General features: G+C 47.2%; 4 protein-coding genes across 12 annotated transcripts; 1 reads left to right on the top strand and 3 right to left on the bottom strand.

The window, feature by feature from the left end:
- Positions 1 to 57,309: 57,309 nt before the first annotated feature.
- Positions 57,310 to 73,182, bottom strand: PEG10 (paternally expressed 10). Its single transcript, XM_043968064.1, has 2 exons — positions 73,015 to 73,182; positions 57,310 to 58,844 (listed from the first exon to the last, which is right to left on the bottom strand). The coding sequence occupies exon 2, from the start codon at positions 58,402 to 58,404 to the stop codon at positions 57,454 to 57,456; it is 951 nt and encodes a 316-aa protein (XP_043823999.1). The 5' UTR covers positions 58,405 to 58,844; positions 73,015 to 73,182; the 3' UTR covers positions 57,310 to 57,453.
- A 165-nt stretch (positions 73,183 to 73,347) lies between these two features.
- SGCE (sarcoglycan epsilon) lies at positions 73,348 to 126,713 on the top strand. 7 transcript variants are annotated; one of them, XM_043968903.1, is made up of 13 exons: positions 73,348 to 73,523; positions 89,244 to 89,351; positions 93,897 to 94,019; positions 95,328 to 95,485; positions 99,286 to 99,358; positions 108,053 to 108,251; positions 110,685 to 110,847; positions 114,041 to 114,252; positions 115,007 to 115,033; positions 115,725 to 115,913; positions 121,039 to 121,082; positions 122,133 to 122,212; positions 126,455 to 126,713. In XM_043968903.1, the coding sequence occupies exons 1-13, from the start codon at positions 73,439 to 73,441 to the stop codon at positions 126,503 to 126,505; spliced, it is 1,512 nt and encodes a 503-aa protein (XP_043824838.1). In that variant the 5' UTR covers positions 73,348 to 73,438; the 3' UTR covers positions 126,506 to 126,713. The 7 variants fall into 7 exon arrangements, with proteins under 7 accessions (XP_043824838.1, XP_043824844.1, XP_043824843.1 ...); XM_043968908.1 differs by lacking the exon at positions 122,133 to 122,212 and adding an exon at positions 122,056 to 122,106 and having other exon boundaries at positions 73,349 to 73,523; XM_043968905.1 differs by lacking the exon at positions 122,133 to 122,212 and adding an exon at positions 122,072 to 122,106 and having other exon boundaries at positions 73,351 to 73,523.
- Positions 126,714 to 136,427: 9,714 nt separating this feature from the next.
- CASD1 (CAS1 domain containing 1) lies at positions 136,428 to 167,098 on the bottom strand. Of its 3 annotated transcripts, none has more exons than XM_043966196.1 (18): positions 166,753 to 167,098; positions 163,542 to 163,638; positions 162,762 to 162,882; positions 157,436 to 157,480; positions 156,802 to 156,864; positions 156,330 to 156,374; positions 155,916 to 156,039; positions 152,782 to 152,996; positions 151,628 to 152,050; positions 151,045 to 151,165; positions 147,852 to 147,913; positions 146,563 to 146,719; positions 143,205 to 143,284; positions 141,283 to 141,384; positions 139,806 to 139,946; positions 139,520 to 139,597; positions 139,301 to 139,393; positions 136,428 to 137,479 (listed from the first exon to the last, which is right to left on the bottom strand). In XM_043966196.1, exons 1-18 carry the CDS (start codon positions 166,883 to 166,885, stop codon positions 137,213 to 137,215), a joined length of 2,367 nt encoding a protein of 788 aa, XP_043822131.1. In that variant the 5' UTR covers positions 166,886 to 167,098; the 3' UTR covers positions 136,428 to 137,212. The 3 variants fall into 3 exon arrangements, with proteins under 3 accessions (XP_043822131.1, XP_043822130.1, XP_043822132.1); XM_043966195.1 differs by having other exon boundaries at positions 147,852 to 147,971; positions 151,076 to 151,165; positions 166,753 to 167,096; XM_043966197.1 differs by lacking the exons at positions 156,802 to 156,864; positions 157,436 to 157,480; positions 162,762 to 162,882; positions 163,542 to 163,638; positions 166,753 to 167,098 and adding an exon at positions 156,582 to 156,789 and having other exon boundaries at positions 147,852 to 147,971; positions 151,076 to 151,165.
- A 9,387-nt stretch (positions 167,099 to 176,485) lies between these two features.
- COL1A2 (collagen type I alpha 2 chain) lies at positions 176,486 to 207,296 on the bottom strand. The gene is made up of 52 exons (XM_043967267.1): positions 207,068 to 207,296; positions 205,086 to 205,096; positions 204,511 to 204,528; positions 203,930 to 203,965; positions 202,894 to 202,977; positions 201,360 to 201,416; positions 200,018 to 200,062; positions 199,877 to 199,930; positions 199,732 to 199,785; positions 199,358 to 199,411; positions 199,050 to 199,103; positions 198,635 to 198,688; positions 197,651 to 197,695; positions 197,364 to 197,417; positions 197,222 to 197,266; positions 196,407 to 196,460; positions 195,856 to 195,954; positions 195,731 to 195,775; positions 195,533 to 195,631; positions 195,168 to 195,221; positions 194,951 to 195,058; positions 194,617 to 194,670; positions 194,404 to 194,502; positions 192,120 to 192,173; positions 191,748 to 191,846; positions 190,945 to 190,998; positions 190,313 to 190,366; positions 190,155 to 190,208; positions 189,983 to 190,036; positions 189,536 to 189,580; positions 188,816 to 188,914; positions 187,809 to 187,916; positions 187,502 to 187,555; positions 186,914 to 186,967; positions 186,258 to 186,311; positions 186,105 to 186,158; positions 185,907 to 186,014; positions 185,198 to 185,251; positions 184,646 to 184,699; positions 183,741 to 183,902; positions 183,452 to 183,559; positions 183,018 to 183,125; positions 181,490 to 181,543; positions 181,276 to 181,383; positions 181,100 to 181,153; positions 180,558 to 180,665; positions 180,090 to 180,143; positions 179,725 to 179,832; positions 178,938 to 179,196; positions 178,427 to 178,617; positions 177,647 to 177,889; positions 176,486 to 176,961 (listed from the first exon to the last, which is right to left on the bottom strand). Exons 1-52 carry the CDS (start codon positions 207,135 to 207,137, stop codon positions 176,815 to 176,817), a joined length of 4,104 nt encoding a protein of 1,367 aa, XP_043823202.1. The 5' UTR covers positions 207,138 to 207,296; the 3' UTR covers positions 176,486 to 176,814.
- Positions 207,297 to 285,601: the final 78,305 nt, after the last annotated feature.

Here is a 285,601-nt window from a genome sequence, read left to right as displayed (position 1 = left end):
AGCACTACCTGGTCAGCAGCAGTCTGTGGGGCCAGAAAGACCCTCTGTGTTGTGTCCTCTGAGCTCCTCCTCCTCACCCCACTGTAGGCCAAAGGGCTTGGCAGCCTGGCGCTCGGTGGGTTGGGCTGTCTGTTTGCCTAAGGCAGGGGCCACACTCTCTGTGGAGATCATCTTCCTGGTCCAGCCAAGCCTAACCCAACTCCCAGCACAACTGCCCTGGATATGTCACTGTCAAAGGTTGTGCCGCCCACGAGCCCCCGACTCAGTCAGCTGCTCAGAGAGCTTAGGTCTCACTTATACAAAAAACATGAAGTGCCTACTCTGTGCTGGGCTCTAGGCTACAAAGCTCAAAGTGGAAACAGTTGGAAAAGGCACATATCATGCAGAGAAGTAGATGTATGACAGTTTGAGGAGGGGGCAAAGCCTCCATCTCTGACGTCCTCCTCTTCGGTCTAACATGCTCTGGATCTGCCCTGGAGTCCCTGGCCCTGCCATCAATTGCCATCATTGCTGAAATGGAGCCTTCCAGAGAGGCCACTGAGGCGAGGCAGCTCAGTCTCTCAAGACTCAGTTTCCTCATCTGTAAAACCATGGACTTAAACTTAATTAAGTTCCATGCCAACACTAACATGATTCTAACTCTCTCCTAGGGAGCTAGGTGGCACCGCAGTGGTCAGGGCTCTGGACCTAGAATCAGGAAGAATACTGAGTTCAAACCCTGCCTCACACACTTACTGACTGTGTGACCCTGGCAAGTCACCCTAACCTCTATTTGCCTCAGTTTCCTGAACTGTAAACAGAAGCTAATAACCAAAATCTTAGGACATCTGTGTTGTTTTTCAGTCATTTCTCAGCTGAGTCTGCCTCTCCATGACCCCATTTGGAGTCTATTTGGCAGAGATGCTAAAGTGCTTTGACTTTTCCTTCTCCAGCTCATTTGACAGAGGAGGAACTGAGGCAAGCAGGGTGAAATGACTTGACCTTGGGGGCACAACTAGTAAGTGTCTGAGGCCAGATCTGAACTCAGATCCTTCTGACTCCAGGGCCAGCACTCTATCCACACTGCACCACCGAGCTGCCTAGGACATCATACCTGGTGGGCACCATATAAATAACTATTCCCTCCCTCTCCCTTTACTTCCAACACGCATCAGAGACGGAGGCTGCCTGAATTGGAATTCTAGGAGGCAAAGATATGGGTGAGGCTAGATGGATGTTCCCCACCCCACCCCATTTAAGACAAGTGACAAGATGCTCAATCAGTCACTCCCAGGCCTCCAATTAAGTGTGAAAAGTCTTTGAAAACCATTGGGTGAAGTGAAAGGAGACAGACCCGAAGTCTATTCTAAGTGGCTGCAGGATTCATCCACCCCTGCAGCTCCTATATAAAAGCCTCAGGTTAGTTGGCAGGGGGATTTCCTGGAATTGGGTACCTGTGGGTGTTCTGAACCCTCTGAGAAGCAGCTGCTGGGCTAGGAAGGAGAAGCCTCAACTAGGGTTCATTCCCACGTTTTCCCATTGGCTGAAGCCAGCGCTGCTACCCCTAACCCTAACCCTAACTCTAGCCTTGTGATATTCAAAGGGACTGGGTGCTGATGGCCTGGATCACATGACAGCAGTATCACCTTGGGAGCCAAGGACAGATGGACACAAGCTCACCATGCTGAAGGGCAGCTTCTCAAGCAGTCCAGAAATGGGAGAAAAGGACTTCCAGGAATTGGGAGTGACCTTTCGCCACAAATGCACGCATGCTAAACTGCTTCACCCTGGATCCTGGACGTATTCGTGGGATGAGTATGCTATAGATGTCTTTGTGGAAGGCAGCGACAGGGCTTAGATCAGGAAGACCTGAATTCAGATGCAGCCGTTTGACTTCAGCAAGTCACTCCTCTCAGTCATTTTCCTCATCTGCAAATTGAGGACACTAATAGATAAAATGAGATAATATTTGCAAAGTACTTTGCAAAGCTTAAAGAGCTATATAAATGTTTTTTTTTTTTTCAGTCGTTTCACTTAGTCTGATGCTGCATGATGCCATTTTTGGTTTTTTGACAATGATATTGAAGTGGTTTACATTTTCCTTCTCCAGCTCATTTTACAGCTAAAGAAACTGAGGCAAATAGGGTGACTTGCCCAGGGTCATACAGCTACTGTCTGAGGCTGGATTTGAACTCAGGAAGATGAGCCTGCCTGACTCCAGGCCTGGCACTCAATGCAATGTGGCGCCCCCTAGTGTCCCCCAGCCAATAAATGCTAGCTATTGATTAATGGGGAGTGGAGGGGTACAGGAGGGATGGATGCTTGGTACCTATGGTTCTTCCTGTGTCACTTTAGTAAATTTCTTCCTACAGCTAGCTGGCTTCTGATTCTCCACTGATAATCTTGGGGGAGTTTGCACACCAATGGGGGCTCGAATGAATGAAAAAGAAAGAATAAATGAAGCATATCAATTAACAAGTACTTGTTAGGTGCAGAACACTGTCCAGAGTGCTGGGACTACAAGGAGAAGCAGGAAGATTGAGCCTGTGCCCCAGGCAGCTACATTTGGATGGAGAAAGGACACATACGAGAGAGCTGAAGAGGGAGGAGATGACCTGAACAGGAGGGTGCTCACGGAAAAGAGAGTCCCATGGAGAGGAGTGGGCAGCTCAGCCCTCGGGCTCCCAAGGAATGCACGCTTTCATCTGTGCTCAGCCATCGAGCACAGCACGACAAGCCCCTTTTTTTTTTTTTTTTTTTTTTTAGTGAGGCAATTGGGGTTAAGTGACTTGCCCAGGGTCACACAGCTAGTAAGTGTTAAGTGTCTGAGGCCGGATTTGAACTCAGGTACTCCTGACTCCAGGGCCGGTGCTTTATCCACTGCGCCACCTAGCTGCCCAATGCCAAGCCCTTCTGCGCCGCCCCCCCCCCAGGTCTCGGGAAGCCTGGCCAAGTGCACGTTGATCGCTTCCACGACACATCCTCTACCTTCCCCTCTTTTTTCTTCTGCCTTTGATTTTCCCAACATCAGGGTCTTTTCCATGAGTCTTGTCTTCTCATTATGTGGCAAAAGTATTTAAGCTTCAGCGTCTGACCTTGCAGAGAATAGTCTGAATGAATTTCTGTAAGTAGTGACTGTCTCAATCTCCTTGCTATCCAAGGGACTCCCAACCAACCACCTTCTCCAGCATAATCCAAAAGCATGGATTCTGTGGCGCTCAGCTTGCTTTATAGTCCAGCTGTCCCTGCATGGCTACTGCAAAAACCATAGCTTGGATTGTGTGGACCTTTGTTGGCAAGGTGACATTTCTGCTTTTTCCTATGCCGTCCAGCTGCACCATAGCTTTCCTTCTTCGGAGCAAATGTCTTTGAATTTCCTGGCTGCAGTCACTGTCTGCAGTGATCTTTGAGCCCGAGAACATAAAATCTGACACTGCTTCCATCATTTCTTCTCTCTCTGTTTGCCAGGAAGTGATGGGGCCAGTTCCCTATCTTGGGAGGGGGGCGGTTATATCCATTTTCTAGCCAGTTTTTACACTCTCCTCATTCACATCGAGGCTTCTTAATTCCTCCTCACTTTCTGCCTCCAGTCTGGCACCATCTTCTGTTCTGAGCTTGTTGCTATTTCTCCCAGCATCCTTCATTCCAGCTTTGGATTCGTCCAGCCTGGCATTTCACACAATGTCCTCTGCATATGAGTTAGAGAAATAAGGTGACAACGTACAGTCTCGTCATACTCCTTTTCTGATCTTAAGGTGTTCCATGTTTGGCTCTAACTGTTGCTTCTTGGCCCACATAAAGGTAGGTTCCTCAGGAGACAAGTCAGATGATCTGGTGCTGCCATCTCTGAGGATGCTATGTCCCATCTCTCCAGGTCCTGCTTGACCACATGCGGTTGGGTTCATAGATCTCACCTTCCTGGTTCTTTGGCAATACTGATCTTTACAGCACCAGATGTTCCTTTTGTCACCAGATGCATCCGCAGCTGAGCTTCCTTTCAGCTTTGGTGCAGCCTCTTCATTAGTACTGAAGCTGCTTCCCCAGTGGCATGGTGGGCACCTTCTGAATTCTGCGAGGGGCTCAGCTTCCCACATCATCTGTTTTATCATCATTCTACTGTCCAAGGGGTTTTCTTGGCAAAGACCTGGGAGTGGTTTGCCATTTCCTTGTCCAGTGGGTCACCTTTTCTCATAACTTCCCACTGTGGCCTGTCTTGTTGTTTGTGGGGCACTGCTCTTCCCAACACAGCAGGCTTCTGGGAGGTCTCCATCAGGGTCTGAGTGGAGATGGTACTCGAGGTAGCAGTGGTTTGATCTGCCTTCAGGTGCTTCCTCCTGTCTCCCTCAGGGTCCCTTACTGTTTCACCTAGACTGGCTTACTTGCCTTTTGGGTGGCAGTTGCCTGGAATTTGGTGGGGATGGCTGGCCCCTTCTTCATAGTAGTTGCTTCCCCCAATGGAGTCCATGCTAGAAGTAGGACTAGTGGTCTGGGGCAGGGGGCTGGTGCAGTGCTACCACTGACAGGGCTCCTATACTTATCTAGGGCTTGAGCCAATGGCATTAGAGACTCACCACAACTCCTCAGGCATATCTCTAGAATCCTGAGGGATTGATGGAGCCAGATTCTGAGGACCTGAATCATGACTTCCAGTGTGAATTGGGATCAGGATTCTCGGAGCATACATGGGCCATGCATGTTTAGAAAGGATAGGGATACACTGGATCAAAGGAGCAGGACCAGGAAGGTAAAGAACCAAGAATCCAGGTCATGACTTGCAGTGAATTGGATTGAAGGGAGGGAGGGTTGTGCAGGGTCACCAGCCTCACTCCCTCCTCCAGAGCCCTCTGGGGCCAGGGGCAAGGTATTCATCAGGATGACTGGAGATGGCCCCAGATGTTTAAAGCAATGGGGGTTAAGTGACTTGCCCAAGACCACACGGCTAGTAAGTGCTTGAGGTGAGATTTGAACTCAGGTCCTCCCAACTTCAGGGCCAGTACTGTATCTACTGCACCCCCCTAGGTGCCCCCCAGGTCATATGAAGATTGGTTCAAAGAACTAGAAATGCTTATCGGGGACTGGAGAAGACTAGGGGTAGGGCATGATACAGATGTCTTCTAGCATTGGGAAGAGGATGGAGATTTGTTCCCCTTGTTCTCAGAGGACAGAATCAGTAGCAAATGTAAATATAGATTTCGTGCAATGCAGTGCCCAACCCACTGCCCACAGATTTCTCTGTGTGTCTTCCTGAGCCGCCCTGGGCTAGACCAATGCCTCACCAAGGCTTTTTCTTGGCTTTCCCAACTATGCTTAGACTTGGCATGTTTCTTAGGACGCTGCCAAAGAGGTGGCAGAAATTAACGCTCCTTCTCACTCTGCCATCTTGGCTCTGAGACGCCTCAGTCTTGGCACCTACACACAGAATGGCAGTTAGGAAGGGGATCTTTACCTCCCCAGCTTCCTCAGCTAATCAGAGACTCAAGAACTGAAGGGCCTCATGGGCCAGCTGCATTTTGCATACTGAGGCCCGGGGGTGGGGGTGGGGGTGGGGGGGTCAAAAATCCAAGATTAAACAGAGGGAGCCATCAGGGCCAGAATTGGAATTAAGATCCTCCCACTCCAAGACCAGGGCTCTTCCCATTGTACCACACTGCCTCCTTAAAGTGCTTCCCCAGTTTGCCTTTCCCTCATTGGACAGGAATCCACGACATGTATAAGTTGTGGTTCTCAGAAGTACATACAATGCTTCTGACATCTGCTGCTCCTGGAGCTCTCCTGATACACATCAGGACCCCATGGACTTCTCTGACTCATCCGGACGCAGACTCAGACTTTCTGGTCCTCTCCAGACAAACATGTTTAACTTGCATGTGTGATGGGGAAGGCATTGAACCCAAAGGCACACCTTTAAACGTATCCCTGTCGTTTAGATGTCTACTCCTGTCTCGTCCCCTTGGCAGTGAACTCTGACTTGGTGGGTTCCAACTCTTGTGCCCTCTAGGAAATGTCTCCTCATGCCCTCTCCCCACTTCCCAGCCCGGGCAGGACCTGGGCAGGCCAGGAGTGAGTTGGGTCTGCGTTGGAGGAGCCTGAACCCTGTGTTTTCTTCTGTAACTCTGGTCTAAGCCTGGGGCATCTTGGGAGAGCTTCCTGATTGGGGAAGGGAAGCTTCACTGGAGCAATATGGGGGGGGGTTGGCACGAGAACTTTTTGGGGGCAGAGAAGACGGTCTTTCCTTGAGAGGACACACAGCTCCAGGCTTTCTTTGGCACCAGCTCCAGAGATGGGGAGGGAGACAGACGGGCAGATTTTGGAAGCAGCGAGAATAGGGGACACTGGCTGCTCAATGTGTCTCTCATTTCTAGCTTGCCTCCCTAGAGACGTCAGAGAATTTCCCCTTGAGAAGAGTGGCTTGAATAAGCAAGCGCTCTCCCAGTCGGGGAGCTCACTCAGTCTGGGCATTTACAGGTACATTCTGCTCTACAGAACCCCATTGGCTTGGGGAAGTGACCTTCCTTACTCACTACTATTTGTGGTGGTCTTTTGAGTGACCAGCATCGGGTGGAAAGGAGTCCCACTGGAGAGTGTAAGCTAAGGGCTGCCCTCCAACCTGTCACCAGACCAGCGACATCCAGTGGGGCAGCTAGATGGGATTCTAGTCTGGTCTTCCCTCACAGAAGACTGGAGGACAGAGCCTTAAGCCTGGGCTGGGCTGGGAGCCTGCCTGACACCCCCACCCCCAGCTACCCTGCTGGCCCCTTCCCTCCCTGGGGCAGTAAATCTATCCCTGCAGCTCTCCACACCCTTTGCAGGCACGGTAGCTTCAAAGGCACGCTCTGCCCATCTGCAATGGCCCAGGACCTACTCCCCAAACTGGGAGGCCCCAAGGGTTCTTGATTAGGTGATACGCCTTCCTGGCCAGTCCTGGAGCAGAAAAAGCTGGACAGGATGGGCCTGGTGTCTGGAACCGTATTTCTTAAAGATTTTGTTTGACTATGTTTACATAAAAGCAATGATAAAAACAAAGATAAACAGATGTGTAGGTGTTAATTATTGGATTTATTTTACTCGTTGCTACCAAAATATACGGACTGACACAATGTTACAAGTGAACACATTTTCCTCGCCATGGAAACCCTTGCCCAGAAGATAGCTCATTTAAGGTTCGCCTGGTTCTTGGGGAGCCCCCCGCCCCCACCAGGGAACAGAGACAAATGTGACTTTCTTCCCTGGAAAGAGCCTTGAAGGTCAGTAGGTAAAGGAGACAGAAAGAGCCTCCTCTCACGAATGCTAAGCCCCGAAGTCATCAGCTCAGTGGATCCTAGAACAAAACTGGACCTGGAAGTGCTGGGGATGGACCACTCATCTTTCCATGATGAAAAGGAGGGCCAAGGAAGTCAGCTCTGGATGTGCTGAACTCTCCCCCAGGATCTGGTCTCTGTTCCTCCTGACTGGTTCCTGTTCTCCTGGCCCACACTTGATTGTAACGGGGGGGGGGGGGGGGGGGGGGGGGGGGGGGCCTTAGGTATTCCTCCTCACAGAATCACAAGTCTCACACACAATCAATCCAGTCAGAATAAAATAGTCTTTTATGGGGCACTTAGAGAAAGTGACCAAGAGGGAAGTCAAAGGCTCCGCCTAAAGGGGAGAGGAAGTGGCTTGAGACATGATTCTCTTAGTCACCTTTCTCCTCCAACAGAAGAAAGGCAAAGGCTTTTATAGACAGGAGATGGGGTGACCACCTGACAATAGAGAGTTCCCTTTGGAGGTGGGGAAAACTCAAATGGGGTGGTGGTCTTGACTTCTGGAGTTCTCTGCCCCTTGGTGCCTATCAAGCAGCAGCCAAGCCTAGGGCTTATCTCCCTCACTTCTTAGGTATGTCCATCCTGATAGGTAGTTGGCCAGTTTAAACTTTAATAGTCCCAGCCCCCATGTCACCAGAAACAGGCAGCGAGGGGTGAGCAGAGAACAAGGGCTGTGGTACCAGCAGTGACCGTGGGAGATGAAGCATTTTCCTCCAAAGATGACCCCAGATAGGGCAGTTTGTGCTCCCTTGACATAGAACCCATCTCTGGAATGCAGCATCCCTCCATAGATGGTTTTAATCTATGCAGAGTACCCAGAGACCCCTTCCAGAACCCAGCCAGCTTTCACTTTGGTGCCTTGGGCCTGATCACTTCAGGGCACCCTCCTGACTGGGCCCTGCCTCACTGACAGTGGAGGAGCAGGGGGCTTTCCAACCTGGATGGATGATGCTCTTCAGTTTGGTGCCACTTTCCAGGTCTTCCCCTCCTGGGTCTCTGATCAGAAGCAGACGCTCAGAGACCCTGGACTCAGAATCAGGGGGCTTCCTGTGCCCCCGGATCTCTGTGCTGGTGATTAGGGTGATGGCTGAGAAGCCAAGTCCTTTCACAGTGCATGTCTCTCCTGCAGGGACTCCAAATGACTCCCACTTGGGGCATGGGTTTCTGCTTGGATTTCCTGGATCCTTCATGTACATGGTGTATGTGTGTGCACATGCATGCACGCATGCGTGTGCGTGCACACACACACACACACACACACATACACACACCCCTTGGCAGGGCAGGCGAGACACACGGTGGGCACCATGACAGCAGGCTAATTTGGGAAGAAAGAGTTGTATGTGTGGGGTCTGCTGCCAGGCTTGGCAACAGCCAAGTTAAGGGCAGAATGGCCTTTTTGCAAACAGTAACCGCAGATGAACTATGCCCCAAATGCCTTTGTTCCTCATGACTGGCAGGTGCCCTTCCAGGCTAAGCTCAGGGTTTTCCTGCCGCTGCTCTGCCAGCCCTTTCTTTCTCCTCAATGGACACAAAGCTGGAGAGGCCAGCTTTGTGGCACTGTCTTGCCTGGGTTCCTGAGGGCCACCCTAGAGACATGGAAGGGTCCCTTTTTTTTTTTTTTTTTGGTGAGGCAATTGAGGTAAAGTGACTTGCCCAGGGTCATACAGCTTGTAAGTGTCAAGTGTCTGAGGCTGGATTTGAACTCAGGTCCTCCTGACTCCAGGGCCGGTGCTCTATCCACTGCACCACCTAACTGCCCCCATGGAGGGGTCTTATAGGAGGCCCCCAAGTCAGGAGTCTGGAGCAAGGAGCCTGCAGTTCAAGCAGATGGGATTTGAGGTCAAGGTTGAGAGCCAGTCTTGGTGACATGAGCTGCTTGGGGCTTCTCTTCTCTCCTGACTGTGCTCAAAGGAGTCTTTTCAAGTCATACTCAGAAATCGTGTCTTACAAATTCTTGTCTTTGGAGAGGGGCTTTCTATACAAAAACCTGGAGGATGAGGCTGTACTCCTTGGTCCCCACTACTTGGGCCTTGGAGGGCCCTGTCACCTCTCCCTGCTCCAACCAGCCTGAAGATCCCCGATGTTTTCTGTGGGCTTTCAGAGCAATGCGCACAGTCTCCCAGGGTTCCGGGTCAGCTCAGGCCCTTTGGAGGGCGAGGGGACCATCTATGGTGAGAACATTCATTTTGACATTGAGCTTCAGGTCACAGTGCTCTTTGTCTTTTACAGAATTCTCTCAGAAACCCCCAGACTGATCAGACAGCGCCTGGCTTCTCTCTTGCCACGACTGACTGCCCTGCAGGGATCTCAAAGTGCCTCCCGTTAGGCAGGGGCAGGACATCTCTGCCCAGCACCAAGAAGCAGGCATCGTGACTTATCTGTTTCAAGACTCCTCACAGCCTGTTCTTCAATTGCCATGGCAACCGTCTCCCTGAAGTGGGAGGGGGTCTGGAGCATAACTGAAAAAAATGGAGGGACATGGTAGCCTGGGATGCCAAGCTTACCCATACACACGTACAGGGCAACTTGGGTGAGGAGGTGAGATCTTCTTTAGTGTCCACAGCCAGGCTCTCAAGGCCCTGGGGTGTCATGCAGAATCAGAACCCTCACCTCATCTGGGAGGGATGTGCTAGTGTGGCCCAGAGTCAGGAGAAATGGGCTCAGCTCCTGCTTCAGACTGTTTTCCCCTGGGTAACCCCTCTTAGCATCCCTCCCCATTGCTCTCAGTGTCCTGAGCTAGTTCCCTTGGGAAGCTTAGGTGGAGATGTTCCCCTGGCCTGCTCTGAGCTTTGCAAGCATTCCCCCTACAAGCGTGTTCTTAGGGTATCCTGCAACGGACCCCCGAGGGCTTGGCAAAGCAGTTGGTCAGCAGCAGTAGCTGAATGGGGTGGGGGGTAAGAGGGTGGCCTGATGTGGAGCTTCAGCTGATTTATCAGATTGTTTGAAAAAACAGAAAGGAGAAAGGGAGAATTTCTGCCCAAGCCACATCCAGTACACAGCCTATTAATAGGCAAACTCTCCTCCCCTCCAGGAGGACAGGGCTTGTCACAGCTTTGTCCCAAACGAAGTCACAGACTTCCTGTGTCTTAGGAAAGACGAGCTGTGTGTTTGTTGTGGCTTTATTTGCTCCAAGACACTGGAATCCTTCACGATGGAGCTCTGCAAGGCTCCTGGAGACACACACCCTACTCGGCAAAGCTGAGGCCCAGAGAGGTTAAGAGATTTGTCGGGGGAGGGGGGTTGGCAGCTAGGTGGCGCAGTGGATGAAGCACCGGCCCTGGATTCAGGAGTACCTGAGTTCAAATCCGACCTCAGACACTTAACACTTACTAGCTGTGTGACCCTGGGCAAGTCACTTAACCCCCATTACCCCACAAAAAACAAACAAACAAAAAAATAATAAAATAAAAGGGGGGAGGGAGGCAGCTAGGTGGCGCAGTGGATAAAGCACTGGCCCTGGAGTCAAGAGGACCTGAGTTCAAATTTGACCTTAGACACTTAACACTTACTAGCTGTATGACCCTAGGCAAGTCATTTAACCCCAATTGCCTCACAAAAAAAACAAACAAAACCCAACAACAAAACCAAAACAAAACAAAAAGAAAAAAAAAGGGGGAATTTGTCTGGGGCACGCAGTTGCCCAAAGTGGGTCTAGAATCCAAGTCTCCTACTCCCAGGTCTGCTGTTTAATCCCCTCCAGCATGCCTTTCCACCGGCTCATTACTCTTTTTGACCTGCATGGCAGTGAGACCTAGTGAATAAGGCAGTGGCCACTCTGGGCTCAAACCAAGTACTGCTTTCATACTAGCTGTGTGATCAGAGTGCCAACGCCTTCCTGGCCATTGGAACACGTTGTTCTTTCTGCCCATTCTACTTGGGTAGGCATCCCCCTAACAGGCTGATGGGGCTGAGGCTTGCCAAATACTCTCAAATCACGTTAGCCCACCTCCTGAGAGGATTTTAATGGTCCGCTCCATATGCTCAAGCTTCTTGGAGCCACAGGTGAGAGCTGAGTGGCAGATGGATACCAAAGGTGGATGAGCAGCCCTGAAAAGGGTTCTGCAAGCCTTCCCACCAAAGGTGCTAGTCCTCCCTTAACACCCCAAACACTCCAGTAGAGTGTGGGGGCTTTTGGAGAGGGCAGGTGGAGAAAGGCTGCAAAGCTGGGGCAGGGGAGGCTGGCTGCCTGGGATGTGGATCCCTAATGCAGGAGATGGGTGGCTGGGGTAGGGTGGGGGACCTTCAGGGGGGCAGCTGTCTCCTCTCTCACAGGAGAGGACCGTGACTGCTGATTTGCCACTTAGGAAAATACAGTGGCAGGGTCTCCTTCCCTCTTCTCGAAGTCATTTGCATGTTGTTCCCCCCTGTCATAACCCCATAGGGTTAGGATTAAAGTTTAAACTGGCCGGCTAAACTGAAGGACAGACACACCTTGAGAAGCAAGAGAGATAAGGTGTGGCTGCTGCCGGAGTGGTGCCACGGGGACAGACGACTCCAGAAGTGAGGCCCACCTCCCCTCATTCCAGCTTCTCCAAGCGCCAAAGGCAACTTTCCCCAGTCAGATGATTGCCTCATCTGTCCCTCCACCATCTGTCCTCTATAAAAAGCTTTTGCCTTTCTTCTGTTCAAGCAGACTGGGATCTCAGAGAAAACCCGTCTCTGGAGCTATCTCCCCTTGAGAATGCTCTCAAGATTTCCTTTCTCTAGCACTTAAATAAAAGATTATTGGAGAGTGTGGTAAAAAGTTTTTTAACAGTCGGTTAGTAAATACAGAAAGACGCCAGTTTTTAAAGGACTACCCTTTCGGGGAGGAGACCGATGGCCATGCACAGGCTACGCACGTCAGCCTGGCTACTAAGCACTCCACTTCCGGGGTGCAAGCTTAAAAGGCAAGGAGAGAACGGAAGTGAGATCTCTCGCCTGCTCTCCTGGTCCGATGACTGGCGCGACACACAGACAGACGCTGACTGGAGTTGGACGTGGCCCGGCTCGCGGTTAGCAGCACGTGCTTGACTCTCTCTCTCCCCCCCCAAAGGTGGCCTTGGGCTTTTGGTGAGTTTTATACGGAATATAGACTAAGCTTAGACTTGAGACTATTTGTTTTGTATTTCGACTTTCCTATCCCTCTAATCAACATCACCTGGTAACTACCACACAATAAAAGCTCTAACTAGAGCCCAGAGGTTTCTTCCATTTACTAGTCTGGGAGATAAATTAAGGGAAAGGTTAAAGAGGGGAGATTTATGCTCTAATATCCAATTTTAAATCTCACAAGAGGGTATAATTCTTTAAAGAGGAATACCTAGGGACCCCCACTCACCCATTTCCTCGTGACATAATTTTGGCACCCAACAATGTGGGGCACAAGAAATTCCTCTTTCTTCTCTACACAAAACCCACAGGTAGGAACCTCCCTTTTGTTTTCTCTCTCTCCCACCTGACTACCTCATCTGTGTCACAGAGAGGTAGGGGCGGTAAGCTTTTGAACTTGATGGTGACCAGGTCTCCCTCCCTGCCAAAAGTTCAGCCAGATGTCCAAACCAGGCTCGGACCCTCGGACTCCATGTTTCTGGGTTAGAACTTCTGTGTTTGTGTGCCTATCTCTTGCGGGCGCTCAGCTTTTCCATGAGACAGGAAGCCGACATCTCCTTCCCTTGAGAAAAACTCAGCCTAACATCTGAACCACGTTTGGACCATCAGATTTAATATCTCCTTAGACAGGATGATATATGGGTACACCATGGGGCAGAGACGGAGTATCCTGAAGGGTTCCCCTTTGGGGTGCATCCTGAGAAATTGGACTAAATTAGACCATACAACTTTGAAAAAGAAATGCATGATCTTTTACTGTAATACTGTCTGGCCAAAATTAACCAGTGCACAAACTTTTAACTATAATGCCATTTTGTAGGACCTGGGGTTTTTTGTTGTTGTTTTTTGGTGAGGCAATTGGGGTTAAGTGACTTGCCCAGGGTCACACAGCAAGTAAGTGTCAAGTGTCTGAGGCCAAATTTGAACTCAGGTCCTCCTGTCTCCAGGGCCGGTGCTTTATCCACTGCGGCGCCTAGCTGCCTCTGATTCGACCTGTTTTGCAGGTGTGAAGGGAAATGGACAGAAATCCCATATGTACTAGCCTTTATGACCATAAGCAAGAACTCAAGGGGGAAGGAACAAAGCAGGATACTCCCGGCAAAACTAACCAAACCTAAAGAGGATATGGATAACCCTAAAAAGCCTCCTTCCTCACAGGACCTCAGTGATTTATTAAATGACTTCCTCCTGTTGTTAGAAAGCCCCAAGTCCAAGCAACTAGTAAATCTCTCTGACAACCCCTCCTCCTCTGAGACTTCGTCTCCTCCCTTCACCTCTCTTCCCAACCCTTTCCACGACATCCTCCCTTCTGTACAGGCCACCCCCGGAAACTCCTACCACTTCTCTTTGCCCACTGGCTGATCCCAGGACCAACCTCCCTTCACAGCCGAGGCCCTGCCACACTTGGAGCGAACGTCAGTCCTCTTCTATTTTTCCCACCCAACAGCTGTCTCCACAATTTTTCCCTTCCATCCAGCTGTGCCCCTCATAACTGAGCCCCTGTCACAATCAGGCTCCAATACATCCCCTATTCTATTTTTTGCATCCAGCGGCTATTCCCTTCTGCTTCACCTGATCTCCTGAAGTTGATTATGCCCACTGCCCCAGTCCTCTTTACCCCTTCCCCACCCACTTCACCCATGCCCCTATAGGCATCTTCAACCCCTCCTTTGCTTCCACTACAGGAAGTTCCCAGTGGGGTCAGGGTGACACAAATACATGCTCCTTTTTCTGTGAGTGATTTGGCTCAGATTAAAGAACAATTGGGATGTTGCTCAGAGAACCTTACAAAGTTCATAGATAGCTTTAAGTCTGTGACAATGCAGTTTGACTTTTCCTGGGCTTACTTGAAAATTATTCTTGTCAGCTGTTGTACCCCACCTCCCAGGAGAAAACCAGATTTTGGACCTAGCTGTACTAGTGGATAATGAACACTCACTGGCTGGAAATTGGGCCAGGATCCCTGGAACAACAGCACTTCCAACTGTGGATCCCAAATGGGACCATCATGATAGGTGGATGGACCGAGCTAGCAGAGACCACATGATTATTTGCCTCATTAAGGGAATGAGTTGGGGGATTAAGAAACAGGTCAATTATGAGAAAGTAAGAGAGATCACTCAGGGATCTGACAAAAACCCAGCCCTATTCATGAGCCACCTCCTGGACTCTGAAAAAATAGACTAATCTAGACCTATAAAGGGATGTAGAAATCACCACCCTCAATATACATTTTATTAGCCAATCTGCTCCTGACATCAGGAGAAAATTCCAGAAATTATATCTGGGTCCCCAAACCCCATCCTCACAACTCCTTGATGCTGCTTTTAAGGTTTTGGCCAAAGAGAGAGAAAAGAAGGATCATGCTTGCTCCATTGAGCAAGCCTCCTTAATAGCAGCAGCCATCATGTCTGCTACCAGCAGATCTCCAGGTAGCCGAGATCCTGGCAGCTGCAGTAAACTGGGAAACTGGAGTGGGGGACACTCCTCAAAGGTGAGGCCACCTCCCCTAACTCCTTGTCCCCAGTGCAGCCCCCAAGAGGTTGGCTGAGTGACAAGCCAGCTACCTGAAGTCCAGTTCCCTGTGGACTTGCAATTCCAGGGGCCAGGGACTGGCCAGCCCCCTATTACTGACATCTCTACGGTCAAATACAGGGTCACACTGGATGAGGGAGGTAAGTTTATTGATTCCTTAATAGACACAGGAGTGACCTCCATCTTAGCTCTCATTCAGGTCTCACTGTTCCATCAAAGCAGCAGGTTGTGGGAAGAGGGGGAAGACCCCTTAAATGTAGGCCAACATTGCCTTTAGTATATATGTATGGGGATCACAAATTTCATCATACCTTCCTGGTTTTACTATCCTCACCCTGTCCCTTATTGGAGCAGGATGTCAAGAAAAATAGAGGAGGGAGTTACAGCTTCTCATTGAGAAATTCCTAGCCTATGGGCTCTTAGTTTACTGCATAGACCAGAAGAAATAACCTGTAGCTATCTCACAGTTGTTGATCTGTTATGTACTGCTATTCTTAAAATTTTTTTGTGGTAGAATAGTTTAAAATCAGGAATTATTTGTAATGTGTAAAAGTCCAAAGAAAAAATATTTTTAAGTTTCTAACCATTGAACATCACTGAATTAAGACTAGCTCTTGGCTTTGATTTAATTACTTAACTCTGTTAAAGCTGGCCACACCCTGTCTAGATTAACGCTTGCTGGCTGCAAAAGAAAAGGAAAAAAGCAGCTACAACACTTTAACACCAACTCCTGATCTGATAAGTTTCTAAGATATGGGCAGATGCCTCAGCTCTTTAGAAAAACAGGGTAAAGAACTTTTAAATATAGTTGGGAAACTCACCACATTATCAAATGTACTATATGAATTTATGGATAATAGACTTTTTCTTCTAAAGTGCTAATAAAGGGCTTTATTGGGCCTTAGAAAACTCTGCATAGAGAGTAAAGCATGTGCAACTGAATTAAGAACACCTGATTGGTAGGTAGTTAATTCGGGCAGCTAGGTGGTACAGTGGATAGAGCATCTGCCCTGTATTCAGGAGGACCTGAGTTCAAATCTGACCTCAGACACTTTGACACTCACTAGCTATGTGACCCTGGGCACGTCACTTAACCCTCAAGTGGCTGCTGCCTCAGTGGTGCCAAGGGACAGACAACTCCAGAAGTCGGGCCCACCTCCCCTCATTCCAGTTTCTCCAACCCCAAAGGGAACTTTCCACAGGCAGATGATCATCCCCATCTGTCCCTTCACCATCCTTCCACTATAAAAGCTTTTGCCTTTCTCCTGTTCAAGGAAATTGGGATCTCAGAGAACCCCATCTCTGGAACAGGGCCCTCGCTGGGAGAGCCTAGCCTGACCTTTCTTCAGGTCAGCCCAGAGTCAGAAAGTGACCTCACTCAAAACCACACCCACCTGAAAGCCTTGTTCCTGCCAGAGGATCTTTTCTCTGGGCTCTGACAGCAGCACGACTGCATCGAACCCCCCACAAATCCAGTGAACCAATAGATTTGAATGATGCCAGCAATGAGCTTTAAGCTGTGTGTTAGGGCAGGCTCTGCGCCTTCCCTCAGAGAGCTTAAGCTCACTGATCTCTCTTTGGCTGGGGAACTTGGTGAGAGCAGACAAAGCCCACTAGGGTTCCCCATTTTCTCTTTTCTCTCTCTTCTCTTTCCTCCATAGGCTTTCCTATTTTTCAGAGCCATGTGCGCTCCCTTTACTAATATTTAATATACTTTAATAAATGCTTAATGCCCCAAAGTGGTGCAGTAACCTCTAATTTCTAAGTAACAAATATATCATATACCCCAGCTAATTTTCCCTAAACTGGGGACAGTAATCGGGCGACCATATAGAGTTGTTTTTGTTGTTGTTGTTTTGCTGAGGCAATTGGGATTAAGTGACTTGCCCAGGGTCACACAGCTAGTAAGTGTTATGTGTCTGAGGCCAGATTTGAACTCAGGTACCCCTGACTCCAGGGCCGGTGCTCTATCCACTGCGGCACCTAGCTGCCCCCAGACCACATATAGTTTTACTGGCCACGCTTGAAATAGCCATTGCCCTGGCAAGACTCTGACTTGAGCCCTAACAAGATGGGTCCGTGAGACCAGAGATGCCATCCCTCTGTGAGGACTTTTTCTATTGCTGGTCCAAGGTAACTTAGCAGGGGAACTTCCCCCAAGGCACAGCTACCCAAAGAATGTCACAGAAAATCTGGTGAGAAGTGGAGCCAGGATCAAAGGGAACAAGAAGACAAGGGAGTGGAGACGATGACAGATCAACACACAGATGCCGTCAGCCAGAAATAAAAGAGGCTGCCCTTCCTTTGGTTACAGCTATGGCAACAGTACCCCGATGTCAGCACCTCCATGGCAACAATGTAGCCCTCATGGTGGCACTAGCTAAAAAAGATGTGCCCCATTAAAGCTGATTCTTCTAGTTAGCTATTCACAGTCAGTGTCAGGGAAAGAAGAGGGGCCAGGAAAGAGGTGGCCCTAGCCCCCCAAGCATGGGGCAGCCTCCTCAGCAAACCCTTTGGGATCTTTGCCACCTGCAGCCTCACAAAAGTGAGATCATGAGGACTGGACTGATGGCAGATGGGCAGCCACAGGTCTCGGTCACTTCCTGAAGGATGTTGGAAGAAAAGATCTCTTCAGTCTCTTGAAGGACTGAGTGATAAAAACTTTACATTCTTGGGATACACTGAAGGGGCGCAGAGATTTCTCAAAGAAACCGTGGATGTCAATAAGGCTCTAGACAAATCTCCTCAGCCCATGGTTCTGCCACATCCGGCCCCACCATGTCTCAGCAGAGTGTCTGCTTTCATGGGAAACCCTTCCAGTCTGTTGGGGGTGTTAGCAGAATCCTGCCACCACCAACCTGGATCCCCATACTCCTATGCCGTGGCCATCCAAGTGGTCTATGCAGGGGCATAAGGGAGAGCATCCAATGCTCAGTGAACTTCACAAGGAAATCAGCTCTTTCCCTTCATTTTCTGAGGAGCTGAGAGAGAAAGGTGCCTTTAGGAATCCCCTAGCTGCTCCCACCTCAGCAAACAGGTGGCACACTGCATAGAGCTCTGGGCCTGGAGTCAGGAAGACTCATCTTCCTGAATTCAAACCTGGCCTCAGACACTTCCTAGCTGTGTGACCCTGGGTAAGTCACTTCTCTGTGTTTGCCTCAGCTTCCTCAAATGTAAATGAGCTGGAGCAGGAGATGGCAAGAAAACCCCAAAGGAGATCATAGAGTGTGGGGCAAGTGCCAGAAAAGAGGAAGGCAAGCTTGAGGCAGAAGCTGAACCATAGGACAGGTGTATTCTTGGGGGATGCATGAGCTTGCTGGCCGCCCATGAGCCTGGGGACAACGTAGGAAGGTTCTTTTTTCTGGATGGTGGAGAAACATCATTTCTGGGTAATTTAATCATTTTATTAATAAAGTCAGTAGGTTATTAATAATAGGATGGTCATTGTCCATCTCTCTCAGACCAAAGACCATCATGGAAGGTGGACTCACAGCTCATATACCTTGAAACAGTAGATGGTCAATGGGGCTAAGAGTTGGCCTCAGTCGAAGCATGTCTTCCTTTTTCTTTTTCTTTTCTTTTTTTTTTTAAATTAATAAAATATTTTCTTTTTTTCCCATTAGATGTAAAGATAGTTCTCAACTTTTGTTTATACAGGCTTTCCAATTTCAAATTTTTCTCCCTCCCTCCCCTCCCTCCCCTCCCTCCCCCTCCCCTAGACAGCAGGTAATCTGATATAGGTTATATATATATACACATAATAACATTAATCCCTTTTCTGCATTAGTCATGTTATAAGAGAAAAATCAGATCAATGATGAAAAACCTCAAAATAGAAAAAACAACAGCATCAAAAACAAAAGAAATAGTATGGTTCATTCAGCATCTATATGCCACAGTTCTTTTTTTTCCTTGGATTTGGAGATCCTCTTCTATCATGAGTTCCCTGGAACTCTTCTGTACCATTGCATTGGTGAGAAGAATATAGTCCATCACAGTAGGTCAACACTCAATGTTGATGATACTGTGTACAATGTTCTTCTGGTTCTGCTCATCTCACTCATCATCAGCCCACGCAATGTCTTCCTTTTTCAATGGGTGGCGGGAAGGGGCACCCTGAGTGACCATCCCAACACACCATGGAGAAGCCTTAAAGCAAAATTAATCTCAAAGAGTGGACTTTGTTAAGACTAAGTCGCTTCAAGATGTATACAACCTCCACCAGTGGTAGACAAATAATAGTGGATGAAACTCATTCTACTTTATAAGTAGGCTTGAAAATTTCACTCCCATTTTGTGCAAGGATTCCCAGTTACTCATAGGAATTCTACAACACAGCAAGCTCTTGCACAGGGTTGATGAAAATTTATGACTTAGAGCCAGCTGGCTCTAAAAGTACTTGGAACTTTACAAAGGAGATTTTACAAGCTACTTCCTTTGTACAATGACCAATTTTTCCTTAAAAAAAAATCTGTCTAAATACTTGATTAAAACATTACTCCAAATAGATTAGTTAACAATCTCATGACTTTCATAAATAACAGCTAAATAATTTAGGTGAATTTTCTTTTAGATATAAGCAAAATTTGAAAGTTTATAAGTTTTTAATTAAAGTACTTCAGAATATTACCAAAATGTGTTCAGCAGGGCTGATAGAATGACTTCACAGTCTCTTTATCCATGTATCATTTTTAATAGTACAAATCTTAATCTAACAACATTGAGTTTATAAGAGAAATTGCTTTTCTAACATAGTTGTTAAAATTGTTTACCAAGTTACACAATATAAGAAAATTTAGAAATATAATAATACCCTAAATAATATTATATTTAAAACTTGAAACAATCCCAATTAATTATAAATCAAGTGACCTTAATCTAGTTGAATTCACTTCCAAATTTCGTTACATGGAAAACCATCCATCTAATCAGCATTGTCATTGTATACTTATCCCATCTAAAAGCTCATATAAAGTTATCAAGTGTGAAGCAATTACATCTAATTAAAGAGATCACTTAAAAACAGTAAATGTTCCTCTAGCATTTGCCTTATGCCAAATACTTTATAATCAACAAGCTTAGGAGGTAGGCTCTATTGTTAAGCCCTTATAAAACAGTAAACTGAGGTAAGTAGAACTTTCGGGGGGCAGGGCATACGACTAATAGATTTCTTATTTTATTTTTCTTGGGTTTTTGTTTTTTTTGTTTTTTGTTTTTTTGCAGGGCAATGAGGGTTAAGTGACTTGCCCAAGGTCACACAGCTAGTTAAGTGTCAAGTGTCTGAGGTCATATTTGAACTCAGGTCCTCCTGAATCCAAGGCCAGTACTCTATCCACTGTGCCACCTAGCTGCCCCCTAATAGATCTCTTAATGCCAAATAACAAATATATTTTTGTGTTAGGTCCTAATTTACCATAATAATAGTGATAGGAGAACACACCCTCAGACACAGATCTTTTTTCCTTCAGGACAGATTTTGGTTTACATCAAATCCAGATTTACAATAGCTAATGGTAACACTTTAATTTCTAAGGCCTGATACTCAGCACTTTAAAAGAAAAAGAAGATTGTTACCTATAAAGCCATAGATTTCTTTCTTCTTCTTTTTTTTGATATGTGGTGACAATTCCTAGCTCCATATCAGCTTTTCCTGTACTTCCTTAAAAGAGCTAAGATCTCCTGCCTTGGAGACTTATCAGGTAACAAGCTGCCCAGATAAAGAGCATTCCAGCTCCCCCTCCCCATTCTCCTGGGAATCTCAAGCTGTAAATACTAGGAAATACATATAAAGTTTCACAAACAGTTTGAAATCCCTCCTGTGATCGTGAAGTTAAAGTACACTAGGTTATATGTTATAAAGAATTATATATTATATATATATATATATATAATATTTTATATTTTTGGAATTTCTTACCTTAAGATTCTGGATGACTGACTTCCCAGGCAGATGGCTCTACGGGGTTTCTAGCAAGATGTGGCCAGTTTTCCCAGGCAGAAACCTTTGAGAGCTTTCACAGGAGTTAATGAAATAATTCTCAATTTGAAAAGCAGAAAGGAACATTTAAGATTTTATATAATAATCATGAATCACAATAACCAACATCTTTACCATATCTGATATTTATGTAGGGTTAAATTTAATAAGGCCTTCCTACAGATTTGTCCTGAAAGGTGAGTAGACGTGATTAACCACATGGTCTAACCTTACTCCTGGACTAAAACTGGTTACAGGCTGATTTCTGAAAATCTTTTCCTTTGCCCTTTCTTGTTCTTAATTGAAGTCAAATCACTGCACTTTAACTACTACTTAAACTTGGGGCTAGGTCCTGAAATCTTAAAATACTGGCACTCTAACTCACTTGCTAATCAGTCTTAACAATTTAAATCCCTAATCCAAAAGAATTAAAGAATTCACATCCTAACAATATATTTTTTGGCAGGGCAATGAGGGTTAAGTGACTTGCCCAGGGTCACACAGCTAGTAAGTGTCAAGTGTCTGAGGTCGAATTTTAACTCAGGTTCTCCTGAATCCAGGGCCAGTGCTTTATCCACTGCCCCACCTAGCGGCCCCCACAATATTTTTAATACTGTACATTATTAATTTAATGCTAGGTATTATCTTTATATATATTACAAATCATATAACGGGGGTAACAGCTTAAAACCACCCGCTGAGTTTCCTGATATAATATAATAATAATAATACTGTGGAAATTTATTTTGATTTGGGGACCCTACCTTTGGGCTGAGATTGGAAAGCCTTAGGCCCTCAGGGTCTCTTTTGTGTGGGAGGAGCTGGTGAGTTGAGCTAAAAAAGTCCTGTGGGCTGTACAAGATGCTGGGTCAGACAGCCTTAGGGAAGAAGCCCCCAGCTCCCTCCGCCCTGAGCGGAGGTATCTGAGAGATCCTGAGCTTGTCCAGGCTGGGCTCTGATGTAGGTGAGGGATGCTCGAGCACACCCCACCACCCCCACCAGCGGTAGCTCTGGCTAGCGGATTAGCTTGCTGTGTGGGTGCAAGAAACCCCGAGATTTGAGTGGAAAGAAGAAAAGGTATATATAGACCTGGGGGTTTTATTGGGGGGGGGGAAGGGGGCTGACGAGATTAGAGACGTTTGGATGGATGAGAGAGGCTGAGAAGGGGTTCCGACAGACAAGGCAGAGAAGAGGTCAAGTGGCAGCTGACAGATTAGAAAGGTTGGAGCAGGGCACACTAGAGATGGGGCTACAAGGATGCAGGAGAAGACGAGAAGGACTAGGAGCAGAGAAAAAGAGAGGCCGAAGGGCAGACTGACAGAGCAGACAGACAGAAGGTCGGTGAGAGAGGAACACAGGGGTTCAGCTGGGGCAGTAAGGAGAGGAAAGTTAGAGGCAGGGGATTTACAAAGTGAAAGGGTACAGGCAGAGTTAGTGAAAGTAGCTGAGCAAGTGAGTGCCTTGAGGCAAGAGAAGGTTCAGGCCCTTATTGTATTAAAAAAGTTCAAAGCCCAGCAAGTGGGAAAGAGACACAGGCAATGCAGTCAGGTTGTACGTTTTATTTCCCTGTATTCTTAATTTGAAATAGTATCTCATAAGTAAACTCTGCTTTGATTATTTAGTTAAGAGGCTTCTTAATATTTTGCTTATCGATTTGGGAGTGGAGCAGTGTGGTGGAACTTTAGAAATGGCCCACATTAAATTAACAGCAGTCAGATAGCCAGCAAGTCAACAGTCCCAGAATTAGTACCCCAGTCAGATTAGCCCCCCAAATTAGGCTTATCATTCAAAACTATTCTCACATTTGAATGGCAACCGTGGCAGGATTTATGGCCCAGTTATAATTTTTCTAAACCTATAATTTTTAATAAGTCAAATCATATAATTTTTCCAGGTTAGGTTAGTTAGTTATTAATAATTAAATTTTTTACGATAATAAAAAAATTTCACTTAAAATGAGACCAGAATTAATTCAATTACACCTGAATCTATATTCCAGATATCATCCTTTGGAACATTAATTTATAATTTCAATTAGTTAGTACTATATTTTACACAAGGGTTATTTATTCCAAACATTTCATATAATGAGATTCAGTGTTTCCAGCTAATTCACTACAAAAGATTTTTAAATGACAGTAGATAGCAGATTTTCATTATAATCAATCCTATCACATTTAGGAAACAGCCCTTATCCAATTCCTCTTTTCCCCTATTAACAGAGACTGCCACGTGGAACTAGAGGGGCTTTGAAGACATGGTGTCCTCCATTTTCTTCCTAGCCCTCTGTAACTTTGTCTACTGACGGTCAAATTAAGCTACACAATTTTCATTCTCAATCTTTCTACTTAAAGCTTAAATCTTTCTACTTAAAACAAAGTCAAACTTCTCCACACCCTCTCAGCATGCTTAAATCATCAGAAGCTAGCACAAGGGCCACAGCAACTGTCCAGGGACAGGAAGAGCTTGGAGCACATGAGCTTGTTGCCCCGGCTAGGTGCAGGATAGCCCTCCACACACACATTTGTCCCCAAACCTCGTCTATTTTCCAAATTTTTGCTCAAGCCTTTTTTTCTCTTTCCTCATCTTTCAGACCTGTTCCTTGGACAACCCCATTTTCCCTTACATTTCACCACTATCCCAGACTGTGCATACTATTATTAAACCAATGTCTTACTCAAGCCCTACTTTCCCAAGCTACCCAGGGAATTCTCTGCAGTAATCTGCATATTGCAAAATGTGGGTGTTCTCCAGGAAATCAGAGAGTTCTAAATCTCTCATTCCCTCAAAGGAGATAGAAACCATCCCAATATAGGAAGAAGTTTGTGGAACAAACCCTTAAAAGAGAATTCACTAAGATGTTTTCAGTGATTACAAAATCTTTTAGGAGACATGCAGTAGCTGTTTCTTTTGAAACATAAGAGTGGGGTTCCATCTACTCCCAAACCCCATTAACAGATTACAAAGGACTTGACTGCCCAATTAATGCAGTTTTCCAAATGAAAAATCATACTCACCCTTCTTTCTGCCCTGGTGCTCTTCACCTTTAAGAATCAGGAGAGAGTTAACACTTAATCATTTACAAATAAAGAGAGCTGTATTTCTCTCACACCCTTCACCAACAATTCTTATAAAAATAGATTTTACAATGTTGACATATATTCTAAACAAATCACTGAAATCCTAAAGTGATTACATTTAAGACTATGATACAAAGGCCCTGATCATAGTGTCTTATAAGGCAAAAGACTTATTTTTGCTATTTTAAACACATTGCTCTGATTTGGGTGGGTGGGGAGGAGGTCAGTTCTTTAGATTGAATTTAAACATAATCTACAAACTTTAGCTTTGGTATCTAATTAAAGCTATAACTTTGAATAGCAAAAACTTCTCTTAGATTTCCCTCATCAGCCCTTGCTATCTTCAGGCTACTCAGTCTAGATCTTATCAGTATAAAGCTGCTGCTCCAGAAACGCTGGCATTTTTACTCAGAGGGAAAGATCCCTGCTGACTCTGCCTCTCAAATGAACTTTTTTTTTTTTTTTTTTTTGGTGAGGCAATGGGGGTTAAGTGATTTGCCCAGGGTCACACAGCCAGTAAGTGTCAAGTGTCTGAGGCTGGATTTGAACTCAGGTCCTCCTGAATCCGGGGCCAGTGCTCTATCGACTGCGCCCCCTAGCTGCCCCTCAAATGAACTTCTGCTACCTCACTTCCCTTGCCTAAGAAGGTAGTTTCAGAAGCCTCGCACAGAAAGACACAAAGACAAACCAACAAAGCCTTAGTGGACCCAAAAGCAAAACATTGAGATTAAAACTACTTTCTTTCCTTGTTTTAATATCTCACTTAATTTATTCACTTTTCCTGATACCTCTGCCTAAAAATTCTAAGAATAGGGCTTAAAAAAAATAAACATTTTTATTTCAAGTTTTGAGTTCCAAATTCTATCCTTCCTTCCTTCCCTCCCCTCCTCTCTCTCTGAGGCAGTAAGCAATCAGATAGAGGTTGTACTTATACAATTATGTAAAACATCACCATGTTAGTTATTTTATACAAGAAAACTTGAATAAAAGAAAAAATGAAAGAAGGAAAGTAAAAAATAGCATGCTTCAGTCTGTGTTCTGTCAATATCAGTTCTTCCTCTAGAGGTGGATAGTATGCTTCATCATTAGTCCTCTGGATTATTTCAGATTATTGTATTGCTGAGAACAGTTAAGTCAGAATAAGGCTTTTCTAGGATCTCTTAGGTAGACTTGCACACATTGACACCTTTACTTATACACACAGCTTAATTTATATAACCCCAAAATCTTGAAAGCAAGGATTGTAGATTTAGACATCCTCTCACACAGTATTGGTCCAGATTTCCTTCCTTGAAATCCTATTCCTGCAGGAATATTTGGAATAGGTTATTAATGTATTGGGGGAATCACTAAATACTAATAACTGTTTTTGTAAAATGAACACCCATAATGCCCTGAATCCCTCAGGTGGCCCCTCACTGTGTATGTAGGTTTTCTCCTCTTATTCCTATGTACCTTACTTCAGAGGAACTTGTTCAAGTAGATGCATCTACCTCATGATTGCCTCCCTGTGAGTGACAATGGAGAAAGATGCTGATGCAGCACAAACATTAGGCCATACATATACACATATAAATGCTTACCCAGAAATGGTTGAAGGTTAGAACCAGAAGTTTTAACTTGAGGAGAGTCAAATCTCAACAGAGGTTCTCAGAAAAGTGCCTCTCTAGGTGAAGAAATCTCACCATGAGCGTTAGAAGGATAGTCCATTTTCTGGGAGACCCTAAGTCAGACCTCTATCTTTTCCTCCAAAATCCCTTCATCTGATTGCCACAACTGTGACAATTAAAAATTTGAGAGAAATGGTTTCTGGGTAATTTACTCATTTTATTAATGAATCCAGCAGGTTATTAATAAAAAAGATGGTTAATTGCACATGTATAACCTATATCTGATTACTTGCTGCCTCAGGGAGGGAAGAAGAGATAGAATTTAGAACTCAGAACTTTAAATAAAAATGTTTATTATTATTTTAAAAAATAAAAAATAAAAGGATGGTCTTTGGCTCTCTCAGATCAAAGAGAATCATGGTGATTGGACTCATAGTTTTTATATACTTGAAACAGTAGGTGGTCAATGCAGCTGAGAGGTGACCCCTGCACAGAGAGATTATCTCCAGCCTTGAGCTATCAATTCAAAGCATGTCTTCTCTCTTCAATGCCACCCCCCTAGTAACACCCACCCACCCACCCACGTGCAGAAAAATCTTCCCATAAGAGACAAAAGCATCTTTCTCCACCCCAGCTTGAGTACAACACAACTAGCTTCCCCACCCTAGTTTAAATTCCTTGCATGTTTGGGTGGGGGTCTGACCAAGATGAAGAGAGTTAATGCAATCTTATTACCAAGGAGAAACTGGACCTTAGAAAATTAGGGTTTTGAAAGAAGTGGGGAGTTCTGAATCTTCCCAAGATATTGGTTATAAATAATCATTTCTCACAAGTGGCTGCCTAGTGACACCCCCACAGCATGCAACAGCTGGTATATATGACCCAGAGGGGTGGTGCTGAAGGAGAGCAGAGAGATGGGAGCAGAGCCCTGGACACAAGGACCAGTGGGCCAGTGCCCTTGCCAAGAGTCAAGGTGTCCTGGATGGCTCTTTAGGGTGCCAGAGCTTCTCAGAAGGGAGCTGCATGAAGGCTTCTGCCAGATCCCCAACCAAGAGGAAAATAAGATGTTTTTAATCGCCCAGTTCAAGCATGCGTGCCAAGGCATTTCAGGCACAGAGACTGATGGAGAAAGCAGCTAGGGGCATGAATGACCTAGAAGGGTGGCTGTACCTAAGTGGCAGCACTGAAGTCTTTGGAAAACTCTAGAAGTATATGAAGAAAGTGGCCTCAAGCTTTCTGCTGACAGTCTTGTAGCTAAGTGTGTAGGCCACAGTTGACATCAACATGAAGACCAACCCAGAGAAGGTAGGTAGCTAGGTGAACAGTGGATAGACTGCTGGACTTGGAACCCAGAAGTCTTCAGTGCAAATCCTGCTTCAAACATTTGCTGGCTGTGAGACCCTAAGCAAATCACTTCACCTGTGTCTGCCTCAGTCTTTTCATCTGTAAAATGAAGATGAAAATAGCACCCAAATCCCACAGTTGTTGTGAGAATAAGATAATATTTTTAAAGCTCTTTCCAAACCATACAGTACAAACCTATGAATGCTGGGTATTAGGGACTCCTGACTTGGCTTTGTCCCAAGGATCTTTGACTCTAGGAGTTGCCTAGAGTAGACATTATGCTTTCCAACGTAATGGACGACCTCTTTGAGTATATATGATCAGAAAGGCACAGAAGCAGAGAGGCGGGGTGCACAGAACTGTCAGTCCTTGAGCAATTATCAAGAGCCTGCTGTGTACTAGGCCCTGTGCTAAATGCTGGGGACAGAAAGCCAGCAGGAGGAGCAGGACAATGAGCCTCCAGGGAGGGTGTGTGGAACCCCAGAAAACAGCTCAGTCTGTAATTAGAAAAATGGCATCTGGCCTTTGGGCTGGTTGGCAGCACAGTGGAGAGGGCACCAGGCCTAGAGGCAGAAAGACTCATGTTCCTGAGTTCTAATCTAGCCTCAGATACCAGCTGTGCGACCCTGTGGGAAGGCACTTCAACTTGTTTGCCTCAGTTTCCTTATCTAGAAAACAAGCTAGAAAAGGAAACAGCCACCCCCTCCGGTATCTTTGCCAAGAAAACCCCAAATGGGGTCATGGAGAGTCAGACATGACTGAAAGACTCAACACCAAAGTTGGCATTTGCTTCAATTAGGCGAGAACTTACCCTCCTAAACAGATGTTATAGAAAACGCCCAACCACTAGGGCTAATCTGAGCTTGAAGAGCACAGTGTGTCCTGAACTCCCTTCTTTACAATTAGTGTGTGCCAAGTGAGGTGGTGACTTGCATCATGAGCTGCCTATTTGCATCGCTTTTAGTCCAGCAAAGGGGTCCTCTGTAAGAAGAAATGCCAATGCTCCTGTACAGAGGTGGATCACCTTGAGGTAGCTCATGAAAAATGGGAAGCAGGTCTCAAATTTTCACCTTGTGCAGCAACAAATAAAATGTAAATATGAAAAGTTAAAAAAAAAGGGACAGGGTGAACAAAGTCTCACTATTTGGGGGGGGGCAGGGCAATGAGGGTTAAGTGACTTGCCCAAGGTCACACAGCTAGTAAGTGTCAAATGTCTAAGGTCAGATTTGAACTCAGGTCCTCCTCAATCCAGGGCCAGCGCTTATCCACTGTGCCACCTAGTTGCCCTAGGGTAAACAGACTCTAAACAGCATATTTCAAGTAATCACGGAAGAGAACCAGTAGCCAAGATCTCTTAAAACTACAGGCCAAAGTGAACATAGAAGAAGCCACTCATCACTTCCTGAAAGGAAAACTCACAGTATCATTCAGTTTGAATCCAGAAGAAAACCTTCCAGAAGCAAATTCCAAAAACAGAGGTCAAAGGCCACAATCATTATAGCCCTACATTAGCAGCCAGAAAGGAACAGAGACCTGGGAATACAGAAGTCTAAAGGGCAAGAAAAACTAACTCAGCAAAAGTGAGTAGAATCCTATGGGGGGAAATGGATTTTTAATAAATAGAGGACTTCCAAGAATTCCTGAGGAAAAGACAAGACTAGAATAAAATCATTAAAAGAGAGGGGGTGGGGCAGCTAGGTGGCGCAATGGATAAAGCACCGGCCCTGGATTCAGGAGGACCTGAGTTCAAATTTGACCTCAGACACTTGACACGTACTAGCTGTGTGACCCTGGGCCAGTTACTTAGCCCTCATTGCCCCACAAAAGAGAGAGAGAGATGAAGAGGAGAGAGGAAGAAGAAGAAGAGGAGAGAGAGAGAAGAGAGAGGATATAGCAAGAGGAATTTTTGAGAGACACAAGAAGAAAAATTGTGAGACAAATGTGGAAATTCCTCACTTGACAGCACTCCTAACAACAACAACAAAATCAGTGCTGAGGCCACAGAGAAAGATAAAAGGCCACCCCCGCCTCAAGGTGCCCCAGTCTTACTTTGGACAGAAGAGAGTAGAGATCATCTCAGCAGGAGGACCCCAGGATTGGGAGGACTGAGAGAAGCTTCTTGTGGAAGGCGGGCTTGGAGGCACAATGAGGAGGAAGCTCTGTCCAGGCCCAGGGGACAGAAAGGGCAATCTTTCCCAAAACAGAAAGAAGGCGGGAGAGCATGTGGGTGGGGTTGGTGATGGGGAAGTAGACTGGGAGGGATGGATTGGATATTTGACCTGCCGGCACATGGGAACCACTGGCATGGGTTGAATTGGGAGAGGGAAGGTGTTGTGCTCTTCCCTTTAGGAAGATCCGCTTGACCACTGGACAGAGGGTGGACTTTAAGGCAATAAAGCCTCTTTTCCCCTACTTAACAGTATTTTATTTTTCCCAATTACACATACAAGTTTGTAACATTAATTTTTTTCAAAAATTTAATAAACATTTTAATTTAAAATGTTGAGTTCCAGATGCTATCTCTCTTCCCTCCCTCCTCTCTCCCTTCTCTGAGTTGGTAAGCAATCAGATATAGTTTATACATGTGCAATTATGTAAAAGGGGCAGCTAGGTGGCACAGGGGATAGAATTCTGGCCCTGAAGTTAGGAGGACCTGAGTTCAAATCTCACCTCAGACATTTACTAGCTGTGTGACCCTAAACTAGTCACAACCCCAATTGTCTTAAAAATTGCCTTAAAACTCATGATGGAAAATGCTCTCCACATCTAGAAAAAAGAACTGTGGAATCTAGATGCAGATTGAACCATACTGTTTCTACTTTTTTTTTTCTTTTTTGAGGTTTTTCCCTTGTGCTCTGATTTTTCTTTCACAACATGAAAAATGTAGAAATGTTTAATGTGATTGTACTTATATAACCTATATCAGATTGCTTGCTGTCTTGGGGAAGGTGGAGGGGAGGGAGGGAGGGAAAAAATTTTGGAACTAGAAATCTTATAAAAACAAATGTTGGGGGCAGCTAGGTGGTGCAGTGGATAAAGCATCAGCCCTGGATTCAGGAAGACCTGAGTTCAAATCTGGCTTCAGACACTTGACACTAGCTGTGTGACCCTGGGCAAGTCACTTAACCCTCATTGCCCCACCCCCAAAAAATGTTGAAAACTATCTTTACATGTAACTGGAAAATAATAAAATATTTTTATGATAAAAAATGCCTTAAAACATCCAGGGGCTCTCCAGATGTAGATCTTGCCTCTGACCCCAGAGGGCTCTAGAGGAGAGAGCGAGGTTGGTGACCTTGCACAGCCCTCTCCAAAATCCAATTCAGTGCAAGTGTAACAATTGGAATGACGCCACTTGCTGGAGACTTACTGTAGAAGAGTTCCGCCCATGAAGCGAAGGTCTTTGAGGGCAAGACCAGGAGTCTTTTCTTTGGCGTCAGGAAGTGACGTTGGCTTGTGGGAGGAGGAGGGAAGAGACTGGCGCTCGGTCTCACTCGCTTTCCTTTGGACTCTGGTAGAGAGCGGAGCTAGAAATGTGCTCTCCCTTTAATAGATAGGAATCTAGGCCTTTTCTTCTCTCTTTACCAAACTCTTATTCTCCTTAATAAATGCTTAAAAGTCTAACTCTTGCTAAAGCTTATAATTTATTGGCAACCACTCATTAGATATTTTAGACAGTTTAGCTAGAATTTTAGCCCTTAACACAAGTCATGACATCACCCTGATGCCATGGTTCTCTTCAAGAATGAAGGACCAATAACAACGGCAGTTATATAGAACATGACCATATTAGTCATTTTGTATAAGAAAACTCAAATGAAAGGAAAAAAAAGAAAGTGGCAAATAGCATGCTTCAGTCTGTGTTCAATCACTGTCAGCTCTTTCTCTGGAGGTGGGTAGTCTGCTTCATCAGTAGTTCTTTGGGATTGTCTTGGATCATTGTGTTGTCGAAAATAGTTCAGTCATTCAGTTCTTCATTCAACAATACTGCTGTCTCTGTGCACCATGTTCTCTTGGTTCTGCTCACTTCACTGTACATCAGTTCATACAAGTTTTTCCAGGCCTTTCTGAAGCCATCCAGCTTGTCATTTCTTATAGCACAATAATATTCCATCACCATCATATACCACAGCTTGTTCAGCCATTCCCCGATGGATGGGCATTCCTTTGATTTCCAATTCTTAAGCACCACAAAAAGAGCTGCTAGAAATATTTTACAACAAAAGCTTCTTGGCTTGTTGGGATGACTCCAGAAGGGCTTGATCTGAAAAAGAAAAGGAGCACTTAAATTCAATGTTGATGGGGGCAGCTAGGTGGCACAGTGGATAGAGCACCAGCCCTGGAGTCAGGAGGACCTGAGTTCAAATCCAGACTCAGACACTTAACACTTAGTAGCTGTGTGACCCTGGGCAAGTTACTTAACCCCAATTGCCTCACTAAAAAAAAAAAAAAGAATGAAATTTGATGTTGATGAAGTTGTATTTGGGTCTGGAATGGTTTAGTGTATAAGCCAAAGGCTCTATCCATGCCTACCTTCACAGTGGATGGCAGGCTATACTCCCCCTTTAGTGGCTTGAACAGGCCTCCCTGGGTCATTCCTCCAGCTCCCCAACACCACAGCTTCTTTCCCAAGACAAGCTCCCAGAATAAAGGCTAATCCTGATGTTCCAGTGTTTCCACAAAAGAAGCTTTGTACATGCCTTTTTTCATCCAAATTATGGGGAAATCTGAGCTATGTGGTTGTAAGTGACATAGCAATAAAGCCCATAGTCCTCTGTGCATGACCAGAATCCAGCCCTAGAAGCCAGCTTCTGCACAGGATAATGCCCATTATTGTTCAATGAGAGGCATACACAGGTCCACTGTTGCCAATTATTTCCCATCTCCCTTATCACAGTCCATGTTGTGTTTACAAAGGAGGGATTGGAGCTTGATTCAGTGGAGAACAGAAGGTAGAGACCAGCTAGTTGGTCACCTCTTGGACTTGGTATCTCTTCCCACATGTCTGAGCATAGGGCGGGGGAGTCAGAGTTGGGTCTCATGTCACCACCTCATTTTTCCCCTGACCCCTTGGTGGTCGAAGGCAGCAAGAATCCCTGGACTCTGCTTAGTCATCAAAGGCCATTAGAAGCTGGGTGCCTCCCTGATGAGGTCCCAGCTCCCACTCTCATGACCCTGTGCCTCAGTCGCCACTCTCATCTCCCTCCTCACTGTCCCATCTCTACACCTCCCACTCTCCATACCCCTGAAAACCCCAATCCTTTGTCAACAAAGAGGCCACTAGAAGGCGCCACAGTGCTCAGAAGGCTGACTGGCGTCAGCTAGAACAGAGATCAAATGTGGGCTCAGACACTTAACCACTGTGTGACCCTGGGTGAGCCGCTGAACCACCGTCTGCCTCAGTTTCCTCGCTTGTAAAATGGGAATCATTACAGCAGTCATCTTACGGGGTTCAGTAAGGACCAAATGAGATAACTGTAAAGTGCTTAGCATGTTGCTGGGCACACAGTAGGCACTTAGTCACTGTTACCTCCCTTCCCCCTTTATTCCAGATTACCCCTTTCTGTGCTCTTGCAGACACTGTATCCCGGGCTGCCCTGGCCCTTCCCCGACGCCCCCCCCCACTTGTCTTGGGCAGGGACGGGGGGGGGGGGAAGTGGTCGTTCTCCTCCCTTCTGCTTCTTCTCTCTGCCCTGACCTCTCGGCAGCCTCTCCTCCATCCACATCTACCACCTGGTCCAGCCCCTTCTGGCTGCCATCTGTGGCCCCCCAGGTAATTGTTCTCCTCATAGTGTTCCTCTTCATCCCAACCTCTGCTCTTCTCCATTCTGATGCCCCTTGGATGTTTCAGCTTCCCAGCTCACGGGCCCTAAAGTAAATTTGCACCCAAGGCCTTCCAGACCTACGGCTGGAAGGCACCTTGGAGGTGGTCTAGTCACAGATGAGAAAACTGAGCATCCCAGCCGTGAGGGTCAGAGGCGAGATTTGAACCCAGGTCTTCCTAGTTGTGAGGCTGGCTGACTGTACTCTCCTTATCTCTTACTTATTGCTACTGCAATAGCCTATAAATAGGCCCCCTTATCTGTAAGCTGATTCTCCTAGAACAGCTTTGGAAGGAAGGGGCCCAGGTCAGCCATGCTGACTCCCTCAGCTCCAGACTCTCTGCCTTCTTTCTCCCCCAGCCCCTCTCCTTCTGTGCCCATCTTCCTCCATTGGGATAGGACCCCCCCCTGCCCCAAGGAAAACAGAACCCCTGTCTTCTTTTTTGTGTTTCTATCACCAGTATTTAACACAGCGTCTACCCAACGCACAGTAGGGGCTTCATAAATTCTAGTGCCTCCGACTTGACGCTTCCATTTCATCTCCTGCATCACTGGCAGGCAGACATTCCTAAAATGGCTAAGAAGCCACATCAAGAAGAAGAACAGCTAACATTTTGTAAAAGGATTTTTTGCATCTATTAGACCAGCTCTACACTTCTGGTATAAATCTCACCTGGCCATAGTGTATGATCCAAGTGATAGATCGAATGGCCAACGTTTGTCTAGTGCCTGCTGAGTGCTACGTACTGTGTGAAGCACTTTACTGCTGGGAGGCAGGCGCTGTGATTAGCCCCTTTTTGCAGAGAAGGAAACTGAGGCAGGCCATGTGAAGTGACTTGTTCAGGGTCACAAAGACAGTAAGTGCCTGGGACTGCATTTGGACTCAATTCTTCCTGACTCCAGGTTCCAGGCTCTATTCACTGTGCCAACTCGCTAGCCAACAAGCATCCATGAAGGGCTTACTGTGTCCCAGGCAGTCCCCTGCTCGCAAGGAGCTCCCAGTCTAGAGAAGACAACATGCAAACAGCTATGGACAATTGAGATATCAACAGACTAAATTTCAGAAAAGACACAAGAATTAAGAAGTGATTGGAAGGGCTTGTATTGTTGGTTAATGAGTTACGAACCTCACTTCTTCTCCAGAAGCAGGTTATTCACTTTGCTCTCAAAATCTTCCCTCTGCTCACCTTCCAAGCCTGAGGGGCGTTCTGGGCTAAGCAGGTAAAACTTCCCTTCTCTCTCTTTTATGTTATTTATTTTTTTTTTGCTATTTCAAATAATCACTTAGAAACAATGGCTAATGATAACTTCTTTCTTTAAGAAAATCAGTGGAAGGCAGCCTTGTCAATGGCTTTGATGCCTTTATTAGACTGTGTGCTCCCATGATCCTCAGTCTGAGTAATTCCAATGTTTCCTGAAGCCATTGCTTTATTAGGTCAGGTTATAAACTCCTTGAAGGCAGGGATTGCCTTTTGTCTCTGTGCCCGGCACACAATAGGCACTTCATCAATTCTGAGTGATTAGCTTCTATTTGGTTGGTTCTAATTTTCAGGAAGTTATGTGGGGGCAGCTAGGTGGTGCAGTGAATAGAGCACTGGCCCTGGAGTCAGGAGGACCTGAGTTCAAATCTGGCCTCAGACACTTGACACTTACTAGCTGTGTGACCCTGGGCAAGTCACTTAACCCAACTGCCTCACCCAAAAAACAAAAAAAAAACAAAATAAAAGAAGTTATGTGTGTGCGTATTTTGTACTTCTTGTTTTAAACTATTGATTCTCTTTCCATCTCTTTTTTCCAGAGCCCTCCTTTCTTTTCCCATTTTTTCTGCTAAAACTTTCCCTTTTTTTGTTTGTTTGGTTTTTTGTTTGTTTTTGGTGAGGCAATGGGGGTTAAGTGACTTGCCCAGGGTCACACAGCTAGTAAGTGTCAAGAGTCTGGGGTCAAATTTGAACTCACGTCCTCCTGAATCCAGTGCCAGTGCTATTCCACTGCGCCACCTAGCTCCTTTGTTTTTTAAAATGATCTTTAGCTCTTTTTCCCCAAAACTCTTGCTTTCTTTTTTTCAACAACTTCAGCTGAATTTGTGCCCTCCCCACTTTTGTCTCTGAGGCTTGGCTTGTAGATGCTGAGGTATCCTCTTCTTGAGGCTTGGTTTGGGTCTTGAGCTCATTTAGGTTAGATTCTTTTCTGAAGGCTGCTCATTCTTCCAACCTGAGCTTTTGACTTTGGATGTTATGTCCCGGCTGGTCCTCTGCACATTCTCAGGGAATATCTGAGCTGAGTTTCTGTCTCTTGGGTCCTTGTGCCATTTGCTTGGGCTATTGGGGCTTGTGCTATTCCAAGATTTCAGGGAGAGCTCAGTCCGGACACCTACAGACCTTCCATGCTCCCAAAGTGACCCAGGGTGAAGTATGGGCCTTAGTTCTGCAAGTTCCTGACTCAGGTCTGGATCTGAGTAACACACCTGTCAGCCAGCCTGCCTGCCCTAGTTAGAAGTCAGCCATCTGGGGAGCCCTTCAGGCTCAGAGCCACCGAGATGCAGACTCCCCTTTGGTCTGGGCTTCAGTCTGGGCTGGGGGGGTGAGAACCTACTTCTACCATGCTTTGCTTCTGAGTGGGGACCTTGCATACAGTGAGGGCCCCACAGGTGTAGCCCCACCCCTTCCCACCACAACTTGATATGAGACTGCACAAAATCTATGATCCTGAATCAGGTACTGAGCAACAAACCCTCCAGGGATTCCCTCTGCCCTGGAACTGCCTGCTGGGGGCAGAGATGTGGTACTCTTTCAGTCTCTGGGCACTGGAATCCTCCCCAAGGCTCATTCCTGGCAGCCCCCCCCCCATGTTCCCAGACTTCCCTATGCTGACATGGGCTAGAAAAACGACTTGTGATTTTTTTTTTCCCCTTGGATTTTCCAATAAGGATTTGGTCTGGTATTTTTACCAGATCTTTGAGAAGGAAAAGGAGGTGTGTGTGCGGGGTGGAGGGACATGTGTGTGTATGCATGGGGGTGGGGGTTGTGCAAGAGCTGGATTGCTTCCTGCTACTCCACCATCTTGACTCTGCTTCCAATAAATCCCGTGATCCTAATGTTTATAATTTAATGCATATCCACTCACACACATACATGCCTGTGGGTGTGTGTGCTTGAAATATTGGCACAGAGGTGACTTTCTATTTGCTGAGCAGTGCCAGCAAAGACCTTCCCTTGTGTGCGACCTCCCGACTTTGTGACCTGTGATGTTAGAATCCAGATGTGGTGGGGCTACTGACCTCGATGCTGAAGACAGTCTGCTATTCAAACTCTTTGTCCATCTTTCCCATTTTTCTTCTCTTCATGATCTTCCTTCCAGTTTTGTCCTTAAATTCCCTTGAGTGAACTCAGCTTAGTAGGTTGGGTCTCCCACCATGCTTCCTTTAAACTTCCTCTCTCGTCTTCCCTACTTTATGAAATGACATTTGTCATTGTCTCCCATCATTCTTCTTTATCAAATTTTACAAATGAGTTTAGGTTCTAAATTGGTGTTGCTTTTGGCTGCCATCTCTCTTTCCTTGGCAGGTGTCAACCCCCTCTCCACCCACCCTGGGAAAGAGAACATATTCAACATTAAAGGGAATCCTGATGCAGAGTTGACATGACCTAATTGAAGGTGATCCCTGCTAACAAACCTCCTCTTTTTATTGTTTTTGTTTTGTTTTGTTTTGTTTTGTTTTGTTTTGCGGGGCAATGAGGGTTAAATGACTTGCCCAGGGTCACACAGCTAGTGTCAAGTGTCTGAGACTGGATTTGAACTCAGGTCCTCCTGAATCCAAGGCCAGTGCTTTATCCAGTGCGCCACCTAGCTTCCCCTAAACCTGCTCTTTTTAGATCTCCGTCCCCAGGATTCCACCAGCTCTGGCCTTGACCATCAGGTCAGGCCCGGACCAGACATCTCCTGGTGGGGCCCTGGCTAGAGCACTGGGCCTGGAGTCAGGAGAATAAATAAGAGAAGTTGAGGGAAAATTAGGGAAAAAATAAGAGTAAATCAAGAAAATGATGAAAAGAAAGTCCACCAACTAGAAAAAGATGAAAAAACTTATGGAAGATAATAACTCCTTAAAAATTAGAATTGGGCAATGGGAAGCTGATGGCTTCAAAAGACACCCAGAAATAGTCAAACAAAATCAAAAGAATGAAAAAATATAAGAGAAAATGAAACATCTCATTAGAAAAACAACTGATCTGGAAAATAGATCAAGGAGAAAAGACAATAAGAATTGTAAGACTACCTGGAAAATATCATTTTTAAAAAAAAGAGTCTGGACATTATACTTCAAGAAAATTGCCCTGAGGTTTTAGAATTACAGGGTAAAATAGAAATTGAAAAAAATCCACTGATCACCACCTGAAAAAGATCCCAAGATGAAAACTCACAGAAACCTTATAGCTAAATTTCAAAGCTCCCAGGTCAAGGAGAAAATACTGCAAGCAACTAGAAAAAAACAATTTAAATTCGGTAGAGCCATAGTCAGGATAACACAAGATTTAGCAGCATTAAAAGATTGAAGGGTGGGGCGGCTAGATGGTGAAGTGGATAGAGCAACGGCCCTGGAGTCAGGAGTACCTGAGTTCAAATCCGGCCTCAGACACTTAACACTTACTAGCTGTGTGACCATGGGCAAGTCACTTAACCCCAATTGGCTTACTAAAAAAAAAAAAAAAAAAGATTGAAGGGCACAGAACATGATATTCCAAAGAACAAAGAAGCTGGGTTTGCAACCAAGAATAACTTAACAGCAAAGCTAAGTGTAATTCTACATGAGGGGGAAAAGGATATTTAATGAATTAAAGGAGTCTCAGGTATTTGTGAGGAAAAGACCAGAACTGAATGGAAAATCTAGCCTACAAGAATCAGGAGAAACATAAGAAGGTAAACATAACAGACCAATTATAAGGGATTTAATGAGGTCACACATTATCTATAAATCTCAAGAATGTTGTCGTTACTAGGGTAGTTTGAAACAGAATACACAGACAGAAGGCTTAGAGTTGAGTTGAGTATGATGTGATGATCCTAAAAAGAAAAACTGGGGGTGGGGGTGGGGCAGCTAGGTGGTGCAGTGGATAAAGCACTGGCCCTGGATTCAGGAGGACCTATCTCAGACATTTGACACTTACTAGCTGTGTGACCCTGGGCAAGTCACTTAACCCTTATTGCCCCTGCAAAAAAACAAAAAATGTAATTGGGAAATATAAAAAGAAAAACTGGATAGAGAGTGGTCAAATGGAGACATGACCTCATACAAACAAGGCAGGAATGGAAGAACTTCTCCAGTGGAGGCAGGAATGGGTGGAGGGCTGGTAATGCTAGAACCTTATTCTCATCAGAACTGGGTTAAAGAGAGAATGACATGCATCTATAAGGCCATAAAAGTCTTCTTAACAAATAGAGAAATAGGAGGGTAAAGGGAGAGAATAAGGGAGGGATTCTTAGAGGGGTATGGATCAGGGAGGCAGGCAATAAGATAAAAAGAGAGGGGAAGGTGGGGCAGCTAGGTGGCACAGTGGATAAAGCACTGGCCTTGAATTCAGGAGGACCTGAGTTCAAATCTGACCTCAGACACTTGACACTTACTAGCTGTGTGACCCTGGGCAAGTCACTTAACCCTCATTCCACTGGAGAAAAAAAAGAGAGAAGGGAAGGACGAACAGGATGGAGGGAAATATACAACTAATAATTCATTGTAACTTTGAATGTGAAGGGGATGAACTCATCCATAAAATGGAAATAGCAGAATGGATCAAAAATCAGAACCTGACAATATGTTGTTTAAAAAGAAACACATTTTAAAATGTGTTTATATAGAGGGGCAGCTAGATGGCGCAGTAAATAGAGCATCAACCCTGGATCCAGGAGTACCTGAGTTCAGATCCGACCTCAGACACTTGACACTTACTAGCTGTGTGACCCTGGGAAAGTCACTTGACACCCCCATTACCCCGCCAAAAAAAAAAATGTGTTTACATAGAGTAAAAATAAAGGGCCCGAGTACAATTTAGTATGTTTTAGCTGATGCAAAAGGAAAAAAAAAGAAGAAAGGGTAGCCATCATGATCTCAGACAAAGATAAAGGTAAAATAGATTCAATTAAGAGAAAAAAAGAACTGTAAATTAACTATTTTTAGCAATACAATGATGCAAGATAATCCCAAAGGACTAATGATGAAACATATTATCCACCTCCAAAGAAAGAGCTGATATTTGATTGAACACAGACTGATGTGTTTTTTTCTTTCATTTTTTCTTTTATTTGAGCTTTCTTATACAAAATGACTAATATGGTAATGTTTTACATAATTGCACATGTATAGCCTATATTTGATTGTTTGCCACCTCAGGGAGGGAGAGGGGAGAGAAGGAGGAAGAGGGGAGAGAGGGAAAGAGGGAGGGATAGAATTTGGAAACTCAGAACTTTAAATTAAAATTTTTATTATATAAAAAAGAACAAGTCATAGGAAAAGAGAATGATAATAATGAGACAACATACCAGAACCTATAATTGCAGCAAAAGCAGTAATCAGAGGAAAATTAGATCTCTAAATGCTAACATTAGTAAAATAGAAAAAGAGCAGATCGATTAATTGGGTATGCAATTTAAAAAGTTAGAAAAAGGACAAATTTAAAATACCTAATTAAACATCAAATTGGCGATCTTAAATATTAAAGATTAATAAAACTGAATGCAAGAAAACCATTGAATTAATAAATAATACTAAGAGTTGGTTTTATGAAAAAACCCAATACAATAAATACGCCATTGGTGAATATGATTTAAAAAAAGAGAAAGAAAACCAAACCACTAGTATCAAAAATTAAAAGGGTGAATAATAACACTTATGAAGATGAAATCAAAGCAATTATTATGATTTATTTTGCTCAATTACATGCCAACAAATTTAACAATTTAAGTGAAATGGAAAATAAATAAACCTACTTTAGAAAAAGAAATTGAACAGTCCATAAATGAACTCTTTAAGAAAAAAGCATCAGAACCAAATGGATTTACAAGTGAATTCTACCAAACATTTAAAGAGCAACTAATTCCAATATTAAATAAATTATTTGAAATAGTAGGCAAAGAAGAAATCCTCCAACTTTTTTTTTTGGCTGGGTAATGAGGGTCAAGTGACTTGCCCAGGGTCACAGAGCTAGTACGCATCAAATTTCTGAGGCTGGATTTGAACTTGGGTCCTTCTGAATCCAGGGCCAGTGCTTTATCCACTGTGCCACCTAGCTGTCCCCAAGGATGCCCCTTATTACCACTATTATTTAGTATTGTACTAGAAATGCTAGTAATAGCAATAAAAGAAAAGAAATGGAAGAAATCAGATTGTAATAAACTATCTCTTTTTGCAGATGATATCATGATATACTTGGAAAATCCTAGAAATTCAACTAAAAATCTAGTCAAAACAATCATCTTAGCAAAGCAACAGGTAAGAAAATAAACCCACATAAATTGTCAGCATTTTTATATATCACTAACAAAACCCTGCAAGAAGATATAGTGAGGGGCAGCTAGGTAGCACAGTGGATAGAGCACCAGCCCTGGAGTCAGGAGGACCTGAATTCAAATCTGGCCTCAGACACTTAACACTTACTAGCTGTGTGACCCTGGGCAAGTCACTTAACCCCAATTGCCTCACCAAAAAAACCCCCCAAAAATGAAGATATAGTGAGAGAGACCCTATTTAAAATAACATAGATAGCATAAAATACCTGGGAGTATACCTTCCAAGACAAACCCAGGAACTACATGAACATAATTAGAAAACACCTTTTATACAAATAAAGTAAGATTTCAATAATTGGAGAAATACTAATTATTCATAGGTGGACAGAGCCAATATAATAAAAATGACAATTCTGGGGACAGCTAGGTGGTGCAGTGGATAAAGCACCGGCCCTGGATTCAGGAAGACCTGAGTTCAAATTTGGCCTCAGACACTTGACACTTACTAGCTGTGTGACCCTGGACAAGTCACTTAACCCTCATTGCCCCACCAAAAAAATAATGATAATAAAATAAAATAAATAAAAATGACAATTCTACCTAAACTTACCTACTTATTCAATATTCTCCCAATTAAATCAACAAAAAACATTTTTTTCTAGAAAAAATAATAAAATTCATGTGGAAGAACAGAAGGTCAATAATTTCAAAGGAATTGATGAAAAAAAAATCTAAAGGAAGGAGGTTTAGCAGTACCAGATCTTAAACTATATTATAAGGAGATAATTACCAAATCTATCTGATATGGCCTAAAAAGTAGAAAGGTAGATCAGTGGAACAGAGTAGACATATAGTACATGGTAGTGAATAGTTATAGTAACCTTGTGTCTGACAAATGTAAAGATTTAAGTTTTAGGGATAAGAATTCACTGTTTGGTTAAAATTGTCAGGGAAACTGGAAAACATCTGGCAGAAATTGGGCATAAACCAATATCTTTCACCATTTACCAAGATAACATCAAAATGGATACATGAGGGGCAGCTAGGTGGTACAGTGGATAAAGCACCAGCCCTAGAGTTAGGAGGACTTGAGTTCAAATTCAGCCTCAGACACTTGACACTCATTAGAAGAGCTTGGAACATATTACCTATCAGACTTATTGATAGGAGAAGAATTCATGAATAAATAAAAAATAGAGAGCATTGTGAGATATAATTTTGGGGGGGGGGCAGGGCAATAGGGGTTAAGTGACTTGGCCAGGGTCACACAGCTAGCAAGTGTCAAGTGTCTAAGGCCAGATTTGAACTCAGGTCCTCCTGAATCCAGGGCCAGGGCTTTATCCAATGCACTACCTAGCCGCCCCGAGATATAATTTTGATACATTTTGATTACATCAAATTAAAAAGATTTTGTATAAATAAAACCAATATAGCCAAGATTAGAAGGAAAGCAGAAAATCGGGGGGAAATCTCTATGAACAGGTTCTCAGATAATGGTCTCATCTCAAATATATAGAGAATTTTATCAAATTTGTAAAAATATGAATCATTCCCCAGATAAATTGTCAAAGGATATGAATACGCAGTTTTTTAATGAAGAAATAAAAGCTATATATAGTCATATTGATGTAGGGGATGGGTTTAATTGATCCAATCGATTGTGAGGCATCCCAAAGAATTACAAGACTCAATGACTGTTTCCAAAGTTTTATTAGAAGCCTGATAACCACAGGGAGAGTGCCCAAAGGAAGAAAGAAAGGCATCTCCAATAGGGAGAGGGAAATGGTTAGCTCCTCATTATCTTAATCTCTTCCTTAGGGAGGCTTACATCCTAATCTGGAATTCCTGGAGTCCTAAAACGTTCTCCAAGGTGGGTACCTTTCTCCCTGGGGCTGTATTTTGGGGGTTTAAACATCCTAAAGTGAACCTAAGGACATATTGGGTCTTTCTGCGCATGTTCCTAAAGACATGTTCAAACTTGTCAGACCCAAGGGTCTCTCTGTTTAGGATATCTCTTTACTTTAAAATTAGGTTTCTAGGTACAGTTTCTGTTTCCTGTCATCTAGGAATATTAATGGCTATTAATGGTTTATGGTCCCTGGCTACCATTTCTGTTGATGGTGTTGGTTGTTAGGGACTTGAACCCTCTGGGTTACTGTACTGTTGCTAAAAACTCAAACCTTAGTTTCTCTGTTAACCCTTTTAACTACTGTTGATTAGAGCTCAGGTCTTAAGTAAGAGCTCAGGTTTTAAGTTATCTGTTAACCCTTTTTAGCCTCCTCCATCAATATTTTGTTTTTTGTTTTTGTTTGTGAGGCAATGAGGGTTAAGTGACTTGCCCAGGGTCACACAGCTAGTAAGTGTCAAGTGTCTGAGCTGGATTTGAACTCAGGTCCTCCTGAATCCAGGGCCAGTGCTTTATCCACTGTGCCACCTAGCTGCCCCTCTCCTCCATCAATATGAAAAAAATGTTCTAAATAATTTTTTATTAAAGAAATTCAAATTTAAACAACTCTGAGATACCTTACACCCATGAATTTGTCTAACATGATAGAAGGGGGAAATGAAAAATGTTGGAGGGGATGTGGAAAAATTGGGACACTAATACATTGTTGCTGGAAATGTGAACTGATCCAACCATTTTAGGGAGAAATCTAGAATTATGACCAAAGAATTGCAAAGTTTTGCATACCCTTTGATGAAGCATTACTACTGTTAGGTCTATTTCCCAAGGTGAGGAGGGAAAAAGAAGAACCTATACATTCTCAAATATTTATAGCAGCTTTCTTTGTGAAGGCAAAGAAGTGGAAATTCAGGGGATGTTCATCGATGGGGGAATGGCCAAACAAATAGTGGTACATGATTGTAATGGTTGATTTTAGAAAAAAAAACATGGAAAGACTTGCATGAAACAATGAAGAGTGAAATGAGCAGAACCAAGAGAACATTGTATACAGCAACAGCAATAGTTTTAAAAAAAAAGTAACTGTGAACAACTACACCATTCTGAGTATTATACTCAAATCAACTACAAAGGTCCTATGAAGAAAGATGCTCTCTACCTTCAGAGAAAGAACTGGTAAATAGAAGTGTGCATAGGAAGATTTTACACACACACACACACACACACACACACACACACACACACACACTCATGCACACATACATGCATATATTTTTATATAAACAAAAGATAGTTTCTGGGTAATTAATACTTTTATTAATAATGCTGGCATATTATTAACAAAAGGGTCAGTGATACTCTCAAATGCCAAAGACATTTGAGAAAGAATGAATATTCCATTGAGAGGTGGACCTAATCTAATGAGGGGCAAGGGGCTGTGACTTTGATCATGTCATTTACTTTTAAATCACCTCTTCCTGTATTGGGCAATTTCATCCAAGACTTTACTTCTACCCAGACCTGAGCTGAGCACCATGGGTTTCTCCATCTGAATGGGGTCTGACCTAGATTGTTAAGAAAGTTCATTTAATTGCACATGTTTAACCTATAGCTGATTCCTCAGGGAGGGCAGGAGGAATCAGTTTGGAATGGAAAACTTTAAATAAATAAAAATGTTTAAGAAAGTTAATCCAATCTTATCATCAGCTATGCCCTTCATAGACTGAATAACCTACAGGCTGCTAAAAACAAATCCTGTTCCTAATTGAATAAATTATTATTAATATGAGAGAAAAATAATTATTTCCATTTGGAACTTGAAATGTAACCAAAACATTTAAAAAAAAAAGAAATAAACCAGATAAAAAGTCCAACATACCTAGAATTGACACAAATATGTTAAAATTAAAAACCATTCTCTAATAGAATGTTGGCAAACGATGTAAACAAATAGCTTAAAAAAAAACACGTGTGTGTGTGTGTGTGTGTATGTATAAATCAATAACCAACTGAAAAAATATCAAAAATCATTGATAATCAGAAAAGTCCAAATGTAAACAACCCTGAATTTCCAAGTTTCCATCTTTTGGCTCCACACATTTTCTCTGACTGTCCCCCATGTTTGGAACACTCTCTCCTCAACTTTCCTGACTCCCTTTAAATCCCAACTAAAATCTTTTACAGGAAGCTTTCCCCAACCCCTCTTAGTTCTGGTGCCTTTTCTCTCTTGATTATTTCCTATTTGTCCTGTCTATAGCTTGCTGTGTGTGTGATATATGCATGTGTACATGTATGAATTTACATGTACACACACCTATGTATGTTGCATGTTGTCTTCTTCATTAAATTATAAGCTCTTTGGGGAAGCTAGGTGGCGCAGTGGTTAGAGCACCGGCCCTGGAGTCAGGAGTACCTGAGTTCAAATCCAGCCTTAGACACATAACACTTACTAGCTGTGTGACCCTGGGCAAGTCACTTAACCCCAATTGCCTCACTTAAAAAAAAATTATAAGCTCCTCGAGGGCAGGGACTGTCTTTTGCCTCTTTTTGTATCCACATTGCTGAGCACGGTACTTAATACATTTTATTGATTGATTGGTAAGGGTATTTGTGGCAACTCTCGCTGAGTTTGTGGCAGCTAGGTGGCGCCATAGTGCACAGAGTGCTGGGCTTGGAATCAGGAAGACTCCTCTACCCAAGTTCAAATCCAGTCTCAGTCACTTACCTTTGTTTGACTCAGTTTCCTCATCTGTAAAATGAACTGAATAAGGGAATGGCAAACCCCTCCAGTATCTTTGCTAGAAAACTCCAAACGGGGTCACGAAGAGTCACACAAACTGAACTGAATCTGCTGAGTTAAGACAGAATGTGCCAGTCAAGGAGAAGAGGAAAACAGAAATCTGAGTCCAGTCTCCTCTGTCCCTGTTTTCACCAGATTCTTGCCTGGAGACAGACAAGGTCCTACCTGGATGCAGACTCTGCTGCCCTCTGCTGGATTTTTCCAGCACTGCACCATCTATGCTTTGGGCTTTTTAAGAAGCAGGGATAATTTGTCACTCGGGACACTCTGACTCTCAGATCTTCCCTGGCCTTCAGATTCTTGCCTTTGTCATGACCACATTGCTGTCTGACCTCTGCCTCAGTGACAGCTAGGGGAGACCCTGGGCCAGTCACTTCCCAGCAGTTACCTTGCAGAGTCCTTGTGAGAATCAGCACTCAACACAGTCCCTGGCCCATGGAAGGGGCCACATAAACACTCCCTCCCTCACTGCCTCTCTTTGTTATTCCTTCCCCCATCCCCACGACCTATCTGACTCCCCTGCTAAGACAAAGCATGTCAATGGCTGCTCCCCACCACTGCTTGCAATGCCTTAGACCCCAGACTAAGGAAGTGGAGCTACTGCTTGGTCGGTGCTTGCCCCCACACAAGTCAGCTGATTCTGCCTGGGCGATCTGGGTCTACCCCTGTCCCCTGCCTGCCCTTGGTCCCAGAATCCCTTGGGGAAAATATGCCCACTGCCAGGGGATGTTTCCTCACTGCTCTACCCAAAGGGAATCCATCCCCCCAAGTCTCATCCTTGCTCACAGAGGAGCTTCTCTTCTACCTAGGAATACACAGTAATACACAGCCTGTTATAATACAATGCCTGTTAGAGCTCGAAGGAGCCTCTTCCTTCACTTAGTCCATTCTCCCCCTCCCCCATTTTACAGGGAAGGAAACTGAGTTCAGGGATGCAGCTTTTATGGAGGGTGCTGCCTTCCCTCCTTAACGAAGCTACAAAGTCCTCCCCACCAATGTCCTTGACTCTGGTTTTACATGAAAGAATATACACTATCTTCCCCACCCGTGCACCCTAAGGATCAAGGGGTCTTTCCATCTTCTCTGTGTTGTGTCCCACTCTCCCCGACCTTGGGAATGGGAACTCCTAAAGACTGGGGACTGGCTTGCTTTTCTTTTTGGTATCCCTAGCTCACAGCACAGTGCCTGGCACAGAGAACAGGTTTGATTCTTTTCTTCATTCATTCATTCATTCATTCATTCATTCATTCATTCATTCATTCATTCACTCATTGTCTGCTCTGGTGAGTTGAACCAGCGGCCAAGACTCCAGAGTAATAATGGTCAGCCCCACAGAGGACCAGCAGAAAAGGGGATACCCAACAGCCACAGGTCCAAGTGACTCTCAGGACTGTTGAAGCTGCTGTTATCAAGACAGAACAACCTGTTACCAGCACTCCGGCTTTCTCTCCTGTCCTCTGATTGGGCAGGAACCCGAGACCTCCAAGGGCATCTCTCCTTGTTCCACCGCCTCCATTGCTGAAGTGGGACAGGATGTCCAGGGACCATGTCATTTCCTTCCTTCCTGTTGGGCTTTGGCTCTGAAGTTTCTGTGCCCTGGATGCTCTCTCCCTGCCATTGACTGGTGAGACCCCGCCAGGGCCACTGCATCACGGAGTACTCAGTTCATCCAGGCTCCCTCCCATCCCTCCTCTGCTCCTGACCCTCTGCATGCCTCTCATTCCCACCAACTTCCCAGTTCCCCTTTCTGGGCTGTCTTCTCTTGTTAGAATGTCAGCTTCCTGAGGCTGTTCTGTTGGACTGGGAGCCCCAGAATTTAGCATCTACTAACTGCTTGATAGGGTGCCCTCTCCTTCTCTCTCCCTCCTTCTCTCTGTCTCTGTCTCTCTCAAATTATCCTTTCCTTTTTCATTCTCTTTCTGTTGCCTATTACCCTCTTTGTTTCTCTCTTCTATCCTCCATCCTGTCTTCTCTGTCTGTTTCTCATTGTCTCTTTCCTTTGTCCATGATGGGGAAACTCCAATGGTTCATAATGTGAGGTCTTCAGTGAAGGAGTGAAACCCCCCCCCCCCATCTCTGCCTGGCCCTGAGCCATTGAGCATTTTCATCAATACAGATTAATCCAAGTTGGGTGTGGGATGGGCTGGAGACCTGGACAGTCTATCGAATTGGGCAGATCAAATAAGATGGAAGTCAGCAGGCATCGCTACAAAGCCTTGCGCTTGGGTAGAAAAAATCCACTTCATGAATAAAAATTGGGGGAGGTATGTTTCAATAGCAGTTTAAGTAAAACAAGTGACAGACACTTTAGATTGCCAGAGTCTCCCCTCCCGCCATACTAATGTGACTTAAAGGCTGGGCTTCCCCAGTCCTCCTTCCTCAGACTTCTCCTGAAATGTCAAGCTGAGCTTGAATCCTGGTTTAAGTGGGGTACAGATGAGGTGGAGAGCATCAGAGGAAGACCACCAGCGTGGGGAAGTGCATTGGGGCCTGTTGACATGGGACTCCCTTGAAGGAACTGGGTATGTTTAGATTGGAAAAACAACACAAGTGGGGAGGGGGCCATGATTGCTCGCCCCCAGAATTGGGGGGAAACTGCCAAACTTTTCACCATGTTCTGGCAGCCCTTGGGTTTCCCCTCCCCAAATGGAATGCATTGCCTCAAAAAGTGTGTGGGGGGTCTCCTCTCCTTGGAGGCCTTTAAACAGAAGCTGGATAACCACATGTTGGGTCTGTTACAGTGGGAATTCCACTTCTGTATGAATTGGAAAAGGTAGCTCATGAGGTCCTTGACAATCCCCCACTGTGAGGGATGGGGGGAGGGAGGGACAGAGAGAGAGAGAGGAGAGAGGGACAGAGAAAGAGAGAGGAAAGAGGGAAAGATGATAGGGAGGGAGAGAGAGGAGAGAGGGAAAGAGAGGAGAGAAAGGGAGGGAGGGAGAGAGAGAGGGAGAGAGAGGGATGGAGAGAGAGAGGAGAGAGGGAAAGAGGAGAGGGAGGGAAAAAGAGGAGAGAGGGAGAGAGAGGAGAGAGAGATGGAGGGAGAGAGAGAGAGGGAGAGAGAGAGAGAGGAGAGAAGGACAGGGAGAGAGAGAGAGAAGGACAGGGAGAGGAGAGAGGGACAGGGAGAGGAGAGAGGGAAGGTATAGTTAGGTAAAGAGATTATAAATGGATATAGATATAAAGAGATGATATAGATCTGTACGTTTATAGATATAGTCACATACCTATATATGAATCAAATGAGATTACTATGTGAAGTGCTCTGCAAACCCTGAAGCATTGTGTGGAAGCAGGGCATCCCGACAATCTTAGTGTAGTTTTAAGCTTAATAAATTAAACTACCCAAATGCTTTTGGAACTCTGTGTGTGTGTGTGTGTGTGTGTGTGTGTGTGTGTGTGTGTGTGTGTGTGTGTGTGTGTGTGTGTGTGTAGAGACTCCATCTGTTTATACAATCCATAACCTCATGGGTATCTGCCAGCCGTCCATCATCTATCCATCTGGCCACCTCTCTCTCCTGGTTCTCATCTCTCCTTCCCTTCTCTCATCCTCCCCCCTTTCTGTCTCTCCTCCTTCCCTCTCACTTTCTGTCCATTCTTCCTTCTCTCTCATTTGTCTCTACCTGACACCTTCCTGACACCTCTCCATTTCCCCACTCAGAGCATCTCCTTATGTGTCTGGTCAACGCTCTTCCTCCTCATCTCTGCCTCCTGCCTCCCCTGTCCCCTCATCTTTATGTTTTCCCTTGGAGACGAAGCCCGATGTATCTTAGGTTTGGTCGGACACAGATGTGTTCACATGTTGCTTCTTCCTTAGATGGGGAGTTCCTTGAGAGCCGGAACTGATCCCCAGCACTTACTAGTGTCTGGCATACAAGGACTTAATAAATGCTTGTGGACTGACCATACAAATCATACATATTTACATATAAATATGTGTCCATTGTGATATTACCAATCAGCATGGGTTGGGAGGTGGTAGTGATTCCCATACCTAAAGTTCTCCATATAAATTAAATCACAAGTCTAGAGACCAGACCTTTGAAATCCCGTCCCCTACAGTCCTCATCTCTCACCCAGCCAACTAACAACTTGAAGATGCCGCCTTAGAGAGTGCCCAGGGTACTGAGGGGTTTGATGATGGACCCACAGTCACAGAACCAGGGAGTCCACGCAGAACTGGAACCCAAGCCTTCCTGACTCTTTCCTGATCATTCTAATTAGCAGACCCCCCCCCCGTCTATTCTGAACCCTTAATCTGAGGGAATCTGGAGCCGTGGCATATACAGAAACAATTCGTTTTGATTATTTCTTAGTAAAACTCTAACATGTCTTCAATAAACCCGGCAGAAAAACCCTGTTCTCTCCAGAGAAGAGTCCCCGATCCACAAGTGGAGGAAACTCAGGTGGCGACCCAAAGGTGTGGCAGAGTCAGGGGAGGCAGCATGCTGGTGACCCTGAGGCTTTCTGGCTCCCATTCCTTAGCTGCCTAGCCCTGGACAAGTCACTAAGCCTCTTTCAGCCTGTTTCCTCATCTTTACATTGGGGAGGATACTTACTATGCTGTTGGAGGAAAGCGCTTTGATTACCTCTGAGCAGGGCAATGATAACAATGCTGAAGATGAAGCATTCTTGGAGGCTGATAAAGGACCTTTGTCATCCTCTGCTGTGATCCTCACACTAACCCTGCAAGCATCACTGTCCTGGGGACAGAAGCAGGGGGAGTGTCCGAGGGGGGATTCCAAGGCTAGCCTGCTGAGCTGCCACAGTGCAAAGCATGCCTGTTCTGTCTGCCCCAGGAAACAGGAATTTGGTGGGAAGGCCACCAAAGGCTGTGGTGTGAACTGAAATAAGGAGTTACATGGGGCCACCTCAATACTGAGATATACCCATGAACACCCACACATGGGAGGACTTCTTCAAGTGGCTCGGGAGAGACAAAGGTTCAGGTTCGAGGATGAGGGATAGTTACCCCCCAAAGGAGGGAAGGTTTACTGAAAACTCTGATACTGTAACTCAAGGGGAGGAATGGCTTGGGGTCACCAAAAGGACCAGGGATCCCGGAGGGTAAACACAGGATTTCCTGCCAGGGCCAGAGAGAAGCTAAAGGGGGTGAGTTGGGAGATAGGGGAGATGGGAGTCACAAAGCACCAGTCTAAGAGAATCACTCATTTGACGAAGGGGACTCTAAGTTCAGTAACAACTGAGCCTTTGACTCCAGGGGCTCAAATTAGGAATCCAGAAGGGTTAGGGTTAGACAGGACTCTGTCTCTGGCTTCGCCATCTCCTGCTACTTATCATGGTCAGATGGATGAAAGGTATGGAGTGTCTGGGTTAGAGTGAAGTGCAAGGGTGCCTTGTGTAACTAAAGAAAACAAACAACACAACCCTGAGACTCAAGCATCTTTGCATGGAGGGGGCTTTCCAACAGCCAAGCCCTAGTGGCCAGACTCCCTTTGATTCCACTCATGTCTTCAACAATTCAAACTTGAAACACCTTTCCCTCCCTTCCACTCTCCTACTGCTGATTCATGTTAGAGCCGCTTCTTCATAGGGAAGGAACATCACAGTTCCACGTGGGGAAAGCCTCTTCCAGTCTCTGGGACTTTAAGCAAGTCACCAGTTCGTGTGTGTGTGTGTGTGTGTGTGTGTGTGTGTGTGTGTGTGTGTGTGTGTGTGTGTGTAGGAAGTGAATGGGGTATGTTAGAGGGTCCCAAGGTTCCCATCCACATCTAAAACCCTTGTCTTTTTAAAAAGTAGTCGATTCATTCAGGAACCTACCTTTCACTGTCTGTTGTGCACTCCAGAATTCTCTTCTGGTTCCTATTTCTTAGACACCTACTCCATACAGAGCACTGGGCTATAGAGGAGAGGCCAAGACCCACAGGACTTCCAACCACCATGGCAAAGTCCCATTTCTGGGCTGCCTCCAAACACCACTGGGGCATTGTGGATAACAACGAATTGATAACCACGGTAAGTATAGCTTTTTGAAGTTTATTTCAGAACACAAACATATATTACCTTTTTTTTTTTAAACATAAATCACTTAACATTTATTTCAATGACTAACAAGCTTTTTAATTCCACCAAAGAAATAGGATTCTGAAAAGAGAGTAGCCCATGACCCAACAAACTGTGAACGCCCATCTCATTCACACATTTCATCCCTTTCTGCACTGTTTGGATCAAGCACCTGAGCCACCACTCTTCTCTCCTTCTCTTACTCTCCTCCACATCTCACCACCTCTCTGTGGCTCAGGTGCAGAAAAACTGGGACAATCACGTTCCAACTTTGGTGACACTGGAGGTCACGGGCGCCACTCACCTCTGGAGCCGCGCTGCAGAGACACTGCCCGTAGGAAGCGTCTGGCGCTGCGCCCCGCTCGACAGAGGCGGGCTCATCTCTCTGCTTGTCCACACTTTCTTCCTGCAGATGACGACTGGGATACCCTGTCCCCTGCTTTGGATGGACCTACATTATTCCCACAGTGATGGTAACCAACCCTTTCAGAAATACTCCTCGGTTAGCTCTTGGACAAAGCATAGACTGTTGGCTAGCTGCTCCAGGATGGCAACTAACCCTCATCCCGCAGTTTGCTAACTCACCCACTGCTCAAATACAATGCACAACATTTGGCAACTCAAGTGATGTCGGTTCCGAATCTTGAACTGCATCAGCACGAATCTTAACCGCCTCTGGCTTGGGCCATCAGTGCGGTTGCTTCTTAATAGCTCCTACCACTTAGACACACTTGGACAAGGGACAACCGTCACCATATTGAGACACACCCTGGGACACTTTTGACTCGGCTAAACTCTCTGACATTAAAAATTGATTTAGTGGCAGTGTGATGAGGGAGGGGCAGCTGTTTCACAAATAGTAACAACAACACAACCAACAAGAATTACACATCGGGACATGCAGCACCGAGGAGGGTACGCGCGGAGATAAGCATAGGACAATATTTCTTTAGAATGAGAATGACTTGATCAACCGACGTCTCTTCCTCATAGGCAGTTTGCAACACACAGAATGTTCTGTGGTGTGGGATTTGGCAATCATAGACTTTGTTTGTGCGCGTGCTAATTCACGTCCCTCGGGCCTGTCTGCTCGGGTTTTTGCTGGACAGATAAGGAGGACTCACAGCAGCCACAGCGGGGTGGACACAACAGCTAGAGGAGGTGGCGAAAGCTGGACAGCACACAATCAGCGGGGTCACAAGGAGCAAGGGAGAGTCCAGCAAAGTTGAGCAGTTTCCAGGCGATTGATTTCAGAGACCAGGCAAAAGGTGACATGTGGCTGTCCAGGGTGAGCAGCACAGACGTCCCCCGGGGCGCCCAGGGCAGCCCCGAGTTGTCTGCGGCTTCTGGGAGAGCCTCGGCCTTGCCGAGCCCTTTCTTTCCTGGTCAGCCTAAGACAAGCTGGTGGGCTTTGCCCCCTTGAGAGTATGTGGGCTGCCTGGGTGCAGTCTCTGATCTCTCTAAAGGGGGGAATGATCATTGATAACATTGATAACATTGATAGTGTTGTAGCTGGTACCCAAAGCTGACCCTTGAGCCGAAGCTCAGAGGATGCAGGTGGATCCAGCTCCAGAGAGAGGGCAGGCAAGTCTTGGTGAAGGTCCTCTTCCTGGGTCCCCAAATGCCCCCCTCCCATGAATCCTTTGGTGGTTCACATGGACCAGGTAGAGCGGGAATATTGATAGCAGAACATTCTGGCAAGATGTGGGGTACAGGCATAGAGAGTGGGCCCCCAACAAACATCCTGGCACCGTCGAGTTTCCAGTAAGTCAAGTATGTTAGAGCACCCACAAATAGGAAAAACAGAGGTGAGCCACTGGGTCACTGGCTGCTTGTGATACAATCCTTCAAAGCCAGAGCCCAGTGCTTTTGGATCCAGGTGAAGAGTGGGGGCCCCCCGTGCTTGCCTGTCCAGTCTGTCAGAGTCCTGGCACATCTTGCAGGTGGTCACACAAAGTAACGCACGTGGCCTCATGGTTGAGGCTACCCCAGCCCCTGGCGGTGAGACCACGGGTGGAATGACTACAGAGCCAGGGGATTTGGGTCTGTGCGCTCCCCGATGGGGTGTAAAGGCACGACCGAATGCGCAAGAGCACCTCGGAATGAGCATGTGTTCCCAGGCCACAGGTGCTTCGTGGTCTGGGGCTCCTCCTCCTCCTCCTCCCTCCTCCTGCTGCTGCTGCTGCTCGCGGGTAGGCGGACAAGATGGAAGTAGTGTGGGTGCAAGGCTGGGGGGGACCTCCTCCTACCATGAACTCTAGCTCCCCTGGGGGCAGGGGTTAGACTCCTCTCCGTCCTGGGGCTCAATGGCAAATGGATGGAGAGACTAGGGATGCGCATGAGCTGGCATGAGATGAGGCAGAGTGACTCGAGCCAGCTGGGAGTGGTTTTACTTGGGTGAACTCCAGGGACACTCGGGTTGGGGCCCTAACAGCCAGATTTGGGGACGGAAGGAGGAAGGAGGGGAGGGAGGGAGAGAGGAAAGGGAGGAAGGGGGGAGGGAGGGAGGGAGGAAAGGGAGGAAGGGGGGAGGGAGGGAGGAAGGAGAGAGGGGAGGGACGAAGGGGGGAGGGAGGAAGGAGAGAGGGAAGGGAGGGAGGGGGTTGGAAGGGAGAAAGGAAAGGGGGGAGGAGGGAGAGGGAGGGACAAAGCAGGGAGGGAGGAGGGAGAGAGGGAGGAAGGAAAGAGGCAGGGAGGGGGTTGGGAGGAAGGGAGAAAGGAAAGGGGGGAGGAGGGAAGGAAGGGAAGAAGGGAGGAGGGGGAGGGAGGGAGGAAGGAGAGAGGGGAGGGATGAAGGGGGAGGGAGGAGGGAGAGGGAGGGAGGAAGGAGAGAGGGGAGGGATGAAGGGGAGGGAGGAGGGAGGGAGGGAAGGGAGGCAGGGAGGAAAGGGCAGAGGGAGGGAGGGAGGGAGGGGAGAACGGGGAGGGAGGGAGGGGGAGAAGGGAGGGAGGGAGGAAAGGGAGAAAGGAGCAGAGGGAGGGAGGGGAGAAGGGGGAGGGAGGAGGGAGCTGGGAGGGAGGTGGAGAAGGAAGGGAGGAAGGGAGGAGTGGGAGGGAGGGAGGAAGGGAGGAGTGGGAGGGAGGGAGGAAGGAGAGAGGGGAGGGATGAAGGGGGAGGGAGGAGGAATAGGGAGGGAGGAAGGAGAGGGGAGGGATGAAGGGGGAGGGAGGAGGGAGGGAGGGAAGGGAGGCAGGGAGGAAAGGGCAGAGGGAGGGAGGGGAGAATGGGGAGGGAGGGAGGGGGAGAAGGGAGGGAGGGAGGAAAGGGAGAAAGGAGCAGAGGGAGGGAGGAAGGAGAGGGGAGGGATGAAGGGGGAGGGAGGAAGGAGAGGGAAGGGAGGGAGGAGGGAGAGAGACAGGGAGGGAGGGAGGAGGGAGGGAGGGAAGGGAGGCAGGGAGGAAAGGGAGGGAAGGGCAGAGGGAGGAGGGAGCCGGGAGGGAGGTGGAGAGGGAAGGGAGGAAGGGAAGGAGGTGGGGAAGGAGGGAGGGGAGGGAGGGAGGGGCAACATGGGCTCTAGAGTGTTGGATGGAGCCGGGCTCTGGAGTGAAAGTTGGAAATTGGGGCGCAGGAATGACATCTCCAACAACAGTGGGATTCTCAGGATGGGTCCCGATTCTCCCGTCAGCCTTCTGAGCACTCGCTTCCTTCCTACGCTGGTTTGGCCGATTGGGGAGTTGGGCTAAATGAGGGTTCTTTGAAGGACAAGGAGAGTTAAGGGCACTCTAGAGGGAGTAGTGGGGCGCATTTCCGGCTCCAATGTCTACTCCAACGGGTTTGGGTACACTGAGGCAGTGTCTCCTGGCTCTGGAATTCTTACTAAAGGCTTGGAAGTGGACAACAACTTTGATCTGGGGAGCCAGGGGGGGCCCTGGCAGAAGTCGCAAAGGCCGCTTGGGAAGGTGTAGGGAGTGGATTTTGGGGCCAAGCAGGAATGGCCTGGCCATCCCCTCAGAAATGGGTTCTCACTCCTCTAGCAGGCTGGACGCTCTGCCCTATGGGATGATAATGGCCAGTGGGCTGGGATAGGGGCTCCGGATGTTGGGGGCCCACTCACCATGATGGGAGCGAGCCCTGGGCAGGCCAGTGGGTCGGGGCCAGCCTGGGTGAGGCAGGCGAGCCCTCAGCTGAGGAGCGCAGCAGCAGGTAGGAGTGTCAGGCGGTCAAGCAGCTAGCAGCGTCAGGCGGTCAAGCAGCTAGCAACAGAGGGTCATGAAGGTGAAAAACTCTTGGGGGCCGACACATCCGGCCCTCAATCTAAAACCAATCCCCCAAGAGCTGCCCCAACAAGGGTCTGAGCAGCCTCCGTGCTTGGCTTCCTCCGGTGAAAGGCAGCTCACTCCCTCACAAGGGAGTGCCCTCCATGGCAGAGAGCCTGTCTGAGGGAGAGTTTCCCTCCCACCTTGCTGACGATCTGCTGTCCCCAAATTTTCACGAGGGAGGTCCAAAAGTGGGCAACGGGAGGGTGCCCCAAAAAGCATGTGGAGGCTGGCTTTCGGCAGTGAGGCCGCAGTCCTGGAGTGGGGCATGGATGGGGTTCCAGTCCCCAGGAGGACCAGAGAGAATAAGGCAGGATCCCAGGGCCTGGGATCCTCAGAGATAGGAGAAAATGCAAAGAGCTTAGACGTGGGGAGGGGGGGGGCAGTGCTGGCAGTAGTATACAAGGTTAGGGAGGGACCAGCAGGAAAAGGGTCTTGGTGCTGGGCCACGTGACCCACAATCTTCTGTACAGAATGGTGGGTTTCCATGGGCCTCCTGCCTTGAGGCCAGATTGATCTCGGAGCTGTGAAAGGTGGCAGTTCAGTGGCCCCAGCTGGAGGGTGCTGCGGCGGCGGGGGGCCGTCCTCTCACGGTAGGGACTGGGGGAGACACTCATTTGGACAATCACAACACAAAGGGACCAGCACAGTTGTTGCTGGTGCTGATTTCGGAAAGCTGGTAGATGGTGCCGATTTGGCAAATATATCACATGGTGGCTGGCACATGGTCTCTTCTAGGCTGTGTCTCGAGGAGGCAGACAGAGGGACAGGGGCGAGGCGGCCCCACGTCTCCCCTTGCCTGGTAGGGCTGTCCCAAAGGCCGGCGTGTGAAACATCGCGAATGACCGTCCTGAAAGCGTGAGACTGAGGTCGAGATGTAGATCGATGTCTCTGGGGCTTTCGGTGTCTGCTCGGGAAGTCCCGCTCTCCCTCAGAGATCTCTTGCACGAGGCAAGGACACCAAGGAATCGCTGCAGTTCCTGGACAGTCCTTAAGGCCCCTGGGTGTCAAGGGGAGGGTGCCAGCCCAGGATGAGACTGGCCTGATGAGAGTCCATTTGGATGCCTTCGAAGGGGGAGCACATGCTCCCCAGAGGTTCACACAAATGAGGCTGACGACACACTTCGCAAATAATGTACAGCTGACTGGGGAAGCCAGTTCTGAGTCTAGCCAGACTGCAGTCACAGGAATCAATCGCTCTACGCTCAGCTCCGCGGCCATGCGGCGGAGGGAGGTGGTCACAAAGAAATGTCTTGCAGAGATTGCTGCGATGGGAGTGGGCGTGGTGAAAGCCAGCGGCGGCGGCGTCAGCGGATGTTGGAGGTGACCAAGAAGGGAATCAAGCACAGCTTCCCACTCATTTCCCTTCCCAACATGGACCAGGTCGTGTACCCAGCCGGGGACCTGGTCCTGTAGATGGGCGCGGCCTGGAGCTGGTACAACACGTAGGGAGCCGAAGGCGGTGGGTACTGGTTCCAGACGGCGATGGCGTTCGGGTTTTGGGCATCATTGCAGAGATACAACTCTCCCACCTTCTTCATGATGACCACCGGGGCCCCCACGGGGGAGGCCGGCTGCACACAAACCCACTTCACGTTCTTGGCTAGGAAGTCTCGGACCGCCATCAGCTCCGGATCGCACAGCGCGTAGGGGCAGCCGGCGGGGGCCACGGCGTAGTTGTAGGGCGGCGCGTGGTAGGGGAGGGCTTCCTGGGCCATCGGCATGAGCACTTCCTGGACATCCATTCCTCCGGGGCCCATGTTGGGCGCCATCAGCAGCGCCGCCCGACAGTTGTGCTGACAGTACTCGGAGTCGAAGACGATGGTGCGGGAGCTCCACATGATGGAGGGGTTGTGCTGGGTCAGCCAGCGCACCCCTAGAACCACGGGGAAGAAGGGGGACTGGGTCACATCGAAGGAGAGTCTCTCGCGGTGTTCCCCAATGTCCACCACCAGCTCCTGGGTCTCTTGGGTGACTGGGCCGGAGGCCAAGGGGCGGCCGTCGATGGCTTCCACCAACACCGGCCAGTACTTGATCTTCACGGGAATTCCGGTCTGCGCGACGTAGTCTTGATCTATGAAGTTGCCGGAGGCACCGGAGTCGATCATGGCGCGGACGGTGCAGTAGGAACCGTCCGGGAGATGTAGCGTGATTAGTAGTTGCAAATGAGAAGATGACGCGTCATCTGGGGGGGACCTTTCTGTTTCAGGCCCGGGCGCTGGGGGTCCCTCTACAGCGGGGCCAGGGAGTTTCCCACCCCAGAAGACTTTGGCTTCTTGGACGGACAGTTGTCCACGTAGTGGCCGGCCAGTCCGCAGTACATGCACAGGTTCAGTCTGCGGCGGCGCTCCCTCTCTTCCGGGGTCAGCTGGGGCCGAGTGACCAGCTGGTTGGAGTCGGACTCGGCGGCCGGAGATGAGCTCTGGGGCCGGGGCGAGTTGGCCGGGGAGGCCCCCCTCCGGGAATTCAGCCTGCCCTCAATGCGCAGGCACTGGTTGATGAGTGCGGGCAGGGAGCGGGCCACCTCCACGCGGGCGAGCTCATCCTGGATGGGATCGCTGAGGCCCTCCAAGAACTGGTCAATGAAGGCCGGCTCGTTCCAGTCCAGGTCCTGGGCGCAGAGGCGGAAGGCGCTGGCATAGTCTAGCACGGAGCCGAGGCCTTGGCGCAGACGCCGGATCTTGCGGTTGGCCGCTTCTTTGCGCTGGGGGTCTTCGAAGGCCTGCTTGAACTCGTCAATGAAGGCCTCGTAGTTGTTGAGCAGAGGGCTGGACTCCAGCAGGTAGGGGGTGGCCCAGCGCGCGGCGCGCCCCTTGAGAAGACTGGTGAGGAAGCACACGCGGACGTGCTCCGTGGGGAAGTCTTCAGGCCGCAGCTCCATGTACAGGCGGCTCTGGGCCAAGAAGCTGGGGAGCATCTCGGGGGTGCCGTCGAACTTCTCGGGGAGGCCGACGGGGCACTTCCCCCTGGGGGCGGAGAGACCCATGGCCCCTACCGGGGTGGCCTGGAGCTGCCCCCGCAGGTTGGCATTTTCCTCCGACAGCTGCAGGAGCTGGCTCTGCAGGGAGCTGTTCTCCTCGGTCTGCTGTAGGAGCTGGGCCCGCAGGGCCTGGACCTCAGCGGTGAGGTCCTCCATCCGGCAGCGGCGGGCCGAAGCCCCTGAACCGGTGCTGGTCGGCATAGCTGAAGATCCTGGGGGCCTGCCTGAGCAGGATCAAAGAAGCCCTGGGGAGGGCCCGGAGCCAGAGGGGGCCCCGAGGAGACGGAAGGGGCCACCGATGGGTGCTACAGTCCGAGAGTCCACCAGCAGGGAAAAGGGGAGGGGGCACGAGGCCAAGAGTCAGTTGGTCATCTGTGGTTTCAGTGCAAGTCCTCTGGGAACCCGCAAGGGCCCACGGGGGGCCAGTTCAGATGGGAAACAATATGGAGTGGAATGTCGTAATCACATCATCTAGCGGCAGGAGTCCAGATGGGTGGGGGTTGGGGCCTCTTCGGGGAGCCCTCCCCCCCACCCCAGGGTGGGGGGTCTGGTCTTACACTACTCCCAGGTGCAGCGGCTTTCTCGGGCTCAGTGCTTGTAGGTACTGTGGTCTGCTTTCTGAATTCCAACGTTACTCGGGCCTGTGAATAAGGAAGACAGAGAGAATGTCACCCATGGGAGAATACGAAGAGAATCTGTCCTGTGGCATGGGGCAGCATCTGCTAACAGGCCCCAAAGAGGCAGACTCTAAGAAGCTGGGGAGGGAGTGTGAGTCTACAGGAGGCTAGGACCCAGGGGACTTTGGGAGGGAGCTACGGACTTGGAGGCCAGCAGTGAGTGACAAAGAGGTGGCTGGTGGTGACATCTAAAAGATGGGGAGGCCTGCAGTAATTGGGGGGGGGGATGATAAAGAGATGGGAAGGAGGGCCAGAGGTTAGAAATGCACAGCAGAGAGAGTTGAGTGCAGGGGCTTTGAGTCTGCAGGACCAGCAATGGGGGGGGGGGGGGGCTAGATAATAAAGAGAGGTAGAGAGCTGAGGACAAGAGAACTATAGCTGAGGGGGGAGGGGGCTAGAGATCTTACATGGGGAGGGATCTGTGAACTGAAGCTTAGGGTGGGCCTAGATAATAAATAGAGAGGGAGGGGGGTTTGTGGACCCAAAACTAGATAAATGAGGGAGGGTTTTGGGGGAAATGGTAGATTAAAATAAATCAGGAGAGAGTTCAAGATTAGAAGACTAGTAATGAAAGCTGGCTATGGGGGGGTGGATAATAAAGAGAAGGGGGGGGAATTGAGGCTAGAAGATAGAAGCAGTGAGGGTATGTGGGGGGGGGGGGGAGATGATCAAAAATGGGAAGGGAGATTGCAATTTCAGGTCTGTGGGAATGAAAGCCAGATATGGGTAAGGGGGCACCCTGGATGATAAAGAGAAGGGGAGGAGGCTTAAGGCCAATAAATGCATTGAGGGTAGGTGGAGGTCGGGGACAGATAAAAAGAAACGGGGGAGGGGGGCAGCTAGGTCTCACAGTGGATAAGGCACCTGCCCTGGATTCAGGAGTACCTGAGCTCAAATCCGTCCTCAGACACTCGACACTTACTAACTGTGTGACCCTGGGCAAGTCACTTAACCCTCATTGCTCTGCCCTCATCCTAACCCTGGAGCTTTAATAAAGGCAGGTTGTGGGGGGCTAAATACTGAAGAGACAGGGAGCAGGTTTGAGGGTATAAGTCTGTAGCAGTGGGGCTGAGCTGGTGGGTAGGCTAGATTTTAATGAGATGGGGAGGGGGTTTGATTCTAGAGGATGAGAGTCATTAGGGTAGGTTGTAGTGGGGGCTAGATAATAGGGAGGGAGGCGGGGTTGAGGACAGAAAGCTTCAAACCAAGAGTGGGTTGGGATGGGCTGGATTTTTAAAAATAGAGTTTGAACTTACTAGCTGTGTGACCTTGGGCAAGTCACTTAACCCCAATTGCCCTGAAAAAAGAAAAAAAAAAAGAAAAACCAAAAAAATAGAGTTTGAGATTAGAAGTCTAATAATTAGAGCAGGATGTGGTGGGGGGCGCTAGATGACTATGAAGAGATGGGGAGGGGGCTGGAGGTCAGAAAACCCATTGAGGGCAGGTAGAAGGGGTTAGAGATGAAAAAATGGGGAGGGGGTTGGAGGGAAGATGACAACAGGAATAGGGATAGGTTGTGGGAGGGATGGGAGTGGGGCTTTAATAACCCTACCCCTACCCCTAGGGAACTGTTGTAATGGAGGTAAATTGTGGGGAGCCAGATAATAAGGAGATGGGGAAGAGGGTTGGAGGCTAGAGATTTACGGCAAAGAGTTGGGGGGGGGCTAAACTTTAAATAGATGGGAGGGGGTTTGAGTCTACAGGATTGTAGCAAGTAGGAAAGGATTGGGGGGGGGGCTTGGTTATAAAGAGATGGGGAAGGGGTTGAGGCCAGAAAACCCTTTGAGGGTAGGTGGAGGGAGGGACAGATAAAAAAGAAATTGGGGGGGGCAGCTAGGTGGCGAAATATATAAAGTACTGGCCCTGGATTCAGGAGGACCTGAGTTCAAATGTGACTCAGACACTTGATAATAGCTATGTGACCCTGGGCAAGTCACTTAACCCGTACTGCCCCATAAAAAAAAAAAAAGAAAGAAAGAAATGGAGAGGAGGTCTGAGGGAAGACAACAGTCATGAGGGTAATTTGTGGGAGGGGGTGACATGGTAAAAGAATGGGGTGAGGCTTTGACACCCTAACCATAATACTAGAAGCATGTAGTGATGACATTACATTGTCAAGAGGGTCTAAAATACTAAAAAAGGGGAAGGGGTTGGGATTAGAGGAGTGTGGTCATGAGGATGGCTGGTGGGGGTAGAGAAAAAATAGACGGGGGTTGAGGATAGAGGACAGTAGTAATGACAGGAAGACTGGAGGGGAGGCTGGACTATAAAGAGATGGGGAAGGGGTTCCAGGTCAGACCACAAGAGCAATGAGGGTAGTTTGTGGGAGGGGGGAATATGTTAAGAGGTGGGGGTGGGCTCTTGATAACCCTAAACCTAACCCCAACCCTGAAGCCTGTAGTAATGAAGGTAGGTTGTGGGGGGCTAGATAATGAAGAGGGGGTTTGATTCTACAGGATGATAGTAATTATGGTAGGTGGTATTGGGAGCTAAGTACAGAGAGAGGGGAGCTGAGGATAGAAAACTTCAAAGAGTGGGTTTGGGATGGGCTAGATTATTTTTTAAAAAGAGAGTTTGAGATTAGAAACCTGAAGTAATCAAAGCAGGATTTGGTGGGGGGTTGGATTATAAAGAGCAAGGGAAGAGGGTTGGAGGCTATAGCAAAAGAGCTGGGGGAGGGCGGGGGCAGAGGGGCTAGACCTTAAATGGATGGGCAGGGAGAGTGAGTCTAAAGGATTGTAGCAAGGAGGGAAGGATGGGGGGTGGAGGGTGGGGCTGTTTACAGAGATAGGGACAGGGCAGCTAGGTGACAAAGTGGATAAAGTACTGGTCATTCAGTAGGACCTGAGTTCAAATCAGGCCTCAGACACTTGACATTTATTAGCTGTGTGGCCCTGGGCAAGTAACCTAACCCTCAGTGCCCCACAAAAAAATTAAAAAATAAAGAGATAGGGAGGGGGTTGGAGGCAAGAGGAAAACAGTAATGGGGATAGGTTATGGGAGGGGCTGAAATCTTACAAAATGGAGAGAGGATGTCTGGTTGCATGACTGGAGTGCTGAGAGGAGGGGGCAGGGTGGGGCTGGATTCTGAAGAGATGAGGAGTGAGCTGAGGCTAGGAGACTAGCAAAGGGTTAGGGTCTGGGGGGTGGGGTCTAATGACATGTGGAGGAGGTTGTGGGGGCTAGATAATAAAATGGGGAGTGGAGTTGATTCCAGTCAATGATAGTAATTAGAGTAGGTTGTAAGGGGGCCTAGATAATAAACAGGAAGGGAGGGGGCTTTGGGGATAGAAAACTATTTAAATGCAGCTGGGTTGGGGGTGGGCTAAATTTTAAAAAATGCGGAGTGAGTTTGAGATTAGAGGCTTGTTATGAAAGCAGGATTTGGGGAGGGGGTGGGATTATAACACGGGGAGGGGGCTTGAGGCCAGAAGACCCACTGAGGGCAGGTGGGCAGGGGGAAGATAAAAAAGAAATGGGGAAGGGGTTTGAGGCAAGATGACAACAGAAATGAGGGTAGTTTGTGGGAGGGGGTGACATGGTAAGGAACAGGGGTGGGGTCTTGGAAACCAGAGGCCTGTACTAATGAAGATGCATTGTCACCAGGAGCTAAACCTTAAAAAATGGAGAGGGGCTTGAGATTAGAGGAATGTGGTTATGAGGGTGGGTTGAGGATGTGGGAAGTGGGTCTTGCATTTTAGAGACAGGGAGGGCAGCTGAGGCAGAGGACAGTAGAAATGAGGGGAGAATGCAGGGGGGACTGACTCTAAAGTCATGGGGAGGAGGGGGACCAGAGAATGATAGCAATGTCAGTACAGTATGGGGTTTCATTAAAGAGATGAGGTGAGGGTTTGAGGCCAGAGCTGTAGTGTTGAGGGGAGGATGCAGAGGGTAGCTGGACTATAAAGAGCTGAGGAGGGGGCTTGAGTCTACTGGACTGCAGTAAGGAGAGGAGGTGGCAGGGTGGGGCTGGATTTCAAAGAGAGGGAGGGGTTTCTTGCTAGACTTGTAGCAATGGGGGTAGGTTATGGGGGCCAAGTTAACAAAGAGATGGGGAGAGAATTGTAGGCTAAGGTTATAGCCATGATGGCTGGGGGGGGGGGCTAGACTTTAAATTGTGGGGGGATTTAGGCAAGAGGAGTGGAGTAATTAGGGGAGCTTGTGGGGGGCTGATCTATTCTAAAGGGATGGGTCTGAGTGTGAGGAAATAAGCCAGTAGGAATGGTGGGAGGGGGCTAGATAACAAAGAGATGGGGAGGGGGCTGAGGCTATAAGATTCTAGTAATGGGGCTGGCATTAGGGTTAAGGTTAAGCTTTGACCCTAAGCTTTATTAAGGTGGGGGGGGGCAGCTAGGTGGCAGAGTAGATAAAGCTTGGCCATGGATTCAGGAGGACCTGAGTTCAAATCCGGCCTAAGACACTGAACATTTACTCCCTGTGTGACCCTCTGCAAGTCACTTAACCCTCATTGCCCTGCAAAAAAAGAGAGAGAGAAAGAGGGGACTTGATTCTAGAAGAGTATAGCAATGAGGGAAGGTTGGGAGGGGCATGGAGTGGGGCTAGATAATAAATAGCAAGGGGTGTGGTTTAAGGATAGATACCTATATTAACCAGGGTAGGTTTGGGGCAGGGCTAGATCTCTGCCCCCCCCCAAATAATATACAGGGGGCAGCAAGGTGGCTCAGTGCATAACAGCACTGGCCCTGGATTCAGGAGGACCTGGGTTCAAATCCAGACTTAGACACTTGACACTTATTAGCTGTGTGACCCTCTGCAAGTCACTTAACTCTCACTGCCCCCCACAAAACCCAAAGTAAATATACAGATTTTTTTCATTTCCACATTTTTCTCCCCTCTCCCATCCCCCTCCCAAAGCCAGCAAGCAATCTGATATAGGTTATACATTACACTATGTCTGTAGCAGTGGGGCTAGGTTGTGGGGTGGGCTAGAATTTAATGAGATGGGTAGGGGGGTTGATTCTAGAGGATGAGAGTCATTAGGGTAGGTTGTAGTGGGGGCTAGATAATAGAGAGGGAGGGGGGTTGAGGACAGAAAACTTCAAATGAGGGTGGGTTGGGGGCGAGCTAGCTTTAAAAAAATAAGAGGGTTGGACATTAGAGGGCTGCAGTAAAAAAAAGCAGGATATGGGGAGGGGGCAGGATTATAAAAAGAAGGGGAGGGGGCTTCAGGGCAGAAAGCCACTGAGGGTATGTGGAAGGGGGGATAGGTAAAAAAGAAATGGGGAGGGGGTTTGAGGGAAGACAACAGTCATGAGGGTAGTTTGTGGGAGGGGGTGACATGGTAAGAGATGGGGGTGGGGCTTTGTTAACCCTAACCCTAACCTTAGAGGCCTGTAATAATGAGGGTAGATTATCAAGAGGGTCTACAATTTTAAAAATGGGGAGGAGTTTGGGATTAGAAGAGTGTGGTAATGAGGATGGGTGGTGGGAGTGGATAATAAACAGGGAGGGGGGTTGGAGGCTAGAGATTTATAGCAAAGAGCTGTAGGGTTGGGGGAGTGGGACTAGACTTTAAATAGATGGGGAGAGTGGATAAAGCACCAGCCCTGGATTTAGGAGGACCTGAGTTCAAATCTGGCCTCAGACATTTGACACTTACTAGCTGTCACTTAACAATCACTGTCCAGACCCCCCCCCCCAAAAAGATGGGGAGGGTGTTTGAGTTTAAAGGATTGTAGCAAGGATGGAAGGATGGGGGTAAGGGGGTTGTGTTTAAAGAGATAGGGAGGGGGTTGGAGGCAAGAGGAAAACAGTAATGGGGATAGGTTATGGGAGGGGCTGAAATCTTACAAAATGGAGAGAGGATGTCTGGTTGCATGACTGGAGTGCTGAGAGGAGGGGGCAGGGTGGGGCTGGATTCTGAAGAGATGAGGAGTGAGCTGAGGCTAGGAGACTAGCAAAGGGTTAGGGTCTGGGGGGTGGGGTCTAATGACATGGGGAGGAGGTTGTGGGGGCTAGATAATAAAATGGGGAGTGGAGTTGATTCCAGTCAATGATAGTAATTAGAGTAGGTTGTAAGGGGGCCTAGATAATAAACAGGAAGGGAGGGGGCTTTGGGGATAGAAAACTATTTAAATGCAGCTGGGTTGGGGGTGGGCTAAATTTTAAAAAATGCGGAGTGAGTTTGAGATTAGAGGCTTGTTATGAAAGCAGGATTTGGGGAGGGGGTGGGATTATAACAAGGGGAGGGGGCTTGAGGCCAGAAGACCCACTGAGGGCAGGTGGGCAGGGGGAAGATAAAAAAGAAATGGGGAAGGGGTTTGAGGCAAGATGACAACAGAAATGAGGGTAGTTTGTGGGAGGGGGTGACATGGTAAGGAACAGGGGTGGGGTCTTGGAAACCAGAGGCCTGTACTAATGAAGATGCATTGTCACCAGGAGCTAAACCTTAAAAAATGGAGAGGGGCTTGAGATTAGAGGAATGTGGTTATGAGGGTGGGTTGAGGATGTGGGAAGTGGGTCTTGCATTTTAGAGACAGGGAGGGCAGCTGAGGCAGAGGACAGTAGAAATGAGGGGAGAATGCAGGGGGGACTGACTCTAAAGTCATGGGGAGGAGGGGGACCAGAGAATGATAGCAATGTCAGTACAGTATGGGGTTTCATTAAAGAGATGAGGTGAGGGTTTGAGGCCAGAGCTGTAGTGTTGAGGGGAGGATGCAGAGGGTAGCTGGACTATAAAGAGCTGAGGAGGGGGCTTGAGTCTACTGGACTGCAGTAAGGAGAGGAGGTGGCAGGGTGGGGCTGGATTTCAAAGAGAGGGAGGGGTTTCTTGCTAGACTTGTAGCAATGGGGGTAGGTTATGGGGGCCAAGTTAACAAAGAGATGGGGAGAGAATTGTAGGCTAAGGTTATAGCCATGATGGCTGGGGGGGGGGGCTAGACTTTAAATTGTGGGGGGATTTAGGCAAGAGGAGTGGAGTAATTAGGGGAGCTTGTGGGGGGCTGATCTATTCTAAAGGGATGGGTCTGAGTGTGAGGAAATAAGCCAGTAGGAATGGTGGGAGGGGGCTAGATAACAAAGAGATGGGGAGGGGGCTGAGGCTATAAGATTCTAGTAATGGGGCTGGCATTAGGGTTAAGGTTAAGCCTTGACCCTAAACTTTACTAAGAGGGGGAGGGGGGCTTGATTCTAGAGGAGTGTAGCAATGAGGTAAGGTTGTAGGGGAGGGTTGTGGGGGGGCTAGATAATAAATAGCAAGGGGTGTGGTTTGAGGATAGAGACCTATATTAACCAGGGTAGGTTTGGGGCAGGGCTAGATCTCTGCCCCCCCCCCCAATTAAATATACAGGGGACAGCAAGGTGGCTCAGTGCATAACAGCACTGGCCCTGGATTCAGGAGGACCTGGGTTCAAATCCAGACTTAGACACTTGACACTTATTAGCTATGTGACCCTCTGCAAGTCACTTAACTCTCACTGCCCCCCACAAAACCCAAAGTAAATATACAGATTTTTTTCATTTCCACATTTTTCTCCCCTCTCCCATCCCCCTCCCAAAGCCAGCAAGCAATCTGATATAGGTTATACATTACAATCAATATGTTTTCCCATCAGTCATGTAGTAAGAGAAGAATCAGAACAGCAGGGGAACAAAACTCAACAATAAACAACTACAAGAAGAGCAACAACAAGTCAAACCAGTGTGCTCCAATCCACACTGAGACTCAGTAGTCAGGGCTGTACCTTTCAATATGAGCCAGCCCAGAGGCTGAGATCAGAGGCTGAGATCTAATGAAAGCCTGATCTGGGGGTGGGGGTAGATTATAAAAAGAAGGGGAGGAAACTTGAGGCCAGAAAACCCATTGAGGGTTGGTGGAAGGGGAGGGAGCCTTGGTAGATAGAAAAGAGATGGGCAGAGGGTTTGACCCTATAAGTCTGTAGTAGTGGGGCCAGGTCGTGGGGTGGGCTAGAATTTAATGAGATGGGTAGTGGGGTTGATTCTAGAGGATGAGAGTCATTAGGGTAGGTTGTAGTGGGGGCTAGATAATAGAGAGGGAGGGGGGTTGAGGACAGAAAACTTCAAATGAGGGTGGGTTGGGGGCGAGCTAGCTTTAAAAAAATAAGAGGGTTGGACATTAGAGGGCTGCAGTAAAAAAAAGCAGGATATGGGGAGGGGGCAGGATTATAAAAAGAAGGGGAGGGGGCTTCAGGGCAGAAAGCCACTGAGGGTATGTGGAAGGGGGGATAGGTAAAAAAGAAATGGGGAGGGGGTTTGAGGGAAGACAACAGTCATGAGGGTAGTTTGTGGGAGGGGGTGACATGGTAAGAGATGGGGGTAGGGCTTTGATAACCCTAACCCTAACCCTAGAGGCCTGTAATAATGAGGGTAGATTATCAAGAGGGTCTACAATTTTAAAAATGGGGAGGAGTTTGGAATTAGAAGAGTGTGGTAATGAGGATGGGTGGTGGGAGTAGATATCAGACAGAGAGGGGAATAGAGGACAGTAGTAAGGAGGGGAGGACTTGGGGGGGCTGGAGTATAAAGAGATGGAGAAGGGGCTTGAGGTCAGAAAACCCATTGAGGGAAGGTAGTAGGGGGTAGAGATGAAAAATTAACCGGGGACGGGGTTTCAGGGAAGATTTGAATAGGAAGGAGGACAGGTTGTGGGAGGGGGGAATGTTAAGACAGGGGGGTGGGGCTTTGATAACACTACCCCTGGAGGCTGTAGTAATGAGAGGTTGTTGGGGTCTACCTTATAAAGAGATGGAGAGGGGTTTGTAGCTAGCGATTTACAGAAATTATAGATGAGACTTTAAGTAGATAGGGAGGGGTGGTTTTGAGTCTACTGGGCTGTAGTAAGGAAGGCAGGCTCATAAAGAGATGGGGAGGGGCTTGGAGCCAAGGAGGGCAGATTGTGGGAGGGGCTAACATGTTAAGAGATGGGAATGGAGCTTTGATAACCCTCATCTTACCCCTACCCCTAGGAACCTGCTGTAATGGGGCTTGGTTGTGGGAAGCTCCACCATAAAGAGATAGGGAGGGGGTCTCATGCAAGGGGCAAGAGTAATGAGGGTAGGGTGGGAGAGCAAATAGCCAGGGAGAGGGCTGGAAGAGAGGGCAGTAGTAATGGGGGGGGGGGGGAGAATGATTCCAAAGTGATGGGAGGAGGTGGGGCAGGGAAATTCTAACAATGATAGGGCAGTGCAGGGATTTTCTAAAGGGGAGGGGGGGGTTTGAGGCCAGAGCTGTAGTGTGTGTGGGGGTGCAGAGGGGGCTGTATTATAAAAAAGGTGGGGAGAGGCCTTGAGGTTCGAGGATTTGGGGAAGGTTTTGGGGGAGCTATATAATAAATAGCTTGGGAGGAGGGTTTGGGTATAGAAAACTATATTAATGAGGATAGGTATGGGAGGGTTGGTTAAAAACATGAGTCTAAGATTAGACTTATAGTGAGGAAAATAGGGTATTGGGCAGAGTTAGATTGTAAAAAGAAGGGCAGAAAACCCACTTAGGGTAGGTGGGAGACAGAACAAAAGTGGATGGGGGTTTGAGGCAAGATGACACCAGTATTGGGGAGAGGTTGTGGGAGGGGGCAAAATATTAAGAAATGGGGGGCTTTGACAACCCTCCCCTGTACCCCTAGGGTCCTGTTCTAGTGGGGGTAGGTCCTGGGGAATAAAATTATAAAGAGATGGGGAGGTTTTAGGCTATAGGAGTGAATTGGTGTAAATTGGGTGGGGCTAGGTAAGAAAGAGATGGGGAAAAGGGTTGTTGGCTAGAAATTTATAGCAAAGAGTTGGGAGGGGGGCTAGACTTTAAATAAATGGGGAAGGGGCTTGAGTCCACAGGACTGTAGTAAGGAGGGGGGGTACTGGCCTGCATTGAGTAATGAGGGTAGCTTGTGGGAGAAAGGTAGAATATTCAGAGATGTAGGGAAGGGAATATGATGCTGGAATGAGGGGGAGCTCAAATCTTAAAAAATAGGCAGGAAAAATTTTTTTTTTTAAATTGGCAGGGGGTGTCTGAGATTAGATAGCTATAGTAATGGGGGCAGTTTGCAGGGTGCTAGATTATAAGGCGATGGGGAGAGGGTTGGAGGCAAGATGAGTTATGAGAGTAGGTTCTGAGTTCAGGGTGGAGCTTTGACAACCCTAACCCTAACCCTAACCCTAACCCTAACCCTAACCTGAGAGGCCTATAGGAATGAGTGAAGATCACAGAAGGGGTTGAAATATTTTAAAATGGGGAAAAGGTGGGGATTAGAGGAATGTGCTAATGAGGGTGGGTGGTGGGGAGTAGATAATAGAGAGGGGGTTTGAGGCAGAAGACAGTAGAAATGAGGGGAGAATGCTGGGGGTTCCAACTCTAAAGTCATGGGGAGGAGGGGGGGATCAGAGAATGATAGCAATGATAGTCCAGTGTGGGGGTTCACTAAATTGATGAGGTGGGGGTTTGAGGCCAAAGCTATAGTGTTGAGAGGAAGCAGATGGGCCTGGATTATAAAGAGACGAAGGGGTTTGAGTCTGGCTGACAACAGAAACGGAATAGGTTGTGGGAGGGAGTAACTGTTAGGAGATGGGGAAAAGGCTTTGCTCACTCTAACCCTAGGGACCTGTTGTAATGGGGGTAGGTTGTTGGGGCCTGGACTATAAAGATATGGGGAGGATGTGCTAGACCACAGGGCTGAAGTAATGGGAATAAATTGGGGAGGACAGGTAAAGAGATGGGGAGAGGGTTGGAGGCTGGAGTTAAAGCAGTGATAGTTTACTGGGTGTAGACTTTAGATCAGGAGGTCTCTACTAATGGGGGTACCAGTGAGAAGAAGATGCAGGAGGACAGGGATTGGGAGGGGTCTTTAGATTCAAGACTATAGTATTGAAAGGAGAATGGCTAGGGGTGGGGCTACACCCTGCTGAGATGGGGAGGGGTTCTCCTTCCTGAGAATTGTTCTATTGAGGGTAGGGTGGGGGGCAGGGGAGAGTGTTAAGAGATTGAGATGGGGCAGGGCTTTGATAACCCTAACCCTTAAAGACTGTAGCAATGAGATTAGGTTATTTGGAGGGGCTACAATATTAACAAATGGGGAGGGGGTTTGAGTCTATAGGACTATAGTAAGGAAGGAAATGTGTGTGTGTGTGTGGGGGTGGTGGTGGCTCTAAGTAACCAGGAGGGGCTCTGTGACTGGAAAACCGCAATATGGAGGGCTGGAGAGGGGGCTGGCTTATAAAGGGGAGAGGCTCGAGGCTAAAAGACCTCAGTATTGAGGAGGGGGGAGTTGTGTGAGGAGGGGCTGGTCTATAACTGGAAGGGGTTTAAAGGCTGGATTCTTTTAACCAGGTTAGAATCTAGGTTCTCTTGGTTTGTGGGGTTTTTTTTTTTGACAGATATTGATGGTGTGTGTGTGTGTGTGTGTGTGTGTGTGTGTAGGGGGAGCTGGGGTGGGGGGGCTGACATATCTATAGTAGATATGAAGGAAGCTTGAGGCTAGATCAGACACCAGAGTAGTGACTAAGGTATATGGAGGAAGGGGCTTAAGGATGGGTGAAGAGTAGAGGCTAGGTTCTAGTAGGGCGGAGTTGGGGGCTGGGTGATAGAGATGGGGGCGTAGATAAGCAGTAGCACCCACCTTAGGAAAGGTGTTTAGGGTTATATAGATGGGGAAGGGGCTTAGGGCTAGACTGGGATAATCAGGGTAGAGGCTAGTTTGTAAGGGGGGGCTTCAGTGATGGGGAGGGGGCTTGAGGATGGATCGTGACCACCGTAAAGGCGAGGTTGTGAGGGGGGGCTCTAGTGATGGGGAGGGGGCTTGAGGATGGATCGTGACCACCGTAAAGGCGAGGTTGTGAGGGGGGGCTCTAGTGATGGGGAGGGGGCTTGAGGTTGTTTTGCATTAGCCAGCAGTAATTTATAAGGGTGGGGGCCTTGTGGCTGGACCAGCTTGGGCTGGGGGGGTTAATCGAAGTGGGAGGGATAGGTTGCAGTCCCAACAGGTAGGACTGTAGACTGGGGAAGAGCATAGGGCTGAGCATCCCCATTAGCTGGACGGAGGGAGGGGCTGCTGGACTGAAGAGAATGGGGGGGGGGGCGCCCTGCGGCGGGACTGCAGTCCCTTCGCTCAGCGGGCTCAGGGCTGGTGTGGCTGCATGGGGGTCTTGGCGGTTGGCCGGCTTGGGGGGGGCGGGACCAGACAGGCAATGGCGCAGCAGGCGGTCTGCTGCAGAAATCGGGTGGGGTCCGCAGTGGCTGCGGCAGCGGGGGCAGTGCCAGGCGCCAGCCCACTTCCGGGGTATCGGTCTCCCCATCTCCATCCCGCAGCCTTTGCTCCTCCCCGGCGGTGGTCCAGGAACTGCAGACTGCAGAGGAGGGGGCGGGGCATGGACCCCTCCCTCTTGGGCTATGGTGGAGGGGATGGGCACTGCGGCTGGGGGTCCGTGGCGGAAGTGGGCAGGCTGAGGGGGGGGGCACTGCAGTATGGGGGGGAGTGGGCTGCGGTGGCTGTCAGCTCCCTAGAGATGGGCAGAGGTGAGGCGGGGCTGGCAGAGTGTGAGAACAAGGGTCCGCATTGGTCGCTTCCGCATCTGCAGAGCGGTCCGCAGGGAGGGGGGAGGGAGAAAGAAAGGGAGGGGGCTGCTCTGGGGGCGGGGCTGGGCCTCGGCCATCAGAGGTGTCGTCCCTCCCTAGTGCGGCACTGGGCACCCAAGGGAGGGGGCAGAGGCGGTTTGCCGCCGCCGCGGCGGCCACTGAGCCAGTTCTTCTTACCTAATTACCTGTGCCTCAGTGGCTTCTTCCAAACCTTTCCCCACACATTTAGGGCTAGTCTGAGCCTTGGACATCAGCTAGACCCCTCTCGTTTTACAGAATAGGAAACTGAGGCTACAGCGGTGAGGCATGAGCTACCGCAAAGCCGCATTAGCGAACCCTCCTGTGACGCCACTGCACCACTTGGAGCCCGCCCACCCTCCCATCTCCCCCCTCCCTCTCCCCCTCCTCTCTCCCCCCTCCCCTCTCTCCCTCCCCTCCGCCAATCTCCACCAGCCAAGTCCAAGAGCCTTTTCTACATCCTCACTTCCTGCTCTATGCGGTATTTGCTCCGCAGACCGCCCCCCCTCCTGGCGGGGTCCCGCCCACCTGTCTGCAGCAGCTTTTCCACCCAGATTTTCGACGCAGTTCCAATTTTTCTCGCCCCCCCACCCCCAGCCCTGTCTTGGACCATTTTTATCTCTATTTACCGATTTATCTCTTTTTCCTGGGGTCTTCCCAGCTCCTGAGGGTCCAGCTATTAAGCCAATGACCCTGAGATGAATAAGACCAGCCCGAGCCTGCATCACAGAGCTTAGAGTGTCTAGCCCCCACCCCTTGTCCAAACTTAACTGGGGGGGCTTCGCTGCCTTCTTTCCAGGTGTCTAACCTGGCTCATGGGTCTTCTTCCCTCCCACCCCGCCAAGCACGTTCAAACCCTTATCGACTGCGGCATTTCCCCCCTCCCCCGCTTTCCTAGCGCTCCCCGCATTTTCACACCCCCCTCCACCACGATCACTCACCTGGACTACTGCAATGGGTTCAGGTTCCCCCCAGGCGCCAATCAGTCTTCCACACAGCTGCCCGAGTGAGGCTTAGCACTTACCGTGTTGCCCCCCCCCCCAACGAGCTCCAAGAGCTCTCGATCACCCCCGCCCTTGAGACAAACGTCTCGAGTGGGCTGTGAAAGCCCTTGGCATGTGGCTCCGTGGCGGCTGTGCATCCACCTCTTGCCCCAAGAGCCTTCTGCCAGTCTCCCTTCTGGGCACTGCCATCTGAATCGCTAGCCCCCACGCCTTTGTACTGGCTCACCCGGAGTCCAACGAGCTCCCTTTCTCCTCTCTCCCCCCCCATCGTCCCCCTCTCTTCCCCTATCTCCCCCTTCCCTGCTCAGCTGGAGGAGCCCTTTTTCCCTGGCAAAGTTACTTTGTATCTTTCGGGCATCCTCTGAATGTTTGCCCCCTACCCCCGCAGGCGCTGAGCCCATTTTGACCTCCCGCCAGCCCTGACGCAGCAGGCGTCAAATCGATGCCCTTTGAAGGAATGAAGTAAGGGAGGTGTGGGGGGGGCGGCAGCCGGCCGGGGGGCTTGCGGGGATCCTCTGGCTGGGGGCCGGCGCCGGGGGAACTGCCCTGCTCGAAGGCGGGCACCACCTTACCGGACTCCCGGCTCTCGGACAGCCTGCGGTGGCGGCTCGAGGCTGGCACCGGTCCGGCCCTCGGGGAGGCGCCGGTGGGAGCGGGCGGGCGAGCGGCTGGGGAGTCCGGGGGGCGAAGGCGGCAGGAGCGTCGGGAGAAGCGACTGCACGAGGCGAGTCTCAACTCCGTCTGGGCAGAGCTGAGCGCTGAGCGGGCTAGAAGAAAGCTAGCGCGCATGCGCGTCGGCTGCGCTCCTCCCCCGCCCGCTAGGGGCCGGGCTGCTGCAGAGGCGGCTGGTGGGGGAGGGGCGGGCCGGCCGGAGCGCTGCAAGGCCGAGAATTGCCGCCAGGAGGAGGCCGAGAGCAAGGCCGGCCGGGCCGGGCGGGGCTGAGCACGGCCGAGTGGAGTGAGGAGCCTGGGCTGAGCCCGAGACTGAGGAGGAAGATGCTGCGGGCTCCCGGAGGAGCAGGGGGGGGCCCCTGCGTGGGCAGGAGCCCCGCCACCGCCGCCGCCCTGCTGTTGCTCACAGGTGCGTCTGCTGCCCCCAGGATCCCCGGTGAAGGACGGGGTGGGGTGTGTGGGGAAGATGGGCGGCCAAACAGGATCCCACCCCACCCGTGTCCCGCGTGGGCCAGATGGGCGGCTTAGCGCCCTCCCCCCGCCTCCATCTTGACGGCCCGCTCGGTGGGCTATGCCGACCCCCATTTCTCTTCCCAGGCCTGTGCCCCTGGGCACCTTTCCCGCCCCCCCCCGCACCCACTCGTGTTGGAAAATATTAGCGATCTCCCCCTCCCGCCCCTTGCGTTCCAGTGCTACAGCTGCTGCAGCCGCCCTTCTTTCCTCCCCTTCCTTCTCCTTTCCCCCTCTCTTCCTGAGGCCACAGTGCAAACTCAGGAGCCAGGGAGTTTGGAGGGGAGGTATACCCAGTGACATCCCAATGTTCCCCAGGAGTCTCCCTCCGGACGCTCCTCGCCCTACCCCACCCAACCCGCCCATGCAGCCTGCTGGCACCCACTTCAACAGTCCTCCCCTGCCCCTAGAAGTTGCTGCCTGTAGCCCAGGCCAGCCGTTCTGGGCTCTCTGGGGCTTCTGAACACGAACCTCCCATGCTTTATCTGACCAAGTTGTGTACTGGGCTTGCCCAAGTCTCGGTCTTCTCTTCTTTGCTTTGGTTTGCAGAGAAATGCCCACTGTGTGTGGCCCCTCTTTACCTGTTATTCCTCTCTCTATTGGCCATGTTTCCCAATATAACTCAGAATTATACTGCAGGTTGACGTTCTTTATCCACTTAGTCTTTCCCGTGTGGATGGTTAGGCCAAACCTAGTTAGTGGCCCACCTCATCCCAGAGGCTTTCCCATGATGGGGGGTTTGAGGGGGCAGGCATGATGTCACAGCCAATTTGACTCTTGGGTGTCTCTTCCATTTCAAGCCAGTAACTTTGGTGAGTTTAACCCTAATATTGCCCAACCCTGCTCCATTAATCATCGCAAAGTCTTAAAACCCTAGATAATAGGTTATTTCTGTTATTGCATCTTTCAAGTAATTTTTTACATGGGTAATCTTGTCGTTTGTACACACACACACACACACACACACACACACACACACCCCTCATCTCCCTCTTGGTCAGGAAATAAGGAAAATAAATTAGGGAAAAACAATCTGGTTCCTCTTAGAATTCCTGAGGACACAGTTAAGCTGCTTGGGCTGAGCTCTCTCATACCCCTTCCCTCAATCCTATGGGATTGGGCCCTTGGTCTCTGTTTGACAAACTGGGCTTCCTTTTCCTTCGTTCTCCTTGCAGACACAAAAACCAAGTTCTCCCCTGAGACGCTGCTCCCCTGGCCCACCTTCTTCAGTACAAAGATTGTTTTTTCTCCTTCCTGCCCCCCTTCCATACACTTAGCTGGTGCTGGGGGCAATGGTAGGCACCCCCTACTTCAACTTTCCTTTACTCCATGATCCCAGCTGGCCACCCAGACCCATGTGGCTATTGTCACCCAGCCCCTCAGTCATTCTCCCTGGTTCCCAGTCTCCCTGTCCACCTTAGCCACTGCCCTTCTTAGTCCACAGGAATGGTCCTACCTTTGAACTTGAAAGTGTCCTACAGCCATGTCCCAGAGCACTAACCTTCTCTTGTGATTACAGCCTCCTGTACATCATTCTCCCTGGGCCTCACCCTTTCTAGCCTCCAATCAATCCCTCCATCTTTCTATCTCCCCAGGCCAAGCCCTACTGCTCTGGCCTCATTTTAGACTCTGGGTACGCTTTAGCTAACCAGTTCATTAGGACACTGTCCATGGTCCTTGTACCCACTGTCTTCTCCAAACCTCAGCTCTGGGTTCCTCCCCCATTGTGCTTCTCTGATGCCTCCTTGGTCCTCCCTAGCCTAGGCCAGTCCTCTTACTCTTTGCTGGCCAGCTCTCCATCATAGTTCTCACAGCGTCTGGTGCAAACCTTCTCATCTATCACCACATCCCTGCCTGTGGCCATTGAGGACCTCACCTCCTTTGAAGAAATGGAGATGAGAACATCAGTCTCCCATAGTTCTCCTTTGCTCTGGGTTCAGAGGAAGAGGCAGCCATTCTTTTGTCTTGTTATCCCTGCCCATCTTCTTTGGAAGTTTCCCCTCCTGTCACTCCCTCCGATGCCATCACTTTTTTTTATTCTTGTGTTTTTTAATTTTTATCGATTTTTTGTCCTAAGATTAACTTTATTTTCAAATGATAAAAGTCAAAGATTACCTTCTGCCTCCCTTCCCTAGAAAGCCATTCCTTATAACAAAGACAAAAAAAAAAAAGAATGAGAGAGAAAGAAACAAATAAAAAGAGGGCTGGGGAACAATTCAGCTAAACTAACCCATACCTGGATTATGCCTTTACAATACATGAGACATTCCACAAGTGTAGTCCCTGCCTGAGCATCAGGTGGTGGGTGGGGTGAAAAATGGCATTTTCTCAGCAGCAGTTTTGTTTTACTGTTCATTTAATTTGTATGTAGGATTTTTCTGGTTTTGCTTCCTTCACTTTGTATCAGTTCATTTAAGTTTTCCCTGGCTTCTCTGAATTCTTCATATTCATTTTTTTCTTATGGCCAAGTAATATGACATTATTTTCATGCACCACAATTCTGCCATTCTCCAATCAATGGAGGCCAAGTTTGTTTCCAGTTCTATGTTACCACAAAAAGGCCTGCTAAGAATATTTTTCTGTAAATGAGACTTCCCTTCCTCCTTTTCTCCCTCCCTCCCTCCTTCCTTATATGCCTAGTAGTGAGTGGGATCTCTGAGTCCAAGGTTATGGATATTTAAGTCACTTTATTGACTGACTAAAAAATTGTTTCCAAAATTATTAGACCAATTCAACAGCTCCACCAACAGTGCATTAGTGTGCTCACCTTTCCACAGCACCCCCAATATCGACTAATGCTGTCCTTTGTCATCTTCCCAACTTTCTGAGTGGGTATGAGGTGAAATCACAGGGTTGATTTTTCTTCTAATTTCTCTTATTAATTATTTGTACTATTATTCATATGATTGTTAATAATTTGCATTCTTTTGAGAACTGTGTTCATCTCCTTTGACCAATGGATATGATATATCCATTGGGAAATGGCTGGTCCTCAGTAGTGTATATATGTATATGTGTCCGGTTCCTACCGCTGTTCCAATATCAGGCACTCGTCAGAGACATTTTATGCAAAACATTTTTTTCCCATAAGTTTCCCTTCGTGTCTTAGTTATAGTGACTCTGTTGCTTACAAAAGCCTTTATAGTTTCATGCAATCAAAATCATTTATTTCAGCTTTCATGCTCATTTCTTTCTGTTTTTTGGTTAATACCTCTCTGCTGCAGCTATAGAAGGTAGTTGAGCTTACTCTTTTCATTTTTTAGGGTGTAAGCTTTAATATTGAGATCACATGGCCATTTTGAGCTTATTTCTCTCTAATATTCCATCTCCTCTTTATCCACGATCTCCTTCCTTTGCTGCTCTACAAACATGCCCAGTTCTCTCCATTTCTGATAAAAACCCATCCCTTTGTGCCACTCTGCCCTTAATCTACCAACCCTTATATCTCTTTCAGTTCACAAACTCCTAGAAAAAAGTTTTCCACACTTGTTAACTTCTACTTTATTGCCTTCCATTGGCTTACATTTTTTTAAAATTTTAACATTTAAAAAATGTTTGAGTTCAAAATTCTGTTTAGACCCTCCCCCTCCCATTGAGAAGTCATGCAATATGATGCACATTATACATGTGGAAAAATGCAAAACATATTTACATATTAGCCATATTGAAAAAAAAACAAACAAGAAAAATAAAGTGAAAAAGAATCCGCTTCAGTCTGCACTCAGATTTTATCAGCCCTCTCTGGCGGGGGAGAATGTTTTTCATCATGGGGTCTTTTGGAATTTCCTGGGCTCATGGTATTGATCTGAGTAGCTAAGTTATTCCTAGCTGATTATCATTACAATAATGCTGTTAGTGTGTACAATGTTTTCCTGATTTTAGTCATTTCACTTTGCATCAGTTCATATAGGTCTTCATATAGGTTCATATAGCACTCTTGTGCTGTAAAAATAAGGAGGGGGGGCAGCTAGGTGGCGCAGTGGATAGAGCACCGGCCCTGCATTCAGGAGTACCTGAGTTCAAATCCGGCCTCAGACACTTGACACTTACTAGCTGTGTGACCCTTGGCAAGTCACTTAACCCCCATTGCCCCGCAAATAATAATAATAATAATAATAATAATAATAAGGGGTAGTCCCAGATTTTTTCTGAAACCATCCCTCTCATCACGTTTTACAGCACAATAGTATTTCATCACAATCATATATTACAACTTGTTCTGTCACTGTCCCTTTGATGAGCTTCCCCTCAGTTTCCAATTCTTGGCCACCACAAAAAGAACTGCTGTACATATTTTTATACCTTTGGGTCCTTTTCCTTTTTCTTTGCTCCCTTTGAGATACAGACCTACTAGAGTGTTGTTGTGTCAGAGAGTATGCCTGTTGTTATATCCTTTTGAGCATCGTTCCAACCTGCTCTCCAGAATGGTTGGATCAGTTCACAACTCCACATTATTTCATATGACTATAAATAGTTTTGATTTCTTCTTTTGAAAACTGCCTGTTCAGATCCTTTGGCCATTAGTCAATTGGGGAATGAATTTTATTTTTATAAATTTGGCTCAGTTCCCTATAGATTTGAGAAATGAGGTCTTTATTAGAGAAACTTGTTATAAAATTTCTCCCCATTTCCCTGCTTTCCTTCTAATTTTGGCTGTTTTGGTTTTGTTTGGGAGAACACTTTTTAATTTTATGTGACCAGAATTATCTATTTTATCTTCTGTGATCCTATATCTTATTTGGTCATAAACTCCTCTCTTCTTCATTGATCTGACAAGTAAACTATTTCATGCTCACCTAATTTGCTTATGGTATCACCCTAACAACAACAGTCTAAATCATGTGGCCATTTTGACCTTATCTTGACATATGGTATGACGTATGTTGGTCTATGCCAAGTTTATGCCATATTGCTTTCCAATTTTCCCAGCAATTTCTGTTGAATGGTGAGTTCTTGACCCCAAAGCTAGAGTCTTTGGGTTTATCAAACACTAGATTACTGTGGTCATTTGCTACTGTATATTGTATACCTAATCTATTCCACTGATCCACTATTTCTTAGCCATTATGAGATTATTTTGATGATTACCACTTTTGTAATACAGTTTGAGATCTGGTATGGCTAGGCCACCTTCCTTCAAGTTTGTTTTCATTGATTCTTCCCTTGATATTCTTGACCTTTTGTTCTTCCAGATGAATTTTATTATTTTTTCTATCTCTATAATTGTTATTTTATAAATAATTTTAATTTATTTATAATTTACTTATAAATTAAAATTTTATAATACATTATATATTATAAATATATTTTCTGATATTTTACAATATAATTATATTTATATTTGTACTAGTTTGTAGCTATTAGTTATAAATAATGACAATAAAATTAGTTTGGTTGGTATGACACTGAATAAGTAAATTAATTTAGGTAGAACTATAATTCTTATGATATTGGCTTGCCCTACCCATGAACAATTAATCCTTTTTCTATTTGTTTAGATCTGTCTTTATGTGTAAAATGTTTTGTTGGTAATATATAGAAATGCTAGTGATTTCTATGCTAACGATTTATCCTGCAACTTTGCTAAAGTTGTTGTTTCAACTAATTTTTAGTTGATTCTCCAAGGATCCTCTAAGTAAACAATCATCATTTACAAAGAGTGATAGCTTTGTTTTCTTGCTACTTATTCATTTTCTTCCATTTATTTTTCTTTTGCTTTATTGCTATAGCTAACATTTCAAGTACCATATTGAATCATAGTGGTGATAATAGACTTCCTTGCATCACCCCTGATCTTATTAGGAAGGCTTCTAGTTTATCCCCATTATGGATGATGCTTGTTCTTGGTTTTATAGGTAGACACTACTTATCATTTTAAGATTCCTATGGTTTCCTGTGTTTTAAATAGGAATGGGTATTGTATTTTGTCAAGTGTTTTCTGCATCTATTGAGATAATCATATGATTTTTGTTGTTTATTAATATATGCAATTATACTTCTAGTTTTCCTAATATTGAATCAGCCCACATTCCTGGTAGAAATCCCCCCATTGCTCTACTCTCCTTGCTGGTGTTTTGTTTAGACCTTTTGCATCAATATTCATTAGGGAAATTGGTCTAAGGTTTTCTTTTTCTGTTTTTGCTTTCTCTTGTTTAGGCATCAAAACCATATTCATGTCATAAAATAATTTCTTTACCTATTTTGTCAAATAGTTTATATAGCATTGGAATTAATTGTTGTTGTTTGTCCTTCGTTCTGGAAGAGGACCATGACATTGGGGTGATGTCATGATTTGCAGTGAATTGGATTTAAGTGAGGGAGGGCTGTGCAAGGTCACCAGCCTCACTCTCTCCTCCAGAGCCATTTGGGTCCAGTGGCAAGATAGATAGATAGATAGATAGATAGATAGATAGATAGATAGATAGATAGATAGATAGATAGATAGATAGATAGATAGATAGATAGATAGATAGATATTCAATTGGATAGGTTTTTCACTTTTAAATTTTATTTTATTTTTTAAATAAACATTTTTATTTATAGTTTTGAGTTCCAATTTTTATCCCTCCCTTTCCCCCTCCCTGAGGCAGCAAGCAATCAGACATGGGTTATACATGTATGATTATGTAAAACATGACCATAGTAGTCATTTTGTATAAGAAAACTTGAATAAAAGAAAAAATGAAAGAAAGTGAATAATTGCATGCTTCGGTCTGTGTTCCATCAATATAAGTCCTTTTTCTGGAGGTGGATAGTATGCTTCATCAATAGTCCTTTGGGATTGTCTTAGATCATTCCATTGTTGAGAATAGTTGTCATTCACAATTCTTCATCCAACAATATTGCTGTCTCTGTGTATGACATTCTCTTGGTCTGCTCACTTCACTATACATCAGTTTATAAAAGTCCTTCCAGGCTTTTCTGATATCATTCTGCTTGTCATTTCTTAGAGCACAAGAATATTCCATAACCATAACATACCACAGCTTGTGTAGCCATTGCCCAATAGATGGGCATTCCTTTGATTTCCAATTCTTAGGCACCACAAAAAGAGCTGCTATGAATATTTTTGTACAAATAGGTATTTTTCTCTTTTTGGAGATATCTACCCAGCAGTGGTAATACTGGATCAAAGGGTATGTACAGTTCTATAGCTCTTTGGGCATAGTCAGATGGATGTTTTTTAAGGCAATTGGGGTTAAGTGATTTGCCCAGGATCACACTGCCTGTAAGTATCCAAGGCGAGATTTGAACTCATTCTCTTGACTCCAGGGCCAGTGCTCAATCCACTGTACCACCCAGCTGCTCCCAATTTGAATGAATTATTCTTTAAATGGTTGGTAGAATTGGCTTGTAAATCCATCTGGCCTTGCAGGGTTTTTCTTAGGGAGCCCTTTTATGACTTGTTCAATTTCTCTTTCTTTCTTTCTTTCTTTCTTTCTTTCTTTCTTTCTTTCTTTCTTTCTTTCTTTCTTTCTTTCTTTCTTTCTTTCTTTCTTTCTTTCTTTCTTTCTTTCTAAGGATTGGGTTATTTAAATACTTTATTTCCTCTTCTGTTAATCTGGACAATTTCTATTTATAATTTTGCAAGTATTCATCCATTTTCTCATAGATTGTCAGCGTTATTGGCATATAATTTGGCAAAATAGCTCCCAATCATTGTTTTAATTTTATCTTTATTGGTGTTGCATTTACCTATTTCATTTTTGATACTGGAAATTTGGTTTTCTTTTTCTTTCCTTCTTTTTATCTAATTAACAAATGTTTTAGCTAATTTATTGGGTATTTTACCATTAAAACCAGTATGATCATGTTGCTCCTCTGCTCACTATACTTCCAAAGCTCCCTATCCCTTCTAGGGTCATATACCGGATCTCTCTTTGTGTCATTTAAAGCCTCATTCCACCTGAAAGACCTTATAACCTTATTATACATTCCTTACCTTGCGAGTTCTATGGGCCTTCTTACTGCACCCAGTGCTACTTCTCACACACAGCACTCCGTTTTTTATCTTTCTCCCTTCACACAGCTGGGCCTCCATACCTGGAATGCATTCTTTCTTCACCTTTATCTCTCAAACTCTTGTTTTGCTTCCAAATTCACCTGTATCCAGCATGGTCTTCTAAGGAAGCTTTCCCTGACTCGCTAGCTCCTGAATCCCTCCTGCCTCGCCTTCTCCAGAAATGACTTTGTGTTTGTGTGGGGGGTTATGTGTGATGTGTGTATATGCATGGCAGATGCATATGTGCATGTGTGTGATGTGTGTATGACATATGTAGATGCTCATGTGTGTGTATGACATGTATATGTGCATGATGTGTGATGTATGGGGTGTGTGTGTATGTATTCTGAGCCCCACAGCTGAGCCCACCCTTCAGTGCCCCAGGCATCTCTCTGTTTGTTGTAGAGAAGGTGCTCACCTGCATTGCTGGGAATTTACTCTACCAATGAAATCCCTAGGACAGTCCCTGTCCCTATTAACATGCTTCTGTGTGTACATGTTGTCTCCTCTGGCAGAATGTAAGCACTTTGAGCTCTGGAACTGTTTCACTTGGGGTTTTGAGTCCTCCTACAATGCCTGGCATCTGGTAACAAATACCTGTTGAGCCTCAAGTCTTCCCCCTCAGACAATCAGTGGCCAAGCCTGGTCAATAGTGCTACGACTTCTCTCGCCTCTGGTCTCTTCTCTCCACTCCCATGTGCAGGCCTTTGGGGATCTGCCCAAGTGCCATCTCTTCCAAGAGGCTTGTCTCGATTTCTCTACTAATTTAGTGGCTTGCCGCGCCCCCCCCCCCCATGATTCTGTGTGTTTTCATATAGACAGAATTTACTTTTCTGTTTTACTTTACTTTATTTCTCTTGTTCCCTTCCCCCATCCCCACCTCACAGTGGAATGTAAGGGTAGGCCCTGGCCTCCTCCTGTAGCCCCCCTTGTCTCGAACAGGGTGCCTGACACACAGTAGCTCCTCAGTGTCTATCGATGACTACGTTTGGCATGCTTAGGAGACACCTTGTAGGAAAGGGCTTCACTTTCCCAAGTCAGATGCACTTTCTGGGTGACATCTGTCCTGGCCCACATTTTCTCAATCGAATTATGGAAGCCGAGCTCCTATAACTGAAAACACATTTCCAGTGAAGCTTCTCAAGCAGTGATCGGCAGCATGTGGGTGGATGAAATTGCTGGCAGCAACGTTAATAACATGCCCCAAACGCCATCTTACTGGCCCCCCCCTCTGAGAACTGGGTTCGTTTTTGTGGTCTTAAGAAAGTGCAGAGACTAAGAGTTCGTTGTAATCTTGGAAGGAGTTTGGATGTAGCACTCAGAGGGGTTGGAGAGTCCCCCCTAGATAACTCTCTGGGAGAGTCTGAGAGAGACTGGGAGAGTTAACTGTTCGCCTGGAGAAGCCTAAGGGGACACACGGAGAGAACAGAGAACTGACCTAGGTTAACTCTTCCATTCCTGACGGGAAGCCAGCTGAGTTAGCATTTATTCTGAGGAGAATCCCCGAGGGGCCGAAACCATCCAATTTCTGTTTGGGGAGGGACAGTTAACTGACATTTCTGAGAAGTCAGAGGCGCTGAGCCAGCTTCATGCTGAAATGAACGAAGTGACTGGTCTGTGGCTCCCATGTGTTGGAGGAGTTGGCAGCTGGCAGTGGGTGAGAGGAATTCTATCTCATCTAGAGCTTCTTTGCCCTGCTTTCTTAAGGCACAGGGGCATTCCGTCTGTGACTTTCCACCCAGCTGATACTTGGATTATTTTTGACTGTTCCTAAATTACATGGGCTATGGCACTCAAGTTGGTCAAAATCAGTGAGTTTTGAGTCTGAGACTGAAAGAAGAAAAAGCCACAGGAAAACAGCGTTTCCGATTTTAGGGGGGCCCTCCATCCATGAATGGGTGACTTTGCATTTTAAGTGATTTCGGAGGGATTCCCAGAACACCCCCCTACAGTGATTGCCCTTGGACCAAGTGGGCAAAAGAAGGAAGAAAGTGACCGATCGATACTTGTTCAAAAAGAGGGTCTTGGGCTACTGGGGGGGGGTGTTTGTCCCTGGGAGCAGCTTTGAGGGGTCATTCATCTGCATTATGTATGGTAGACACACATTGCCCAGTAGGGTCATTACATGGGGTCAGTGTCCATGGCTATTGAATTAAGCTAAAATGGAGGAATGGGCTGACTAAAATTAAGTGAAGGCCAATTCAATATGCCCTTATTTGGTACCTCCTGGGTGCAAGGTACCCTGTTGGGCTTGATGGGGGTGGGGGCTGTCCAAAGACAAGCATGGTAAACACTCTTTACATTCTATGAGAGAGGAAACTCTTTCCCATTGGAAAGCTGAAGAAAACCACATTACCTCATTCCACTACCATTGGAAGCATTTGTTTCCAATACAGAAGAGTGGCTTTCATAACCATCCCATAGCATAGATCACCCAGCAACACCTGAGAGGCCTTTCTTGAATGGGGGAGGGTTGTCAACATGAAAAAATGCTTTTCCTTCTGGGGAAAATGTTCCCATTTGTAGCTCTTGGTGGTGTTCGGGTTAGGGGGTGGGCAGCCACATTCATCCTTGGAAGGGTTGCTGAACTTCATTTTAAGAGGTCCCTACAGTATCCCAGGCCAGTGCTCCTGGTCATTAGTGGAGTGGCCTGCTCTCAGCAGCAGCAGAGCTCAGCTCTGTCCTAGGCAGCTGGCACAAAGGGAGGAGGACCTGAGGGGAGCTTAGCAGCCACTTCCTGGGCAAACCAGGGCAGTCCAGGTCCCCTACGATACAGGAGAAAGGACATTCTCAGGAAGGGAGCGTCTTCTCCTGGGTCTCCCAGCTGACATCTAGTCTCATCCAGCTTGATTTTGTTGTAATTGGGCCACATCTAAAGTGAATGTCCTTGTTCTTTTGAACAACTGAAGGCTACTGAGTGGCCACGGTGGGCAAAGAGCTGGCCTGGAATTGGGAGACCAGAGTTTGCATCCTGCCTCCTTCTCTTCCTAGTTGTGTGATCCTGGGCAAATCATACTCAGCCTCAATTTCACTCTCTGCAAAATGGGGATAATCATTGCCCCTTCTTTCCAAAGTTGTTCTGAGGCTCATATTGAGCTGATATAGGTAAAGTGCTTTGTAAACTTTAAAAAACAGTATTAGTGTTTGTTATGAAGATTACTAAAGTGTTATTTGAATGAAGGAAGCATAATTTGTACTTATAAACCCTGGAGATTCTAGTTTGTTTGCATTAATGCGAGGCTTTACAAGGTGAATTTTCATCAACTCAGTGTCTTTCCCAGCCTTTTCTCATTTACTATCATAGACATGTTATTCTGCTGATCCTCTTCGTTTGGAAGTTCTAGAAGCAGCATTCCATGAACCATCCAGTCAGGTCTTGGGGAATCTGGAGGAGTTTTGCAATCCTTTCAAAATCTCATTTGGCCAAGAGTTGGAACTGATTTCTTAGTCATGGAATTTTATTCAGTTGTTACCTTCACCTCCTCTAATAACGACAATACCAACCAATATACCAATAGAACAGAAGAAAATGGGACTTGTTAGAAAGAGATAAGTTAGCAGCACTGGGGGTGGTTACTAAAGCACTTGGCACCACTGCCTAAACTCCAAGTCCATTTTGTGTTTGCACACCAGTAAGCCCCACACCGACTGGTCCTTTCATGAGCTATCGCTTCCTGAAGGATACTCTTTGATCATACCCCAGTCTCCTAATGTTGATTCTCATTTTAAAGGCTTTACCCTCTATCCCAATAAACCAGGTAGATGCAACTTAGCTGATATATCATCATGCTTAAGGCAGCTGGGGACATCACAATGCACAGAGCGCTGGGGCTGGAGTCAGGAAGACTCATCTTCCTGAGTTCAAATCTGGCCTCAGACACTACGTGAGTGACTCTGGGCAAGGCAGTTCACCCCCTTTGCCTCCATTTCCTCATCTATAAAATGATCTAAAGAAGGAAATGGCAAACCACTCCAGGAGCTTTGCCAAGAAAACCCCAAATGAGGTCATGAAAAGTCAGACACGCCTGCACAACAAAAACCAGCATGCTTTGCAGCTTTGAAGTCCTCCATACGGTCCTTTGGTATCCTTGGAACTGCTTCTCTACATCCCTATTTCTCTAATGAATAAGGGATCTTTTTCTGCCTCTTTCCCCACACAATCAAGACATCATTCTTTATTGGTCACTAAGAGATTTGAGGGGAGATCTTTTACACCACATATTTTTCTCTCTCGCCATAACTGTTCAAATACCATATGAAAGCTGTGTTTCTTCATACACATGTTGTGTGTGTGTCTGTGTGTGTTAAGACAAAGATCTCTTTCTCCACTTCTTAGGAATCAAAATGTTCATCCACAATAGTGGCAATGTCCCATATCATTTAACAATAACTAAAACTTTCCTTTATACAAGACATTTTTTGTCCGTTTCTTTACTAAACACCTCGATTTCTCTTAAAGGGACATTTCTCTTACATTTCTTTTTAATATGAACTTCCTCATACATATGTGAAATTACTTGTTATCATGCCTGTTTTCAGAAAACCAATTCTCTGTTGCTTAGAAAATCACTACCCAATTTGTATACTATTCCACAGGGCGGGATGACTGTTCTCTATGGGCCCTTGCCTTCACCTCATCACAGTTGGAAGGTTTTATTTAAAATGGAGGTTTGGCCAAGGAGGTGCCCATTGATTAGAATAGCTTTATCAGTGGTGGTGTATGGACTGAAGCTAAATGCTGCAAAATGAAAATCCCCGAGCTCTGCCCAGAGACAAGATGTGAGAAGGCTCCTCCCTCTGCTTTGCAGAGGTCGGGGACCATGGCAACGATGCACATCACGTCAGACTGTTGCCAGTGTGTTGTTAGTTTAGCTAAATGGGGGCATGCATGCCTTTTGGAATGGGTTAGGGAGAGGGATGCTTTGGAAAGTATAGACAATAGAAAAATAAAATGTATTAATATAATTAAATATGTGTGCGTATCAAATCAAATGAAAGTGTGGACTTCAAGCAATCAACAAACATTTATTAAATGATTACTGTGTGCCAAGTACCATAGGAATACAAAGGCAAAAAAAATTAAACTGTCCCTTTTTGAAGCTTAAATGTCATCAGCTTCTTGGCAGATTTAAGTTATCTTAATCTTTTATAGGCTGAGAATCAATCTTGTAAACATGGGTTGGGAGAACAATGATATATTGACACTTTAGGGAAAAAATGTCTCCAGTCATTGTCACGCCATTTTAGTCACTGTTCTTTCTACCAGGATTAGATTGGAGATTTTGAAGGTTATGGTGAAGCTTTTTGTTGGTTTTAAACAGCATAGTACAGTGCCTGCTATTGAGTACGTGCTGAACAAATCCGATTCTCTTCCTTCCCTTTCCTTTTCCTGTCTCCCTCAATAAAGCCCGCAACATGACGCAGGTTTTATTTTCCTGTGGGCAGGTGGGCGGGCAGGCAGGTCTGTCCATCCTTTGCTTGCAGACTTCAAGGGAGGGGGAGCTCATTACCAACTAGGTCATTCCTAACAAATTTCTGAACAACAAAGGATGAGCTCTGTCTTATCAGTCATATACAAAATTTTTGTTTGACCGGAAAAAAATGGTTGTTTTCTCTTTAATGTCTTTGTTCTAGATGCATCAGCCTGTGTGGAAATGTTTCTAGTTGGTCCTTAGGACAAGAATCCCCCCTTACCTTGAAGATCTTTGGCATCTGTTTGAATTGCTAAAAGAAAGAGAATTAGCTTGGTGATGTGAACATTTGCTTTGTGTGAGAGGCCAGGTATATTTTTTTTTTAAAAGGAAGAGTCAAATTGTTTTCAGATCATATAAAAAAAGTATTATGGAAATCTGCTTCCTCAGATCTCCTCACCATTTTCTCACTTGTTCCATTTTGCCTGGGTCACTGACCATTGACCATGATCATGGGTGTATCAGCCAGCGATTAGGAGGAGGGACTGGGTGATCAGAATAGAACCTGGAGTTTAGCCCGGCCCCCAGGGATGAATCCTGTCTCACCTTGATCTCTGGATGAATTCCATGGAACAAATCCACTGGTTTTCTAGCAGAGGGTCGAGAGGTAGTGCTTCAACCGAGGCCCCAGAGATGGCCTCTACCCTATGCCATCACTGTTCTAACGTTTCAGGACCCTTTGGGGTTTCTCTTTGAAACTAGGGCCTGGCATGGTGCCTGGCACACAGTAGTCACTCAATCAATGCACATCATGTTACATTGGCTACAATAATATAACTGTATCGAGTCCTTGCTCTGGACTAGATGAAATCCAGCCTCCCTGGCCCTCAGTCCCAGCACCTGAGTGTTTTGTAAGTTTCTAAGGAATTCAGGGTTGTCTTGATTAATTTCAGAATTGATAGGTTTCATTTGGGTTTCTCAGTGGAAAAAATAGGCATGCCTCCTTACTGTGAATGCACATTAAGAATCCAGCCTTCATTCTCATGCATCCGCAAAACGTTTAGCAGAATTCTCAGCTAGATAAGCCCCGGAGAACTGGGCCAGATGGTCATCATCCATCCTCTGGGCTCTAGGAAAGTGATTAGACACCCAGTGGCTCACCCCCCAGTCTTTGCTAAGAAAGACCAGCAAGTCCAACCCAGCAGCACTTGTGGGAAGAGTTGGAGACAAGCCCCCCTTCCACTTGTTTCAATGGCTGGGGAGACACCCATCAGATTGAGGCTCCTGATTCTGGGTACAAGAGGTATCTTCTAGGCAGTCACAGTGCACGGTCTGAGTTTTCTAGGCGGGCTCTTCACTCTGAAGTGTCAGCCCCTTTTGGAATTTCTTTGTCAAGGGAATGGATGGCACCACCCCCACCCCCACCCCGAGGGAGAGTGTTTTCCTGTGATGTTATTTCTCTAGGAGATTTTTTCATTCCTTTCTTGGTCCTGTTACAGCTTAAAAAGGTTAGAAGAGAAGCATATTGGTTGAGTCCTAGATTCAGACTCAGGTGACACAATTTCAAATCCCACCTCGGGATATTGACTAGTTAGTTGAGTGACTCAAAGCCTCTGTTCCCTCATCTGCCTCATAGGGCTGGGGTGAAAAAATCATGTGGCAAGTGTCAGAGCATTGGTTAAATGCTGAGAAGATGAGGACCTGGGCACTCACCACTTAACTTCCAACGTGTCACTGGCTTGCCAGGGAACTCTGCTCAGCATTGACTGTGCTTTGAGTGGACCATTGGCATTAGGCCAAGTTCAGCCAAAAGGTAAATGGGGATATTTGGTTTTTTCAAAAACCACCTTTTACTAATGTGTACATGCTGAATGTTTTCTTTGTCTGCCTAGACTGGAGTTCAGAGAGCTTTACATTTACAGAAAAAAAAAGTAAGTTGTTTGAATTATGAAACTTTGGACTATCTGTTGAGCAAAGAGGGCTAAGAAATTTAGAAAGAGATTTGAGGTAAATATCATGAAACTTAATATCTTCATATTAAATTCTGTGAAGTTGAAAACTGTTCAGCAAAATCCAGTGCAAAAGTAAAGATTCACCGACTGGCCTAGGAAGGATCTGCTCCAGCTAATTGTGGTTGGTCTGTGGGGATCTCTTTTGATTTGACATTAATTCATTCTTTTTTGTGCATTTGTTTTATTTGGAAAAGCTTTTTTATTAAGCAGTGCTGATGACATAGACTGGACAGTTAACTGGAAGACAAAACAAGCCAACAGTTTTCTTATCCGCAGAGAAAAGGCTGCTGGGAAGAGTGATGGTGAGTGTAGGTGTCAACTCTAGGGTGGGGCTCAGTGATTTGTCTGCTTCCACTCTTCCTCCTGCTTTTCCCTCATGTCTTTGGTTTCTTGGTAAATAGGAGATAATTCAGGAAAGAAAAACTTCAGTTTCCTAATCTTCTAACCCTTCTGATCCTTGATGTTCTTAACCTTGTTGTTCCCTGTATGCAGCTCTTGCCCTTTTCTGCACAGAATAATTGCCCTGTACACAAACTGCTTGTGCCTCCTCAGTGCTGGTCACTTACGGGTAACATCACTGTGTGCTTGCCATAATCCTGCATTCGTGGTACTTCAGTCTATTGGGAAGAAGTTACTGTGTATGATCTTAAAAGCATTGGAGCTGCATTTTATAGCAAACCCCTTGGAGAGGATGGCTGTCCTGTCCCATTCAGCCCTTTTATTTCCCTTAGAAAGACAGGCTTGCCAGGCTAGGGGAGGGGAGGATGCCTACCCTCTGCTTGGGCTCCACAAGGGCTGGTCCCCTAGAAGCCCTTGGGCCTTTGGTACTCTTTCACTCAAGGCTTATGGGATGGGATGTTTGGCCTTCATTTCCCTTTGCTGTCAGAAAGACACACAGGGTCGTTTTCAGAAAGCCAGTGGTGTTCTGTGGCTTCTGCTTTAGTTCATCCACCTCCATCTGAAATGATTCTCTAAGTTGTCTCTGGCTTCTCATCCTCCTGTGTCATGGGGACCTCATCTGTCATGGGGACAGACAGCTTAGTTTCTACCACTTCTAAACCAATCCAAATGGCGGCCTGGAGTCAAATGGGGATTAAAAAGCCTGACAACATTTGTGCTAAAACTCCTGCCTTCTCCTGGCCTATCCCAGACAGGGAGAGAAGGCTAGATTGCTCCTTGTTAGGAGGGCTTCCCCGGGCATTGGAGCTCCCTGTCTGCCAAAGGGCCACATGGAGTTATGAGGCTGAAAGGGCAAGGGCAAGGAGAACAGACCTGTTTAGGGCAGACAAGTGTTTTCTCTCTCTCCCTTCTTCAGTGTCATCTAATTTGCTCTGAATGATGAAGCAGTGACTCCCCAGGGAATGGGATTATCACATAATGACTGTGTGCCACACACTGTGCTGAACACTGGGGATGGAAAGGCGAACTCAATCTCTTCCCTCAAGGAGCACTCGTTCTGATGGGAAAGACCCCACTGATATGTGCACTGGGGGAGAGCAAGGGTTCCCGGGAGCAGGCAAGCTGTGTTGGGAGTCTAGAAGGAGGACGTGTGTGGTGGGAGAGCATTGCCGGTCAAAAGGCACAGCCCTGTGTGAGCCACAGCGAGAGGGCCAGGCCCCCAGATCCCAGAAAATATGAAGTGAGTGAAACATAAGGAAGGGGTTAGGTCAGACAGAGGATTTCCTGACTCCTAGCTCAGTTTGAGACATCTCTGAGAGCTCTGTTTGGAGCTGTCCAAATGAGGCCATGAGTCAGGAGACGGGTTATGGCTGGTTCATGAGGTTAGAGGACCTTCATTAGGAGGAGAGTTGCTTCCCTGGGAGCTGATAAGACTAGGAGGAAGAAGAGACGAGCACCCAGGACAGATGGTTGGGGGCTACCCACAACTGATTCGTAGGTGTGACTTAGGTGAAGATCCAGCAGAGGAGACTGAGGAACTGTCCGACGGCTGAGAGGAGAGCAAAGGGAGGGCCTTGTCATGGAAAACTAGACAGGAGAAGGTGATCCTGTCCGAGCAGGTGATGGACAGTATCAGAGGCTGCAGAGAGATCAAGAATTAGAAGGATTGAGAAAAGACTTAGCAGCAAAGGAATCATTAGGAGCCTTGCAGAGAGGAGTTTCAGCTCAATGGTGAGATCAGAAACTGCACTGGTTACAGGGAGTCAGTCAATAAACATTGATTAGGCCCCGGCTGTGTTCTGCCTGCACTGTGCGAGTACTGGAAAGGAAGTGGAGGCAGAGGGCTCTCTCCACGAAGTTAGCCTGCAAGGGCAGGGGAGACTGGGGCCAAGAACTGGCAGGCCTGGTCCGATCACACAGACGTTTAGACGGATCTCCTCCATCCTGCAGTTAGATTTTTGAATTCAAGTGTAGGGTTCAATATTTCTCTGTATTAACCTTCCAATTATGCAGTCATTTGGTATAACTTCTTCATGTCTATGTCGATAGCACACAATTTTGTGAGACAATGCTGGGTTTCAGGGTATGCTATATTTATAGCATTGCCTGATCTGCCGGTAACCCAACAGATTAGTAGTGCAGTGACCACACATGAGAAAGAAGGATGGATTGGCAGAAGGAAAGTGCGGCTCAAATGGCCTGTTCTGTTGGGGATGACACCCTGGGCCAGATGGAGACAGGGAAGAGGGGCTGGATTCGGGAAGCATTGGATGAGCTCCAGCAGATCCACGGGATTCTGTGGAAATGAGCACTCGGGCCACAGGAGGTGCGGTGTGGGTGGACTGTGTCTGGACCACACTTGGAATGACTTGAATTGAAATAAGAAGTAGGTTGGCCATGCGCCATCCATTGTAAAGAAGTCAGCGTTCTGTCATGAGTCTACAGACACAGATGGGGATTCTGCTTGGAGTCTTTCCATTTCTATTTTGGGAAGCCGTTGTTGTGGGTTGTTGGGGCTGTTTTTATTCCAGTGAATCGGGCTTCCCTCCTCCTTCTCCTACTGGATGTTCCTGGGCAAGTCACAAACTCATTTGGCCTCAGTTTTGTCATCTATAAAATGGGGGGAGGGTCAGTCAATCAAAAAACATTCATGAAGTGCTGGCACTGGGGTCAGTTCTGGGGATACAAAGAAAAGCCAAAGATGACCTCTGCCTTCTGGAAACTTCCAGTCTAGTGGGAGAAATAGCCACAAAAAAGGCTGAACAAGCAGAGTGAATTGGAGGCAATCAACAGAAGAGGCACTGGAATGAAGGGGGAGTGGGAGATGCTCCTGTGGGAGGTGGGATTTTAGCTGGTTTTGTTGGACCTGAGGCAGAGCCTCTCTCCTTCCAACTTCCAACTAAAACCCAACGTGCTGCCAGTTTACAAAGCTATGGGCCAGTGAGGGCTGGGGAAGGGAATATTTTAGCAAGAGTGGTTTACACGAGATATTAGGAATGTGCCTTAAAAGCCAACCCAGTCAAAAGTTTGGAGTGTCCTTGCAGAATACCTGCTAACAGAAGCCTTCAAGACCCTTGGCCACCCAAAGAGCCACTTGGTCTTCCACTCCTTTGGCCCAAGCTGCTCCCAAGGGGGCATGAGGCACTGATGCTGTATGGTCTTGTTCTATCAGTGCTACTTATTCCTGGAGAATGAGGGCCTGGAGCCTTCAGGGTATATGAATGTGTCCCTCAAGAAGCAGTGTGGTGTGCTGGGTAGAGAGCTGCATTCAGGTTTCCTAGCCCTGACCCATACTGGCTGTGTGACCTGGGGCACACCAGCTCAACTGGAATTGTCTTAAGTGTCTTTCTAAGACTAAACTGCAAAAAATGGGGCTGCTTTGCATTGGTAGAGGGAGTTTGTTTGCTCCTTGGAGTCCTCGAGTGGTGAAATAGCCATTCCTCTCCTCAGGAATGCCTCAGTCCGTGCAAATAAAAAAGCCACACTTGACTAGTTTCCTGGATGTCTGAAAGAGCTGATTTCCTCAAAATGTCTGTACAAGTTGCTGCCAGAGCGGGCCAAGCAGTGGCCCCGGGGACAGTGGCCTTGCCAACATGCCAGGCCCGAGGCACATGGTCAAGAGAGCCAGAGTAAGACCATGGCCACACAGAGTCAGACTCAGACATTCCAGCCAGTACCCTTTGGCCCACAATGCTCTACGACGGAGCTCGATTGGTTTCAAAGCCAAGGAATTTTTTTTTTTTTTTTGGTGGGAGTAGCCACCATGGACTCCCCTCCCCGGTGGGGGCAGCTGACTGGGCTGGGGCCAGGCAGCTCCCAGAAGGTCAGGCTCTAGACAACAGCAACAATTGAGCCAGTGCGAGGTCCTGTTTCAAGGGGACATTGTGGGCTGGGCCTGCAGAGATGGTTCCATGTGTCCACTTGGATTCTTTTGGTTTTGTGACTGTGTCTGGTTTGTCCTGTGGCTTTGAAAAGCCTAACTGTAGCCCAGGTGGGATTCTCTACCTGCTCAGGCATGGTGGGGCACAGGCTACTGGGTTTGGCAGCCCAGAACCTGGGTTCCCACCCTATATCTGCTGCTACTTCTCACCTGTGTCAGTGACTTCGAGTAAGCCCAGGTTTCCCCCTAGGCAAGGACTTTGTTAATCCTTGAAAGGCTGAAGCAGTCTCACCCTCCTGTAGGTGCCCGTCTGCCTTCCTTCTCTGCAGGGATGGGTGCTGCTTGTGCAGCCTGGCCCAGGTTGCCCCAGCTGCCCTCAGCACACGCAGGGCTTTGGCCTAGACCATCATGTTGTTACTAACCAGAACGCTGGGCCTGCTGCTTTCCTTTCCCTAGATCTGTTGGCAGCACAGAAATGGCAGATGCAGAGGCTTTGGGCTGCGGCCTGCAGCTCCCCCAGCTGCCTGTCTCAGACACCTCTTTTCTGTCTCCTTTGCTCCCTTTTCAGTGTACACCATTCTCTCCAAGGGACAGTCTGACCGCAACGTGTACCCATCTGCTGGAGTCCTCTTTGTTCACGTCTTGGAGCGGGACTACTTCAAAGGGGAGTTTCCCCCATTTCCAAAACCTGGTACAGGACCTTTGAACTTTCTGGAGGGCAGGGTGGTGCTGGGCAGCCCAGGGGTGCGCTCAGTTGGGCTGAGGTGGCATGATGGCAAACCCAGAAGCCGATGCTAAAGTGGCAAGATTGTTTTTAGCTTCAGCACCGTTAATTTAGGCCTTTGCCACGAGGGGCTGTCATTGGACAATTGTCGTTTGTCCAATGAGGCATTCTAATGAACATTGAGTTTTGTGAGATGTTGTTCAAGGCCCCTTCTTTGTGCTTCCAGAGAAAGTTATGGTCAAGGTCGGGTCTAGAAAAGAGACTGTTAATATTATCTTTCAATAATCCCATAAAGATTGATTTAAATGAACAGTTTTTGATGGCCACTCCCACTGATTCTGCATTGGGAGCATTTTTGAGGGTAGAGAATTATGACCGACTAGAGTCAGTAGCAGGTTTCCCTGCATCTAGTGTGAAAAGACAGAGGAAGACGGAGAGTAAGAAGGTAATGTTAACATGTACTTAGCTAATGCATGAACATACAAAACTGTCTCTGCCTTGTGTCTATACACCTCTGACTAGGCTTACAAAAACAAAGGGGAAAAACTCTGGTAGAAGTTTTGATAATGGTAGCATCTCCCTGGAAACATTCATGACATAGGATGCTTTTCTTAGTGTGTGGCAGGGTTAGAACCTTGTCAAATGGAAAGAGAAGCTTTAAAAAAAAAAATCAGGGAATCACCCTCCCCCCACCCTGCCCCAGCCATGGCCTTGTTTTTCACTGGGGAGGATTGGAGCCTGGCTCTGCCTTGTTGAGATGGGGCCCCTCAGCTCCCGGCCTGGTGACAGGCTGCTCAGGCCTCCGGCACCTCCCACCCTGTCCAGAAAAGATGGTTCAAAGCTAGCTGCTCTTCAAGCTAACCATCGCTTGTTCTTGAAATGTAGGGTTGCCTCTTGAGATCAGTGGCCTGACCCAGTAAGTCAACTAGCACTTAGCAAGTGCTTACTGTGTGCCAGGCGCCCCCCTATCCCGAGGCCCACTCGTGAGGCTTGTACCTGTTGCCTTTCTCTCCCTTTCACAAGCAGAGGACAAGGGGCTTCTGAGGGGAGGCTTCTGGGGAAGGGGTCTTCTGCCTCTCAGCAGGTCACAGCCTTCCAGTGGGTCTTTACCTTCCAGATATTTCTGGCATCTGGGAGGGCTCTTAGCCTTCTTATCTCAGCATGTTTGACATTTTCCTAAAAGTAAGAAAGGTGGAAATGTTTTTGTAAATGCAGTCGTGTGATTGGGGCAATGGTTATCTTGCATGTTTTCATAATAACCTGTTTCTTACCCAGGTGAGATAAGTAATGACCCCATTACATTTAATACAAACTTGATGGGCTACCCAGACCGCCCTGGATGGCTCCGCTACATTCAGAGGACACCGTATAGCGACGGAGTGCTGTACGGTTCACCGACGGCAGAAAATGTGGGAAAGCCAACTATCATTGAGGTACGTTCAGCCTGCCGCACCACAGCGGGGCCAGATTAGGAGTCTTTGTGCTTCTCCCCATTTTTAGTGAGACGTCGTCCAGGAAGGCTTTGTGGAAATATACCATCTGTATTTCTGTCTGCAGTGTCTTTTGATGGCAGTTTTAGATAGTTGCAGGAAAATCTCACTGATTTCCACAACCAGGGGAAAGGCCAGGCCAAGTGAGCCCAAAGCTTGAATTATTATGAAATATTTGAAGAAAGAAGAGTCATCATGATGTCTGTGCCTTATACCTCCTTGCATTTAAAGGCTTTGCTGCCATCCCCACCTTCCCTCAGAGTCCTCAGAGCTTTCAGCCCCAGGAAGCCTTTTGTAATCTCCCTTGGGGAAAGGCATCTTGGCTCCCCAGCTCATGACTAGGGCTTCTCCTTGTCTCAGTGCAGCCTATTTGGTCTTTGTTGGGCCAGGCTTCTCTCTCTCCCACCTTAACGTGGAAGTTCCTTGGAAACAGAGTCCATGGGGAACCCCGTGACGTTGTGGGTACCAATATTTCTGTGTTGCCTTCACCCTTGCAAAGTCCTTTACCTGCCTGGCAGCTGGGGAGGCTCTGCCCACACCTATCTGGCTCCTGCCCCGACTTTCTAATATTACAGAGAGCAGTAGGCTGTCGTGTAATTAATTAGTCAATCAATTAAGGCCCTGAGGAGATGTTTACTTTGTATCACCACCTGATGTCACCGTGATTGCCCATTCGTGGAGTGAGCAGGTTCCCAAAGAACTCTCATGACAGAGCCTGAAATATGTCCAACTGAACCAAAAATATGAGCTCCCTCTCATCTCCATGCCTTGAGCCGCCATCACGCATATAGCTGGGATTCTTCCCTCCATCACAGGGTGCAAGACTGACTCACGGGATTGGCCAGTTCACTCTGAATGTTGCTATGGTAGTTATCTAAGTAGCCAAGCATCTTGGAGACAGCAGAGCCAGTCAGCAGCTTGCTGCAGTGCACACTGCTCTGCCCCTCCCATCCAGACCAGCCAATGAAGGAGGCCCAGGACGAGAAAGAGATGCTTTAGCAAGCACTGGGTAGCCAGGGAGGGGAGAGGGCTGGGTCCCTCTGCTATGCTATTCAGCCCCCCCCTGTCACCCAATCACCCCCTTCCCCATCTTCAGCTGCTCTACAGAATTTTGCATGGCCCCTGTGGGGTCAGGGGCCATGCTGGGGTGGGGTCTCCAGCAAACAGACACACAGACACAGACACAGGCACATGCACACACATATACAAATAGACACACACATGCACACACACACAAACAGACACCTAGGCACAGGCACACACACTTACAAATAGATACATAGGCACATACACATGCACAGACATACACATTTGCACACACATATACAAATAGACACACACATACACACACATACAAACAGACACATAGGCATACACATATACAAATAGACACACATGCACACACACAAACAGACACATAGGCACATATACACGCACACACATTTGCACACACATACACAGATGTTACACATGTATGTGCACACATGCACCTTGGAGTGATCCTCAGTTCTTCCTGTTAATTCATTGGTTTAGGAAGCTTCCAAGCAAACAAACGTAACCCTAGAAACCCTTATTAACTTGCTCGAGGTCACAGAGCTAGCAATCATATGGGTTCAGCTTTGTCCCAGGTCCCCTGACCCCAGAGGCTCTGACCAGCACACCACACTGCCCCCTGACCACGGAGATGGAGAGAACTATGTGCAAAGGCAGGCTTTGGGAAGAGGAAGGAGAGAGGACGAAGAGTCAGAGTGCCAGCAGAAGCTTTCTAATTCTGTGTTGGGAATGTTTTCTTTGAGAAGTGACTTGGGAGGCACCAAGCCCCCCAAACACCAAATAACCCCAAAGTGAAACAGATCCTGGTTATTGGCATGGAAGCGATCCCCCAGTCAGACTGGCGTTTGTCAGGGCAAAGGACAGAATTAAAAAGTCAGATAAAAGGACAATAATGAGATTGGAAATGGGGGACAGTTGAAATAACTCAGTCCTACACTGTCTGAATGAGTGCTCAGCAAGTGGGCATCAGCAGCAACGATCACAACTGCATACAGGTGTCACTGCCAACAGCAGCCCAGAAGATGCCCAGAGCCCCTCGGTCCTCTGCTATCTGCAAGGAGAAAGGAGGCCAGAGGCAGGCAGGGCAGCTTTGAGCAGGGGAACTGGCCAGAGAGGTTGCACAAACCCTTTGGGGCAGCATTGAGGCACTTACTTGTTTGTTACACATTTTCCAATTGCATTTCCCCTATGCTTTTTTATTTTTGTTAGGCAATGAGGGTTAAGTGACTTGCCCAGCTAGTAAGTGTCAAGTGTCTGAGGTTGGATTTGAACTCAGGACCTCCTGAATCCAGGGCTGGTGCTCTATCCACTGCGCCACCTAGCTGTCCCCCCTTCAGTTACATTTTTATCTGGTTCAGCTGTACCAGGAGTTTTGCCTTGAGCTTGACATACAAAGTCATTGGTCCTGTCTGATAAAAATTCATGGTGGCATTGTTTCACAGAGTAGAAAGAACAAAGTCAGGCAAGAGAGCCAACAGTCATTTACTTTGATGTTATTAAAAGTTGGGCATTCAAGGATGAAGCTAGAAGGAAGAGGACAATCCAAAGAAAAATGGGAAAGATCTGGGCCTTGCCCACTCGGACCCTCGCCCATCCCCATCCAGAATGTGCTGGGGTGGGGGAGGCGTCCTAAACATCATGCCCCAGAGTTGCCAGATGGGGCCATGTCTACATGGAGAAGGTGTGTGTCGGAGACGGCCCAGCAGAGAGAGTGCCGAGAGATTGGTAGGAAAGCTAGGATAGAATGGAGGGGGAAATGCCAACGGTGTGGACATATGTCTTGAATCCTATTTAGACCCCAAAGGACAACTGAGAAAGCCCTTCTGCCTGCCCTCCCACCTAGATGCCACCATTTACACGTGACTCAAGGGCATCCTGGATGAGTGTCTCGGAAGAGACAAGCGGGCACTCAGTGAAGCGTTAGCAACGGGCTGCATCTTTACCATTTTGGAATCAACTGCAAGTTCCCTTGGGCTTCTTCTTGGTTACACTCAAGCACTGGATTCAATGGGACAGAGCGGCACCTCTGAGGCTCTTTCCCAGGGAAGCATCTCCCACCCTTGCAGAAAAACCGTTTGTGATTCATTGAAAGGCCTTTTTGGATGACTCTCTGATCATCAGCATCCCTTGTTCACCAAAGGTGGTCACCCCTGGGGGATGGAGGAGATGCAGAGCAGAGATTCCCCAAGGCATGGAGAGGAACAACCTCTGCTTGAGGCTGTTTGCCTCAGTTCCCAGGACAGTGCAGAGCCGCCTGAGAGTGAGCTGTAATCGCTTCTCAAGTTTGGCCTGACAGTCCTCATAGGAAAGGCCAAGTGGACAAAGCATGTCTAATGCCGAGATTTCAACCTGTGGTTGGATAGTGATGCTACCAAGATTGTGTGTCGCTCTGTAGTGTCAGGGCAGACAGTAGTGATGGGCAGCAAGTTGGGTCGGGCATTGGACAGGAGGAAAAACTCAGGCCTGGGGAAGGCAGAGATCCTAACGTGTAGGGCGGGGGGGATGAGTGGTCTCTGCTTTATTAAACCAGGTTAGTTCATTCTTGTCTTACTGGCTCATTCTGATAGGCTACGGAAGGCCTGTCTGTGGGCGAATGACAAACGTCAGCAGAATGGTGTCTTCTCTGTGTTACTGTCCTATTTTCAGATAACTGGACTGGTTCACAGCTCCCCCTCTTTTCCTCGTTCCAGATAACGGCTTACAACAGGCGCACCTTTGAGACAGCGAGGCACAACTTGTTCATCAACATCATGTCAGCAGAAGGTACGTGTGAAAGAAAGGGGGCTTTGGGGCCTGGTAAGGGCTCAGGAGCCCCGCTGAGTGTGGGCTTGGCCAGAGTAGAGTCAGCACTCAACAAGACGAAGAACTGCTGTTGAAAATGTCCTGAAACATTCTATTCCTGCTCTGCAAACTGAGGGGGCTCCACGGGCTTCCTGTGGCTTTAACCCAGAATCCAGATGGAAGCCCTTCCTCCCCCGATTTTTAAATACTACTTCCTCTCAAGTACCCAGGTAACTGGACAAGTCAGTTCCACTCTCTGGGCCTGTTTGCTTCCCTGGACAAGGAGGGGGCTTCAGGTCCTATGGGTCCTTTTGAAAATGTATTTGCCGGCATCCTAGATTAATCCTGATAGGGGATTGTTGACTTAAAAAACAGTAACTTCTCAGACAAAGTTAGAGCCAAAATAGATTTAATTAAAAGAGATAAACAGGGAAACCACATTATGTTAAAAGGTACCATAGATAATGAAGTAAGATCAGTACTAACACCAAATGCTATAGCATCTAAACTTTTTTTTTTTTTTTTGGTGAGGCAATTCGGGTTAAGTGACTTGCCCAGGATCACACAGCTAGTAAGTGTTAAGTGTCTGAGGCTGGACTTGAACTCAGGTCCTCCTGACTCCAAGGTCGGTGCTCTATCTACCACACCACCTAGCTGCCCCAGCATCTAAACTTTTAAAGGAAAAGGTAAATGAATTAATTACAGGTGGAAATAGATAGCAACACTGCAATAATGGGGGACTTCAGCTTTCTCTTCTCAAAACTAAATAAGAAAGAAGTCAGGGAAATGAATCGAATCTTAGATAAGCTGGATATCTTAGACACTTGGAGAGAACTGTATGGGAACTGAAAGGAATATACCCTTTCCTCAATGGTACACGGCACCTTTACAACAATTGACCATATGCTAGGCAATTAAAAGCTTATGATCAAGTGCAGAAAAGCTGAAATATTAAATGTACCCTTTCCAGATCATAATGCAATAAAATTACATTTAATAAATGACCATGGAAGCACAGCTTAAAAATTAATTGGAAACTAAATAACCCAATCTTAAACAGTGAGTCAAAGAACAAACCACAAAACAATTTTATTAAAGAGAATGATCATAATGGGACATTATACCAAAACTTATGGAATGTGGCAAAAGTGGTCATCAGAAACAAATTTATATCTTTAAACGCGTTCATCAATAAAGTTGTTGTTGTTTGTCTTTCATTCTCAAAGAGGACCATGACAGATGTCATGACTAGCAATGAATTGGATTTAAGTGAGGAAAGGCTGTGCAAAGTCACCAGCCACACTCTCTCCTCCAGAGCCATCGGGGTCTAGTGGCAAGATACATCATCAGTACAACTGGAGATGGCCCTGGATGTTTCAGGCAGTTGGGGTTAAGTGAGTTGCTCAGGGTCACACAGCTAGTGTCTGAGGTCAGATTAAAACTCAGGTTTCTCCAACTCCAGGGCCAGTGCTCTATCTATTGTGCCACCTAGCTGCCCCACCTATAAAATAGAGAAAGAACAGATCAATGAATTGGGCAATTAAAAGAACTAGAAAAAGAACAAATTAAAAATCCCCAATTAACTGGAAATTCTGAACATTAAAAGTAAGATTGATAAAATTGAATGTAAGAAAACCATTGAATTAATAAATAAAACTAGGAACTGGTTTTATGAAGAAAACCCAATAAAACAGATAAACCATTGATTAATATGATTTTTTAAAAAGGAAGAAGAAAGCCAAATAACTAGTATCCAAAATAAAAAGAGTGAATACACTACTAATAAAGATGAAATGAAAGTGATTATTAGGAGTTATTTTGCCAAATTGGCAATAAATTTAACAAACTAAGTAAAAAAGAATACTTATAAAAATATCAACTACCCAGATTAACAGAAGAGGAAATAGAATATTGAAATAAACCTATTCTAGAAAAAGAAATTGAACAGGCCATAAATGAGCTCCCTATGAAAAAAAGCATCAAGACCAGATGAATTTACAAGTGATTTCTACCAAACTTTTAAAAATCATCTAATTCCAATATTAAATAAAAATTATTTAAAATAAAAATTGGCAGAGAAGGAATTCTGCCAAACTCCTTTTATGAAACAAATATGGTGGTGATGCTTTAACCTGGAAGAACAAAAACAAAAAAAGAAAATGACAGACTAATTTCACTAATCAATATTCATGCAAAAAGCTTAAAGAAAGCTTTTCCTGGCAAGGAGACCTATCACAAAGATTATACATTGTGACCAAGTGTGACTTCTACCAGGAATTCAGGGATGGTATAACATAATGAAAACTATTAACGTGATTGATTATATCAATAACAAAAGTTACGAAGACCATATCATTATCTCAATAGATGCAGAAAACAGTTTTGACAAAACATAACCCTCATTTCTATTAAAAAGGCTTGAAAGCAGAGGTATAAATGGATATCTCCTTAAAATGATAAGAAGCATCTACCTCAAACTATGAGCAGGCAATATCTGTAATGGGATAAAATAGAAGCCTCTCCCATAAGAGCAGGAGTGAAACAAGGATCCCGATTATCACCAGTATTATTGGCTATTACCCTAGAAGTGTGAGCAATAGCAGCGAGAGAAGAATAAGCAATTGAAGGAATCAGAATGGGCGATGACATAATTAAATGATCTCTTTTTGCAGACAAGATGATGATATACTTGGAAAATCCTGGAGATTCAACTAAAGAGCGAGTCAAAACAATAATCTTAACAAAGTGTATATAAAAGATATATGAAAGCTATAGAAACCCAAATAAATTACTAACACTTCTCTATATAACCAACAAAGCCTGGCAAGTAGAGACAGTGAGAGACATTTCATTTAAAATAACAATAAACAATATAAAATATCTGGAAGTGGACAGCTAGGTGGCACAGTTGATAGAATGCTGGTCCTGGAGTCAAGAGAACCTGAGTTCAAATCTCACCTCAGACACTAGCTGTATGAACCTGGGCAAGTCACTTAACCCCAACTGCCTTAAACATCCGGGGCCATCTCCAGTCATCCCGATATATATCATGCCACTGGACCCAGATAACTCTAGAGGAGAGAGTGAGGTTAGTAACCTTGCATAGCCCTTCCTCACTCAAATCCAATTCAGTGCAAGTCAGACACCACCCTGATGTTACGGTCCTTTCTGGGAACGAAGGAAAAAAAAACAACAAAAACCTGGGAGTCTGCTTACCAAGACAAACCCAGGAACCTTACAAACATAATTATAAAACACTTTCTATACAAATAAAGTCAGATTTAAATAGTCGGAGATAGATAAATTATTCATAGGTGGACAGAGCCAATATAATAAAAATGACAATTCTACATAAACTAATCTACTTAATTCAACACCATCCTAGTTAAATGGCCAAAAAATATTTTGTCGAGCTAGAAAAAATAAATTCATTTGGAAGAATGAAGAGTCAAGAATACAAAGGAATTAGTGGGAAAAAAACACACCATCAAGATAGGAAGTTTAGTGGTAGCAGTTCTTAAACTGTATGATAATAAAGCACCGGCCTTGGTTCAGGAGTACCCGGGTTCAAATCCGGCCTTAGACACTTGACACTTACTAGCTATGTGACCCTGGGCAAGTCACTTAACCCCCATTGCCCTGCAAAAAAAAAAAAAAAAAAAAAAACAAAGAAAAAAAAGAAAAAAAAAACTGTATGATAAGGCAATAATGATCAGAACTTTCTGATACTGACTGAGAAATAGAACAGTGAATCAGTGGAACAAAGCAGACATACAACACACAGTAGTAAATGATTATAATAACCTGGTGTTTGGTAAGATAAAAATCTAAACCCTAGGAATAAGAGATCACTATCTGATAAAAAAAAGTGCTGGGAAAAACTGGAAAGCAGTTTGGCAGAAACTAGGTATAGATGAATATCTTATACCATTTACCCAAATAAGGTCAAAATGGATATAGGACCTAGACCTAAAGGGAGATATGACAAGGAGATGAGAATAACATGGAACATATCAGATTTGTGGACAGGAGAAGAATTTGTGATTACACAAGAAGTAGAGGGCATCATGGGACACAAAATGGATAATCTTGCTTAAATTAAAAAGGTTTTGCTCAAATAAAACCAATTAACAGAAATAAAAATATGATTAAAAGGAAAGCACGAAATTGGGGGGGGGGTTATGGCTAGTTTCTTGCATAAAGGCCTCATATCTCTAATATAAGGAGAACGGAGTCAAATTTATAGGAATATGAGTCATTTTCCAATTGATAAATGGTTAAAGGGAAGAAATCAAAGTTATCTATAGTGATATGAAAAATGCTCTAAGTCATTATTAGTTGATTAAAGAAATGCAAATTACAACATCTTTAAGGTACCATTTTACACCTATCAGACTGGCTAAAATGATCGAAGGGGAAATGAAAATGCTAGAGGGGATATGGAAAAATTGGGATACTCCTTCATTGTTGGTGGAATTGTGAACTGATCCAACCATTTTGGAGAGCAATCTGGAAGCATGCCCAAAGTTATACCGCTGCCTATACCCTTTGATCCAGTAATTCCACTATTAGGTCTGTTTCCCAAGGTGAGCAGGGGAAAAGGAGAAGACCCTATATGTTCTAAAATGGCTAAACAAGTTGCGGTATGTGATTGTGATAGAGACTATTGTACTAGATGAGCTTGTTGATTTTAAGAAAACAGGAAAAGGTGCATGAAGCAGTCAATGCTGTATGCAGTAACTGCAATATTGTTTAAAGAGTTATCTGTGAATGACTCAGCTATTCTCAGCAATATGATCATTCAGCTCAGCTACAAAGGACCCATGAGGGAAGGTGCTCCAGGGAGGTAACTGACCTATGGAAGTCTGAGGTGCAGTCCCACACATCCATCTGTGTCAAGTATTAGGCTTCTGCAGTGGAGGGGTGAGGAGGGAGGGTGGGAGACAACTCAGAATTCAGAATGTAACAAAATAAATACACGAAACAGTCCCAGTGTCTCAGGGCACCGTAAATCTCTGAGAAAGCCGTCTCTTTGAATGGGTGTGTGTACTCAGAAGCTGACTGACTTTCCGAGGGGTCAGACGTCTTTTTTAAAGGTGGGGGTTTGTAAAAATCAAGGACAATAACGCAGCATTGGAATGAGAGGGCCAGTTTTTCTTGTCCCTCTTTTGGCATCAGACTAATTGTTTGTTTTCCTGAGGCCTCAGGTAGCTAAAGATATAATATTATTCTTGAAAATTTTGTAGTTGGAAATAATTTCCATCTCTGGAACAATGATAAGGGTCTTTATGAAGGTGCTAAGGAGGGACAATATGGGATGAGCAGAACCACTTCCCTTCTATGATGTGGCCGCCTCCCTCTGTGGGCTTCACAGACTCTTCCTAAATTCTACTTCTGCCATTTTGAATCAAGCACCTTTGATCTGAGATGGACCAAAGCCCACCTTTGCACTGTCAATGTAGACATGATTTGTTTTGCAAAGTCAGAAGCGATGGGAAATCCCATTGGTCTGGGACCTAATCGGCAGGGTCCAAGCTTACCTTATGTGAACCTTGTTCATAATGGGGTTGCCCTGTTTGTCTTGTGGGCCAAGGTGGAGGGGTGTTCTCAAGCTGCCTTTGCCTGTCTCAGAGGAGCAGAGCCCACAGCAGGGCTGAGTGCTTTCCTGGACATGCACTTCTGATGGGAGCTAACCTCCAGAAGTGGGGCTGCTTCTCAGGGCAGCCTGGGTGAGACCATAGAGCCTCCCTTGAATTCTCATGAGGTCTTGGTGATTACAATGATCCTAGATCCAAATCAGCTTCACCAGTCAGTCAGAGTTAGTGAAGCAGTAAACAAGCATTTATTAAGCACTGACTATGTGCTGGGCACTGTGCTAAGCCCCGGGGATTCCTTGATAGTGGGCTCCTGGTGGCAGCCCCTCTGCTCTGGGCTTGCCAGCATGCCATGGGGTCAGTTGGTATTAGGAAAGCTGCAGATAAAGGGGCTGATGGACGGCCCCTGGGGATGCTCAGTCCCTGCATCCTGGAAGAAGGCCTGACTACACGGAGCAGGATTTTGTCTGAAGGGCTGAATTTTTATCTGGATGGACATGAAAGTGAATTTTAAGATTTATGAGAAGGGCCATTTTCTTAGAAGGTAAATGAAAGGGTTTGCTGTAGTGCCCCCTCGGAGGGTCCATTACTTCTGCCCGCCCCCCTCCCACCTGCTGGGATGGCGGACATCTCCTCCTCCTCTGCAGCTCCTTGCCGCGTGACCAGCCTGTCTTCTTGTCTTTCCCTACTTGTAATTTTCCTCTGCTTTTCTCTGAGGCCCCTTCTCGGCTCTGAATGAATACTGATCAGAACGACTGGATGAGAGGCGGTGGCCATGGCAACAGTGAGCCAGGAGCTCCGTGTATCGGCCCCCAAGCCCTCCTTTCCAGCAGAGTCTGCTTTTCCCATCGCTCAGTAATTTTCCATGAACAAAGCAGGGGCTTGGGAGTGTTAGCAAGGGTTTTCAAAGTGGAAGAAAAGAAAATGGAGACTAGTATGAGTGCAGCAACCCAAGGTAGAGTGTCAGTCTGAGAATGACACAAAGATGTGATTTTTACCAATGAGTCCTAGACTCCCAGGACCATAGACTCAGAGCCAGAAGGATCTGGGTGGTTAGTCCGTCTTTCTCATTTTACAGAGGAGGAAACAGAGGCCTAGAGAGGTTTCATGACTTTCCAGAGGCCACACAGGAAGGGAGTGACAGAGCCTGGATTTGAACCCCAATCTAGCACTTTCCATGTGCATCTAATGATGTTATATAATACACTGAGTTAAATAAAAAACAATGCAGACCTTTGTCAATGGATTGCAAGCAGGTGGCATAAACAACACAGGGATGTTTGTGAAATGTCCTAGTGGCAGGATAGTACTTTGAGTAACTGAACCTTGTGGGGAAGATGTTCCTGTTCAGGTCAGAAAAAGCTTCTACAAATCTAAAGGACCCCACCCCCCCACCCCGCCCCATTTGAGCTCCCAGGAGCTGACCTTGGTTAAAGCCAGAGGGAGTGGACAGGGAGCAAGGCCACCTGGGAAACGGCCCTATGGAAGTCGTGAGGCATCCTGTGGTGCTCCTGTGAAGCATCAGGTGTGTTCTGGAGCCACTGTCCCCGAAGTTCCTGAGTGTTTGACAATTGACAAACAGGAACCAGTCAAATGCTCTTTACAGGCATGATGATGTGTCTGTATAATCGGAGTGGAGGCAAATGGGCTAATGCTCCAACTGAGCTGAGGCCAGGGAGCGATGGTGAGGTGAACCAAGAGGAGGTTGGGGGAAGGAGAAGCAATCTGGGAAGACATGGGCTCCCACCCAACTTTGTTTCTGCTTTTTCTGATGAGATGAATGATCTTGGAAATGAATCTTGGGAAGGACCTTGATCCCTAGATGAGTCAGGTGACAGTAGGAGTACTTGGCTTCCCTGGGCCAGGTCCACCCTCATGATCCAAGTCAGTTTTGTCCTTGGGTCTGAAAGAGCTGACAGGTGTGGGGACTGAGCCACAGTGATCTCACAGGAGAGGCCCTAAAGACGGAGGATGAAGAAGGAGCCATCCCCTCCTAGGCCAGGGAGGCTGACTTCCATCTCTGACAAAATCCTAAAGTGGATCATCAAAGGGACAGCTACTAAACATCCAGCCATCATAGCTTCACCAAGAACAGGACACACTAGACCAACCTCAGTTCCCTTTTTCTTTGAGTATCATTCAGTCATTTCAGTTGTGTCTGATTCTTTGTGACCCCATGCAGGGTTTTCTTGGCAGAGATCCTGAAATGCTTTGGCATTTTACCCTCCAGCTCATTTTCCAGATTAGGAAACTGAGGCAAACAGGGTCAAATGACTTGCCCAGGGTCACAGACACAGTAAGTGTCTGAAAGATGAGTCTTCCTGACTTCATGCCCCACACTCTAGTTAGGTCTTATTCACCAGGATTACTGAAGGGAATGTTGCCATTTGACAGAGTATCTCATGCTAATCTTATGATTATGAGAACTGAATTAGGAGGCAGTGCAATTAAGTGTGTTCAGAAGTAGTTGAATGACTGGATCCAAAGGGTAGCTGTTAATATTTATTTTTTTAAAAAATCATGAAAATATTTTGTTGTTTTCCATTTACATGCAAAGATAGTTTTCAACATTTGTTTTCCTAAGATTTTTACTTCCAAATTGTTCTTCCACCCACCCTCCCTTCCTTCCCCCCTCCCCAAGAAAGCAATCTGATATAGGTTATATATGTACAGTCACATTAAACCTATTTCTGAGTTGCTAATATTTCCATGTCAGCTTGGAAGGAGCTGTCCAGCGTACCCCAGAAATCTGGGCGTGGCCCTGTGCTTTCTAGCACTTTTGTCTTAGATACTTTGGATGAAGGTAGAGATGTCCTGCTCATCCCCTTTGCAGATGGGTGGGGGGAGGAGGGGAGAGATAATTGACATGCCGGTGGTGGTACAAGGGGTAGAGCATGACTCCCTCCCTCCATGGGCAGAGGGACCATCATGCAGTAACTGCGTCTTTTCCCATGTAAGCCACCAAGTCGGTTTGAGCTGGGATCCTGTTTCCATGACAACAGTGCTCCTGCTCTTGGTGTTGTTCATTGGGTTTCTGGAAATTCTTAAATCAAATATATATATTTTTCTCATCAACAACTAGATTTCCCGTTACCCTATCAAGCAGAATTCTTCATAAAAAATATGAATGTGGAAGAGATGCTGGCAAGTGAGGTTCTGGGTGATTTTCTCGGGGCAGTAAAGAATGTCTGGCAGCCAGAACGTCTGAACGCCATTAACATCACATCAGCCCTGGACCGTGGAGGGCGTGTCCCCCTCCCGATTGATGATATGAAGGAAGGGTAAGCAAAGGCCTCACCTTGTCATGCTGCTGTGCTTACTTCTTAGCAGATCTATTCTAAATAAAAGATCTTTTCCAGAATCCTCTTCAGTAAGGTCAAAGAATCTTCTTTGAGACCTCAGAATGTGAGCAGTTTTCCATGCTGAGAAGGGAGTGATAGAGAACAAGGTGTCTTTTCTCTCCAATCCTGGTATCTGTGGAACCCACAGCTGTTTCTCTTGACTTGGCTTCTCCTCAGAACCGCTAAGCCCCGATGCTGGCAGGGAGAGTGCTACACTTGCTAGGGTCATATGTCATTTACAAACAGATGAGATCTGGCCTGTCATGAGCTCTCCGGAGCCTTTATCTGCCTGTCAGTGGGTTAGCTGTCTCACCCTCTGGACATGTGATGAACTCACCACCTATGTTTCTATCTGGGTCATTGAAAAAAGTGCTAAAGGGTACAAGACCGAGCTCAGACCCCTGGAGCATGTCATTGCAAACTCTAGAACAGAAACTCTGTCCTTTCCATGTGTGATTTGACCAGTTCTGTGTCCATTGCCAAACGGAAACTTGGTTCCCCTCCCTCAACCAATAGCATATGTTATGTGTGCTTCAAGCATGTCAAACATCCCCCACTGGAGATGGCAGCTCCTGGATGTGTCTGCTGTCTGTATTGTCAGATTATCCAAACTCCCCTTCTCCAGTCTTTAATCGACTGATGTCAGTGTGTGTGAGGGTTGGGGACAGAAGGAAGGGACGAAGGAGCATGCAGGATCAGTTGTCCATCCTCTGCTGAGGGGAGCCAGCTGAGTCAGCCTGTTCCACTTTGGGGCAGCTCCCGTTGACAGGAAGTTTATCCAGCCCTTCACTAAGCAGGCTGCTCTGTCCTGGCTTCTTGCACACAGGACTGCTGATGATGTCCCGTGAGAGCAGAGGAGAGTGAAACTGTGCCCTCCTCTGATTCCTGCTCTCGCCTTGCTGGTGCACATTGAATTTGTACTCCGCTGAGATCCCAAGATCTATTTTTTAGAACACCAGCTGCCTCTTAAGCCTTCCGCATCATCTGCTTGTGAAGGGGCCTGGTTTTTTGAATCCAAGTTCACAGCTTTGCATTTCTCCCTTTTGAAGTTCATCTTATTAGGTTAACTTCCTGCTCTCTAACCGTGGTCTCTTGGACATTGCCTCTCTCATCCAGCATGTTTGCTGTCCCTCCTCACTGCGCACTCAATGAGCGTTTATGTTTTTATCCAACTTGTTGGTAACCTTGTAAAACAGCCCCCATGCCTGGGGTCCTCCACTGGAGACCTTGGACCAGTAACAAGCCCACTTTGGGTCTAGCCATCCAACATCCCTTGGCCTTACCATTTCATCCACCTCTCTCCATCTTCTCTACAAGAATAGCATGAGATTCTTTATCAAAAACTGTGCCCAAACTGAAGAGAACTATCCCTAACATCCCCCTCATTCCTAGTTCAGGAATCTCTTCAGAAAATGGAATTCCATTAGTCCAGCCCCATCTGTTCTGAAGGAAGCCAGGCTGGTTCCTCGTGCTCCCTGTCACCTTCTCTAGACGCTCACCAAGCTTTCCCTTGATGAGCAGCTTGAGCATCTTCCCAGGTACCAAAGTCTCTGCTCATAGAACTTGGGGTTCCATTCAACAAGCACTCACTGTGTGCCAGGCTCAGCACTAGAAGCTGGTGATACAGAGGGAGAAATAGCACAGTATCCGTCTAGTAGGGCAAGATAGTGGGGGCTCAGGGAAGGAAATGGGGGGGGGGAGAGAGGGAAGCCTATGGCTCAATGCTCCCTAGAGCGCCCTCTGCTGAGCTGCAGGCAGGAGCCACAGGCACCGCTGGAGCCACATGGCCACACCTTCTCCCAAAGTGCTTTCAGGGACGACGTCTACTCTTCCTCAGTGCCTACTGGCCAAGGACGATTGTTGCTTATTTCTGCAGGCTGCATCAGGTGCCTTCTTTTGCACCAAATGAACATTGTTGAGTCCAGGATCTTTTCCTCTTGGCTTTAATTGCTAAGAAACTTGAGCCAAAACCAGTGTATAGTTGTGGTCATCAGAGTCTCTTGGGTGCCTGGCAGTCTCTATACCCACGTTCACCATTATACCCATGTTCACCATGATCAGCTATATTCTCTCTCTGTGTCTCTGTCTCTGTGTGTGTGTCTCTCTCTCTCACACACACACAGATACACAGTCTCTCTCTCCCTTTCCTTCTTTCTCTCTCCTTCCCTCCCCCAAGAAGCAGTAATGATATCTCAGGGAAAATGCCCTCCTGAGTCCCCACCACTAGCCAGGATGTGCCACTGAGGGACTGAGTGGGTTGTCCCTCATTCATTTCAGGAGAAAGCCTGCTTTGGAGACTGATTTGCTCTGCCCTAATTCCAGTTGCTGTTGAGGGCAGGCCAACATTCTAAATCTGTTTCTCTCTCTCTTCAGGGTCTATGTGATGGTTGGTGCAGATGTCCCCTTTTCATCATGTTTACGGGAGGTGGAGAATCCGCAGAACCAGCTGCGGTGCAGCCAAGAAATGGAACCTCTTATAACATGTGATAAAAAATTTCGCTCTCAGTTTTATATTGATTGGTGCAAAATCTCTCTGGTAAGTGTCTTCCCCACTACAAAGAGCTGGGGGCTCACTGCAGGCCAGTGTGTAGCTAGATGCAGCAGCTGTAATGTGGCCACCATTCCCCCTCCTGTAAGGGCTCCATCTGGTACTGCTGCCCACATCTTTGGCTGTTTTCTAGATCTCCTATGTAGTTACCTGTCTGCAGGCTGACCCTGCCCCCCTCCCATAGACTCTACAGCCCTTGAGAGCAGAGACTGAGCCATTTCTGCTGGGCATAGTAGTTCCCTGATAAATGCATGTTGTTTGATTGGAAATTTGTCTCTTCTCAAGCTAATTCTGTCAGTCAGTTAACATGTATTAGACATCCACTATATGCCAGGCACCGTGCTAAGTGCTGGGGACCCAAAGAAGGGCAAAAGACGTGCCCTGCCCTGAAGGAGTTCAGTCCTTGGGGAGACAAGAAGCCATTACACAGAAGCAAGAAAAAAATCAGGCCAAATTGGAGATAAGCAGCTAAGGGAAGGCACTCGGACTAAGGGGGAACCGGAACAACTTCCTGGAGAAGGTGGGGTTCTCATCCTCTCATCTTAGAGACTGGGCGCAGAGCCCTCCCCTCTGCTGAAAGAGAGCGCCAGCTGCTGCCCACTGCCGCCGTCCTCTGTCCTGACCACTGAGGCTGTTCGGGCAGCTAAGCCCCCTGGACAGCCAGGCCCAGGCTTTCCTACAGAGAATGCCTTGGGAGGGGAGGTTCCAAGTGGGATGCTTCCCATGGGCTGGGCCTTGACTCACAGTCCGGAGACTCCCCATTTCCTGCAAGTTCTTTGAGCTTGGACAACCTTCCCCTTGGAGAGCTTCTCTGCCTTCAACTGTGAATGATCCCAGTGACTTGGCGGTCTTTTCAGCTCCAGATCCATAGCCCTATGCTGTTAATTTAGGGTAAGGTTCAACAAACATTTATGAGGCTCCTACTGTGTGCAAGGCACCATGCCAGGTGCTGGGAGTACAAAGGTGTGAGCTGAGCCATCCCTGTTCCTAAGGAACTTCCCTTCTGCTTTGGGGAAGGAGGCTAGAGAGCAGGGAACAGACATCTAAGGACAGGCGCATGTTCTGGGCAGAGCTTTTGGTCATCCTTCCCACAAACATTTATTGAGCACCTGCCAAGTACCCAACATTGTGCCAGGTACTAGAGATACTGAGACAAGGAGGAGCCAGCCCTGGAAATCTTGTATTGAAATGGCTTCTGGTACCTGAATGTGTCTTGGCAGCTTGGGACAAAAGGTGACTGACCCTCCTGGTTCTCAGTGGAGGTGCTGATGCCTTGGGGACAGTCGTTGCTCGTGTCTCTCAGAGTGGGCTGGCTTTACATTGAGGTGCGCAGTGAGCTTCTGACCCCATGATTCCTTTTGGCACGATCTGTCCTGGGCTCTCTCCCCATTGCTGTGAGCCCACCGGCAACCTCCTTTCCCCCACTCCTTCTGATTCCAGCACCCACCCCCCTGTTCAGATGGGTGATGAATGTGGGGGCTCATCATTGTTTTCATCCTGTCAGGTCTGATGCAAAACCTCTCAAACTCAATACCCCCAATTCTTTCTGAGTTGAAATTCTCCAACTAGGATGCCCAGAGAGGCAGTCATGGGGGGTGGGGGGTGTCAAGGAAATCTGGGTTCAAATTCTCCCTTAGATTTTCTTGGGCAAGGAAGGTCACCACTCTGAACCTCAGTTTCCTCATTTGTCACCAGACACTGTATTCCCAGCCTCTCAGGGCTATGCCAGTATCAGCTACAATAGAAAACATTTCTTGGGACAACAGAATCATAGTTTCTTTTTTTTCCATGAAAGTGTTTTATTATTTTCCAGTTACATGTAGAGATAGTTTGCAACATTTGTTTTTATAAGATTTCTAGTTTCAATTTTTCCCCTCCCTCCCTCCTCCCCAAGACAGCAAGCAATCCAGTATGGGTTATATATGTACAATCACATTAAACATATTTCTGCATTAGTCATGCTGTGCAAGAAGAATCAGAGCAAAAAGGAAAAACCTCAAAAAAGAAAAGCAAACAAAAATTAGAGATAGTATGGTTCAATCTGCATCTAGATTCCATAGATATTTTTTTTCTGGATGTGGAGAGCATTTTCCATCATGAGTCCTTTGGAACTATCTTGGACCATTGTATAGCTAAGAATCAAGTCTATTACAGTTGATCAACACACAATGTTGTTGATACTGTGTACAATGTTCTCTTGGTTCTGCTCATCCAGGTTTCTCTGCAGTCCACCTGCTCATCATTTCTTACAGCACATTAGTATTCCATTACATTCATATACCACAACTTAGAACCGTAGTTTCTTATGGAAAAACTAAAAATGGGCTATTAGCTGTTAGATGCTCAGGAGGTGTGTGTTGTGTGTGCAGCAGCCTGGTCCCCTCAGGATTCAGGAACAAATTCTCTCATTTGGAAATTTCTTTTCCTTCTCTCTGTCTTTTGGATGGCCCATGGTCAGTGGCAGTATTTGGCTCCAGGTGCATCATGGGGGAATGAGGAGTGGCTGGAGAGCCCTTTTAGTTCAAGGTGAGAACCTCAGCTGGGCTTTCTACCCATGCTCAGAGCTGTAGTGGAGAGGTGCTTTGTTAGGACTCAGGATGTCTCAGATGCAGGCTCTGCCTAGCTTTGGAACCCCAGGTGAGTTCACATTGGGCCCTTCTCTAGTCCTTCCAGCTGTGGGTCGAGGATCCCACGGTCCTCAGTGCATGTGCATGGGCATATGTGTGTGTGTGTGTGTGTGTGTGTGTGTGTGTGTGTGTGTGTGTGTGTAGTGGGGGGCTACTGGTCCACCGATGGCCATGGCATCAGTGGACACTTCTCTTTTTGTCATTCTAGGGTCACTAAGAATTCAGGGTCTTGCTACAAGTAGGACAGGGCTCTTTTCATGGGATTCCTGGTTGCTTTCTTTGATGTTTCTGGATGATTGGAAGCTGGTGGTGACCAGGTGGCCCAGTGCATGGAGCCCTGAACTTAGAGTCAGACACTTAACTAGCTGTGTGACCCTGGCCAAGTCACTTTCCCTCTGGGCCTTCATTTTTCCATCTGTTAAATGGGGTTGCTGTAAGAGTCCAATGAGATAACATGCAAATCACTCTATAGAATCGAGCCACCATTGGCTCTGGCAGCTTATGTGGCGGCTATTGGTGGTTAATTTTTGTTGCCAATTTCTCTCTTGTGTCAGGTTGACAAAACAAAACAAGTGTCCCCCTACCAGGAGGTGGTTTGTGGAGAGGGGATTCTGCCCGACGGTGGGGAGTACAGGCCCCCTCCAGACTCACTGAAGAGCAGAGACTACTACTCGGACTTCCTCATCACGCTGGCAGTGCCCTCGGCGGTAGCGCTGGTGCTCTTTCTCGTTCTCGCCTACATCATGTGCTGCCGCCGCGAAGGCGTGTGAGTACTTTAGCACTCTACTACCGAATGAATGGGTGCGTCTCCTCAGCTCACAACACACCAGCTCACACCAAAAAGGAGCTTCTGTAGGCCAGAAAATTCTCAATAAACCAGTGGAAACCAGCTTTGCCTCTTAAACATGTCTTAAATTCACTTGCACCTCAATGGATATAGGAGGTCCAATTGCATTATGCTGAGTCTGTAGGGACCAGGCAGCCCCTCCAGTGCTAGCTAGGTCCCAAGAAGGTTCCAACTCTGACTTTGGTTAGAATGACTCCCTCGGGAGAGGGGCCAAAGCCCCTACCCTCTGCTTGGGCCTCTGCTGATGTGGTGAACCCTGAGCAGGGGCCTCAGTCTGACCAGAAGTTAGAGTTGGAATAGCCTTGGAATTCTTGGCCATTGGAACAATGGAGTGTGCAGAGCCTCCGAAAGCCCAGCTCATAGCCCAGTGCCAGTCAGGGGCAGTCCGGTTGGAGTAAGTAAGGAAGGGAGCCATCGAGCAGCAGCGTCCCGTCCCTCCATGCTCCATGTCACCCAGTTTCATCCCATCGCCCACTTCCTTGTTTTGGTTTTGTTGTTGTTGTTTCTCTGTGTGCGTCTCTCATCCATCTGGGCTCTCTCTGTGCGCGCTCATCCAGGGCCTGGCCGAGCCCTGCAGCATCTCCACCTCCCACTCAACCACCATCAGCACGTAGTTCTGATGTTGCAAATATCAATGCTATGATTTAATTCATACATTTTGTTTTGTTTCTAGGGAAAAGAGAAACATGTACACCCCAGAGTAAGTGTCTTCTTTCCTGCTGTTTTCATTCCCATTGACTTTCCATCTCTCCGTAGCCCTTCACGCTTCATCCGTGTGTCAGGCTCTTGTTCCATTGATCTGGTCCCATGAGACAGCTGCTTTTTAAGTAGACAAACTTTGGAGGGACAGGAAATCCATAGAAACAGGGCACATAAATGTATGTGTAGCTAATTAAACTTAGAACAGACACGTCAGATACTAATGCACAAAAATTTTATAAAGAGCAAAGAGCACAAGTCTCCTGATGCAAAACGCTCCCCCAATCTACGGCCAGAGCCTCCCCACAAAAGGACATTCTGCACATCCTGGTGATGCCCCCAGGAAGGAAGGGTCTCTGTAAAAATGGGAGAGAGGGTGAGAATTCCAACTGAGCTGTAGGATGCGCATCCCTGGCAAGGAGTTAATTTCCGACACAACACTCCACACAGTTTAGTTTAATGAAATGGCCCTTGATTTCAAGATTAGTCAAGTAGTTATTTTAAATTCCTTCCAACCACATACAATCATATGCTAAATGAGTTTCCTATTTCAGAGGTAGAGTCTAGCAAGCCTGAAATGCAAGAATCTGGGTTTTTATTTTGGGAGAACTTTTTCCCCATAGCTTTTCAGACATTGCTGTCTGGAGGTGCTGATGACTCTTACCGACTCTTGTTTACTCCTTCTGACCTAGCATCCAACTGGTCCATCACAGCGCTATTCAGAAGTCCACAAAGGAGCTGCGCGACATGTCCAAGAACAGAGAAATTGCTTGGCCGTTGTCCACACTGCCTGTGTTCCACCCGGTCACTGGGGAGATCGTCCCCCCACTGCACACGGACAGCTATGACAACACCAGCATGCCGCTGATGCAGGCCCAACCGTAAGTACCTCTGTAAGGGCTCTGAGTAGTGTCTGCAGCTGGAACATCGGGCCTTCCTCAGACCCACCTGGCAGCCAGGGAAAGACTTAAGGTTTGGCAAGGTCTAGGGGTAGGGCAGGTGCCCAAAGGACCCCAGTGCAGGACGAAGCTCTTCAGAAGAGAGAATGCCTCATCCTAGGCTTTGGTGATGTTCAAGACCCTGGCTGCTCTGCCTTGATGGGAAGCTGGTGTGAGGTTGGCCATATGTGCCCAGAATTCGGTCTGCAGACCTAAGCTGGGGGCCCTGAAGGGCCTGGGTGGCCATGCGTTTGGGAACTTGAAGGCTGTGGACTCTGTGGAGGACATTCTTTGAGCCCCTGTTTGTGGCTCAATTAATTTTCCCTCCTGACTTAAATTTCAGGGAGTATTTTCCGCCAGGCCTGCGTGTTGGCCTCGGCGGTGTCTGCTTAGGGATGCTGTTCTTCTTCTCTATGCCCACCTTCTGCCCAAGCCTACTTATGCCTCCACCAGCCCTGGCCAGAAAGCATTTCCTTGTTCATCCTCTTTTCCTGTCTAGGTCCTGCTGCCTCTCCTCTCTTGGCAAGAGCCAAAGTTCTTCTGCTTGGCCATGATTTTCTTCCTTCTTGCATCTGCCCCATTTCCTGGAGAAGCAGGCCTCAGACTTCACCCAAACCTGGGTTGGGGAGAGGGCAGCATTCCAACCACCCTGGCTCCTCACAGCTGTCAAGGTGTAGCAGCGTTCTTGGGCTTGCACCCTTGGGCAGGAGCAGGGTTTTTGGCCAGGCTGACCTTGGTCACTGGACCACTGCATCTAAGACTATTTATGACAGCAGCCAGGCAGCTCAATGTTTCCATATTCATCAGTTTGTAAGATTTGTAAAAATCTCTGCTAGCTGATTTGAGCCTCCAAACTCCCTGGGACTGAAAATGTCTTGTTTAATGTGAATTTCTTCCTCAGTCACAGATGGTGTAGCTGGGCTGGGGGAGGTTTCCTCCCTTAGGCACAAGATGGCACACAGACATTCCTGTAGGCAGGGGCTGCCCTCACTTTGCTATACAGGAGTCCTGGAAACAGTGTCTTGAAATGAATTGTATTTTCCCATAGAAACAATGTTGCAAATGCAAATGTTTTTGACCAAGGATTTGGCATCAAATGAAGGAAGAACTTCCGGGATGCCGCACTTAAGGCAAAGATACATTAGGGAGCCCCTGAATCACTGGAAATGGCAGCATTGTGTTTGAGGGTTGAGATTTTTGAGACTAGTTCAATTTCCTAATTTTTATGTTGGCAAACCAAGAGTCTGGTACTTGTCCCAGGTCATAAAACTGGCTGGTGGCAGAGTGGGGACTGGCACTCACATCTCCTCTAGCTTCTCTCCACTCAATCCTGCACCATCCATCCCTCCCCTAGGGCCAACTTGTTCCCTACAGGCCAACCCCAGGACTTTGAGCCGTAGTGATCTTGGAGCCAAGATTTCAGCAGATTTCAGCAGATTTCAGCAGGGTGGCTCAGCCAGCCCAGTGGAGAGGCCTTGAGAAGCAAGGGTCCATGGTACTTGGAACAAGGACTGTGTTCTAAAGAAACAGAGCTAAGCTATGAACCTTCTCCCCTTTACCTCCTCAGAACTTGAGATGGGGCAAAGTGTGTGTTGGGGGGGGGTGGATTGGGCCTCCCGCCTGCGGGGGGGCAGTATGTTTGTATGTTGTAAGTATTCCTTTGTTTAAAAGAAAGGAGTACATTGGCTGGGTGCCAAGGTATGACAGACTGCCCATCTGTGGGGTAAAAAGTTCAGGATTTGATACCTGCGAGGTGGAAGACTTGCCCATGGTCATACCACAAACCCCTGCTATGATGGTTTTTATTTAGTATGAATCTTGCTCACCATCTCAAACTTTGAACCTCCCATCAGGGCAGATTGGATTCTTGCTCTCCTAATGAATGAGGCATAGTCCCCACCCCCTCCCTGAGTCATACAGTGGTCCCTTTTTGGCTAAATGGCCACTGCAGAGCCTTCCAATTCAGGGATGAGGGACCAGGAGTCATAAGCATTCTTATTTAGCATCTTTTTCTTGGCTCAGCCCCTTTCCCCTCCCAAACACTCAGCCCCAGGAATCTTTACCAGGACATTCAATCACAAAAGGGTCACCTGGGATAGAAGGGAGAATGAACGGGTCCCTCCTTGGCCTAGATGAAAATTTCCTAAACTGTGGGTTGTAACCCCATATGAGGCCATGTAACTGGATGTGGGGGTCATGAAAACTTTGGCAACAGTAAAAGGTTCTGTATACCTAGTTTACATACCTATATACCTGGGGTCCCATAAAAGTCTCTGGGGTGAAAAGGCATTATAAGTGGAAAAAGTGTAAGAAGCCTTGGTCTTGATAATGGTGGGTTCTGGCCAATGTGGCTCCTGCTAAAGAAACCAGGCAATGAGCAGGCACAAGTACTGAGAACTGAGGACCAGCTGTAAGGGAGTGAAGACAGTAGTGAGGAAGAGCACTGAGGGAAGTTATCCTCAAATGACTGTCTCACTCAGGGATACTCTTATGATGTGGTAGCAACAGATTCCCCTGCCTGGCCATGCTGCACTAATTCTGGCGAGCACATGCTGGCTGGTGCCAAGAGCAGGAGGCAGTGCTGGACATGCTTACCTCTTTGGGCAGGAATCATTCATTGATTCTTTTCAGTGTCCAAATACAGGAGTCTAACTTTGAAGACCCTATATAGATGGCTGCTGACTCACAGCACAACCTGCCTCACACTGGGGTAGTATTTGGATAACATATGGGTGTTTGTTTTGTGGGCACCAGTGAAGGAGCCAGTACAAAGGAAGAGCTTAGATGGATTTGGGTTCTTTGGGTTCAGGCTTGCCATTGGTAGCTGATTTGTTTGGCACTTTCATAAGTCAGAGAAAAGAAACACAACTTTTTAAACTTGTCTTTGTGTTTCCTTAGGTCTTAAATCTCAACCAAATTCCAAGTTTTCTAGATTTTAAAATGTTGTATTTCCAGTTTGTTTTTTTTTTTAATCAATTCAATTTGTGACTTTGTAATGAGGGAGTGGTGCACACTCTAACCTTATTATCTTTCTAAAATGGTGTCTCCACACAAAGGAGACTAAGGAGCTGCCTCTTGGAGAATTGTGATTATTGGATCATGAATGCTCATCCTGGGTGGGGGTGGGGGAGTTTGTAGTTCAGTCATTTCATTTGTGTCCCACTCTTCATGACCCCATTTGGGGTTTTCTTGGCAGAGATACTGGAGTAGTTTGCCATTTCCTTCTTCAGCTCATTTTACAGATGAAGAAACTGAGATGAACAGGGTTAGGTGACTTCCCCAGGGTCACTCAGCTAGTAAGTGTCTGAGGCCAGATTTGAATTCAGGAAGAGGAGTTTTCCTGACTCCAGGCTCTATGCACTATGGCAACTCCTAGCTGCCCAACCAGGGGTTAAGAGGAGCCTTTTTCCATTGGCTGCATTGTCAGCATCTTTAAAAGGTCCCAACTCAGGCTAATTCCCTTCTGGGGGACTGGGGTGACTACCAACAGCACCACAGGAGGAGAGCTGAGAGTTAGAATCCAGGCCGGATTTTGCAGCCAGCCCAGACTGATGCCCCAGGAAGTGAGGAATGGCTTTTGGCACCCCAGGCTCCTCTGGTAGTTCAGTGACATTTGGACCTAAACACCATGTAAGAAGTGAGCTGAGTCGGGCCTCTTCTACTCCCTTCGCCCTCCCTGCTTAACACGTGAACCCCTCAGGATGCCCCAGGGCTTTAGGGGAGAGGACTGGCAGCCACTCCAGAAGAACAATGGGGGTAGGATTCGTGATGGGACTCATGGAGAAAGCATTGTCCAATTCAAGTTGTCAGACTGGAATCCTCACTGTCATGCTTTTGGGGGGGGGCAGTGAGGGTTAAGTGACTTGCCCAAGGTCACACAGCTAGTAAGTGTCAAGTCAACCTATTTTTATAAACGAATTTCATAGTTCCAGCTCTTAGATACTCTGTATTCCAGCCAAACTAAGCTCCTTCCTGTGTATGATTTGTCATCTCTCATCTCCATGCATTTTCATAGGCTGTGACCCAGGCTGGAAATGCTCTCCTCCCTTACCTTTACCTCTTAGGTTCCCTAGCTTCATTCTGAAAGTCCTCTTTTTCATTAAAGTCCCATTTTTTTCCTCTGAACGATTATAATCAGTTTTTCTGGGTAGGTGATTCTTGCTTGTAATCCCACTTCCTTTGCCCTCTGCAATACCCTATTCCATGCCCTCTGATCCTTTAATGTAGAAACTGCTAGATCTTGTGTTATCCTGACTGGGGCTCCACAGTACTGGAATTCTTTCCTTTTGGCAGCTTGCCATATTTTCTCCTTGACCTGAGAGCTCTGGACTTTGGCTATAATATTCCTAGGAGTTTTCCTTTTGGGATCTCTTTCTGGAGGTGATCGGTGGATTCTTTCAATTTCAATGCTTCTAGAATTTCAGGGCAATTTTCCCTAAGAACATCATGGAAGATGATGTCTAGGCTCTTTCCTTGATCATGGTTTTCAGGTAGATCAATAATTTCCAGATTATCTCTCCTGGACCTATTTTCCAGGTCAGCAGTTTTTCCCAGAAGATATTTCACATTGCCTTCTATTTTTTTATTCATTTGGATTTGCTTTATCGTGTCTTGGTTTCCCTAGCTCCATTCTAATCTAGTTGCTGTCCTCTGGAAGACTTGGCTTCAGAACCTGATGGTTTTGCTTGCCTGCTAGGAAAACATAGTTCAAATCCCCCCCTCTCCCCCCTTCCTTTTCTTCATTGGAGTGTAAGCTCCTTGAAGGCATTTGTATGATGCCTTGCTGGTATTTGTATCCCAGTGCTTAGCAAAGTGCCTGGTATACAGCAAGGGCTCAATAAATGCTTGTTTCCTTCCTCCCACAGTTCCAGGACTCAATATTGTAAATGGTTGGGGGCAGAGGGGAGAGGGGTTTGGACAGGCCTTGGGCTCACTGCATGAAAGACCGTACCTCAGTCTCTGGATCAGTTCTGCCATGAAAAAGATTTGCGATGACCCTTTTAGCCCCATCTGTGATCTAGCTCCAGAACCCTGCACAGTTGCACTCAGAAATTTTCATTGTTTCTAGGAACCTCCCACCTCAGACCCAGATTCCACAGCAGCAAGAGGCCGGTGAGTACCACCACTGCCTGAGGACGATGCCCATTATCCTGGGCCATCTTGTCGGGCTGTTCACTTTGCACCCAAAGGGAGTAGATGATGGGGACTGGTCCATCTTCAGTTGGGCAAGGGCCTAGGGATGACTCCAGCGTACCAGGTCAGTGCCCTGGGTGGGCCAGTTCCTGGGGGTGAATTCAGGTGTGAGCATGTGACCTAGATGGTTCCATTGTTGCCCTCCAGGATGACTCTAATTGAGAAGACCAAGTGATGATCCCAGGGGTGTGTCTCTTCTCCCCTGGTCCCTGCTCTACTTGACTGAGGGGATGGGTTCTAGATGGGCTGTTGGGGAGCCCTCATTGGCAGGGCACCTTTGAGCATCCTCTGTGAGGGCATTCAAAGGCCTTCGGGACAAAGAGTTCTTCTGCATTGAGAGGGGCTTGCAAGGCCAGCTTTAATGTCACCTGAGCAGTGACAACAGGACCAGGGAGAGTGACTGTGCCCATCCTCTTGCCTGATGGCTCTCTTGGTCATTTATTTCTTGGCAGTGCCCCCCTTCTCATAGGTGGGGATTTCCTTCACTTTCATGAGGAGGTGGTAGCTTCTTTTTGATTCTTTCCTAGTCAGTGGGGGTAGTGGTCACTGCCTCCCCTGAAGACCCACCCACCTGCCTGCCTGCTGAGGACAGGTCACTCTCCCGTCCTCCTAGGACTGGCCCGGAGAAGTTTGTTCAGACTGTCTGTGGGGTTAGGGGTCTCCAGGACCACTCTGCCTTAGGTGGAGCTAATAGTGGTCTCTACCCATCCTGGATCAGTTGTCAGGAGAAGTAGCCTGCCTGGGGCTGCCCAGAAGGTTCAGAGCCCTGGCTCTGGGCTGACAGAAGGGCGGGCCTGGCGGCTCAGGCAGCTGGCGCAGAAGGGCAATTAGAAAAGTAACTGATCATTCCGTGTTTGGTGTTTTTATTTAAAATCCATCTTCTCTGTTACTGCTTTCGGGGCTTTAAGGAGAATTTCGTATGACAACTTTTCAAAGATTTGAGGCAAGTATCATGAAACCATTGTTCAGATTTTAATCAGAGAGGGATGAGAACGTTGCGAAGTCCAAGGCAGGCTTGGCCCCGGGTTGTGTGGACTGCTCCCTGTCAGGTAAATGTCAGTCCCTTGAAGCGCCTCATGTGCCCAGCAGGAGGAGCCAGATGCCCCAGGCAGGCACCCCCCAGTGGCCACTTCCATCAGAGCAGGGATGGGTTGGTGTCAGCAACAGTCGCATCCGCCTCTCCCAAACTTTTGAGATGCTTCTGTCAAGTTTCAAAGCAAAGCTCCCTGGATCCAGCACAACTCACATCTCATTCCTGTGGGGCAGGGAGTGCGAGGGTCATTTCTCCCTTTTACAGACGAGGAAATGGAGGCTTAGAGCATTTGACGTGACTTCCCCAAGGTTGAACCTAAGTCTTCCTTATTCCACTCTCCACCTTCCACTGTGCTTCATTCTGTGGTCTGATGGTCTGGGAGATATGCCATGGGGAGTGGGCCCTTTGATGCCCCAGGAACATCAGCCGCACACTGGGGGGGATGGGACAAGAGCCTCTGGGGCTGGGGGTCCCAAGCTTCATTGCCTTATCCCCTTTTTGAGCTTTAAGCCCTTGGGGAGGACGATGAAATCTAGTCCTGCCCTGCTTCTGTTGTGACTTGAAGCCAGATTGGGAGGGGTGCTGACCTGGGCTTGGCCCTTGTTGATCTCTCCCGTTTTACTAAAAACAGAACTAATTAGCCTGTCAGTCAGTCAGTCAGTCAATAAATGCGGCATTAGGGTGAGAAATGGGCTTGGGTTTCTCTGGGCATCTCAATGTCTCCAGATGTCTGGATCTCTGCTTTTGTTTTAATTCAGCCTGGCCAGCCCAGATGAGGCCCGGGGTGTGCATCAATAAGTTCCACTCTCTGAAAACGGGGGAAGCCGGCAGGAGGGAGGAGAAAGGAGGAAGAGGGGAGGGGAAGGGAACAAGCATTTGTGTGGTACTTTCTATGTACCAGGCCCTGGGACAAGGACCTTTTTTACAAATGATATTTCTTTGAACCTCACACAGCAACTCTGAGGTAGGTGCTGTTATTATTCCTATTTCACAGTTGAGGAAACTGGGGCACACAGGTTTTGTGACTTGCCCAGGGTAAACCTGAATAGCTGCCTCTCAGGAGGAGGAAAGCTTGTGTAGAAATCTGAAAGGAGACTAAGATTCTGGAGCCAGAGAAGAGGAGAGAGTCTTGGGCAAAGGCGTGATGGCTGGAGATGGGCATCACCAGTAGGTGGGATTCTGGGTCTCCTGTCTGTGCACTGGCACAAAGACCCACTTTCTCCAACCACTCCCATTTGCTCTGGATTTTTCTCTGGGAAGCCCAATGCCAACTGCAAGCCTGTTCAGCCTTCTCAGTGCATGCCCAGCTTGGCAGCTCTCCCTTCTGGGCACATCAGACACAGAGCTTTTGGTCTTGTTTTCCCCAAGTGCCTGCAGCCCTGCAGGGAGAATGGGTGGGCAGCAGGAGTGTTAGCCCTTGTTGGCCCCTGCCAGAAACCCACCCACCCAAGGCCTTCAGGGAGGCAGATGCGGTAGCTTGCAGGGGTGTGCGAAGGTGGTCAGCCCTTCCTGTCCCTCCTGAGGTCCACCTTCCAGTAGCGCAGCCTGTGGCCCGTCTGGGCTCCCTTGGCATCAGCTCCACCCAGTGGCTTTGGCTTTCCTCCAGCTCTCATCAGGCATCCCTCAGTCTAACCTTATGACCAGCCGTACAGCTCTCAGACCATATCTTTTATTCCCCTTCTTTCCAAATTTCTTGGCTGGTGACGTCTGGTTTCCTGCTCCTGCCCACTATGCACTGCCCCATTACGTGTTCTTCTTCAGAGACTGTTTTCCATTAATTACAGCCTCATAATCACATCAAATCATAAGAAGAGCATGGTGACTTTTGTCAGAGGAAGATTTGAGATCCCCAAAGCAGCATCCGTGTTCCAGCCTGACCCACCCAGCTCTGGGGTGGGTTCTTTCCAATTCATTATGAATGGTCACAGATATCATTTAGGAAACTGTCAAATGTCCTGGGGTGTCCTTCAGTCAGCAGTAATAATGATGATGATAGGGGGCAGCTAGGGGGCCCAGTGGATAAAGCACCGACCTTGGAGTCAGGAGGACATGAGTTCAAATGTGGCCTCAGACACGGGACACTTATTGGCTGTGTGACCCTGGGCCAGTCCTTAACCCTCACTGCCCCACTAAAAAACAAAACCAAATAATGATGATGATAGGGGGCAGTTAGGGGGCCCAGTGGATAAAGCACCGGCCTTGGAGTCAGGAGGACCTGAGTTCAAATCTGGCCTCACAACACTTATTGACTGTGTGACCCCATAAAAAAACAAAAACAATGATGATGATAGGGGGCAGCTACGGGGCCTTGGAGTCAGGAGGACCTGAGTTCAAATCTGACCTCAGACACGGGACACTTATTGGCTGTGTGACCCTGGGCCAGTCCTTAACCCTCATTGCCCCACAAAAAAACAAAACCAAATAATGATGATGACAGATAAAATTTCATGTTTCTAAAGCATTTTACTCTGTGCCTGGGAGGCAGGTGCTGTTATGATGAACCCCATGGTGCAGGTGAGGAAACTGAGGCAAACAGAGGTTTAGTGACTTGCCCAGGGTCACACAGCTAACAAGTGTTTGAACTCAAGTCTCCCTGACTCTAGATAATCACAATATCCTCTTCAAACAGAAGCAGCTGGGGTCATCCATTTGTGGGGAATCCCTCTCCCATTTGGATTCTCTGCTGGGTCCGCCATGACAGTGGCATCGATGGCCTTTGGCGAGCAAATGTCTCCCTGGTTTGTCCTTCACTTTGTGTATCATAAAAGCTTCATTAAAGGAGGGTAAAGGATTTTGACAAATGCCTGGGAGGCCCCTTCTTGGAAGGGAGCCTTGCAGGTCACATTTTGTCAACCAAATCAGATATTTGTTTGTTTTTTGTGGCCAACTCGATGAGCAGAATGCTCATCTTGTAGTCTCTGTGCCTTTTGGTGGCTTGTGTCACTGTGCAAAGGTGGCAGCCAGAGACCACTTATTGCTCCCTTCTCATACCTTCCTCAAGGACGCCTTTTAGGGCTGTAGATCATTCTCATAAAAATGCAGAGAGAGGCGCGAATAGACATGTTGGTCAGGAGTTAGGGCTGTTTTCTTCAGCCAGGTTTAATTGGGCATAGGAAGGCCTAGGATTTTTCCAGGCCTTTAGTATTTTAGATACTTTTTAGATATCTGGAGATTTAAGCCCTTAATGCCCTCCCCACAATTGTTACCTCAGTCACTCAATCAGCAAGTATTTACAAAGGACCAACACTGTGCCAGGCACTAAGGGCACAAAGACAAAAAGGAAGCAATCCCTACTTGGGAGCCTAGTATGTTCATGAGGGAGATGAGTCATGAACGGATGCATATGTGAATGGATGGTTCTGTGGCAATAAGGAAAATAAGTCATTGTGCTCACTCTCATTCAGGGTTCTCTCCATCCCTCCCTCCCTCCCTCTCTCCCTCCATCCCTCCATCCCTTCCATCCATCCCTTCCTCTCTCCGTCCCTCCCTCCATCTCTTCCCTCCTTCCATCTCTCCCTCTATTTCTCTCTCCCTCCCTCCATCCATCCTTTGGTTCTGCAGAGTGGTTTCCACTGTGCCCTGTAGCATTCTAGGGACTATGGTGGCTTCCCTCCAGTGGGTAGAGAATACAGTGTGCCCTAGACACTGGTGAAGATCTGGTTCATTTTCCATGTTTGTCCTCCTTGCAACACTCTAGATGGGGCGGGGTGTCTCCAGCCAGGTTTTCTGTAGATTTGTTTTCCCATCGCTGCCTCTCATTTGCTGAAGTGGTGCTGAGTCCACCATTCTCCTCTTCAAGATCTTACCAATGAGGAGAGACTCCAGGTGTATCACAAGTGTGCATTTTTGAAGACTCCTGGGGTCTGACTGGGATTCAGAGCCAGCGGGAGCTGGAGAACCTGGCCTTGAGTCCTGGCACTTCCACTTAGGACCTATGTGCCTCCTTACAGACTTCAGTTTCCTCCTCTGTAAAATGTTGTGGTGGGTGGGAGTTGGACACTATAATCAAAGACAAACTTGGGAAACTGCTGAGATGGGAGCTTTTGGGGTTGGGGTGGTGTTGCCCATCTCTTATAATTTGTCTTTTCTCTTGGAACCAAAGTTAGAAAAATGACAGGAATTAAACATGTTGGTGTCTCCTTGCTTCTCCTTCTTCCTTCTCATTGTCCCTCAACTCTCATGGGATGACGCTGTGCTCAGTTTCTGAAACCTGCAATGTCATGACGGGATCTCCAGTGGCGCTATCTTTGTGTTCCAGGTAAATGGTATCCCTGAAGAGAGGAAACTGACCGAAGCGATGGATTTGTGATTGGAGAACTTGCGCTGTCTTCCCATTTGACCTTCTTGTTCATCCAAAGGATGCATGAGCTTTGCTGGTGGATAGTGTGCATGCCCACCATGTCCTGAGAATAATGAGCATTTAACTAATGGACTGTATTTTTTTGGTACTTTGGACATTTTTGACAATTTGTACGACATCGATGACTTTATATTTGTTACATTAAAAGTGATCTTGAAAATAAACTTATTAATAAAGTTAAACTGGCCTCTGACTTTTGTTCATCTCAGCATATGTGGGGGTTGCCACAGGCAGAAAAGACAGCAAGACATTTGAGTGTTTTATTATTTTCTAGTTACATGTAGAGATAGTTTCCAATATTTGCTTTTATACGATTTCTAGTTTCAAATTTTTCTCCTCCCCTCCCTGAGACAGCAAGTAATTTGATATGTTATATATGTACAATCACATTAGACATATTTCTGCATTAGTCATGCTGTGCAAGAAGAATCAGAGCAAAAGGGAAAAACTTCAAAAAAGAAAAACACAAAAAAATAGAAATAGTATGCTTCAATCTGCATCTATATTCCACAGTTCTTTTTTTTTCTGGATTTGGGGAGCATTTTTCATCATGAGTACTTTGGAACTATCCTGGACCATTGTATTGCTGAGAAGAGTCAAGTCTATCACACTTGATCAACACACAATATTGTTGATACTGAGTACAATGTTCTCCTGGTTCTGCTCATCTCATTCAGCATCGGTTCATGTGAGTCCTTCCAGGTTTCTCTGAAATCTGCTTTCTAATCATTTCTTCACATTGATATTTTTTTTTTAGTGAGGCAGTTGGGGTTAAGGACTTGCCCAGGGTCACACAGCTAGTAAGTGGGAGTGTCTGAGGCTAGATTTGAACTCAGGTCCTCCTGAATCCAGGGCTGGTGCTCTATCCACTGCACCATCTAGCTGCCCCTCACATTGATTTTTTTTTTTTTTTTTTAGGTAATGGGGGTTAAGTGACTTGCCCATGGTCACACAGCTAGTAAGTGTCAAGTGTCTGAGGCCGGATTTGAACTCAGGTACTCCTGAATCCAGGGCCGGTGCTTTAACCACTGCGCCACCTAGCTGCCCCATTCACATTGATTTTAAAAGAGACTTTGTGATCTAAATTTTCTTCCTCCCTCCCTCCCTAACTCTCCCTATGGAATCAAGCAATTCAATATAAGTCATACATGTGCAGGCATGCCAAGCATCTTCACATTAGTCAAATTGTGACAGAAAACAGACAGAACTCCAGAAAGAGGGAGAAGACCCCGGGCCCCTCCCAGGAAGAGGCATGGACCAAGCCACGTAAACCCCTAAGGAAAGGCCCATTCTGAAGGTCACCAGGGCTACAAGTCATGCCCAGAGAGAGAAGACATTAACTGGAGAAACGAACAAGGGAAATGGACCCTAGACAAGAAAGAGTGGTGGGCATTCACATGGGTAGTGAGATTGGACACCCTGAGGGTCAGTGATGCAGAGCTGGGGTTTCCTGGGGCTCCGGGAGAGGTAAGTGTTCCTCGATATCATTGGTTGTCACCAAGTTCAGACTCAATAGTTTCCTCAGCCCCTGTGCGCGTCCCAGAAATGAAGCCCTTTGCAAAATGAGCAGTCACAAAGTTCCTAGGGTGTCAGGGAGTGTGGGTGTATGTGCATGTCTGAGAGATTTTGACAGAGATCTCCCCAAAGTTGGATGAAAGTTTATTGTGACAGGGGTTGGGGCCTGACCCTTGGGTTGTGTTTAAAATACAGGAAAGTGAGGTCTTTGGCCAAAGGGAGTGCACCTAAATAATGAAGGCAGCCAGAGACCTTCCTGGAATCTTCCCAATCTGATGCTTTGAATAAGAGAGAAGATGGAGACTTTCCTATGTGTGTGTGTGTGTGCGCGCACACGCGTGCACATGCATGCACACACGTGCACATGCACTGGTCAAACAATGAAACAGAAAGTGGTGAAGGACAGCAAAACCCAGTAACAGAGAGGACAAATAATGTGCAGGGGCCAAACTTCAAGAAAGCAGCTGGGGAGCAAACCTGTGTCCCTCCAGGTCAGCAGACAAAGGCACCACGTTCAGAGAGGACCCACAGAGCCTTCTCTGCCTCCAACTGTCATGGAGGCAAATGCCTCCCCCCTGCCCCCAAGTATTCTGGAGATTGGATGGGATGAGGCTCATGCTTTGGATAGAGAGACCACAGTCACCCCTTACTCAGATGGAACAACAGAGACAAATACAGTCAGGGAACATCAGTGACGTTTGCTCACAGGACATTGGGGTGGGGGGGGGACGGGAAGCAGCTGGAGAGCATTGGTGCTTTCAGTGAAGGAAGGGCCGGGCAGGCTCTGGGACTGCAGAACCAGGCAAAAGGTGGTGCCCGAGTCAAGAAGCTCCCAGTATAACAGGGCACATACAAGATACAGCATGGAAGGAAGCACTCGGAGCTTGGGGACAGTGTGCCGAAGAAGGTCAGCGTGTGCCCTACCCTGGTGAGCAGACAAAGGCCTCAGCCTTCTCTCCCCAGGAGTGGCAAGCTTTCAATGGCAGAGGGTGTCTAGGGTCTACTTGGAGCCCTCCCGTGTTTCCAGCTTTATTTGAGGCTTCCTTGAGAACTTTGCTGCTTCTACAGGATTATCAGTGTCGTTGGGGGTGGGGTGAGATCAAGGTTTACCTAACCCTAATACAGGCAGAGGCCTTTGAGTGGCTAGGAGCTGGGCACCCTGCTACCCACATCTGGGAAAACCCAGAGTCAACTCTAGGGGCAACGTGGCAGAGTGGGTGGGGCCAGAAAGAGCTGGCTCGTGGGCTGCTGCCAGGTGACCCTTGGCCAGGCCAGAAATTGGGGAGGACGTGCTGCTCTGATGGGCAGAGGGGCTTTCTCCTCAAAGAGTGCTCTCTGCCAGTGAGATTTCAGGTTTGGGATGCTCCTCCTCTGGGTGGGGTGAGAGGAGCCAAAGGAAGAGGAGTGTGTGCCAGGCCTGAGCCCTGGGCTTTAAAGATGCCATTCTCTGGGGTGGACTCTCCTTGGGAGGGAAACCGCTGACATGCTCATCACCCATACCCTAACCCTCCAGAAGATAATGTGAGGGACCCTCTCGCCCCACCTCCACCCCACTCCTCCGCAGAGGTGAGTGGTCAGTCAGTCAGTCGATTAACATTTTTAAGCACCAGTCAGCATTGTGCTTTGTGCACCCCATGGAAGGGTCTATCTGTTTTCAGACATTTTTGATATATTGCCTTTGCTAATTTTTTTTCTCCTTTCCCTTTTTCTTTTCTTTTCAAAAACATTATGGGATGACTCTCTGGGAGGGGGAGGGAGAGAGATCCTGGGAGAACCCCTAGTGTTGTACAAAACAAAAGATGTCAATAACATTTCATCCTAAAAATAAGATAATGCAAAAAAGAAGGCAGATTCCAAAGAATAGAGTGAGCTCTTACTACAACAAAGTGGAAACAAGGGCAGAAAGAAGGAGGGAGGGAGGGAGGGAAGGAGGGAGGAAGGAAGGAAGGAGGGAGGAGGGAGGGAGGGAAGGAAGGAGGGAGGGAGGGAAGGAGGGAGGGAAGGAAGGAGGGAGGGAGGGAGGAGGGAGGGAAGGAAGGAGGGACGGAGGGAAGGAAGGAGGGAGGAGGGAGGAGGGAGGGAAGGAAGGAGGGAGGGAGGGAGGGAAGGAAGGAGGGAGGAGGGAGGGAGGGAAGGAAGGAAGGAGGGAAGAGGGAGGGAGGAGGGAGGGAAGGAGGGAGGGAAGGAAGGAGGGAGGGAGGAGGGAGGAGGGAGGGAGGGAAGGAAGGAAGGAGGGAAGAGGGAGGGAGGAGGGAGGGAAGGAAGGAGGGAGGGAGGAGGGAGGAGGGAGGGAGGAAGGGATGGGCCGAGAGAGAAGGATGGAGAAGCAGCTGGAAGCAGCAGCAAGCTCCGGCGATATTCCATGCGCTGACGTTCATTAACTGAAGTGGCAGTGGCTGCGGACGCCGCCGAGTCCCTGGGCGGGTGCCCATGTTGCCGCTCAGCTGCTTTCAGTTGCGGCCACCTCTCCGTGACAGCGCAGATACTGGAGTGCTTTGCCATTTGCTTCTCTGGCTCAATTTACGGATGAGGAAGCTGAGGCAGACAGGGTTAAATGACTTGCCTAGGGTCACCCAGCTAGTGAGGCCTGAATCCCCAAGGGGCGGTTTCGGACTCCAGGCCCCGCGCTCTGTGCACTATGGCGCCGCCTAGCGGCCCGCGTTCGATATCAGATTAGTCATGAAACTTCTTTAAAAAGGCAACTCAAGCAGCGCTTGCGTGAAGGAGTCGGTCCCCCGGCGTCTCTGGGGGGCCCCGGACCCGGAGGAATGTCCTGGGCAAAGGGCGGAGGCGCGGAGGTGCGGAGGTGACCTCGGCCCATAAAGAAATGGAGTTTCATGCCCGAGGCTTTCCCCAGTGAGTTGGGGGTCACTCCTGGGGTCCGTGGAAAATAACTGAAGATTCTCTCCACCCTTCACATTCCTGCCCACACAGTGAGTGCAAACGCCCCCCCCCCCCCCACGAGTGACTTGTGACACTCAGGGGAGAAGGAAAGTGCACACGCACGACTGACAAACAAGTGGGTTAGGGCTGTGGCAGGAGGGGAGGGGGGAAGAAGGGGCCGATCCAAACTCTTCTAAGACCCCTGCGATCCCAGCAGTAATTCCAAGGGCCCTCCCAGGTAGGGTGGGCTAGCTTTTTCTAGGACCCTGCCCCCCCCAGTTGTTTTCTCTAAGAAGTATTGAAAAATTTAAAACAATAGAAAACATAGGAACAAATAAACTCTTCCTTTAATTTATTTAAAAACAAAACCAAAAACCAACTAACAGAAACCAAACATACATAACAGAAAAGTTCGGTGGCCTTTCCAACAGACTAAGGGATAATGCAAGATTAGCCATCATCACAAAAATTTAACCTAGTGTTAGAAATGCAAATTATAGCAAGGAGACATGGAGGAAATAACCACTGGCAAAGAAGAATCAAAAGTATTCCTTTTTTTTTTTGTAGATAAGATGGCTTACTTAGAAAAAAAAAACCAAAAATGTAATTAAAGCACTTCATAAATTCACCCCCCTTGCGGGATATAAACTAAATCCACATAAATCATCAGCATTTCCATATTTCCTCAACAAAACGTTGCAGAATGAGAAAGGGATATCCCATTTAAAATAACTGCTCAGTGTATAAAATCTTTGGGAGTCTGTCTACAAGACATGGCCAGGCACTCCAGGAATCCAACCACAAAAGACTTTGTCAGAATAAAGTGAGACCAAAATAATTGGAGAAATATTCTTGGCTCATGGATGCTCAAGTCAACCTCATAAAAATAACAAGACAACCATGACAACTGAATTCAGTGCTATACCAATTAAATCACCAAATGGTTACTTTAAGGCTAGAAAAAACAATAATGAAATTCATGTGGAGGGAAAAAAAAGCTCAAGAATCTTTAAGGTAAAAACACCACAAAGGAAGAGGTGTGGTGATGCAGGCCCTCAAACAATCATTGCTAGCACACCTTGGTCCAGAGGGGCAGCTCAGCAGAACAGACTAGGTACCCAACACACAGCAGCAGCGTGCTCAAGAAATCTAAAGAACCTAGGCTGGGGGCAAGGACTGAGTTATTCACCAAAAATTGCTGGAGAAATGGAAAGCTATCTGGCAGCAATTAGGTATAGACCAAGATCTTGTATTGTATCCCAAGTTAAGCTTCACCAAGACTTAGACATACACAGATTAGGGGAGCAAGGAAGAAATTCTTTTATTTTTTTTTCTTTCATTTCTAATGATGGAGAAAAAGTTCATGCTTAAACAAAAGATCGAGAGGATCCAGAATAATGGAAAATTACAATTATATTAAATGTAAATGTTTTTGTATAAATGGATGTAGTTAAAATTAGAAGGAAAACAGTAACCAGGGGAAATCTTTGTAGTAAGTTTCTCTAATAAAGGATTCATATCCACAATAAAAGAGGAGTTGACTAAACTGACAAGACTGAGAGCAGCCAATGCCCAACAGATAACTGGACAAAGAACATGAACCAGCAGTTCTCAAAGGAAGAATCACTAACAGTTAAATACAAAATCAGAGCAGCTTTGAAGTTTGCCTCAAGTCCATCCGATTGGCAAAGATGACCAAAGGACAATGCCTAATGCTGGCATGCACGTCTTTGTGGCTGGGGACAGCTATTCTGGGAGTGATACCTGCAGAGGTGTGGAGTTGTGCCTGCCCTTGGACTCAGTGATACCATTATTAGGCCCCAGAGAGGGTTCAAAGGAAGAAGATGTGTACCTTTAAGTAAGTACTGAAACATTGGCAGCAGTTGTTTTGGCGATCGCAACCCCAAACTGGAGCCAAAGCAGACTGGAGGGGAACTCGGGGCTCATTGATATCTAAATCTGTTGGGCTTAGCTGAGCATTGGGACCAACAGCTCAGGTATGTAAGGTAAGGGTGTCTCCTTGAGAAGTCTCCCCACTTAACCCCGGGGAATGGCCTTGGGACAAAAGGGAGAAAAACAAAAGCCTCTGTTTTTTTTTTTTTTTTTCAGTGAGGCAAATGGGGTTAAGCGACTTGCCCAGGGTCACACAGCTAGTAAGTGTTAAGTGTCTGAGGTCGGATTTGAACCCAGGTACTCCTGACTCCAGGGCCGGTGCTCTATCCACTTCACCATCTAGCTGCCCCTGGGTTTTTTTTTTTAAATAAATATTTTTATTTATTATTTGGGGTTCTAATTTTTATCCCTTCTCTCCCCCTGAGGAATTAAGTAATCAGATATGGGTTATATATGTACAATTATATAAAACCTTACTGTATTAGTCATTTTGTGTAAGAAAACTGAATAAAAGAAAAAAATGAATGAAAGTGAAAAATAGCATGCTGGGTAGCACAGTGGATAAAGCATCAGCCCCGGATTGAGGAGGACCTGAGTTCAAATCCGACCTCAAAACACTTGGCACTTACTGGCTGTGTGACCTTGGGCAAGTCACTTAACCCCAATTGCCTCACCAAATAATAATAATAATAATAATAATAATAATAATAATAATAATAATAATAATAATAAAGAAAAAGAGCCTGCTTCAGTCTGTGTTCAGTGAATATCTGTTCTTGTTTTGGAGGTGGATAGGATGTTTCATCACTAGTTCTTTGGGATTGTCTTGGATCATTGGATTGTTGAGAATAGCTGTCATTCACAGGTCTTTATCCAACAATACTGTTCTCCTGGTTCTGCTCACTTCACTAGATATCAGTTCATACAAGTAAAAGCCTGCTTTGGGAATTATCCTTTTTATGGAAGCTGACCTCGATGTCTGTGTGTGAGGGGGAACTTGGCTATGGTTCCATGGATCACAGATCCTAGAATTTGAGACAGGAGGGACCTCAGTGGTCCCTAGTGTGACCCATGGTACATAGAAGGGTTGGGGAAGAATTAGCATATCAACCAAGGTAAGTGTTGAGATGCTATCTATGCTGACACCTTAACCAGCAAATCCATCTTGGAAAGCCACTGGAGGAAGTGCAGTGACATCAGCAGGGTATTGCTGTTTGGGTGAGGGGCTGGGTCTGAATCCAGGAGACACTGGTGTGGAGCCAGGGGAAGGGGAGCGCCTGGGCTCAGCTATGATCTGAGGAGAACCTTGTGGACTCTGGGGGATTTGAGGCTTCCCAAGGAGCCCTGTGTGCCCAAGAGCGCTTTGAGAGCTGCCCAGAAAGGGGAGGAAGAACTACCCGCAATAAGGAGCCACAAGTATCCCTCCAGCAGCCCCTCCAAGCTTGAGGTCATTTCTCCTCCCTCTCTTTTTTTCTGGCTTTTGTTTTCTCTAGCATTTTTGTTTTTGAATAGATATTTTATTTTTTCCCTAATTACGTGTTAAAAGCATTCTTTTAACATTAAAAAGTTTTGAGTTCCAAATTCTACCCCTCCCCGAGATGGTAAGCAATCAGAGAACAGCCCTTTCTTGGTGTTGAGTGGGGTACAAAGCAAGGGTGGTAATGACATTGAGGAGGTATTAATTAGTACTGTTGGATGGTATGGAGAGGTAAAGTGGCAGGTGCTATTGAAAACACACTGGAATGGGAGCTCAAGCTGAGAACACTGGAGAAAACATCATAGGGAGCCCGAGAAAGCCGAGGGGAAACATGGAAGGAGGCTTGTTCTGGGATCCCAGTTTGTCAGTAGCTCAGAGGCTGGCTCACGAGCTGCTGCTATCTCCCTGGTGCTCTGGCTGCGAGTCTGTGGCTCTGCTGACCGTGGACCCTCTGTGGAACATCTTGCAAGGAAGCTTCTTGTTGCCTTTGAGGCACAAGGAGCCCCCTAGGAGCAGGCTGTCCTTTCAGGGAACAGACATTCTCTGCCCTTGGTGGCCAGGATCAATAAGCCCATTCATATGAATACGGAGTCCAAAAAAGGACTAAGCACCCATGGTGCCAGGCCTCATACAAACACCAAGGTCATTACAAGCAAGAAAACCCCTGCCCTTGAACAGAATTCAGCCTTGATGGGGAGAGGGTGGACATGCCCCCCCGCCCCCACCCCCCCCAGCTGAAGCCTGGAGGGAGGGGAAGCTCCCTCACAAGTCCCTGGGAAAGACGCTCCATCCCCAAAGCATTCCTCAGGACCGAGCCCCATTGGCACAGGCCACCCTTTCAGGTTTGGAGAGCTACTGGAGAAGAGCGAATATCGTGTGTGGCTTTTCAGAAAGGCAAAGGATGGATCCTGCCAATAATCGGCTGAAGAGCTGGGCCTACATTCCTGGCATCATCCAAGAGAATGGCTTCCCAAGCCAGGTAAGGGATCCAAGGGCTGCCATCGGCACCGGTTACCTGGAGGCTACTGGACTTTAGCCAAGATGGCAGAGCGCATGTTAGGGAGTGTGGGGCCACCAGTGGATTCCAGGTGGGTCAGTTGCCTGGCAGGGTCTGACCAATCAACAAAATCTATGAAGCATTCACTACATGCCAAAGTTGGAGAGTTTATGCAAAGGCCAGGAAATGGCCAGTTTGGCCAGACCAGTGTCAGCTTGGGAGGCTCTGGGTGGGCAGTTTGGCCAAACCCTGCTTGTTGTCAGTGCATACAAAGGCCCAGAGGGGCTGGGAACTCCCTAGGAGTCCACAGGACACCGGGTTTGTAGCCACCCCTTGGGCCTGCCAGGGCCACAGCACTTGTTGGGGTTCACAGCCCTCCTTTGTCGTGAGCTCCTACTAGACCAGGGTGGATGGGGTCACGTCCCCTGTCCTGTTGTGTAACCCAGTGGCTCCACTCTGACCACACAGTGAGATGGTGAATAGTGTGCCTGGTCTTCTGAGAAGCACCTTCCCTTGGCCGGCATGCACACCATCGGACTGGAGGCAGGCCCAGCCCAACACCCATCACGGAGATCATCAGACTATCCGGCCAAGGCAAGGAGTCTGAATGAGGCCTCCTACATTCGAATCTTTTCACAAAGCCAAATTCTCTCAATAGAGAATGGAGCCGTGTCTGTCCGGCAGGAGTCTGGGGAAAGGCCCCCCCCCCTTCTGGGAATGCTGTCCATGGGGCTAGGAACAGAGTGGGCAAACTCCATCCCTCCCACGGTTGGCAGAGAAAGGGAAGGGTGCTAGTGGCCAGGGAGGCCACTGGAGGCAGCCATGCGGGGTAAGGGAAAGATGGGGGCTTAGCCCCATCAGGTCCCGAGCCCCATCGCTCCTCCTTCACAGGCTGGTGTAAAAGGGAAGCAAGAAAAGGGCCTCATTCTAGCCCTGGCAGACTTGGGTTCTGAACGGGAGAACTCGGAGGGATGGCTAGTTTAGGGGTTGGGGGAAGGGGAGCCAGGTAGTGGGATGTTCAGCCCTCCCAAGAGGAACGGGTGAGGGCTAAACACCTGTCTATGGCAGCACATGCTCAAAGCCAGAGTTCTCTCTGCCGCAAAGGAAACCCATGAAGCAAGCAGTTTAATTGATCTCTTGCCAATACAAAAATAAGGATCCACAGAACAATCATTTACTTTTTAAATTACTTCACACATTCACGTAACATTAACAGAAAATATATTTAACCCCCCACAGTAAACAAGTGCAATCTTTTGAACCATAAAAATGATAACCCGATCTGTACAACAGATAAATAAATCCCTATCTACAACAGTCAGAAAGGAAGGAGATGCTTCCGACCCTACTCGCAAACTTATACTGCAAACCCCTCACCCAGTGCTCAGGCTTTCCCCGAGGAAAGCGCCTGGGCGAGACGCGCTCGGGAGAGCAGGCTGGGAAGGACTTTCAAACGTTGGAAATATATATAAAAACGAATAAATGGAGAAAAATGTGGAACTGATCCATAAACGAGCTGACCTTCTCCCCAGGGAGCTAGCAGTGAAAAGTTAAGGGGGAGGGGAGGAATTCTGAGTGGAAAAAATTTACTTTGAAAAGCCACCACACAGCACTAGCACGGGCACAGCACGGGCCCCCAAGTCGGGGCAGAACTGAGCAGACTCGCCTCTGTGTCAGCAAACATGCAGCCCAGCCATCCACGCCCTGATACTTCACTTGGACATCACCGCACGGACACTGAGAAAACGTCTTTGAGAAGTGCAGAAGGGGAGGGGGCGGTGCTCCACCAGGCAGCAGATGCTGCTGAAGACCCACCTCCCACAGCCCCCACGGCCCCCATGGCAGCCAGGGACGGCGCCTGAAGCAATCCCGCCTTTAGGCCCTGGGAAGGCTACCGTCTGTGTTCCCCTCGGATAGACGATAAGAGTAGGAGTGCAGAGAAGAAGCCTGCCATGCAGGCCAGCCTCTTCCAGAGAGCCGCGCTCTCTTTGGGGATGAGGATCTGGGCGAGGTCGTTGGTGATTCGCGAGATTTCGTGGGCCACGCACACGAAGATGAAAGTGCTGACCGTGATGTTGAGCATCGGGTTGCCGGGAATGAGGACCAAGATGCCCCTGGTGTCTGCGGCCAGCCAGATGTGGTATTGGCAGATGAAGAGCTGGTCAGAAAGAAGAGGGCTGCGGTTACCTGGGCAATGGGAAGGGGCCTGAGAAAACGCATCAAATTGGTCCAACGTCCTCACTTTCTGGAGTCGCTCAAAACCAGCAACTGAGATTCTGACTCTGCTCTTTTCGGGGAGGCAGGGAAGGGGCGGGAGGTTTAAACAAGATGAAGAGGACAGGAAAAAGCCAAGAAGCTATGGTGGGCAATTCTACACTTTGAGCTCTGGTCACACCCTCAGACATGTCAGAAACATCTAAAGACACCCAGACATAGAAAGCCTTTCCCGAGGCCTCAGAGTCACTCTGGAGACCTTGGGAGGCGCCCGGAAGGCCCATGCTCTCCCCAAGATGCCACTCCCTAGTCTGGGCAACGATGCATCTAGCCGGGGTACAGGCACATGCATGGGTGCACAAACCCACTGGCTTGCACACACATGCACATACATGAATGTATACACATGGGCAGCACCTCCCTCCCAACTCATGATGGAAAGGCTTTTTTTTCAGGCAACCCTTTGATCCAATCTTCTGAAACTTCAAAAACCTTTACCGCTGCCAGGAGCTTTAAACCTCTGGCCAGCCACTAATGAAATATCAGGGGCCCCCACTTGCCTCAGGGCTGCCAAACTTATTCAGGGTCCTGGGTGAGGGCTGGGGAAGATGCAAAGCTTTCAAACTTGGGCAGAAGCCTGTCCTCAAAGAGCGTACAGTCTACTTAATATGGGAATGGAGAGGACAACTATAACAGGCAGTACAGAGCGAATCCAAAAGTGAAAAAAAAGCCTGGCGTGATCATTGGGAGCCTGAAGGGGAAGCTTAGGGATTGCTTCCTTCAGGTGGAATCTAGGCAGGGCCAAGTGGGAGAGGTGGGAGGGCAGGCCAGGCAGAGGGACGGACCAGGGTGGGCAAAGGTGTGGAGGTGGGGCATCGGTGCAGTGCAAATGGCTGGAACCCAGAGAGTGGCAGTGAAGGAGATAAAGCTGGAAGGGCAGATTGGAGGCAGGAGAGCAGGCCCCAGGACAAGGGAGAAAGACCTACGCAGGATGCTTTCCAGACAGAAGAGGCCAGCCCTGAGCAGACATGGGCCAACCCTCGGGGAGGTCCCCAGCTGCTGGTGCTGGACAGAGAGGTCTGGAAAGGACTCTGGGGCTGCTGGTGCAGAAGGGCCCTCCAAAGAAGCCGAGGGAGACCGGAGGGCTGGCAAGAGGCGGCGGTCACCTGAGTCTGGGGGCAGGAGGGCTTGGCATGACTCAGTGTTTGGGCGTGACTCTGTATCTGGGCGTGTCATCGTGTCTTGGCATGTCTTGGAGTGTCTCGTGTCTTGGTGTGTTTCTGTATCTGGGCATGTCTTCATGCCTTGGCCTGTCTCGTGTCTTTTTGGGCCTGTTTTCATGTTTTGGCATGTTTCTGTGTTTGGATGTGCTTCGTGTTTAGTCATGTCTTGTGTCTGGGCATGTCTTGTGTCTCAGTGTGTTTCTGTATCGGGGTGTGTCTCATGTCTTGGCGTGTTGCGTGTTTCAGAGTGCTTCTGTATCTGGGCATGTCTCTGTGTATGGGCGTGTTTCGTGTTTGGGTGTGTCTCTGTGTTTGGTCGTGTCTCTGTGTCTTGGTGTGCCTTGGCATGTCTCTGTGTTTGTGCGTGTCTCTGTGTTTGTGCGTGTTTTTGGTTTTGGATGTGTCTCTGTGTTTGGGCAGTGGAGGCGGAAGGCTGACACTGACTAGGGAGTCGGGGTGGGGAAGTGAGGGACTCGGACCATCACCTGTGGGTGGAGAACTGGCACGGCCACACAGATACACGTGCCTATGGGCACACTCACCTCCAATGAAATCTTCCCAAACCAAGCGAAAAACGAGCTGTACACGGAGCGGGCGTATCCTGGGATGTTTCTGATGAGGATGAAAGCCAGAATCTAAGGGAAGAGCCAAAGGAGACCCCGTCAGTCTGCCACCCTCTCCTGGGGGCTGTGGGAGGCTGCCCCACCCCCGCCCTCTCCTGGGGGGCTGGGAGGCCGCCCCCCCAGTTCGGGAAGCCCTACCTGGACGACTGACACGGCGGGGTGCAGCTCGTTGCACTCGGCTTTGGTCTTACAGCTGCTGGCCCAGACGGAGTAGGTCTAAGAGAGAAGGGCCAGGTGGCTCATCTCGCGGACACAGATGCCCAGGGCATCTGGCATCCCAGGAGCTGTGTTGGCCATGCCCCCTCCCCCCCCCCCCCGTGTGGTCACTGCTGCCAGGCTCTTGGGCTCCACAGTCTCTCCCAGGAGAGCCCACCTGTCCCAGGTATCTCCCGAGACCCTGTATTAAAGGACCGAAGGAACTCACCAAGAAAGAGACCACGGACACAAAGAGGAGCACGTTGGACATCTTGTTGGGGAGCAGGGGCTCCCCCTTCCCTTCGGAGAGCACCTGGCGCTTCTGCAAGGCCAGGTAAATGAACGCAAACAACATTCCATGGAACACGACCTGCGGAGGAGGGAAGCCCCACAGCTCAATCGTTGTCCTCACGGGAGTCACCGTGAGGACAAGAGTGCATGGCGCGTGACTTCCTGTACCTTCTCTCATTCGAGTCTACCTGGGGAAGGTGGACTTATACCCATTTCACAGATGATGAAGCTGAGGGAGGACTTATCGATGGGCAATGGGGGGTAGAGAGGACCCTGAGCTGAGCCTCCCAGAAGGAGAGACTGCAGACAATAGGCACTGTCTCTGTGTCACTGTGGGACAAATGGTGGCTCTATTGGGATCACTTCAAGTCCAAAGGACAAGAGTGTATCTGTGAAAATCACAAACTCTGTGGTCTCCTTGGCCACACCTAACCTTGAACTGTCAAAGGCCTGAAAGCCTAGACCAGGGCTTCCGACCCCTTTTTGCCTAAGACATTTTTACACGACCCTGGGTATATAGGGATATAAAATGAGCATACAGAACCTTTTACTGTGGCCAAATTACCCCCCCCCCCAATTCAGTTACACGGCCTCCTATGGGGTCATGACCCAGTTTAAGAAGCTTTGGTCTAGACGGCCCTGAGAAAGGAGACCTTTAACTAAGATGGCCTTTGGTTGGAGGACCAAGAGGGGAAGATTTGATGGCTGGAGGAGCACAAGAATATCAGGGCCGCCAGGCTCAGGCTATCTCCTCTCCCCACAACCATCTGGGAAAGCTGAGGCAAGTGTAGGTGGGCAGGGCTACAGGGCCTGTGCTGACCCAAGCCCAAAGACTTCCAGGGTCCAGGAGTTCACTAGCTGCCACCCAGTGGCTCTCTATTCTGTCTTCCAGGTCAGAGCCACTGGGCATTAATCCCTCTCTATAGTTCTCAGGTCCCCTCCAAACCTCTTCCTCATTTACATTATGGATCCCTCAGATGACAAGTCAGGTCACCTGCCCATGCCACAAATGAGTATGAGCAGGCTTCCTGGGGTGGCAGCACAGACCTCACCTCACACCCCAGAATGAAGAGGAGAAATCTTTTTGTTTTGTTCTTGTTTTTGCAGGGCAATGAGGGTTAAGTGACTTTCCCAGGGTCACACAGCTAGTAAGTCTCAAGTGTCTGAGGTTGGATTTGAACTCAGCTCCTCCTGACTCCAGGGCCAGAGCTTTATCCACTGCACCACCTTACTGCCCCCAATGAATATTTTGTGTTTTTGTTTGAAGAGGAGAAGTCTTGCTCAGACTCATCCATACCTACACCAGCCCTAAAGGCAAATCACGTTTACTCTCTTGGTGGGGAGAGAGTTCAGCAAGTTCCCAACACACTTCCAGCGCTCCAAGTGGTACATACATAGTACAAGTGGTTACATACATAGCGGTCTAATCTCCACCGGAACCACCACTCGTAGACGTTTCCATTCATTTCGAAACACTTGGATAATGGCCAAAGAGAAAAGATCTTCTCAAACGCGCCCTGAAAAGCAGCAATGCAGAGAGGTCACTCACCAGAGCCAGCCATTGTGTCGGTCATCACATCCTGGGCTCTTCAGAGACCCTCAGCCTGTCACTTACACTGCACCACCTCCCATGAAACGTGTCACCTTTTGAAGCCTTCTGGATCTCCTCTAAGTTCAGGAAGGGCAAAGGGCAGACTGGCTGAGCCTAAGGGACCTTGTTGTGCCAAAGGACCTACTGTGTGCCAGACCCTATGCTGAGGGACGGAGATACAAAGACAAGCCCCTTGGCCGCCCCCACCCCCCAACCTCGAAGTCTCTGTCCTTGAGGGGCCTCTCAGGGAGGGCCCTAGCGCCAGAGGGACGTACAGAGCTTGGGCAGAGGTGAGCAGAGGGCATTCCAGGTTTAGAAGATAGCTGTGGGATGCAGGGAGATCCCTGATCCTGGCGAGGCTGAGCCAGAGGACTGATGGGGCTAATATCAAGATGGCAGCCAACAGGCTAAGGTTACCTAAGGGGGGACTCAGCCCCTCTGCAAACAGAGCACTCAAAGATTCTGGGCAGACCAGTGATGGGCTTGGGCCTGGTGAGAGAGCCCCAGGTCCCCAAAAGCAGCAGCAGCAGTGAGGTCAGTTTGGTGGGAGGGCTTTACAGAATGGCTCCTTCAAGGACCCAGTGACTGAGGGAATGAGAGGAGAGATGTGGACACTGGACATCTACAAACCTCTCAGGCCAGAAGGGTCTAAGAGGCCGTGATGGAGGTTGAGGCCTGGTGCTCAGCAATGAAGACGACGGCCGTAGGACGTGATGAAAAGAGAGGACCCAAGGGGGAGGGGGACAGAGGGGTTCTTGCAACCTGAGTGAGAGGAGGGGATGGACAGGAGGCCTGGAGATGTGGCAGGGGCTCGGACTCAGTCACAAAAATCCAGAGAGGGGAGGGTGGTCAATAGCGTCCCATGGTGCAGAGCTCAAGAAGGGCAAGGTTGGAGAAACCATCACTGGGCTGGACAATTAGGAGAGAGGAGGGGGTCTGAAGCTGGTCTGTAAAGGAGTGTGGGCGAGGTAGAGGTGATCGAAGCAGCTTTTACTGGGAGGATGCCCAAGAAAGTGGAGGAGCAGGATCGTTACCCGAGGGGTGCCTGGCTCTACGGACAACTTTCTCTCACTGCATGCTTTCCTGAGCAACAGAGGGTAGCCAGCAGCCAGCCTGGGGTCAGGGGGCTCCTCCAGCTTTCCGTGTCACACCCCACTTGCACCTGTCTCTCCCTGAGGCATCCTTGTATCCCCAGCATCAGGTGCTCGGTCAATGTTTCTTGTGCTAAAGAACCCAATGGAAGGCTCTCCCTGCTTCCCCAGACTGTAAACAGAGGCTATGGGCCCCATTTCGCCACGCTGTGGGCTTTCATGCCAGCCTTCACGTGTTAGGCTGGGTGCACACATGAGAGCCATAGTATTCCACTGGGGGCATAGGGGTGGGGTGGAGGTCAGCAGACACCACCACTGTGTGGGCTGCAGGGTCTTCACAGTTATTTTACACTGTGGCCTTGCCAGAGTTATGGGCCCAGCCTGGGGAAAGAGCAACTCTTTCCACCATGACTGCTGCTCACCTCAGAATTGGGGAATAAAAGGAGAACTTGATGCCAAGACCTTGGGTGATAGAAGGGCCTCAGCCCTCAGAGCTGCCCTGAACATCACCACCATCAAAACTGGTTCTAGGCCATCTACGTTATTTACAAACACTAGCCCTGAAAATCCCTCTGCCCACAAGCCAGTGGGGTCCAACCGTGCCTTGTCTGGGGCAGAAGACCCGCTTGTTCTCAAGAGGTTCAACAATACAAACCTGAGAATAAGCCAGAAAGCAGATACAGACGAGCAAGGAAGCGAGCTTCATCAGCAAGCCCAAATGCCAGAAGCAACTTCCTGTGAGACAAGACATTCTCTGCATTAGGACACAAACAGAGACGACAGACACTCATTTTCTGGAGAAGACGGCAGGGCCTGGACTAACGGCCTTCCGTCTGACCACAGGCCATGCTTGGAACTGCCTCTGCTACCTAGCCCTGGACAGTCTGAGGCCTCTCTTTAGCTCAAAACTGAAGCTCTTCTGAACCCATCAAACCAGGGCTTTCCATGTTAAAAGTGTGGCCAGCAATCTCATTTAAATATTTTGCCTTCCAACCCCTTTATTATTTTTTTTGGTGGGGCAATGAGGGTTAAGTGACTTGCCCAGGGTCACTAGTAAGTGTCAAGTGTCTGAGGCCACATTTGAACTCAGGTCCTCTTGAATCCAGGGCTGGTGCTTTATCCACTGCATCACCTAGCTGCTTCCCTTCCAACCCATTTTTAACAAAATCTAAATTCATTTAATTTGTTTAAAAAAAGTATTTGTACCTTTTGTTTTTAATCACCACCATTTCCCAATATGGTCCTCCCCTCACCTCCCAGAAAGCCATGACCCTTGTAACAATGTCAAAAATCAGAAAAAGAAAAAGGTCACACACCACCACAACCAAGTCTGATAGTACAGTGTTGTTCCGTGCAATAGCTCTTTACCTCTACAAAGTGATGATGATGGAGCCATTTATTTTTAAAACAAGTCTCTCTCTTATATAAATGAAATAAATATTTTTTAAACGAAATTTTCCCCCAACCAACCCAAATCCATCCCCTCTCCCTCCTTCTTCTCTCTTCCTTTCCAAGCCCCTGTTCGACCTCATGGTGCAGGGGGTGCAGGGGTGGTGGTGGTGGTGGTGGTGGGGGGGGGTTCTGTCAGTTTCCAAGCTGTTTCCAATATTGTTGTCTCCTCCCACTCTCTTCCCTCTGCATCTGCCCAGGCAAATCTTCCCAGGTTTCTCTGAAATGGTCCCCAGCCCCAGCGTTTCCATCACATCCTGCGGCCTGTCCCCACCCCACAGGCAGAGCTGCTATTGATATTCATCTCCTTACCTAGAGGACACATTTCTCCCCAAAACTATTCTTGCTCCTATTCTTTCCTCTTTTCCCTCCAGTTTCCCTGCTGAGTGAAGGGCATTTCTTTTTCTTTTTTTTTTCTGGGGCAATGGGGGTTAAGTGACTTGCCCAGGGTCACACAGCTAGTGTCAAGTGTCTGAGGCTGGACTTGAACTCAGGTCCTCCTGAATCCAGGGCTGTGCTTTATCCACTGCGCCACCTAGCTGCCCCTGAAGGGCATTTCTAAACACAACAGTGTGTTAGTCAGTCAATAAGGTTCTGTGCCAGGTCTTCTTCCCTCCTTGGACTGATTCAGATGAGCGTGAGGTTTGAGTATTGCCCCACTCCCTCTACCTTTTTCCCTGCCTGGAGTCTTTTACCTGTGTGCTCCCTGATTCTGTGAGATAAATGTACCCTTCCTTCCTCTCCCTTTCCATTCTTCTTTTGAGAGAAAGACATAAAGTGCCCTCCCAGGCCCCATGGTGATGACAAGGTCAGAGGAAGACGTGTCTCATCTCCCCAAATGAGAAGGTAAGCAGTTTACCTTCCTGGAGTTCCTTATGATTATTTGCCTCTTTATCTTTAAACATCTCTCTCATGTCCTGTGTCTGTGGGGTTCAGGTCGGGGATGCTTAGAAGCCCTCTACTTCATTAAGAACACCTTTCTCCTCCAGCAGGATGATATTCAAGTCTTCCTGCGAGATTCTCATCTCTAAGTCCATGTGTTTTGTCTTCTGGGATATTGCATTCCAGATCCTCTACTCCTTAGAGGTGGTTACTGCTAAATCTGGTGTGATCGTGACTGTGGTTCCATGGGACTTGAATTCTTTCTTTCTCACTTCCTGCAGGGTTTTTTCTTTGACCCAGAAGCTCTGGGTTTTGTGAATGTGATGTTCCTGGAAGTTTTCAGGAGTTGACCAGTGAATTCTTTTTATTTCCATTTTGACCTTTGGTTCTAAGAGATCTTGGCAGTTTTCTTTTATGATTATAAAAATGATTTCTAGGGGGCAGCTAGGTGGCACAGTGGAAAAAGCACTCATTGCCCCACAAAAACCCCAAACAAACAAACAAAAGATTTCTAGGCTCTTTTTTGGGGGGTGGAGGGGGAAGGGTTCATAGCTTTTGGGTAACCCAACGATTCTTTTCTGTTTTTTTTTTTTAGTGAGGCAATTGGGGTTAAGTGACTTGCCCAGGGTCACACAGCTAGTAAGTGTTAAGTGTCTGAGGCCAGATTTGAACTCAGGTACTCCTGAATTCAGGGCCAGTGCTCTATCCACTGCACCACCTAGCTGCCCCTAGCCCAACGATTTTTAACTTCTTTCTTGTTGATCTGTTTCCCAGCTCATTTGTTTTTGCTATGAGGTGCCTTACGCTCTTTTTTTCTTCTTCCATCTTTTGGCTTTGTTTTAGTATATTCTTGACTCATGGAGTTACTGGCTTCTGATTTTCAGGAAGTTTGTTGCTTGGGCAGGTGCTGTACTTCTGGTGCCAAACTGCTGATGTCCTTTCCAACTTTTTCCTTCAGAGCTCTCTTTGTTTTCCCATTTTCCCACTCTATTTATAATTTATTAAATTAATTTAATTTGTAAAAACATTTTAAAACTTGAACCTCTCCTTCATTTCTTCCAGGAATTCTAGGTGAATTTGTGCACAAGACTGGACCCCTCTCTGCTGGATTAGGAGGTCTTCTGTGCCCTGGCACACAGCCCCTCCCTGTGCGGGAATGTCCTGCTGCTCAGCAGTTCCTGGCCAGACTCTGTTCCCAGTGTGTGCAAACCTCATACTAATTGCTAACTAATAGCAAGCATTTATATAGTGCTAACTAGGTACCAGACACTGGGCTAAGCACTTTACAAGTGTGATCTCCTTAGATCCTCACAGCAACCTTCGGAGGGAGGTGCAGACCAGGAAAATGAAGCAGACAGAAGGGAGCCACTTGTCCAGGGCCGCCCAGCGAGCAAGTGTCTCGGGGTGGATTTGAGGCCAGGTCTTCCTGACTGTAGGCTCAGCCCTCTGGGCACTGCCCTTCTCTGTCCCTTGAAGCCAACTCGGGCTGGAAAGATGACTCAAGATTCTTCTTGGATTTCCCCATCAGAATCTGCTTCGGTGGAGCCCCTACTCTTCCTTCCAAGAGTCTCAAACAAAGAGGAAGCCTGAACACCCTCCCTCTTTTCTCTTTCCTTCCCACCTCCTCTCCTGCCCCCCTCCTTCCCTGACACAGCAGCCAAAGCCAAGAAGAGTTGATTTACCATTTGCTTTCTTCTGGGTGATCTGTGGCCACAAAGCTAAGGTGATGTAGATGACCAAGAACCACACAGTGACCAAGGGAACAAAGTAGTAGAATTGGTAAGGTCGATCCATCACGATGCATAACACCACAACCAGGAAATTGAGACGAAATAATACCTGTGTGCCAAGGAATGGGAGCAGAGCAGACAGAGAAGAGTCAGCTTCAGGTCAAGCCTAGATGCCATAAGCAAAGAATGTGATTTTTCCTGGTAGGATTTAATTCAAAAAGGTTATTTAGGACTAAAATAACAGGCTTTATTACATACATTTGGGGTTTTTTTGTTTGCTTTTTGCAGGGCAATGAGAGTTAAATGACTTGCCCAGGGTCACATAGTTAGTAAGTGTCAAGTGTCTGAGACCAGATTTGAACTCAGGTCCTCCTGAATCCAGGGCCAGTGCTTCATCCACTGTGCCACCTAGCTGCCCCTTATTGCATAAATTTGTATAGATATATGTTGTTTTATTTGCTACTTATATTTGTATATACTATGTATATCTGGCCTTTGTTCCCCTCAATGGGCAGGGAGGTAGAGAAGGGAGAAAAAAAAATAAATGTGTTAATTGGGAAAAATTTTTTGTTGTTGTTCAATCATTTCAGTCATGGCCAAATCTTCGTGATCCCATTTAGGGTTTTCTTGGCAAAGACCCTGGAGTGCTTTGTCATTTCCTTCTCCGCTTATTTTACAGATGAGGAAACTGAGGCAAACAGGCCTAAGTGACTTGCCTCAGGCCACAAGGCTAGTGAGTGTCTGAGGCCAGATTTGAACTCAGGTCTAAGTATCTCTGTTAGTTTCAAAAGTAAAATCTACAGTACATTTATCGTGTCTCTAGAGTCCTTTGCCTTTTTCCCTTTACAAATGAAACCTCGGGGCCAACACAGCCCAGTCTCCCCTTCGCTCCCCTCCCCTCTCACCCCATCAAAAGGCTGAGCCAAAAGAGCCCCACGTAGGACCACGGCTGGGAAGGGGCCATAAACTTTGTACCCTCTCTACATTTGCTTCACAGGTTGGTGAGCAAACCGGGATCTAGTCAGTGATCCATTCTGATTTGCTGGCGATGAGGTTGTAAGCAGATAATCTTGTTAAGTTAGTTTCTGGATGCTAGATTCTGGAGATAGATCGTCTCCAGCCAAAGTCCCCAAACTAGTCAAGAGCAGAGACAGAGGGACATGGCATCCAACCATTCCTCCCTCCCTCCCTTCCTCTTTTGTTTACTTATTTATTCACTTGTGTATCTAGTTGTTTCCTACCTGACATACTCGGTGGATTCCAAAGTCTCCTTTGATCCAAAAGTACGAGAAGTGCCCATAACCTGTTTGAAATAGATATGCAGCAACCAGAACCCTAATGTGCATATACACAGGCAAAAACTGTTGGCAAAAAAAAACGCATTAAATTGGGTGGTTAGGGTTGGACAGAAACTCAAAGGCTGACATGTTCTCATTCACAAAGTGCGCAGATGGTCCCCCCATTTCAGAGGAAGGAGGGCAGGCCCAGAGACATGAGTCTAACAACTTGCCCAAGCCTGCAGAATCCAGGCAAGGTCCAGACTCTGAGAGAGGCCTATCTCCCTCTTCTCTATCCACCCATCCTGCCAATCTCCCCGCTTAGATGACATCACTCAACATGGATGGAAAGCTCCCTCAATGAGAAGGTGACACGGCTCACCAAAGGGAAGGCTCACATTCAGTCAATAGCTGGGGTGCTTGGCCCAAGCACCCCTTTCGCTCTAGAGCACATGGGGATGGGAGGGAGTGTTCAATGCCCTCCCTGCCCCCTCCCCTGACCTGCCAGAGGCTCCCATTCCAAGCCGTGGAAGCCAAGGTGTCTTTATAGTCCCAGGATTCTCCTGCCAAGAGTACCCCAGGGAAAGAACTCTGAATCCAAACTTGCTATTCAAGTGTTTTAGGCTTCGCCTAATTAAGCATAGGTGACTGTGGATTCAATGGGCTTTGGGAGGACAGCCCGGAACCTGACCACAATCAGCGCCTCTGTTTCCAAGACCCAAGCAACCATCGTACAAAGGTTGCATGGGAAGGGAGCCCGCAATTAAGTTGGCAGCAGCCTGGGAGTGGGAACCACACACATGAGGAATGACAGCCCTTTCTGTCTGTCTCTCTAAGGATGGGACAAAGGTTCTGGGTCTGAGTCAGAGGATGGAGACTGGAGGCCAAGCTCCTGCTTCCTGGTAACTGGCCAAGCCTGTTGTCAAAGGACCAACCCTGCTAAGTGGGCGGCAGGGCCCCGTCCCTAGCAGGCAGCCTTCCTGGGATGGAAACAAAGAAGAACACAAAATGTGCCCATCCTGGGTGGCCCCTTCTGTCTCCAGTGGCATCACAGTGTTTAGACTCTGTGCCTTGTCCCAGGGCCCGTCGTGGGTGGGCACACTTGTGGAGGTGTTGAGTCATGCCCATCTCTACATGCCTGTTCTAAATAGAACTGGCATACTACGAAGCTGAGGTCACAAGAAGGGACAAGGGGGTGCAGCTCAGTGGAAGGAGAGTCTGGGCATTCTGTGGAGAGGCAAAGAAAGGAGAAGGAAGAGCCTAAGACAACAGGAAAGTCTGGTCATCAAGGATTGCAGCATGAATGGTCCCAAATGGACAAAAAGGTCACCACGGCAACCAGTGGCTGAGGAAGAAGGGTTCAGAAGGTCCCACGGGCCACTGGAGAAGACCCTTCAAATCCAATCCACTGACTCAGTGATACTTGGGGACTTCCAGGCAAAGGGGACAAGATGAAGACGGGGAGAAAAGAATGAAAGGCCAAATACTTGTAGATTAGGCAGAGGCCCTGAGAACGAAGACAGGAAAAACAGCTGTCCTGGAGCAAATATAGAAAGAGATCCGCCCTGGAGGTGACACAATTGGGAAGGCCTTAAGTGAGAAGGGAGCGAATGGGAGGAAAAAGGCCAAAAAAGCAGAAGAAATAGCTTAGGACTGAATGACATGGAGAATAGAGGAGCCCCCTGTTAGTGTGGAAAAACGCCCAACCTGGCAGGACAGAAGCCCCGGCTCTGACACCAAGGAGTCGCCCCCTCCCTGCCAGAGGATGGGTCATCAAGCCTGTGCTGCAAACCTCTTCACCTAAAGAGGGAGCAGGAGACGTGAGTGAGGACAGGAGCCTCCAGAAAGAGATCTGTGATCACCCACGAGTCAAGTCTGCCCATTCCCTCTGGAAACTCCAAACTGAGCATGAAGAGGCCTACTGCCCCGAGGGGGACCCTGCCTGAGACAGACTGCATGTGGCAAGCCGGAGAAGTGGAAGACAGAAGGCTGGGCTGTGTCCAGGAAGCAGGGCTCTCTACCCCTCTCTTCAGTCTTCAAAGGTGCTGCAGCTGAAAAGAGCTGAGGATGCGTATCCCCTGAAGGGACCAAGGAAGGCTCTGAAGAAGGAGCTGTGAGACAGGGAGAAGGCCTCCAGCTCCTTCTGGGGACCCTGAGGGTGACAGTCACACAGGACAATGGGCTGTGCATGGAACTGCTGGAGGGTCCTTCCAAACTGACGAGATCACGGCCTCATGAGAGAATCACGATTTGGCATTAAAGCAATATGGCAAATTGACGAACTTCAAGGCAAGATTTCCCAACTCTCCCGATGCCCCAAGACAGCGAGCGGTAACCAATACAACAAACTATTACACAAGAAACACAATCTCATCTTAACAAGGCTAGACCTATTGAAGAGAGAGCCTCGGGTTAAGAGACCACCAGGCCGAACTCTCGCTCGGCCCACTGCCCCGCGTGGTGTGTGTAGTGAGCATGAGTGGGGAGCCTCTCAACACGTTCCCCAGGAGGGGACCATGAGCAGGTTAGCTTCCCTATCTGCCAAACGGGCCTAACGCCTCACAGGGCTGTAGTGGGACAGGGCTTTGTAGACCCAAGAGGCCCCCATCAAAGAGGCCCCGTTCGTTACAAGGGGGCCGACAAGGAACTAAACCAGAAACCCCCCATCTTCTGTGCTTACTGTTATGATGACCTTGGGGTTAATAGCATAGCCTGTCTCCAACCAACTTAGGACTTCCAAGTGGTCTGGGGGCAGCTCCTGTGGGGGCCACAGCAGGTGTGTAGGATGTTTCAGGTCTGAGGCTGCCTCCCGCCCCCTCTCCAGTCCGTATCACATCACATAGGTGTGTGTATGGCTTACTCTATCACACCTTGTGGAATTTTTCCTTCTATTTCTTTGTAAGTAAGATCAGACTATGCAGTTTCTTGGTCTGGCTCTGTAGGGTCAATACTCATCATGACTGAACCAGCAGACAGTAAGCACCTACTGCATGTGCTAAGAGCCTCTGAGACCCAGAACGGCCCTGGCCTCTCCTGGGGAAGGAAGGCACAGATCATCATCAGGGAGGACTCTGGAATCTGGATTTCATGGTGTTTCAGTGGTAGGATGACTATAAAGTGAGGCCACCCCCAGAAGCCCCCCCGGAGCCCCATTCACCAGACAGCTCGGCGTCGCTGGGAACCCTTACAGTGCTGGCCCCCGAGATGTGGTAGATGAGGATGACCAGCTGCATCCAGCCCTTCCACTCCTCTGTCTGCTCGCGATTCAACACCTTGGTCTGTGGGAAGGAGACACCATGCGGGGCCACGCCCAGTCACCAGGTGGGCAGGGATGGAGAGAGTGGGGACCCCCCCCAACCCCACCTGAGTTCCAAGTCCCTACAGCTCAGTGACTCCCAGTGGGATGGGGACTGGATGACAAGGGCAGAACAAGGCCAGAGGCCCTTGACTTCCTTCCCTGGGACAGCCCCTGTTAAGAGGGTGAACTTGCGGAGGACAGGGAGCTGAGTCAGGCCAGGGGCCACTGCAGCAGGTGCGGCCCGGATCCAAGGGAGCCCCTGCCATGTGAATGTGCAGCCTCTCACATTTGTTTGGGCGGGGCCCTACTGGACCCTGGGGTCAGGGGCCTGGAAAGCAAGAGCTGGGCAGACTGCTCCCAGGGCCTGCTCTGCACCAGCCCTGACTGACGTGTCTTCTCACTGCCCCTCCCTAGGGGATCGCCCCACCCCCACCCCACCTACCTCTTTGGTATTTTCATTATAAAACACTCCTAAAACCAGGATGTAGATGATGGGTGTGAAGAAGGAGGAGTGGGTGTAAAACTTGTTTTCCTTCATAAACAGATCGGCTCGGTCGCACAGGTAGAAATAGGCCATGATCAGCCCCAGCTTGCAACATGACTGAAGGACTACTTCGGAGGGGCAGGCGGAGGCTGCAGGGGCCGCCTTCTTCTCCTCTCCTGCCTCCACATCAGCGCACGGCCGGCTCCTCCGGTGACCATGACGATGCACCAGGTGCAGGATCAGGCAGCCCGCGATGGAGAGGCCGAAAAAGCCGGCCGCCAGTTTCTGGGTGAGTGCGGGGGCCGAGGGGGGCTGGCAGCAGGAGCCATCGATGGGCCTCACCACCTTGTTGCAGCACACGTTCATGAGAATCATGGCACTCTGCCAGAGAAGAAGCAGTGGGGAGTGGGCGGGTCACTGAGGTCCCTGGACACCTTTAACTATCCCAGCTGGTGCGCTGTTAGCCCCATTAATGAGAGAAGCAAACTGAGGTGGAGGGGGGAAGGGTCAAAGAAGGCTGGCCTGGGTACAGCTACCACCAGGGCACAGTGCCAGGCTCAGCTAGTGAGCAGCTCTCAGCCTTAGTTTCCTCACCCGTAAAATGAGGGGAAGAAGAGCTCCTCAGGATTGGGGTGAAGACTTGTAGCCTAAATGGCAATGAGATCAAATGCTTGACCTACACCCTTTTCCCAACTAGTCCCTGCCTGCCCTTCTCCAGCCCTTAGGTCAAAGGCAGCATTTCGGGTCCTGAGAACATCCAGTTAGTGGGCCAGGTACCCGCGCCCCCCACTATGGCTGCATTCCCAGATTCCCTCCCCCCATGAGGCTGAGTGGGGCTCGACAAGGACCCTTCCTCTTCTCTTGGGGACTCCACTACTCCCCTTTACCCCTAAAAGCTCAGTCACAAACACCAAGGCTCCCGCCCCAGGGGCAGTGGACAAAGCTCCAGGACACACGCAGCCGTCCTGAGGCTGACGGGTACTGCAGAGACCATCCCAGGAGGACCAGCGGGTTCTGAGTGGTCACTGCAGCTCTCAGCCAAGAGCCCCAGGTGCAAGGCCTCTAGAGAGGCCCTCGGGCAACGCTGGGCATGGGGGTCACTGTGCTCTTACTGTTTCTCGGCTCGACTCCGGGAGGTGGAGGCCATCCACAGATTCCATGATGGTCTCTTGCGCAATGAGCTGGGAAACACGGAACACCTTGACCCTGGACTTGGCGTTCTTGGCGCTGCCATTGAGGACGCTGATGGCGGCTTCATTGTAGGCAGTGATCTGCTCATTGGTGATCATCCGCCTGTTTTCACTGAGCAGTTCTTCATAAACAGGATCTGCACATGAAACAAGGCATTTTTGAGGGTTTCTAGGGAGAGTGAGCAAGCATGTTTAGTGCCCACTCTCTCTCGGGTCCCTGCAGCCTTCTGGGAACCTGGCTCCTTCTTCTTCCTTAAACTTTCTGCCTTCTCGGGAGAAAAGAAGATCTGGGGGGAGGTGGGGGGAACAGTCTGCCTGGCTCTAGAGGACACACCGGAGTATGTGCCAAGAGGCAGGCCAAAGCTCTCCTGAACAGCGAGAACTGTCTCCAAGTAGAAGGGGCTGCCTGGAGATGAGGTGGGCTTCCCTTCCTTGGGAGTCAGAGGTCTTCCAGAGGGTATTCTTTGGTGTAGGGCTGGACAAGAGTATGGCCCCTCTCCAAATCTGTGACCCTGTGCTCTTCCCACCTGATAGGAATTTCAGATGAAGAAATAAATGCTCCCCAAGAGTCTAAACATTCAATTACAAACAGAAACACACCCAAAGTTTCCCTAAAAAAGGGAAGGGAGGGTCTCTCTGAAGTCTTCACCCAGTTCTCTCATACATACATTTACTGGGCTGTCCTGTCTGTAAGCGGAAATCTCTGGATTTAGAGAATCACTTTGGGGGGAGGGGGGGAAGGGTGAGTTCATCCCAATATTAATTGTTTTTCAGTAAATACTCCTTTATTTAAAGTTTGGGTTCCAGTTTTTAGCCCTCCTTCCCTCCCTCCCCTCCTTTGTCCCTGAGGTGGTAAGCAATCAGATATAGGTTATACATGTACAATTAAATAAAACATTTCCAAATTAGTCATTTTGTATAAGAAAACTCGAATAAAAGAAAAAAATTTAAGAGAAAATTAGCATGCTTCAGTGTTTCATCAATATCAGTTCTTTTATTGGAGGCGGATGGTATGTTTCATCAATAGTCCTCTGGGATTATCTTGGATCACTGTATTGTTGAGGATCGTCACGTCATTCACAGTTCTTCATCAAACAAGACTGCTGTCTCTGTGCACAATGTTCTCCTGGCTCTGCTCACTTCACCATACATCAGTTCATACAAGTCTTTCCAGGCCTTTCTGAAATCATCCTGCTTGTCATTTCTTATAGCACAATAATATTCCCTTACTATCATATACCATAGCTTGTTTAGCCATTCCCCAATGGATGGGCATTCTTTTGATTTTCAGTTCTTAGCCACCACAAAAAAGAACTGCTAGAAATAGCAGTGATATTGCTGAATCAAAGGGTATACACAGTTCTATAGCCCTTTGGGCATAGATCCAAATTGCTCTCCAGAAAGGCCAGTGCTTTATCCACTGCGCCACCTAGCTGCTCCCTTAATATGTGTTTTTAAAATTTATTAGGCTAAAACTGTGTTTTCTAAATTAATTAATTGCTCTTATACCAGTTTTGGCAGTCAGCATTTATTATTATTATTATTATTTTTTTTTGTGGGGCAATGGGGGTTGACTTGCCATGGGGCACACAGCTAGCAAGTGTCAAGTGTCTGAGGCAGGATTTGAACTCAGGTCCTCCTGAATCCAGGGCCGGTGCTTTATCCACTGCGCCACCTAGCTGCCCAGTAAGTATTTATTATTAATGAATATTCTATATATCAGTAAAGGATTGACTGTGTGGCAGTTAGGGTGATCAGGAGAAAAGCCCCAGATCCATGCTCAAGGTCTCTCAGAGAGACAGCACATGGTTTCAAGGAAAGTTCAGAAGACTTATAAAACCTAAACCCTCCTAAGAGGAAGAACCTGCACCAAGAGAGCTAAAAGCCAGCCAAGAGAGAGCCAAGAGTTTTATCCTCTTTCCATAGAGATCTGTGCTATTTGGTAAGCATCATGATTCCATTGGCTGACATGACTTGAGGGTGGGATACCTTAAAATGAACTATACAGGGAGAATGAAGACCCTCATTCATGTTGCCTTAAGGCAAAGTCCATTATCTGGGTGTGGTCCTTCACTGAGATAGACAGGAGTCCGCCTCCATTTCATTTGTTCCCTAGCATCTGTCCTAAGCTAGAGCTGAATTTTCTGGAGTTGGGGGTGGGGTGGGGGAGAAAGGACTGAAGCGGATCTCTGGGGTCCCCCAAGAAATCCATTAATAATTATTTTCTCACAAATAGTGATCTAGAACATTTTTCATATGACTAGAGACAGCTTTGATTTCTTTGTCTGAAAACAGCCTGTTCATATCCTTTACTTATCAATTGGAGAATGACTTGTATTTTTATAAATTTGACTCAGTTCTCTACATATTTGAGAAATGAGGCCTTTATCAGAGATACTTGTTGCAAAAATTCTTTCCCAGTTTTCTGCTTCTCTTATAATCTTGGTTGCATTAGTTTTGTTTGTGCAAAAACTTTTTAATTTTATATAATCCAAACGATCTATTTTACATTTTGTATTGCTCTCTGTATCTTCATCTGTCCTCTGCCCATAAATCTGACGGATACACGATTCCATGCTCTCTTAAATTGTTTATGGTCTCACCCTTTATGTGTAAATTATGTATCCATTTGGACCTTATTTTAGTATACAGTATGAGATGTTGGTCTATACTTAGTTTCTGCCAAATTGTTCTCCAGTTTTTCCAGCAGTTTTGTCAAATGATGAGTTTTTGTTCCAAAAGCTTGGATCTTTGGCTTTATCATATACAAGATTACTACAGTCATTTACTACAGTATAATTTGTCCCTCTTCTATTCCACTGATCCATCTCTCTATTTCTTAGCCAGGACCAGATTGTTTTGATTATTATTGCTTTATAATACAGTCTGAAATCTGATAGTGCTAGACATTTTTTCATTGATTCCTTTGACATCCTTGAGCTTTTGTTCTTCCAGATGAACAATATCTATTTTCCTAAAGTAACAAGTTTCCTCCCAAAAGAATGATTCATTTAAAATAGATCAGTGACACTTATCTTGGTAAATTGGTTCCTTACCTTGTAAGACCCAGTAAACGTCACTAGTCTTTGCTAATTTCTCTAAAAGTGGCGCAAGAGACGTGATGTTGGTCTTATACTGGGCGAGGGCCTCATCACTGCCATTATGGGTCTTTATGGACCACTACAAAGATGGAACCAAAAAGAGCAGTGTTAATCAGTGCTTACCACCTGACCAATAACTCACTGACTCATTCAGAGAAATGAACTGCACATCCCACAGACAGAACGGACAAAGGCAAGGGAGAAGGCAGCTTCGGACAGGACAAACAGAAGACAAGCAAGGGCTTCCAAAACACCACTTGGGCGTCGGAATTACAAGAGTGACTTGGATTTGATGGGAAAACACCCCCATCTCAGCGGGGGCAGAACCCCGCCCCCTCCCCCCAGTCCAGAGGAAGGCCAAGTGCTCACCGTGGCAGCTCCTGCTACAACGACATGGGGCTTTCCAACAGGTTCCTAAAGAGGGAAAGTTCAATTAACAAGCATTTATGGAGCACCTGCTAGGGGGCGGGAGCTGGGACACAGTCACTGGGGAGTTAGGAGTTAGGGAGATAACCCACTTATCCCTCAGTCCTCTCTCACTCCCACTGAAGAGACCTCTGAGAGAAGCTGGTCAGTCCCAGGAGGATGAAGGGCCAATGGGAACTTTTCTGAGGACCCTACCAAGGGCTGCTAGGAATCATTTCATCCTGAGACTTAGGACCTTCTTCATTAATCAAGGAGCCATGCTGGCCTCTGACAGGCAGGGCCTTAACTGGGGCATCAGCTTCACACAGCTCCTGCTGCTGGGAGGAACAGATGGAGAGGAGGGGAAGCCAAGGTGGCCTCATGAGTACTGGGTCTTTGTAATTCCTGAAGTCTAACTGAAGCCCTCAATACCGACCTCAGTCCACAGTTTGACACACTGTTTCATGGAAGCATTCACTTCAGGGTGCCACAGGAAATCCTAATAGAAACACAAACACATAGGAGATATCTCAGTCCCACTGGACTGTGGCTGGGCTGTGGGCCAGGCCTGGAAATGCCTCTCCCTGGGCCTGGGACTGGCAGGAGACTGAGGGATCTGGAGGACAGTGTCCAGCCCAGTCAACGTGCATCCCAGCTACCAGCCACAGGACATTTTACCTAACTCTCCTCCCCACTTAGAGAGTCCCTGCCCCAAGGTGCTTCCACTCAGCAAGGGGAGCAAGGAGGTGGGAGGAGAGGGTCAGTGACACTGTCAGGAGTTAGGAGCTGAAACTTGTCCTTTCAGGGTCTTGACAAATGCAGTTGTGTTCAGGCTACAACCTGTGTTTTCCCCTCAGAGACAGTTGGGCAATGATGATGGAGGAAGGTACTTCATCTCTGATTATTTCCCCCTTGGATAAAGACCCGATGGTGTCTAAAGGTATGACTCCAACACAAAGTAACTCATGAGCTACAAAATAAACTCCATTTATTCAGTCCTTAGTTTTCTCACCCTGCTGAACTACTGATACTGGCAATTATAAATTAGGGTATTTTGGTGATAAACTTACCACTTTAACTGATGAAATTTTGTCTTCAAAAGGAATGTTTTCATGCTGCCAAAGGAAATGGGGAGAGAGGGGGAAAACAAAAAATAGTAGCCTTTTAATATAAAAAACTTTAAATAAAATACTAGTTTCTTATTCATCTGCTGTGTGTGTGTGTGTGTGTGTGTGTGTGTGTGTAGGTGGTGGTGGGGTAATCTATCTTACTTGGAAGAGCCTGGACAACCCCAAATAACCTTCTAACTCAAAAATGTGGGCCCATGTGCACAAGCCTTTGCTTTTACTCCAGCCTGGGACAGCATCTCCCAGGGAGAATCTAGGGTGAGCATCTGAACATCTGGCTGAGAAGGCAAAGGTCTCAGGATGAATCCAGCATGGACATTGAGGACACCTTCATGTAAGCAACATCCAATCCAACTTCAAAACACTTAGGAAGCTCCTTCCTGCTATACACAGGGTGCCGAGGGAGGGCTCTGCTACTGTCCCCTAAAAAGCGACAGACATGGTTCATGCTGAAAAACAAGAGATCCGCGTGGACCAAAAGCTCAGTAACCATGAGCCATTCAGGGGCAGCCAAATTCCAGTTACTTGGACTCTAGGTTTCAGAAATCTGATGGTGTAATACACTCCCATGTCTCAGTAGAGAAGTGGGGGACTGTGGGGTCAGAACACTGCACCCAAGGGGAGGGAGGGGGGGTGTAATGGGAGACGATTAGTATAATGAACAAAAGATGCCTCTAGAAAAGGAGGAAATGACTAAGTACAATGAAGTAAACCCAAGGTGACTGAGGGAGGGGTGGGGTACTGTAGCTTTGAATCTTCTACCAGCTCTTCCTTCTTCTGCCCCTCACGCTGTACTGGACCCAGTCCCAAAGGAGGCTAATGTCCACATGCCTGCAGCTACAGGGAGGTGGAAATTGGAAAGCAGCCAAGGACTTGGGGGAGGGAGGGAGAGCGTCTCTAAACCCTGGTCAGGGAGAACAGCTCTTTTGTTGTTCAGTCATTTTTCAGTCATGTCTGACTCTTTGGGACCCCATATGGGGTTTTCTTGACAGAGATACTAGAGTGATTTGCCATATCCTTCTCCATCTCATTTTCCAGCTGAGGCAAACAGGGTGAAGCCACTTGGTCCAGGGTCGCCCCTAGTTAGGGGTAAGAGGGAGCACTAGTTCCCTTAAAGGCTGCCAGACCTCCTTCTCGTGGCTTTTCTAACGTGGCAGTCAGTCCTTTTCTCCTCCCACTTTTCCTCACAAGCTGATGATGAGCTGGAGCTGGCCTCCCAACTATGCTGACCAGACACACATTATCCAACCTTAACCAGGCCCTCATTGTGATAAGGATTTCTCTACCATTCTCCTCCTTTCTCCCCACCCCTCCCACATGGTCCCCTCAGCTCAGGACCTTACTTCTTATTTACTGAAAAGATAACTTGATGTGAATTGCCTCCTCTTTTTATTCAAAAGCCCCTCGAGCCTACTCTGGATCATGGAGTAGGTAGCCCTTCTCCTTCCCAACTATCTCCCCCATCCTTCAAAAACCTTCACTAGAACCGACCACCTCCTCAAGCCACTGGCCAGCAATTCTCTTCTTTCTCAGCCTAAAAAATATCTGTTTATACTCATGCCTTCCGTCTCTCCCTTCACTAAACCCTCATTCCAAGGGTTCAACCCCTCTAACCACATCATTCAAAGTAAACTCCTTCTTACTCCTCAGTCCTCTCACCCTTCTTGTCCTCTCTGTAGCTTCTGACATGGTTGACCACCCCCTCTTCCTCTTCTCTGGGCGTTGATGATGCCCTTCTCTCTACTGGGCTGATCTAGCCCCCTTCCTCAGGCCTCTGTCCAAACTGGTTGGATTACAAGGAGAAGAGGGCCTAGGACAGAGACTTGGGAGCACCCACAGTTAAAGAGAGGATATGGGAGATAATCTAGCCAAGGCAAAAGAGAGAGATGTCATAAAATGGAAGAGAAGAAAGGGTCTCTCCAAGGAGAGAATGGATGGTCCATCACCTCCAGTGCCTGAATTATAGCTCCCCCCTTGTCCTTTAGCGTGCAGTTTCTCCGTGAGTCCTAATTCCCAATCTCGCCCCCCTTCCCAATTACCTTCTATTTATTCTGTCAGTACAAACATAGGTCTAACGTGTCTCCCATCCCTCAGATGCCTTTTGCCCTCCCTCTTCCCACACCTGTCTCCCATGATCCTGGCCAAGGCCAACCCCTCTACCTGCCTCCTCCAGCAGGCTGCCCCCCCCACCCCCTAAATCTCTTATTTTCAGTCTTTTCCTCTCTATTGGTTCCTTCTCTACTGCCTGCAAATGCACCCACATCTGCTTCATCCTCAAAAACCCTTCCCTTGGTCCGTTCATCCTGGCTAACTCTTGTCCTCCATCTCTTCTGCCCTTTGTGGTCAAACTCCTTGGAAGGTGTCTACACCAGGGGCCTCCATTTCCTCTACCCTCACTCTCTTGTTAACCCTTTACAACCTGGCTTCTGCCCTCTCCAAAGTCACCAGTGGCCTCTTAGTGGTCCCAGCCAATCCTCCTTCCTCTAGGGTTTTAGGCCACCTCTCCCCTGCTTCCCCTCCCCATCTCTGACAGCTCCTTCTCTGGATCCTCTTCCAGATCACGCCCTCAAACTTAACATGACAATCCTCAGATTCTCCCCAGGACCTCTTCTCTTCTCCCTCTATACTACTTGCTTCACCTGTTGAGCTCATAAGCTCCCACAGATTTCATAACATCTCTATGTTGATTTTCTTTCTTTTTTTCCTCATAAAGTAGTTTCATTTAATATTTCAAAAAAACTGAAGCAGAAAGAAATTGATGAAAAATTAAAACCACCCATCCACTTCTAGAAAAAATTCTGTCTGCCCTTCCCCGCCCCAGCTCAAGACCCTGGGAGCCCCTTCTAGGCCCCAGGGCTCCTGTCTCAGGGCGTGAGAACCAAGGCCTGCCAGGGCCAAGGATCTCTAAGGGTGAATCTGCCTCCCTCTAGTGGTCTGATGTGATGCTGCAAGTATCCAGAGCAGAATAGGCTGGGGAGAACCCACAAAAACCAGCTCAGGCCTTTTCTCCTGGCAACCACCCTAGGCTGTGGCAGAAGAGAGACAGGCCAGCAGGCAGTGTGACCCACCCCACCAAATGGTAGCTGCTGTAGTCTTCACTCACCTAATGCACACAATAGCCTGTAAGATCCTCCTAGTCTCACCCAGACAGATGAAATCACCATGAAGGACCAAAGTGGGCAAGGTCAGAACCCAGAGCTTCCAGGTTGAAAGGCCCAAGGCAGCCCCTCCCCGGCAAGCCTCCCTTTTACTCCCCAAAGCTGCAAAATGGGGCCTCAGATTTAAAGATGAAGAAAACGGGCCTGGGGTGAGGGAAGGGGTGTTTTCCTTTGATGGGAAAGGAAAAAACCCATCCAAAACCCAAAGGGAGAAAAACCAAGATCAACTAGAAAAACTAGAAACTCCCCTGAGGTAGAGTCTTTGTTCAGGGCTGTCAGGAGCCTAAGAGATTTCCAGGCGAGTTTCCGGGCTCCCTGTGTGAGGTAAAATTTACAAGTTCATTTCGGGCCCCGGGGTGGGGGGTGTTGTGGGGAGGAGGCATCCTCGTTATCCCCCAGCAGCTGTCAGCCTCCTCATCCACGTCATTGTCCTCACAGAAGAAGTCCGAGCCCTCATCCGGCACGGGGCCTTGGTCTTCACAGGATACTCAGCCGGTGTGGGGGGCACCTTGACCTCATCTCGCTCTGCATCTGCCCTGGTCCCCAGGACTTGCCTACGGATGATGTCTATATAGTCCTGGTCCTTCCCTTTGCTGTACATCACAGAAGCAACTGCGCTGGCTGGTGAGAAGGGACTGGGCTCACTGAGGAGCGCCCGCTCTGGTGGATGGTGCTGCCATTCTGGGTGGGGATCGTCCACTGAAGGGCACATGGTTGAGATACAAACACCCCTGTCCTGGATGTTTGTGAGGAATGGGAAAGTTGGAGGGGAGTAGGGGGAATCAATAGGAGACCTGAGGTGCCCTGGGTGTTGCGGGGCCTGAAGATGGCCGCCTCCCAGTTGTACAGGTTGCCATATCCACTGGGGTCCCTGCCTGCAGTCCCTTGAGCTCCAGGAGCAGCTTTCTGCGAGCTGGGCACCAGCAGCTGGACCATGGCTGCAGAGGCAGAGGCGAAGGGGCCAGGCTGGGCTCGGGTGACAGAGTGCTGAATGCTCTGGGCGCTCCAGTCAGGATTCCCCTCCCCACACCAGACCAGTCGGGCCCACTCTGCCCTCTCCTCCTTAGGCCTCCCCCTCCCCTGCCTCCGGGATGTCTCACGATGGACATCTAAAACTCAGCATGGCCTCTTTCCCCACCCTCCCCGCTGCTCAGGCTCCTGGCCCTGGAATCACTCTCACGCGCCTGCGCCTTCACATCCAATACAGCACCACAGCCTGTGGCGCTCACATCTGCAGCCTCTCCGACATGCCCCCTTCTCTCCCAGACTCAGCCCAGCCCTGATCACCTCACACCTGGACAACGACAAGCTGAAGGCGGGTGAAGGTGGGTCTCCCCCTCCTCCACTCCACGGACACAGATCTTGAAGCACATCGCCCCCGACTCCAGAAGCCTCTCCCCTGCTCAGTGATCCGGACCCCAAATGCTGGGCTGCTCTTCCTCCTCCCGTCCGCGGACCAACGTCCATAGCTTCCTTTAAGTTCCAGCTAAAACTCCACCTTCTGCGCCCCCTCTTCATTCCAGTGCCTCTCCTCTCTTACGTTCTACTTATCCCATAGGTAGCTTGCCTCTCCACAGCGGCGGCGTGCTGTCTCCCCCATTAGATTGGGAACTCCTTGAGGGCAGAAACTGTCTTTTGCCTCTTTTTGTATCCCCAGCACTTGCTTGTCCAGTTGTGTCTGACTCTGTGATCCCATAGACCATAGCACAACAATATTGTCTGTGGGGTTTTCTTGGCAAAGATACCGGAGGGATTTTCTCCAGTGGATTAAGACAGACAGAAGAGAAGTGCCTTGCCCAGGGTCACAGAGCTAGTGAGTGGTCGAGGCCAGATTTGAACTAAGGTCTCCCTGGCTCCAGGCCCAAGCTCAATCAGCTGAGCCTCCTAGCTGCCTGACACATGGTAGGTGCTTGGTTAAGTGTTTACTGACTGAACAATTGGTTCTTTGGGCTTGGCACAGAAAGGTATTCCATTATACCGCTGGGTAATTTATTCACCTTTCCTATAAACAAAAACTGAAGAGCTGCACTTGGAAGGAAAGAGACTGCACATGTACCTCTTAATTCCTCAGATGGTCACCTTCCTAAAGATATGGAACATGACACTCTTACCTTATTTCCTTCTTCTTTGAATTGAGGGTTAATTATTTTTACAAAAGAATAAAATAACTGACGGATTCTGGAGTCTCCAATGAATGCGATATGTTTCTCTATGAGGCAGTTCTTTGCTTCACTGTAATAAAAAGATTCAATGACTATTTTTGAGAGAAATCATTATTACTTTCTTGCATTAATAGCTAATTACTGAGTTAGGACCAAATGACCATTCCTTTATTAATAAACACGCTGGCATCATCAAATCGTGCAGGAATTATGTCTCTAGAACTTTTAAATATTACATTTTAAAAACCAGCACGTTCCTCTTCCTTCCCATCTAGCCATCCCATCACTGGCTGGCCTGGAAGCTTCGAGCTGCTCCACGTGGCCCTCCCATCCCAGGGCCATCCCCTTCTCGGTGCCAGCCTTGAAGCAGATGCCCCATCAGTAGAGTCCGGGCTCAGAACACCCCAGCAGGAGCAGTGGCACTTTCTTTAAGAAAGGTGAAATTCATAAAGGCCCATTTTAGAGACTTGAACCTGAGCTACAACTGAATGCTGACCTTGGCACATCCCCTTAGGGCTCGTAGGCTGGGGCCAGCTCTGGTCACCAGAGTCCTGCAGTCCTGTACCCAGGGCCCCAAGGACTGGAAATGTCAGCCTCTACTACATACGGACCACAAGTGTTTCCTCAAAGCCAGGATTTAAACCAGGGCCCAAAGTTTTCCTGATCCCTCTCTGCCCTCCCATTCCGGGGAACAAAAACAAACAACACATTGCAAAGCAAGAGCTTTACCTGACTTTATATTGGTGCATCATACAGCTGTGAGGCTGCCAAACTTTCTCTCCAAGAAATCTGCCACTGGAGAGGAGGTGTTCACAGGAATCATGGCCTGGGGCCAATGGAGGGAAAACAAAGAGAGGTGAGTGACTGAGCTACTCCCATTGCCCTACCCAACTGCATTTAAAAAATTAAGTCCTGGATGATGAAGACACAGAGCTAGAAAATGAAGTTTTCTTAACCCCCAAAGAGCTGATGCTTTGTCAAGGGGCACAATGAGCATTCAGACCGGAGGAGACAAACCATAAACACAACTGCAAAGAGGAGCTCCTGAGCTCAAGCTGGATGTGGGGCTGAGGGGATTTGTACCCCAGACATGATGGCAGGGGACATGACCAGTTGAGTCTAGGAATACATAAAGGGGATCGAGGAATTAAGGCTTGAAACGAGGGGGACAGGACCAAGCTGCAGTGGCCTTGAAATCACTCTTTGTGTGTTATGGACCCTAGAGATCCCTTCTCAGAATCATGGTTTTAAATCCAGGGGCACCACAGTGCTCAGAACACTGAGCCTGGAGTCAGGAACACCTGAGTTCAAATCCTGCTTCAGACACTTAATGACTGGGTAACCTTGGGCAAGTCACTTCATCTCTACTTGCCTCCGTTTCTTCAACTGTAAAAAGGTGCAGTGGATAGAGCACCAGCCTTGGAGTCAGGAGTACCTGAGTTCAAATCCAGCCTCAGACACTTAACACTTACTAGCTGTGTGACCCTAGGAAAGTCACTTAACCCCAACAGCCTCACCAAAAAAAAAGAAGGGAATGAATGTGAGGATCAAATGGAATGATATGGCACATAGTAGGTACTCTATAAATACTATCATTATTTTTATTATGATTTAAATTAATACAAAGGGAGCACAAAGGAGAGCAATCACATTGAAGTATTGTTATTAAAATATTTTAAAAAACCCACCAAGTTCATGGACCCCTGGTTAAGACCTCCTCCTTTAGATACTGGGCTTAGGTGTCTGTGCTTTATTGCAGACAGTAAGAAGCTTCTGGCTGTTTTGGACAGAGCTGGGCTGAAGGGAGACTCTGGATGTTTGTTTGGCAGTCATGAAGGCCGCTGGACATCGTTATGTCCGAATGTGTGCGTGCGTACACACACACACACCAGGCCTCTACCCACAAAGAGTTCTAATTGCTCAGTATCTCCTATACTCAGGAGCTGCCTGGGACACTGACCAGGAGGGTCCCCAAGTCATCATGGGTCAGAGGGAGGCCTTGAGCCTTCTGGTCTGTTTCAAAGGAGAGTATTACTCTTGCTATGATTCAGTCTCTTCAGCCACTGGCCCATGTGTGGCCTCTGGCCAAGGATCTCCCATGGAGAGTCCTGACAGAGAAGCATGTGCTTACAGTGGCCTGTGAACTATATAGTTCCCGTCACTCTAAAGGAGGGTTATCTCGTAACTATCTTTGGTGGGTTGCCACTGACCAGCCAGGTAGAAGTAGGTCTTGGATGCCATTTTAGCCAGAAGTGAAGCAGGCATCCCCAGTGGGGGCACCGTCCTCCAGTACTCCCATCTGTGGAGGACCACATGCGAGCTGCATTCAGCCCATGAAGGTTGGAGAGCATCCCGGACCAGATTTTACCTAACCAGATACTCTGGAAAACCAAAGCTGGTGAGGAACGAATGACCTTTGTCTGGACTATGACTTACAGTTGGGTGGATCTGCTGTGCAGGACAGATAATGCAAACAGATGATGAGTTGGGACTGGAATAGGAGGACGGGAGCAGGTGCAAGAACCAGATGCTATGAAATGACAACTGTAGTAGGCTTAAATCTCAGTTCAACAGACCCCCATAAGGGATACCTGACTTGACTTGTCTTGTGTGTCTTGTTTTCTGAGTGGCACAAGTGACAGCACGATTTGGTGTCACTATCTTAGGTACATCTTAAGTAGCCCAGGCTAACACTGTCTTTTCCATACCAGAAAAATCTGGCCTAAAAGTTTCTCTCTTCCTATCCTTCTACAGGAAATTCCTAGGCCAAAACTCTCCACTAATTTTAAGAGTAAAAGAAAATCTACATTGAGAACGTGACAAAGAAGATCCAGCATTCTGGAGGAGGAGCTTTATGAACTATACCCATCTGTCCAAAGGAATCCCTCCACCTGCACAGCAGACAATGCCCTCAGAACTTCAAGTCTGTTTACAACTCTAATAGCTCAACTTAATGGGGCACTTCTGGGAGGGAGGATCCCAAACAGAAAGAGATACGGCTGCAACCCGGCCAAGGAGCTGCTCACCGAACCCTCAAGAAGGAAAGCCCCACAAGTCAATGCTCCAGAATGACCTGTCTTGCCAGGAGGGTGCCCAAAAAGCGGGGTCTCCGTGGCTCTCACGTCTCCCTGGACCACCCACCTTCTGGGTGCCTGTCCACCACAGAGCAACAACCGAACCGGGGCAAGGGGCACAAGTGCCCGGTCCGGCTGCCCACTCAGTCGGAATTCCGGGGCTCTGCCCAACATCCGTGAATGCTCTCCACCCTTCCTGGACGCCCGGACCCCTCCCCAAAGAGGCCGGGTGAGGAAGCGCCCCGCCACAATCAGAGCCAGCCGACAGCCCCCCACTTCTGGCCGGGGCTTTCCTGCGCCCACGGGGGTGGGAGGCAGCGGCTCGACTGGGCCCTCCAAAACAAAGCCCGGGAGAGGCGGCGGCAAAGCAGCCCCACCTCGAGCCTCGTACAAGGCGGGGCGGGAGCGGCGCCATCGCCCGGGTTTACACTTGGGGAGACCGAGGCGGGCAGAAGATGAGCGCCTCGGAAAGGGTGGGAAGGAAACGCGGGCTGCCGGGAGAAATTCACACGGGCCCCCAGCGGGGGGCGGGGGCGAGCCTAGGCGGGGCCCCGCGGAAGGGCCAGGACCAGAGAGCCAAAGCAGGAGGAGCCGGTGTAGACAGCACGTATGGGAAGAGGGGCAAGGGTTAGGGTTAGAGAGCGCCACCCGGGGGCGAGGGGCCCTCAGCGGGCAGCCGCGGGCCGCGGGCTACGCGCGCGTGCTCGAGGGAGAACGTCGAGAGCAGGCGCAGCCGCGCACGCGCACCACGTCCAAGACGAGGCTGGAAGGGGGCGTGGTTTCTCTCGAGGCCGCGCACGCGCGCTGGGAGTCCCGGCCCGTCCGCCCCGTCCGGCCCGCCCGCTCGCCCGGCGGCCCCCGCTCACCCGGATAGTGGCGCAGCGCCGCATGGCCGGCGGCCAGCAGCAGCACAGCGGCCAGCGCGAGCCCCTTGGCGCTGCTCACGCTGAAGTACTGGTTGATCTCGCGCCGCCCGCGCGTGTACGCCAGCGCCGCCATCTTGGATCCTCCATGACAACAGCGCGCGGCGGCGGCGGGAGCGCGAGCCGGGCTCCGGGGCAGCAGCGGAGCCTGAGCCCGGCCCTCAGCGACTTGGCTGTCGTTCGGGGGCTGCCGCCAGGACCGCAACGCGGCCAGCAGCAGCCACCGCCACACCGGGTTCTCCGCCTCCGCCGCGGCCTCCCCTGCGCGCCGCCGTGGCCCCGCCGTGCCCGCGCACTCTCCCGCGTCTGCGCCCGCGCCCGCGCCTGCGCCCTCCTGCTCGTCCCGCGGGCTGGGGCGCGCTTGCGCAGAAGCGGTGTCTGCGCCCCGCCGCCCCTCCTCCCCCTCCTGCCGCGGCGGCGGCGGCGGCTGCGGCTGAGCCTCGGCCACCCCGGGGGGCGGGACCGGGGGCTGGAGCAGCATGGGCGGGGCCACGGGCCGGCGCTGAGCCGTCGGGTGGTCTGGGCTCCAGGCAGGGGGCGGGGGTCCGCGGCGAGACCTGGGGGCAACTGCTCCGGGATGTGTGGCTTCCCGCGGGAGGACTGAAGTTCACCTGTCCTTCCGCGCCACGCCCCAGCCGGCCCCGCCCCCGGGGCCGGACCACCCTCGGCCGCGCCTCCCCAGGCACCCAGGGTGGCTCCTTGCCCAGCGCCCCCAGCCTGTGGTCCGGGCGGGGTGCTGAGAGGGAGGGTGAAGGAGTCCGGCGGGTGGGCATTCGGACCCAGGCTCGGCACCCCTAGGCCGCCGCCGCCGCTCGTGTCCGCCGGGACCGTGGGACCCAGAGGAAAGCGAGCCGCTTTTCCTCAGTTTCCTCGTGTGTAGTGTGGGCTCCACGCGATGACTCTGAAAGGCTCTCCTGCCCCAGGCTCGCGGGTCCCCCTCGTCTTTCACCCCGAGCCGAGGGGCCCCACCTCGGACACCCGATTGTCTGGTGCCCATCGTGTCCCCTCCCCCGACCCCCGATTGTCTGGTGCCCATCGTGTCCCCTCCCCCGACCCCCGATCATCTGGTTCCCATCCTGTCTCCCCCGGACCATCAGCGCTCGGGGCCGGGGTTCCAGCCTCGGAGCTTGGCTTCTGAGTCTGGAGCATGCGCAGGGGCTCTGGAGGCTTGGGAATGCTGGAGAGGTCTTCTGCAGCCATGCACGTGGACCCCGTTGTCAAGTGCCTGCTATGTCCAACACTGGCCATCTTGGGGCCGGCAGTCTTGGGGCTTTCCTGCCTTCACACTTCACCAGGCCCTTCCTACCTGTACCCAGAATATCCCTCTCCCCATGGGTTGGGGGCCTCCTCTCATTGCACGATGTGTTGTACAATGTGGTGGGGGCCAACATAACCCCAGCCTTCTCAGAGCTCTGGGTCCACCATAGTCTGCCTGCTGCCAGTTTCTAAGTAGAAGCTTGGGCATCTGGCTTCTGGAAATCCCGGCTGTGTCACCGAGATGCCCTGCCCCTGATTCAGAGCATGTGCAGGGGTTCTGGGAGTTTTCGATGGACCTCTCAACCAGAATGGAGGGGCAGACTGCATGCTGTAGATCTTCTGATACAGAGGGAGATCACAGCACAGGGACTACCCACGTAGTCTATATATACACTTTTCTACTCACACCAACAGACAGGGCCCCCCAAGCTTTGCTGATTATCCCTTCCACATCTAGGAGTACCCCAAGGGAAGGGGAATTTCCTTCTACTATGACTTGAGCTACCATCTGGTCTACTTCCCTCATTAATAGGAATCTCCTGATCAGCATCCCAATATTTGACAATTCCAGTTAGTGTCTCCCCAGTATCACTAACCAGTTGCTATCTCCTTCATATTATCAATTAGCCATTGACATCTATGACCTTTTACAAAGGAAGACACAGCAAGAGGAGTACCAACACCTCTTCCTGAGTGGAGTACACTTTCCATGACCACTACCTGGGGAAAGTGAATCAAATGTCAACCAGTTGCTGTGAACATTTCTTCTGCCAAATTGTAGGGTGTGGTGTCTCAGCTGCCAAATGGATTTAATGCTGGGTGGGGTCAAATAGGTTGCTCCTTGGACTTGGCCTGGCCTCTGGTTTGGCTGCAGTGGCTACTGAAGCCTCAGACATGGACTCTGATCACTGGGCTTCTGGTGACTCTTGAAAACTCAAAACTCAGTATTTCATCTCCAATATGCCTTCCCCTAAAACGAGGAAAGAACAGACAGGGCAGAAACAGAAGAAATGGAAGGACCATATATTCACAGACAACATGGCAGCCTGGGTGAGAGATGACAGCTAGCACTATGCAGGGCTAGTATCTGACTCCCCACCATAAGGTGTCCTCACACTTAGCACTTGGACCATTCCAACCCCATCAGTGCCTCCCATGATCCTTGAGTTCTTCCATTCAACTGGGGAGACTACATTTCCCATTAGCAAACTTGCTGATAAGAGGTTCCGTAGGCATGGTGATGAAAGGCTCAGTGCCATGTGTAGGGACTAGAGAAAAGGCTGGTTTGGCTGAATCACGCAGCACGAGAGGGAAACCACAGGCAGAAAAGACAAGTTAGGGCTTGGTTGTGAAAGGGTTTAAAAGGTAACCCAGAGTTTCTGTTTCATCCAGAAGGCAACCAGGGGCACTGGGATTTATTGAGAAAGCCAATGACTCAGTGGGATCTGCACTTGAGGATAGGTTGGTATGGGCCATTGAAGGAGACCCCAGGGTATGCTGGACAGCTGGACCCCATCTCCTTATCTAGATGCAGCAGGCTTCAGGGACCCAAGCACCTACCACTCCCTCTTTTAAAGATGAAGTAAGAAAAGGGCCTGAACTCCAGTCTTTAGGTACAACATTCCTGCCTGTACTACAGCCTTTCCATAATGGGCAGTGAGCTATGAAATGACGAGATGAGAGCCTCTGGGACAAGCCAGGCTGTAATTCCAAGATTCTTGACTCGGGTAATAAAAAGGGTGAGTGAGGGTTTGGAATTTTTGAGAAGGATGTATTGTCAGGTCACCTTATCATGACAAACTGGGGAGGGGCAGAGGATCTGGATAATATGGGATTTAAGGACTCCCCTTTTCTCAGTGTCTAGCTCCTTTGCACCTGTCTCAGAACCCCCTACAGGCAACCTCCAGCTTCTCCTAGCCTAGGAACCCTTGCCAGGATGGAAGAAGACTGGTCCAACTAAGGGAGGGCAACAGAGAGGATCCTTCCTCCCACCTCAGAACCAGGCATGTTAGAAAAGATAAGAAAAGTACCAAGGCAGTGGGAGGGAGAAGGGATAAGGAGAGGTGAGGGAGGACTGGCCCCTTTTTTTTCTTTTTAAATAATATTTTGTTATTTTCCCAATTGCATGTAAATTTTTTTCACAATTAAAAACATTTTGAGTCCTAATTCTCTCTCTCCCTCTTTCTCTCCCCTCGTTCCTGAGTTGGTAAGCAATTTGATATGTTATACATGTGCAATCATGCAAAACATTTCCACGTTAGTCATGTTGTGAAAGAAAACAGGCCAAAAAACCTAAAAAAATACAAAAAGTGAAAAATAGTATATTTTGATCTGCATTCAGACTCCATCAATTCTTCCTCTGAGGACGGATAGCATTTTTCATCATCCTGTGGAATTGTCTTGGATCACTGTATTGCCGAGAAGAGCTGAGTCATTCACAGTTGATCATCATACAATATTGCCGTTACCCTGTACAATGTCCTGGTTCTGCTCATTTCATTTTGCATCAATTCATAAAAGTCTTCCCAGGTTTTTTCTGAAGTCATCCAGCTCATCATTTCTTTTAGCACAAGAGTATTCCATTACCATCATATACCACAACTTGTTTAGCCATTCCTCAGTTGATGGGCGTTCATTTACTTTCCAGTTCTTTGTCACCACAAGAAAAGCTGCTGTAAATATTTTCGTACAAGCGGAGGCCTGTTCCATCTTTGGCTTGATCCAATCAGGATGTTTTCCGGTCATTCTGGTCTCCCAAAAGCTTCATCTTTTTGGTTTGCTTTGTTGGAACTCAGACTCTGCTTTTTCTTTGACACTAGCATGGTGTTTATTTTCCCCACAGGCAGGTCTGGTCTCCATTCAAGGATGGGTTCAGCCAGAAGTTCCTGTTCTCCTCAAACTCTTTTGTTTCCTAGACAAAGGCCTTTCTGTACTTCCTGTCCTTTGAACATCTTGAATTCAGCCTTCCAGTGAAAGGACTGAGAGATATCTCTGCTTTCCCTCCCAGACAAACCAGTCTACCCCTCACTTGACTTACCAGCACCCTATGTGACTTGGGGCTTGGGGGCTGTGCTTGGGTCTCAAGTCAGACCAGATATGGAGCAGAAGGTGCCTATCAAGTACATTGATTTCCATTGAGTGAAATAGGTTCTGAACTAAAAATTGTGCCCATTGTTGACCTCCACCCCCGCCCCCCCCCCCCAGGTTTGGCGAGCCTAGGGTAGCTGAGGAAGCCACATCTGAGTTCCTATGACTCGTGGGGTAAACATCCTGCAAAAACACAGATCCAAAAGCAAAGTCCAGGAATCAATGGACTAAACCCATGGAACACCCACTGAGACCCCTCCCTGAGTGAAGGATAATATCGACTTCCTCATTGAAGCCACAGCATGAACTAGTTTTAACTAAGAAATTGACATGCTAGTCAAATCTACTCCACAAACTCAAGATCAGGGAAGTAGAGCTAACAGAAGTTTGTCTGAAAAAGATCTGTTTTTTGTTTGTTTTAGTAGATTACAAGCCCTGTAGGAATCATCAGTAGGACCAGGCAATGGGGAAATAAAGTACCTTAGGCTACTAGGGAGATAGAAGAAAAAGGGAAGGAAACATTTATTAAGCACCAACTGTATGCTGGCACTGTGCTCATTTGATCCTCACTAAAAACCCTATGGGGGAGGTACCATTATTATTCCCATTTTACACTTGAGAAAACTGACCTAAATAGGTTAAATGACTTGCTCAGGGTCACATGGCTACTACTAAGTACCTAGAGCTAGATTTGATTTTGCTCTAGCCATTGCACAACCTAGCTGCCTCAGTAAGAATGGATTACTCAGGGGCAGCTAGGTGGCGCAGTGGATAGAGCACCGGCCCTGGAGTCAGGAGTACCTGGGTTCAAATCCGACCTCACACACTTAACACTGACTAGCTGTGTGACCCTGGGCAAATCACTTAACCCCAATTGCTCCACCAAAAAAAAAGAATGGATTACTCAACAAGCATTAATTAAGCACTTATTTGCCAGGGACAGTGCAGGGTGTTTGGGTTAGAGAAACAAATAAAGACATTAGCGATATTGGTCTTACTTTTGTGCACAAGGCAACAGGAAACATTTCATGAGACAGTTGGTCACTGTGCATTGCTATGCTCATAACTTTTTAAAAGGGTTATCATGAAAATAATTGTAGGTTGGGTGCTGACATCTGTTCCAGAGGCTCAAGAAAAGACCTTGCCAGGGCAGACATGATGGATGCATTTGACACGGAGGAATATCACAAAGAATGAAATTTATTTTAACCACCAGGAGCCAAGTTGTGATTGAACAATGTGAGGATCATACTTAAGCCACCATCTGAGTGATTTAAACTGCTCTTGATGCCAGAAACATGGGTTGTGGTTGGGGGGAAAAAAAGACAAAAGAACTGATGGAAATACTTTTATACCATAGTGTGGAAACCAAAAGACCCTAAAACACTTTTGTTGGCGGACACAGAAGCTAAGGATGACATGGACAGAGAATAGGAACCTGTTTGGAAACCTGGAAGAGGCTTATGATTGACTGACATTGACTCAGCTTCAAGAACTGGTTAGAATTATTGCCTTTCTGGTTTCTAGTTAGATGATATTAATGACAAAGTAAATCTGAGAAACATAGGAAGTGCTATGTGAGCTGATACAGAGCTAAAAGAACAGTAGATGTGACCACTTGACTCTCCATAGCAACAAGCATCCGCAGCACCGCACCCCCTCCCCAAAGAGCTCACCATACTTGACTGAGAAAGACATCATGTACTTCTTCCTCCCCCTTTTATCATTTACCATCATCTCTCAATCTCTCGAAGTCATCCTTCTTTCTCTGTTTCTTGACCACAATCCCTCCCTCCCTCCCTCCCTCTCTCTTTTGGCAGGGCAATGAGGGTTAAGTGACTTGCCCAGGGTCACACAGGTAGTGAGTCTCAAGTGTTTGGGGCCGGATTTGAACTCAGGTCCTCCTAAATCCAGGGCCAGTGCTTTATCCACTGTGCCACTTAGCTGCCTCCCTTGACCACAATTTCTGACAAAGATCTAGGATCCCATCTTCTCCAGTTTTTTCTAGCAGATTGTCCTCACAATCATCCTCTTTATTCCTTTTTTTCAATTATTCTTTATTTATTGGAGAGAGCTCTTTGCCAATCCATTCCAAACACTCTCTTCCAACCTTAGAAAACTTATTCTCCCTCTTCCTCCCTTGCTCCCGTTATACTTATATCTGTGTTGTCTCTGTGTAATTTAAGATTCTAAATGTGGATTCTAATCTGTTCCCCCAGTTTGGGGGAAACTGACTAAAAGTCACTGATAAAACGAGTTTAGGTTTTTAAGGGTTTATTGGAAAATAGAAAGAAAAAGATTGAGAACAGAATTCTAACAGCCTGGCATTCCTATCTTTCCTCAAATTTCCTGTGAAGTCCTCTGCTGCCACCAGCATCAAGTCAGGAAGCCAAAAAAGGCCAGCGCTCTCTGCGCAGGCTCCCTTTCCTCCTTCCTGTCTCCTCCCAGACCATAGGAGGCTCCTCAAGTTGATTGGCTGGTAGCCTTGATAGACAGCACCCATGAGCAAACGTCATTTCCTGACGCCAAGGAAAAGCCACAATGCCTCTGAGGCATTTTCCTCATGGTGGAGCTTTCCACAGCAAGTCTCCAGTAGGTGGCGTCATTCCAATCATTACATCTCCCTGGATAGAATATAAGCTTTCTGAGGAAAAGGACTCTTGCATTTTTGTCCTTGGGTGTCTCATACTTATTGTTCATATTCAGTCATTAGCACGCAGATGACTAAAGATTCATGGGGTGTTACTGAATGGTCCTGTTCTGTGACCCTTCTGAAGTCACCACCTGAATGGTCAGACCTCTGGGGACGTGGCAGGAAAGAAGGAGAGTGAGGAGTCCAGAGGAGGCTCTGTGCACCCTGATTGCCTTGACTTTGCCTGGGGGGAGGCGGGGAGGGAAACTATCTAGACAAACCGGACTGTGTTTGTGAAAGGGGAGGTCCCGTTCCTGGGACAGCTCTCTGCAGCAGCCCACAGACTTTGTCATCTTCCAGGGCTATCTGCCTTTTGATCCTCAGTACAGGAGTGGAACAGCTCTGTCATTCTGATACCTGGCATAGAGATTTGCCCGGAGTTAACATGGAGCAGATGAATGACCCCCTCCCACCCTGATGCTGTCCAGTCAGTCCGGACAGTATCCTAGCTGCTCCCTTTTACAGAAGGAGCAAGCAGATCTCACAAAGACCCTCATTCCTTGGTACCTCTAACGTTTTGGTGCCTGAAAGAGCGGGAGGGGAGGAAGGTGCCAGGAATCCCCAGCTCTTAATCAGCAATTATTAAGCACCTACTAAGTGCCTTAACTGTGCTAAGCACTGCTTTTAGCTTGTCTGTTAGTATTAGGTAAATGTTGATCTGAGTGTGGTGAGCTGCCTCTGCATCAATGGAGTCAGTGGGAAATGCTCTGTTCCAGTAAAATACCCTGTCCAGATCTGTATTTGGGGATTAATAAAGTGGGCTAGACAGAACCCAGCCACATGAAAGAGAAGTAGGATGATGGTGCACACAGCCTCCCTGAGGCCCCCTGGGGAACAATAGAAGGGACACAGGAGTGAGGTCAAGGAAAGAATTGGAGATGATACCTGGGTTGTAAGTCTGGGGGACTGGGAGGATGGGGGTACCCTCTATGGTAATAGGGAAGGTAAGAAGAGGGGAAGGTTGGGGGCAAAGATAAGTTCATTTTTGGACAAGTTGAGTTTAAAATGTTGATGGGACTTCTAGTTTTGAAATATTCAAAGAGCAGTTGGAAGTTCCAATGTGTGGGAGAGAGGCTACAGCTGGGTACATTGGCCTGAGAATCATCAGCATAAAGATCACTGGACCACGGGAACTGATGAGACCAGCAAAGGCGACTGCGTGGGGAGTCTGGAACTATGTAGATGTACGTGTATGGTGTGTATGAGGTTCGTATGAGTGGTTGTAGATGAAGTGCATGTGGGAGGTGGGGGGGGTATGTGTGTTGTATATAGGTGAGTTCCATGTGCATATGTACATGAGATGTGTATGAATGTGTGTAAGGGCAGAGAGATCATTTCTGAAGGAGGGGAGTAATCTGAGTAGGCTTCATGGATCATCTGGCCCCTGGCTGTTGGGTCAGACAGGAGAGGGGAAGAGGGGGTGCAGGGAGGGCAGTATGCCAAACTGGGGAGAGCCATCAGTCATCAAATGCTATGTCCAAATCTCATGTATGTCTTTACTTGGTGATAAGCTTGAATTCAGGTTAGGGTAGGACCTGAAGGAGCAGCTAGGTGGTTCAGTGGATGGAGCACTGGGCCTGGAGTCAGGAAGACCTGAGCTCCAATTCTGCCTCAGACTTACTAGCTGTGTGACCCTGGGCAAGTCACTTAACCCCAATTGCCTCACCAAAAAAAAAAAAAAGGAATATGATGAGAGCCTACTGTCTGGTAGCAACTTAGGCTTGCAAAGAACCTCCTATTTATTGCCTCATTTATTGGCACCTGACCCCTCTCCCAACCCTCACCCCGCCAGCAAGGGCCAATCCTTTGATCAGGGAGAAGAGTCTAAGGCCAGGAAGCCAAGCTTCTTTGTCCCACTGCTGAGGAAAGTTGCCTCACTTTTCCCAGAGCGGGCTTGAACACTGGGAGCCATGTCTGTTCCTGGGTCTCTGGGCAGCTCCATGTGGAGGCTCCCCTGCTCCAGCAAACCTTTGACTTCATCTGCTGGTGTCTGCTGGAGGCCCTGGGGTGGGCGATGACAGGCACCACCCTGCATTGTCTAATGCCAGGCACCAAGAGAACACGGTAGCTGGTTGGTGCCTGCGTCCACAAGGGCATTGAAGCAAGGAAGTTTACTCATTCAGTGGTTTCTTTTGGAACATTGGACATGCTTTATTTCATTTTTTTCACAATTTATTTAAACATCTCACATATACAAAATAGGCACAATTTCATTTTCTTGTCTTGCTCGAGAATGAGGCTTCTTTGGACCCATTGATGAGGATGAGTGTGAGCCTGGGAAAGGGTGAGCACTGGAACATTGGACGAGGACAAAGGTGGGCAAAAGAGCTGCCTGCTTTACCAGGGGAGGGGGAGTGGATGGAAACTGCCCCCTCCCCCAAGCTGGCCAGAGCAGGATGGAGCAACAGTGCAGAGAGCGGCTTCCAGGGTCTGTTAGCACCACCGACAGTCTTCAAGTATTGTAAACACACTCTAACATGCATATAACTAGCACCTTGGGGTTTGAGGGAGGAGAAGAGCCCCCCTGCCCAGCACCTGGTGATGGGGAGCACACCTTCGTGGAGGTGCTTGAGGTAGGTTACACCTTTGGAAGTTCAGTTTTTAAACTTCCCCCTGTGGAAGATACTCAGAAGCCACAAGTGGTGCAAACGTTTATGGTTTTTATTTTTTCTTTTCTTTTTTGGTTTCTGTTCTTTACAAAAGTTGACCTTTCCCACAACAAGGTGTTAGGATGTTGAGACACTTCCAAGTCCTTTAGGGAGGGGGCGGGGATTAGGGACCTGTATTAAACTGCATTGCACGGTGCTCCAATAGTCCTGACCCTGCCTCTTTTGCCCAGAGTTTAAGCAGAAGAAACAGAAGGAATCAGATCTCAGTACAAAAAAGGAAGGAAGAAATGGTAAAGAGAGAACACTTTTTGGTTGTCTTTTTTTTCTCTTTTCATTTTCTTAAATTTAGATTGAGTTCATTCATTTGAAACAGACTGGGCCAATGTCCAAACGGAATTCTTGGTCTGCATCGCCAATGTCCAAAGGTGCGATGTCAAGGAAGGGCAAGCGCGAGGGCTTGTTGGTCTTGTATTCGATGACAGTCTTTCCCCACTCATTGGTCTTTCTCTGTGTCAAGAAGAAGAAGAAAAGGAAGTCAGTGCTGTTGTTCTGGGGGGTGACCTGGGCCGAGTACCTGCAGGAATGATGTCTTAGAATGGCCCCACCCCTGCCAAGAGAGCCCCATGATAATAAATGGGGTTTGTTCACCCCCAGGAACTTCGGGGTCAGTGAAAGGCCCCCTGTTTTAGAGCTAATTGCAGCTAAGGGCTCTTTTTCTGCCATGAGAGTCAATGCCCCAAATGCTTTGCTACAGCAGGGTTTCTTAATCGGGGGTGCCCAGAGATGAGGGATGTAGGGTAACCCTAATCCAACCCAGGAGTCAAGGTGTAGAGTTTAGGGGATCTGTGACCTGAATGGGGGAAAATGGCACCTTTCTTTTCGGTGACCCCTCACTGAAATAGCATTTCTTTCAGTTACGCATGATCCCATTTTAAATTGTTTTGTCTGAGAAAGGGTCCCTAGGCTTCCACAGGCTGCCGTGGTTATCTAAGCCCCCCACTTTGGCTGCTGTCCAAGAGGAGCCATGGCTCAGAGAACCCCATCATCATCTGGGCAGCGGGATCAAGAAGACGCCTGCTCTAATTCCGACTCTAGCCCTCAATTCTGCGGCTCAGTCCCAGCCTGGTGGGAGAGGACCAGAGGCTGAGGTGAGCCTTTGGTGGCCAACTCTGCCATGAGGGAGGTCACTTACTGAGCAGCCGTCTTCCAGGACAGTAAAGGTGAAGCGGCTGTTGCCTTCGGCAGTGAGCTCTACGTCATTGGAGCCCTGCAGGATGACGGCCTTCTTCAGAGAGCCACTCTCGGCGTCCATGTAAGCCACACTGTTCTTGCAGTGGTAGGTGATGTTCTGAGAGGCATGGTTGGCCAGCAGGCGCATGAAGGCCAGTTGTGTGGCCATGTCCTTTGAAGTTACACCTTCTGTGTTGTATTCAAACTAAGAGACAAGGGCAAGAGTCCAGTTAAGGGCCAATGCTGCTCGATGGATTCATTGGTAGTGGCCCCTCAAGCTCAGCTTGAGGGCTGGAAGGAGACTCAAGGGAGGAGGGGCTAGCTCAGAAGGGACCCTTCCGAGAAGGGACCAGGGAGACTTCCTCCCGAGCCTGCTGGGGCATTGTAACCATGAGCAGAACTTGCTTTTGGTAGGAGACTGCTGTGGGCCTGGGAGCTGTCTAGGAGCAGGGGTCTCAGAAGAGGGACCCCCTCATCTCCTGGGCACACCTCAGGGTGCCAGGCTAAATGGAGTTCTGAAAAGTCTGCTGACCAGGAACTTTAAATTGGTCAATCCCCTTCCACACTGATCTACACAGGGGCTCATGCCCTGGGGGAAGCAGACCCCAAGACCTTGGAATGGGTGCACTGAGGCTTGATTTGTGTGGGTGCCAGAGCCCGTGTCACTCCAGCTCAGGTGACCCTTTAGAGAGGATGAGCTTCAATGGCAACGGAAGCGAGGGGGTTGGGGGCAGTGTCTCACCTGGGTGCCACCATTGAGTGTCTCCCCAAACCACACGTGCTTCTTGACCTTGGGATTCCTGTTATTGTACCAGGCCTTGGCAGGGATGTTCTCGGGCTGGGCTCGGATGCAGGTCTCCCCAGTGGAGAAGTCACAATATACTTTGATGGCGTCCATGGTGCAGCCCTGATTGGGGTCAATCCAGTAGAACCCTGCCATAGGAAAAAACAAGATGAGGTATGATTGCACCCTAGCGATGGTGGCATGCCTGGGGGCCAAGGTACGGACAGAACCGGGCTGGGGTGATGTCTGGTTTCACCCTGCCCATGTTATGACTGTGGCCTTGGGAGCTGGGATCCCTCTGTGACACAATGGTCAGGCTGCAAGCTTTGGAGGGTCCTACAGAGGGCAACCATTGTTAAGCATCCAAGAGATGCCTGAAGCAAGTGTTGGGAATGCAGGGGAGGCAGGTCCTCTCCACATCAGTCAAGGGGTAGGGGAGGGAATGGGGCTGGGCCAGGGGCCCACATACCACTGCTCCATTCGGGGTGGCTGAGTCTCAGGTCCCGGCAGGTACGAGCAGGGTTCTTCTTGGAACCTTCTGGGCTGAGGATGGTCTCAATTTGGTTGTTGAGAGACTTCAGAGTAGCATCCACTTCATAGTCCTTAGGTCTGAGGGAAGCCTGGGTGCGAGGCTGGTCAGCCCGGTAGAAATCGCCTTCGTAACCAAAATCATAGCCACCGCCACTTGGGCCAGGGGGACCAGGCAGGCCAGGGGGGCCAGGGGGACCCTGCGGAGGTTGAGGGGAGAGGTCAGGAAGGAGGAAGGGGCACCTATCACGGCATATTCCAGCACAGGCAGCAAGCAAACCACTCTGCCCACTCTAACAAGCACCCCGTGGCATCTCCCGGACACTTCTGACATTCAAACCTTACTCCCAAGAGGGCTGGAAACTAAGGAAAGAGAAAAACCATCAAGGAAGATGCAATGGAGAAGGTCGTCAGAGGCTGCCAATCTCAGGGTCTGTTAGAGTCTCCATAAACTCCAAAGAGTTGGAATAAATGTCCTGCACTCAGGAACCTTAGGCACTTCTACCTCAGCATCCCTGGGCCTTACTGGCTTTGTCTTTAAAATGGGAATAATGCTGCCTACGTTCCCTAGAGCGGGGCGAGGCCAGACAGCTCTCAAGGTTCCAGCTCCGGGATTTCACTGTCTGAAGTAACAGGCCCTGACGCAGGACCGTTCTTATCCTGTGGCTGGTTTTGGCCTGTGGGAAGGTGAATTCAGGTCAGGAACGTTGCCTTTCCAGTTCACTTACAGCAGGGCCTTGACTGCCTTGAGAACCACGTTGGCCAGCAGGCCCAACAGCACCTGCGTGTCCAGGGCGACCGTCTTTGCCAACAGGGCCAGAAGGACCCGCAGGACCCTGGAAAAAGAAGAAAATGGTTCCCAGTGACCAAAAATGTGCAATGACAGAGGGAGCTTGGGGGAATTCCGGGGTTAGGCAGGCCAGAGAGGCCAGAGAGCACCTTTCTCTTCTTTCTCCTCCTCCCCTGCCCCTCCCCCTCCTCCCCTCGCTCTCCCTGGAGGAAGGCTGGAGGAAGGCTGGAGCCCTGACTGACAGCTGAGGACGCACTGTCCCTGGGTTCCAGAGGAGGCAGCCCTTGGCTCCGATTCACTCACCCTGGGGCCGGCAGGGCCAACTGAGCCTGGAGCACCTTGGTCACCGTGTTGTCCCTGTGGGGAAAGGAAAGGAATTCTGGAGTTATTGAAAAGACAGTGGCCAGGGGGCAGCTAGGTGGCACAGTGGATGGAGCACCGGCCCTGGATTCAGGAGAGCCTGAGTTCGGATCCAGCCTCAGACACTTTACAATTACTAGCTGTGTGACCCTGGGCAAGTCACTTAACCCCCATGGCCCACCAAAAAAAAAAAAAAAAAAAAAAGACAGTGGCCAGGCAAGAAGTCAAGCAAGGTTCTAATGAATGGGAAAGTAGGAAGTGGGTCTTTTCCCCTCCAGCCCGCCTGGAATTCAGCCTGATATTCCATTTATGAGCTGCCTTCTTTGGACGTGGGGACGAGGCTCCTGGTCACTCTTTGGCCGGCTGCATGTCCTTGGCTGGAGGGGGCTGGGCCTTGTGGGGCCGACTTACGGAGATGCCGGGAAGGCCTTGAAATCCATTGTGCCCTTTGAAGCCATTCAATCCTCTTGGTCCTTTCTCTCCAGGTTCTCCCTTGTCACCTCGAGGACCTTGGGGACCCTGGCCAATGAAGAGAAAGAAGTGTGAAAGACGAATGAGATCCTGCTCTCTCTATAGTTCTGCTGCCAGTCTTGAGAAATGTCTCAAGAAGAAATGAGGGTGGACTTAGAGAAGGTTCTGGCATCTCCCTAATGCAAAGAGGCAGTGTGGTATAGTGGCCAGAGCTGTTGGCAGCAGGAGTGCCCTAAGACACACCTCCCTGCATCTCTCTTTTCTCATCTGTAAAATGAGGGGAATAAGCCCAGGGCAGAGAGCCCGTAGCGGGCATGCAGGCCTGACAGCCACTGCTGCCAATGCATCTTCATGACTCCTTGGAGCCCGGGTGGAGAGATAAGAAGACACGGGTATGGAAGCCGAGAGGATTGTTTTTTAAAGGCCCAGACAGGTTTTCTGGATGAATGTTAGTCCCCAACAAAGTCTTCCAAAATACTTACACTGGGGCCTCTTGCACCGAAGGGGCCGACAGGACCCACTGAGCCAGCAGGACCCTACCGAACAGAAGGACAAAAGACAAGGGTTACTCGTAGCCTTGGCCGGGATACCTGGTGAGGACACAGGTCAGACAAAGGAAGGTTCTGAGTGGGCAGCCGACTGGATGACAGTCACTCACCGGTTCACCTCGGTTTCCAGGTTTGCCAGCAGGACCCACCGTCCCATGAGGGCCGGGAGCACCAGCATTACCAACAGCACCAGGATTGCCGGGGTAGCCGCGCTCTCCCTATAGGGGGGAAAAGGGACACTCAGTACTGACCATTTGTGAACGGTCACGGAGTGTCTGGAGATTTCCGAGGCAGTCAAAGGCAATACTGAAGAGAAAGACCTACCTTGTGACCAGCGAGACCGTCTCGGCCCGGGGGACCATCGTTGCCAGGGTTACCCTGTGAAGATACAACAAAGAGTGGAGATCCTTAGTGGGGAAGGCACCTTTATCTATAAAAACAATTTAAGGGTTCCTAGGACTTTGTTAAGCAAAGACCTTGTGAATGGAGCTTTGGACCTGAAGTCAGGAAGACTCGAGTTAGAATCCAGCCTCAGATACTTGCTAGCTGTGTGACCCTGGGCAGGTCACTTCACTGCTTCCTGCCTCAGTTTCCTCATCTGAAAGATGGGGATAGTAATTGCACTGAACTTCCAGGATGGTTGAGGATAAGATAATGTTCCTCAAGTGATTTGTGAACCTTAAAAAGACTCTAACTGCTAACCCCCCCAAGACCTTTTGAAGGCCCTTTCCTTCCCACCCCCATCCAGTTCTGGAACCACAATCAAATCAGCCACCACTGTGCCTGGATAGGACTGGTCACTGTCCCTGCAATTTTCTGGACCAGAGTGCCTCTCCCTGGCCACCACTCTGCCCTGCCTTGCCTTCTCCAGGGCAGAGACTCAGCCCAGGGTCTGGACCTGACTCCTCCCTTTCACTGGCCCAGTTACTTCCCAAAGGCCCAGACCAAGTCTGTTTCTACTATAGACGACACAGCAAACCAGGACCCGGGGTCAAAAAGCTTGAGTTTGAGGCTGGGCTCTGGCTCCCCCCATCTACCAAAGGAGGGGTTCAGGGATGGCGGGCTGCTGCCCCCACCACGTGCAGACAGCCTCAGGTTCTAGGGTCCACGGGTTCCCAGAGTGAGTGCTCAAAGGGACCTGCTCCTTCTAGCCACAGGGAAAGCAAAGTCCGGAGCCATTCCCCAGTGTTGGAAGTGGGTTCGAGCTTAGTTGATCCCAACTCCAGGCTTCTCTCTCCTGGACCTCTGACTGCAAAGAGTCAAGGTCACAGCCAATGTCGGGCCTTCCCTCGGACAAGACTCTCTCCTCGCCTCACGTGGGCCCCAGTGAACCAGCCAGGCCAGGCCTTGTTCCTCTGCCCAGCTCTCTTCCCCACAGACCCCTTCTTGACCCCAGGCCTCAGCCGGCCTCCCTGCACCCAGCACGTGCTGCTCTTCCTTCTGTCCCCTCGGCGGCCATCCTTGCCTAGGCCTAGCACTGCCTGTTCACTCAGTCGCTTTCCATGCATCAGCCCTGGCTGTCCTCCCCCCCACTGCCCTGTTCTGGACACCGTCCTGCCCATCACTTGTCCTCACCTCACCATGGCATCAGCAGTGACCACAACGCTATGGCAAGGGGGCCGGCAGAGAGGGAGGGATTATCTGCCGCTCCCTCCTCCGTGGCCCTCCTGAGGGTGGCCTGGGGAGCTCCTGTGGGGATGTTTTAGGGACCCCACACTATTCTGCTCCTCATGGGCCAGACAGATCCCCTTCAGATGCAGCACCAGAGCACCCAGCCTGCCCGCGCCACCCCACCAGCATGCCAGAACATTGCTTTGTCCCCCTGCTGGAGCCTCCCTGGCCCCTGACTTACATCACGACCGGCTTCACCAGGAGCACCATTGACACCAGGGCTACCTACGGCACCAGGGGGCCCTCGAGCACCCGGAGGACCAGCAATGCCAAGAGGCCCAGGCTCACCCTGCAAAGGCAGAAGAGCACATCGTGAATTCTCGAGCAACAACACGGCCCTTTCAGTGATGGTGAGGGGCCCCTGACAGGAAGTGCAGCTGGGCACAGGGCTGGCAGCAGCGAGGAGAGTGTCATTGACCAATAACTTAGGAGTGGACGGGGCTTCTCTGAATTCTGGGGCAAGCGCACACTGGAACTGGGGATGGATTCGGCTTCTGTGGGCCCGATGCCCCCTCGTGTCTTACACTGTAATGTCGGCCAGCAGGGAGGGAGGCAGCAGATCAACCCTTCTGCCACTACCTCCATCTCAGTCACCGTCATTCAGCCATTACTCACCAGGGAGCCAGAGATCCCAGGAAGACCACGCTCTCCTCTGGAGCCAGGCAGACCGAGAATACCAGGAGCACCGAGAAGACCTTGGGGACCTGAGGAGCCGGGGGGACCCTGGAGAAAAGAAAGGGTGCTGAGTGCTGCAGCTGGGAGCCAAGGCCACCATCCAGAGCCTGCGTCCCTGGGCGGCGGCTCTTTCCACAAACAGCCCCTTCTATTCTTAGGTGGCCAGCAAGCCCATCAGAGATTTGTGCTTGCCTTGTGTCGTTTCAGGGGATGCTGGGATGGTACTCACAGTGGCACCAGACTCTCCGGGAGGACCCTTCTCTCCAGAAAAGCCAGGGGGGCCAACAGCACCTGTCTCTCCAGCACGGCCAATGGGACCTTGGTCACCACGAGGACCACGAGGACCTTCTTTGCCGGAAGCACCAGGGGGGCCGGGAGGTCCCGTGATACCCTGAAGTCAAGCAGAGGTGGTTACTCCTTACCCAAGCCAGCCCAGGACCGCATGTGTGAGGGGCCCATGTGGGGGTGGGGGAGAGCCAAGGCAAAGAGGAGAAGGTGAATGTCACCCAACTGACCATGGGGCACCCCACCGAGAAATCTGGGAGGACTTTCGGGACTTCCCTCAGCCTTGGGAGCTCCCCTGGGGAGCAGAGCACTCGCTGTCTAATAAGACTGGGGGGAATCACTGGTTGCTGCAATGCCTGGGTCCTGACCTGTACCCCCACCCCGGAGAAGAGGAGGCAACTGGCCTGCTGCAGCCAAGAGCAGGCCAGGAGGAAGCCTGGGGCCCCTCCAGCTGTGCCCATAACCCAGGCGCCAAGTGTGGCAGTCACAGGATCTCCTGAGGGGCCCACATCCGAAATGCCAGCATGGGCTTCCTCTCTCCTTACTGTACTGCCTCTGCCCAGGACTAGCTCCTTGAGTAGCTCGGGTCTGGCACTGTCAACTGGCTGGAGGGGGCAAGGCTGCTAGGCTTGGACACATCTGATGGACAAATGATTCTGACTGTCCTTTGAACAAGCAGGGCTTGGGGGGCAGTGTCTCCTGATAAGGAGTGAAAGCCTGCCCCCCAACTGATTCTATGCCAGGCTTTCTTGGCAGATCGTGAGGCTCTGTGCTATGCTGGGGGTGGCCAGGGGGATGGGGCCGAGGTGGGCACGTCGGCTCTCTGGGAGTTTGCAGGGATTTACTCACAGCAGGGCCAGGGGATCCAGTTCTTCCAGCAGCACCAGGGAAACCAGTCGCCCCCTAGGAAGCGAGTGCATGAAAAGGAAGGCCAAGGTCAAGCCCAGGGTCAAGGATGATGACCACTTCTTATCGAGCCTGGGGCTTGGGGCATTATCCTCTAAGTGCCCTTGACTTGTGCCTGAGGCTGCCTTTGGAGGGCTCCCCAAAGACTTCTCCCACCTATATCCCCCTTTCTAATCTGCCCAAAGCACTCTGGGCACTGAGGGAATGCTGTCTGCCCTTTGGGGCCCCAGGTGTGAGCCAGAGGTTGGGAAATGGGGGAGGGACACAAGATGCCCAGGAGAAGGGGAGCCTGATGAGGGACAGAGAAGCAGCGGGAGGTCTGCCGGACCTGGGATGCAGGAAGGAGCGTGAGCCCAGGTGCCCATTCCCACGTGGAGGCTGCAGAGCCAACAACAGGGCCCAGATGTGCAGGGTGTGCCATGCCCTGTCTCAACCCCCTAGAGTATCACCTGCATCTACAAGACCAGAGGACCATAGTTTACTGCAAGGACTTACAGGGGGGCCACCATCACCACGACCTCCAACAGGACCAGGGGGGCCATTAGGACCCTAGATGGGAAAAGGAGGAAGAAAAACAAGGGTCAGAGGGCCCCTGGCCGTCGCCCTCTCACAGACCAAGCTTGCTTGGGGAAGATTTCCCTCTCTTGGGCTCTCACACCTGGCATTTGGTGAGACCCACCCTGTTTTGGTGGCAGACCATTGCATATCCACTGAGGGAGCTGAGGATGGCAATTTGTGTGAAGAGGAGTCTCTGTAACGTTCCTCTCTCTCTGACTAGAGGAGGACAGTTCAAAGGGCTGTCTACCCTTCTCCCTTCAGCTCAGAGGCAGCTGGGGGTCCGAGAGGATTCTAGCTCTGGAACCCTGGGCCCGCCACTCACCATCTCTGTGCCTCAGTCCCCTCCCCTGTGAAATGGGAATAGCGTGGCTTTGTTCCCCCTCACGGTATCCTTGTGGGCATGGGTGTGAGTGAGCCAGATGACAGGTGTGTAGACATTGCTGAGGGGAAGGGCCAGGCTGCAAGTTCACCCTAGGCCGCTGAACCCACCCTCCTGGCTGCTAGCTCTCCTGGGAGCCGTTTTCACAGGAAGAACTCAATACAACTGCCTGATGGAATGGTCTGTGGGCCCTTCCAAGGAAGGCAATGGATGGCCTTCTGTCACTGGTGCAGGACAGTGCTGGGCTGACCGATGAGCGCCACTCACCGCGGGGCCAGCTGCACCCACAGGGCCAGTGGGGCCGACAACACCGTTTTCTCCCTTGGGTCCTTTGGTTCCGCGTTCTCCCTTTGCTCCAGCTTGGCCAGCTGCACCCTAGGGGGAGAAATCATTGTGGGGGTGAAGGCTCTGCTGTGCCCGCTCCCCAGCCTGGCACCTGCTCATGTAGATTAGCCCTATACTCACAGGAGGTCCAGCGAATCCATTGGGCCCAGCGGGCCCAGCCTCTCCGCGATCACCCTAGGTGGAAGGAGGGACAAGAAGTGTTTTAGCGTCTGTCAGACATGCTCCAACCTCCCGATCTCACAGTTTGACAAAACCAGGTGTGGGGCTACTCACAGGAGCACCTCGAGCACCAGTGGGGCCAACAGGGCCAGCAGGACCGGCTTCACCCTGGAGGGACCAGAGGTAAGTGGTTAGTGAGCGTGACCAGGAAGTGATCAAGTGTGATGGCTGCCACGTCTGCTAAGCTGGCCGCAGTGATGGAGATGGGAGCTCAGAGAGGGTCATGGGAGGCAGAGATGAACAGAGGATGGTCCCTACTCCCCCCCCCTTCACCATGAGCCTGTGCCTTGGTGGGGGGCGCTGGCCGCTGCTGGCCAGTGACTAATATTGGAAGAAGCCACAGGTCTCAGGAAGGACATGTCCAGCCCAGATGGACTGCCTGGGGTGGACTTTTGGTTCCATTAAATGAGACCTGTCGAGGTGTCCATGAAGCATCTAGAGGTCACTTATTGACTGATTCGTAAACCAGCTTATTAGCTGAGAGCACTGGGAGAGGCTGAACATGGAGTCTCCAAACCCAAGGGCAGCAGACAATGGGACATGCTACTGGGGGCTCCTGGCTCTCCTGGGAGGTAGAGCAGGAGTCCAAAGGGGGTTACACCAAGTCACCGTAAGTACCTGGGCTCTGTTGGTTGGACCAGAGCTGGCTGAGTTGGGGGTGGGGTGCTGTTGGGAAAGGTAGGAGTAAATCACGAGAAATACATACTTACCCTCTCACCAGTGGCTCCAGCTGGACCTGGGGCACCTATCGCACCAGGAGCTCCCTAAAGATGGGATGAGAAAGGTGGTTTACCCACCAGCGACTGCTCCCCATTGTCAGAATTTACTCAGCAATGCCTCTTCCCTTCCTGCTCCTCCTCTCTGCCTCTGCTGACACATGCCCACCCCCAGCTCCAGATACATGGAATGGTGAAGCCCTCAGGAGAGGGCCCCAAGAACCAAGGCCGTGGGATATCTCAAAGGATTCAGGGGCTTTGGGAGCCTGCCCTGCCCCCGACGCGGGGTAGGAGGGTTGGCCATCAGAGGACACTCAAGCTCTAGAGCACACAGAGTCACTGCTCAGAGCCAAACTTCCTAGAAGAAGCCCCAATTTCAGCCAATACCGTACTTGGTAATGGCCTGAATAGCAAAGGACAGCCTGGCAAACTGACATTCTTTGTCCAGCAGCAATTTCAGGGGCGTGGCACTGTTGCTGCCCATCAGTGGGCCATCCAAAGGACAGTGGCCTCTGACCGGTCCTGAGTCCTTCTACCAGCTATATTGCCAAGAGAGCCAGTGGGAAAGGAAGCTGGACTCACCCGAGCGCCGTCTCTGCCTGGGTTGCCAAATTCACCTCTGGGACCAGTTTCACCCTGGAAGCAGAAGATCACATGGCTACATTCCCACCCAAAAGGTGCTGGAGGCAACAGGAACAATGCCCTGGCTCTCCAAAGGCCCAGCAAGGCCTCTGCCACACAAATCACCCTGGCACACGGAAAGGCCCTGAGGGGCAGCCGGATGCCAAGGCCCCTTCCCTCCTTGTGTCTGGGGCAGGCCATGCGCCCTCGGTCCGCACCTGCCTCTACTCCCACCCACAGTGTCATCAAGCAGAGGGCTCACACTCACCTTCTCTCCTTTGCCTCCAGGGACACCAGCAGCACCTCGCTCTCCAGGCACGCCACCAGACCCAGCGGGACCAGCATTGCCAGGGGCACCAACGACACCAGGCTCACCCTGCCCCCCAATAAAAGAAATGCGTGGTTCATGGGGCGAGGAGGACAGACTTGCACAGGCCATGTGCTTGGTCCCTCTCACTCTATACCACTCCAGGGTAAGCTAGAGAGGTGGAGAGGCCTGGTTCTATCCTGGAGCCACCTCCCATCACCTCACCCCTTTTCACCGAGGAAGAAAGAGGAAGGCAGAGCTTGGGTGGGCTTGCTCTTTTGCCCCAATGTTCTTCCAGGACCTTTGTCTCTCACAGTGGGGAGAAGCCCTGCCTGGGTCACCCCTGTGAAGGTAGCATATGCAGACTCGGAGACCCCTGACCTTTCCCAGGGTCCCTGTTTGTCTGTCCCTCACCCCAATCCCAGGCAGCCAGGCCTTCCCTCCCCAAAGGGAGAGGAACAAAACCTCTTTTCCCAAAGCCACAAGTATGGGGTTTTTTTTCCTTCTAGAACTGTTGATTTTTCACACCCAGGTAAATGGTCAGGACAAACTTGGGAGATGTGAAAGTGGGGTGAGCCATTTTCTCTAGGGAAGTATAATGGGCAAAAAATTTAGAACTTGGCCAGGCTTCAAATCTAGTTTCAGTTTTCTTCTCTGTGGAATAAAGATATTTCTGTGGCCCATTACAGGGCAGCTAAGTGGCACAGGGGATAGATGGTTGGCCCTGAGCTCACATGTGGCCTCAGACACTTCCTAGCTGTGGGACCCTGAGCAAGTCATTTTACCCTGTTTGTCTCAATTTCCTCATCTGTAAAAGGAGCTGGAGAAGGACATGGCAAACACTCCAGTGTCTTTGACAAGAAACCCCCAAATGGGTCAGAAAGAGCTGGACACTACTAATGGACTTAAAAATTGTCCCTTACATAATGCTATTCATGTCTGGGGTGAAGGCATCCATTGCCCCCTACCTTGTTGCCATCGGGGCCTGGGGGGCCAGATGGACCTCGGCTTCCAATGGCACCTGTAGGACCGACTGCTCCACTTTCTCCAGGGGGACCACGCTCACCCTGGAAGAGAGAAGGTGTTGGGAGCAGTGAGTCTGGGTAAGGCTGAAGGGGGTGCACATTCTCTGTAGAAAGGGCTGGCATTCCAGGCCTTGGCAGGGGAAATGGGTGTGTCTGTTCATTCCTTCCCCAGCTGACCCTTTTCTTAACCCATCCCTTGCCTGATGAGAGGGAAGTGATCCTGTGGCTTCAAGGCTCTGGGCAGCTAAGGACCAAGGCCAGAGCACACAGAGCCCTTCTAGCCTCTTTGCTGTTGGCTCTGGCTCCAGCATCAGGCTCCCTCAGGCATCCTTGGGGTGTGGGGTCACCCTGCAGCTCAGCTGGGCCCCCTGGGGGAAGCCACTCACAGATCTTGTCCCCGACCCTTCAGGGTAGATCTGAAGATCGTAGCCCGAGTCCTGTGCCTCTCTTTCTGCCCCACTGTATCTAGGCTTTAAAGTGTGGCCAGCCCAGCTCTGGGGGGAGGGCAGTGCCTGGGTCTGGCCCAGCAGGTCCAGTGTGTCGGCGTCCGCAGCAGACATGGGGCGAATGGGCAGGCTGACCGCCAGGGCCGCCATCTGTCTGACGAAGGCCAGCAGTGCCTTCTGAGTGCCCTCAAACATGGCATTCCCAGGGAATACTCACTCTTGGGCCAGCAGGTCCGGGGAGGCCAAATTCACCAGGGAGACCCTAGAGAAAAGACAAGGAAAAACAGTTAGTTAATCCACATACCTTACATGCTCATCCAAGACTCCCAAAAGGCAACAGAAAGAAACCTTATTTTCATGGGAAGACAGCTCAGCGGTGTCCATCGATGCCAAAGCAGGCAAGGTTGAGCAGAGGGCTGAGGTGATGTGTGTGTATGTGTGTGTGTGTGTGTGTGTGTGTGTGTGTGTGTGTGTGTGTGTGTGTGTGTGAGAGAGAGAGAGAGAGAGAGAGAGAGAGAGGGCAGGGGGGAGGGAAGGAAAGAGGTAGAGAGACAAAGAGAGACAGAGACCAGACAGATAGAGACAGAGAGAGAGAGAGAGAGAGGGAGAGGCATTCAGAGGGAGAAGGGGGGCAGGCAGGGGAGCCACAAAACCCTGCACTTACCCTTTCTCCTACTTTGCCACCTTCACCAGCAGGGCCTGAGGGGCCAGGTAGACCCTACATCGAGAGAAAGGCAGATCGAATGTCAATTCTGGTTGAGCTGAATGAGCAGGGGCCCTGAGGCCTGGGGTGTGTGTGTGTGTGTGTGTGTGTGACAGATTTCAGTCAGTCTCACCTGGAAGCCTGGAGGACCAGCGGGACCCTGTTCACCTTTTCCACCTTGGACACCCTAAAAACCCAAAAGGAGAAAGATCATTTCTTGTGAACAGGAACAGAGGAGAGAATGGCATTCAGAGGCTCAGGCGCAGGAGATGGGGCTGGAGCAATACTTACAGCAGGGCCAGGGGGTCCCTGAGCACCGTTGTTCCCATCAGGGCCGGGGGCTCCCTACAGAAGAGCAGAGAGACACCTGATCACAGAAGGGCAGCAGAGCCTGGCCCAGGAAGGCCCGAGAGGAGAGAAGCACCTCCAAGGTGCCAGCATGGGGCCTACCCTAGCTCAGCCAGGGCCCAGCCGGGGCAGCGACTGGCCCCCATCACCCTTCTCTTTACAAGATCAAGGAATGAGCCCAGAGGTCTGCCTGTGGTCCTGAGGCCCCTGGCTGCCCTGAGAGGGCTGAGCAAGGTGGAAGGGCCCTTAGGAGCAGCCTCTGCAGAGCCATGTGCTCCTGTGACCTAACCTCCCTGCATCCTCGGACCCCCCCAACTAAGGCGCTGCTCTAGGGCATAAACGAGCCAACTTCATGGCCCTGCTAGGTGGGATGGGGGCGGGAAACTAAGCATGAGGCCCAACTCGGGGGCAGGCGGTGGGGGGGGGGGATGAGCAGAGCTAAGCTCAGGCCCCACGCTGGAACATGCCAGCTGGGTGACTGGCCCAGACTAGCCATGCAGCATCAGTGAACCTGAATCCTCAGGGAATGCTCAGCATCCCCTGGGCCCTGACATCTCCGGGCCCCTCAAACTTACCCGAGCTCCAGCAAGACCAGCATGACCTTTTTCCCCACTTTTGCCAGGATCACCCTGAAATAGAAGCATGAAAAGGAATGAAGAATGGCCTTGACCTCCCACACTCAGGCACACAAGTCTCTGCAGGATAGAACTGCCCCCGCCCCCCCCATTTTAGTTTGGTTCTGCTTTCTGTCACATCCACTTCGATTCCTCAATCCCGCTATCGATTCATGTGCTAGTCAGACTCTTGTGGTGGTCAGTGGGCAGACGCAGGCCCAGCAAGCTGATGCCCCCCTGGCACAAATATATTTGGAGGCACAGACTTCATGATCGTGGGTTCTGCAGACTACTTACAGCAGGACAAGGGGCAAGAGAACAGTAAAGGGGATGTCTCCCAAGGGGGCAGAGTGCTGGGCAAGGCCACAGCGTCCAAACCAGGGGGCCTTGGCTATCACTGCGTATGAGGAGTAGACTGGCCCTGGGGGGGGTGGTGGGGAGAATTTGAGGACATGTTGGGGTGGGTCAGATGGTCAGTGTCTGCCCAAGCACAGGAAAGCTGGCCCAATGGCAAGTGGAGGTCCTGTGAGCTTCAGGCCTGCAGCCGTGCCAGGAAGAGACCCAGGAGTCCGTGGGCTCACCTCCACCTTCCCAGAAGGGCGTCTGGTGGAGAGTGGGGACAGGATCTCTCCCTGCACCTCCCAAGGGCAGGGCCTCATTTTGGGGCCATCCCTGCTTCTAACCCTCAGAGCTTCCCTGGTACATGATGGCCCATACACACATTTGGAAGGAAGGAAGGAAGGAAGGATGGAAACGTTACTTACATTGGGGCCTTTAGGCCCGGGGAAGCCAATGTTACCAGGTTCACCTCTGTTCCCAGCAGGACCCGTGGGGCCAGGTCTGCCATCAGCACCAGGAAGACCCTAGAAGAGACCAAGACTTAGGACTACAGTTCTCCCAGGCTGGTGTCTGTTTGCTGGCTGCGGGAGCTGTGGGAGGATGGGAATGAGCTTGCTTCCTACACAAGACCTGCCCTAAATGCATCCTGTTCTGCTGAGGCTGTGGTGCACCCCCCACTCCCATCCCACCATGTGTGCACTAGGGACACTTCTGTGGGACATACTGGGCTCTCCATGTACTGGTCTAGGGCTAAGAGCCCGGCATCTGGGCATATAAGGGAGATACGTATTACTTACGGCAGGGCCTTCTTTCCCAGTGGGGCCAGTATTTCCAGGGGAGCCAGGCAGACCCTAGGAGCAGAATAAGGCAGTTGTATTAGGGCCTTAGAAAGTGGTCCATCACAAACAAAGTCAATGAAGCCAAAATTATAAGGGAAGTAGAAAACTGAGAAATAATTTTTACAACCAGTATCTCTGATAAAGGCCTCATTTCTCGAATATATAGAGGACTGAGTCAAATTTATAAAAAGACAAGTCATTCCCCAATTGATAAATGGTCAAAGGATATGAACAATTTCCAGACAAAGAAATCAAAGGTATCTATAATCATATGAAAAATGCTCTAAATCACTATTTTTTATTTTATTTTATTTTTTAGTGAGGCAATTGGGGTCAAGTGACCTGCCCAGGGTCACACAGCTAGTAAGTGTGTGTTAAGTGTCTGAGGCCGGATCCGAACTCAGGCACTCCTGACTCCAGGGCCGGTGCTCTATCCACTGCGCCACCTAGCTGCCCCATCTAAATCACTATTGATCAGAGAAAGGCCAATTAAAACAACTCTAAGGTATTACCTCACACCTCTCAGAGTGGCAAATATAACAAAAAAGGAAAATATTGAATGTTGGAGGGGATGTGGGAAAGCTGGCAAGCTAATCCACTATTGGTTGAGTTGTGAAAAGATCCAACCATTCTATAGAGCAATTTGGAACTATGCCCAAAGGGTTATAGAACTGTGCATGCCCTTTGATCCAGCAATACCACTGCTGGGTTTATATCCCAAAGACATCCTCAAAAAGAGAAAAAGACCTATTTGTACAAAAATATTTATAGCAGCTCTTTTTGTGGTGACTAAGAACTGGAAATCAAAGGAATGCTCATCCATTGGGGAATGGCTAAACAAGCTGTGGTATATGATGGTGATGGAATATTATTGTGCTATAAGAAATGACAAGCAGGATGACTTCAGAAAGGCCTGAAAAGACTTGTGTGAACTGATATATAGTGAAGTGAGCAGAACCAAGAGAACATTGTACACAGAGACAGCAGTATTGTTGGTTGAAGAACCATGAATGACTTAACTATTCTCAACAATACAAGGATCCAAGACAATCCCAAAGGACTCATGATGAAACATACTATTCATCTCCAAAGAAAGAACTGATATTGATGGAACACAGACTAAAGCATGCTATTTTTCACTCTCATTTTTTTCTTTTGAGTTTTCTTATACAAAATGACTAATAGGTAAATGTTTTACATAATTGCACATGTATAACCTATATCTTATTGCTTGCTGCCTGGAGAGGGGAGAAGGAAAGAAGGAGGGATAGAATTTGGAATTCAAAACTTTAAATAAAAATGTTTATTTAAAAAAAAGTGGTCCTGCATGACTAATACAGCTCCCTAGACAGGTGGAGAGGGGTTATCTCCTGCCTTATCTGTCTCTATTTCTCCCTGGGTCTCTAGCTTTCTCTTTCCTGTAGGTGCAATGCAGCTCACCTATTGGTCAGTAACACGAGAAACTGCTAAGAGACACACGGTCGATACTGGCATCTTTTTTTCCCTGAATCAAACTTATTTTTTTCACAATAATTTCTAAAATGTGCACTGCATTAGAAAGAGCCTTGGTGGGCAGCTAGGTGGTGCAGTGGATAAAGCATTGGCCCTGGATTCCGGAGGACCTGAGTTCAAATCTAGCCTCAGATACTTGACACTTACTAGCTGTGTGACCCTGGGCAAGTCATTTAACCCTCATTGCCCTGCAAAGAAAAAAGAAAAAAAAAAAAAAAAAAGAAAGAGCCCTGGCCTGGTAAATCCTGATGCTGTCTCTGCCCTTTGTTAGGGGGACACCTGAGGCCTAGTTCCCTCTCACGTTAAAAAGTGAAGGGACCAGGGCAGCAGATGCAGTGCCGCTGCAGCAAAGGTCTACTTCTGGTCAGATGAATTGCTGTTGCCATGGTTACAGGGCCAACTCTCTACAGAGAAGGGTGTGGACTCTATGAGAAAGCTCATGCCCCCAGCCCACAGGACCTGAGAATCTGTAACTTAGAATGCACCCCTCTACCCTCACCCCCAAGTCTGCACCACAGAACCAGTGCCCAACAATCACCAAGTGGGCATGAGTCCAACAGGGTTTGACTCTTGCAGGGCCTTGGCTTGGCTCATCTCATTAGCCCAGGTCAGGACACCCCCTCCCCCACTGGACATGCAGTGCCCAAGTCCCTTTGGGGCCTCTTCTTTTTCTCCTTTGCTCACAGAGGACCAGAGACCTTGCAGGTTCCCACACAGTACTGAAACTTACTCTGGGGCCCATGAGACCAGGCTCACCAGGCCGGCCAGCATCTCCATTGGGGCCTCTCCCTCCAGCAGGACCAGAGGGGCCGCGGTTACCAGGGGGACCCTGTTTTTAAAAAAAGAGGCAGGAAGTGAGACCTACTCTGTCTGGCCAGGTCTGCAGAGGGTGGGGTTGGGGTTTGGGGTGGTGGGTGAAAGGGGGTCTCTGGGCTCCACTTACCATGCCACCAGCTCGGCCATCAGCTCCAGGAAGACCCCGGGATCCTGGGACACCCTGCCAAATAGGACACAACCGGTCAGGATGATCCCATCAGGGGAGTCCCCCAAGAAGCAAGAACATGGAGCCTCCACAGAAGGAAGGCTGACCCCCCGCCCCTACCGAATCAAAGAACAACCCCCTGGGAGTGAGCCGGCCTAGCAGGAAGGTCCCAGGCTGCCTCATACCCGGCTGGTGAGTCACTGGCTTAGAGGCCAATTGCAAACAGATGTTTCTGTAGCTTAGTCCAGAACCCCACGGCATGACCGCCTTCCAAGGAGCTGCACTTGATACCTACTCTGAGTCCTGGGGGTCCTGTGGGGCCGGTGGACCCTGGCTCGCCATTGGGTCCTCTCTTGCCTTCTTCACCGCTGGGGCCGGGAGGGCCTTGGGGCCCGGCGGAACCCTGTCCCCAACAGAAACAAGAAACAAAAGCAGCAATTATCTCCCTTCTCAGTCAGGGCGGGAGGAGGGAAGGAGGATACCCCAATATCGGTTAAGCAGCAGCTACTCACCGGCTCCCCCTTGTTTCCACTTTCTCCTTTGGAACCAGCAGGACCAGGCTCACCCTACAATCGAGACACACGGGTCACTGGACAAAGCTCCTGACAAGCCCTTTGGCCCAGGGCCCATCAGGGCAGACCAGACCGACTGCTTCCTCTGATGGGCATGGAAGCTGTGGGGCAGCGGCTGTGCCAGGAGCAAGAGAGCTGGAAGGTCCCATGGGGCACTGTGAGCTGCCCATGGCCCCCTAGGGACACAGCAATAGGCTGCCTACCTTGTGGCCCAGTCACTCTAAAAACAGTTAGACAAAGGGTCCCAGAGATAGCCCTGAGAGTGTAAAGATGTAGGGAAAGGACGTTGAAAAGATGCCACTCACTGCAAGTCCTCTGGGACCAGAGGCACCAGCAGCGCCTGCAGGACCAGGGATACCTCGAGGACCAGGCAGACCGGGGGCTCCAGCGACACCAGGGAGTCCCTGCAGACACAAGCCAGAATACCCAATGGTCATTCTCCTGCTGCTGGCCACTGAGCCTGCAGGAGAACCAGACCAAGGGCTCTGTTTGAGGATACTTACTGCAGCACCCTTGGCTCCTGTGAGACCGTTGGCACCAGGATTACCCTAGGGAAGAAGGAGATGGTGAAGCCCAGTCAGCAGATGGCCCCCTCCCCCCTCTTCCTCTCCAGGCCAGGATCACTTACTGCAGGGCCAACAGGGCCAGTCAAGCCGGGAAGACCCAGCTCCCCACGAGGACCGGCGGGGCCAGCGGGGCCAGGGTTGCCGACAGGGCCGAGTTCTCCCTAGAAGATCAAATGCAGAGAGGACAGTGACCGTCTTGTTCTACCTCTTTGACCAAGGGCAACTCTAGGGATGACATACTTCTGTAAGGAGTAGGAACTGGATTTGAATCCTGGCCGGATCGACGCTTCCCCTCTTGGAGCATGCTGACCCTAGTCTTTGATAGGGGGCAGTGGGTCTCAATGCCCTGGGAAGTCTCTCCCTGCTCTGGGACCCTGTCTGCGGGGGCTCAGCAGGTCTTAGCCCAGGCCCACTGCTCTCTCCACCAACTCTGAGATCCAGACGGGCAGACACAACTAACTGCTCCGTATTGAGATTGGCTCCCGTTAAAGGAGCTATTGAACTGGGCAGAGGGACAGAATTCCATCGATGTATGTTAGGACAGAGTTGGGAAAAAAAGAGACCACTGTATACCTCTCTGTAAGCCATGAACAAATAGAAAGGGTGTCCTCACCTTGGGGCCAGGGGCACCTGGGAAGCCAGGGGGACCAGCAGAGCCGATGGGACCCTAGGGAGACAAAGTGGGCAGTTAGGATACCTTTCAGAAGACATCGTACTCATCGGCCACCAAGGCCGGGGGCCTGTTTCCTGGTTTCTGGACTAACGATAGTGACTTTGTAACCAAGAAGGAGGGCAGGGCCTTGGAGGGTAATGGGGAGAAAGGCTGGGCTCCCCGAGGAGGCTGGCCACACCAAGAGCAAAAGAGGGGCCCTCTCCTCCTAACTGCGTGAGGCGTGGCCAATAGAAGCTGAGCAAACATGTCAAGGGCTCTGCTGAGACCAGAGAACAGGCCTGGCTTGGCACATGGCACACACACACAAACACACATGCACACACGTGTGCAAACATATACACATAACACACTCACATGCATACACATGTACAAACTCGCCTGCACACACACCCCTACTAAAAGCAACATCGGGCCCTATCATTGGTACTACTCTCTTATAAAGGGCTATATAAATTCATTGCAGAGACGTAATAGAATCCCGAGGGACCACACAGCACCTGCTTGGGTCCCAAGTGTGGTTTTTAGGAAGAAAGGCTTTTGAGGAATACGGAGCAGACTTAGCAGAAAGGGCTCAAAGGTTCATGCAAACACTCCTTCATCCCAGGATGGTGGCTATGGATGGAACCTTGTTAAGGAGCCCACTGGAGTCCTGGGCTAGTGTCTGAATTGACAGGCATTGTGTTTGGGGGAATTCGGTGCGGAACCCCTCCCACCATCCCATCCCTCCACAATAACCTTGGCCTTGAGAAACTTACAGCAGGACCAACGGGGCCAACGCTCCCATCACTTCCACGGGCTCCCTGTGGACAACATGGAAGGAAGCTGTGAGAAGAGGAGCTCTCAGCACAGCCCCCTCCCCCCAAGAGGGGACAGCCGCCTCCCTGGGGAAGCTCTTACCACAGGGCCAGCGCCTCCAATGCGCCCTCTCTCTCCTGGAAGGCCTCGGGCTCCCTGGAGGAAGAAAAAGAGGCAGGTAGAAGACACTTGCATTTTTGCTCTTCACCTCATGGGGGGCAGGGCTGGGGTTCTCTCCAAGGTCCCTGGCGGCCAGTGAGGTTAGGAGCGGCCAGGAGATCAGAGCCTGTCACGGATGCCAGCTGAGCCCTGACCACCCCTGTCCGCTGCCCCCTCCTGGGAGTCCTCCCTCGCCATCTTCCAAAGAAGGGGCCCCACCCGACACTTACTGCTTGGCCGGGAGTTCCATTCTCACCGGGGGCACCAGGTTCCCCCTGCATGGATGAGAAAGAAGCGTTCTTGTGTTAGTACAACGTTTCAGGTGAGCACTGCTCATTTCACACTGACAGCATGGAGGCAAAGGAGGGAGGGGAAGGGACTGGAGCGGGAGGGGCTCTGGCAGGAGACCTGGCACTTACTAGATGTGTGATCTTAGGTACAACACTTCCCCTCCCTGATGCTCAGTGCCCTCATCCATAAGGAGGGAAAAATACTGAGGGAACCTTTTTGCCTATGGATCGATCCAGGACCAGAGAGATCTGGCTGGTGGGTTACTGGATTGGGGAAGGCATGTGGACCAGCTTGGAGGCCCCTGAGAGGAAGGGGAAGCCTGCCACAGTCGCACCTGCCCCACTCTCCCCCCTCCCCTCCCCCCATACTGAGCAGGAGAACCCGGGGCAGAAATCTAATAATGGTCGTGACCAGAGGGGGAAGGTAAAGATGGTGGCAAGCCTGGGAGGAGAGCTGGCGGCCCAGAGTCAGGTGTGAGCCTCGTCATAGAGGGAAAACTCTCAGGTGACTGAGGGGTTGGAAAGGCATTTCTGAAGCACTTTGCTTTCAATCTACAGAAACTCTTTGCAGACAGGGAGGGTGCATCCTATTTCCAACAACAAGGTGCGTGTCCCAGCAGGGAGGACTCCCCCTGTGGGTGGGCGCCTCATGCCCCGACACGTGGTTCTACACGTGTGCATGAAGAGCATGCGGCTCCACATTATGCTCTGCGCCACCACCTGACTGGTGAGCATTTGTGTGCAGGCACACACACATGTGTGGGCTCGTGTTCATACTATGGGCGCATATTTATGCATGGGTACATGCTCATGTGTGTATTTGTGCGTGTGCAGTGTTGATGTGTGTGTGCACACCAGCCTCTGGCAGGGTGGGACCACACCGGGTGCATGCTGGCAAGTGTCTGTATCCAATCCAACCCCTACCTTGACACCAGGAGCACCAGCTTGTCCTTTCAATCCGTCCAGACCATTGTGCCCCTAGAGAGAGAGGAGTCATCTTGTTCAAATCCCCAGTAAGGGCCCCACTCATCCAGGGAGGGTGGAGCCCTACAGCCTAAAACCCGCCTCTGGCATAGATGGGCTGGGTGACCTCTTTGGGCCTGCAGAAACCGAAGGCTGGCCTTCTCTGGACATGATTCCCTCTGTGTTTGGGATTCCGCTGCTTGGAGGGAGGCTGGTCCCAAGTACCTGATGCCTCATCTTCCTGGTATACAGACATCCCCACCTGAGCTCATGGGGGCGCATCTGGGCCTTGGCTGAGTGCTACCTGAATACCAAACCCCAGGGCAGCCTGCCCAACGGCCCTAGGTCAGCCAGCTGAGAGAGAGATGACGCATACCCGAATTCCCTTGAATCCAGGCAGGCCGGGAGTCCCAGGGAAGCCACGAGCACCCTGAAGAGAGAAATGAGGCTGCTCAGTCCTGAGTCACTGTCCCAGACCCCGCTTCCAACAACGCACACTCTCATCTCTTGCTCATCATCCAGGTCTTTCACATTAACAGGAGTTGGGGCCCCTCCTGCACGCTCCCCAAGCTGGTGAGCCTCATGAAAACCAGCTCAGCCAGGGTTTGTTCAGACATCTGGATGCTGACCGTGTGTTCTGGCTCCTCAGGGCCAGGACAGTGATGCTTCTTGGGAGATTCTCACCTGTGGTCCAACGATGCCTCTCTCACCAGGCCTTCCAGGCTTCCCAGGGTGACCCTGCGAGGAAAGAGGAGGAAGACTCAATTCTTCCATTTGGGATTCATTCTAATTCAGATGAACCTTGCAGAGCAATTCTAGGTGTTGTGGGAAAAGTCACAAGTTATAAAGGGGGGAAGGGGCCTCTAAAGGTGCATGCGGTCCAGCATGACCACGCCCCTCCACATTGTGACACTGATCTGTTGAGGGAGACCATTTTCCACATGAGGAAGCTTGTCAAAGGTGGGGGCTTCAGACTAGTTTGCTGACCCTCTCAATCCTATGGGTGCCCCAGCAGTGATACCCATGGCCTCCTGGAGTAATGCCAATGCCTCACTTACATCTTCACCAGACTTTCCAGGGGGTCCAGGGGGTCCTCGGGAACCAGCAGGGCCCTAGGGGAAAGGAGAGAACACATTCTGCTAGCCACATCCTTAGCACATCATAAGAATCTGCACAGACCCACCCCAGGATATCCCCACTTACAGTCTGACCAGGCTCTCCAGGCTCGCCGGCAGGTCCTTGGAAGCCTTGGGCACCCTAGAAGACAGGAATCCATGAGTACCACCCTAGGGATCTTAACTCCTTCTCTTTGTAAAAAGGAAAAGCTTATTTGAATTTACTTACGGGAGGTCCGCTGGCACCAGGGGGGCCTCTGGGTCCCATCAAACCCTGTAAAGGAGATACAGATGATGATCAATTATAAAAAGGCTGGCCTTTGACAAGGTGAGCTGACACAGCCCTGAGACACCGCCCAGGGGAATGTTGGGAAAATGACTCCCCCAGCCACTACCTCAGCTTCTCCCTCCAGTGAGACCAGGTGACAAGTGAGATGCTTCTCCCCCTCCCCTCTCCAGCTCTAGGCATGGAAATCTCATGATAGGGTTAGCATCTTGGAAACATTGGGAGGCAATTAGGCGGACACAGCTCTGGATCTTTCCTGGAGGTATGAAGAGCTGAATTCAGAAACTAGCTGCGTGACCCTGGGTTAGTCACTTCGCCTCTGCCTGCCTCCTTTTCCTCATCTATAAAATGGGATGATATCAGCAGGGTTGTTGTGAGGAGGGGAGTGAAATAATGTTTGTAAAGTGCTCTGCAAACCTTTGGTGCCACATGGCTACGCACTAGTGTTTGCAGACCCTTGCCAGGACAGCGGGGGAAGCAAGCCTGCTGGTGGCCGGGTTTGCAGTGGCACAGTGGTGATGGGGGTGATGGTGGGGAGGATGAGACCCCCTTGCCTGCCCAGTTACTCCCTCTGAATGGCCTTCTTTCTGACCAGCTCAGTAGAGTGTGGGGGAATGCAGAGGAAGCCCCACCTTGGGCACAGCTTCGCTCTAAGGTTATCCCGTAAATCTGTCTTCACTCAAAGGCCCAAAGCCATCCCGCCTGGGCAGCACAGTTGATGCCAGGCTGGGGATGGCCCAATGCGTCCCCATCTGAGTCGTGGCATCATGACAGAGGGAAGAAGATGGACAATTTGAACCCTCACCCCAACCTTTTTGCACCCTGGGTCCCTCGATTCAATCCAGTGTCACAAGCACTCATTTAGCACTCACTGTCAATATTTATTAAATGGAACCGAACTGTTTTCAGCTGAAGAAGAAAGACCCAACATTTTCCCAAGACCAGCTCTCTGGCAGACACGGGACAGGATGTAGTTAGTCCCTCTTTACGTCAGAATTCCACCCAAAGCTGACCACAAAGTGGAGGGAGGACTCAGTGACTTGCCAAGGTCTGTGCCCCCTGTGGACCGGGGGCTGCACTGTCTTGGCCTCCAGCGGAGCTAGGCTCGCCTGGGGGAGATGCCAAGCCAGACCTTGCCCAGAAGCAGTGCTGGTGGCGGGGGAGCATGTTAACCAGCCTGCTTTGGTTTTCACAAACAAGGCCTCTCATTCTTCACCACCCCACCAATAAAGAGCACAGTGACTTTGCGACAGACAAAAACGTGTGAGGTTTCTTAGGTCCATACCATCGGTCCTGGGCCTAAGTCCATTCCTTTGCTACTGTCATACTGGGCTGCGAAGTTCTAAGGAGGGAAAGAAAGAAAACAAAGCAGGTCAGTGGTCCTCCCTGACCTCTGGTCATCTCGACAGCAAGCTGGCTCATTCTGGAAGCGAAGGCCTCCTTTCTCCTCTTTTTTCCTTTTCCTAAGCTTCCCAGGAGAGACCGCCATGGCTGAAGGGGGCCTGTCCATTGTTTTCCTTTCCAAGCCTCTCTCCCTTGTGGACCCTGCTCTCCAGGTATGTCCTAGCTCCCTTCTCTTAGGCAGTTTTATGAAAAGACAGGGGAAGCATCCTTGAGAATTGAGACCCGACTTGCCACAGCTGGCTTTGGTTGGCTCGGACTTGAAGTGACAATGATACAGCAACTTCTAAACTAGCTGGAGGGGTCAGTACCAGCTCCCTTTCCCAGCCCTTCACTCCTCTTGGGGGAACAGATTGTGGTCCAACATCTTAGAGCTGCTCATGCATTTTGAATTGTCTTCATGACAGGGGTGAAATGGGGCAGTCCTGATTGGACTGAAGGAGGAAGCAGTAGGAGATTCCTTCCTTTTGAGAAAGTCTAATGGATCTTTCTGTCTCTCAGAGCATCCAAACTGTAATCTGCTGCACCTCCCCCCCCCCCCGTAGCGAAATCTCAGCTAAAGGTCTACCCTGTGCCCAAGAGGATGGCTCCTTCTCAATCCTGGGAAGAAATACAGGGAGGTACTGGGGCCCCCAAAGAGAGAGCTTCAGATAGAAGTCATTGAAACAGAATTGGGGGTCAAAGCCACCCTTCTGAGGGGCAGCATGAAGACACAAAGCAGCAAGACTGGGAGCTCTATAGACAGATCCCCACTAGAGGTCAAGAACTAATCTAAGGTCACCTGACACAGTTCAAGGAAAGGTGCTCCTTTTCTAATTGCCTCTGACTAAATTAAGCCTGAACTAATGTGGCTTGCAAGGTTTCATGAGTCAGAAAAGGAAGGAGAAAAGGAGAGAAAGAGGGAAAAAGGGAAAGAAGGAAGGAGGAAAAGAGGGAAAGAAGGAAGGAGAGAAAGAAGGAAAGAGGGAAGGAGAAAAGGAGAGAAAGGGGATGAAGGAAGGAAAGAGGAAAACGGGGGGAAAGAAGGAATAAAGGAAAGAGGGAAAGAAGGAGGACTATTGTTTGCAAAATTTTAAAAACAGGGAATTCACCTGTTTAATTTTCATCTCATAGATACCTATAAGTAATAAATAAGCTAGTATCTGTCAGTGTTGGCATCAGATGCCCAACATTCTTAGAGCCAAATGTTCACACAGGGAATAGGGTTACTAAAGAGATCTTCCCATGAATGAATCAGGTTAATAAGTGAGATCAAGAACACGCTTTCCCACACAAAGCAGATTTCTAACAAAACTATCAAGAAAACCCAACCCTACTGAACCCTTCATCCCTTCCATGCCATCTCCTAGTCTTTTAAATGTAACAATCCTGTGCTAAAATGAATCAAAGGTTCAAGGAGAAAGCTAAAAGCCTCTTACCCCACCAAGGCCAGGAGGACCAGGGGGCCCGGGAGGGCCTGGGGGACCATCTTCACCATCTCTGCCGGGAGGGCCTGGGGGACCCTGTTGTGCAAAAGGTGAGTTAGTTTAGCACTCAGGGGGTCCTGAACTCAGTGCCTAGGACTACAATACTCAGACAAAAGGGGTGGGTCAACCTTTTCACAAGCCTCTTGGGAGAGACAATTACCATTTGCAATCATGTAAATTCGACAACAGGCAGGTCCATTTGGGACCATATCGAACTGTGGGGTGTATGGCCTCTAGCATGCCCAGAAGAATCAGTCAGGGTTGAAATTCCGCATTGTTTGAACTTCCCAGAAATAATACTCAGAGTCTCTTCCCAGAGGCTTTGCTCTTGGCCAGTCTTTTAGCCCTTTTTGAACCTTGTTAGACACCCTCCCCCATTTCTTACTTATAATTCCTGATTACTCTGGTACAGCATTTGGTGTGATCATTACTTTGGGAGACTAGAACATTTTGAAGACTGCCTAATGCCATCACTGTATCTGTTGGCAAAGTGTCTCTGACAGAGGCATGTCACAAACACGCTTTTTCAACCAATAAATACTGCATACACATCAAATCCTTGAAGATGAATACTGGGGACAGAAGTGGGAGTAGAAGAGCTCCCATGGGCTGTTAAATAACACTGTATACCAAGAGCACAAAAATTTAGCATGGCATCAAAAACTCTGTGAGGATGAGTTAATCACCAAGAAACAAAAAGAGATTTCCTTGGGATTGAGAGGAAGGGATGGGTCAGCCAATAAAAAGAAGCCCATGAGAATAATGCAATCTTTTTTTGGGGGGGGGGTAGTGGGCCTGGTCATATGGCATTGCTTTATGGTGGTGAAAATGGGTCAATGAATCTATTTGCCCCATTGGCTATTCAATAGGCTAATTTACAACATGTTCTATTTAAAGAGTTGCTTATTGTGAACTACTTTGGCCAATTTCTGGGGATTTCTCTTGTAAGTTGTTCTAACATGAACAGATTTTAGAAAGATTTCCTTACTCTTGGACCGCGTGGGCCTCTGTCTCCTTGTGGTCCCTTCAAGAGAGAGAAACATGACTCAGTTATAAAGCTCAGGGTGACTTCCAGTGAACAACCAAATTATTCTCCAGTATGATTCATTGGTAGAACCAATTAAGTAAGCCATTCTGCTCAAAGTATATTATAAAGACATAGACTGTCTGGCAATACCAGCACTAGTATTCATGTCCAGGATAATTGCAGAATGTGGCTTTCCACCTTTGCTATAGTGTGGATAGCATGCATGGACATCATGAAAACCTTGCAAATGCTCTTCAAATTAGGCTAACTAACCCTAAATGAATATAGTCCACATCATCAGCACTTTTACACACAAGTCTTTAGCACGCAATCTTCTATCAAGGCTGACTCATTTTGGAAGAAGAATCAAATTTTCCTTTGTTTTCCTCTGACCATAGATTTTATCATTTGCCTAATTAATTTACTAATTTGATCAGAATGTTGGAAAAACCCCATCTTTAAAAATCTACTGTATATCACATTAATTTCAACTGAAAATTTCACACATCTCCAAGTTTTACAAAGAATTAATTCATGCTTACCTTTCTTCCTTTGGGTGTCTGGTTGGAAAGAAAGAGTCAAAGGTCATTAGGAAGAACAAGCCATACTCAGCCTATGAGTATCACAGACAAGCCTATCTGCTGGTGACTTTGCTCTTTTATGAATTTCAGGTTATTATTTGGAAATAGACATTTAAACATTATCCCGACTATTCCTTTGTCTCTCTGTGATGTGCTGATACTGTGCATGCCTGGGCTGCTCGTGGCTAGAATGGAGTTAGTCAACTCTCTTGCAGACCGGTATAGAGAGACCTCATCCTTTTCAGATCACAAGGAGGAAAAAGTGTCTCTGGCTCCCTATGGTCCACTTGCCCCAGAAACTGGTTCAGAATCCCAAGCCTCTCCCTCTTGGGCTCTCCTTGACATGGCCCAGCCCACAAGGGTGGGTCCTTCCCTGGGTAGCCAGGCCCTGACATCTGCCACCAGAAACCTTCAGACAGCTCTCTGGATTGCTGCCTAGTCAATGCCAGTCTTCACAGCCCCTCTCCCCCAACTAATCACTCCTGGTGACTGACTCACAAACTCTATAAACAAGAATACATAAAAGTGATACTGACCTCTTGTACAGCTGTAGGAGAAAGGAGAAAACAGGAGACATCGTTATTTTGGATTACAGCATTAGTGGGTCCCTAACACTAAATAGCAGCCACAAGGCAGACTGGTAAAAACTAGAAGATGAATTGGTTTGAATAATTGGAAAAGGCCCTTTGTGTTTTATTGCATGGAAGAATGTGGGGCTGGAGGGAGGGGGGAGCAGGTCATAGTAGAGGGGGTCTTGTCCAGCATTTGTTCCCGGAGACATTTCACGAGTTTATAGCAGAATGATGCCCAGTCTGTGAAGGGGGTAGGTGTCACCTAACAATTAAGAGCTTTGGCAGATAAACGAAATTCCCCAGGTCAGGACGTTAACTAGCAATAATTCACAAATGATTCACAGCTGCAGGTTAAAACTTCTCCACTGTAGCTCATCTCCAATGCCCTCTCTTGGACGAAAAGGGCAACCTGAGCTTTGGCCCAGGCCCTGGAAGGCGCCACACTGAACTAGAAATCTGAGTTTTTGCACCAACTCCGCTAAAGTGGGCAGGAGGAAGGGGATGGAAGCTGGGGGCAGGGCTGATCACGAAAATCTTGGAAGACCCCTAGTGCGGGCTCTAGAGGTTCAATTATCCAGGGAGTTTGGAACTCATCAAAAGTCTAAAAAGAGGACCTTAATTCAATATTGTATTCGTATTTACTGGGTGAGGTATAATGAACCATTCCCTAAGAAAATGCGCGTCCTGGTCAAATTTGGGGTGGGTAATTTAACCTTAAAAAAAAAAAAAAGTTCCGCAGAACTATTTCTGGTGTGGCGAATGCCGCTGCCCCCCTTGCCCATTATCAGTTGGGTGCCACAATAAGAAATTTTGGATCTTCCTTTCGCTGCCTTCGGCCACCAACTTGGGTGGGGTAGGGTGCGGATAATATGAGCCTCGCCTCTTCTTGAACAGGGCACCCCCAAAAAGAGATTTCGGATTTTGTCTTCTTCTTTTTAAAAAATCCTTCCACCAGAGCCAAGAGGCGGGGATTTACTGAGTTTTTTAAATGGGCATGCAGTCGAGGAGGGGTGGGGAAGGATGGAGAAGGTTTAACGTAGCGGTCCTCGTCTCCAGTCCCTTTCTTTACTTCTACCCCCAGCCTTATGCCCCGCCCCGCCCGGGGTGTTCACTCTGGCGCTCAGTCCCTAGCCCCCACCCCCTGCTCCAAAGCCCAGAGGTCCCCAATAGGGGCTAAGAGAGACAATTTCCCTAAAGCCCAGAGCTAGACGAGCCTCGTCTGGTCTAGTTCCTGATGAGGGAACCATTAAGAAGCCCCTGCCTCCAGCCTCCTGGGGGCTCCTGCACCCCTCCTTGGACTGCGGTGAGTCAGGGAGTCTCAGACTTCTCACAGTTGCTGCCCAGAGTGGGGCGCGCTTCGCCCCACCCACTTTCAGGGGCTCGGATCAAAAATGTTTTTTTTAATTTTCGGGGTGATTGCGGCTTCCCAAGACAACTACAGCTTTAGCGCAGCCGGCTTTCGCAGAACCGCACCGGCCCCAAAGTTTCGCAGAAACCATCCGAAAGACTTACGAGCCCAGCCTAAGTCGTCCCGGGGCCCCTCCCCAGGCTGGCCACAAGAGGGCGACCAGTCCACACGGATGCCTACACTTGCAGGAGGGACTCTCGTGCGGCCAGCGGAGGAACCCAAGCAGGATTGAGGAGGAGGAGGGGGGGAGGAGGGTGTTTCTATTTGAACAGGGCTCGGAGCTGGAGGAACGGAGAGCATATCTTGGAAGGGCTGAGGAAACTGGGGCAAGGACTTGGCCGGGGACACTCAGCCGCGGCTCGACAGAAGAGCCCCAATTTGAACTCGGGACCCAGGGCTCCTTCCACAGCGTCTGGTCAGAGAAGCTTGACCATCCCTGGATTTCCCGGGGTCCGCGCTGGCTTCACCCTAAGTTTGCCCCACTGGATACTCCCAGGACGCCCCCGTGTCCCCAGTCCCCGGCCCGGGGCCCGCTTACCCTGAGCTGCGGCCAGGCACCAAGTGGCCGCGAGCAGCAGCCAGAGGCGCGCGTCCGCAAAGCTGAGCATGTCTGCGGTCCGAGGGACGGACGGACACTCAGACGGACATGCAGACTCCTTGGGGCGCGGGCCGGGCCGGGGGCTGCCGGAGGAGTGGAGATTGCTGAGTTGCGGGTCCGGCCGACAGGAAGACCACCGGCCGCCGGCTGGATGCTAAAATAAGGTCGGCCGTCGGCCTGTATTTATCCGGCCCACGACTCGGGGGGCCTGGGGTGGCTCCAAGTGCGCAGCAGCCAATGAGAGGCGGCCGGCGGGGGCCTGGGGCGGGGGGGTTGGGCGGGAACCTGAGGGGGGGCTTCGGGGGCGGGGCGGGGCGCTCAAATTGGTTCCATTCTTTGTGAGGACGTGGACAGTTTTGAAGCTTAGGAAGGAAATTGTGACTTGGCTTCCCCGCCCACCCCCCCACCCCCCGCACGCTCTCCCCACTTCCCAGACACTCACGGGTCGGGCCTCTCGGAGATGCCCGAAGTCCCTTCTTGGGGGCACTGGGGTAGGGGGTGGGGACAGAGGGAGGGACGCCGGGGCAGGAGCTGTCCAGGTTCTGGTTTACCTGTGCCAGCCCTGGTTGCGGGGGTAGGGTAGGGTAGGGCCACGAAGGGGGAGGAGTGGGAATGGGGAGACTGGAGGAGATGGGAGGGGGGGTTAGTACAGCGTGGCACAGGCGGCAGGGAACCCTCCGCCCTCCCGTCCCCTCCAGCGGTCTCCCCATGCCGCCTGCCCAGCCACAAAGCACCGAACCCAAACCACGCCCTGGCTCCGGCCTGTCCTCCGGGAACTGTCCAGGCTCTCCCTGGAGCGCGGCTCCAGGAGAAAGAGATGGAGGAGAATGGGGCTCCCCCGTGGGGGTGGGGGGTGGGGGGTGGGGGGTGGGGGCATGACTGGAAGCCTGCTCCCAAGTCTGTCTGCCCCCTGAGACTCACTGGGGGCTCAGGCTCTCGGACCCAGCCTCTCTGCAGACGGGCACTTGGGGATTCGAGGTCCAGAAGTGACCTTGGAGTTGGAGGAGACTCTTTGGATATTGGCCTTTTTATTCCCGAGGAAACTGAGGCAGGCTTTGAACCCATGTCTTCCAGACTTGAGGAACAACGTGGTCCTCAGAACTGCTGAGGATCCAGCTCCACTGGGGCTTCCTCTCTCCCCCCTCATTCCAGACCTCTTTTTTCTCAATTCGGGGGCAGGGCAGAAGAAAAGTCTGATCATGTGGCTCTCTCCAGGAGGAAAAGAGTCCCACTTACGCCCTCCCCGCTCCCCACCTCCAGACCCCGCCCCCCACTGCCGAGGAGTAGCTGGGGAGAGAGCCAGGACCAAAAAACACTGAGTTAATCACAAAACCTAGTGGTCTGGGGCAGCCTGAGGCCCATCCAGCCTCCCTTCCCGAAGAAAACAGCCCAAAGTCATGGGCTGCGACAGCTCGCCCTCTCTCTGCTCACTCCCCTCTGCTGGTTGTCCTCTGCTCCCTCCTTTCCCCTCTGTTCCCCCTCTCTGCTTCTCCCCTTTGCTCCCCGCTCTGCTCCCTCTTGTCTCTCCCTTTTTGCTCTTCTTTCCTATTTCTCTGTACCTTGTTTGAAGGAGAGCAAATTCCTGGCCAAGTAATGAGGTGTCCCAGACTATTCCCCAAAATTGTAAGAGATCCCAGATGGAGAGAAGGCAGGCTTATGAGGGGTGGAGCACATGCCCCTCTACATCTGCCTCATGCCCTGGAGTGGGATGGACTGCTGGTGGGCACCTCACCCTGCGACCTCATGTTCTTTCTTCCCATTGACCAGCATTCTTAGCGAGCCTCTGGGCCACAGAGCAGCATCGGGAATCAGGTTTGCTGGCATTGTTGCTCCCTCTGAAGTTCATTAGACTCTAGTGAATAAAAGGGGCTGATGGAGTTATCCATCCAAGGCCATTTGCTTCTTTCAGGAAGAGCTGCCGCCGCCATGACCTTCCAGGTCACTCCTTTGTTCTCACTAAAACCCTGATGGATTTCTCCAGTCTGAAATGAATCCAGTGGTTCCTGGGGTGGGCCTATTGAAGCCTATGCGGTCTCCTTTCCTCCTCCTGTGGGCTTCTTGGCCATACCTGTTCATTATCTCCCACAGTCTACCCAAGGCCTTGTGCCCTCTTGTAGGTCTTTGGATTCTTATAGAGAGGTTCCAGTTAGGGCCCACTCCAGTTTGGCCTTTGATAAGCCTGCCTCATTTTCTTATCATCCGTCTCCCATTTCTGTCCTCATGGACAGTTCCATGAAGCCCTCCATTGTCCTTTGGGTGACTTGCCACTTGGGTTCTTGGCAGGGCCTGGCACTCCAGGGTTCCTGACCACAGAGCCTTCCCAAGAGACGTCTGGACTTGCATGAAAACCTGGGAGCATCCAGCTGCCCCTCCCCACCCCCCCAGCTTTTCAGTGTTACACCTAGTCCAATGGCCCCGTAGTGCCTGTCTGAGATCTGATGACTGTCTTAGGCTGGGCAGTAGGCATTCTTCATCCACTTGGTTTTTTCTGTGTGGACTGTTAGACCAATCTCTTCAGAGGTTTCTGTATCTCACTGATGACACCTTGCAGTGTTGCTCTGGGCCTTGTGCAGTCTGTAGTAGAAGGGAAACTCCCTGAATGCTTCTGTTGAAGCAGCAGTGACTGCCCCAGTAGCCAGAACAGACTACGAACATCCAGAAAATCGTGAATAACCAAAAGAAGCTGGAAGGCCACAGTGTTCTGCTTCTCACAGCTTGTCTGTGCTGGGGGAAGTGACTTTCCCTCTTTGGGACTCATATGATTCCCCTGTCAAGTGAGGGGGCAGAGGCTCTCTGAAGCAAAAGCTCTAGGCCTACCTTTTCTGTTTCATTGGCATTAACATTTTCTCCATCACTTTCTTGCATCTGAAAATTTAAAAAACAACACCAATAAATCAAGCCTTGACTAACAGCATTTTCTGATTCCTGAGCTGAAAATTCTCTCTGAAAATTTAACCGTCAGCTCCGTGGAGCCTGTTGGAGCTGATTCCGTAACACCACTGTCTCTTCTACTGCTGGCTACACACTTCCAGGATGCTCTCCTTCCCTCCTCAATAAGTTCAGTACTTGCTTACACTTTTTCTCCCTCCCCCAACTCTTGCACTTCAATAAACATATTGACTCTCCCTTAAATACCCTAACTACTTCAGTTCCTTCACTTTCTCACTTCAAATGGCCTCCTTCTCCACCCTTCCTCTGCTACACACAAAGATGGTCACACCTCTGATCTTGCCATCACCCACAAGTGCACCATTTCCATGTTCAAGAATTCTGAAATCCCCTTCTCTGACCACAATCTCCCTCGACCCTCCCTTACCTAACCCTACTCTCCAGACACACCATGACCTCAGTCCTTTGACCCCTCAATTCTCTCCCACTATCCTCTTCTCTTGAGTGCCTGGCCCCTTATCATAGCTCTAATTTCATTCTGCCCATCCTCAGCCTTAGATGGGTCCCACCACTCCCACTCCCACTTCATTCCTACTCACATGCTGCTGAATGAAGCTGGAGAAAATCCGTACAACTGTTTTGATTGGGTCCACTACAAATTGATGTTACCCTCATCTGGTCCCTCACTGCTGCTGGGCAATCTCACTCCACCTCCCTTATTGGCTCCCTTGCCCTCTCCACAGCAGCTCTTCCAAACCTTCTCATCCCTCCTCAAACCTCCCATGACTCCCCCTCCTCCCTCTCTCTTGGCTGAAACCCCTGTCTTCTATTTTACCATGAGGTCACTCTTCTCCCCATTTCTGCTTCTCCCATCACTTTCTGCCACCTTTTTCTCCTTCCCTGTCTCCCATGATGAGGTGGCCTCACTCCTGACCAAGGCCAACCCCTCTACCTGCTCAAGGGATCCCCTTCCATCTCATCTTCTACAATAGATCACCCCTCTGTCATCCCCCCTTTATCATTTTCCTTGTCTACTGAGTCCTCTACTAATCACAAACATCTCCATCCTCACTTGATCCTTCTATTCCCTCTATCATCCCATTTCTCTTCTGCCTCTGTGATTAAACTCTCTGAAAAGGCATCTGCAATTGGTGCCTCCACATTCACTCCTCTTAACCCCTTAACAATGTGACTTCCCACCTCATCATTCCACCAGAACTGTTCTCTACAAAGTTACCAATGGTTTCTCTCTCGGTGGCCAAATCCAGTGGCCCCTTTGCTAGTCTCGTTTTCCTGGACTCTTCTGCAGCCTTTCATGCACTTTGATGGTCACTTTTTCCTTGATACTCACTTCTCTCTAGGTCTATAGGACACCCCTCTCTCCTTGGTTTTCTTAGGTATCTGACTGCTCAGTTTCTTTAGCTGGATCTTCATCCAAGTCATACTTTCTAAGTCTAGGAGTCCCACAGGGTTCTGTCCTGGGCCCTCTTTCCCCTCTATACTACTTCACTTAGTGATTTTATCAGCTCCTGTGGATTTAAATATCACCTTTATGCTGCTGATTTGCAAATCTACCCCAATCTCTCAGCTGACCTCTAGTCTCACATGTCCAACTGCTTTTCCAACATCTCAAGTGGAGTGTCCAATAGGAACCTTAAACTCAATGTCCCCTAATCTGAAATCGTTATCTCTTCCCTAACTTCCCAACCCATCCCTCATCCCCAACTTCCCTCTTACCACCATTTTCCCAGATCCTCAGGCTTGGAACCAGGAGTCACCCTGGATTCTTCACTATCTCTCATTTCCCATATCCAAGCTACTGCCAAACCCTGTCCATTTCTTCTTTGTAATGTCTCTCCAATATGCCCCCTCCTCTCCTCTGGCATGGCCCCCACCCTGGTGCAGGCTCTCATAACCTCACATGTGGACTACTAGAATAACCTGTTGGGGGGTCTGCCTGCCCCAAGTCTCTTCTCTCTCCAGTCCATGCTCCATTCAGCCACCAAAGAGACTTTCCTAAGACATAGGTCTATCATGTAACCCCTTACTCAATAAACTCCTGTGGTTCCCTCCAGGATCAAATTCAAAATCCTCTTCTTGACATTGAAAAACCTTTTATGACTTGTATGAACTGATGCATAGTGAAATGAGCAGAACCAAGAGAACATTGTGCACAGTTACAGTAATATTGTTTGATGAAGAACTGGGAATGACTTAACAATTCTCAGCAAAACAATGGTGCAAGATAATCCCAAAGGACTCATGATGAAACATACTATGCACCTCCAAAGAAAGAACTGATATTGATGGAACACAGACTGAAGCATTTTTTACTTTCTTTCTTTCATTTTTTCTTTTATTCAAGTTTTCTTATAGAAAATGACTAGTATGGTCATGTTCTACATAATTGTACACGTATAACACATATCATACTGCTTGCTGCCTCAAGGAGGGCATAGGGGAGGGAGGGAAGGAGGGATAAAATTAGAACCCCAAACTATAAATAAAAATGTTTATTGCTTTCAAAAACAACAAATAAATAAATGCTTGTTAACAAAATAAAAGCTACCATGCATCATACTTGATTTACAAATAAATTTATCTGAAAATAAAAAAAAAGAAAGGAAACCCTTTATAGCCTGAGTCATGCCCACCTTTGTAATCCCCTTCCACTTACTCCTTGGCCAGTCCTCTTTGACCCAGTGACACTGGCCTCCTTTCGGTTCTATCTCTTGGCTCATGCCTTTTCTCTGGTTGTCCTTCCCCTGGTCTGGAATACTCTCCCCCTTCATCTCAATGAAATCTCATTTTCCAAGCCCTTTTAATTCCAGTGCCTTCCCTCTTTTCATCATCCCACCAGAATAGAGCTTGTTCATACATATTTGTTTGCTTGTTGTCTCTACCACTACATTGTAAGCTTCTTGAGGGCAGGGATTATCTTTTGCTTTTCTTTGTATCCCAAACATTAGGGGAAGGAAATGAGGGAATACACATTTATATGGTGTCTGCTATGTCTCATGGTGTAGATACATGGTGTGGTGGATAGGGTGCTGGCCCTGGAGTCAGGAGGACCTGAATTCAAATCCAGCTTCAGACACTTACTGGCTATATATTCCTGGGCAAGTCACTTTGCCCTGTTTATCTCAGTTCCCTCATTTGTCAAATAAGCTGGAGAAGGAAATGGCCAACCCTTCCAGTATCTCTGCCAAGAAAACCCGAAATGGGGTCACTGAGAGTCAGACAGCCCGAAACAGCTGAACAACTACCATGTCCCAGGCATGGTCCTAAGCACTTTTAACCAATATTCTCATTTGATTCTCACAACAACCCTGCAAGGTAGTTGCTAGAATTAGCCCCATTTTAGAGATGAGGAGTCTGAGGCAAGCAGGCTAAAGTGACTTGCCCAGGGTCACCCAGCCAGTGTCTGATGCTGCCTTTAGTCTTCCTGACTCCAGGCCCCAGCACTCACGCTACCTAGCTGTCCCATTTGTGAGAATGGGGATAATAACACCTAACTGCCAGGGCAGTTGTGGGGATCAAATGAGATAATATTTGTAACTTGTTTGGTACAGACACTGACACATAGTAGGTGCTGAATAAATACCAGCTTCTTCTTGTTGTTGTTTGTTGTTATTGCTGCTACTCCTGCTGTATCCAGCATTGGCCAGGTTCCTGAGAGCTCGTTTATCAGGCCATCTGGAGGGAACCCAATGGGCTCGGACAGTGCATTCAGGTCCCCTTTTAGCATCCAGGAAACTTCAGCTCAGCTCTCTGAGTAGCAACTGAGGCCCCAGAAGGGCCTAGCCAGTCACTCAGAGAGCTTCCTTGGCAACTGCAAGAAGGCGGGAGGCTGGCTGGATACCCTCAGCCCTCCCCCCTCGCTGCTGATGTGGCGGCTCCTACGCACTCAGTCAGGCAGCAGCTGGTCCCGGGGAGGAGCTGGGGGGCCAGGGCAAGCGAAGGGGAGGCAGGGTGCCAGTGGGGAAGTGCCTTCCAGCCCCAGTTCCTCTGACCCAGAGGCAATCTTCTCCTTTCTTCTCATTGGTCCCTGCGCCCCAGGCACTCCTTCCCAGTGAGTGGGCTTCTCAGGACCAGCTCTTCCCCAGACTTCTCACAAATCCAAGGCCTCCCATCTGTGGAGCTGAGGCCTAAATCTCAGGCAGAAGGAGCTTGGGGCCGGGCCAATCCACCTCGCTAATGTTACAGTTGAGGGAACTGAAGCTAAGGGACTGTAAGGGGTTTGCCCAAAGGTAGAAAACATTTGAGGCAGGATTTGAACCCAGATCCTCTGACTCCAGAACCAGGGCGCTTTCCAATGCACTGCACCCCGCCTGTCCCTGTGATTTCATTGGTACCAATGCATGCCATCCCCTGCTCTTCTTAGAGACTTGCCCAGCCAGGAGTGTCAGAGACAGGCCTTGGACTGGGCTCTTTCTAACTGCCCCAGGGTGGCCTTGGTGCTGAGGCTGGGAGCGATGGTGCATCTACCCACCTGTGTCCTTATGCCCAGGTTTTCTACCATCTTTTTCACTGTCCTTCCTGCAGGCTCCCTTTGCAGGGAAGTGAGTCTCCCAGTTTGAGTCCTTTCCTTGAAGTGTTTGTCCGGATGTGTCCTCCCTTCTTCCTTCTGCCTGGGCCTCATACATAACTATGGGCCAAGCAAGCAGCTAGGTGGTTCAGTGGATAGAGCACTGGCCCTGGAGTCAGAAGGACCTGAGTTCAAATCTGGCCTCAGACACTTGATTCCACTAGCTGTGTGACTCTGGACAAGTCACTTAACTCAATCACCTCAAAACATCCAGGGCCATCTCCAGTTGTCCTGATGTATTTCCTGCCACTCATTGGACCCAGATGGCTCTGAAGGAGAGAGTGAGGTTAGTGACTTTGAATAGCCCTGCCTCACTGAAATCCAATTCACCGAAAGTCATGCCATCATCTCCTTGATCCTCTTCAGGAACAAAGGTCAAAATACCAACAATGGGCCAGGTATTGTGTTTAATTCTGTGGTTGCTAAGACAGATTGGAAGCAGCCCCTACCTTACCAACCAGCCAAGTACACAGAAAAATCAATGCAAAGTCTGTAAAAATGGAAATACAATGTAATTGGGAGTGGGAGTCAGGAAGTCGGGTTCTAGCTAGGATGGGACCTGAAAAAGGCCATGAAGGGATCCTGGGATTCCAAGAGGATTCGGGTTCTAGATCCCCCATCTCTCCTGCCTGGAACATCTCCTGGTGTGGAAGAGCTGAGCAATGGCCTTTTCCCTTCAGCCTTCACACCCCTGCCATGGTGGGTGTCAGCAGATTCCCTCATCCCCATCCCAGCAGCCCTAGGAGGACAATTGGAGATGGCCCTGGATGTGTTGAGGTGATTGGGTTAAAGTGACTTGGCCCATAGTTGGGTATGAAACACAATTCTATTGGTTTTGTATTAGTAGCTTAATGCCAAGTAGAAGATTTTTGCCTCTGTGTGTGTGTGTGTGTGTGTGTGTGTGTGTGTGTGTGTGTGTGTGGTGGGGGATGAAAGAAACTGATGATCTGGGCAGACTTATTTCACTTTTCCTCTCCATTTTCCCCACTCCTACTACTTAATTCTAGGCCTCCATCCTGGCACATTCATTCTTTTTTTTTTTTAAATAAAGTATTTTATTTTTTTCCTATTACATGTAAAGATAATTCTCAACTTTTGTTTATACAAGCTTTCCAATTTCAGATTTTTCTCCCTCCCTCCTCTCCTTCCCCCCTCCCCTAGACAGCAGGTAATCTGATATAGGTTATATATATATATATATATATATATATATATATATATATATATATATATACACATAATAACATTAAACATATTTCTTCATTAGTCATGTTATAAGAGAAAAGTCAGAGCAATTACGAAAAACCTCAAAATAGAAAAACAACAGCACCCGAAACAAAAGAAATATTATGGTTTATTCAGCATCTATACTCCACAGTTCTTTTTTTCCCCCCCGGATTTGGAGATCCTCTTCTATCATGAGTTCCCTGGAATTCTTCTGTATCATTGTAGTAGATCAACACACAATGTTGATGATACTGTGTACAGTGTTCTTCTGGTTCTGCTCATCTCACTCATCATCAGCCCACGTAAGACCATCAAGGTTTCTCTGAACTCCTCCTGCTCATTGTTTCTTACAGCACAATAGTATTCCATTGAATTCATATACCACAACTTGTCCAGCCATTCCCCAATTGATGGGCATCCCCTCAACTTCCAATTCCTTGCCACCACGTAAAGAGCAGCTATAAATATTTTTGTACATGTGGGTCCCTCTCCCCTTTCCATGATTTCTTTGGGAAAAAGACCCAAAAGTGGTATTGCTGGGTCAAAGGGTCTGGCACATTCATTCTTACCACTCAGTTGAAATGGTTCTTTCCAAGGTCACCAGTGTCTCTTAACTGCCCAGTACTGACCTTTTCTCAGTATCCATCCTTATCAACCTGTTCTACTGGACATCCTTTCTATCCAGCCCCAGTCTCTTGCTTGAGCTCCAGTCTTGCATCCCCAGCTGCCCACTAGGCATTTCCCTGGTGGCCTGTTGGCAATCATTCTCTCTCTTTTCTCTGTTTCTCTATCTCTATGTTCCTTTCTCTTTCCCTCACTCTTTCTTTTAGTTCTTTATCTTTCTTTGTCTCTCCTCTCTCTGTCTCTCCCGATCTCTGTCTTTCTCTGTTTCTGTCTCTCTGTTTTCGCCTCTACACATCTTTCTCTGTCTCTCTGTCTCTCTTTGACTCTCTCTGTCTCCTTGCCCCTATCTTTCCTCCAGACTTTCTTCTTTCTGTCAAGACACTGTTATCCCACCTAGTCACCCAGGCTTTCAACCTTAGAGTCATCTTCCAATCTTTTCTCTCCGTCATACTCCATATAACATTGGTCTCCAAGTCTCATCATTTCTGCCTCCCTACCTTGGCTCTTATCTGTTCCCTTCTCTAGGTCCAGATCACCTCTCTTGGCACACTGCATTGGCCTCTTGCCTTCAGTGTCTCTTCTCTCCAATTCATCCCTCCCTCCCCAGAATATTCCAAAAGCATAAGTCCGACCTTGTCCCTTACCTGCTAAAGAAACTCCAAGGGTTCCTGTCTGCTTTAAGGATCAAATCAAATCAAATCCCTCAGCTGGACATTTAAAGTCCTTCACAGTCTGGTTCTAGTCTCTCTCTCTCCCAGCTTCCTGTTCATCGCTGTTCTTCCCCCACTTTACATTAAGGCAAACTCCCGGAGCTCAGCTTTGGGCTAGCCAACCACCACGCCTGGAACACTCTCTTTTCTGATTCCATTTACCTCCTAGAAAGGCTTTACTCTTTCACCCCTCACATTATCATGTATTTACTTAGGGGCTAAGTAAATACTGCCCCCCCACCCCCCACCCCCCCATAGAATGTAGCTCCTTAAGATCAGAGATTTAGGAATAGTTAAGTATTATCATTCCTATTTCACAGGTGGGGAAAATGAGGCTCAGACATTGCCCCTGTTGAAGCTTAGATCCAGACCCAAGCAGTCTGCCTCTCAGTCCTGTGCCCCCTCTGCTGTCCCTCAGGGGCTCCTCCTGTTTTGATTCAGCCCACCTCAAATTGGGCTCCTTGCTTCCCTCTCCTTTACCTCTGGCCTGAACTTGGTGCAGGCACCTCAGGTAAGGTGCTTCTCAGGACAGAAGCACCAACCCAAGTCACCCCCACAAACTCCTGTGATTCTCCTCTAGTCTAAATGACCCTCACCTTCTATGGCTGTCTGGTGCTCATCGTAGCAACTGTTCAGCCAAGGCTCAAGCCATCTATGCCTCTGTGGACTCCGAAGGTGTTGCCAAGCTGTGGGACTAAGATGATCCAGAAGAGCCCACCCAACCCCTTTCTTTAGAACTGCATTGGGAGTCTCAGCACCTGGGTCCATAGCCTCCCTCCATTGCTTTGACTGTCTCGTTGACCTTGGGTAAGTCTCCAAGTCTCTTGCCCTAGATTCCTCACCTGTCAAACTTTTCTTCCACACATAAAGTGTGTAAAGGTGTGTTTAGCAATTCATGTAAGTATTCAATGAGCAACAGTAGAAAACTCTTCCTTTCCTTGGAGAATGTCAACATTTTCTGTTAGGATCGGGGTCAGATATGGTTAACAACATTTGCCGTTTGCTCTGACAACTTAGAGAGACATGAGAGTGCTGAGCTAAACCAGCACAAGTCCAGCTGGGCTGCTGTGGTCGAAGTGCCTCTGGAATGTGCCTGTATCCATTGAGCCTCTGCAGAGTGAGTTATGAGCTTGGAAGCAGCTGTGGAAAATGTAATCTACCCTTTGCAGGGAGACATGGGTGAACTCCCTGCAAGCAGGAATGCATAGTAGTCATTGCCTAGCTCCCCTCTCTTTGTTCTTAGAGGAACCACCAGTGCCCACTGGCATTACCCATCTGCCTTGGGTCCTTGGAAGCCAAACTGAGCTTCACAAATCCTTTTTCAAAGATGGCCTCTTATCCCAATAGTTTGTTTGAAATGGGCAGTTTGGGGCTTACTTCTACAAAAAGGAATACTTTTTAGCAGAAAAATTAATTCCTATTATTTCCAGCTAGGAGGGTGGGAGGGGAAGGAGATATAGGAGGAAGGGAGGGTCATTGGAGCTAGTGGGCTCACCCAGGACTTCAAATCTTCATAATGATAACAGTACCATTTGTATCCCACTTCAGGGTCTGCAGAGCCTTTCTCTATGTTATCCCATTTGTTCTCTTCCTAGAAGAGATGGGAAGGGTCTGGGTACAGAAATGGAAGGTTATTAGAGATCTATGACCACAAACCTCAGAGGTAAAAGGACCCACACATGGAGTTATTCTGGAACACCTGACAACCATGTGCATGTGTGTGTATCTCTTGCAGGGTTTGATTCACAGGAGATATGGGACCCTGGGTGCTGGGAAGAAGCCCAGAGCAGAGGGGAATATTGTAATTGTGGTGAAAGGGACATCTCATGAAAGAGGGATGAGGCTTGTTCTGAGTGGTCCCAGAAGGCCAACGCAACCAAACAATGTTGGTCAATCAACACATTTATTGAGCGCTGCCTCCATAATCTGCTAGACTCCACACATAGGAACAATGGGTGGAAATAGCTGAGGGATGCCATTAGGCTGATTGGTAGGACAGACTTCCATGCTTAAGGCTGCCTGGGCAGGTAGAATTGTCCCTTTCCTAGATGTCTTTGGGCAGAGGCGGGACAACCACTTATCAGGTACACTATAATGGGATTTCTGTAGTGTTGAGGCTGGACTCTAGGCTGCGTGTGGAAGCCCCTTCCATCTCACACTGGCTTTGTAATCAATGGGCAGAGAAGGAATCTGAGGAGTGAGGGTCACTTTTTGGAAGGGAGATCCCACTAGGATTCATTGAGAGGGTAACGAGTCCTTGAAAGACAAAAAGGGATCTTAATAGGAAAAAATGGGAAGGGAATCCTCACATTTGCGAACAGCCTTGTTTTCTGTTTCCAGGGAAATGGTCCCCAATATACCACCCAGAGCTTCAGGCATTGCCTCATTTACCTTCTTATCTCAACATGAGCCATCCTTCACCTGCCTGCTCCCTGCCTGGACAGTCCTGGCAATTCTGTAGGCACTGTCCTTGTCCATCCTCCAGTAGGTGGGTAAATGTCCACTGACCTGCAGTACCGCTTCTGGGTCCATACATAGTCTAACCCAGTGTCTCCAGCCTGAATAAAGTCAAGGTCTCCTGGTGGCCTTCCCATCCCCCCATAATACTGATTAACAGGCTTATTCATGAACTGTGCACATCTTGTGTAGGAATGTGAAAACATGGGCACTCAAGGACTGTAATCTTGCCCTCCTCCAAGTAACACCCCCAGATAGAACATGGGACAGATCCTCCGAATGCTCCAGCTTCCCATGATCCATTGAATGGGTCATCCACTCATTAAAGCCTCTTTTTTCCCTTTTTTTGATAATAAATATTTTTATTTAAAGTTTTGAGCTCCAAATTCTATCCCTTCTTTCCTCCTTCTCCTTCCCTCTTTCATAGAGGCAATAAGCAATCACATATAGGTTATACATGTGCAATTATGGAAAACATTACCATATTAGTCATTTTGTACAAGAAAAATAAAAGAAAAATGAAAGCAATAAAGTGAAATATAGCATGCTTCAGTCTATGTTCAACAAGTATAAGTTCTTTCTTTGGAGGTGGGTAGTATGCTTCATCATGAGTCCTTTGGGATTGTCTTGGATCTCTGTATTGTTGAGAATAGTTAAGTCTTTCACAATTCTTCATCAAACAATATTGCTGTCTCTGTGCACAATGTTCTCTTGGTTCTGCTCACGTCTTTCCAGGCCTTTCTGAAATCATCCTGCTTGTCATTTCTTATAGCAGTAATATTCTATCACCATCATATACCATAGCTTGTTCAGCCATATCCCAATTGATGGGCATTCCTTTGATTTCTGATTCTTAGCCACCCACAAAAAGAGCTGCTATGAATATTTTTGTACAAATAGGTCTTTTTCTCTTTTGGGGGATGTCTTTGGGACATAGATCTAGCAGTGGTATTGCTGGATTAAAGGGTATTCACAGTTCTATAGCCTTCTGGGCAGAGTTCCAAATTGTAAAGCCCCTTGTCAAACCTCCACCCTTCGATTTTGGGCCTTCTCACCCTCTTTGATGATTAGTCCATGCATACAATCAAGGACTTTGGGGAATGGTCTCAAGCTGGGAGTCACTGAATCAAGATGGCCATGCAGCAGCTCTAAACAGGCTCAAGACCTAGAATTTGGCACCTGACATTCAAGGAAGAGATAGGCAAATGTCAGCCCTAAAAAGGTAAAAGGGACAACTGGTGTTAGATAAAGGAACCAAACCAGGAAAGTTAGCAGGCTTACAGATGGCTGACCTGAGGGATGAATCTGCCTCTTTTGGGTGCCTAGCATCTCTTCCTTGTCTCCTTTATCCAGGTCCCTGCTAAACACATGCCATAATCTTCTTGTGCCTGCCCTGTGCTCTCCATGGTCCTTCTGGTCACCCAAGCTTTGCTTCCTCAGTCCATGATTTGTCATGGTCCCACAGCATCACCCTTTGAAGAGAATATACATAGAAAAGACAGATGCATACCAGGGATACAAAGTGTTGACCAGAGTGTTCCTGGATCTCCTAGATGAGCATATAGGGTGGTAAGCCTTTGTTTGAGTCTTTGAGAGCATCAGCTTGGGGAGGGTGTGGACACATCTAATGGAGCCTTGCTAGGAGGACCAAAGACCCCTCCTGATTATGACTCCATGAATAGAGTTGCTTTCAGGATGAATTGGTTGGTTTTGTTGGTTTGCTGCCAAACCACAGCTTCCTAGTTAGAGGGGTGTGCAAAGAAAGGTACAGACGCTGTCACTGCACTATGGGAGGCACAACAACATGCAAACAATTGGGGAGAGGGCAGGAAAAGCCGGCTACCCAAGGTGGGATTTGAGATGAGCCTTAAAGAAAGTCAAGGAAACTAGGACTCAGAGGTGTGGAGGGAGAACCTCTGAAGAATGGGAGCCAGCCAATGTCAGTGCATGGATTCTGGACACAGAAGACACTGTGTGAGGACCAGTGGGGCTGCATGATGACACCACCACTGACACCTAACATTTCCAGAACACTTACTATATTCCAAGCACTGTACTAAGCACCCTACAAATAGAAGATCACAGCAATGCCGCTTAAGTGACTTGCCCAGGGTCACACAGGTGGTAAGTGTCAAGTGCCTGAGGTGGGATTTGAACTTGGGTCCTCCTGAATCCAGGGCCAGCGCTCTACCCGCTGAAATGCCCCCGGCTGCCCCTATGAGCTCACGTTTGATCTTCACAACAACCCTGTGAAATAGGTGCTGTTATTATCCCCATTTTGCAGCAGAAACTGAGGCAGGCGGCAGTGAAGTGACTTGCCTGGGGAGTTGTTGTTGTGTGTCTTTTGTTTTAGAAGAGGACCATGACATTGGGAGGGAGTGCCTGACTCATAGTGAAGTGTGGGAGGGCTGTGGGGAGTTTGGGGCAGAATATGGTCTGCTTAAGACCTGCTGGGTGTGGATCCCTTGAATGCTTGTCTAGAATCTGGGAGCACTCTGACACTCGGATCTCTGAAAATCTAGGCACAAGTGAGGGACCTTCTTTGCTTTTTCACAGGAACCTCTGGTTGGGGTCCTAATGTGCCAAAGAGAAAGTGGGTCCAAGATGGAGCAGACAGCTGGGCCCTAGAAGTTCAAGTCTTTGCCCACAGCAACCGGTGAGACAAAAGGGAAGAGGTGCCTGAGGGGAGGCAGCAGAGGATGCTCAAAGCTGCTTAGTGCTCATGGAGGTGACCCTCCCTCAGAGTGTAGGACCTTTGTCCATCATCCAACAAGCTAATGTAGAAGAGCTGAGTCTTCTTTAATTTTTTTTAATTAATAAAGTATTTTATTTTTTTTTCTGTTACATGTAAAGATAGTTCTCATCTTTTGTTTATACAAGCTTTCCAATTTCAGATTTTTCTCCCTCCCTTCTCCCTCCCCTAGACAGCAGGTAATCTGATATAGGTTATATATATATATATATATATATATATATATATATGTACACATAATAACATTAATCCTATTTCTGCATTAGTCCTGTTATAAGAGAAAAAATCAGAGCAGTGATGAAAAATCTCAAAATAGAAAAAAACATCAGCACCAAAACCAAAAGAAACAGTATGGTTCATTCAGCATCTATACTCCACAATTCTTTTTTTTTTTTCTTGGATTTGGAGATCCTCTTCCATCATGAGTTCCCTGGAACTCTTCTGTACCATTGCATTGGTGAGAAGAATATAGTCCATCACAGTAGGTCAACACTCAATGTTGATGATACTGTGTACAGTGTACAGTGTTCTTCTGGTTCTGCTCATCTCACTCATCATCAGCCCAAGTAAGACCCTCCAGGTTTCACTGAACTCCTCCTGCTCATCATTTCTTACAGCACAATAGTATTCCATTGTATTCATATACCACAACTTGTCCAGCCATTCCCCAATTGATGGGCACTCCTTCAACTTCCAATTCCTTGCCACCACATAAAGAGCAGCTATAAATATTTTTGTACATGTGGGTCCCTTTCCCCCTTCCATGATTTCTTTGGGCAAAAGACATAAAAGTGGGATTGCTGGGTCAAAGGGTATGCACAGCTTTATCACCCTTTGGGCATAATTCCAAATTGCTCTCCAGAATGGTTGGATCAGCTCACAGCTCCACCAACAATGCATTAGTGTTCCAATTTTCCCACAGCCTCTCCAATATTTATTATCTTCCTTTTTTGTCATTTTAGCCAATCTGATAGGTGTCAGGTGATACCTCAGAGTTGTTTTAATTTGCATCTCTCTAATCATTAGAGATTTAGAGCATTTTTTCACATGGGAATAGATAGCTTTGGTTTCTTCATCAGAAAACTGCCTGTTCATATCCTTTGAGCATTTCTCAGTTGGGGAATGACTTGGATTCTTATAAATTTGATTTAGTTCCCTATATATTTTAGAGATGAGGCCTTTATCAGAAGTACTGGCCACAAAGATTGTTTCCCAGCTTTCTGCTTCCCTTCTAATTTTGGATGCATTGCTTCTGTTTGTACAAATTTTTTTCAATTTAATGTGATCAAAATCATCCATTTTGCATTTTATAATATACTCTATCTCTTGTTTGGTCATAAACTGTTTTCCTTTCCAAAGGTCTGATAGGTAGACTATTCCTTTCTCTCCTAATTTACCTATGGTATCACCTCTTATGTCTAAATCATGTATCCATTTTGACCTTATTTTAGTATAAGGTGTAAGATGTTGGTCTATGCCTAATTTCTGCCATACTATCTTCCAGTTTTCCCAGCAGTTTTTGTCAAATACTGAGTTCCTATCCCAGAAGCTGGAGTCTTTGGGTTTATCAAACACAACATTACTAGTGTCATTTACTACTGCATTTCCTGAGCCTAGCCTATTCCATTGATCTACCACTCTATTTTTTAGCCAGTACCAGATAGTTTTGATGACTGCAGCTTTATAGTAAAGCTCCAGGTTTGGTACCACTAACCCACCTTCCTGTGAATTTTTTTTCATTATTTTCCTGGATATTCTTGATTTTTTGTTTTTCCAGATGAATTTTGTTATTATTTTTCTAGCTCTATAAAATAATTTTTAGGTAGTCTGATTGGTATGGCACTGAATAAGTAAATTAATTTAGGCAGTATTGTCATTTTTACTATATTAGCTCTGCCTATCCATGAGCAATTGATATCTTTCCAATTATTTAGATCTGATTTGATTTGTGTGAAGAGTGTTTGGTAGTTGTGTACATAGAGTTCCTGGGTTTGTCTTGGCAAGTAGACTCCCAAGTATTTTATATTATCTACTGTTACTTTAAATGGAATTTCTCTTTCTATCTCTTGCTGCTGGACTTTGTTGGTCATGTATAGAAATGCTGATGATTTATGTGGATTTATTTTATATTCTGCTACTTTGCTAAAATTGTTAATTGTTTCAAGTAATTTTTGAGTTGATTCTCTAGGATTCTTTAAGTATACCATCATATCATCTGCAAAGAGTGATAGTTTTGTTTCCTCCTTGCCTATTCTAATTCCTTTAATTCCTTTCTCTTCTCTGATTGCTAAAGCTAACATTTCTAGTACAATATTAAATAATAGGGGTCATAATGGACATCCCTGTTTCACCCCTGATCTTATTAGGAAGGCCTCCAATTTATTTCCATTGCATATAATACTTGCTGATGGCGTTAGGTATATACTGTTTATTATTTTAAGGAAAGCTCCCCCTATTCCTAAACTCTCCAGTGTTTTTATTAGAAATGGGTGTTGTATTTTGTCAAAAGCTTTCTCTGCACTTATTGAGATAATCATGATTTTGGCTGGTTTTCTTATTGATGTGGTTGATTATGTTAATAGTTTTCCTAATGTTGAACCAGCCCTGCATTCCTGGTATAAATCCCACCTGGTCATAGTGTATTATCCTGGTGATCACTTGCTGTAATCTCCTTGCTAATATCTTATTTAAGATTTTAGCATCAATATTCATTAGGGAAATTGGTCTATAATTTTCTTTCTCTGTTTTTGCTTTGCATGGTTTTGGTATCACCACCATATTTGTGTCATAAAATGAATTTGGTAGAACTCCTTCACCTATTTTCCCAAATAATTTGTATAATATTGGAATTAATTGTTCTTTAAATGTTTGGTAAAATTCACCCGTAAACCCATCTGGCCCTGGGGATTTTTTCTTAGGGAGTTCATTAATGGCTTGTTCAATTTCTTTTTCTAATATGGGTTTATTTAAGGATTTTATTTCCTCTTCAGTTAACCTGGGAAGTTTGTATTTTTGTAAATATTCATCCATTTCATTTAGATTGTCAAATTTATTGGCATACAGTTGGGCAAAATAATTCCTAATTATTGATTTAATTTCCACTTCATTGGTGGTAACATCCCCTTTTTCATTTTTGATACTGGTAATTTAGTTTTCTTCTTTCTTTTTTTTAATCAAATTAACCAATATTTTATCTATTTTATTGTTTTTTTCATAAAACCAGCTCGTAGTTTTATTGATTAATTCTATAGTTTTTTTTTTGCTTTCAATCTTATTAATTTCTCCTTTAATTTTCAGGATCTCTAATTTAGTGTCTAATTGGGGATTTCTAATTTGTTCTTTTTCTAGCTTTTTAAGTTGCATGCCCAATTCATTAATCTCCTCTTTCTCTTTTTTATTCATGTAAGCATTTAGAGCTATAAATTTTACCCTAAGCACTGCTTTGGCTGCATCCCATAGATTTTGGTATGTTGTCTCATTATTGTCATTCTCTTGGATATAGTTATTGATTGTTTCTATGATTTGTTGTTTGGCCCATTCATTCTTCAGAATGAAATTATTTAGTTTCCAATTGATTTTCATTCTACTTTTCCCTGGCTCTTTCTTACATGTAATTTTTATTGCATCATGATCTGAAAAGGATGCATTTACTATTTCTGCTTTTCTACATTTGACTATGATGTTTTTGTGCCCTAATACATGGTCAATTTTTGAAAATGTGCCATGTACTGCTGAGAAAAAGGTATATTCCTTTCTATCCCCATTCAATTTTCTCCAGACATCTATCATATCTAACTTTTCTAGTAATCTATTCACCTCTTTCACTTCTTATTTATTTTTTGGCTAGATTTATCTAATTCTGAGAGGGGGAGATTCAGATCCCCCACTAGTATAGTATTACTGTCTAATTCCTCTTGTAACTCATTTAACTTCTCCTCTAAGAACTTGGATGCTATGCCACTTGGCGCATACATATTTAATATTGATATTACTTCATTATCTATAGTACCTTTAAGCAAGATGTAATTTCCTTCCTTATCTCTTTTAATGAGATCTATTTTTGCCTGCACTTTGTCTGAGGTAAGGATTGCTACCCCTGCTTTTTTTACTTTAGCTGAAGCATAATATATTCTGCTCCAGCCTTTTACCTTTACTCTGTGTGTATCTCTCTGCTTCAAATGTGTTTCTTATAAACAGTATATTGTAGAATTCTGGTCTTTAATCCACTCTGCAATTCACTTCTGTTTTATAGCAGAGTTCATCCCATTCACATTCACAGTTATTATTACTGACTGTGTATTCCCCTCCATTCTATTTACCCACTTTGTACTTTTCCCCCCTTCTTTCCCCCTATTCCTCCTCACCAACGTTTTACTTCTTACCCCTGCCTTCCCCAATCTGCCCTCCCTTTTTATCACCCCCTCTCTTTTCTTTGCCCTTTTCTCCCTTGATTTGTCCTCCCTTCTATCAGTCCCCCCCTTTCCCTTCCCCTTTTGCTTCCCTAAAGAATGAGTTAAGTTTCTTTATCCCAATGAACGTATATGTTATTCCCTCTTTGAATCAAATCTAATGAGAATAGGGTTGAAACAATGTTCACCCCTCCTTTCTTTCCCTCTATTGTAATAGGTTTTTTTTTCCTTTCACCTCTTCATATGATATAATTCATCCCATTCCACCTCCCCTTTCCTCTCCTCCCCATAGATTCCCTTTTTAACCCCTTAATTCTTTTTTGTATCATCACCTCAAAGACAATTTATATTTATACCCTCTGGGTAAAGTTGTTCTCTCTGCCCAAATACATTTACAATTCTTAAGAGTTATGAGTATTATCTTCCCGTGTAGGGATATAAACAGTTTAACCTAATGGGGTAACCTTTCTTTCCCCCCCTCTGTTTACCTTTTTAAACTTCTCTTGAGTCTTGTATGTTGAGATCAAATTTTCTATTCAGTTCTGGTCTTTTCACCAGGAAAGATTGAAAGTCCCCAATGTCATTAAATGTCCATCTTTTACCCTGAAAGGAAATGCACATTTTTGCTGGGTAAGATTATGTACCTTTTTTCCCATTTGGCCAAGTGAATTTTTTAAGGCAGTGTTTTCTTCAATGAGATTATGCACCTTTTTTTTCCATTTGGCCAACTGAATTTTTTAAGGCATTGTTTTCTTCAGTGAAATTATGCATTTTTTTTTCCATTTGGCCAGTCAATCTTTGTGCTTCCTTTTCCAAGTTGCTGATTCTTTTTTTCATAGTTTTCTTGTTTTGCTTTCATTTCTCTCCCCATTTTTTCTTCTACCTCTCTCAATTAATTTTTAAAATCCTTTTTGAGCTCTTACAGGAAAGCTTTTTGTTCTTGAGACCAATTCACCTTCCCTCATGAGGCTTAACATGTAGGCAATTTGAGGGTATTGTCCTCATCTGAGTTTGCGTTGGCTTCTTTCCTATTGATACAGAAGCTCTCAATGGAGAGGGCTCTTTTTTGCTTCTTACTCATTATTGCAGCTTATTTATTTATTTTTTAAGTTGATGTGGGGGAAAAATTCATCCTCTTCTCAATAATTCTCAGGAACTTAGCAGCGAGGTGACAAAGGCTTTATTTTCTTCTCATGAGAAGGAGGCACCCTAGTGTGCAGCTAGTGGGTGCCCAGAAAAGGGGGCTCGCAGGCCCTGTTTTATACCCTAGTCCCTAATGCAAATGGACCTTCCCCTTTTTCATCACTGGTCAGGGTTACAATCTACGTGCAAAAACTAGCTAATCAGAACGCAGTATCCCCACCCCTCTTCCTTGTATGGGCATAACTCAGGAGTGGACCTTATACTTCCTTATATGGACAGAACTCTGGAGAGGACCTAATTGAGACCAGGGCTCCTTGAACTATGTGACCTTGCTAACCTGAGGGGGAGGAGGGGATCTGAGACCTTTGTCCTACAAACAGGTCAGGGGAGTATGACTGACTTGTTATATCCACATTGAGAGGAGACAATTACCCATTTCTCACAGTTGAGTTGAGGTCTGCTCTGGGGACACCAGGGTCCCTGTTTTGGGCTTCTTGTGAAGGGGTATAGGTGATGTGTGACCAGCTTTTTACTCTGAGGCCTTCCTATTGTGTGCAGTTCACCCCCCTGCACTTCCTGTCTAAGTGTGCTCAGCCAGGCACCTGATCCCAGCGCCCAATCCCACCTGCCCCATTTGTGGCCCTCCCGGCTGGTGCAGATAGGTTTTTCCACTGTCCTTCTTGGCCACCAGATTTTTGAGCCAGGTTCCAGGGGCCTCAGTTGTTCGGCTGTGGCCCTCAGCTCCTGCTGACTTGCCCCGACCCCCCTTGGCACTGGGTTGCTGCCCTGCGCTGGGCCTCCCTTTTGCCCAAGTCAGACCGACCTTTTCCTGAAGTCTTCTAAATGATCTCTGGTTGGAAGACTGTGTCTCTCTGTCCCTTTGCAGGTTCTGTAGTTTCAGAATCCGTCCAAAGGCTTGATTTAATGTTCTTTTTGAGGGAACAGAAGGAGAGCTCAGGCAGCTTGCTGCTTCCTCTCTGCCATCTTGGCTCCGCCCCCTTCTTTAATTTTTTAAAAAATTGAATTTAATTCTTGATGCTTTTCAATCTTAATAGTATTTTATTTTTCCAGTTACATATAAAGATAGTTTTCAACATTTGTTTTCATAGGATTTTTAGTTCCAAATTTTTCTCCCTCCATCTCTTCCCTCCCCAACACCAAAGGCAATCTGATAGAGGTTATATATGCACAATCACATTAAACATATTTCTGCATTAGTCATGACATGAAAGAAGAATCAGAACAAAGGGAAAAACCTCAAAAAAAAAAAAACCCAGTAGAAATAGTGTGGTTCAATCTGCATTCAGATTCCACAGTTCTTTTTTTTCTGGATGGTGGAGAGCATTTTCCATCCTGAGTCCTTTGGAGAAGAGTTAATTCTTACTATAAATGAGACTAGAAGACAAAAGAAAGTTGTCACTTAATGGAAGGATGGTTCAAGGATTCTTCCTAGAGAAACAATAAATTGAGCATTTATTAAGCACCTGCTCCATACCAGGCACTGTGCTAGAGGTTACAAAGCCACAGGATGAAACCTTCCCTGACTTTGATGAGTTTACATTTATATCAAGAGAGTCAATATATATATATATATATATATATATATACACTCTCTGACATATAAAACACATATGCATATATACACACATGAATGAACAACACACTTATTACATGCTTATTATGTGCAAAGCATTGGGCTGTTTATGTTTATATGAATACCTAACATGAATAAAAACCAAAATGGTTTCCTTGATGGAGGAGGCATTAACTGCTCCGATAAGAGAGGGAGGATAAGAATAAGGCTGAGGAAGACAGTGGTACTTGGGCTGGACTTGGAAGGGTTCTAGGAGTTGGAGGAGAGGAGGCAGAACACTCCAGGTCCATGCAAAGACACCTAGGTGGGTCACAGAATGGCTTGTGTGAGAAGCAGTAAGGAGGCTGCACTAGAGAGTGTGAGAGGGAGTAATAGAACAAGGGTAGAAAGGTAGCTTGGAACCAGGTTGTGAAGGGCTTTCAATAGCAACCAGAGGCTTTGTATTTTATTCTGACAATCACCTTGTCAGAGTTCACTGAGTGACCTGGTCAGACCTGGGTTTCAAGGAGATCACTCTGGCAGTTGAGTGAGAGATGGGCTGAAGGAGGGAGAGACCTGAGGCAGGGAGAACAATATTCCAGGCAGAGGCTGTGGAGGGCTTGGCCTAGAGCAGTGGCTGTACAAATGTGGAGAAGGGGAAGGGTGCTTGGAGAGATGTTGTGGCAGTGGAAATGACAAGATTTGACAACTAATTGGACACGGGGCATGAGAGAGAGTGGGGAGTCAAGGACGACTCTGAGGTTACTGGGAGGAGAGGGCCCTTGGCACAAAGAAAGGAGCTGGGGGCATTAGTTTTATTGTCTGTTGAAAGGTGACAAGGACTATAATTTCATGGGAAACCGGTGCTTGTGAAGAGGAAAATGGCCCTTCTGAAGGTAACTGAAGCTTCACAGAGGATGATGAGGTAAGAAAGGGCTCTGAAGAACTTGAAACAATCCTCCAAACCCAGGCAATGGGTCCTCCAAGCCTCAGTGACTTCAGTGTGGAGGGGTATGCAGGGAAGGATGCTGCAAGATGTGAGTCCAGTTTGAGTAAGGACAGAGGCATCAAAGCTGTCAGTGATGGCTCCCTCCAGAAGAAGGGCAGCAGGTGCTGGGAGTGGTCAGAAGCAAGCAGCATCCCAGAAAACAGGACAAGAAGCAGCTGCAGATGTGGGAGGCGCAGCACAATCAGATTATAGCCCACCTGGAATGAATGCCCAAAGCAGCCTCTAATTGGGAGGGAGGATAATGGTGTGAAGAAGACACTGTGTGCAGTCCCCAGCTCCTCGCCAACCAGAGAAGGAAGCCTCAGGCTGCACTGGTTAGAGAACACCCATTGGCGCTGCTTCCTGTGAAGTCCTACTGCAGGTTAGTTCCACCTCCCTCGCTTGGGGAGGATGACAACACATGGATGGGTTTGTCTCTGCACTAGTAAGGGACCGCACCCATGGACAAGATCACGAACCCCAGAAGGAGAGGACACACAGACAACCTGTCCTATGGGCAATGTGACGGGGACTGCGCATGAAACCGTCTGCATCCAGGTCCCACCTCGTCTTTCTGGGCCTCATTTTCCCCATCATCTCCTGGGTAAAATGAAGGAGTTCAGCTCTGAAATGCTGTAATGCCAAATGCCACTGACCTTGCCACAAGTCTGACAGCAGAGTTTAAGTTACTTGTAAAAACACACGATTTATGAATCAGTGTGAACTTGGCCATAGTTTAAGACCAAATTTTTTTTTGCAGGGCAATGGGGGATAAGTAACTTGCCCAGGGTCACACAGCTAATAAGTGTCAAGTGTCTGAGGCCAGATTTGAACTCAGGTCCTCCTGAATCCAGGGCCAGTGCTTTATCCACTGTGCCACCTAGCTGCCCCAAACATTTTTTCTAATCAATTAAAGTATGGGTCATGGGGCCAGGGATATGAGCAGACTTCAGCTGAGGCAGGAGGTCCTATGTCTCTGGGAGGAGCCACCTGGTTTGGGGGATAGTCTGGGTAGGGTGGATGAAATATCCCAGGCCTACAAAAGAGGCATCTTTTTTGGACACGACACAGAGTTGTTAGAAGTTAAGGTTAAAGGTTAAAGGTCAGAGTTAAAGGAGGGTCCATGGCAACTCAGGACAAGGATGTCTGTGGTCAGATGGAATGGAGTCCAAGTAGGCTTGGAAATTTAAACCAAAAATCACAATCAAGGGAAGACTCTTTAGCCAAGTAACCCTCACTTATCAGGTCCAGGAAAGGACAAGGTGCTTATTGAGCATAATCAGACAAGTCACCAGAAAGTAGAAGGATGTGGCCTCAGAGGGGGAGATGATAAGTCACTAGATAATGGCCATGATCCCTGTGAAGAGATGCTTGGCCATCTCTCCACAAGGATTTGTTCCCCAAGGACTCCTCCACCATTCCCAGGTAACCTCTTTATCCCAGAAGATCCAGAAACACACTAGGGCCCCTCCCTCCCTCCAGAACCTCCAGGTACTATCTCTTCATGTCCCACCAGGCTTGCATGGCCCTGCACCTCCCCATTGGCCCCTGGGCTGAGCCCCAGTCCCTTCTCCTTCCTGTCTCCACCCCCCCCCCCACTTTTTATATATTGTCTTCATCTTAGAACATCAGTGCATGAAAGGGAGCAGAGTCTTTGAGCCACAGGCCAGTGGACTTGACTGCTATTTCCTGGAAACTCTAGATCAGCTCATGGGTGATAAACATCTAGAAAGGGAAGTAGGGACTACAGAGAGTCAGCCAGGCCAGACCACCATGACCTACTTTTTTAGATGAATAGATGGATGGATGGATGGATGGATGGATGGATGGATGGATGGATGGATGGATGGATGGGTAGATGGATGGATGAATGGATGGATGGATGGATGGATGGATGGATGGATGGATGGATGGATGGGTGCATGGATGAGCTCCCTCATCAGTGCCTGAGAGGAGGTAAGGGTCAAGGTGGGGGCAGTGGTTTGACTTGTTTGGCATGTTTATGAGAAAGAGTTTCTGTGGACCCCAGCCATATTCCAATCAGTATTAATCAGCTTGATATGCTTTCATAGGGTAGTGACAGTAAGTTCTGTCTATTGGGCTCCAGAGCTGTGAGCTGCATATTGTAAGTTCACTTGCTCAAGCGTAGGAAGGTGACCAGAGGCCCTCCACTCTTGTTTTCCTTTGTCATGGTGACCGAGCCCAGTGTGACAGAGGAAAGTCCTCCAACTTATTTCTGTACCCCCGGATCACTCTCTTGTCCAACATGAGCAAGTGAGCATCTCGTGACCACCATATGTCAGCCCATGGAATTATGCACATTGCATGGCCGCTTTAGAACAGCCAGGTAATAGATCTGGTATCCAACCTGATTAAGATGAGGCCCTGGAGGAAGGAGGAATCTCAGACCATGAGGAAGATCTGGGGTCCACTTCATCAGAGGTGACCGTGGGCCCTTTAATAAGGTGTCATCGGCTCAGGGCTCTGCCTTAGTCTCTTTTATTGGAGTGTGAGAATATTTTATGACTAGCCTAATTTGGGGGGACTAATTTAACTGGGGTACTTAATCTGGGCCTTTTGACTAACTGGCTATCTGACTGCATTTAACTTAATATGGGCCATTTATAAAGTTCCACCACACTGCTCCCAAATTGATAAGCAAAGATTAAGAAGCCTCTTAACTAAATAATCAAAGCAGAGTTTATTTATGAGATACTATTGAAAATTAAGAATACAGGGCAATAAAATGGACAACCTAACTGCTTTCCAGTGCTTCCTTTCACCTACTGCACCTGGAACTTTTTTTAATACAATAAGGGCTGTAGCCGCCTCTTGCCTTAGGGTATGTCCCACTTTCCCTGCTCAGCTACTTTCAAACTCCGAGCCCCTTTCACTTGTAAATCCCCCTGCTTCTCGCTTCCCTCTTAACCTTCTGGCTTCCTTCCAGCATCTCCAGTCTCCATTCCTTCCTTGTAGCCCCTTTCTGTCCGTTCCTCTCCAACCTCTTAACCTTCCGGCCTCTCCTCTGTTCTTCTAATCTTGTCAGTCCTCCTCTCTTGTCAGCCCCCCTTAATCTTGTCTGCCGGCCTCTATCCCTTCTTGCTCTTAACTTTTTCTCCTTCCCCCATCTCTTAGTGCTCCAGCCTTTTTGCTCTCTTAATCTCTTAATCCCCCTGAGTCTAACTCCCAGGTCTATATATATCTTACTTCTCTCCACTCAAATCTCGGGGCTTTTTGTGCCCCCACAGACACCAAGCTCATCCACCAGCCAGGGCTGTGGGGCACGCTAGAGCCTCCCATGTGTACCATACCCAGGGTTATAGGGGCCCATGCCCCTGCTGCGCGCCTGGGACTTCGGCATGGGCTACGCCAGAGCCCAGCCTGGACGAGCCTGGGATCTTTTGGAGAGATCCTCAAGGTGGAGGGAGCTGGGGCTCCCTCCCCCAGCTGTCTGACCTGGCATCTTGTACAGCTCACAGGGATTTTTGGTTCAGCTGAAGTAGAGGGGGAGGGGCACCAGCACCTCCCACACAGAAGAGACCCTGAGGGCCTAAGGCTTTCCAGTCTCAGCCCAAAGGTAGGGTCCCCAAATCAAAATAAATTTCCACAGTAGGTTGGACTTTCATCCCCACATATGCTGCCTCTGGCCTTTCTTCAGGTACCCTGTTCACTTCTTCAGCAGAACAAACTAATTAAAGATGTACAAAAATATTTATAGCTTTTTTGAGGTAGCAAAGAATGGGAATCTGAAGGGGTCCCATAAATTGGGGAATGGGATGAACAAGTTATGGTTTATAAGTGTGATAGGTATTATTGTGCTGTGAGAAATGATGAAGTTCTATAGAAACCTGGGAAGATGGATGCAGAGGGAAATAAGCAGAATCCAGAGAACAATTAATAGAACAAAAATATAGGGGGGCAGCTAGGTGGCGCAGTGGATAAAGCACCGGCCCTGGATTCAGGAGTACCTGAGTTCAAATCTGGCCTCAGACACTTGACAATTACTAGCTGTGTAACCCTGGGCAAGTCACTTAACCTCCATTGCCCCCCCCCCAAAAAAATATCGTGAAGACAAATAACTTGGAAAGAATTTGGAACCCTGATCATGTAGTGATCAAGCTGGATTTCAGAGGACAAATGATGAAATGTGGCACCCACCCTTGGGGAGAGAGAAGAAAGATTCAGAATGCAGAGAGACAGATTTTCCGGACATGGCCAATGCAGGAGTCTAGTTGACTACTGACAATTGAATGAATTGACTATGCATGTGTGTAACAGGGTTTTAATTTTTAAAATCCTCAGCTTGATGGGAGGAAAAGAAAGCTGATTTTGGCTGACTGAAACAAAATATATTTTAAAAGAAGAAAAGGCAAAGGGGTCTTGGATATTTTTTGAGATGACTGTCTTCTGAGAAGAGGCAAGTGATCATCCCACTGTCCTCTGCCCTCCTCAGGCTTCATCTGGAGTCTTGTGTTTCTTTCTGAGCACCATGTTTTCAGAAGACTTTGATAAACTGGACAGTCTACAGAGACAGGCAGTCAGGAGGATGAGTTGGAGAAGCTGGGCGCGTTTAACTTGGAGAAGAAAAGAAGCAGAATGCACATGCAAGTTGCCTTCAAGTATTTGATGGCCAGCATGTGGAAGAGATATGAGCCTTGTGCTGTTGGGCATGGGGACCAGAGTGGGAGTGATGGATGGACGTCCCAAAGAGGCCAATTCCAACTAGGTATCAGGGTAAACTCCTAAGAACAATGACCACCCAAACATGTGTTCTCGGTCCCTGGAGGGCTTTGAACAGAGGCTGGAGGAGCCATTCTCCGGGAGTTTATTGTGGGGATTTCTCTTGTGCAAAGCATAAGCATTGACTGTTAAGGGCTCTTCCAACTTTCAGGTTCTGTGATTCTGTAAGCAACGTGCAACAAATCTGGAAAGGTTGGTTGGGACCCAAGATGTGAAAGACTGTGGGTATTAACAGACGACTTGTTGTTTGGTCCCAGAGGACAGGAGGGACCCACTGGAGCTTCTGGTGGTGTAGACCTGTGCTTTGTGAAAGATGGGTTGGAGTAGGGGGAGACTGGATGGACCAGGGAAACCAATGAGGAGGACAGTACAATGGTCCAGGTAGGAGGTGATGAAAACTTGAAGTGGGGTGATGGTGTGAGTGGAGAGGAGGTGATGGATGAGAAAAGTTGGGGAGGTAGAAATGATGAGCAGGGTGGGTTGAGGGCAAGGGGAAGGGTGACACTGAATCGATGAGTCTGGGAGATTGGGACCATAGTGGTGACCTCAACAGAAACAGATTTCAGGAAGAGGGAGAGTTTGGGGGGAAAGATGAAAATGTTCCAGGAGGCAGTTGGAGATTTAGAACTAGAACATGGGAGAAAGATTAGGACTGGGGTTTCAATCTAGGAGTCATCTGCATGGAAATAATTAAGTCCATGGGAGTTGATAAGGTTACCTTGAGAGATGGTGTAGAGAAAAAAATGGAGGCAGATAAGGGCCTAGAGCACCCTAGTTCAAATCCTGCCTCAGACACAGCTTCTCTCTAGCTGTGTGACCCTGGGCAAGTTATTTTACCTCGGCTTGCCTCTGTTCTTTCAACTGGAAGATGAGGCTCCTCATGCTAATGATTATGTTTACTCTTATTATTTAGAAGAGAGGGCACAGGGCAGTCCGGGGAATTCCTCCCACTGAGCTGCACACACACTTAAGTGGGAAGCAGCTCTGCCGAATGATGAACGGATCAAGGAGAGGCAGAGCAGGGCTTTCTGCACGGAGGCCTTCATCTCTGTTGTCCTTCCCCTATCGTAGGGTAGTTCTGGTTACTCTGAGACAGAAAAGAAAACCATCCATTGTCCATATTGCTACCTTGTTTGTCTTCATGGCAGTGGGTCTCTGAGGAGACTCTATGGGCCCGTGCTGGAAATGAAGAGACTCCTATGTTTTCCTGAAGGAGCCTTTTCCCCCTGCTGCTTTTCAAGAAGATCTTCAGCAGGGTGGTCTGTCTCTAAGTCCCTGGTACAAGACCAGCTGGAAGAGGGAGGACCAGGACTAGCCCAACTCAGACTCCAGGGCTATCACGTGCCCACGAGGTGATGCCAGGGCTGAACTTCAGACAGGTCGGGATAGAGCCCCAGAGCAGTTCAGGGGCCAGGCTATCTCCCGTCATCAGCCTCATTCTGTGGTGGGGGAGTGACCCTTTGTGCTGGGATCCTTGGCTAGGAACAGCACGTATCACCAGGTGGGATGCTTGGCCTCTACAAAACAGGGGTGGCTTCAAGGAAGGGACTTCTGAACATCAGGTCTCGATTCAGTTCAGTTCAATCCAACGAACCCTTCCTTATTAAGCGCCAGCTGTTTGCCAGCACATGCCAAGAGAACAATAAACACCCCTGCCCTCAAGACTCCCTCTGCAGTGGAGATGATTGGGCCTTGACAATGATGGCTTTTAAGGAAGAGCAGAGAATAAATGAGTGTGGGTGCCCTTAACAGCAGCCATTCCAACTGGAGTTAAAAAAAGAAAAAACGAGCAAATGGAAATATTACAATACAGGGAGGGGCCTCGGGGAGAGGGAAAATATCTGGCAGAGCCTGAAGCCTGTTTCCCTCATCAGGGGCCAGGTCATAGAAACTAAAGCAGAAACAGATGTTGGTGCGTCTCTGTGAGGGAGGGATCAGCTCACTGGGGAGAGGGAGGCGAGGCTAGTATTGGGAGGGTGCTGCTGCCTTGGAGAGGCCTCGACCCCCCCCTCCCGCCCCCCCCCGCCCCCCCCAGCCCCAGTGACAGGCACCGCCCCCTTTCTGTGCTGTCTTGACCAGCCCAGCCCGCCCCTGATGCTCTAGGCCCGTCTGGGTCCTCGTTTGGTGCTTGTGGTTCTCTTTTAGAAAACAAAAGTGAAGCATCAGAGGGCACATTACTAATGGGTCCATGCTTCCACAGGAGGCAAAGTAGATTCTGAAAAGGAGAAAAGGGAAAGACGGGATAGAAGTTGTCGACCAATTAGTTTCCACATTTTGTTAGCATTGGGGCCCCTGAGGAAGAGAAGGCCAGATGTAGGTAAGAGGTTTCCTGCTGGGCTCAGCCTCTCCTCCCAGCGGTTTGGGAACAGGCCAAGAGCTACAGGGAGGGTTCCAGCCAAAGCAGGGGCCGGGGCCAAACCAAGCAATCTACTTAAAGGCAGCAAAGCCTTCCACAGGCCGCTCACGGTCTGGGGCAGGGGATGGGTTTACTTTTCCACCTATCACTTGAGCGCTTTCATTTGGAGGCTGGAAAGGAGTGTGAAGCCACAGCCTGGGGCCCTCCTAAAGTCTGGGGCCCCTCAAAGAGTAGCTGCCCTTGGGGTGCCAGTGGTGCCTAGTATGAAGCTGTCTCAGGGACACCCTCCTAGGGTCAGCAGCCTTCTCTTTGGAAGAAATGAGCTCACCTTCAGCTTGGATGGTCTAAAACTTGTTTAAAGGGGGCTATTAGGGAGCCTTTCTGAGGACAGCTTCGCACAGCATGGAGCGTGGATGTAACCCTGGGCGCTGGGTATTGGCACAACTTAGAGAGGCTCTGAATTCGAATGCCAGCGATGGGCTTATGTCCATGGGCTGATGGATGCCCATGGTGGCTCTTCTGTTGTCATCTGGAAGACTCAGTTGTGGGCTGAAAAGCCTAGGGGATGGAATAGAGCTTTTGGTGATTGGAAATAGGGACTCCAGAGCTCCAGGCAAGATGGCAGGTGGAGAGAAGGAAGTTCCTGCCCTGCTCCCAAGGTGGCTGGGGGGTGAGCTAACCACAGTGAAAGCACACAAATGGAAGGGCCACTGACAGAATCATTCTGGTCTTCTGGACCCCGGCTCAGCCCCACTGCTTAGGGATCTCATCTATCTAGTGAAGATGGTAGCTCACTGATGCTAGCTCATCCTTTGCTGTTTCATCTTGTGTCCAGGGAAGAACGTAACCAAGGTCTGTGTGGGCTGGGGGCAACCCTCTGGGTCTGGATCTGAATGGTTCTGATTCTAAGGAAGCCAACTCCCCATCTGTCTTCAAGTTATCCTCAGCCCTGCCCCAGTGACCAGAGCACCTTCATTTCCAAGCACACACAAGTCATCCTGGGTCCCATCATTCTTACTGTTCTTAGACCATGATGCTAGAAACAGGCACCACCAGGAGAATACAGAAGCTGGAAAGAGAGGCTGATTGTTAGGCCTGTGCCCCGGGGAGATCAAAAAAGAGAAAAAAAGGAGCCCCAGGCTCTTTGTGGTGGCCAAGAACTGGAAATGAAAGGGGTGCCATCAATTGGGAAAGACCCGAATGTACTGTAAGAAGTGAGGGTTTGAGAGAAACCTGGGCAGATTTATAAGAACTGATGCAGAGGGAAGTGAACAGAACCAGATATCATGGGGAAAGGTGGTGGTGGTTCTTAGGTATTCCTCACTAAAGAATTATCTTCTCTCACACACACAGTCCAGTTAGGGTTAAAGTGGTTTTTTATTTGGTGCTAGAGAAAGTGACTGAGTGGGAAGTCAAAGACTTCACCCTTCAGGAAGAAGGGCTTAGAAACATCCTCCTCCCAGAACACAAGGAAGGCAAACACTTTTATAGAGGATAGATGGGGTGACCACCTGACAATGGAAAGTTCCTTTGCGGGGTGGGGGTGGGAAAGGCTTGGACGCTTGACATATTCCTGAGAGTCAGGGGGATTTTTTTGAAATGATGGTCCTGACCTTTGAGGTTATCTCTGTCTCCTAGCCCTGATTGACTTTCCTGCTATAGAATTTTATCTCCCCTTACTTCTTAGGTGGGTCTGTCTTGATATCTAGTTGGTCAATCTAAACTTTAATAGTCCCTTGATTCCTCAACATGTCTGCCCTGTTATCTGGTCATCTTTGGTTTTGCTTCTCATAGGAGAAACTTCTGATTTATCCTAAGCCCCATGTCACAGAGAACAATGTAGAATATGAGAGCAATTTTTTCAAGACAAACAAATCTGAAACACTTGGGAACTCTGATCAACACGGTGAGCAGCCATGATTACAGAGGCTTTGTAATGAAGCTGGACCCTGCCTCCTGAGTGAGAGGGAAGGTAACCAGAAGATGGGGAAAAGGTGGCTAAGGCAGGAACTTGTTTTGCTGACTATGTGTATTTGCCACAAGGCCTTTGTTTTGTTTTGTTTTTCAGTCGGGAGGTGGAAGGGAAAGAAAAGAGATTTCTGTTCATTGAAAACTGCAGATTTAGTTCTTTAAAAAAGAATCACCAAGTTTTAAACCCTCTACAACCACTAAGTGCTGCTGCTCTGCATGTGAGATCCTCGACCAATGAACAGAGGGCTGGGGGTGAGTGGGGGAACTGAGCCACGTCCTCACTGGCCTTCTTACTATAAATGAAGCCAGAAGACAGCACACACACACACACACACACACACACACACACACACACACACACACACACACACACACACACACTCACACACACACTCACACACACTCTGGAGGCTTCCTACAGTGTCCGGAATGATGGGGGCGGGGCAGCTGAGGGTTGGAGGGCTGTGACTAATGAAAAGCCTGGGTAGCTTTAGCTTTGGCTGGGGTGCCGTGAGGTCTCTGGGGCAGCCTCCTGGTGGAAGATGCCGCGGGTGCTTGACTCTTCCACCAGGTGCCACAGGTACCAACCCTGGATGCTTCTACCTCATCTGTTTGCCTCTCTCCATTCAGTTCCCCTTTAGCCCTGATCCGGAGCTGATCTGGGACTTGTCCTTCAGTTTGTGCTGATGAAGTCTTGAAAAAACACACTGCAGAAGAGCTCAGAAAACCCCCCCCTCACCCCCCCCCCCAGACAGACTCTGACCATATCTCCCCCACCCCCAGCAATCAGACTCTGGCCATGCCTCCTCTCCCCCAGCAGGCAGACCCTGGCCTTGTCCCCCTTCACCTCCATGACCTTTGCCAAGCCACTGCCTTTGTCCTATGCTGTGTGCCTCAGTTGGAGCAGCCTGGTGAAAGGAGGGTTTAACCATGGGAACCTCAGTTTAGAGTAGTATGAAAGTAGGTCAAGAAACAAAGACACGAAAATGAAATGAAATGGAAAAATAAAGTGACCCCCAGACCTTCCCTAGAGCAGTGTTTGCCCTCCCCCACATGCTTTTCTGTTCTAGGCTGTAGGGAAAAGAGACTTTGATGAAGCCGGGAGTCAGGGAACCTGGGTCCCCACTGGTGGGCTCTCAGGCAGATCACTCAGTCTCTCTGTCCCTGACTTTCCTCATCCCCAAGATGGGTAGGGTAGAGAAACAGGATCGCCTCTGAGGTCTAGGAATAATTAGAAGGTGCTGAGGTGCGGAGGAGCAGGGTTAGGCCATCACAGCAGAGGGAGACAGTGACCACAGACTTCTGGACCCTGCCACCCTGAGGGACAGAGGAGAGTGGGGGGGCTGCTTCTTGGCTCCTTTGCTGCTGGGCCTTTCTGTTCCCTCCCTGTTAGATTCTGGTGTGATGTTAGGGGCTTTCAGAGGCAGGCGGGGCCATGGACTGAGCCTGCCCACAAGGTCCAGCTACCCCATGGCCATGGATCTCTGACTTCTTGGCTCCTGCCCGCCACATCTTCTCCCCAAGTTCTTTTGTTTGCATCGCTGATTCTCTAAATCAATATTGTTGCATCCAGTCCTGAATCAGCTCGAGTAGAAGGCTTCTTAAAAGGAATGCTGCTGGCATCCTGTTTGACCATGTGGTTGGGGTTTTCTGATGAGGGGCAGGGGCTCTCATTCTGGGGCTCTGCTGAGGTCCACATTGGGACCGTGGCCTGCTCACCTGTCTGCCCTCCCCAGCACATGGGGCCTCTGGGCTAGATTTCCAGACCTGCCTCAAGGTGGACTGAGAAGCAATTTCCTTCTTGGAGATTTGGAAGCTTCCAAAGCAAATAAAACCAAGTGCTTCCAGCCACAACTCAGGGTGTGGGCCCAACCATCAGAGTCTGGCCTGGTAGAGAAATTCCAATGGCAAACACTCCCCCCCCCCTCCGCCTCCCAGCCCGCCCCTTCTCTGGCCCCCCCTGCTGATGTGGCAGCCTGGGATACAGGGCTGCTTCTCCGGGCTGTCATTAAGGAGAGGTTCCCACTGCCTCTCAAGAGGGGGTTGTGAACGTGGCAGGCAGTGCTGCATTGATTCCCAGTGACATCACCTGCAGTTTTGTTCCAGACTCCTACAGGGAGAAGCAGAATATCAAGGGAGCCTGGCTGAGGAGGATTCTGGGTGTCCTCTCATGATTGTGGGGAGAGGGCAATTCTGGTGGATGTAGCCCCACCCTCCTACAGACTCAGTCCCAAGCCCCTTGTTGTGACCTTAACTCCTCGATGACTGGCTAACAGAGGAATAAAACCCCCAGACCCAGGGGGTCCATCAGGCAGTGGCTCCATTCCTGGACAGGCATGGCAGGGTCATGGGGCTGGGGTGGGTCTAGTCCCTGCCTTTTTCCAGATACAAAAGCAGAAAGTTTGTTCTAGTCAGAAATATTTCTTTCACTCATCCCTCTCTGGTGTCTGACAGCCTGGAGCACTTGCTTTGTTCAGTAGAGGATAAGGAGGTCCCCAACAAAAAAGAGATTTTGTTTTTTTGCGGGGCAATGGGGGTTAAGTGACTTGCCCAGGGTCACACAGCTGGTAAGTGTCAAGTGTCTGAGGCCAGATTTGAACTCAGGTACTCCTGAATCCAGGGCCGGTGCTTTATCCACTTCGCCACCTAGCCACCCCCCAAAAAAGAGATTATTGAGGAGGGGCTGTGTGCCAATGTGATGCCTAGATTGGATGTTCCCTCCTTATTGTGACTCAAGGGACTGCACTGGCTAGCAGAGATCCGATGGGATGGGTGGGCTTCTGTATAGGTTAGCTTTTATGAGTGGATAACTTGGGGAGATCTTTTTAAAAAAATAATAAACATTTTTATTTATAGTTTTGGGTTCCAATTTTTATCCCTCTTTCCTTCCCTCCCCTCTCCCCTCCTTGAGGCAGTAAGAAATCAGACATGGGTTATACATGTGCAATTATGTAAAATATTATCATATTAGCCCTTTTGTATAAGAAAACTTGAATAAAAGAGAAAAATGAAAGAAAGAAAGTGAAAAATACCCTGCTTCAGTCTGTGTTCAATCAATATCAGTTCTTTCTCTGGAGGTGGATAGTGTGTTTCATCAATAGTCCTTTGGGATTGTCTTGGATCCCTGTATTGTTGAGAATAATTAAATCATTCCCAGTTCTTCATCAGAAAATATTGCTGTCTGTGCATAATGTTCTTTTGGTTCTGTTCACTTCACTATATATCAGTTCATCATACAAGTCTTTCCAGGCCTTTCTGCAATCATCCTGCTTGTTATTTTTTATAGCACAATAATATTCTATCACCATCATATACCACAGCTTGTTTAGCCATTCATCAATTGAGAGTCATTCTTTTGATTTTTAATTCTTAACCACCACAAAAAGAGATGCTGTAAATATTTTTGTACAAACAGGTCTTTTTCTCTTTTGGGGGATGTCTTTGGGATATAAACCTAGCAGTGGCATTGCTAAATCAAAGGGTATGCACAGTTCTATAGCCCTTTGGGCATAGTTCCAAATTGCTCTCCAGAATGGTTGGATCAATTCACAGCTCCACCAACAATGCATTAGCATGCCAGCTTTCCCACATCCCCTCCAACATCCAATATTTTCCATTTTTGCTATATTTGCCACTTTGATAGGTGTGAGGTGATACCTCAGCATTGCTTTAATTTGCATTTTTTCTGATCAATAGTGATGATTCTTTGTCTGAAAACTGTCTGCTCATATCCTTTGACCATTTATCAATTGGGGAATGACTTGTATTTTTATACATTTGACTCAGTTATCTATATAATTGAGAAATGAGGCCTTTATCAGAGATACTTGTTTCAAAAATTCTTTTCCAGTTTTCTGCTTCCTTTGTAATTTTGGTTATATTAGTTTTGTATTAGTTTTGTTTCTGAAAAAACTTTTTAATTTTATATAATCAAAAAGATCTATTTTACATTTTGTTTTGCTCTATCTTCTTTGGTCCTAAATTCTTCCTCTGCCCATAAATCTGATAGATAAATGATTCTATATTCTCTTAATTTACTTATGGTATCATCCTTTATGTGTAAGTCATGTACTCATTTTGACCTTATTTTAGCATACAGTACGACAACGCTTTCTTTTAAAAAATTTTATCTATCCATTCATTCATTCATTTGTTTGTTTGTTTATTTATTTGCGAGGCAATGAGGGTTAACTGACTTGCCCAGGGTAACACAGCTAGTAAGTGTCACTTGTCTGAGGCCAGATTTGAACTCAGGTCCTTCTGAATCCAGGGCCAGTGCTTTATCCACTGTGCAAACTAGCTGCCCCTCCCACAATGCTTTCTAAGTTAATTTACCAATTCAGTGCCAGAGCAAACTATAAAAGGATTTTTTTTTTTGCAAAGGATTTCTTTATGTAACTAGAAAATATAATAAAGAAATTTATCTGGAGGAACAAAATGTCAAGAATCTCAAGAAAAATAATTTTTTAAAAAATATGTCCCAAATTTTCTTTTTTTTTTCTTCAACAAACATTTATTTTTTTTCCATTTACATGTAAGGGTAGTTTTCAACATTCATTTTCATAAGATATAGAGTTCTAAATTTTTCTCCCTCCCTCCTTCCCTTTCCTCCCCCCTCCACAAGATCGCAACCAGGTTATATATGTACAATCCACAAGTGTTCTTTTTATCAGTTCTTTCTATAGGGGTGCATATTTAGCTTCCTCGTTAGTTCCTTGGCATTGTCTTGGATCATTGCACTGCTGAGAGTAGTTAAGTCATTCACAATTACTCATTGAACAATACTGCTGTCACTACCCACAATGTCCTCTCAGCTCTGCTCACTTCACCATACATCGATGTTCATTAGTCTTTCAAGGTTTTTCGGGGATCGTCTGTTTGTCATTTCCTGTAGCACAAATCCATTCCCTACAATCATATAACATCTTTTTCTATCATTTCTCAATTGATGGACATTCCCTTGTTTCTCAATTCTTAGCCTCCACCAAGAGTTGCTATAAATATTTTTTTGTACAATTTTCCCCCCTTTTCTCTTTGTCATGATTACTATTGTTACCTGTTTCTCTCCATCCTATTCCCTTCCCCATGATATTTATTCTATTATCCATCTTCTTTCATCCTATCACTCTTCAAAAGGGATTTGCTTCTGTCTGTCCCCTCCCCCACTCTGCCCTTCCATCTTTTGCCCCACTCTCTTTATCCCTTTCCCCTCCTATTTTCCTGCCGGGTTATAGAGATTACTCCACCCAATTGAGTATGTACGTTATTCCCTCCTGGAGCCAATTCTAATGAGATTGAGGTCTTTGAGCCAATTTTAATGAGTGTTAGGCTCATTTACTGCCCAGATTAAATCGATTACTCCACCCAGTTGGGTGTGTCTATTAGTCCCTCCTTGAGGCAGCTCTGATGAATTTAAGATCTTTGAACCTTTTCTGGTGAGTATAAAATTCATTTACTGCCCTGCTCCTCTCCCATCTCTTCCCCTACTCCATAAGCCTTTTCCTGTAACTTTCATGTAGGATTTCACTTCTGCCCTTCCCCCTCCCCCAATGAATTCCCTTCACCCCTCAATTTAACCCTAAAGATGTTATCATCTAGCTAAGTGACACAGTGGACAAATCATCACCCCTGGCCCCTTGGGGATCCCAGCCAAAACCTGGCCTCAGACACTATACAGTTTCCCCCTGGACGACCCCAGGTATGTCCCCCAGCCCCATTTTTTTTTTTTTATGGTTCTCTAGGGTCTTGTATTTGAAAGTCAAATTTGCCATTCAGTTCAGGTCTTTTCATCACAAATATCTGAAAGTCTTCTTTCTCATTAAAGTCCCATTCCCCCCCCCCCCAAAAGATTATGCTGAGTTTTGCTGGGTAGGTGATTCTTGGTTGCAATCCCATTTCCTTTGCCCTTTGGAATATCATATTCTATGCCCTCCGGTCCTTTAATGTAGAAGCTGCTAGATCTTGTGCTATCCTGACTGGGGCTCCACAGTACTTGAATTCTTTCTTTCTGGCAGCTTGCAATATTTTCTCCTTGACCTGAGAGCTCTGGAATTTGGCTATAATATTCCTAGGAGTTTTCTTTTGGGGATCTCTTTCTGGAGGTGATTGGTGGATTCTTTCAATTTCTATTTTAGCTTCTTCTTCTAGAATTTCAGGGCAATTTTCCCTGAGAATATCTTGGAAGATGGTGTCTAAGCTCTTTCCTTGATCATGGTTTTCAGGAAGACCAATAATTTTCAAATTATCTCTCCTGGACCTATTTTCCAGGTCAGCAGTTTTCCCCAGAAGATATTTCACATTGTCCTCTATTTTTTTATTCATTTGGATTTGCTTTATTGTGTCTTGGTTTCTCATAAAGTCACTGGCTTCCATTTGTTCAATCCTAATTCTTAGGCTATTATTTTCATCAGAGAGCTTTTGTACCTCCTTTAAGGAAAATAATTTTTTGAAGTAGGAAGGAAGGAGACTTGGGAGTACCAGATCTCAAATTATATCTTTGGATCCAATAATCAAGTGAAAAAGGAACTATGTTATGGTGAAAGGAAAATATGGAACTGAAGAAACTGCTGGAGAAACTTAAGTTAAAAGACTTATGGAATCTTCTAAATAAAACAGCAAAATGATAAACTTTTTCTTAGCAACATATGGAATTTTTACAAAAGTTGATCATGTTTGGGTACCAAGATATTGCAAACAAATGCAAAAAGCATTTTAATATTAAAAACTAGTATATCCTTTACAGAGCATAATGCAATAAAAATAGTTGTTGGTTCAGCAACCACAATGAAATCCTAAATAATGAGTGGGTCAAAGAATAAATCATAGAAACAACAATTAATTGTATGAAAGACAAATTACAATGATGAAACATCATATATACACATACAGAGAGAGAGAGAGAGTTTATGTTATCTTGGATACCAAATCCTTATCGGAGAAATTTGACACAAAGATTTTTTTCTATCAAACACTTCCCTTTTACTCCTAGAGGCAGTGATGCTTTCTGTGCAGAAGCTTTTCAATTTCAAGCGATCAGTTATCCATTTTATCTTCTGTAATTGCCTCTTATTTGATTAAGAATACATCTCTTCTCATAGCTTTGTGAGAGGTATATATGATCTGTTTCTCTTCTAACTTTTCTAATGTTAAGGCTGCATATCTATTTAGAATCAATATGTTGTGGAATATCATGTTAGGTGTTAAACTAAGCCTAATTTCTTTTAGACTGCTTTCCAGTTTTCCCAGTAGTTTTTATCAAATAAGGAGTTGGGGATTTTTTCCTGGTAATTTTCACTTTATCAAACACAGGGCTGTTGAGTTCCATTGTTTCTGATTCTCCCTTGTCTATTATAGGAGATTGATATAGATAGATATAGATATAGAAATAGATATAGATATAGATACAGATATAGTTATAGATTATGTAGACATATATATATATATATATATTGATGAACATCGACTTTGGGTATCTAGTATATATATATCCATCGACCCAAAGTCGATGTTCATCAATTGGGGAATGGCTAAACAAATTGTGATAGTTGAATGTAATGGAATTTTACTATGCTGTAAGAAATTATGTATGTGATAAATATAGAGAATCCTGTATTCATGCCAATTTATATGAACTGATAAAACAATGAAATCAGTAAACTTTAAATACAAATGTTTATTTTTTTTAAAAAGAATGAAATTAGTAGAAGAAAGCAATATACACAGTAACTACAATAATGTAAGTGGAAAGAAGAACACATCAAAAAATCGAAAGTGAATGTAACAAAGTTATAAATATCCAGCAGGACTCGAATGAAGAGAGATGAGAAGACATCCCCAATGTACTCCTTGGTAAAGGTGGAGGCCCATAGGGGTCACACACTACACATGCTTTTGGACTTTCTCAATGTCTTGATATTTTGTGCTGATTTTTTTCCATTTTATAAAAATACTATTTGTCATATGGGATAATTCTCTGGGATAGTGAGTGGGAAGGATACTGGAGACAACCATGATGATGTAAGAAACAGAAGATATCAATAAAAACTTATTTTAAAAACTATATAATAATCATCACAATGATTTGATAGTGGTTAAAAGTTTCAACAGTGAAACAGATTAAATACATATTACAAAAGCAAACGAATCTAGTAGCTGAATGTAAAAATTAGAAATCAAAGGAATGCCCATCAACTGGGGAATAGCTAAACAAGCTATGGTACATGAATGTAATGGAATATTACTGTGCTATAAGAAATGACAAGCAGGATGATTTCAGAAAAGCCTGGGAAGACTTGTACGAACTGATGTATAGTGAAGTGAGCAGAATCAAGAGAACATTGTGCACAGAAACAGCAATATTTTTTAATGAATAACTGTGACTTAGCTATTCTCAACAATACAATGACCCAGGACAATCCCAAAGGGACTCATAATGAAACATACTATCCACCTCCAAAGAAAGAACTGATATTGATTAACAAAGACTGAAGCAGGCTATTTTTCACTGTCTTTCATTTTTTTCTTTCATTCAAGTTTTCTTGTGCAAAGTGTCTAATATGGTAATGTTTTGCATAGTCGTGCATGTATAAACCATATATGATTGCTTACAGCCTGGGGGTGGGGCAGTGGAGGGGGGAGATAAAGGTTAGAACCCAAACTATAAGTGAAAATGTTTGTTACTAAAAAAAAGAAAAAAGAAAGCATTGTTGTCTTTTTTGATTAGGCATATCAATAAATAGTTCATATTTTTCTAATTAGGTCTGTCTTTATTTCCATAAAAAAATGTTGTAGAATTCTATTTATGTAGTTCCTATGTGGGTCTCTCAAGTATTTTAGTTTTTGTTCAGTCATTTTTTCAGTCATGTTCAATTCTTCATGACCCCATTTGGGGTTTTCTTGGCAAAGATAATGGAGTGGTTTGCCATGTCCTTTTCCAGTTCATTTTATAGATGAGGAAACTGAGGGAAAAGGTTAAGTGGTTTGCCCAGGGTCAAACAGCTAGTAAGTATCTGAGGTCAGATTTGAACTCAGGCATTTGAGTCTTCCTGACTCCAGACCTGGTATTCTATCTACAATAGCACCTAGATGCCCAAGTATTTAGACTTCCAAGTATTTTAGATATTCTGTAGTGGGGTTTTTTTGTGTGTGTTTTTTTGTTTTTTTGTTTTTTTTGGTGAGGTAATTGGGGTTAGTGACTTGCCCAGAGTAACACAGCTAGTAAGTGTTAAGTGTCTGAGGCTGGATTTGAACTCAGGTCCTCCTGAATCCAGGGCTAGTGCTCTATCCACTATGCCACCTAGCTTGCTCCTGTAGTGTTTTTAAATGGAATTTACCTTTCTCTTTCTGTTGGGTTTTGTTGGCAACACACAGAAATGCTAATATATGTGCAATTTATATATTTCATACTTTGTATACTTACATAAAAGCTATTTTTCTATGAACACTTTTAGCTGACTGTCCAGAATTCTATAAGTAAACTTTCATATCATCTGCAAAAAAGAAAAATGCTATTTCTTCTTTGTCTATTCTTATTTCCTCAATTTCTTTTTTCTTGACTACTTGCTGTAGCTACCATTCCTAGCACAATATTGAGTAATAGCAGTGGTAATTGACATTCTTGCTGTACCCTTGTTCTTATCAGAAAAGCCTTCAGTTTATCCCAATTACGTAGAATACTGATTTTTGGTTTCAGATAGATATCAGCTACCATATTAAGGAAAATTCTGTTTATTCCTATTTTTTTAGTGTTTAAAAAATTCAGAAATGTCTATTATATTTTTCAAAACTCTTTTCTCCATTTATTGATATAATGATATGATTTGGTTGATCTTGTTATTAACATGGGCTATTATGTTTATAGTTTTCCTAATATTGAACCAACCCTGAACTCCTAGTATTAACCCTACCTAGTCAAGAGTATAATATTTTTATATGTTGCTATAATCTCAATCTCTCTCTCTCTCTTTGGCGGGGTGATGACTTGTCCAGGGTCACACAGCTAGTAAGTGTCAAGTGTCTGAGGCTGGATTTGAACTCAGGTCCTCCTTAATCCAGGGCCAGTGCTTTATCCACTGTGTCACCTAGCTGCTCCCAGAGCTGAGTCTTGAAAGAAGCTCAGGGTTTGGAGAGGGTGAGCACAGGAGAATTATATTCCAGGCATGGAATATGGCTCCCTGTGCAAAAGCATGGAGAAGGAACAGTGGAGTGGAACACAGTAGTATGTAGCAGCAGCCAGAACATCCTGTCCTACAAAAGTTGATAGTTGAAATTTCAGGAATATTGTGAGCCGGTTATTAAACACAACCAGTGTGCAATCAGCTTCTGCAGTAGGAATGTTATTTGTTGGTTTTTTAAAAATTGTTGTCACTCATCTCAGAGTGAACTCTCAATATGTTATTGTTTACTTTAATGATTATAGCTTTAATAATGAACATTTGAAAATAAACTTGTGTTTTCTTCTGATAGTGCATTACTTATATAATCCTGAGAAAAGAATCTGGAGGAGGTATGAAATTCTTAGAAAATTATCCTAAATGATCACTTAGCACTGTTTAAATCATCAACTGCAATTATCACTTAACCATTCAATATATGAAAGAAAAACAAATTCATCATTCAAAAATATTTCTGGATAAAATCTATTTTATTTATTACTAATTTAGTAAAAAAATTCAAACTGAATTAGAGATTGTAGCTAAAGAACTTGAAATGAATAAAACGGGTCTAATTTTGGGACTGAGATGGGTGGCAAGTATTTTATGAATTGTTGCTAATGTATAGTACACATAGCCTGCATTGACACTTTTCTTCTCATTCTGTTTTGGCAAACTGATTAGCTAGCATTAATTTCTTGCAAGACTTTGCTTTAATGATTTCTATTCATGAAGAATTGTCATTACTTTCAACTGCCTTTCGATCAAGATCAACTAATATTCAGAGAACACAAAAATGAAGCAAATACACCCTAAGAGCTTTGGGAAATATAAAAATCGGGATTAGAAGCATGGATCTTGAATGGAAGATTTGATGAAGTCAGGTAAGTCTAAAGACATTTCACTTCATTAATAAAAACGATAAAGTTAATATTTTCCCTAGGGATATTTACTAGAAAATATAATTCAACAAATGGACTGCTATCTTTTATCAGGCAGAAACAATGATGGAAGTATTTCCAATTATTTTCTTTTATTAGAATCATCTTCTTAGCATGTGAAGGACTAACCACTGTGGAACCTGGGTTTTAAAAATGGCATCATTTCAGTGAAATTTGAATGATTTGGGGATTTCACAGAAAATAATGTAGAATCAAACAGTGTTCCAAAGCCTGCAACTCAAAAAGCTCAAGAGATTGTTGACACTATTGGCAGCAGTAGTACTGAAGCTGGAAGAGGTATTAGTTTTTGTTGTTGTTGTTTTTGGTGGGGCAGTGAGGGTTAAGTGACTTGCCCAGGGTCACACAGCTAGTAAATGTTAAGTGTCTGAGGCTGGATTTGAACCGAGGTCCTCCTGACTCCAGGGCTGGTGCTCTATCCACTGCGCCACCTAGCTGCCCAATGAAGATAATTTGTATGAGAGTGAGATATAGTTTGACAGTAGACCACATATAAAATTTAATGACAATAAATTTATTGGGGAGAATTAGCGGATTGAGATGCACCTCCAATTGTCAAATTGTGGCTGAATTGCAACCATAGGTTGGCTATGGACCCGAGTTTGGCAAGGATCAACAAAAGTATTCTGTGAATATAAATTGGCTGTATGGAATTCACAATTTTGCATGTTTTGTCATTGTAAATTGTATACTATGTTTTTATAGAATTAAAATTTGTAATAGACATATATATCAGTAATATAGATGTAATTAAATATAGATATATGTGTAGAAATCTATACATACATATATTTCCCTACCTCCCCATGGCCCAGTTGGGTATTCAACTTTTACCAGCTCATAACTGCATTGGGCCACTACGGCTAAAACTGTTTACACAGCCGAGTCACCTCAAACCATTCTGTTAGCTTGGCTGGAGTCACATTATGATGTGGCTTTAAATACTGGTCTTTGCATTTGTTACCAGAGTGTCCAGAGGAATCACTGAAGTTTTTCTAACAGAGGAATAGCAAGCAAGGCCTGTGCTTTAGGAATATTCATTAGCAGTTTGAAAACTAATAAACCTTTTAATTTCAAGTTTTGAGTTCCAAATTCTGTCCCTCCTTCCCCTCCCCCCTCCCTGAAGCAGCAAACAATCAGATGTGGGTTATACATACATGTGCTCATTGGCAATTTTTGAAGACAGATTGAAAAAGCTGCCACACATGGACAATTCCCTAACTCGCCTCATAGCTACTTAAAGGGTGGCAGGACATGACACTGCCCATGGACCTTGTGAAAGCCTGGCTCTCAGCTGTCTGCAGGGACACTTTGAGGAGACAGGTTAGTGTGGACTCATCAAAATCCCTAACTGGTCCCCAGCTCTTAAGCTAAACGTGCTGCCCAGACCAGGAAGCTGGATATGGTGGCACAAGGTCATGTTTTCACAGGGTCACAGGAAAGAGGTCCTGCAGCATGTCCCTCCCTCCAAGTGATGCAGGTGGCTAAAAAGGGTTAAGAGATACCTGAGCTCTAATGAGTAACAGCTGAAAGGAATTATAAATGGTCAGGATACCCCCCTCCCCCATCTGCTTAAGGAGGAAATTGGGATAAGTAAAAGGACCTTAAATAGAACCATCTTTTTTCTCTCTAGGAGAGATAGCTTTTCTTTTCCCCTATGGTATTCTCCCTGTGGCCTCGCAGTGTTTTAATAAAACAGGAAACTGAGTCACTGAGTCTTGTAATTCCTTGGGATGCCTCACAACCTCACAATTAAATTCATTGCTGCTATAGTTACTACTTCACAAGCAGCATGTCTTTGACTCAGTCATTGCAGCCCAGAACAGGTGCCCGTCATTCTGTCTGACCTCATTCAGAAGGGTGTGTTCAGTGCCAGACATGGCTGAGCCAGAGAGAATGGGAGGAGGGCAGCTCAGATGGTGAAAAGCCTTGTGGCTGTGTCCTAGGAGGTGACCTGTTTAGCCCAGGGAAGAGAAAAGTGTGGAGGACAGGAGCGCTCTCTCCAGGAATTCAAAGACCCATCCGATGGTGGAGGGAGCCGGTGTTCTGCTTAGGCCACTGGACTGGACCAGAGGCCACTGTGATTCTGGGGAGTGGAGGCATAAAGAGCCATATTTAGGCTCCGGATCAGGAAGAACTTCTTAACACCAGAGCTGTTCCAAGGCGGGAGGGGCTGCCGGAGGAGGAGGTGTTCCTCGTCCCCTTCTTTGGAAGTCTTCAGACAAAGACCCCTGTGTTATGGGCGGAGGCCACTGAGGTCCCTTCCTATTCCCAGATGTTGAGGCGGTCACTAGCCTCATTCCCACTTTCTGGGGCCTCTGGACTCCCTGTTCCTGAAACTGTTCCTTAGGACTGGCTGGCTGGTTGGACAGATGAACAGAAGGGATCCACCATGCTGATGTCCTTCTGCCCTGCAACAGAACAGAGGTGTCCTGGGCAGAGGTCTGACCTTGGAGATCCAGGAAGTCCTTGGGGCTGCCACCCTCCACACGGGCAAATGACCTGGGCACTGTGGGGCCCCTCTCTACCAAGGGCGTTGGTTCTCTTAGCTTGGACACTTTTTTTTTTTTTTGGTGCTTCTCTGGGGCGGTTTGTGGAACAGGCAGAAAAGCAGAGGTAGACATTTTTTCCTTCTAGCTCAACACTTATATAACCCAAGTGAAATCTGGTTCTGGTTAAAGCACAGTTGAGGACTAAAAAAAATCAAGTTGTCTGAAGATTCCGCCGCAGCCAGACTGGAAAAGAAGCAGCTGGGAATAATTCCGAAAACTGGCTGCTGGCGCAGTGGGCGGGGCGCGAGAGGGGCGGGGTTCCACTCCTTGCCACCCTCTGCCTCCTCTTCTTCCCTCTGCACTTCCTCACCTTTCTATCTTCCTCCACCTCTCTCCGGGTTTTCTAATCCACACCCTCACCCCCTCCTCTCCCTTCTTCCTTCTCTCCCTCCCACCTCTCTCTCTCTCTCTCTCTCTCTCTCTCTCTCTCTCTCTCTCTCTCTCTCTCTCTCTCTCTCTCTCTCTCTCTCTCCCTCTTTCTCCCTCCCTTTCTCTCTCTCCCTTTCTCTCTCTCCCTCCCCCCCCCCGCCTCTATCTCTCCCCCCTCCCCCCGCCTCTCTCTCCCCCCGTCCCTCCCCCCCCTTCTTCTCTCTCTCTCCCTTCCTCTTCCCTCCTCTCCCTCAGTGAACTGTTTGGCTGTTGCAGCTTGCTTCATTTCTCATGGAGGGACAGGATCGTTGTCCCTGGGGCTGGGCTCTGCTCCTCCCCTTCCCAGAGACCTTAAACTCCATACTGATGTTGCTTCAAAGCAGGCAGTGAACATGTGGAGGGGCCCCAGAGTTCCGCTTGACATTTTCTGGTTCCGTTGCCTTAGAAGCAATGATACGTGCTGTGAAGAACCCCGTGTTGTTCTTTTCCAGTGGAGCACAGGCTCCTGGGGGCAGCATCCAAGGCTGAGACAGGGAGGACTCGCTCACCCTTCTTGATACCTCTTCTTTCTGCCATGCAGTGACATGGAGTCCTCTCCTCTTATCCGGGTTCCCCAGCCGTGGCCTGGGCAGCTTGTGCTCTGAGGGAAGCAGCAGGGCCATCGAGCCCTTGGGTTCCTTTTGAATCTGGAGGGGTTAAGGAGATGATCATGTTTTCTTCAGCCCAAGCAAAGCTGGTGTCTATTCTCCCCAGAGGGGCTTCAGGGCAGAGGGGGAAGCTTGCTGTGAAGCAGATTAAATATAAAGTGGATTTTTGATAACTTGGAGAAAACCTAATGAGTGTGCTATGAGCTTCTGTGTACTCTAGGGCTAGGAGGGACCTGAAATTTAACCAAACGGTAAACTGAGGCATGTTTCTCCAAGCAAAATTATGTTGGTTTTTTTTTTTAGCAGTGAACTACCAGCAAATAAAACAGGTCGAATGGCTTGCCTCAGTTTCCAGCCAAAGACCCAGAATTGAAGATGCAACTCATTTTTAATCGTATTTCATTTTTCCAATTGCGTGTAAAGATAGTTTCCAACATTCATTTTCATAAGATTTTGAGTTCCAAATTTTTCTCCCACCCTCCTTTCCCTCCCCCCTCCTGAAGCCAGCAAGCAATTAATACTTTTTCCAGGTGTTTAGATCTGATTTATTTGTGTAAAGAGTGTTTTGTAATTGTGTTCATATAATTCTTGGGTTTGCCTTGGCAGGTAGACTCCCAAATATGTTATATTGTCTATAGTTATTTTAATTTATTTTATTTTGTGGGGCAATGAAGGTTAAATGATTTGCCCAGGGTCACACAGCTAGTAAGTGTCAAGTGTCTAAGGTCATATTTGAACTCAGGCTCTCCCAAATTCAGGGCCTGTCTGTCCTTTATCCACTGTACCACCTAGCTGCCCTGTCTACTGTTAGTTTAAATGGAATTTCTCTTTCTATCTCCTGCTGCTGGGCTTTGTTGGTAATATATAGAAATGCGGGGGGGTGGGGGGGTGTTACTTTGCTAGGCTATTGTGAAGAAAATTCTTTGTGGGTATAAGGTACTATATAAATGTTAGCTATTATTGTTGTTGCAATAATCAACCTCATGGGTGTTTTGTAAGGAAATCTCCCTTTAAAGTACTATGTAAATGTAGTTTACTATTAAAAAAAAAAAAAGATGATCAGGATGCTGTCAGAAAAACCTGGAAAGACTTTGAGCTGATGCAAAGTGAAATGTACTGTATAACAGCAATATTGTAAGATGATCTGCTGCGAATGACTTAGTTTATTTTCAGCAATGCAATGATCCAAGACAACTCTGAAGGACTTATGCAAAATGCAATCTATCTATAGAGAAAGAACTGATAGTATCTTAATACAGATGGAATTTAATTTTTTATTTGTTCTTAGTTCCTTTTTCTAGTCTTTTTGTCTGCTATGTTTTACACATGAATAACATTGAATTGCTTGAATTCTTTTTTTTTCTCTTTTTTTTAATGTATGAGGTATTTTATTTTTTCCGTTACATGTAAAGATAGTTCTCAACTTTTGTTTATACATGCTTTACAATTTCAGATTTTTCTCCCTCCCTCCCCTCCCTCCCCCCCTCCCCTAGACAGCAGGTAATCTGATGTAGGTTATATCTATATATCTCTATACATATACATATAGATATATATATATACACACACATATATATATATATACACATAATAACATTAATCCTATTTCTGCATTAATCCTGTTACAAGAGAAAGAATCAGAGCAGTGATGCAAAACCTCAAAATAGAAAAAAAAAACAACAGCACCCAAAACAAAAGAAATAATATGGTTCAATCAGCATCTATACTCCACAGTTCTTTCTTTCTTTTTTTTTCTTGGATTTGGAGATCCTCTTCCATCATGAGTTCCCTGGAACTCTTCTGTACCATTGCATTGGTGAGAAGAATATAGTCCATCACAGGTCAACACTCAATGTTGATGATACTGTGTACAATGTTCTTCTGGTTCTGCTCATCTCACTCATCATCAGCTCACGTAAGACCCTCCAGGTTTCTCTGAACTCTTCCTGCTCATCATTTCTTACAGCACAATAGTATTCCATTGTATTCATGTACCACAACTTGTCCAGCCATTCCCCAATGGATGGGCACCCCCTCAACTTCCAATTCCTTGCTACCACATAAAGAGCAGCTATAAATATTTTTGTACATGTGGGTCCCTTTCCCCCTTCCATGATTTCTTTGGGGAAAAGACCCAAAAGTGGGATTGCTGGGTCAAAGGGTATGCACAGCTTTATAGCCCTTTGGGCATAATTCCAAATTGCTCTCCAGAATGGTTGGATCAGCTCACAGCTCCACCAACAATGCATTAGTGTTCCAATTTTCCCACAGCCTCTCCAACATTTATTATCTTCCTTTTTTGTCATTTTAGCCAATCTGATAGGTGTCAGGTGGTACCACAGAGTTGTTTTGATTTGCATCTCTCTAATCATTAGAGATTTAGAGCATTTTTTCATATGGGAATAGATAGCTTTGGTTTCTTCATCAGAAAACTGCCTGTTCATATCCTTTGACCATTTCTCAATTGGGGAATGACTTGGATTCTTATAAATTTGATTTAATTCCCTATATATTTTAGAGATGAGGCCTTTATCAGAAGTACTGGTCTCAAAAATTGTTTCCCAGCTTTCTGCCTCCCTTCTAATTTTGGATGCATTGCTTCTGTTTGTACAAAAATTTTTTAATTTAATATAATCAAAATCATCCATTTTGCATTTTATAATATGCTCTATCTCTTGTTTGGTCAAAAACTGTTTTCCTTTCCAAAGATCTGATAGGTACACTATTCCTTTCTCTCCTAATTTACCTATGGTATCACCTCTTATGTCTAAATCATGTATCCATTTTGACCTTATTTTAGTATAAGGTGTAAGATGTTGGTCTATGCCTAATTTCTGCCATACTATCTTCCAGTTTTCCCAGCAGTTTTTGTCAAATACTGAGTTCCTATCCCAGAAGCTGGAGTCTTTGGGTTTATCAAACACAACATTACTAGTGTCATTTACTACTGCATTTCCTGAGCCTAGCCTATTCCATTGATCTACCACTCTATTTTTTAGCCAGTACCAGATAGTTTTGATGACTGCAGCTTTATAGTAAAGCTCCAGGTTTGGTACCGCTAACCCACCTTCCTGTGAATTTTTTTCATTATTTCCCTGGATATTCTTGATTTTTTGTTTTTCCAGATGAATTTTATTATTTTTTCTAGCTGTATAAAATAATTTTTAGGTAGTCTGATTGGTATGGCACTGAATAAGTAAATTAATTTAGGCAGTATTGTCATTTTTACTATATTAGCTCTGCCTATCCATGAGCGAATTGCTTGAATTCTTAAGGGGCGGGGTGGGAGGGAGAAAGAGAATTTGGAACACAAAGTTTTAAAAATGGATGTTGCAATTTGTTTTTACGTGTAAGGTGGAGAAAAATTCTAAATAAAAAAAGAAAAAAGAAATGCTGATGATTTATGTGGCTTTATTTTATATGCTGTAACTTTACTAAAGTTGTTAATTGTCTCAAGTGGTTTTAGTTGATTCGTTAGGATTCTCTAAGTATGCCATATCATCTGCAAAGAGTGATAGTTTTGTTTCTTTCTTGCTTATTCTAATTCCTTCAATTTCTTTTTAACAACCCCATTACAACTAATTCTTGCTGATGGTTTTAGACAGATAGTACTCATCATTTTAAGGAAAGCTCCATTTTTTCCTATGCTCTCTAGTGTGTGTTTTTGTTTTTGTTTTGTTTTTTAGTGAGGCAATTGGGGTTGTGACTTGCCCAGGGTCACACAGCTAGTAAGTGTTAAGTGTCAAAGGTCGGATTTGAACTCCGGGTACTCCTGAATCCAGGGCTGGTGCTCTATCCACTGTGCCACCTAGCTTCCCCTTCTCTAGTGTTTTTAATAGAAATGAGTGCTGTATTTTGTTAAAATCTTTTTCTGCATTTATTGAGATAATCACATGATTTTGGTTAGTTTTGTTATTGATGTGGTCTAAATTATGTGGACATAATTTGTTGATAGTTTTTACTAATATTGAACCGACCCTGAGTTCCTGATATAAATCTCACCTGGTCATAGTATATTATACTGGTGATAAATTGCTATAATCTCTTTGCTAATATTCTATTTAGAATTTTTGTATCAATATTCATTATGAGAAATGGTCTATAATTTTCTTTCTGCTACTCATTTTTATAAGCATAGAACAAAGAACAACAAAATATCATAATTGGCCAGCATCACAGAGGGGAGGGGTTATGATTGGTTATGTTAAAGAAAGTGGGCATAGCAAACGTGGGATAACAGCTACCTCTCTGTGTCTCTAAGGAATAATTTTGTGGATGTATGGGTTCCAATTGCATTCCAAGGTCATTGATACAGACCAGGGGATGTAGACACCTAAGGATTAGATGAAATCACTTTTTTAATGGACAAGGATGAAGCTAAAGATGGGACAAGGTCAGCTAGTCTGCTTCTTAAGGATAATGCACAAACTTTGCAGGTGATGCTAAGATTACAGAGTTTTTCTTTAACAGTGGTTATGGGAAAGCTCAAATCTTAAGCATCTAAATTCAGAGAGGGAGGCTGAGCTTTTGAGCTAATGAGCATCTATACACAGAGACAAAGAAAAGGCTGGTCAGAATAAAATCAAATAGATAACACTGGATCAATAATTCTCACAGGCTATTGTTTACCACTAGGTTAGGGTTAAAAACTACTATTTTTTAAAAATTGTTGTCTTTTGTTTCTCTTCTCCCAACTTTTCTTCTTCAGTATTTCTGTGACATTCTCTTTTACTTCTTGGGAGAAGTTCCCTATCATGGATTCCATTTTTCCTAATCCCAAAATTGTGTTTTTATAATGTGTTACAAGCTCAAATTACTGACCTATTTTTATTGTCCATTTCCTATTTTATGAATTTTATTTCTCTTCTGAAGTTAGTTGTTCTATAATTTTGAGGGAGTCCACAGGATTCTGTTTTCATTCAGGTTCTTTTAGCTTACTTTCCTTGTTTTATTTATTTATTTATTTATTTATTTATTTATTTATTTATTTATTTATTTATTTATTTATTTATTTATTTATTTATTCATTTATTTATTTATTTGTTTATTTGTTTGTTTGTTTGTTTGTTTATTTATTTGTTTATTTATTCATTTATTCATTCATTTATCTATCTATCTATCTATCTATTTATTTATTTTTGGTGAGGCAATTGGGGTTAAGTGACTTGCCCAGGGTCACACAGCCAGTAATGTCAAGGGTCTGAGGTCAGATTTGAACTTAGGTCCTCCTGAATCCAGGGCTGGTGCTCTATTCACTGGGCCACCTGGCTGCCCCTTACCTTGATTTATTTTTGATAAGAGATGTGTATTGTCTATGAAAGGAAGGAAAAAAAAATAAGCATTTGTTAAGCACCTACTTGATGCCAGGCACTGTGCATAGGTAAGCTCTTCAACATTCATTTCTTCTTTTTTTTTTCCTTTTTAAACTAAAATTGTTTCCTTGTTTCTACCAAGACAATCCAAACACAAAGGCTTTACATAACTAAGAGTTGTTTCACTGCTGCTCACACCCTGTTGGGTTCAGATTTTTCTTTGGGTCCTATTCTGGATCAAATGTTTTACAAATATCATCTCATTTGATCCTCACCAGAACCCTGGGAGGTAGGTGCTATTCTTATCCCCATTTTGCAGACCAGGAAAGTGAGGCTGGGGTAAAGTGACTTCCAGGTCTCACAGCAAGTAAGTGTCCCAGGTGGATTTAAACTCAGGTCTTCCTGACTCCAGACTAAGTGCTCTGAGGTACTCCTTAGCTGTCATTCTTCCTTCTCTTTGGGGTTTATCTGTTGATTTGCACTTTGATTGAGGCTCTCCTTTCCCTTGATATCTCTGGTGCCTCAGCCTTGTTCTTGTGTAGAGGGTCAGTGCATAGACAATGCCAGCATGCGAAGACCAGGGCCCTAAATGATGCCAATATAGCACAAGAGGCACAAAAGCAAACTTAGTTTTTGTGGAAAGTTCTAACATTTCACGTGGCCCTGATTTTCAGTGGCTAAACCTGGGCATTCGTCTACTGAAGCTGGTTCTGAGTCTAAACCACAGGATGTAGTACAGGCCTGCTACAGAACAAGTGCCTGATAAATGTTTATTGACTGTCTAAAACCGAGCTCTCCCACCTGATAGGAGAAGGGTGGGTTGCATACAACTGGACTCAGGTGAAAGGGCAGGAGCAGTAGGAGCATAAATGACCTTGGGACTGATTTTGCTGGAAGACAGAAGGTAGCATGCCTGATGGACATGGGGCTGCTTTGGCCTGAAGTTGCCCCAAAGCAGATGGAAGCCCTGTCTGACAAACGCCGTATCCTATGTTGGAGATAGAGTCAGATATAACACGCTGATCCTGCCACAGCACATCAGTTCCTCTCGGTGTTCCCGAGAGCATCTGTTGCCTGAGGAAACAGGAGGGATCTGAAGACTGACATGTTGAAAAGTACCTTCGAATTCGTGTTTTTTTCTGGTCTCTCTGAGGCAGAACAGCCTCTTGGTGAACACAGGAGTGAGGATGGGGGTGGGGCAGAGAATTATCCAAATTCAGGAATGATCAGAATGGAGCTCACCACCGGAATGCAGAGAGCACCAAGCTTCATGTTTTCCAGACACTGACACAAAAGAAGTTTTTGGCTTGGCGATTGCTGCTAGTAGCTTTTAGGTTTCAGAGGAAGACTGCAAGTCCCCCCAGCCACAGTTGCCTCTTACCTTATAGAAAAGATAGAAGGCTCCCCATTCTCCACACCTCAAGCCCCTCTTCATCAGCCCCCATTCCCCCCTCCTTCTCCTGGCCAGGGCCTGTCCCTCCCTTTGTACTCCTGATCCCATCTCCTCCAGTCTCTTTTAGGAGCTGCTTGCTCAATCATTCTCTCCTGTTTGTCCCTTCTCTCTCTCTCTCTCTCTCTCTCTTGGCAGGGCAATGAGGGTTAAGTGACTTATCCAGGGTCACACAGCTAGTATCAAATGTTTGAGGCCAGATTTGAACTCGGGTCCTCCTGAATCTAGGACCCGTGCTTTATCCACTGCACCACTTAGCTGCCCCCTGTTCTCTCATTTTCAACCCATCATTAATCATTGGCTTCCATCCTACCACTTACAAACATGCCTAAATATCTCCCATCTTTAAAAATCATTCACCTGACCCCATCTACCAAGATAGCCATCTATATTTCTCCTCCCATTCACAGTCAAGCACCTAGAAAGGGTTGGCTACACTAGCTGTCTCCATTTCTTCTCTGACCACTCCTCAAACACTTTGCTCCTTGACCCCACTGTTCACTGAAACTGCTTTCTATGAGGTTTCCAATAATCTATTTGGAGGTATTTTTTCCCTCATTTTTTCTTACTTCAACAGCATTTGACACTCTTTCTGGATTTCCATGACATCCCTTTCTCCTTGTTTTCTTTCTACCAGCCTAACTGTTCTTTTCCAGGCTCTTCTGGTAAATCTTTCTTTCATTCAATAAGTACATATAGAGACCACTTTTCTTATTCCCTCTTCTTTTGTCTTTCAATGAGTTCGAGTATTATTTCCATCCTAGTTCCTGCCCTCAAGGAGCTTAGAATCTTAAATCCCCTATTTCATTGCATGTCCATCTTTCATCTGAAAGATAATGCTAAATTTTGCTTGGTTGTAATCCAAGCTCCTTTGCCCTCTACAATATCATATTCCAAGCCCTCAGATCCTTTAATGTTGAAGCTACCAGGTCCCGTGTAATCTTGATTGTGGGTCCTTGATGTTTAAATTGTTTCTTTCTGGCTGCTTGCAGTATTTTCTCCTTCACTGGATAATTCTGGAATTTGGTTACAATATTCCTTAGAGTTTTCCTTTTGGTGTTTCTTTCAGGAGGTGAACAGTGGATTCTTTCCATGACTGCTTTTTCCTCTGGTTCTAAGACACTGGGGCAATTCTCCTTGATAATTTCTGGAAATACATTTTCCATGCCTTTTTTTTCTAATAATGGCCCTCAGGTAGTCCAATAATTCTTAAATTGTCCTTCCTGGATCTATTTTCCAGGTCTGTTGTTTTTCTGATGAGGTATTTTATGTTTTCTTCTACTTTTACATTCTTTTGATTTTGCTTTACTGCTTCTGGATGTCTCTTTGAGTCATGTTTCCATCTGCCCAATTCTAATTCTTAAGGAATTATTTTCCCCTGTCAGCTTTTGCACTTCCTTTTTCCATTTGGCCAATTATATTTTTGAGGAGTTGTTTTCTTTTTCCAAGCTATTGACTCTCTCTTGCATAACTTTCATTTCTTTTCCCAATTTTTCTTCTAACTCTCTTATTTGATCAATAAAATCCTTTTCGAACTCTTCCATGAGGACTTTTTGGTCTTCAGACCAATTCATCCTCTCCTTTGAGACTTCACATGTAGACATTTTGACAATGTACTCTTCTGAGTTTGTGTTTTGGTCTTCCCTGTCACCATAGTAGCTTTCCATGTTGAGGGTTCTTTTCTGTCTCTTACTCATGTTTTAGCCTATTTCATGCTTTTAAAGTTGAGCTCTGCCCCTGAAGTATAGGAGGCACTGTTTCAAGCTTCTTTTGCTGGGTGTTAGGGGCCTGATCACTGGCTTTCTGCTCTGAGGCCTCAGAGACTTGCTCACTGTACTATGGTGGCCCAGCTTAGTGGTGCCTATTGTGTAGGGGATACCCTAGCTGGCAGATTGCCTTCTGCATTGGGGCTGGGGCCTTACAACTGGCCTGATGTACCACTGTCCTGCTGAGCCAGGAATGAGGGTCCTCAGCTGCTGATCTGTGCTGTGGTTAAGAGCCTTCTGCTGGCTTGTCCAGACACCAGGAGCTTACAGTCTAATTGGAGAGACCACATATAAACAATGATCTACAGACAGAGTATAGATGGATAAATTGTGAATCAGAGTGAAAGCAAGAAATTTAAGGGGGAATGGGAAAGACTCGTTCTAGGATGTGAGATTTTAGCTGAGATTTGAAAGACTCCAGGGAAGACAGGGGGTAGACAGCAGGAAGGAGAGAATTCCAGGCTCAGAGGCCAGTGAAAATGACTAGAGTTGGGAGAAAGATCATCTTCTTCCAGAAACAGCAAGGAGGCCGGTATCACTGAATTGAAGAATATGGCGAAAGGAATAAGATGTAAAAAGATTGGAAAGGGGCTAGATAAAAAGGGCTTTAAAAACCAAATGGAGATGTAGAAAAGGCCTTTGACAAAATCTAGCACCCATTCCTATTGAAAACACTAGAGAGCATAGAAACAAATGGAGCTTACCTTAAAATGATAAGTAATATTTATTTAAAACCTTCAGTGAGCATTATCTGTAATGGAGATAAGATAGAAGCCTTCCCAATACAATCAAGGGTGAAACAAGGATGCCCATTATCACCTCTATAATTTAATATTGTACTAGAAATGTTAGCTATAGCAATAAGAGAAGAAAAAGAAATGTAAGGAATTAGAAGAGGTAATGAGGAAACAAAACTATCACTCTTTGCAGATGATGTGATAGAAAATCATAGAGAATCAACTAAAAAACTACTTGAAATTATATACAACTTTAGCAAAGTTGCAGGATACAAAATAAACCCACATAAATCATCAGCATTTCTATATATTACCAACAAAGTCCAGCAACATCAGATAGAAAGAGAAATTCCATTTAAAATAACTGTGGGGGGCAGCTAGGTGGCGCAGTGGATAGAGCACCGGCCCTGGAGTCAGGAGTACCTGAGTTCAAATCCGGCCTCAGACACTGAACACTTACTAGCTGTGTGACCCTGGGCAAGTCACTTAACCCCAATTGCCTCACTAAAAAAAAAAAAAATAACTGTGGGCAGTATAAAATACTTGGGAGTCTACCTGCCAAAACAAACCCAGTGACTATATGACCAGAACTAGAAAACAGTTTTCACACAAATAAAGTCAGATCTAAATAATTGGAAAAATATTAACTGCACATGGGTAGGCCAAGCCAATACAATAAAAATGTCAAGCCTACCAATGTTTACTTATTTAGTGCTATACCAATCAAACTGTTAAAAATATTTTATAGATCTAGAAAAAAATAACAAAATTCATAATAAAAGCTCAAGGATATCAAAGGAATCAAAAATATGAAAGAAAGTAGTCTAGCAGTACCAGACCTCAAAATATATTATAAAGAGGTAATAATCAAAACAAACTGGTACTGGCTAAGAAATAGAGAGGTGGATCAGTGGAATAGAATAGGTACAAATTACACTATAGTAAATGGCTATAGTAACCTAATATATGATAAATCCAAAGATCCAAGCTTTTGGAACAAAAACTCATTATTTGACAAAAACTACTGGGAAAACTGGAAAACAATATTGCAGAAACGAGATATAGACCAACATCTCACACCAAGTACTAAAATAAAGTCAAAATTGGTACATGACTTACACATAGAAGGTGATACCATAAGCAAATTAAGAGAGCATGGAATAGTTTATCAGATTTATGGACAGAGGAAGAATTTAGGATTGAAGAAGGTATAGAGAGCAAAACAAAATATAAAATAGATCATTTTGATTATATAAAATTAAAATGTTTTTGCAGAAACAAAACTAATGTAATCAAGACTACAAGGGAAGCATAAAATTGGGAAAGAATTTTTGAAACAAATATCTCTGATAAAAGTCATATTTCTCAATTATATAGAGAACTCAGTCAAATGTAAAAAAAATACAAGTCATTCCCCAATTGATAAATGGTCAAATGATATGAACAGGCAGTTTTCAGACAAAGAAATCAAAGCTTTCTATAATCATAAGAAAAAAATGCTCTAGATCACTATTGATCAGAGAAATGCAAATTAAAACAACTTTGAGGTATCACCTCAAACCTGTAAGAGTAGCGAATATAACAAAACATAAAGTATTGGATGTTGGAGGGGATGTGGGAAAGTTGGGACACTAATCCACTGTTGGTGGAGTTGTGAAAAAATACAATCATTCTGGAGAGCAATTTGGAACTATGCCCAAAGGGCTATAGAATGGTGCATATCCTTTGATCCAGCAATACCACTGCTAGGTTTATATAACAAAGACATCCCCCCAAAAAGAAAAAGACCTATTTGTACAAAAATATTTACTGCAGCTCTTTTTGTGGTGGCTAAGAATTGGAAATCAAAAGAATGCCCATCAGGCAGCTAGGTGGCACAGTGGATAAAGCACCGGCCCTGGATTCAGGAAGACCAGAGTTCAAATCCGGCCTCAGACACTTGACACTTACTAGTTGTGTGACCCTGGGCAAGTCACTTAACCCTCGTTGTCCTGCAAAAAATAAAATAAAAATAAAAAACAATGCCCATCCATTGGGGAATGGCTAAACAAGCTATGGTATATCATGGTGAAGGAATATTATTGTGCCATAAGGAACGACAAGCAGGATGACTTCAGAAAGGTCTGGGAAGATTTGTATGAATTTTTGAGGAAGGTGAAGATGTTCTGCATTACTGCATAAGTATGTTTGTGGTTTTTTGTTTGTTTTTTGGTGAGGCAATGGGGGTTAAGTGACTTGCCCAGGGTCACACAGCTAGTAAGTGTCAAGTGTCTGAGGCCGAATTTGAACTCAGGTCCTCCTGAATCCAGGGCCAGTGCTCTATCCACTGTGCCACCCCTATGTATAAATTGATGTATAGTGAAGTGAGCAGAATCAAGAGAACATCGTGCACAGTGACAGCAATATTGTTTGATGAAAAACTGTGAATGACTTGACTATTCTCAACAATATAACGATCCAAGACAATCCCAAAGGACTATTGATGAAACATATTATCCACCTCCAAAGAAAGAACTGATATTGATTGAACACGGACTGAAGCATGCTATTTTTTACTTTCTTTCATTTTTTCTTTTATTCAAGGTTTTTTGTTGTTGTTGTTGTTGTTGTTTTTTGAGGGCAATGAGGGTTAAATGACTTTCCCAGAGTCACACAGCTAGTAAGTGTCAAGTGTCTGAGGCTGGATTTGAACTTAGGTACTCCTGAATCCAGGTCTGGTGCTTTTTCCACTGTGCCACCTAGCTGTCTCCTATTCAAGTTTTCTTGTACAAAATTACTAATGTGATGATGTTTTACATAATTGCACATGGATAACCCACATCTGATTGCTTACCTCTTCAGAGATTGGGGAGGGGAGGGGGAGAAGGAGGGTTAAAATTTGGAACTCAAAAGTATAAATAAAGTTTGTTTTTTAAAAATGGAGCATTTTATATTTTATTTTGGAGGTATTAAAGAACCATTGGAGTTTATCGAATGGGAGAGAAAGGTGACATGGTCAGATTTGTACTTAAGATAAATTTGACAGTTGAGTGGAGAATAGATTGGAGAGAGACTTGAGGAAGTCAGACCCCCCCCCCCATCCCACCTCAGCCCAGCAGGCCATTATAATAGTCCAGACATAAAGTGATGAGGGTCAAGGGCAGCTAGGTGGTGCAGTGGATAGAGCACCGGCCCTGAATTCAGGAGGACCTCAGTTCAAATCTGGCCTCAGACACTTGACACTTATTAGCTGTGTGACCCTGGGCAAGTCACTTAACCCTCATTGCCCCGCCAAAAAAAAAAAAAGGCAAAAAAAGTAAAGTGATGAGGGTCTACACCAGAGAGGGGGCACTGTTAGAGGGAGAGAAGGGGGTTTATTGGAGAGACATTATAAAAGCAAAATCTATAGGATATGGCTACATATTGTATGTTAGGGGTGAAAAGAATGAGGAGTTGATAATGATTGAAAGCCTAGGTAATTGGGAGGATTCTGGTGCCCTTGACAGCAATAGAGATACTAGGAAGGAGAGAGAGTTTAGGGTGTGTGTATGTGTGTGTGTGTGTGTGTGTGTGTGTGTGTTTGTGACTTATTGTATACTACATAAATTATATGAACACAGTTACAAATTGTTCACACAAAGTCAGAGCTAAACATTTGGAAAAAATATTAATTGCTCATGGGTAGGCTGGGCCAATAAAATAAAATGATAATTCTACCTAAATTAATCCACTTCAGTGCCATACCAATCAAATTATGAAAAATTATTTTATAGTGCTAGGAAAAATAATAACAAAATTCTTCTGGAAGAACAAAAGGTCAAGAATATCAAGAGAATCAATGCAAAATATGAAGGAAGGTAGTATAGCTGTACAAGAACTCAAACTGCATTATACAATGGTGATCATAAAAACACTATGGGGGCAGCTAGGTGGCATAGTGGATAAAGCAACGGCCCTGGATTCAGGAGTACTTGAGTTCAAATCTGATCTCAGACACTTGACACTTAACTAGCTGTGTGACCCTGGGCAAGTCACTTAACCCTCATTGCCCTGCAAAAAAAAAAAATCCCACAAAAAAATCCCACTATGGCACTGGCTAAGAAATAGAGTGGCACATCACTGGAATAGTTCAGGGATACAATGCACTGCAGTAAGTAACCATAATAATTTAGTGTTTGATAAACATAAAGATCTAAACTTTTGGGACAAAAACTTATTATCTGAGAAAAGCTGCTGGGAAAACTGGAAAAAATATGGCAGAAACTAAGTATTGGCCAACATCTCAGACCATATACCAAGATAGGGTCAAATGGGTACATGAGTTAGAGATAAAGGGTGATACCATAGGCAAATTAGGGGGCCATGCAATAGTTTAGCTGTCAGACCTATGGATGAGAACAATTTAGGACCAAACAAGATATACAGAGCAATTCAGAATATGATATGGATACTTTTTATTAGAAAATTTTAAAGTTTTTGCACAAACAAAACTAATGCAACCAAAATGAGAAGGAAAGCAGAAAACTTGAAAAATGTTTGCAACAAGCATCTCTGATGAAGGCCTCATTTCTCAAATATGTAGAGAGATGAATCAGATTTGTAAGAATACAAGTCATTCTCCAATTGATACATGGTCAAAGGATATGAACAGTTTTCAGACAAAGAAATCTAAATTATCTATAGTTATATGAAAAATTGCTCTGAATTACTTTTATTCGAGCAATGCAAATGAAAACAACTCTGAGGTACCACCTCACACCTATCATATTGGCTAATATGATAGAAAAGGAAGATGATAAATGTTGGAAGACATGTAGAAAAACTGGGACACTAATGAACTGTTGGCGGAGTTGTGAAGTGATCCAACCATTCTGGAAAGCAATTTGGAACTATGCCCAAAGGGCTATCAAACTGCATACCTTTTGATCCAGCAATACCACTACTAGGTCTGTATCCCAAAGAGTTAAAAAAGGTAAAAGAACCTATTTGTACAAAAAATATTTATAGCAGCTTTTTGTGGTAGCTAAGAATTGGACATTGAGAGAATGCCCATCAATTGAGGAATGGTTGAACAAGCTGTGGTATATTATTTTGATGGAATATTATTGTGCTCTAAGAAATGATAAGTAGGATGATTTCAGAAAAATCTGCAAAGACTTAAATGAACTGATACAGAGTGAAGTGAGCATAATCAAGAGAACATTGTACACAGTAATAGCAATATCGCACAATTGAACAACTGTGAATGACTAAACTATTCTTAGCAATACAATTATCTAAGATAATCCGAAAGGACTCATGATGAAAAATGCTATCCACCTCCAAAGAAAGAACTTATGACATCTGAATACAGACAATAGCATACTATTTTTCACTTTCATTCTTTTTTTCTCTGACAAAATGAACAAATATGGAAATATTTACATCATTGCCCATGTATAACATATATCAGATTGCTTACTGCCTCAGGGATGGGCAAGAGGAAGGAAGGATAGAATTTGGAACTTAAAACATAAAAAAAAATGTTAAAAACTGTTTTTACATGTAATTGGGAAAAATAGAATATTGTTTTTGAAAAGATAATGAGTTCAATTTTGGACAATGTTGAGCTTAAGATGTCTATAAAATATCCAGTTCAGAATGTCCAGTAGGCAGTTGGGGTGAGATCGGAGGTCAGGAGAAAGGATAAGTAGATTTGAGTTAGATTTGCATAGAAATGATAGTTGAACTCTCGGGAGTGATATTATCATTAAATAAAATAGTACAAAGGGAAGAAAAGTGGACCCAGGCAGATCCTGTGGTTTATGTTATGAAAAGGGAGCTTAGAAGACAAAGAAGGGAAAGAAAGGGCATTTATGAAGCACCTACTATGTTCCAGGCACTGTACTAAGCTCCTTTACAAATATTATCCCATTCGGTCACTTGAAATGAGGGGGACTGCAAGATGAGTGCGGGCCCCAGTACTGTGTCCTGGCCCAATGGGAGGTTCACCACTCTGACTGTCCCATGCCCAGGTCTGCAGAAAATGAGCCCTAAGCTGTCCATAGTGGGGAACAACTTGAGTCTCTTCTGCTTGTCATAAGGGTCTCAGTTCCTTGATCTCAGAATGGCGCCATCTCTGCTCAGGGCACCTGGACCCAATTGTTAGGACAAACTAGAAGCTACTGTTCCTGTCTGCTCCACACAGGTCTGCCAGGGTGGGTTCCAGCCTGGGGCTGCCATTTATGAATCCATCATCCATTTTCAGCTTCCCTGAGGCCACTTCAGCGTCTGATCAATCCCTTTAATTATACCTCTGAGTAGAGGCCCTGGAATCTCAAGAGGCCAACAATTATCCAGAGTGTATTATTAGAGTGAAAGATGGAAGTTTGCACAGTTGGTGAAACTCCCAGTATAGTAACGGGTGTGGAAAGTCTTGGTCAAGTCCATTTGCAGTGATGACAGTGGGAATGTCCCTCTTGTATGTGAGCACTAAAGCCTGAATAGCACTCTTGTGGTGGACCCCGACTTTCAGGCACTGGAGTCCTTTGCAAAAACCCCTGACCTAAAATGATGGAGGGGATGTGGGAAAGCTGGGACACTAAGCCACTGTTGGTGGAGTTGTGAAAAGATCCAACCATTCTGTAGAGCAATTTGGAACTCTGCCCAAAGGGCTATAGAACTGTGCATACCCTTTGATCCAACAATACCACTGCTAGGTTTATATCCCAAAGACATCCCCCAAAAGAGAAAAAGATCTATTTGCTTTTTTTGTTTTGTTTGTTTTTTGTGGGGCAGTGGGGGTTAAGTGACTTGTCCAGGGTCACACAGCTAGTTAAGTGTTAAGTGTCTGAGGCTGGATTTGAACTCAGGTCCTCCTGAATCCAGGGCCGGTGCTTTATCCACAGTGCCACCTAGTTGCCCCTAAAAAGATTTATTTGTACAAAAAATACTTATAGCAGTTCTTTTTGTGGTGGCTAGGAATTGGAAATATAAGAAATGACAAGCAGGATGATTTCAGAAAGGCCTGGAAAGACTTGTATGAAGTGATGTATACTGAAGTGAGCAGAACCAAGAGAACATTGTGCACAGAGACAGCAAAATTGTTTGATGAATAACTGTGAAAGACTTAGCTATTTTCAACAATACAATGATCCAAGAAAATCCCAAAGGACTATTAATGAAGCATCTCCACAGAAAGAACACAGACTGAAGCATTCTATTTTTCATTTTCTTTCTTTTTTTTCTTTTATTCAAGTTTTCTTGTACAAAATTACCAACATGGTAATGTTTTACATAATAGTACATGTATAATCCATAGCTGATTGCTTACCATCTCAGGGAGAGGGGAGGAGAGGGAGGGAAGGCAGGATAAAGATTGGAACCCCAAACTATAAATCAAAATGTTTATTACTTTTAAAAAACTGACCTAAAAACTAACATTAGAATGAGTAATGTTAAAACCATCGACCAACATTTGACATAGATTTCTGATAATTATTTGCAAGGAAACAATTAAAAGAATAATGTAGTTTGATTCCCAAAGCTCCCATTCAGCCAGTATGGTCAACTCTCCCTCTCTCATTCTCATTTCCACTTCTCTTGCTACCAGTGAAGCCCTTGGTTTGAGACTATATTTGTATTACAAAGAGCAAATGACATGCTAATAGACAGGCAGACTGAGACTGAGAATGTCACGCACATCCACTATCCACCCCCAGCCCCCTTCCACATATGCAATGTAATCTACCCCTCCTGTTTCTCTCCTTTCCCTATATTAACCAATTTCTGACCATGGAGGAATAAACTGTGCCCACCTCCCATTTCTTATTCTCTAATTCCTCTTCTCCATCACAAACCTCCAATTCCTTCTGCCCCTTCCACTGTGTCCTCTGGAATAAACATTTCATAATGAGTAAATTCTTTATCTTGGACCTCTTTCCCTCACTCTCCTTCCATTTATGGAGGGCTTCCTGGAGTTAGGAAGATCTTAGTTCAAATGTGTCCTCAGATACTTACCAGCTGTGTGAGCCTGGGCAAGTTACTTAATGTTTTTGCCTCAATTTCCTTAGCTGTAAAATGGAGGTGATTATAACACCTGACCCCCAGGATTGTTGTAAGGATCGAATGAGATAATGTTTGTAAAGCGCTCGGTCCAGTGCCTGGCACATAGTAGGTACTATATAAGTGTTAGGTATTGTTGTGGTGGTTTTCTAATACCCCCCACTGAGATTTCATGCTACCTTGATGACATTACAAATTGATGTTATCCAGTCTCAACTGGGCCCTCACTGCAGCAAGGCAATTATTCTCCTACTAACAATGCCTCAAAGAAAAATTCAGATTAAACAGAAACCCAGCAAAATTCCTAGAAAGTTAAAGAAAAAACTTTAAAAAGAACAAAAACATAAATTTAAATACCAAAGAGAAAAAGAAGAAAAAATGGGAAAAGAAATGAGAGCTATCCAAGAAAGTTATGAAAAGAGAATTAACAGCTTGATAAAAGAAGTACAAGATCTTCTTGAAGAACATAATTCCTTAAAAATTAGAACTGGCAAAATGGAAGCTAAAGATTCCATGGGACACAAAGAAATAATAAAGCAAAGTCAGAAAAAATTATAAAGGAAAACTGCTGAGAGGTCTTAGAATCAGAGGGCAAGGTAGAAATGGAAAGAATCCATCAGCTACTTTCTGAAAGAAACCCCAAAATATTGTAGCCCACACCCAGAACTTCCAGGTCAAAGAGAAAATACTCTAAATAGACAGAAAAATGAGTTCAAGTACAATGGAGCTACTGTCAGAATCACACAAGATTTAGCAGTCACCATGATAAAGGCATGAAGGGTTTGGAATACGATGTTACAGAAGGCAAAGGATTTAGGATTACAACAAATAATAATCTATTCAGACAAATTGAATATAGTCCTACAGGGGGGAAAATAGATGTTTAATGAAATAGAGGACTTTTAAGCATTCCTGATGAAAAGACCAGAGCTAAGATATACATGTAGATATTCAGACATTCAAAAACAGAAGTCAAGAGAAGAATAAAAAGGTTAACATTAGTGATAAATCATAAGGGGCTAACAAAGGTTAAGCTATTCACATATCACTACATGGGGAGATAAAACATGGAATCCCTCACAACTTTGTGATCACCAGGGAGTCTAATTAGATAGAGTCTGAGTGGAATTCTGTTGTATTTGAATGATCTCAAATAAAGAATGGAATAGGTAGGAAAGAAGAATTCACTGGGAGGGTGGGAAGGGAGAGGAAGAATGAGGAAAATTATCTCACATAAATGGGACACAGAAGAAAGAATTTATAAATGGAGGGAGCAATCAAAGGGAGAGGAGCAAGTAGCACTTGAACCTTGCTCTCATCTGTACTGGTTCAAGGAGGAAAAAACACACATAAACATATAGTTAGGTATAGAAATCCATCTTTTCCAATTGGGAAGTAGGCAGGTTAAGAGAGAGAGCCTGAAAATCTCTACCACAGGATGGACACAAATAATAATCCACATGAACATTTAGAGTAGAGATGTCTCTAAATTTGCACATCTCACATTCTTTTGAGCTACTGTACTTCTGTTTCTCTCATAGAGCAAAGCACCACAATTCTTTGATGTGGGCACATCATACTGGGCAGTCCTTTCCCATTGTCTTCACTGTCTCACAATCAATTCCAAAGTTCTTCAGAAAGACCTTGAGAGTGTCCATTTTTTTTTCCTGACCACCATGTGAACACTTGCCTTGTGTGAGTTGTCTGTAAAATAGTCTTTTAAGCAAATGTACATTTGGCATTCAAACAACATGGTCATGGTTGTGCTTTCTGCAGTAGAGTTTGAATGCTTGGCAGTTCAGCTCAAGAAAGGACCTCAGTATCCAGTACCTTATCTTGCCAGGTGATTTTCAGACTCTTCCTAAGACAATTCAAATGGAAGTGATTCAGTTTCTTGGCAAGGCATTGGTATATTGTCCAGGTTTCACAGGCATAAAACAAGGAGGTCATCAAAATGGCTATGTAGACCTTCCCTTTGCTAGGCAACCTAATAGTTTTCTCCCACACTTTCCTTTGGAGTCTCCCAAATACTGAGTTAGCTCTGACAGTACATGCCTCAACCTCATCATCCATGTGTGCATCCCTGGAAAGCATACTGCCAAGGTAAGTGAACTTATCCACAGCATTCAAAATTTCTCCATTTGTTATAACCAATGGTTCCATATATGGATGATGTGGTGCTGGCTGGTGGAAAACTTCTGTTTTCTTGGTGTTACTTGTCAGGCCAAAATTAGCATAAGTGGCAGAGAATTGACCCATATTCTGTTGCATTTCAGCCTCAGAGGCTTCATTAAGTACACAATAATATGAGAACAAAAAGTCATGCGCCAACTCTCCCTCCACTTTAATCTTGGCTTGTAGCTTTTTCAAGTTAAGCAATTTACCTTGAGTATGTTGACCTTGAGGCTGTTTTTATCTCTGTTGAAGTAATCCAACAACAACCCTGAAAACATCATGCTGAAAAGCTTGGGAACAACCACATAGCCCTGCTTCACTCCATTGGTGTCTGGAAAAGTGCAAGAGCATTGTCCATTATTCACAATACATGCAAGCATGCTGTTGAGAAACTGGCATAAAATACTGATGAACTTCTCTAGACAATCAAATTTTACCATGATCTTCCACAAGGCCTAATGACCAATCATATCAAGGGCCTTGGTGAGATCAATGAATGTTGTGTACAGACTTCTGTTTTGCTCTTGGGATTTCTTTTGGAGTTGTTGGGCAACAAACACCATATCAACTGTTCCTTAGTGCTTTCTGAAGCCACACTGGCTTTCAGGTAGATGACCAACTTCCAGGTGAAGGATTAGCCTATTAATGAGGACTCTAGCAAGAATCTTGCTAGCAGTCTTTTTGTGGTAGCAAAGAATTGGAAATTGAGGGGGATGTGCATCAATGGGAGAATAGCTAAACAAGTTGTGGTATATAAATGTAATGAAATACTGTTGTGCTGTAAGAAATGATGAGCATATGGATTTCAGAAAAACCTGGAAAGACATACATGAATTGATGCTGAGTGAAATGAGCAGAACCAAGAGAACATTGCACACAGTATCAACCACATTGTGTGATAATAAACTGGAATAGACTTAACTCTTCTCAGCAATACAATGATCCAAGACAATGCCAAAAGACTTTTGTTGGGAAATGCTCTCCACATTCAGAAAAAGGATGATGGAGTCTGAAAGCAGATTGAAGCAGACTATTTTTGCTTTTGTGGTTACTTTTGCAGACAATGCAATGAGGTTTTATCCCAACTCCCACAACTGAGTAAAGTTTTCTCATGAGACAAAAATTGGGCTAGACCCATAATTTAATAGAAACTAAGGTAGCTCCAGAATTGAGTCACACAATGGAGTTAATGTGGCTTACTATATTACCAAAATTAACCACTTGCTGTCCCAATCTGCACAATCCACTCTTGAGGCAAGCAGGTAGGAAGCTTGTTTAGGTATGTGGGCAAGAAGGCAGACAGACATTCGAACAGACAGTCAGGCAGGTGGGACGGAGCTGGAGGGAGAGATGAAGGGAGAGCTAGAAAGTTAAATAACAACAGTCCTAAGTGTGGGTGCTTCTGGACTAATTCGAATTCTTTTTCAAAAAGATCATGCTGCATAGTGAAGTGAGCAGAACCAGGAAAACATTGTGCACAGAGACAGCAATATTGTTCGATGAAGAACTGGGAATGACAACTATTCTCAGCAATACAATGACCCAAGACAATCCCATAGGTCTATTGATAAAACATACTATCCACTTCCAAAGAAAAAACTGATATTGATTTTTTCTTTTTAAAAAATTCATAACATTATTTTATTATTTTCCAGTTATATGTAAAAATAGTTTTTTAATACTTGTTTTCATAAGATTTTTAGTTCCAAATTTTTCTTCCTCCTTCCCTTCCCTCCCCCCTTCCTGAAGACAAAAAGCAATCTTATATAGGTTATAAATGTACAATCACATCAAACATATTTATGCATTTGTCATGTCATAAAAGAAGAATCATAACAAAAAGGGAAAACTTTTTGAGGTTTTCCTCAAAGAAAAAAACCAAAAAACAAAAACAAAAGTAGAAACAGTATGGTTCAATCTGCATTCAGAATCCACAGTTCTTTTTTCTGGATGTGGAGAATTTTTTCTATCATGAGTTCATTGTGTTGAGGGCACAGAGCACCCCAGAAGTTCTCTGGGGAACATCAAGGAATCTTCTCCTTGAGAAACTAAACCAGAGGACAGATATGCCTAGAGAGATAAGCGGAACCAGATTGGACTAAACTAGCTTCGGGACCTCCACCCTTCATTCTGATCTCCCTTACCCCATGGGAGATAAATTTGGGTGTGGCTGCGGCCTTTGTGTCCTGAAGAAAGAGATGGCTTGAGCGATCTGTAGCCACCCCTCACCCAATTCCTCTAGCCACCACCAATGGGGGATGGTCCTCCCTCACTAAAGGAACTTTCCACAGTCAAATAGTCATCCCCTCCCCGCATCAGTCCTCTATAAAAGTACCTGCCAGTCTCCTACTCGAGGAGATTGGTACCTCAGAGCCACGTGCTTTGTGCCTTTCTCCCCAAGAGAGGTCCAAGGATTTCTCTTGGTTTCCCTTCCCTTCCCTTGCCCCTAAATAAACTACCATCTTATTCTAACTGCTTTTGTGTGCAAGAGGGTATGATTCTTAAAAGAGGAATTCCTAAGAACCTCTACCCCTAACCCAAACCCCCGTACCCCATTTCCCCCATAACAATTGGAATTGTCTTGGATCATTGCATTGCTGAGGAGAGCTAAGTCTATCACAGTTGATCATCACACAATGTTGCTGTTACAGTGTACGATGTTTTCCTGGTTCTGCTCATGTCACTCAGCAGAACTGATATTATTTAACACAGATGGAAGTATGCTATTTTTTACTTTTTTCTTTTATTCAAGTTTTCTCATACAAAATTACAAGTGTGGAAATATTTTACATAATTGCACATGTATAACCTATATCTGATTGCTTACTGCCTCAGGGAGAGGGGAGGGGAGGGAAGGAAGGAGGGATTGAATTTGGAAATCAAAACTTTAAATAAAAATATTTGTTATTATTTAAAAAATACAAAATAAAAAAGTTCATGCTCTGGAGGCAAGACTGAAAGACTTTCATTCCTATGGGCAGGAGACCCCCAGGGTGAAGAGTTTCACCATTTCTTTCTCCTCCCAGTTCACCATATAACTCAATAAAATCAGACTTCCTCAACTCACTGAATTTCCAGGCCAGAAAGAGCAAAGGTCATAAATACACAAAAGTCCTATCAACAGCTGTAAGCTTGCCACACAGAGGAGAGGTAGAAGCACTGAGTGTGAATTGTCTCTGCCTTTAAAGTCCTCCAAGTGGGTAGCTCTTGCTGGTCAGTGGCTAATCCTCTCTGAGGCAGCCCTAAAAGGGCAGGGAGGAGCTGGGGACCTGGTTGCTCTGTTGTTGATGAAGACAAAAAATATGGCTCCCTGGAAGGCTCCAGGGCCCAGGCTCAGCCCGCACATGCTCTAGGGGATGGCCACTCTTAACAAGGACAATCTGTCTCCCTTCCCTTCTTCTTTTTAACCTTTCTAGTCTTCTTGGTGTTTCCTTTCCTGTCTTCCTTCATAGACCTTTCTCTCATTTTCTCTTCATTCCACTTCTCTGGTTGCATGTTATCCTATTAACTGGCTATAATACAAAACTGGACCATTAAAAATTACTATGTTTTTAAAATAAAGAGCAAAAAATCATACTATTAAATAAATGAGACTTGTGAATTTCTATTTATTGAATTGAATGTTGTTTCCTGGGTTTTATGTCAAATATAGATGAGTCTGCCTTTTTAGATTCTACAGAGGAGAGGTAGAAGGAGGAGGAGCAGGGGAGAAGAGGGGGAGGAAGAGAGGCAGCTGGAGAAGCAGAAGGAGGGGAGAAGGGGGAGGAGGAGGGGGAGAAAGAAGCAGCAGAGGAGCAGAAGCAAGAGAAGGAAGGAGGAGGGACAACTCAGGGAGGAGGGGCTGGCACTGCAAGAAAAGCAAAGGAGGTGCCCCCCTCCCTCCCTCCACCCTCCCTTGCTGGTGAAGGGAGGAGGAGAAAGCCTGATTTTTCATTCTTTCCCTCCGACTGAGCTGCTTGGCATTCTCTCTCTCTCTCTCTCTTCTCTCTTCTCTCTTCTCTCTTTCTCTCTCTCTCTCTCTCTCTCTCTCTCTCTCTCTCTCTCTCTCTCTCTCTCTCTGCCCCCAGACTCAGGCCAGGTGGGATGATAGTAAGCAGTTAGACCCCATTTAACAGCTGCCTCAGGAAGCTCCACCTCCAAGCCACCCTCCCCTTCCCCACCCCCAGGGCCCTCTTCCCTCTCCAGGCCCCCTGGGGGAAACTGGGCCTTTAAGGCCACCCAAGCTTCCTGGCTCCCCAGGGTTGAACTCTGGCTCACATAGGAGTGAGTCATCTTTTGGAATTTCCTGGGCTAGAGCCCACCCTCCCTAACCCTAGACTTGGGACCACTTAGTTCTCCACCTTAGGAGGGGTTGTGGGCAGAGGGGAGGACCTGAGACAGCTCTTTCCATGGTACCCTATCAGAAGATCGATCTCTCTGTCACTCATCAATCACCAGTGCCCGACCACTGCAGAGAGGGAGAGGGAATGTGTGAGAGTGAGGGAGGCCTCCCTCTCCAGGATTGTTCCTTCCCAGCCCTCCCCACTGACCCTTCTGCTCTTTCTGGTTTTGAGAGGAATGGAGAAAATGAAAGGGAAACACGAGAGGGAAATGAGGTCTGCAATCTGAATCAGAGGGCCTGTGTGGGGATCCAATGAAGGGTCAGGGTTGGGCTGGAGAGGGGCTCCCACAGAATTCCTAGCTCCATCTCAGCTTCCCAACAGATGTGCCATCTTGGGTTCCCCGCATCCATTTGTCACCAGGGCCACCCCAGACCACTCTCCTGGCCTCCAGTCTAACATCTTCCACTGTCTCCATGACACCCAGAACTGGACATACCGAAGACAGTGAAAATAAAATATTATTTTTTAAAAAGAAGTAAGGAAATTGTTTCCAAAGTACCTATGATGAAAAAATGCTCTCTGCCTCCAGAGAGAGAACTGATGACTCTGAGTGCAGATTGAAGCATACTTAAAAAAAAAAAAAAACCTTTTAAAAATATTTGTGTGTTTTCTTTTGCAACATGGCTAATATGGAAATGTTTTGCATGACATCACATGTATAATTAATATCATATTGCTAGCCTTTTCAGGGTGGAGAGGGGCTTGGAGTGGGGGAGAGGATTCAAAACTCAAAATTTTAAAAATTGAATTTAAAAAATTTTTACATGTGTTTGGGAAAAATAAGTTAATGAAATAAAAAATACATTTTTTTTTTAGTGAGGCAATTGGGGTTAAGTGACTTGCCTAAGGTCACACAGCTAGTAAGTGTTAAGTGTCTGAGGTCGGATTTGAACTCAGGTACTCCTGAATCCAAGGCCGGTGCTCTATCCACTGCGCCATCTAGCTGCCCCCAAAATACATTTTTTTAAAAAAGGATGGAATTAGGGGCAGCTAGGTGGTATAGTGGATAGAGCACTGGCCCTAGAATCAGGAGGACCTGAGTTCAAGTCCGGCCTCACACACTTAACACTTACTAGCTGTGTGACCCTGGGCAAGTCACTTAACCCCAATTGCCTCACTAAAAAAAAAAAAAAAGGATGGAATTTATGTTATCAAAATGCCAGGTTGTAAAACCCCAGAAGACAGGGGCTAGTGCTAACATTTTATGCAACATGTAATGTGGGAAGCTTCACAAAAAGACAAAGAGAATTTTCTCTGGAGAAAAGGAGTCAGGAGAATGGATATTGGGACAATCTCTTCCTTATTGGAACAAGACCCTTGCAGTGAAAACTGTCATTCAATTAAACAGACCTCCGTTAAACGCTGGGGAAAATTGCCCTCAAGGAACTTGTCATTTATTTAGCCTGCAAGCATTTGGAGAAAGTGGGATTCACTTCCAGGGGTGTGTGTGCAAAGGGGTGGTGCTGGTATAGGAGGCCTGAGCTGGACTGTCAAGATGGAAAGAAGAATTCATCAGCTGCACACCTGAGGGGAGACTATCTCAGGTGTGGGGATAAGGATTGGATCTGAAGGTGGTATTCTTGGCACAGAGACCGTCAAAAGAGACCCCCTGGGGAGAATCATTTACAAAGTATCAGTTCCTAGTGGGGCAGAGATTCTTTTATTCATCTAGATTCTTTCAGCACCTAGGGCAGGGTCTTACACAAAACTGTAACTCGGCAGACTGGCCAGTCAGTCAGGAGCAGCAAAACACCCAGAAAACCCAGAATCAGGGTTATTTCAGGCGGGGTGGGGCTTTCAGGGTTAAGAGACATTCTGGCCTATCTTCAATTAGTGAGGTACTGAATGCAGATGGAGGGAGGGGCAGGGACTTCTGCTAACCTCACTACGAGCAAATAAATCACTTCCTCCTCCTGAGCTTTTTTTTTTCAGCTTCCTCAGCTGAAAGATAGGGCTGATGAGACCTGACTCACTGGGAAGAGAGAGATCCTAGGCATCAAAGGCCTTTGTGAATCTCAAAGAGCTCCACAGATGTCATGGATAGCTGGTTTTTTTGTTTTTGTTTTTTTGGGGGCGGTGAGGGTTAAGTGACTTTCCCAGGGTCACACAGCTAGTAAGTGTCAAGTGTCTGAGGCCGGATTTGAACTCAGGTACTCCTGAATCCAGAGCCCCGGTGCTTTATCCACTGCGCCACCTAGCTGCCCCCAATGGATAGCTGTTTTACAAATGAGGAGCTGAGGCTCAGGAGGGAAAGTAACCAACTCAAAGAACTGTGGGGTGGAGCCCAGCAGGACTCAAGTCCAGGCTTCTCTCGCAGAGATTCTTCTCAGCCCTGTCCAAAATAGTAGAGCAAGGGAGTGATTGGATATTTTTTCAACAATCATGGTGCTTTATTGACAACTCTGTTTATGAAGGAAAAGCTCAGTTGTCTAGCTTGTGTGCTCATCAGCCTCGTCCCTGGAGATCCCATCCAAATATCACCATACATATATATACAACCCTTCTGTTACATCTTTGAATCCCAGGCAGTGTCAAAAAAGGAAACGATCTGGTTCTTTTGTATTGGGTTTGGTCACCCAAACATTTAAAATAATAATAATGGTCACCTGCCCCCCCTCCCCCCCAGGATGACCTTTGGAGACGTGACCTTCACCAACAGATTGAAGTTGATGCATAGGGAACTGACTTAAACAGTCAGACCTACTCCATCACCAGCTGGTGGGATGAAAGTTATGGATCAACTTGTGAGGCAGAAAAAGTTGAACTGCCACTGTGGCCCTGAAGAGAGGAGGCTCTGCTAGTTGAAGAGTGGAAGCTCACAGAGGGTAGGCACTGTCTTACCTATCCTGGTCTTCCCTCAGTAAGAGCTGGATGAATGTTTCATGGATAAATTAGTGGTACTGATGACTGACACCTCTACCAAACCTCAGGCCGTCCACCCTTGCTTGCTTGCTCATCCTGTGTCACTCGTTCATGCAATTGCATAAACTCATGGTGGGGGTGGTGGGGGCGAATGGCTTCCAACGTGATGGAGGCTGTTCTCTAATTCTTCCCCTTCTTTATATGGCTAGACACTGAGGCTCCCTGTTTCTACTTCTACATTTCTCTGACAACATTCTTTTAGCTACTCCCTACTGGGGAGGTGTTGTGGTTTCTCCCACCCCACCCTTCAGCCTTGTGTTGGGCCAGGGATCATCTGTCAAAAAGCTTGGGGCCATTTGAAACATAAGGCCATCCAAGTACCTTTGTTTTATTCATCTCTGAAAGTGCACTGGCCCAAGGGTCCACTGAGGACACATGGACTGAGCTGGAGAGGTGACTTCTTTCCTGATATCCAGTGTGAGAACTCACCATCCTCTTTACCTGCCCATTAACCAATCTCTTTAGAACCTCCTCCTTTTGCTAACTCCTTGTCAGGCCAATTAATTTGCCAAGTGAAAGAAAGTGGGTGGGGTAGGACTGAGGGGGGTGACTGAAGCCATCCCCTTAATGACATTCTCCTGCTCAAAGCTGTTCCTTTTCCTTGCTGCTGATTAAAGACCAGCCCCTTAGCACTGCATTCAAGACCTGATGGAGTCAAGAGCTCATCAATCAGTGTAGCTGATCAGACAAGTCTCTAGGCATCCGGGGTGTGTATGTGTATGGGAGGGAGGAGGGGAGGTAGTGTTGAAGGAGAAGACACTGGGCTGAATTTTGAAGGAAATAAACAGAAACAAGAATGCCAAGCATTGGAAGAAGAAGTGTAGCGACTACCTCTCCTTTAGAACGAGTAGCGGGTATAGGACAGGGCTTCTTAAATTTTTTCCACTCGTGAACACTTTTCACTTGAAAAATTGTTACGTGATCTGGTGTATAGGTTATAAAATAGGTATACATAACCTTTTACGTTGCCAAATTTTTCGTGGCTCCCACATTCAGCTCCTTGACTCCATATGGGGTCGCACCCCACAATTTAAGAAGTTTTAATACAGGACAGCTCTGGGCTTTACTATTGGCCTCAGAATTCTGCTCGGAGCCTGAAAAGCTGAGCAATAGATATCCCAGGAAAGGTCTGGATCTTGGCTTTGAATTCCAGCCCTTAGCCCAGCTGTGGAGTGCAGGCACAGGAGCCTGGAGGTCCTACCCACCCAGTGGGTCTGCAGCAATCTCATTGCCCCACCTCGTCCTGTCCCTCATTGTCCCACCTCGCTGAGCCTGGGTCATGGGTGCTTCCTCCACCACAGCTCTCTGATGGCCACACCTTCATTGCCAAATTAGGGACCTGAAACTTCAGGCATCACCCTCTTCCAGATTAGGGAGCCTTCCAGTGGCACCACCCCTAAGAGCAGGTATGAACGGCCCAGAAATTGGATTAAGCCTCCCTCCCCAAAGGGCTGAGGAACGCTGAGATCCACTCCTGCCCTCCTCCAAATGCTCCAGTCCCAGGCCCTCTACAGGAGATTGGGGGAAGGGCAGTGTGGGTTGGCTTCCTGTTTCCACTCCCGTCCCCTAACCCTCATTCTTGGGACTTTTCCAAGAGCTGCTCCTTCAGGCTTGGCCCCACCCCCAAGCATACTTTCCACTTCTGTTAGGGCCATTCTCACTCCCCTGCCTCTCCCCAACCCCCCAAGCCTGCCTAGGCTCCTCTTGGATCCTGCATATGTTAAAAAGGAAGGAGTCAGGGTCCTGGCCTGAAGGGCCTATCCACTGCCACCCTGATTGAGATGATCAGGATGGACTTCTTAGTACTGGTCAACAAACAGCCCAAAGGAAGATGGGAAACATATACGGTAACCTCCTAAAAACTGTTTCCAGAAAAATGAGCTAAGGTGAACGGGCAAATACTACATCTTAGACTGATTCTTCTGATGTCTCAGCCTGTAAAACTTCTAAAACCATTGAGTGACAGTCTGCCTGTGGTCCTGGGTTCTTTCTGGAAGAGTTTTATTTCCTTCAATGATTAGAGGTCGAGAGGGGGGTGGAACACAACTTGTCCTGTCAAATATCAGATCTATCAATATGTGACATCACAACCTCCAGAAAATGATGACGTTTTTCAGTGGGGAGCATCACTTGGCCCCAGGTCCATAACCACAGGTAGATGCTCAGCTTAGAGATTGTGGTTAATGTTTTCTGTTAATTATATCTCTGATAATAGCAGCCATTTATAAAGTGCTTTAAAGTTTACAACATAAACTAAATCATTTGAACCTCACAGTAGCCCTGGGAGGGAAAGATAGGGTTAAAGTTTAGTAGAATATGGTCATAGACTGATGAACTTCTCCATCTGCCTCCAAGCTGACCCTCTGAATGTTTGCTGTTCTCAGAAATCTACTGGAGTGTGTTTGGAAGGGTTTGTCCCTGGTCATCTCTCCAGTGACTTGGGAATGGTCTGTTATGAATACCTTCCCCAGTGCCTTGAAAGAAAAGATCCTTGGGAAGACCTTGTCTGGCCATTTGTCATCACCTTGGCATTCATCTATGCCAATACAAGGAATACGTTCATCTACAGTGATGTAAGTCAGACTGTTCCAATAGGATCTTCTTTGTTCTCTCTCTGTTCCAGGGCATGGAGGCAGGAGACCAAGACCTGGGCTCCACTCTCCCACCTGCCGTTCTGTCTCAGGTCTCCATGGGCATTCCCTGAACAGACTATCTTGTCATTTGGGCACTTTCAAGGCTCTGCCTTTTCCAACATGATGCCATCCTGGATCCTCTAGCTCTTGGGTAACCAAAGTTCCCAGCCAAGCTTGGAGGGTTTTGCATGGGGCTCTCCCAAGTGGCAGAGAGGAGCTGACCTGACCACTCTGCAGGCCTGTGGGAGAGGCGGAGGTGGGATAAGAGCTTTGGAGAGGAGAGATGCTTCATTACTGCTTTGAGGGAGGAGGCAGTGGGAGACCCTTCAGGGAGAGGAGGAGAGATTGGGGTTCCTCTCTTGGCTGAATAAGTTCTCACCTTGCTGCCATTGAAAGAGCTCATTCACTGGTGTATTTTCTGGTATATTCTAATCTGTAAAAAGTGTCTGCTTTCTATTTGTTTTCGCCTTGGATAAATGGATTGATTTGATGGTCTTTTCTCTAACTGGTATTTGGTAGGAAGGGGCTAAACTAGTGGGCATGAGCTAAGGGCGCCAGCTTCCCCCCTAATACACAGCAGCCAGGAAAACATTTTTGTTTTAAACCAATTGTGCCCCTAGACCAAAGCTTCTTTTCTAAAAAAAAAAAACACCTTTATTATTAATAATAATAATAACAGTTTAATTTATGGTCTTGAGTTACAAATTTTATATCTCCTTCCTTCCCTCCCCTCCCCTCTCCCTGATAAGGTAAGCAATCAGATAAGGGTTATGCTTGTGCAATTATGTAAAACATTACCATATTAGTCATTTTATACAAGAAGACTTGAATAAGGGGGAAGCTAGTTGGCATAGTGGATAAAGCACTGGCCTTGGATTCAGGAGGACATGAATTCAAATCTGACCTCAGACATTTGACATTTACTAGCTGTGTGACCCTGGGCAAGTCACTTAACCCTCATTGTCCTGCCCCCCCCCAAAGACTTGAATAAAAGAAAAAAATGAACAAAATAAAGTGAAAAATAGCATGCTTCAGTCTGTGTTCAATGAATATATGGTTTTGTTTGTTTGATTGTTTGTTTTTGTAGGTGGATAGTATGCTTCATCATGAGTCCTTTGGGATTGTCTTGGATCATTGTATTGTTCAGAATAGTTAAGTCATTCATGGTTCTTCATCCAACAATACTGCTCTCACTGTGCACAATGTTCTCTTGGTTCTGCTCACTTCACTGTACATCAGTTCATACAGGTCTTTCCAGGCCTTTCTGAAGTCATTCTGCTTGTTATTTCTTATAGCACAATAATATTCCATCACCATCACATACCACAGCTTGTTTAGCCATTCCCCAATGGATGGGCATTCCTTTGATTTCCAATTCTTAGCCACCACAAAAAGAGCTACTATAAATATTTTTGTACAAATAGATCTTTTTCTCTTTTGGGGGATGTCTTTGGGATATAGACCCAGAAGCGATATTGCTGAATTAAAGGGTTATACCAATGCTTTTAAAACTATGGGTCATGACCCACTATGGGGTTAAGTAACTGAATGAGGGCTTTGAGAAAAATTTGGTAAATGATTTGTATACCTATTTTATATATCTCTATACCCGGGATCACATAAAAATTTCTCAGGTGAAAAGGGGTCACAAATGGAAAGTTTAAGAAGCCCTGCTCTAAACCATTAACACTTTTTGGGGAGACAGACATAATTGTAGTCCAGCACCTCCAAGGAGAACACAGCCACCAGCCCTGGGTTCCCTTTTCCTGCTCTCCTCCGGGATGTTATTGAAGTCTCCTTGGGGAAACTTGGGCCCTATTCTCCAGAGCCACCAGCCTAGAGATCTCTTGTGGTCGCACATGTCCCATATAGGCAGCACACATTCCTCCCTCCTCAAATCTTCTCCTATTTATCGAGTCAAGGTATAGGAGAAGATAATCTGGTCGAGATTGTTTTTTATGCTTGTCTCT

The sequence above is a fragment of the Dromiciops gliroides genome, chromosome 5, assembly GCF_019393635.1.
Source record: "Dromiciops gliroides isolate mDroGli1 chromosome 5, mDroGli1.pri, whole genome shotgun sequence".
NCBI lineage: Eukaryota > Metazoa > Chordata > Mammalia > Microbiotheria > Microbiotheriidae > Dromiciops > Dromiciops gliroides.
Note: the sequence above shows the minus strand (reverse complement) of the source record. Positions and strands in the feature narration are given on the sequence as shown.

Excerpts from the sequence above, each read along its gene's own strand:
- SGCE (XM_043968903.1), top strand. The coding sequence starts at position 73,439 with ATGCTGCGGGCTCCCGGAGGAGCAGGGGGGGGCCCCTGCGTGGGCAGG. Across the intron at positions 95,486-99,285 it reads GAAAGCCAACTATCATTGAG|ATAACGGCTTACAACAGGCG; the intron begins GTACGTTCAGCC and ends TCCTCGTTCCAG. Across the intron at positions 114,253-115,006 it reads TGCTGCCGCCGCGAAGGCGT|GGAAAAGAGAAACATGTACA; the intron begins GTGAGTACTTTA and ends TTTTGTTTCTAG.
- PEG10 (XM_043968064.1), bottom strand. The coding sequence starts at position 58,404 with ATGCCGACCAGCACCGGTTCAGGGGCTTCGGCCCGCCGCTGCCGGATG.
- CASD1 (XM_043966195.1), bottom strand. The coding sequence starts at position 166,885 with ATGGCGGCGCTGGCGTACACGCGCGGGCGGCGCGAGATCAACCAGTAC. Across the intron at positions 156,040-156,329 it reads TTGTAGCAGGAGCTGCCACG|TGGTCCATAAAGACCCATAA; the intron begins GTGAGCACTTGG and ends CCATCTTTGTAG. Across the intron at positions 146,720-147,851 it reads GAATCCACCGAGTATGTCAG|GTATTATTTCGTCTCAATTT; the intron begins GTAGGAAACAAC and ends CTTGGCACACAG.
- COL1A2 (XM_043967267.1), bottom strand. The coding sequence starts at position 207,137 with ATGCTCAGCTTTGCGGACGCGCGCCTCTGGCTGCTGCTCGCGGCCACT. Across the intron at positions 199,786-199,876 it reads CTGGAGAGCCTGGTCAGACT|GGCCCTGCTGGTTCCCGAGG; the intron begins GTAAGTGGGGAT and ends CCTTTCCCCTAG. Across the intron at positions 177,890-178,426 it reads CACTCAATGGTGGCACCCAG|TTTGAATACAACACAGAAGG; the intron begins GTGAGACACTGC and ends CTTGTCTCTTAG.